Source organism: Lepidochelys olivacea (assembly GCF_965140295.1).
Source record: "Lepidochelys olivacea isolate rLepOli2 genome assembly, chromosome: 4".
Classification (NCBI taxonomy): domain Eukaryota; kingdom Metazoa; phylum Chordata; order Testudines; family Cheloniidae; genus Lepidochelys; species Lepidochelys olivacea.
Genome location: NC_140414.1, coordinates 119,240,977 through 119,529,334, shown reverse-complemented (window position 1 = coordinate 119,529,334; position 288,358 = coordinate 119,240,977). Strand labels below are relative to the sequence as shown.

The following is a 288,358-nucleotide window of genomic DNA, read 5'->3' as shown; positions in this document are numbered from 1 at the left end:
ACTTCCGGAGCGTTGCACTGTGGGTAGCTATCCCACAGTTCCTGCAGTCTCCACTGCCCATTTGAATTCTGGGTAGAAATCCCAAAGCCTGATGGGGCAAAAACATTGTTGCGTGTGGTTCTGGGTACATATCGTCAGGCCCCCCTTCCCTCCCTCTGTGAAAGCAATGGGAGACAATCATTTCATGCCTTTTCTCCTGGGTTACCCGAGCCGACACCATATCACGGCAAGCATGGAGCCCGCTCAGCTCACCGTCACCCTATGTCTCCTGGGTGTTGGCAGACATGGTACTGCATTGCTACACAGCAGCCTCTCATTGCCTTTTGGCAGCAGATAGTGCAGTATGACTGGTAGCCATCGTTGACGTACTCCAGGGTGCTCTTTTAACTGACCCTGGTGAGGTCAGGAGTGCCTGGGCAAACATGGGAGTGACTCAGCCAGGTCATCACCCTTTTAAGTTTCATCTCATGGCAATTCAATCCTGCTGGCAGTCCTACTGCACCATCTTTTAATGAGTAGCCAGGAGACGATGATGGCCAGCAGTCATACTGCACCGTCTTCTGCTGAGCACCCAGGAGATGACGATGGCCAGCAGTCGTACTGCACAGTCTGCTGCCAGCAAGATGTATAAAGATAGATGAAGTGGATCAAAACAAGAAATAGACCAGATTTGTTCTGTATTCATTTTCTCCTCCCTCCCTCCGTGAAATCAACAGTCTGCTAAACCCAGGGTTTTGAGTTCTAGCCTTGAGGGGGCCATTCTGTTTCTCCTTGATGCAAAGCCACCCCATTTGTTGATTTTAATTCCCTGTAAGCCAACCCTGTAAGCCATGTTGTCAGTCGCCCCTCCCTCCGTCAGAGCAACGGCAGACAGTCGTTTCACACCCTTTTCCCTGGATTGCCCGAGCAGACACCATAGCACAGCAAGCATGGAGCCCGTTCAGCTCACCACAGCAGTTATGACCATTGTAAACACCTCGTGCATTATCATGCAGTTTATGCAGAACCAGCACCTGAAAAACCAGGCGAGGAGGCGATGGCAGCGCGGTGGTGAGGACATGAACACAGACTTCTCTAAAACCACGGTCCCCAGCAATTTGGAGATCATGGTGTTACTGGGGCAGGCTCATGTCATGGAACGCCCATTTTAGGCCCGGGAAACAAGCACAGAGTGGTGGGACCGCATAGTGTTGCCGGTTTGGGATGATTCCCAGTTGCTCCGAAACTTTCGCATGCGTAAGGGCACTTTTATGGAACTTTGTGACTTGCTTTCCCCTGCCCTGAAGCACAAGAATACCAAGATGAGAGCAGCCCTCATAGTTCACAAGTCAGTGGCAATAGCCCTGTGGAAACTTGCAACGCCAGACAGCTTCTGGTCAGTAGATAATCAATTTGGAGTGGGCAAATCTACTGTGGGGGTTGCTGTGATGCAAGTAGCCAACACAATCATTCAGCTGCTGCTATCAAAGGTAGTGACTCTGGGAAATGTGCAGGTCATACTAGATGCCTTTGCTGCAATGGGATTCCCTAACTGGGGTGGGGCTATAGACGGAACGCATATCCCTATCTTGGGACTGGACCACCAGGGCGGCCAGTACATAAACCGCAAGGGGTACTTTTCAATGGTGCTGCAAGCACTGGTGGATCACAGGGGACGTTTCACCGATGTCAATGTGGGATGGCCGGGAAAGGTTCATGATGCTCACTTCTTCAGGAACTCTGGTCTGTTTAAATGGCTGCAGGAAGGGATTTACTTTCCAGACTAGAAAATAACTGTTGTGGATGTTTGAAATATCTATAGTTATCCTTGGGGACCCAGCCTACCCCTTAATGCCCTAGTTCATGAAGCCATACACAGGCACGCTGGACAGTAGTAAGGAGCAGTTCAACTATAGGCTGAGCAAGTGCAGAATGGTGGTAGAGCGTGCGTTTGGACGTTCAAAGGGTCGCTGGCGCAGTTTACTGACTTGGTCAGACCTCAGCGAAACCAATATTCCCATTGTTATTGCTGCTTGCTGTGTGCTCCACAGTCTCTGTGAGAGTAAGGGGGAGATGTTTATGGCGGGGTGGGAGGTTGATGCAAATCTCCTGGCTGCTGAATATGCGCAACCAGACATCAGGGCGATTAGAAGAGCACAGCAGGAAGCGCTGCGCATCAGAGAAGCTTTGAAAAACAGTTTCATGACTGGTCATGATGCTTCTGTTTGTTTCTCCTTGATGAAAACCCGCCCCCTTGGTTGCCTCTAAATTCCCTGTAAGCCACCCACCCTCCCGCCTTCTATCACAGCTTGCTTGCAAAGGAAATGAAGTCACTATCGTTTAAAAAACAAGTAGTCTTTATTAATTGATTATAAAAATAGGGAGATAACTCACAAGGTTGCCTGGGTGGGGTGTGGGAGGAGGGTAGGAGGGAAGGAAAAGGCCACTTTAAAACTTCTTGAATGACAGCCTTCTGTTGCTTGGGCTGTCCACTGGGGTGGAGTGGTTGGGTGCCCCCCCCCGCGTTCTTGGGCGTCTGGATGAGAAGGCTAAGGAACTTGGGGAGGTGGGAGGGCAGTTAAACAGGGGCTGCAGCAGCAGTCTGTGATCCTGCTGCTGTTCATGAACCTCCACCAGACGCCGGAGCATGTCTGTTTGATCCCGCAGTAGCTCCACCGTTGCCTCATGCCTCCTCTGATCTTCCTGCCGCCACTTCTCCTCACGTTCATCAGCCACTTTCCTGTACTCTGCTATTGTGTCCCTCCACGCATTCTGCTGAGCTCTGTCAGTGCTGGACGATTGCATGAGCTCAGAGAACATTTCATTGCACGTGCGTTTTTTTCGCCGCCTTATCTGAGATAGCCTTTGGGACGGAGGAGGGAGGCTTGAAACATTTGCAGCTGCTGGAGGAAAAAAAGGGAGTGAAGTATTTTAAAAGATACATTTTACAGAACAATGGCTATACTCTTTCACGGTGAACAACACTATTCACATTACATAGCACATGTGATTTTGGTACAAAGTCGCATTTTGCATCTTATATTGAGTTCTGCGGTTTTGGTGTTAGAGATCACGCACGCAGTGCCGGGCAACAGAATTCGGCTCGCAGGCGGCCATGGTAAACCATAGTCTTTCAGCTTCTGCAACTTTCATAACAGTAGTGCCCTCCTCTCCCTTACCAAGCAAAGCACGTTGCGTTGGCCATTTAGTGCTGCAGTTTTCCTGTTAACGTGCAGCAGCAGAAACCAAACCAACCCCCCAACATCCAATTCTCTGGGATGATCACTTTACCCCTCCCCCCACCGCATGGCTGGTATCAGGGATGATCCCTGCTAGCCAAATACAAACAGCTAAGCGCCAATCCCCCCCTTACTACCTCCATCGCGTGGCTAACTGCGGGGAGGATTTCTTTTCAGCCACAGGCAAACAGCCCAGTAGGAACAGCCACCTCTGAATGTCCCCTTAATTAAATTCCCCTATTTCAACCTGGTTACCATGAACAATATCACTCTCCTGAGGATAACACAGAAAGATAAAGGACGGATGTTGCTTGAATGCCAGCAAACATTGGGACCATACACTGCCAGGCTTTGTCATGCAATGATACCAGATTACTTGCTACTAGCATGGCATGGTAAAGTGTCCTACCATGGAGGATGGAAAAAGGCTGCTCTCCCCAGAAACCTTCTGCAAAGGCTTTTAGAGTACCTCCAGGAGAGCTTCATGCAGATGTCCGTGAAGGATTTCCGCTCCATCCCAGACACGTTAACGGACTTTTCCAGTAGCTGTACTGGCCACGAATACAGCCCAAGTCCTCAGGCTACTTAATCATTTAAAAACATTTGCTTTTATAAAGTGAATTATATTTAAAAAGGTACACTCACCAGAGGTCCCTTCTCTGGCTTCGTTGGGTTGGGAGGGTATTTCAGTCAGGGTGAGACAAAGATCCTGGCTGTCGGGGAGAACTGTGTGCTGTGTGCTCTCCTCAAGCTCGTCGTCCTCCTCCTCATCTTCCCCATCCGCAAAATCCTCAGGCATGGCGGAAAGTGCCCCCTCATCGGAGTCCACAGGCAGGTGAGATGGTAGTGGTGGCCCCCCCTAGAATTGCATGCAGCTCAGCGTAGAAGCAGCATGTCTGGGGCTCTGTCCCAGAGCGTCTGTTTGATTCTTTGGTTTTCTGATACGCTTGTCTGAGCTCCTTAAGTTTCATGCGTCCCTGCTGTAGCCTCTGTCCCTCATGGCCTCGGAGATTTTTTAAATGTTTTGGCATTTCGTCTTTTGGAACGTAGTTCTGGTAGCACGGATTCCTCTCCCCATACAGCGATCAGATCCAGTACCTCCCGTTCAGTCCATGCTGGAGCTCTTTTTCAATTCTGGGACTCCATGGTCACCTGTGCTGATGAGCTCGCCTGGCCAAACAGGAAATGAGATTCAAAAGTTCCCGGCGCTTTTCCTATACACCTGGCCAGTGCATCTGAGTTCAGAGCACTGTCCAGAGTGGTCACAATGGTGCACTGTGGGATAGCTCCCGGAGGCCAATACCTTTGAATTGTGTCCACACTAACCCTAATTCGAAATGGCGATGTCGATTTCAGTGCTAATCACTCGTTGGGGAGGAGTACAGAAATTGGTTTTAAGAGCCTTTATGTTGAAAAAAATTGCTTCGTTGTGTGGACGGGTGCAGGGTTAATTCGATGTAACGCTTCTAAATCCAACATAAACTCATAGTGTAGACCAGGCCTATAATTCTGAGCCTCTTTCCGACTGAACAGTAATCATCTTGGGTATCCTTGACAAACACTTGCCTTGAAAGGACTGCCACCTCCCAGCACTCTGGTGTGACAGCTCTGATAGCTGAGCTTGCCCTTTTTTGGCCGAGGGAGTAGTCATGAGGAGTTCTGTTCCCCCAGATTTTGACATCAGGTTGGGATCTGGAGACTGATTTCCTTTTCACTTACGCCAGTGTAACTCCACTGACCTCAGTGAAATTATCCCTGATTTACATCACTATAAATGAGCGGAGAATCAGGCCCTCGGGTTCTAGTACAGCAATTATGGTAGTCTGCAGGAGTCTACTGTCTTCTATTGAGACCCAGCCTCCAAGCCTCCTTCAGCATAGGGTGACCAGATGTCCTGATTTCATAGGGACAGTCCCGATATTTGGGTTTTTTTCTTATATAGGTCCCTATTACCCTCAACCCCCTTCCCGGTTTTTCACACTTGCTGTCTGCTACAAGTGTCACACCTACTTCAGCATGAAATTAATGCCTGACCAGAGTAGTTGCATTAACCTCTTGAGAGCTGAGTTGATATCTTCTGGGCACAAATGCATTCAGCCCTAGTACTGGAAAATCCCAGATCCTGACATTAAAGGGTTACTGTATTTTATGAGACAGTCTCATTCTTTCCTGCCAACAAAATAACTGCTTAGAGATTCTCTGCACATGAAAGATGATAGCTTGATTTCCAGTATGGCCATGTGTGTTGGAAGTAACATCCATAGTAATTATCAGAACCTGCTGAATCTCAAACTCTTTTGACAGAGAGAGGGGTTAAGTACATCTCCAAAAACTCCCCAGCTGCTCACCATATGAGTGGATTAAAGACTGCTCTTTCTCAAGAGTGTGGTGATGGCTTGGAATCCATAATGCATACACTCCAGAGTGCTCTTGTGTATGTGTTATATGGATTTATTTTGTTAGCATACTAGATATATTTAAACAATTAATATCCACACCTAAAAAACTATAAAAGGAGAAACACTGGAAGCCTCAGAGGTGGGAGAATAAGACACATTCATTTTATGTCTGTGATTTTTCAGAGGAGTGAATTATCCCATTGTTCTTAACTAGCGTATTGTGACTGCATGGAGAAGGGATACCTACCAACTACCAATTATTATTTAGTAAGACTTCAGATAGCAGGTGTTTTGAGTCACGCCACATCTGAGTCTTAACAAAGTCAAAAGAGGGGAAACCCATAGTCTTTTAATGAAGTGCTAAAGAAGGAAACAGATGCCTATAACTTTACAAGGATAAAAACAAACATATTGGAATTACAACTGGGCAAACCTGTTTGGTTAAAAATAGAATTGGCCCAAATCTTCAATCCCTCAAACCAAATCAAACCTGTAAGATTTGCAAAGTTTTTTGTTAAATCCCTCCTCCAGTTTATCCCGTCAATGCCCATGGAAAGCTCAGTGGGTACAGGAAATGTCTCCAATTTGCACTATCACTGACATCCTCTATTAAGCCCTGGCTAGCTTCACCCCCTCCCTGATGAACTCTTTCTGTGACCATCTTTAAGTGCCTTTCTCCATAGCATTGCTGCCTTACTTTTCTTTTATTGGGATGCAGGACCCAGAACCTTTGGCGACCTCTCTGCTGAGCTGCAGCTGCTGCTGCTTAACCTAAATCTTGTGCTGTAGATCACGAAAGGCCGTCAGGATAGCCATGGAGAGTGTTAAATTTAGAATCGGCAATAGTGGAGCAGATGAAGTGCTGGACTCACATCACTGCTGTTATAACAAGGCATAGTAAAGAATACTTAGAACTTCACAAATAACTAATTAATCCTTAGTCACACTGCGTGGTAGGTAAATAACTATCAATACACATTTTACTGATGGAGAAACTGAGGCTGAGATATTAAGTGGTCTGCCCAAAGCCATTGAAAAAGTTAGTTGCAGAGCCAAGACTAGAATTAGGAATTTGCTGGAGTCCTAGTGTCTAGTGTGTAGACCATTCGAGTGTACACATTTTTTTGCATGTCCGTAAAAAGACCTTATGTTTCCTCCTCTCCTCTAAGGAGGATCAGTTGGGAAGGCCATCTCAAGTTTCCCTAAACCCACTTAAAAATAATCATAATGGGGGAAACTGGAGATGAGAATTGGGGAGGAAAACAGGGTTGCCTGGGTTGTGGGGGGGGATCAGTAGAAGGGATGCCACCTTAAGGAGGGTTTTTCAGCTATTTCAGGTAAGCATCTCAGTTTTGGTTTAAATCAAACCAAGTATCCACAGCTGTGGATGCCTGACAAAACAGTAGATTCTGGCATCTCATTCCAAAGTGAGGATTAAGCTACACAAATGCCATAAATTGTTTTTTGCCACACTTGATCCACTGAAGCAGATGGTTTGCATTAGCATTTGTATCTTCCACTGGTTTCAAAGAGTTGTTGAATTGTGGTGACACTATTCAACCAAGTAAAGTGAGCTGGCAGGTTCACAAAACAAAAAAATACTCTAACCATACTTTGGGGAAAATGACAGGTTTCAGAGTAACAGCCGTGTTAATCTGTATTCACAAAAAGAAAAGGAGTACTTGTGGCACCTTAGAGACTAACCAATTTATTTGAGCATAAACTTTCGTGAGCTACAGCTCATTTCATCGGATGCATACTCTGGAAAGTACAGAAGACGTTTTTGTGTGTATAAAAATGTCTTCTGTACTTTCCACAGTATGCATCCGATGAAGTGAGCTGTAGCTCACGAAAGCTTATGCTCAAATAGATTGGTTAGTCTCTAAGGTGCCACAAGTACTCCTTTTCCTTTTGCAAGAAAAAATTAACATTGACATCTACTAATTCAGTTTATAATAAACGGCATGCCTCTTCAACAACAGTCAAGGGGGCCTAATTTTTTCAAAAGTGACTTTGGGTGCCCAACCTGAGACATGCCTTAAATAGACTTGATTTTCAGAAAGTTTTGAGCACTTCCCCGCCCCCCCCCCTTGAAAATCAGGGTCCTTTACGGTGTTAGAAGTGAGGTGCCCAAAAATTGAAGCACCCAAGAATGTTCAATCGCATTTAAAAACATAGGCCTGAGCATCCATTTTAAAAAAAAAAATCATTTCACAAAGTTAACTCATATTTGTAAGCATATTCTATGCTATGGAGACAAATACACACTAATTCCCCTAAAACTGTTCAAAAGAAGTTCCCAGGAATGAGGCAGAGCTCTGGAAATTGCTTACCTTTCCATCCGAGTCTATTTGGCCCTTTCTGCCTGAACACTGTGGCCTAACTTGCACAACTCTTGGTGCCTCTATTTTTAGGGTGTCTTAATTTGAACAACTCAGAATGGAGACACCACAAGTTAGTGGACACTTTTTTGAAAATCTTGGCTTTTGTGGCTAGGGCTCTGCAGGATCTCCAAGGGCAAAGCCACCTGTATTGAGTGTAGCAGGCTCCCTACTGAAACCCATCAATATTCCTGCAGAGAAACATTCAGACAAGTGAGCAGCAGTAAAATCCAACTCGGAACTTGTATCTCCCCTTCCTGGGGAGGGAGTACATAACATTGGATTGGCCAGACAATCAATAAGCCAGTCATGCTGCTGGGAGAAATGTGGGAAACCCAGGAAAAAAGCATAGAGGACTAGGAAATCCACAGAAAGTAGATATTCTGAGATCGGTACGGGAAGGGCAAGGATTCGGGGCCCGCTCCAAAGCCAACTGAAATCAATGGAAGTCTTTCGATTAACTTCAGTGGGCTTTGGATTAGGCCACTACTGTGGATCCTTGCATTCAGTGTGTATTCAAGGCCATGCCCTCTCCCTTCACTTTGAGGCCAATACTCCTTCTCCCAAATGCTATATTAAGGGGAGTATGTGCTAGGAACAGCTTGAGTCTTGTCCCTTCCCTGTGTCTTTGTGTAGAAGGGGACAACTTGGCCGTAAATGTTTTTTCCAAATATTATATCACATTACCTTGGGGAGTCTATATCTGCTGGTAGAACTATATGTCATTCTGCTTCAGCCTGGAGTTAGCACTTGCTCATTCCTCCATACTGAGCTCTTTCCAGTGGCAGTTTTATAGCAAGCCTTAAATTAGAGGAGTTGGCAAGTGTCTGAGAAAAGGGGTGGGAATTTGTTTAGCTGAGAAAGACAGTTGCAAGACTTAATATAAGAGAATCAAGCTTTAAATAAGTTTTCATGTTCAGAGAAGTGCATTATTTGTTATCAAGGCATTTTACTTTTTTCTCTGAAAGACTTTGAATCACCAACCTGTATCTATTTGTCTGAAGTTGCAAAATTTATGGGACACCCTTAAGGAAGCTGCTTGTTGTTGTGGAAGATTTGATGTAATCTGCTCCAAAGTGTAAGGTAAGCTGTAACTGGTTTTGTTTTGTTGTTCTGACTTATTTGAAAGCATTTAATCAAAGGAACAAAAATGAAGTGCCTTTGGAAAATGTAGACTTTTTTATTATTATTATTAGACCACATATGATTACATTAAAAATCCACAGCTGTAGGGCTGCTGCTAAATCTATTTATATGTTCTGTCTTATAACACAAGAATAAGGCACCATGGCATTTATGAACTTAACATTGCTCTTAGAAAGTTTACTGACAGGTTTTTTAAAATCCAAGATACACACATCTGACCAAAATTATTTCTAAAAATCTATTTGTCAGGTTTGGGCACTAATTTAATTGTCTTTCATCTGTAGACATAGTTCTACATATTTAGCTTCAAGCTTTCATTCCATCAGCCCAATGCAGAAATTGAGAGGTTTTTTTCTTATGAAAGATTCCAACATCATTTCATAAATTCACTTAAGCTTTGCTGCTGTGGTTTCCTGCAAATGTGTTTTGCAAAAGATTCTGTAAATATTAAATCATTTTGCTTCAGGGTCACACCCTTGCAAAATTAAAGAAATTCCTAATTTTTTCCAGCAAAAAGAAGTCATTCGATATTAGCTGACAAGATGGTCTTAAAAAAAAAATCAAAGTTACTAATCTACTGTGTTGTCTTGGCATGTGGGCAGTGTGCTGTATGCAATCTGGGAAGAGACTGCACATTATTCTCATTCTACAAGTGTTTGATGTCAGCTGTTGCACACGAACCTGTTCTGCGTAGGTGAGAGAGCAAATGTATGAGCAGTGAGCTGATGCTTTCTTTCCTTTAAGTCTCCAGTTACCATTATTTGGATGTCTATGAGACAACATCTGTCTGCCTGCCAAGTGCACAAAATAAGATATTTGTGGCAGTGTATAGATTCTACAGTCCTCCCACTTGTGATGATGTGATTGATTCTTACTTTTCAAACTGAAGTTCTATGAAAATATGGGTGTGAATTCAGAACAATCAGTAGCCCTCTGAGCTGTGCAAGTTGTGGATATTGACTCTGCAACAGGTTGGAGAAAGAGCAACCTCCTCCACAAGCCACAAAACCACACCTCTTCTTCCCTTATCCTGCAAGCCTCGCTCATCCTCTGGAAGTCGATGTGGCTCCTGCTGTTAGTGTGAGGGCAATGTGTGATTGTGACTTAAAGTATCAGGCTCTTAAACTGAGATCTCTCTCTAGTGGGGATAGATTCTGCCCTCCCACACACACGCTTCAACCCTGCTGCTCTGGTGGCTTATAAATAGGCTTGGTAGAATTCAACTTTTATTTGTTTTTAACTTTGGGTAATTTTGTTTTTGTTTATTTTTAAACATTTTTGTATTTTTAATCAATTTAAATGTTCACAGTTGTGGTAAATAATCGGAGGGAGGTTAGATAACTATCTGACAGTAGAAGTTGATATTCAAAGAGTTCAAGCTTTAAAGCTGTTTAAAACACAAACTGAGAGAGACAAGGTGGGTGAGGTAATACCTTTTTTGCCCAATCTTAGTTGGTGAAAGAGACAAGCTTTTGAGCTCCACAGAGCTCATGGGCTCACAGACCTGGAGAAGAGCTCTGTGCAGCTTGAAAGCGTGTCTCTTTCACCAACAGAAGTTGGTCCAATGAAAGGTATTACCCAGGGGTGAAAGTAAAATGGAACTCTTAGCCCGGAAGGGGCGGGGCCTCGGGCGGAAGGGGCGGGGCTGGGGGTCAGCATCCCCCGGTTAGCCCATCCGGACTGCCTGGCCTGTGCCACCTGGGACTCCAGCGGTGATTTAAAGGGCCCGGGGCTCCGGTCACTGCTGCAGTAGCAGCAACAGCGGCTGCAGCCCCGGGCCCTTTTAAATCACTGGCCCCGGGGCAGCTGCTCCTTTTGTGGCCCCCCCCACATCAGCAGCCCAGTGGGGGGCAAATGGGGCAACAACGTTAAGCTTTAACGTTAGGGACCCGGCAGGGCCGCCGCCGATGGGGGCGCCGCAGCAGCGCTTTAACGTCCGCTGTACAGGCTGGTACCGGCGGCCACTCTTTACCGGTACGCCGTACTGCCTTACTTTCACCCCTGGTATTACCTCACCCACCTTGTGGCTCTCATATCCTGGGACCAGCATGGCTACAACAAACCTGCAAAAATCACAGAGTGTGAATATCCCATGTCAAGATATACAAAATAAATATCCTAAAACCCAGAAATGATTTGTTGATTTTAACTCTTCGTTCGCTAGTCCATTTGTAACAACCCTAATTCAGAAGTCTAAATCACTGGATTTTGACTCTAGCAAGTTCTAAAGCAGCATTTTTCTTTCTTTCCTGATCTGTAAATTTCAATTATTATTGATGGAAATATTTTTGTGGGTTTGTGTGTATAAGGTGAAATCAATAGCTAATTTCTAAGTTATTATCTGCAAAAAAAACCCTAGAGTTTTCAGGTGCCTAAGTAGCCCGTGGAATCATGGTTAAAAATGCCTCCTCCCCAAACTGAAATGTGCCCCAGTGAGCCAGAAGTGGCCAGAGGGCTGCTGGATTGCCACGGGCTCTGGCAAGATGCAGCCCTCTGGCGATAGTGTGGAGCATGCCTTGAGCTATAGGCCAAATACCAGGCAACCTGGGCAATTCTGTGGAGGAAGAACCCTGCCGCCGGAGCATGGGTGAATGACCTGCTGGCTTTTCTTACCCACTGAGTTTCATTTCACAATCTGGTGCCATTCAAAAATAGCAGTCTCCCTTCTGCGCATCATGTTGCACTAATGTCTTAGGGTAAATGCTTAATTTAAAATCATCCATTCCACATGTAATTCTTAAAAGGGGATGCTCTGCCAAGGACTGATACATAACAGTTCCCTTTGCAAAGGACAAAGACAGTAGCAGGCCCTGTCTGCTTCCTTCATGTGCCTCGGGTTGTGCAAAGGGTTTGGGAGATGTGGGACCTTGGGAGCCGGCTGGACAATCCTAAATGATGCTGAAGAGGTTAGGAAGGGACTGCACTTCTCCTTGGGCACACACCCTATTCAGATAGACATCTTTCTGGGACAAATCTATCCCTTAATTAATGTTTTTTAAAGCATATGGCAGACTCCTGTTGGCTATATATAGCATGTGTTTGTGAGAGATAAAGCATGTTTTCTTGCTGATTTTGAGACAGACATTGCAGATGTGTAATGTTGTTAAAGCTAGAATGTATGGGTTTGCACAGGAGGAACTTCCCTACAAATTAATTCCTAATAAAGATAATTTCTTCAGATAAGCACTGCAATCAACTGTTGCAATAATGAGTAGCCTAATCAAATTATTATTTTTGTAAAGACTGTTTAATAGCAGACAATGTGTCCAAGTCCAAAATGTATACCCCTTATGCCATGGTTTTTGCACTTTATATATTTTTATTATTGCTTTTACTGTTTTAGCAAATGTAGAAGTTGCTAAATTATACAGTTATAACAATAGAGTCTTGGTGATGCAAGCGCTGTGTATTCTGTTTGACTGGCTATCAGGAATATGTTTTTTAAGCCTTAATGTCTTGAGACTCCAATTCCACAGCCATAGGCAGTGGAAATTCCTGTAGTAGATGATGCAGTGTCCATCCTATTTCAGTGCAATGCATGAAAGAGTGTGCTTCTGTTTTAGATTACTTACCTCCTACTTTTTTTATAAATTAAAAATACAAAAACAAAATGGGTAAAAAAAAGTCTTTATCCTGTTTGTTTTAAAATATTAATTCTGCAATAACAGACCAAAGAAGGAAAGCCGATCTATAAATGAGCCTTTCTTAGGGCATTGTATTAAACCAGTCGGATAGAGCAGATATAAGAGACAAACTATAGCAAGTGACGTCTTTTACGATGTACAGAAAGATCTGTTGTTCTGTATAGTGTTTTGAAGTTGATTTTTCCCCCCAATCACATGATGTGACATAGTATGACAAATTTCTTGTAACTTAGCAGTATCTCCGGTTTGTTTGCCTTCAGAGCTGGGTGGCCAGAGAGCAGTGGCTGCCGGCCGGGCACCCAGCTCTAAAAGCAGCAGCAGCCCAGAAGTCAAACTGGCAACACACCATATACCATGCTGTCCTTACTTCCGCACTGCTGGCGGAGGCATTGCCTTCAGAGTTGGGTAGCCGGCTAGAAGCCTCTGCTCTCTCACCATCCAGTCAGTGCTTAATTTGTGCTGGGGCTGAGCCCCGGCACTCTTTCAATTCAAATTAAGCCTGCAGAGAGGGGGCAGCAGGGTCTGGGAGTGATGGGGAGGAAGGAAGTCTAGGGAGCTCATAGGGGCCAGGAGCAATGGGGGCATCCCTGCAGGGGCCAGGGGAACCAAAATAAAGTTTGCCCAGAGGCGCCATTTCCCCTAAGGCTGGGCCTGCTAACAGACTCTTATTGTATAATATACAATACTCAATAGTCCACCATGGTGATAAGTGTCTCCTGCCCCCTGTCTAGAGAAGTTTATCTCATGAGTGACATGCTTTTAACTACAGACCTTGAGAACATAACTTTCAGTATATAGACATAACTCATTTGTTTTCTGTACGTGCATGTCTTAATGATTATGATGAGCAATGTAACACAAGTTTTCATAGAAACCTTATATAACTTCTTTTGGTGAACTCATGGGATCCCTGTACCCTTATGTACCCCCTGTGCCCTCTGGCAGTTGGCATCAGGAGGTCCTTCGGTCATACCTCCTCTCTTACTTTGATGCAGTAAGGTCCGCCACTGGCTGATCTGTAGACATCACTTCATAGAATCATAGAATCATAGAATATCAGGGTTGGAAGGGACCCCAGAAGGTCATCTAGTCCAACCCCCTGCTCAAAGCAGGACCAATTCCCAGTTAAATAATCCCAGCCAGGGCTTTGTCAAGCCTGACCTTAAAACCCCTTTTTCAGAACCCTTTTGCCTGGACAGTGCATATGCCACTATCTTTTCTCTACCTTTAAAATGTAAGAACATAAGAATGGCTCATACTGGGTCAGACCAATGGTCCATCTAGCCCAGCATCCTGCCTAATGGTAAACAGAGGCTAGGGACACTCAGAGCATGGAGTTTCATCCCTGCCCATCCTGGCTCATAGGCATTGATGGACCTATCCTCCAGAAAATTATCTAGTTCTTTTTTTAACCTTGTTATAGTTTTGGCCTTCACAACATTCCCTGGCGAGGAGTTTCACAGGTTGAGTCTGTGTTGTGCGAAGAAATACTTCCTTTTGTTTGTTTGAAATAGATTGCCTATTAATTTCATTGGGTGACCCTTCGTTCTTGTGTTATGCGAAGGAGTAAAAAACACTTCCTTATTCACTTGCTACACATTGTTCCTGATTTTATAGACTTCTATTATCTCTCCTTAGTTGTCTCTTTTTCAAGCTGAAAAGTCCCAGGCTTTTTAATCTCTCTCCATATCGAAGCTGTTCCATACCCCTAATCATTTTCTTGCCTTTCTTTGTGCCTTTTCCAATTCCAATATATATATATATAATATTTTTTACATAGGGTGACCACATCTGCACGCAGTATTCAAGATGTGGTCGTACCATGGATTTACATAGAGGGCAGTCTTATTACCTATCCCTTTACTAATGGTTCCTAACATTATTAGCTTTTTTGACTGCCACTGCACATTAGGTTGATGCTTTCAGAGAACTATCCACAGTGACACCAATATCACTTTCTTGAATGTTAACAGCTAATTTAAACCCCATCGTTTTGTATGTATAGTTGAGATTATGTTTTCCAATGTGCATTACTTTACATTTATCCACATTAAATTTCATTTGCCATTTTGTCCAGTTTTGTGAGATCATTTTGTAGCTCTTCACAGTCTGCTTTGGACTTAACTATTTTGAGTAATTTTGTATCATAAATTTTCCAACCTAACTGTTTGTCCCTTTTTCCAGCTCATTTATGAATATGTTGAACAGCACCAGTCCCAGTACAGACCACTGGGGCACACCACTATTTATACCTGTCCACTATGAAAACTAAGCATTTATTCCTACTCTGTTTTCTATCGTTTAACCAGTTACCCATCCATGAGAGGCCCTTCCCTCTTATCCCATGACATCTTACTTTGCTTAAGAGCCTTTGGTGAGGGACCTTGTCAAAAGTTTTCTAAAAGACTAAGTACACTATATCCATTGGATCACCCTGTTCACATGTTTTTGACCCCCTAAAAGAATTCTAATTGATTGGTGGGCATGATTTCCTTTTATAAGAGTCAACATGGCTCTTTACAAGAGTCCCCAATGTGCTAGATAAGGGACTCTTACTGCCTGTTTTACACTTGGACACTTTTACTGTGAGCCCTGCATCTTTGAGTCTGATCAGCACAATTCCCAAGTGATTTTTGTGGTCTGACTAGGAATTGCTGAAAATTGCAATATAATTAATGTAGGCCAGAGACAAGTCCTGCAGTCCAGTTAACACCCGATTAACAAGCCTCTGAAATGTGGCTCCTGCATAATTAATCTAAAAGGGAACACTGTGAACTCAGAACGTCCCGAATCAGTAATAAAGGCAGATTTTTTTGTCTGCTCTTCACAGTCTAAGGAGATCTGCCAATACCCTTTTGTTAGGTCTAGGGTGTTGGGGTATTTTGTCCGACCTAGAGTGTCCAACGTCATCAATTCTGGGCATAGGGTATGCATCATGAAACATGACAGTGTTAAGCTTCTGTAATCAACACCAAAACCTTATGGTCCCATTCTTTTTGGAGAGCTATAACAACTGGAGAAACCCAGAGCTCTTTAGTCCTTTAATTATCCCCATGTCCAGCACGCTTTTTATCTCCTTTCAAATTTTCTCCTGCGTCTTTCCAGTGGTCCAATATGCTCTGCTGGGGGCAGATTGTGGCCCCATAGTGTTAATCTTGTGGACCATTTTATAGGTCAGAGCTGGTCTGTTGGAAAATACCCGCCGGGGGACTGCAACATACTCATAACCCCAGCTGAAAAGGCAGAGGTTAACTCTTCACGTACCACAATGCTTTCTAGTGACGTGTCACTATGGCATTCAGCCATCCAATCAATGGAAGCCGCAGTCTGAGAATCCCCCTCTGCACAGCATATCACGTTTATGATGGCTTCTCGATTGTGACATGCTTTTAAACTGTTTACATGCGCAGTCTGCGGACCAGCCTTGTTGTGGGGCCTTTGTATATTGTAGATAACATTGTTAACCCTTTCCACAACCTCAAAAGGCCCCTCCCATGAGGCGTGTGTTTTGTCCCTTTTTTACAGGGAGTAACACTGGCACCAAATCACCTACATCAAATGATTGCTTATGGGTACTGTGGTCAGAGCATACTTTCTGGGCAGCATGGCTTTTTGTGAGGTTTTGCTGAGCCATTACCATCATAGTTTTTAAATCTTCTCTAAACCTTTGCATATATTCAGCCACTGGCTCCCCCTCTACCTCACAGCCATCCTCCCAGGATTCTCGGGTGAGATCCAGGGCCCTCCTAACTTTTTGCCCATACAAGAGATTAAATGGGCTGAATCCTGTGGACTCTTGGGGTACCTCCCTGTAAACAAATAACAGCTAGGTAGGACAATATTACGTCTCAGTCACTTGCCCTCTTGGTTGCATGCGTTCCCAGAATAGGTTGTAGGGTCCCATTGACCCTTTCAACTAAATCATTTGTCTCTGGATGCTGTGGGGGCAGATCTCTGTTGTTTTACCCTACACATCCTCCATAACCCACTAAATAGCTGGGAAGTGAAATTTGACCCACAATGTGATAAAATCTCCTTTGGAAAACCTACTTGGCTGCATACAGTGAACAGGACCTTAGCAATTGTTTCAGCCTCTGTATTATTAGAAGAGCAACTGCCTCCAGATACCTAGTGGTGAAATCCGCTGCCACCAATATAATTTTTTCCTCTCTGTGGAGGCTTCGCTAGTGGGCCTATAATGTCCATGGCAGCCCTATAAAACCCTTCCTTGATTATTGGCAAGGGTGCCTTGCAGTGCCCTATAGCCTTTTCCCACTTCTGACATAAGTCACAAGTCCTGCAGTAATCCTTTACCTAATTTCGGATATGGGGCCAATAACAATTTTTCTTTAATTTTTCATATATCTGAGTGTTCCCCAGTGGCCTGCAAAAGCACAGTTTGGTGCTAGTAACATTAACTCTGCACAATGTTTTGAGAGATCAATCAATGGCTTATAGGTTCCCCAGGACTACCCCCCCCCCCCACTGGGGCCTCCCTATATACCCTTCCCTTTCTGTAAAGAACTTTCCCCTGTTCTCTTTATATGGGGCATTACTGAGGATGGCTGTCTTTATGCTTTCTAGATCTGTACTCTGTTCTGCAGCAAACTCCATTTGGCTTCTGCTTGCCTGGAGATCTGGTGCAGGCAGCAGGTAAGAATCCCCCAACCTTTTCCCTTGAGACACATTGCCCTTCTCTGCTGACAAGGGTGCAGAGGCGTCTCCTTCCCTCCTCAGCTGCTTTTCCTTCCTTGCTGGTTACCTCTGTGAATCAGGGATATATTTCACTCTACTAAAGGTCACTGTATTAAAGGCCTTGGGCAGTGGTATTGTCATTCCCAACCAGAACAGCAGCTGGTAAATTCTTAAGAACTCCCACTTTCAAAGTACCCCTTAAACCTTCCCATTCCAATTGATGCAGGACACCATGGTTTTAAATTGTCTTAAAGCTAGTAGTTTCAACTCCTCCCCAGAGAGGGTAGAGCTTTCCTGAATCATATCCCTCTGGACAAGGGAAATCTGAATACCAGTTTCTCACCACCCCTGCTACCATTTATTTTGGTCATTTCTGTAAACTCTTTGTCTATTCCCAGGAGGTCAGGCCTGACAAAGTTAACCAGGGCTCCCTCTATCACCACTGAAGTCTGGCTCCAATGTACCTGCATTAACCTGAATAGACTGGGGAGTGAATTTGGATCCCCCACACTTAGGGCATTGCCTTTTCATGTGATCAAGAGACTCATATGAGTAATCCTTTAGGAGCCCTCTTTTTGGGCTGCAGTCCAATAGTTCGGGCTATGAGGAGGAGACCAGTACTAGGGTGGTGTGGACTTCACTCCCTTATTCCCAGGGACAAACTGGGAACCCACTTTTATGCCTTTTCCTTTGGAGTTGCAGATCCTGAATTGTCTTGCCTGTATGTACAAGTCACCCACTTCAGCAACTGCTTCCACTGATGTTGGAGTTTTCTCCCATCCAGTGGCTCACACTTCCTCAGAGCAGACCTCAAAGAATTGCTCCTGAGCAGTCAGGTCTCCCAACTTGTTATGAGCTTCTGTCCCTTTACTCTTTATCCATTTTCTCTAATAATCCACCGTTTTATGCACATATTTGCCATGTCTTAACTTATCAGCTTTTTTGAGGTTTCTGAATTTGAGGCAATATGCTTCTGAAGTAATCTGAAACCTTTTTAACGCAGCCTCTTTGAATTGAACATGTTTCATAGCCTCACCAGCATCCATATTATTAAATACTTGTAAAGATTTACTAGTCAATTTAGGGAGTAGGAAAGTCATTCTCTGTTCATCAGGAATTTTATGTATTGTGCATATGTAACCCACACAACTTCTGGGTGTGGTGTTCTGTCCCATCTAGTGGCACCGAGACCACTTAGAGAGAGAGAAAATGAGTCTGCTCTACAGCCTTAGCTACCAGCCAGTTGGCTTTTAGCTCATGCTGTAGAGGCTCATACACTAAGCTCCAGAGATCCCAGGTTCAATCCCGCCTGCCAACGACCAGTGTCTGTTGATGTTACCAGGGCCGGCTCTAGGCACCAGCAAAACAAGCAGGTGCTTGGGGCGGCATTCTGGCGCCGGCCATGCCACCCCTAGAAATGGGCCCCCGCCGCCCCAGCTCGCCTCTGCTCTGCCGCCACCTGCTCCCCTGAGCGCACCGCTGCCGCTCTGCTTCTCCCCCCCCCCTCCCTCCCTCCCAGGCTTGCAGCACGTGAAACAGCTGTTTGGCGCAGCAAGCCTGGGAGGGAGGGAAGGAGGAGAAGCCGAGCAGCGGCGCACTCAGGGGAGGTGGCGGTGGTGGAGCGGAGGCGAGCTGGGGCAGGAAGCGGTTCCTCTACCCCCCACCCCATTACTTCCTGCGCTCACCTCCACTCCGCCTGCTCCCCTGAATGTGCTGCCTCTCCCTCGCCTGAGAGGGAGGGGGGAGAAGTGGAGCGGCAGCGTGCGGGTGGGGGGGGGGGCAGGCGGAGCGGAGGTGAGCTAGGGTGGGAGGTTGTGGGGGGGAGCCACAGGAAGCAATTGTGGGGGGGGAATGCAGCACGCCCGGGGGGAGGAGGCGGGGCTGGGGATTTGGGGAAACGGTTGGAAAGGGGCGGAGTTGGGGCAGAGCCGGGGGCGGGGGGCACAAAAAAAAAAGCGGGGGTGGCCAAAATTTTTTTTGCTTGGAGCGGCAAAAATCCTAGAGCCAGCCCTGGGTGTTACATATATTCTTTCAAAGGTGGTTAGATATTTTTCAATGCAGTTGGTCTCTCTGTAACTTGGGCACCAGCTTGTGCCAGCTGTGTGATCCCTGGTGAGTGTTACATGTGTGCTAAATCAGTTTTTGTAGGTCTGATATGTTCAGGGTGTGCTGCCTCTCTCTTTTCCTAGGACTTTTACTTCTCAGGCTTCGTGCTTTGTGTTTTCTAGCACCAATGCTCTTTGGTGGGCGGCTTCTAGGGCAGCTCTCTCTACTTCTTGCTCTTTGTCTCTCTCTCTGCAGCTCCCCAACTCTGGTGCCGTCATTCCTTTTCCACTCTGTCCATCTCCAGTCTGGCCAACTCTGTCTGCTGGGCTGTTTCGCTGTTGGCTGTGCCCTGCTGGCTTTCTGAGGCCTTGTCTACACTGCCACTTTACAGCACTGAAACTTTCCCGCTCAGGGGTGTGAAAAAACACCCCCCTGAGCGATGCGAGTTTCAGCGCTGTAAAGCACCAGTGTAGACACTGCACCAGTGCTGGGTGCTCCTCCTCTCGGGAGGTGTTTTTTGTTTTTTTACAGTGCTGGGAGAGCTCTCTCCCCCAGCGCTGGTGCTGTGACTACACAGCCATGTTAAAGCACTGCCGTGACAGCACTTGAACGTTGGTAGTGAAGACACATACTAAATCTTTAGGCATTGTCAGGGAATCCAGTTGTCCCTTATGTCACTTGTCCACTAGTAGACCTTTTAAGTCTTCAATTTTTTTTTTTTTCCTGCTAGCAGATAAGTAGCACTCTGTACACAACTCTTCAAGCTGCTTTTTGGCATACTTAACAGATGCTTCTTTGCTCATCCTGCCTTTTCTGTTGCTCAATTCCCTATTAGAAATAAACACAAGACAATAAACTGTAACCTTTCCTTTACCTGTTCCTAAACTTCTCACTTGTGATTTGCTGAGTAACTGTATTATCTGGTATTTCAGTGCATGGAGCATGATCCTTAGCTAACCAGAAAACTGGGCGTAAATCCTGTTGACTAGTCCACTGTGACAATTCCCAGGGCACCAAAGGCTGTGAGGCACCTCACCACCACCTGCCTGTAGTGTGAGAAAGTCTTGTCTGTACCTGCTGTGGATCAGTGCCCTGAAACCACCAGCCTCTGGCAACCCAAGCACGGCCTCAGTGTCTTTGTACAGGTTAGCAATAGGCATATACCAACTCCTGCTCCTCTGTCCCTCTGGAGTGCTCAGCCCCTGTTTCACTGAACACTCTTAGATCCACTATTCACAAAGGAATAGCACACGATAGTGGGTGAGTGGAGACACACAAATGGAATGGATACTTTACCTACTAGGTCTGTATTAGTACTGGTGAACAGAGTAGAGAGATGGACTGGAGGTCTCTGTTGTATTGGTTTAAATACTGTATATTGGGTTTGCCTTTAGTTTAGTCACTAGGTCTTCCACATCTGTAAGTACTGTGCTTCTCAGACTTTAAAGCTGGGCTGTGTAATAAAACTGATTTCAACTCTCTAACAAGATTTAACAAAGATATTTGCTTGAGTTCAAACTCCATCAGACCACAATGCTATTTTCAACTCATGCCCCCATTTAGAAAGACCCCAAACTCAAAATCAGAGCATTCCATAAACTAAAACATCTGTTGAGAGTCTGGAATTAAAACCAGGGGGTATTGTTCTACATTGGGACACTTAACAAACCTTGCCTCTCTGCAGGAAACGCTCCCTCTGCTAGGCTAATTGTAATTTCTGTCTTCTGTTCTATTTCTCACCTTCTTCATGCCATTCCTTCAATAAATATACTTCTCTTTTAGGAAAAAGAACTAGTGCAGAGGAGGGGCCTGGAATTTAGTTACTCCTTCACTTTCCTTTGGACATGGCACCCCTCTGCCCCCCCCCCCGGCCCCATGTTTTGTGTTGATTGTTATTTTGATTAATTATTTTAAAATATTAAATATATTTATCATATATATTCAATACATATAATAAAATATTTTAGTATACGTCTAAATGGATCAAAACAATACTTTTGAAACAAAACTTTCTGACTTTTCCTGTGGGAATATTTTTGTCAAAATCAGCGTGTTCCTACAAAACATTTTGATTTAGAAGGAACTGCATTTATTGACGGGAAAACTGCCTCCTCAAAAATGTTTTGATCCGCTGTAGTGTAGGACTGAATCCTGCAAGGAGCTCTGCATGGGCAGACCTCTGCATCAAGACAGAGCCCACTGACTTCACTTTGGGCTTTGGGCCGGTTGGAGGGAGTCTGACCTCACCGAGCTTGTTGCAGGATCACAGGTTTAGGCCATAAACTGTTCAGATCGGGGACCTTCCATTCCTGTCACGCTCTTGGGGAAATGTGGAATTGGTGTGACTTGCTCATGGATAGAGTTTACTGGAGAGAAATGTAAAAATTCTCTGCTTGAATGGGTCTCTTGTTCTCAGTAATAATTAGAAACAAGAACCAAAATTCCTTTCTTTTTCATTAGACTATGAACACTTGATTTTTACACTAGCTGTGGTAGCATTGCATTAATACTCTTACACTGCTCTGGTTTGTTGTCCTCTAGCAAAGCTGGGGACTGATCCTGCAAGCTGGAAATCAATAGGCACTCTGCATATGGAGTGTTTGCAGTATGAGGTCAACAGGGTCCTGATCCAGCTCCACTGAAGACTCCCATTTACTTCAGTGGGAGTTGGTTAAAGCCCTTAATCACGTGTGGACCGAATATCTGTCTGTCACGTCGGAAACAATGTTATGGCTAACCTAATTTTTTTCACATTTTTACCCTATTGAGATAGTGGACATGTCCCTCTTGTGACTAAAAAAAGAAAAGTCTATATTTGTCAAGTCCATTATTTACTGTCTGAGAGATAAACAGTGTCAGTGTTTTATTACAGAGCATCTGGTTCTTCAGGGGTTGTCTCCAGTCCTGCCTCTACACAGTGATGTGCTGCCAAAAGTTAACTATGGGTTCCTTCAAACTCTTGGCCCCAGTCAGCGATACATGCAACAATCTCTGAGTAAAATACTCTTCCCTGTTACAAAATCCCGCCAGTTCCACACTCTCCCACCCAAGTCCATTCATTCTCTATACATGTTCCCTCTCTTCAGCTAAGCCCTTCCTTCCCTGTCCTAAGTCCATCAGTCTTCCCTGTTCCTTCAGCAGAAGCAGCAGTGGTAGCAGGCAAATCAGCGGCGGTCTAGCTGGGGGGGAGGGTCCCCCTGCTCATGGGCTGGAAGTTGATTAGAAAATTAATCCCCTTTGGTTCTTGTGGTGAATTGGTCTCTTCTTGTTGCTGGGAGATCTCCTCTTGCTGGTGTGCAGGGCTTGGGCGAGCAGTTCTCCCCAAGTTAGTGTGGCAGATCAAGGGGAACAAATTGCCTCTGGCCAATGAGTGGGGATACAGGGCTTCAGGCTCTCTTCTAATATGACTTCTTCAGATTCTCTGTTGGGGTGGGACAGACAAGCACCACCAGAAACAAATGGGTTGTAGTGACTATAGGAATCCTACTCCTGGAATTGTGGGGACAAAGTGGTGCACCCGTATAAACAGCAGTTAAAATAAGGGGCAGTGTTGGGGAGTAGAACTCCCCTTCCTCTGCTAAAAGCTGGGGGGCAGGGGGTTCCCCTCCTCTCCCTGGCTTGGGTAAGCAGCGCTTTCCTACTGTTTCCCTATTACCTATGAGCACCCTAGAGGCCCTAGTTGGAAACATGAGTTCCTGCTGCAGTCACAGGGATGTCGGGTACACTTAAGGGGGCGGACTATTTTAAGCAGCAGAGTTACAAAAACAATTTTTGCCACCTACACTCCGCCTCCCCACTCCCTTCCCACCCCACATATAGTACAACAGTGGATAGCTCATTTCTGTCCTTGATAATCACAGTGCTATGCCCAGGTTGGTCTAAGGATATGGGGGCAGTGTTAGGGAGATGATTCTTGGAGATATACCGCAAACTTAACTGATTTATTCCACTTTATGAATGTGTGTCTGTGTGTACGCGTGTGGGAGGGAGAGGGTTTTCTTTAGGTCCCCCCAGCCTTCTGCTGCAGGAATGGAGCCCAGCTGTACATTCCTTTTAACCTTCACAATTGGTTGACATCAGTGTATGGTTTTCAAGGCTACATTCTCAAGGAGAAGGGCTAGAGACTGACTTTAATCTGTAAATGAAAGCAGATTCTCCTTTACAAAGGAGCTCAAAAGCTGAAGCAAGGGATACATTTGGATCGCTATGTCTATTAACAGGAGGCAGGGGATATGATAGAGGTATATAGAATCATGACAGGTGTGTAGAAAGTAAATAAGGAAGTTAGTTACTCCTCAAAACTCAAGAACTAGGGGGTCACCAAATGAAATTAATAAGCAACAGGTTTAAAACAAACAAAAGGAAGCATTTCTTCACACAACACCCAATCAACCTGTGGAACTCCTTGCCAGAGGATGTTGTGAAGGCCAAGACTGTAACAGGGTTCAAAAAAGAACTAGATAAATTCATGGAGGATAGGTCCATCAATGAGTATTAGCCAGGATGGGTAGGGATGGTGTCCCTAGCCTCTGTTTGCCAGAAGCTGGGAATGGGAATGGACCACTTGGTGATTACCTGTTCTGTTTATTCCCTCTGAAGCACCTGATATTGTCTACTGTTGGAAGACAGGATACTGGCCTAGATGGACCCTTGGTATGGCCATTATGTTCTAACCCCAATGCAACTCACCAGTGATGGTCCTGTCCAGTCCTCACCTTCTCCAAACATGTTCTCTCCTTGTGCCTGTGGGCCACATTTAAGAACCACTGGATAATATGAACCAAGGGCTTATCTACACAAAGAAAAAAGCCCACAGTAGCTGGCATGCACTAACTCCCCACGTGGACAATCTTACTGTGCAGAAAGAGTGTCCTCATGCGCATCAGTTTAACATACTTTGGAAATGTATTAACCTAACTGCCAGAGGGCACTGGCCCTGTAGTTTGGACTATGGGTGTGGGAACTGCAGCATGTACTCAAGTGCTGCGCTGTAACTCCCTGATGTGGATGCTGCAGGCCCCAGCTAAAAGATTACCTAGTTCATGTTAATGCACTCATCTTTCAAATAGGACTGAATAAACACAAACTAAGTATCTGTTAGTGGGCACTCGCAGCATCCACATGGGGGAGTTACTGCACAGTCCCTTAGTGTGCACTGCAGTTCCCAGCCTTGAAGTCCAGACTGCGGGGCCATGCAGACAAGCCTTCAGTGCTCAGTAAGAGTACACATGAGGAGTTAGTTCAGAGTAGCTAGTGCATGCCAGCTACTGTAGGCTGCTTCACCATGTAGACAAGCCCTTAGTGTATCCCAATACACTGAAGCAAAACACATCAAAGCTTTAGAGATGAAACCTAGGCCCCAGTGAAGTCCATAGGAGTTTTGCTATTGACGTCATTGGGGTATGGATTTCACCCAAGGTGAAAATAATGGGCCAATTTCATCTTTGGAGTAACTCCATTGAAATCAGGGACACATTTAGATCACTAAAAGAAAAGGAGTACTTATGGCACCTTAGAGACTAACCAATTTATTTGAGCATAAGCTTTCGTGAGCTACAGCTCACTTCATCGGATGCATACTGTGGAAAGTGTAGAAGATCTTTTTATACACACAAAGCATGAAAAAATTCCTCCCCCCACCCCACTCTCCTGCTGGTAATAGCTTATCTAAAGTGATCACGCTCCTTACAATGTGCATGATAATCAAGGTGGGCCATTTCCAGCACAAATCCAGGGTTTAACAAGACCGTCTGCGGGGGGGGGAGGGGTGCGGTAGGAAAAAACAAGGGGAAATAGGTTACCTTGCATAATGACTTAGCCACTCCCAGTCTCTATTCAAGCCTAAGTTAATTGTATCCAATTTGCAAATGAATTCCAATTCAACAGTTTCTCGCTGGAGTCTAGATTTGAAGTTTTTTGTTGTAATATTACAACTTTCATGTCTTTAATCACGTGACCAGAGAGATTGAAGTGTTCTCCGACTGGTTTATGAATGTTATAATTCTTGACATCTGATTTGTGTCCATTTATTCTTTTACGTAGAGACTGTCCAGTTTGACCAATGTACATGGCAGAGGGGCATTGCTGGCACATGATGGCATATATCACATTGGTGGATGTGCAGGTGAACGAGCCTCTGATAGTGTGGCTGATGTTATTAGGCCCTGTGATGGTGTCCCCTGAATAGATATGTGGGCACAGTTGGCAACGGGCTTCGTTGCAAGGATAGGTTCCTGGGTTAGTGTTTTTGTTGTGTGTTGGTTGGTTGCTGGTGAGTATTTGCTTCAGGTTGGGGGGCTGTCTGTAGACAAGGACTGGCCTGTCTCCCAAGATTTGTGAGAGTGTTGGGTCATCCTTCAGGATAGGTTGTAGATCCTTAATAATGCGTTGGAGGGGTTTTAGTTGGGGGCTGTAGGTGACGGCTAGTGGCTTTCTGTTATTTTCTTTGTTAGGCCTGTCCTGTAGTAGGTGACTTCTGGGAACTCTTCTGGCTCTATCAATCTGTTTCTTCACTTCCGCAGGTGGGTATTATAGTTGTAAGAATGCTTGTTAGAGATCTTGTAGGTGTTTGTCTCTGTCTGAGGGGTTGGAGCAAATACGGTTGTATCGCAGAACTTGGCTGTAGACGATGGATCGTGTGGTGTGGTCAGGGTGAAAGCTGGAGGCATGTAGGTAGGAATAGCAGTCAGTAGGTTTCCGGTATAGGGTTGTGTTTATGTGACCATCGTTTATTAGCACTGTAGTGTCCAGGAAGTGGATCTCTTGTGTGGACTGGACCAGGCTGAGGTTGATGGTGGGATGGAAATTGTTGAAATCATGGTGGAATTCCTCAAGGACTTCTTTTCCATGGGTCCAGATGATGAAGATGTCATCAATATAGCGCAAGTAGAGTAGGGGCATTAGGGGACGAGAGCTGAGGAAGCGTTGTTCTAAGTCAGCCATAAAAATGTTGGCATACTGTGGGGCCATGCAGGTACCCATAGCAGTGCCGCTGATCTGAAGGTATACATTGTTCCCAAATGTAAAATAGTTATGGGTAAGGACAAAGTCACAAAGTTCAGCCACCAGGTTAGCCGTGACATTATCGGGATAGTGTTCTTGAGGGCTTGTAGTCCATCTTTGTGTGGAATGTTGGTGTAGAGGGCTTCTACATCCATAGTGGCCAGGATGGTGTTATCAGGAAGATCACCGTTGGATTGTAGTTTCCTCAGGAAGTCATGATTTGTGTGTATAAAAAGATCTTCTACACTTTCCACAGTATGCATCCGATGAAGTGAGATGTAGCTCACGAAAGCTTATGCTCAAATAAATTGGTTAGTCTCTAAGGTGCCACAAGTACTCCTTTTCTTTTTGCGAATACAGACTAATATGGCTGTTACTCTGAAACCTGTCATTATGCAAGGCACTGCATTTAGCCGCATGGAGTGGAAATCTATCAACTGCATGAAAAAACTTGTACAGATACAGACAGACATCATCTTCCTTTCCAAATGCAAACAGATGGACATCGGACCAAAAGGACTGAAGGTAAAAAATCCATTACAATCTACATACCACACAGACTATGCTGACAGCTTGTGCCACACGCTCTCAAAGAAACTGCGGAATCACCTGATCAACATCCTCTACAGCAAACAGGGAAAGATTAAGAATGAGCTCTCAAAAATGGATAGTCTCATAAAAAACCAATCTTCCACACAAAATTCCTCGTGGCTGGACTTTACTAAAACTAGACAAGCCATTTACAACACACACTTTGCTTCTCTACAAAAGAAAAAGGACACTAAACTTTCTAAACTACTACATGCCACAAGGGGCCACAGCAATGGTTCCCTCAACCCACCCAGCAATATTGTTAACCTATCCAACTATACTCTCAGCCCATCAAAAGCAGCTGTCCTATCTCGGGGCCTCTCCTTCTGCCCCTCCACCCCCACGAACATGATACAGTTCTGTGGTGACCTAGAATCCTATTTTCGATGTCTCCGACTCAAGGAATATTTCCAACATACCTCTGAACAACATACTAATCCACAGAGACCTCCCTACCAACACTACAAAAAGAAGGATTCTGGGTAGACTCCTCCTGAAGGTCAAAACAGCACACTGGATTTCTACATAGAGTGGTTCCGCCGACGTGCACGGGCTGAAATTGTGGAAAAGCAGCTTCACTTGCCCCACAACCTCAGCCGTGCAGAACACAATGCCATCCACAGCCTCAGAAACAACTCTGACATCATAATCAAAAAGGCTGACAAAGGAGGTGCTATTGTCGTCGTGAATAGGTCAGAATATGAAAAGAGGCTGCTCGGCAGCTCTCCAGCACCACTTTCTACAAGTCATTACCCTCTGATCCCACTGAGAGTTACCAAAAGAAACTACAGCATTTGCTCAAGAAATTCCCTGAAAAAGCACAAGATCAAATCCGCACAGACACACCCCTGGAGCCCCGAACTGGGATATTCTATCTACTACCCAAGATCCATAAACCTGGAAATCCTGGATGCCCCATCATCTCAGGCATTGGCACCCTGACAGCAGGATTGTCTGGCTATGTAGACTCCCTCCTCAGGCCCTACGCTCCCAGCACTCCCAGCTACCTTCAAGACACCACTGACTTCCTGAGGAAACTACAGTCCATTGGTGATCTTCCTGATAACACCATCCTGGCCACTATGGATGTAGAAGCCCTCTACACCAACATTCCACACAAAGATGGACTACAAGCCCTCAAGAACACTATCCCCGATAATGTCACAGCTAACCTGGTGGCTGAACTTTGTGACTTTGTCCTTACCCATAACTATTTCACATTTGGGGACAATGTATACCTTCAGATCAGCGGCACTGCTATGGGTACCCGTATGGCCCCACAGTATGCCAACATTTTTATGGCTGATTTAGAACAACGCTTCCTCAGCTCTCGTCCCCTAATGCCCCTACTCTACTTGCGCTATATTGATGACATCTTCATCATCTGGACCCATGGAAAAGAAGTCCTTGAGGAATTCCACCATGATTTCAACAATTTCCATCCCACCATCAACCTCAGCCTGGTCCAGTCCACACAAGAGATCCACTTCCTGGACACTACAGTGCTAATAAACGATGGTCACATAAACACAACCCTATACCGGAAACCTACTGACCGCTATTCCTACCTACATGCCTCCAGCTTTCACCCTGACCACACCACACGATCCATCATCTACAGCCAAGCTCTGCGATACAACCGCATTTGCTCCAACCCCTCAGACAGAGACAAACACCTACAAGATCTCTAACAAGCATTCTTACAACTATAATACCCACCTGCGGAAGTGAAGAAACAGATTGATAGAGCCAGAAGAGTTCCCAGAAGTCACCTACTACAGGACAGGCCTAACAAAGAAAATAACAGAAAGCCACTAGCCGTCACCTTCAGCCCCCAACTAAAACCCCTCCAACACATTATTAAGGATCTACAACCTATCCTGAAGGATGACCCAACACTCTCTCAAATCTTGGGAGACAGGCCAGTCCTTGCCTACAGACAGCCCCCCAACCTGAAGCAAATACTCACCAGCAACCACATACCACACAACAGAACAACTAACCCAGGAACCTTTCCTTGCAACAAAGCCCATTGCCAACTGTGCCCACATATCTATTCAGGGGACACCATCACATGGCCTAATAACATCAGCCACACTATCAGAGGCTCGTTCACCTGCACATCCACCAATGTGATATATGCCATCATGTGCCAGCAATGCCCCTCTGCCATGTACATTGGTCAAACTGGACAGTCTCTACGTAAAAGAGTAAATGGACACAAATCAGATGTCAAGAATTATAACATTCATAAACCAGTCGGAGAACACTTCAATCTCTCTGGTCACGCGATTACAGACATGAAAGTCGCTATTTTACAACAAAAAAACTTCAAATCCAGACTCCAGCAAGAAACTGTTGAATTGGAATTAATTTGCAAATTTGATACAATTAACTTAGGCTTGAATAGAGACTGGGAGTGGCTTAGTCATTATGCAAGGTAGCCTATTTCCCCTTGTTTTTTCCTAACCCCCCCCCTCCCCAGGCGTTCTTGTTAAACCCTGGATTTGTGCTGGAAATGGCCCACCTTGATTATCATACACATTGTAAGGAGCGTGATCACTTTAGATAATCTATTACCAGCAGGAGAGTGGGGTGGGGGGAGGAATTTTTTCATGCTTTGTGTGTATAAAAAGATCTTCTACACTTTCCACAGTATGCATCCGATGAAGTGAGCTGTAGCTCATGAAAGCTTATGCTCAAATAAATTGGTTAGTCTCTAAGGTGCCACAAGTACTCCTTTTCTTTTTGCGAATACAGACTAACACGGCTGTTACTCTGAAACCTGTCATTTAGATCACTGTGTCTGGCAGGGTTCAGTGTGTGTGTTCCACTTTTGCAAATATTGCCTTGAAGCACAGAGGTTTGTTTTCATACCTCCTGCATGACGTGACGGTGAATGTGACAATGAACGTGAAGTGAATTTGACACACACCATCTCTGGGACACTTTCACTCTGGAGCTTTGTGTCACCCTTCCAGTAGAACTGCCTAAAGTTGTATGGCATGGAACATTAATTTCCCAAGATAAGCAGTGTTTACTTCACTGGAAGAATTAGCTGGACTGCTCTTTTTGCATTCAAGAATAAATGCCATTGTTTCTCATGTTTAACTGACCTCTGTGGTTACTCTGGAACAAGCTTTGGATTCTTTGAAATTAAGGCTAGAGGATCCCATAACTGAAACAGTTTTGTTTAGACAGAAAAACTGCCAGGATGCCCTTAAAAGGAAGGATCTGCCTAACGCATGCTATTCAAAACATTCATTGCTATTCTGACCTTCTTCAAAAATCAATCTAACTACAGCTTAAATGAATCCATGCAGTTCCTCCACTGATTGTTACAAACACAAGTGTGAGCCCAGTCCTCTCAGTCATCACATTCAGAACTCAGCAAGACTGTGTAACGAATGCAGTACCAGCCCCATTATGAACAACTGAAAAACTCAGTTTGTACTCTTCCCTTTTTCCATTGAGTCAGCAGACACATATGTTCCTAATTTATCGTTAAAAACAAACAACTTAATCCCCCAAATATGCAGTGTTCAGGGGCCTCCTGTTAAAACTGAATTACAAATTGGGTAATTAATGTAAATTTGTCAATGAAGGAAATAAAGGCATGTTTGATACTGTCACCAGCTGCATCCTTCCTATCATTTCTGTAAATCCTTTGGCATAGCTCAAAGTCTAGAGGTTGTAAGTCTGTGGTTGTTACATTTTCCTGTTCTGGTGGCCATACGTGGCTGACCGGGCTTTCTTTAAACTAGAGTGTGGGCAGGTTGTAAGGGAGGAGCAAGTTCTGCCCTCATTTACAACCATCGTGCCCCACTGAAATCTTGGACAGAATTTGACCTAAAAAGTTAATAGCTATTTTAAAATATTTATTCATTTACCATTGTCACACCAAAGGGCCAGCCTGGGGACTTGGGGGAGGCTAGGAAAATGAGTCTTTGTTACAAACCCCTCAAATGTATTTGACTCCTTTACATGAAACTTGGGACAGGAAAGGAGGGGTCATCTATCTGGCTGCAGAAGTGAAGTCTGCTTGTTCCTTTTAACCCTATTGCCCTGTGTACAGGATTTCAAAGCTATCAGCACAAAAAGAGTGGAAACTTCCTTTTTTTAAATGAAAGCTGAAAGTCTCTTTTGCATTTCTACTTCCCATGGCTCTCTCTCCTGTGTCTGTGAGGCTTCCCCTCTTTCGGGGGCATATTTATAGATAGGCTCCTTAAATTTCATTCACAAAATCTATATGTGGACATGCAAAAATCATATTTGTAAGTGCAAAATGGGTAGTAGCACATGGAAACAGGCACTCTCAGTCATGTAATTACCCATTCTGCCTGTACAATGGGTGCGTGAAAAAATATTGCAGCTACAATTTTGGTGGCCTGTTTTGAAAGTTTGGCCCTTTAGGCCTTTTAGCTGTGTTAGTTATAAGTTGTAATAAAATACTTGGAATTCAGCTAGTTATTGAGGGCATGGAAAATCAAGTCCCACAATGGAGTAGGAGCAAGGCTGTGAGACCCTGTACTGATAAAACAGCACTTCCCTCTTAATAATTGTTTTTCTTTTGAAAAACCGCAGCTGCTCAGTGCAGCATACCCAGGTCTTTGGAACAGTGGGAGGCCTGATTCTCCTCTGCTTTCCTGCTAAACAGAGGAATCTGATTTAAACTTTTTTCTACTATATGAAAAGCCAAAGAGCCTCCCATAAAAAATGAGTATACAAGTGGAATAAAGGTAGGAGAGCAAGAAAGGCAAAAAGGAAGCAGAAGGGGGTAAGAGAGGAGAAAGGAGATCTGAGTGAATTGCAGGGCTGAGAGAAGAATCCAGGAGTCCTGACCCTCAGTGCTGAGCTGAAACCACTAGACATGCTCCCTTCCCAAAAACAACATGCATGACAGTTCTCCCTGTTTAGAAGGATTGGTTATATGCTTAGTAGAAATGGTGTCATTTTCTCAGTCTGTACTTTGAAAACAGTTAATCAAAACCCACATATTTCAAAAGGAGCTAAAGCTTTGTTCCCTGAATACCCTCTCTTTGGAAGCAGCTAAACAGATACTCTTGAATAGCAGACGCAACACAGCTAGATGCACTGACCTCTGTGTTGCATCTAGATTCCAGTGCTGGTGCGCCTCCCATCAGGTTGACGCAATGAGCACTCCACTACCACTTATACTCGACTATATTTTACACTTTAAACAATTGGGATTATCCACCAGTTCCATTTGTGTCCATTTGGCAGCCATCATGACCTACTGCCACATAGACAGCCACTCTGTCCTCACATACCTAGTCACGAAACGTTTCCTGAAGGGCCTCCAAAATCTTTACACTCACATACAGGATCCAACCCCGGCCTGGGACCACGGCCTCGTCCTATACTCCCTTACTAGACCTCCGTTCGAATCAATGGCAACATGATCCTACGTTCATTTATCACCTCTGCCCAATGGGTAGATAAAATTGGGGCCTTTATGGCCTCTCCCCTGTACACGTTCTTTCATAAAGACAAAGTTACGTTACATCCACATCCCAAATATTTTTACCCAAGATACCATCCTCTTTCCATCTCAATCAACCTATCCACCTTTCTTGCTTCTTTCTGAAGCCTCACAGCAATCAACAGGAAGCAGTTCTACACACCCTGGACATCAGCCGACAATTAGCTTTCTACCTGGACAGAATTAAACCTTTCAAAAAAATCACCACGATTATTCCTTTCAGTGGCTGAAAGATCCAAGGGCTCAGCCATCTCTAAGCAATGCCTTTCCAAGTGGATCTCGCAGTATATACATTTGTCCTACCAACGACACAATTGACAACCTCCTACTGGAATTAGAGCACATTCCACTCACTTGCTTTCCACCTCCATTGCTTTTCTCAGTCATGTCCCCATTTGCTGACATTTGCAAAACAGCCACGTGGACATCAGCAGACACTTTTCCCCATGACTATGCCATCACTCATGACACAGCAGCTGATACTCTCCTCGGACACACTGTCCTATCATCGGCAGTAAATGCCGCTCTGAAGCCCTAGGCTTCCGATAAGGGGCACTGCTTCCTTGTCACCTGCAATGGAGCACCCATAGGGGCATCACTCAAAGAAGAAGAGAAGGTTACTCACCCTGTGCAGTAACTGAGGTTCTTCGAGATGTGTGTCTCTATGGGTGCACCATTACCCGCCCTCCTCCCCTGGGCTTCGGAGCTGAAAGCTCTGCGGCAAAGAAGGAACCAGGGGGCAGTGGGACCGCACAGTGCTATATATATATATATGTCCTGCAAGAGCGAGGAGGTGCTCATGTGTGGTCTGACGGACACAGCTGGCGAAGATCTCCGATCCCTTGCACAGGGGGCACTGCTGCACCTAGAGTGGCACACCCATAAGGACACAGATCTCAAAGAACCTCAGTTACTGCACAGGGTGAGTAACCATCTCTTCTTGTGTTATGTGAAGGGGTAAATAACACTTCCCTACTCATTGTCTTCAGACCATTCATAGTTTTATAGCCCTCTATTATATCCCCCTTACTCGACTCTTGTCTGAGCTGAACAGTTCCAGTCTTTCTAATCTCTTCTCATATGAAGCTGTTCCATGCCCCTAATCATTTATATTGTCCTTTTCTGTACCATTTCCATTTCTAATATATCTTTTTTGAGATGGAGTGACCAGAACTGCATGGATAGATTTTATATAAAATGGGTCATTAAGGAACTGGCTGGAACCTGCTGAAAGTGATCCATATCAATGCAGCATCCCACAGAGACAAGAGAAACCCCAATGACCAGATAATTGACACCTAGCAATCAATGACTAAGAGGAAGGAGTTTCCCCCCCCATTTCTCAGCTGGGAAGCTGAGCAGAGGCCAGCTCAAGACTATCCCCTGCTTGTCATCTCTCTGTCCTTTAAAGAGTTGGCTTCTGGAAGAGGCTGGCTGCTCTCACGTGGCACTGACAAAGGATCAGAGAGAGACAGAGCCTGAAATGGGGTCGACAGCAGCTTGGCTGGTGGATTGCTGTGGCTTAGCCAGATGAACTGTGTCTTAACTTTCTCTGGGCAAACCTAAGGACTTCCAAGGCTGTGTTCCAGTTAACTAATAAACCTGTTGTTTTGAAAATGCTGCCTGGTGTCACTGCAAATCCTTGCTAAGGTGCATTAGTCCCTGAAGAATGTAAAAGTCTCTGACTAGGAGTCTGTCTTAGTCGGATGTGCTGGGCAGAGCTCACAGTGTGAAGCAGGAGATCTGCAGCCACTCACCAGGGTTGGTGAGGCTGGATGGTCTATCCTGAAGGAAGACTGAGATCCTTTGGGATCCTGGCACAGTGAAAAAGCTTCCTTGAAGAGACTGTTTAAAAGCTGGGGCATAGCACCGATCCTGTGGATCTGTGACACTGGTATTTGTGGGTGAGCTGGGTATTGTTTGGGTTGATATTTTTATTTCTGGCTGGTTACCTTTTAGTGTTTCTGATTTTATCTTCTCTGTGGTTGTATTTGTAATCTTTGCAAAGTTGCCTAGAACCTGTGTAACCCACACACCTCCTGGGTGTGGTGCTCTGTCCCATGCAGTGGCACCAAGACCACTTAGAGATTAATGAGTCTGCTACAGCCTTAGCTAAGAGCGATATGGTTTTTAGCTCATGCAGTAAAGGCTCATGCATTTAGCTCCAGAGGTCCCAGGTTCAATCCCGCCTGCTGACGACTGGGGTCTGTTGGTGTTACACCTGGAATAGGTGCTTATCTAGCTAGCTAGATACACCTGGAATAGGTGCTTATCTAGCTAGCTAGAGATAAAATGAAGATGCCATGTTTTGAGGTAGACTCTTCAGTTGCACTAGTTATTCAATGGAAAGCCACATGGATTACCAAGATAAAACAGGCTCATTCTCCAATTTCCAAGGAGCCTGCTCAGCTTTGCTGAGTAGTAACTAAAACCTGAGTCTGTTGACTGGGAGAAGAAAAACCCCATACTGGGGGGATGAGCAGGTCTTCTGGCTTAAAGCCTGCTCACAGCTCATCCATGGGAGTATTTTTACACCCAAGACACTAAGCATTCCTACCTTAGATGGGTTTTCCTAGCTCATGGTAGGAAGCCCTGACTACTTTTCAAAGAGCATTCATACATATTTTATTTGTACATAGTTTTAGTTTTTAAGATTAGTTTTATTGCTACATGTGGGTGTTCACAAATTATTCTGCTCAGTGAACCATTTAAAATCAAATATTAAAAGCATATGTGGCCATGATATGGAGCCTGAACATTGTCTTTGATGTTGATACGTAACTACAGTAGTTGTCAGGTTGCAGTGCAGGCAATATTCTGATGATGTCTACATGATAAAAAGGAGAATGTAAATGCCATGGTACGTGGTGGGCCACATACTCAGCTGGTGTAAATCCACATACCTTGACAGTCAATGGAGCTGTGCCTCCTCAAGGAATCGTCAAGGAATCCATTTTGAAGCACTTGGAGGAGAGGAAGGTGATCAGGAACAGACAACATGGATTCACCAAGGGCAAGTCATGCCTGACCAACCTGATTGCCTTCTATGATGAGATAACTGGCTCTGTGATTATGGGGAAAGTGGTGGACAGGATAGATCTTGAATTTAGCAAAGCTTTTGATACACTCTCCCACAGTATTCTTGCTAGCAAGTTAAGGTAGTATGGATTGCATGAATGGACTATAAAGGAAGATAGAGAGCTGGCTAGATTGTCACGCTTAACAGGTAGTGATCAACGGCTCAATGTCTAGTTGGCAGCCGGTATCAAGCGGAGTGCCCCGGGGGTTGGTCCTGGGGCCAGTTTTGTTCAACATCTTTATCAGTGATCTGGATGATGGGATTAATTGCACCCTCAGCAGGTTCACAGAAAACACTTAGCGGGGGGGAAAGTAGATATACTGGATGGTAGGGATAGGGTCCAGAGTGACCTAGACAAATTGGCGGATTGGACCAAAAGAAATCCGATGAGGTTCAACAAGGACAAGTGCAGAGTCTTGCATTTAGGAAGGAAGAACCCCATGCACCGCTACAGGCTGGGGACTGACTGGCTAAGCAGCAGTTCTACAGAAAAGGACCTTGGGATTACTGTGGACAAGAAGCTGGATATAAGCCAGCAGTGTGCCCTTGTTCCCAAGAAGACCAATGGCATATTAGTAGAATATTGGGCTGTATTAGTAGAAGCATTGCCAGCATATTAAGGGAAGTGATTATTTCCCTCTATTCAGCACTGGTGAGGCCACACCTGGAGTATTATGTCCAGTTTTGTCCCACTACAGAAGGGATGTGGACAAATTGGAGAGAGTCCAGTGGAGGGCAACAAAAATTATTAGGGGGCTTGGGCACATGACTTACAAGGAGAGGCTGAGGGAACTGGGGTCATTTAGTCTGCAGAAGAGAAGAGTGAGGGAGGATTTGATAGCAGCCTTCAACTCCCTGAAGGGGGGTTCCAAAGAGGATGGGGCTCGGCTGTTCTCAGTGGTGGCAGATGACAGAACAAGGAGCAATGGTCTCAAGTTGCAGTGGGGGCGGTCTAGGTGGGATATTAGGAAACACTATTTCACTAGGAGGGTGGTGAAGCACTGGAATGGGTTACCTAGGGAGGTGGTGGAATCTCCATCCTTAGAGGTTTTTAAGGCCCGGCTGGACAAAGCCTTGGCTGAGATGATTTAGTTGGTGTTGGCCCTGCTTTGAGCAGGGGATTGGACTAGATGACCTCCTGAGATCTCTTCCAACCCTAATGTTCTATGATTCATGCCTGATGAAGATCTGGCCTTCGATTTTTGAGAGTGGGAAATGGAAGAGACAGTTCATTGTGTACTATACATTTTAAAAGAGCCATATTGGCTAGCTTTATTCTGAAGAAAATTCTTTTGCACTGAAGTGTAATTTCAAGCACCACTATGAATGTGAGGCCACACAGACCCTGCCCATTATTCACTCATCCATCCATTAAAACAGAGCATTTGAACAAATGTCAATAAAATACAGTGAGGCACAGCATCTGCCTGGAAATACTTAGTCAGGCCCACCTAAGAGGACACATTCTGGCACATTTTCAAGATGGTGCTTTATCTTACTGACCTTCTACAGGGGTATGAAAAAAGAAGACCAAACTGGAGTGTCATGTGAGGCAAAGTGAGCCAGGGCTGGGCCTCTAAGCAGGGTTGTATTTTTTTTCTTTGCCCCTGTATTTTTGCTCCAGTGAGCTGATTGTCTTGTTCCACATCATTTGTAGGTCTTGGCTAGAGCATGCACAAAATACTGTCGCTCAGCAGAAGCTAAACAGTGAGGCCAGAGTACCTGGGTCATGCATCTAAGGCACTAGCTGTATTAGGAGCAGGGCTTTGGAGCTGTGCTCCAGCTCCGCTCCAGCTCCAGACAAAAACCTGCAGCTTCGCTGCTCCGGAGCTGCTCCACGCTCCAGCTCCGGGTTCCGCTCCAAAGCCCTGATTAGGAGGCTCAGATTTTAGTTCTGTAGCTGTCTTGTTGTCTTTGCTTAGTCCTTCATTGCTTCACAGGATCTGCTTTTCAGTTACAGTTTGAATTTGAAAACAAAAATAGATTCCAGATGTCTTGCGTTTACTATTCCAGAACCACAAGCTAAACTAGCTAGTGACATTTTACCTTAATGCAATTTTTGGGTAACTTTAACATTGATTCTCAATGACTATTAAATGCGATTGATTGTGATCTTTCATGTTTTCCTCCACTGTTTTTTATTAATAGATTTTTCAATTGGTTGGAAAAGTGGTATTTTAAAAGGAATTGTTCAAGGAGTGATCCATAATCCAGCTGCCTGGCATGTGTACAGCGGCAGCATAATGAGCAGCACAAAGTGCAGTCTGAATGAGTGCTGCAAATATCTTCATTTTTTCCCTTTTAGGTTTCAGCTCTGGAAACCGTTCCAATGCTAGTATCTTACAAGTGGCTACTTTTCTCCTCAGAAATGAATTGTAGAAGTAGGCACCTTAGAGACTAACCAATTTATTTGAGCATAAGCTTTCGTGAGCTACAGCTCACTTCATCGGATGCATCCAATGAAGTGAGCTGTAGCTCACGAAAGCTTATGCTCAAATGAATTGGTTAGTCTCTAAGGTGCCACACGTACTCCTTTTCTTTTTTTTGAATACAGACTAGCACGGCTGCTACTTGGAAACCCGTAGAAGTAGGATAACTTGCAATCTATCTATCAGTATCTCAAGTACACAACTGCATTGAGGAGTTGAAGATCGCCTCAGTGGCTAGGGTGCTAGCTTGAGACTTTCGAGAGCTGGGTTCAATTGCTTGCTCTGCCACAGACTGCCGGTGTCATCTTGGACAAATAATTTAGACTCTCTGTTCCTTCATTCCTCATCTGTAAAATGGGATAATGGCAGCACTTCCCTACCTCAAGGGGTGTTGTGAGGATAGATATATTACAAAGGATGGTGTTGAGATACTGTGGTAAGCATAGTATGGTGAGCATACATGTACCTAAAATAGATGGCAGGCCAAATTTTTGTGAAACATAACAATTGTATAATATTAAGAAACATATTTTCCAAATGATACTTCCCTGCCATGTATTCTTTCATCCACAGGAATAAATGTGTCAGTATTACTGGCTCAGTCATCACATGTGACATGAAACCATACTTCACAGTTTCTATTGTTTCTACCTTATATTGTACCATACTGTTGTAGTTGCACCGTTAAAGATATATTGTAGCATGGGATTTTCAAAAGTGCCTTAGACTTCAAGATGCTAAGGCCAGAAGGGACCATTGTGATCATCTAGTCCGACCTCCTGCACATTGAAGGCCACAGAACCTACCTCACCCACACACTCCTGTAACCTCTGGCTGAGTTTCTGAAGTCCTCCAATCATGACTAAAAGACTTCCAATCACAGAAAATCCACCATTAACTCTAGTTTAAACCTGCAAGTGACCCCTGCCCTATGTTGCAGAGGAAGGCAAAAAAAACCCCAGGGTTTCTGCCAATCTGGCACGGGGGAAAATTACTTCCAAATATGGCGATCACTTGGATCCTGATCATGTCGGCAAGACCCACCAGTCATACACCTGGGACAGAGTTTTCTATAGCAACTTATAGTCCTCCCCATTTTCTTTCCCATCACCAGCCATTGGGGATATTTGCTACTAGCAGTCGCAAATTGGCTACATGCCATTGTAGGCAGCCATGGTGGCTTGCTTTTGAAAATTCCACTTCTAGTTGTTGTTTCCCCTCTGAACCCAAACTTTTTCTAGCTTTCATAATATTTTCTCATTTGAAATTGACCTCTACACAATATATCGTATGTTTAGCCTCACACATCATTTCACAGACATAACTTTTATTTTCCAGATTGTAATATTTTGCAGCTATTATCAGAAATAGCCATCACACTTTATTTTATGATACAAATTATACATAGCTGTCACACTGACAGCCCAGCCAACCAGTGTATGATCCATAACAACTTAACAAGAGGCATTGATTATCACTACAAAAGTTTTTTTCTCCTTCTGATAAGAGCTCATCTTAATTAATTAGCCTCTTACAGTTTGTATGGCAACTTCCATGTTCTCTGTATGTGTGTATATATATATATATATATCTTCCTACTATATGTTCCATTCTATGCATCCGATGAAGTGGGCTGTAGCACACAAAAGCTTATGCTTTAATACATTTGTTAGTCTCTAAGGTGCCACAAGTACTCTTGTTCTTTTTGTGGATACAGACTAACACGGCTGCTACTTTAAACCCGCGTATGAAATAGGTACCAAAGAAATGTTAATTAGGCTAGCAATCTCCAAATCATTCGCTTTATACTGATAAGAATCAAAGAATAGTTGTTGCTAAGTGTATTTGTCTGTTTACCTGTATCTTGTTAGAAGTGTACCAATGTAACGCAATTAGCTGTTGGAGGCTAATTTCCTTTCATGTCTTAATTGCATTATATTAGTTAACTTTAAAATCAAAGATGTGAGATATTGCAGGACACTAATAATATTATCTACATTGTCTTCAGTTTAACTATCTCTGTTATAATGGAGGGCCAGTTAATAGTCTTATGTAAATAAGTGTAACCAGTTTACCTGTGTGTGCATAGGAAATGGTCTGTAACCTATCTGCATGGTCTATTCCTACTGGGAGAAAAGCCCTGCTGTTACAATTTCTGTGAAGAGGCTTGTCAGCCTGCTAGAAGAGCTAAAAAAGAGAAGCCTGAGGCCTGATCCTTTCATCTCAGGTTTGCTTAAACTTTAACAGGAAAGGTTTAAGCCATAGGACCAAGGTCTCCAGGTAGATACCTGGATTATCCTGGAATTCTCAGGGGAAAACTCTAACAGACTCTACACCTGAACTGCCTAGAGGACTATAACCCTTTGAATTGATTCTAGACAGACTTTTTACAAATCAGCAGCCTGACCATCTCTGCTATGAAACGGATCTATGGACTTTACCCACAGCTGTATGGATATTGATCTCTTAATTTATAACTCTCTTCTTTCTTTTTCCTTTTTTTAATAAATCTTTAGATTTAGTTATTAAGAATTGGCTGACAATATGATATTTGGGTAAGATCTGAGATTCATATTGAGCTGGGGATAAGTATCTGATCCTTTGGGATTGGCGAACCTTAAGTATGGTGAATCAGGTTTTCAGTAACCTCACACTACATTAGACTTGGTTGTCTAGATGGGAGCCAACGACTGGAATGGCTAAAGAGGACTGTCTTTGGCTTCTTGTTAACCAGTGTGGTATTACAAAAGCTCTTTTGTTACTCGCTTTGTGAATTTAATTATAGAATAAACCACTGGTTCGGGGGATTGTCTGCCCTGTTTCTTGCAGTCTGCCCAGAGTATGGCATTCTCAGTGTGGCCCATCTAGGCATCTGGTCACATACTAGTCTCATAGACCCTGATCTTACATTTCTGGCATGCCTAAATTCCTACTGAAGTCACTTAGAGTTCTATGTGTGTAACAGAAGCTTGATAAAAAGAAAAGGAGGACTCGTGGCACCTTAGAGACTAACAAAGTCTCTAAGGTGCCACGAGTCCTCCTTTTCTTTTTGCGGATACAGACTAACATGGCTGCTACTCAGAAGCTTGATAGAGTGCCAGAATTCTTCCTCAAAGGCAATTGTATCTTTCCATAATGGTCAAGTCATCTTTGAAGTATTCCATTTGCGCCACAAAACATGATACTCCAGTTTCTAATATGATAATGAATGGTTGGTACTGGAAGATAATAAATGTGGTTTGTTTGTTTTTTTTTACAACAAATGAGTCAGTCACTAAAACTGTTATCTCAAGTGTTTACTTTAACATTTCATCAGCATTTAATATTGCAATTGGGGACTGTGACAAGACAATAGCAGCCAGCACAAACCTTAAACTACCCTTTCAACTGAGCCAAACTTGATATGTGTATCTGAACAAAAATATAGCTGGTATATTCTAAAATGAAAAAAAGAATTAAAGAAGGCTAAGAATTCTGGTTATTAGAGAAACCTATGTGCAAGGCTCTTTATTTCTCAGGGCTTGTCTATACTCCAAGTGCAGCTTGAAGCAGTGCAGCTTTAGCACTTAGTGGAGATGCTACCTATGCCAACGGGAGAGCTTCTCCCATCAGCATAAGTAATCCACGTCCCTGAGAGGTTGATGAGAAAAGCCTTCCCGTCAACATAGCACTGTCTACACCAGCGGTTAGGTTGGTATAAATAACTATGTGTTCAGGGCTGTGGAAAATCCAGACCACTAAGCAATGAAGTTATATCAACATAAGTTTATAGTGTAGACCAGGGCTCAGAAATAGAGACTTATAGAAAAGGCACTGCTGATTGTCATTTGAGTACGTTTGATTGTTTACTCATGAGAGAGAGTAACGAAAGGTTTTGTTTTGTTTTCCTCTATAAATATCAGATTTAAAAAAATTATTAAAGCTAATGTTAAAAAAGTATACAGTATACAGGTTAAGAAAAGAGTGTCTGTACATCTGGATATAGTGCTTAGATTATCCACAAATACAAAGTTTGTTTATGCATGCATAATCAGCAATAACCCAAATTTAGGTGAATAAATTTAAGAATACAGTTTAGATATTAGCATCCAAAGTATTCTGGTACATCACTCATGAAAAGTTATACAGAGATTTGGATGTGGAAAGCAAATATAGCAATGAGTGAAGATTGTCCCTCAGTCATTGAGAATTTAGGGTAGGTTGTCCATTTAGAAAATTTAGAAGTATTTCAAACTTTCCTCCTCTTCTGCTTCCATAAACTATTCCTCGTCTGGGGAAAACATTTACAGAGACTATTCCCTAAGCTAAAACAGTAACATTTTCTCAAGGGGAAAGGGATGGAAAAATTCTCTTCTGTGGAGACACAGATGAAAGATTTCAGAGTAGCAGCTGTGTTAGTCTGTATTCGCAAAAAGAAAAGGAGTACGAGTAGTTAGTCTCTAAGGTGCCACTAGTACTCCTTTTCTTTTTACAGAGGAAAGACTGATCCAAACCACACACTTTTGGAAGATACACTAATGAGAGCAGTGGGAGCACCTACATAGAATAGACTAAGAAAAGAGTCACTTAAATGGCCTGTAAACAACAGTAAAGTAAAATTAAGAAAAGCAGCTCCCACCCTCCAGCAACTCCACTAAGAACAAAATACAAATAACTAACCCACAATAAATGAGAAATATATTAACGTTACAAACAAGACAGTAACACAACAATTATTTTTCGCTTTCTTTTAACCAGAATATTCTGCCAGATGGGAAGTGCACTATCTGCACTGTAATACCAGGTTGATGCATGGAGTGGATGGAGCAAGCTCCTATTCCATCTCCCTGTTTCAAAACTCCATTTAATAAAAGGTGGTGTTTTGTTTTCCTCCATAAATATCAGATACTAAGATACAACCAAATCCTGAGCAAGGTTCTGAGCGTATATAAGGCGAGATTCCAGTAGAAGTGGCACAATTTCACTCAGCTGGAAAGCTAAGTCATAACCTGTATGGGGGACTCTGAGCTATGCAAAATGCCTGTGTGACAACTCTGCACATTCTGGGCCCTGCAGTAACTGTGAGGTTGAGGAAGCCTTCCCCCAGCCCTGCTGCATTTCAATGCATTTTTCTTCCTTTCATTCAGCCTTTGCTTCACTTCTGAGTATTTGGCCAATGGTCTCTGGAGTCATCACGATGTTACCAGAGAACAATCAAAAATATTGAAACTGTAAGAACCCACCTACAATCCTGACACATCTGTGAATGCACATATAATCCTTGGTAAAACAGTTGTCACTTTAAACCTAGCAATAAAATGCAGTCTGCTGTCTACTGTTCCTACCCAGACCTGAAGAAGAGCTCTGTGTAAGCCCAAAAGTTTGTCTCCCTTACCAACAGTAGTTGGTCCAATACAAGATATTACCTCACCCACCACGTCTCTCTAATATCCTGGGACTGACACAGCTACAACAACACAGCATACTGCTCCTACAGTGAGACAATCACGTACAATCATAGTGCAAAACAAAGCCCGCAGAATGCTTTTTCCAGCTTACACAGCTGTGTTATGGCTGATGCAGACTTGAGTACTGGGAACAAACTAACAGCATGTGCGCACATGCTCAAGGTGCATTGCACACTGAATCATTTCTCTTTACTAAAAGCAGAATCCTTGGATTAACAATAGAAGCACACTTGTGGCTAGCTGGCTCTGAAACTGGTTGTGTGCTCCAGATATTTGTACTGAAAATGTAATTATAGAACAGAATCGGATTTAGTTTTCAATAGTGCTTTATTCTCAGAATCTCAAAGTGCTTTACAAGATATTGGTAGTGCAGCGACTGTCGAAACAAACAATTGCCACTTAGTACTAGCGCACAAACTTCACTGGATGTTAAAGCCAGCACACTACAACATTAGGATCAGTTCCTGAAACCTGAATTCATAAGCAGTCCTGTTTTGCTTAACATTGTTCATACAAACTACATCTCAAACACTCTACAAACTAAAAATAAACAGAAGTACAGCTATGAAGCTGAATGAAAAATAATAGCACAGTTAAATTACAATGCATGAACAAGGTAGAAAAGATATGTTTGCTGATGACGGAGGGCTTGTGTACACTTGAAACACTTCAGCAGCACAGCACTGAGGCTGCACCGCTGTAGCACTTAAGTTTCAACACTACCTAGGCTGACGGGAGAGGTTCTCTGCCCCAAGAGGAGGCAGATAGGTCAACGGAAGAATTCTTCCATCAGTCTCGTACTATCTACCCCAGGGTTTAGGTCATCTTTACTGTACTGTTCAGGAGTGTGGATTTTTCACACTCCTGAATGATGTATCTGGATCAACCTCACTTTCTAGTGTAGACCAGATCTTAATAAAGAGGAAGAGTCTGAGGCAGAGTGACTCAGGAAGACTGTTCCAGATGTCAGGAGCTGCAGAAGAGAAGGCTCTTGCAGTAGCAGTGGAAAAACTAGGTGAAGGGGCTGAGAGGAGTGAGAGCGGAGTGAAGGGGAGATCTGAAACAAGATCCATTAGGTAGTATAGGGCTAGCCCTCGAAAAGTGAAAAACAAAGTCGCAACATTTGAACTGGACCCTGAAATGAATGGCAACCGGTGGGGTAATTTGAGGACAGGGATGATGTAGAAGAGGACAGGACAAGGAGTAATGGTCTCAAGTTGTAGTGGGGGAGGTTTAGGTTGGATATTAGGAAAAACTTTTTCACTAGGAGGGTGGTGAAATACTGGAATGCGTTGCCTAGGGAGGTGGTGGAATCTCCTTCCTTAGAAGTTTTTAAGGTCAGGCTTGACAAAGCCCTGGGTGGGATGATTTAATTGGGGATTGGTCCTGCTTTTGAGCAGGGGGTTGGACTAGATGACCTCCTGAGGTCCCTTCCAACCCTGATATTCTATGATTCTATGATGGTGGTGTACTTCTTTGTATGTCTAAGAAGGAAGACAGCAGGTTAGGCAATATAACTGGAGTGTAGTGAATGGAGAGGTGAGGTGGGAGCACACAGGGAGAGGATTTGCAATAGACCCTGTGAGAGTTAATGAAGGCATGGATGATGAATTGATTACGGAACTGTTGCAGGTTTGGTAATAAAAAGACTTTCCCTATGAGGCAATAAGGTTATCAGGAGTATTACGTTTATCACCTACTCTTCTTGAAAAGTGCCAGAGGATCTTCAGGTCAGATTCTTAGCTGGTGTAACTCTATTTATCTGACAGAAATTAGGCTGATTTACACCATCTGAAAACCTGGCCCTTCAACTTGTACCTCAGTAGTCAATGGAAAAGGGTGAAAAGGGCAGTGGTTTGTTTGTCTCATCCCTCTAGTGCAGCACTGTGGTACCACTGCTGGGTATAAGCCCACTTCTTAGTGTGCAACTTGAACCAGGACCCTCTGAGATGATTTTCCTGTATTGAGATAGTTATTTGTATCCATACCAGTTTTAAAGTAGCCCCCTAGCTGAAGAAGTATTGATTAGACTAAAAAGCCAACAGTTTTAAGTATATTTGCATTTCAACACACACATTCAGTAAAGTATTGCATTTTGCTTTTTAAAGCCAGTAGGCAGATAAGAAGGGAAAGAATGAAGCAGTGGAAAGAGATGAAAGGGGAAGGGTTGAAATGAGGAGACGCTTAAAACCTAAAATTTACAAAATTTAAGAGAGGAAGTGGATATAAATGGAAACTATATTGGGGAGTGAGAACTCTTCTCTCGTTCAACTCAATATATCATTGTTCAATAGCCAGCTATAACTGGAAACGGCATCTCAATTACAAATAAACCAGGCTTTGAAGTTGTGCCTGTGTTTTAATGCCTTCAATAAAGTTTACAAATAAAAAAGAGACCACGACTGAAGTTCAAAGAAGATCTTGACAATCCAAATTTAAAATGTTTAGAAAGTTGTGGAGACCATTTGACAACATTAAAGTGATGTCAGGTACTGGACGATTGAGCTCCTCGTAATTTTTCATTTTAATCTTTTTCTGAAACTGAAAATGTCCATAAAAAGCTTGCAGTTTTAAAAAAAAAATCTTTTTTTTTTCATTAAAACCAGAAAATTTGAAATGTTGATGTTTTGAAATGTTGGGGTTTGTTTTTGTTTTTCCCCTTTCTCTTTTTTTGCCACTGAATACAGTAGAATAAATGAGGACCAGCTGTTCTTTCTTTTTTCATTTCTTTTCTTTTGCTATTCTGTAGTTTATCAAAACTTCCTCAACTTTGGAAAAGTTACAGAGTGTCAAAAGGGAAAAGAAGTGGGAGGAAAGACCCTGGGGTATCATTCATTCTGTTGTATTCACTGGTAACATGAAAAGGCGGAAAACACCAAAAAACAAAACTTAAACATTTCAACATTTGAAAAGGTTTTGTTAACATTTTTGAAAAAACTTTGTCAGACAGTTTTTCCTTTTTTGATCAGCTCTACAGTACAGTGAATGCAGGAGCTCTTCCTTCTACTTTCAGATGAGACTTGTCATTTTGATTGATTTTTCCAAAACCTTGAAAAGATGAAATAAATATCATGTATAATAATTTTGTAGTTTAATGTTCTTCTTGTGATTTTGTGTGTGTATACCAAAAATGTACCAGGTACTTTGCAACCAAATACATCTATTTTATAGACTTCGTTGCTATATCATCTCTTCTACTTATGTGCCCTACCAGAGTGGTAGCTATGTGAAACAAGATATCAGAATGCTAACATAAAGAGACTTCTCTTCTTACATCAAAGGGGAAGATGCCTCTAATGTCAAGGATGAAGAAAGATACTGATATGACCCCCTCTTGCTCTTGGATAAACTATCACCGGTGGGGTCACTTTGAGAATCAAATATATCAAATGTAGTGAATAAAAATAAAGAAAATCAATGGGCTATGAGAACAACTTCAGTTTGTGTTATGTTGGGTAAAACCCTGGCTCTAAGTCAATGGGAGCTTTGCCATTAACTTAAATGGGGCCAGGATTTCACCCATTGTCTTCTCGATCTTCCAGTCATTTTCAATGTTAATAGGATATGATGAAGTGGGACTTTTCTGAAATATTTTTATGACACCTATGTGTACCACAGTTTCCCCCTATATTTTGCATGGCTACCCAGCGGAGGAAAAAGGATTGTTTGCTCTCATGGCAGATTAAGAGATATAGGTGTGTGTGTCACCTTCCTGACTGGGTGGTATGAATAGAGTCATTAAGGGACTTGCTGAAACTGACCCAAATCAACAAGGATTCCTGGGGGAAGATGCAAACTCCAATGACTCATGGATTGATACTCTCAGCAGGGAAGCTGAGCAGAAACCCCAGCTAGAGAACAAAGGACTGGAAGGTGTGAGGTGGGGCATAAATTGACTCTGGAAGGAACTTGGAGCTCTCACCTGGGAACTGACAAAGGAATGAGGTCAGAGGGAGACTGAGACCCTGAAAATGGAGTTCACTACAACTTGGCTGGGGCTCTGGGATGACCAGAATAGACTATGCTTTAGCTTTCATTTCTCTATTCTAACCTAAGGATTTCCTGTGCTGTGTTCCAGTTGACTAATATACCCTACCATTTTGAAAATGCTCCTTGAGTGTCATCATGAATACTTGGTGAGGTTCATTAATCCTGAAGCGTATACAAGTCTCTCTACCAGTAGGCTGTGCTGTCTCATCTGGACTTGCTAAACAGAGCTCATGAGGTTCCTCTGAGAGACTGTTCCAAAGCTGGGGGAATAGCACCGGTCCTGTGGATCATGGTATAGAAACTGTACATGTGCTTTGAAAAGAGAATAGATTCTCTGGTCTGTAAATTGTTCTACATCTGCCCAAATATGGCTTGAAATGCATGGTGGGCTGAATCCTGGCCCTGCTGAATTTAATGGCAGAATTCCCATTGAGTTTAATGGAAACAGGATTTCATTCACTCTGTATACTATAAAAGCCGATGAGGGTGACATTCACCCCTGTGCACAGAGCAGCAGAAGAGGGACCACATACATCCCTCTTAAGACCTCAAAATAGGGCATAAGTGGAGTTGAAGTGTTGCCTGTGCCTTGTATTCGCCTTTTGCACAATGGCATGTTTCACCTTAAGAATTATTAACATGAGTTAGGGTTTGTAGGAGGGAGGCTAAAACAGGTGTGTTGTTCAGCACCACAGTAAAGATATAAAAGGAGAGTCAGAATGGGTTCTTGCTTATAAAAACAATTACTATTACAGAAATGGTGTTTTCTTTACTCCATTATATTATATTAATATTTATATTTATTATATACTGGAAGGAAAATCTCACTGAACAGGCAACTGAAAGACTAACATTTAAAATGAGGAACTGACCTGGAATGTTTTAATACTATTTGCCCATTGTTTTTTGCAGATCTTCCCTCGAAGAGCATGGATCTTCTTTCTGCTCAAAGCTTATAGTTAAATATTTTGGTCTGGATTATTGTCTTTTGCTTGATACACAGTCTAACCATTTGCTCCACTGGCACTTGCTCCAAATGCTTGTCTTGTTGTTTTACAAAAGCTATAGATATTTTTGAAATGGCAAACAAACAAAAAAGAGAAAAAAAGGAAAAAAAACCCTCATTTTTGGAGAAGGGCGAAATCTGTAAAAGACTGCTCCCAGGCTATGTATGATATCATGAATGCCACGTTTAAGTCTGGGTTGCACTTACCGGCTAAGATATTGAAACTCCTAGAAAATCCAGGTTTATAACAGAAAAGCAACAGTAACCTGTTTAGGACTATTAATGAGAATAAACGGAAGGCGCAGAATCTGAAAACCCTCAGGCTTGGGTATTTGTGAAATCAAAGAAAGGAGGTTGTTGCATTTGTGAACAAAATAAAAGCTGAAAACATGCACAATGCAGTTACCCCAGTGTGTCTCTGCAGGAAGTAGTGTTCATATAACTTACCAATGTTTAAAATGTCATACCACAGTTCCTATGCTAAAATTGTTCATTCTTATGTTACTGCTCAAATATGCACTGAGGAGTGGGCCAACAGATATAGTAGATTTATTCTAGTTGCCAAGGTCAAGTATTCTTTTTTTTTATTCAACCAGCAGGGAACTCTTTCCTCAGTAACAACTGATAGACTGTCTGCTTTGCATTCTGCTGTCAGTGTGCACCACTGATAAAAATAAAAAAAAAGTACGTGAGAATATTTTTAAAGGGGAATCAGGAAATTACTTATCAATCTGAAGCACCAGACAGCTATGTATAGTCTTTGGTGCCAAAGTTAGGGGGTTTTCAGTACAACATCTGCATTCACTATAATTCAGAGACTCCAGCTGCTGGAAGCTCTTGCAAGGCATGTAAGTAAAGGGCTTCATTTCTCTGAAGCAAACTTTCTTTATTCTCTTGCCTCATAAAGATGCTTAAGCAACCCAAATTTCAAATGGGTTTGGTTATGCTATGTCTGTTTTTATCTAGCAGTGTTGCACTGAATAATGCATGCCCGTGTGCATGATAAATAACTTTGCATATTCTAAGAATGAATTGTGTGTGAACTGTGATAGGAGCAGAGTCTGTACGCTGATCAATCTCTCTTTGCTTTTAAGTTCACTGAGAGTTCTGTTCTCCATTTGTGATCTGCATGGAGAATGATTCAGTTTCTTTGATTCCATACCATGTTTTCAGGGACAACGTGAAGCTGACAGCAAAATGTAAAACCTGTGTAAATAAGAGTGATTAGTAGAAAGCAAGTGTTCACAGAAATGTCAGAGTCCAGTAGCATGGTATGAACTGCATTGAAAAGGGTTATTGGTGTGACTTACATGTTGTAGCCATTAGGTTTGCGTGGGCACTGACTGTTCAGCAAAAAGAACATGAAAAGGCATTATCAGACACTTTTGGATGCTTGATAAAAGCTCGTCTCATTTTTCTTGTTCGTATTTAAGTTCTGAAGTAGTCGTTGTGGAGTCATTTGAGGGGTTGGTTTTTTTTGTTGCTCTTCCAGATTCAGCGTAGTGCAGTCACATATTTTATTAACATTGAGCCAGATCCCACAGTTCCTCCATATTCTTAACTCAGGGCAAAATCCCGCTGACATCAATATGCCAAAGTAAGATCTAGAGGGTCTGGCCTGTTCTTGTATTGATTTCATACCTGCAGATAGTAAGAAGTGTGAATGATGAACCATTGTTGTGTCCAAAGGTTCCCAAAACTAAATGTCTTTATTAAGCAGGGCAGATTTAGTTTCATGTGAAATCAAAAGTTCAGTGGTTCATCAGAAGCCTGTCCAAAACTTCACAATGTCTGCTGTCATTCAGACTCCCAGCTCCCCGCAGGTTTGCTAAAGCACCCTGTCCTTCCGACTTTCATCTCTCCTTCCCTCCCAGTGCCTGTCCATCAGTACCTTGAGAGAGGCCTCTCCCTCCATTCATGCAACACTCTGAAAGGCACAAGGCCCTGGAAATCTGGCATCTTCCCACCTGGCGATACTGGTTATCATTATTTATCATTTGTTACCATAGTAACCCATTGTGCCAAGTACTCTGCAGATGCAAAGAGATTGCCCCTGCTTCAAAGAGCTTGTTGCCATTCCCAATCCTTCCACAAACCTTAGTTTCTTCTTTCTCTCCCCCTATGACTGTTCTTTGCTTTTAGAGACAGGGAAGTTAAGGGGGTGAAGGAAGTACAAGGGCCTGATCCAAAGAATACTGAAGTCAATGGAAAGACACTCTGACTTCACTGAGGTTTTAATCAGGGCTTCAAATGTATGGATGGGTTGACTGGAGAGCTAAGGTTGAAGGTAAAGCTGTGGAGAGTTAAGCTGAAGGTAAAACTCTCTTTGACTGGAGTGGGAACAGGATGCGGCTCAGTGTGAGAAAGCTTGCAGGGTGGGAACAGTAGCATATTAGAAGGTTATAGGGATAATAAGGAGTTATTAGATAGAGGTGGGGATGCCAGAAGATTCACCGGAAAGGCAGAAGTCTCAGTCATTCAGGGAGTAGTGGGAAATGTTCTGAGTGTGAAAAAACATTCAGGTTCAAATTGAAGATGAGATTCTTTTATTTCCCTTTCTTGCTCAGTTTCATGGCCAACTCATCCCTAGTCAGAAAAGTATTACTCCAGTAAGAACATAGGTTGTATTTTCAGAATCTGTGTGTGTTCATGTGTTTTATTAGTCTCTTGGCAGCAAATACATCTTCTAAGCAGAAAAACTTTCTGAAACTTTCATAGTCTGTTGCTTTGATGCAGCAGATGTCTATGATAAGCAGATGGTTATAGCTTTGGATTTTTTTTAACATCTTCAAATATTCTGCTGTGTATTTTTTCTATGAGCAGGAATGTATGGGGTCTCACCATACAGAATTGATCCAGTGAATGAAGAGCATCTATGTCTGGGTGCATGATGTCATTTCCTAGCCCACAAACTCATAAACCGCATGTCATCTAAGATGTTTTGTTGTGGGCTATTTTTGCCCCATTACTCAATCTGTGTAACATTTTCAAGTTAGAAACTGAGTGCCAAATGCTGTTTTCAGATGCACGAGTCTGGTGCAAGCTTAGTCAATGCAAGCAATCAAAGTGAGGAGTGAGTGGAGTTGCAGCAGTATAACTGCAGACTGAATTTTGACTCTGATGTATATATAGTAAAAAGGCTGAAATTTTATTATGGTAAAATTTCTTAGACAAAATAATGCAGTGCCTGTGGCAATACCTAAGACGTTTGCATTTTTATTCTAAAACCTTATTTTCAAGAGCTGCGATATCTATGAAATCTGCTCTGTGAGTAATCTGAGAATGTAAGATCTTAGCCTAGAAATAGATTTTGGAACATAAGTTGGAAATATAAGGGTGAGATCCTGGCCCCACTGAAGTCCTTTCTCCTTCCCACCCTTCCCCCACTTTCAGACTTAAATCAGGGTTGTTATTTTTTTTATGGAACTCTGCAGACAGCCTGTGACATGAGAATATTGTTTAAAACTGAATTAGTTGATTTTAGAAACAGATTATTGCATATGTACAGTACATTTTTAAATTAAAAATAACATAAGAATTGTTACCAACATGGATTTAATACTCATGGAAAGCACCAGCATTGACCTGCTACAGTATAAGAACCTCATTCTGATTAATGGTTTGGAATTTTTCAATTACAATGCCATCAGGACTTCATACAATGGAAAGCTGATACAGTCTATTGCTGATAATTGCTTGCTGCAGGGGTTTTTGCTTCTTTCTCTTGAACAGCTGGGACTGGCCATTGTCTCAGACAGGGTACTGGCCTAGACCGACCGTTGGCTTTTCCCAGGGTGGCAATTCCTGTGTCTTTATTTTGGAAGCATTAAGATCTATTTTGTGTCTGATACTGTCGGGAAAAAAATATAAATTACCAGCAGGAGAGTGGGGTGGGGGGAGAGAAAACCTTTTGTAGTGGTAAACACCCATTTTTTCATGGTTTGTGTGTATAAAAAGATCTTCTGTACTTTTCCACAGTATGCATCCGATGAAGTGAGCTGTAGCTCACGAAAACTTATGCTCAAATAAATTGGTTAGTCTCTAAGGTGCCACAAGTACTCCTTTTCTTTTTGTGAATACAGACTAACACGGCTGTTACTCTGAAAAGTGGGAGAGAGTTGGCTGAAATATGAGACTCTTGGGATGTTTTTCTCTTTTAAATTGTGACTGTTTAAAGGCTGTGAATATGTTAATGCACTAAACATTCCAGGTGGCACTCTGCTACCTGACAGCGACATTGTTTGCAGAAAGGACCTTTTAAATAAATCCTGTTAATCTACTTTTGGAGGCATGCCAAACTTCTTTCACTTCAGTCTGCATTCTAACAGATTAAGTCAAAATTCTGTTTCCCGTGTAGAGCCCTACTGCACAGGTATCTATTTTAGGTACTCATATGACCCCCACTCCCATTTCTGTAGTATTTGAGCACCTCATAATCTTTAATGTATCTATTCATATAACATCCCAGAGTTTACAGATGGGAGAACTGAGGCAAGACTAATTGTTATGCCAAAAAACTCTCTGGGGGAATAGGGATTTGAATCTGGGTCTTCTGAATCCCCAGATAGCACCCTAATCATTGGATCATTCTTCCTCTAGGTATAGCATGCTCTGAGCATCACTGGAACTACCAATAACCACAGTGGGAGTCAAGTGCACTATCACTTGATTTTTGGGGCCCAGCTTGCAGTGAGACAGAGGGGGCCCTAGGCAGAGCTGGGTAACTTGCATGGCGCTGCAGGTGGGCATCTTGGATCTGCTTTTGTTCTCTTAGGGAGTGGATTCCAAGGGTTTGCCTCTGGGGAAGATTATACCCCCCAAATTCATCCCTTCAGTTGGTGTAAACGAGTCCACCTCCACAAAGAAAAACTGCAGAGTTCTCTGCTATGGTGAATGTTGTCATCACACAAATCATTCTTCCCCAGAATCTAATGGTCTTTGGAGGATCTTGGCTCATGAAGAAGCTGTCAGATGGCGTGTGGAGGCCCAACGTGGCACCACAGTAATTGGGGAGAGATGTGGTTAGTGGGATCCCTGTGGTAGGCAGAGTGACAGACGGTCCTGTTGACTTCTCCATACTGCTATGACAAGATTTGTCCTGCACTCGCTCTAGTCTGATGCCTCCCAGGGGTGCTCTCAAGTCGACTGAGGGCTCTCATACAAATGCTGTAGTTTAATTTTGGATTACTTTGAACTTCTAATAAATCTAATAATAAATCTAAATGCCCTTTTTTGCAAACTTGGTGTGAAAGACAATTAAGTCCCACCAGGTCTACAAAGAGTCCCATGAATCTGCTCCCTGTGTGGTACTTCACTTCCTGTGGGTTTTCCCATGGAAGGGGCAAGATGGCCCTCTGGTATCTCAGCATTAAGAAGGAGCTTTTCAATGTAAGATTTAGCCACATGAACTCTTCCAACTTTTAATTAACTTCGCTTGTGTAGTCAAAGCCACTATGTACATCACATTAAAAACTTGTCCTTGTGGAGTTTCACCTTCAGATAAGCCTGCTGTCCTCTGTTACGGCTAGGTTTTAGGTATTTCCTTCTTGCGGTGCTGGAGTATTTTCTAGATTATTAGTGTCTTTTCCCTAAAGTGTCTGTGTACTACATATTATAGCCATGCATCATTTCCCTGTAGCTTTGAGAATCAGTATCTTTTGTGATGGTGTTTAGCACTGCTCTGGAAGTTCACGTGGTAATGCAGACTTCATGCTTGGCTAGTTTTTGCTTCATATGGCTTCTACCATCTTGTCTACATTGCTGCCAGTGTTTTCTATCACCTCCACAGGGACACCAGATGCATCTAATGGCTCCATCTTCAGTTTCCAAACTGAAACAAACTATGGAAAGCAGCCATTTGTTGTTCAGATGCTGCGGGGAGAGGAAGGGAGATTGTTTCTTGCTCAATCAGTTCACTCCCTGAGAATTTGCTTTGTCTCAAATTACTATCACTCTTTTGTCCCTATTTTTTCTAGACCTAATTATAACATTTAACTATAACTGAAGAAGACAAGGAAAGAACACTTTGAAAACAAGTGCTAGTATGTAGTGAGGGACAGTAGACCTTGTTCCCAACTGAAGAAATAAGACAAGAGGGAAGAAGAATTTAAATGCTGCGGCCATTCAAAAATTAGCAAAAAGCCAGGAACATGCTCCTACCCCAATCATGCATACGCAGATACAAGGTATAATGTACTAGTGTAACCTCACAGCACAGCAGCCTTCCCAAACTGAAAACTAGCAGGGATAAAAGTACTTCTGTACTTTGGCTCTTAATTCCATTAGTTGCGTTTCCAACGTTGAGTAGTTATTTTGATTTGTGCTTCATAGCATAGCTGATTTTTTCCATTTATAAGGATTCATCTTGTAAATTGTTACATGGATTCATAGTACATGCACTGAGCAGCGCAATTAGGCTGGAGTGTTGGAATATATTACCTTGTTTGTTTCTCACTATGATTATTCCAGCTGTTTTTTGTCATGGACTTTTTCCAAGTGTAACCCCCCCCCCCTTCTTTTCACCATTCCAGTTTGAGGTTGTTCAAGATAGCAGTGTTGCCAATTCTCATGATTTTGTCACGAGTCTCATGATAATTATTCTTTTCCTTAAAGTCCAAGCTCTTGGAGTCAAGTAGATATGTGACGATTTCAGCCTTCTTTCTTAAAGAAAAAGTAAGTTTCTAGTTCTCCTGGCTGTGGAGAAAGCTTCAGAATGTGAACCCAGTGCATTCTAAAGACTCAAGCAGCAGAAGGCAAAAAGAACACCAGATCTATTATTTTTTACATGATCTCATGATTTTAAAGCCAATCTTACAATTTTTGGTGAGCTTGACTCATGATTTTTCAACATTTCAACATTTTCAACCGAACACCGAGTCAATAAGGAACCCTCCCGAGCCCGGTGAAAATGATCGAGGGTGGGGGAGAGCGAGCAACGGAGGGAGGTGGGATGGAGTGAGCAGGGCAGGGCCTCAGAGAGCGTGGCAAGGGTGTTTGTTTTCTTCGGTCAGAAAGTTGGCAACCCAACCTTGTGGCTTTTTGCATAACTTTGGGAAACCAAGCCTGAGGCTCCCCAGTGTGCTCTGCGTTATGTGTCAATGCGTATTCACCACAGACCGGACCCACTGAGACAAACCACCAGGAACAAAGTTGTATTCCATAAGGACAGGGCCGGCTCTAGGTTTTCTGCTGCCCCAAGCAAAAAAAATTTTGGCCGTCCCCCACCTCCCACCCTTTTTTTTTTTTTGGCTTTTACACGTTTGCACTTTGCAATTTTTTTTGTTTTGTTTTGGGTTTTTTTGACTGTTTAACATTAAAAAAATGAAAACAGAAAATTTGTACTGAGTGAAATAAAACAATTTCCTACTAGTATATTCATTTAATTTTAACAAAATCACAATTACAAACACTTTGGGTTCAACTATACACTGTAATGAAAAATGTTAGTGTCTTCCGGTGCGCCCAGTTTCTCATAAATTAAAAGAATTTATATGAACTGAATTTTTCTGGTTTTTATACTTGGGAAGTCTTTTAATAATTCAGTGAAATCTAAATTTTGCGCAATGGTACTTTCAACTGAAATTAATGTGAGTCTTGACAAACGATTTTGAGACATGGTGGACCTCAAATAATTTTTTAGTAATTTCAGTTTTCAGGAACTGCGCTCACCAGAAGCCACTGATACTGGTCATGTTAAAAGAATGCGTAACGCTATAGCAGTGTTTGGAGTGAGGTGCTCAGGGCTGTACATCCTGCCGGTGGGCCCCCAACCCGATCTCAGACCCGGTCCCACCTCTGCAGAGGGGACTAACCGCCAGAGCGGCTGGGGGGCAGGTCAGCCGTGCGGATGGGGCCGGACCGGGGCTGCTGGGGGGCGGGTCAGCCGCGGGGAGGGGGGCGGACCAGGGGCTGTTGGGGGACAGGTCAGCCGCAGGTATGGGGGAGGACCAGGGGCGCCTGCCCAGCGCCAAGCTGCCCAGGGCAGCGGGTCCCTTACTGGCCGCAGGTCCTGCCCCGATCCTGGGCTCCGCTCAGCTCCGGCTCCTCTACTGCTTGTGACACGTGTGGTAGGGGCGGACAAGGAGGGAGGAGATGCATCGTCCACTCCCTCAGTGGTGGGGAGCCCGGGCAGGGACTGCCCCTGGGCCGGGACCCCCACGCTGAGCCCGCCGCCCCACCCCACGCAGAGGTTCATTGGTTGACTGAGTGGGGCTGGGGGGGAAAAAAGGCTGGCCGGAATGCTGCGCCCGGAAATGTGCCACCCCAAGCACGTGCTTGCTTTGCTGGTGGCTAGAGCCGGTCCTGCGTAAGGAAACACAGAATAGGATTACAGTCCAGCAGCTTCCTCTCTGCTTGCTTGCTTGATGCTCCCAGCTTCCGTCAGTGCTGAGACTTTCTGCTGAAAGGGCAGAGGGGACTTCCTGGCAGGAACCAGGGAGCTCTCATACCATGCAGTAGTTTGTAGTCCATAACTTGTAGTTCCCCGTGCTGCTGAAGAGCCCTGGACATTGGGCTACACCATTAATAGCAATGCCACAACACTAATGAGTAAATCTGGTGTGTTCAACAGGCAGCTGTGTTGGTGGCTAAGATTTATGCTGTACTACTAAGCAATGTGCTCAGATGAGCACCACAGAAATATTTATAAATAAGTAAGTGCACCAATGAAGAATGGAGCTCCAGCTAATAAGAGGGTGTGAATGATCTTTTCAATTGTTCTGGCCTTGTCAGCCATTAAAATAATGTGAGGAGTTCACAAACTAAAATGCTATACTAGATGCTAGAAAGGAAGGATGGCCTTGTCGTTATGGCAATGAGCTAGGACTCAAGAAGCCAGGGGTCAATTCCAATGTCTGCCACAGATTTTCTCTGTGACCTTGGGCAAAGTCACTTAATCTTTCTGTTCCTCAGTTCCCTGTGAATAACAGTAGAGGAACAATGTCTCCTTTCTCCCACTCTTTGACTGTCTTGTCTATTTAGATAAAAGGTACAGAAGAGCCTGTGGGAGTTTGAGGTGCAGGAGCTATCTACAGAAGAAAATTGGAGTTTTTAGGCGGGCAGGGCTGGATGAAGGATGGAGCAGTATAAAGAACGGAGCAAGTCCATGTGACACCTGGAGTTTCTCCAGAGAGGCTGGGTTGCCAAACCATGTCAGAAAGTACCAAATAAATGAATAATGAAAAACCTTACACAGATAAAACATAAAGCCAGCTGTGTGACCTCTGGGGGTGGGGGGGGTGACACTTTAAAACCTTGCTTAAAAGAGGCCAGCCCTGGGACTCTTCAAATGTCAGGAAGGAGCATCAAAGACACAGGAGCAAAAGTACAAACACTTCATCTTGCTAGACCTCTGCAAAAATGGATCTGCAAACCTAAGAGGAAACATAGTGTAGGGTGCCTAAAGTTTGGTGAGATACTTAAAGGTTGAGCCCTTGAATGCTTCCAAATTTAAACCACAAGCTGAACTCAGTTCACTCAACAATAGGCAGCTAAAGCAGTGGGCAAAGAGCAGACTTTCGGACAACCACCATAAAGCACATTACAGCAAACAAACAAAAAACTCTGATTCTACTAATTTTCAGGTTTTATCTGGGTTCTTCCAACAACTGCATGAGTAGGTAGTTACCTGCAGTATTACTGTTCTTAGGTATTACCTGGTTCTAGTGTGTTTTATTAACTGTTCAGCCCTGCTGCAAATGGTTGAAACACGGTTTCTGTCTTGTTAGGCCACACAGGGAAAATGCTTCCCCAAATGCACATTTCAAATGACAGAAGTATGCACAAAAAAGTTTTGAATTGCAGGGGTTGGAGAGAAGGAATTCTTCATCTCAGGCTGCGTAGCCACTGTACACCTGCTGCTGGAGACTGGAGGTTGCGACAGCTCCTGTGACATGGGAGGCAATGGCCAGTGGTTCTCTGCAGCAGTGGATTCACCTGTCTGGCTCCCAATCAGCTGTGCTCCCCAATGCTCAGTGTGGACTCCCCACATCCTGCCCCCTTGCTTTTGCAGTGGAATTACACTGCCTTCTGCATCTGGAGAGAGGAGTGAAACAAGACTTTCCTTTATGAGATTAGATAAGTTTCTTTGATTTGCTGACGTGTTCAAGCATTTGCTGCAGCAGTCAGTGAGGTATCTTTTGCTTCAGACTGGATTTACTTTAAAACCAATTAGCCTAATTCATCTAGATGCTGATGATTACTCAAGATGTAGTGTTAGCACTACCAGGATCTTGGATTGGTTTCAAATCAGTGCTGGACTCAGAGCTCCTCTCATCTGAGCCCTGTTTCAGAGACATGCCAGGTAAACTGGGCTCAAGAGATTAGATTAAATTTGTTGGCTGTGTTTGTGAAGCGTTCTTGGAGTAAGAACAGACAATCCATCTAGAAGACATGCATAAATGATCAAGTAGTTGAATCTAAGTCACCCAACAGAGATGACTGTTACTTTCAGGCCAACTGCTGATACAATTCCCAAGTCATAGATTGACAAAGAAAGGGGTTGACTGGTGGAAAGCAGTGAACAGAAAGAAGGAGTGAGAAAACAACATTGCTGATAAATGAGCAGGATGGCCGGACACAGGTGGAGCAATAATTCAAGAAGCACCCGAAGGAACTGCACTGACAAGGCCAGGGGGAGGAAATGGCTGTTTTGTTTACTGGGGCATAAGACAAATGACAGCAAGCTCAGTGCATTTGGCAATGGATATCATGTATTGCCAGTACACTAGAAATGAAAGTATTAACCCTTTTGGAATAGCTTTAATACATCAAGTAAAATAAACCTTCGGCAAGGCTGTGAGCAGGAGAAGATTGCCAATGGTTTTTATGTTTTGCCCTTTGATTTAACAATAAGAGAAAATCATGCCAGGTCAGATTCTTAATTGTACATATGTCCTGCCTTCTCTGGCCTATCTTACAGGGTGGGTGTGTAAGGAAAAAGGTGAGGGAGCCTCTTCATCCCCTACAAACAGTCAGGCAAGACACCTCCATAGAGCCTGATTCATCACTGCCTTGTATTCTGTGTTGTCACTTGTACCCATGCAAAGGGAGTGCAAAATGCTACTAGCCTCGCATGCCACCCCCAGGTATAAATGACTACACAAGGGGCAGGCAACAGAGAATGGCACCCACAGTGCACAGGTGTGTGCTGGGGAGTGCAGCCAGGAAATGCACCAGCCTGCACAGCAAATCCACAAAAGGGTAAAGTATATAGCTAAGGAGGTGTGTCTAGGTCCCCAGCCCAGCTAGCATATACAATCCCTGCAGGAGTAAAGCACAAGCAAGGAGATGTATGTTGTTTATTCCTGTGTCCCAGGCCTCTTGGAGAAATCTCACCTTCACGAACAGGATTCCTCAAGGAGACAAACAGCTCTGTCCCCCTTTCCTGCCCTGGCCAGGGCAGGGGTTGGCCTTTTGTATTTTTGAACAATAATAGTTTCAAGCAACACAAATCTTCTGTAACTGAAATCTTTTTTTCAGACTCTTGTGCAGAGTCTTAGAGTTGAAGACAACATCATCCTTGTCCTTGTTTCTTATCACTTCCTACCTCTCCCCATTTCTTCTCACTGTTCCTTTCATTTTCTTCTCTCACTCTCAGATTTGAGTCTTCTTCCATGCTACCCACTATGCCTAGGGTGGCCTCCCAGTGAGCTAGGCAACCTATCAGTCTTTATTCAAGTCTCTTTATTCACAGTGTGTGTGCCCCACGGACACTAACCCATATCATGATATTACCATAACTACGCCAATATATTTATTTTTTTACCAGTGCCTTTGCTATCTGTCTTTCTTTAGACTGTAAGTTCCTCTGGGAAGAGACCGTGTCTGTATTTATGTCTTGTACAGCAAAGATTTCATTGTCAGTGCTTAACTGACAATAATCACTGTATTCCCATAGCATCATAGACTCATAGAATCATAGAATATCAGGGTTGGAAGGGACCTCAGGAGGTCATCTAGTCCAACCCCCTGCTCAAAGCAGGACCGATCCCCAACTAAATGCTCAGAGGAGATCTCTTAAGAACAGATCTGAAGCACATTGGTGGGGAAATTTTGCACTGCTGCTCCCCATGCACCATTTGTTCTATTGACAAATGGAGGACTTCAAATGCAGATGCAGTCAGCCTGGTATTTTCATGGATTTATTTATGAGAGGTTCCTATAAAATATATCTGGGTGGAGAAGGGAGTTTAAAAACACTGGGCCAACTTCTACTCTATTACACTAGTCTACATCTGGAATAATTCCATAGCAGTCAGATGAGTTACTCTGGATTTATACCAGAACATAATTTGGTCCACTGACTTTATTACATCCAAGCAGAATGTCGTATTAATTAATTCTTATTATTACTTATTTTATTATATCCCAGTGGACATGGATATGGTATAGTATGTACTATAACCTACTTGAATGTTTAATGTCAATTGTGTAATATTGTCATTCAGCAAGAGTTATTTGAAAAAGTCTGTCTATAATTACCTTAAGGTTTGATACTGCTGCCCAGCAGCATAGTATCTGCGCACCTCCACATAAATTCTATAACTGCAGAGAAGTCCCTAGTGGACTTCATGGAGTCTCTGGCACTTCTCCTTTTTCAGGGTCAAAATTGTGCTTGAGGTTGCATTTAGTTTAGATTTGTTATTGTTGTTTTCAGCTTTTGTTAATTTTGTCTTATTTTCTTCAAAAAAGCTATTATGTACAGCAATATTTTAAACAGAAACGTTGAAAAAATACTCCACAATGTGCATTAGTTTCATGATTATTTTTAATTCTTGGTGAGAACCAGTTTAGAGCCAACAGTGAACTATTCTATCGTCCTTACAAAACTGATGTACACAAAACTCTGGTCTGCTGGTAATAATGTATCAACCATTTTGGCAACTTGCTAATAATATTTAAAAAAAAATAGGAGTTACAGTAAATGTGCAGATGGGGGCGAGTTAAATATTAAAAGTAGTTTTACTGAAAAATCAGCTGTATGACAACTGTTTAGGTAACAAATTATCATGTGGAAAAATGCCCTGGGTTGATGTTGATTAGGCTCATTTGGATACTATCCATGCTGTTTAAGATGACTCAAAAAGAACAACCATTATCCAAAGTCTACCAAAGTCAGTAGAAGGACACTCATAGCCTTCAGTGCACTTTGGATTAGACCTTATATGACCAAAGCTTGCACATCTGTGCAAAGTATCGTACTCATTTGGCAAACTGAGGCAAGGAGCCTCTAGTTACTGTCAAAGGGTCACAAAACAATTTAATGACAGAGTCCAAGATGAGAACCTAAGAGCCTTGTCTCACAGGCAGAGTCATCCCTTGGGTATGGTGAATCGGGGCGACTGCCCCGGGCCCTGTGCTGTGTGGGGTCCCATGTTAATTTTGAGGAGGCAGGCAGGGAGGTGAGGCAGGAGGTGGGCGGGCAAGTGGGGTGAGGAGGCAAGCAGCAGGAGGGCTGGGGGGGCGAGAGGAGCCCCTTTACCAAACCCTCCCCCTCCCCCCAGCGCCTCCTGCCCACTGGCAGGCCCCTCCCTCTCAGCGCTTCCCCCTCCCTCTCAGTGTCTACCTTGGATCAGGTGTTTTGTGGCATCAGGAGGCGCTGAGGGGGAAGGGAGGGGAGCAAGGGCTCAGTGTGCTCTGGGGAGGTGGCAGAACTGAGCAGGGCAGGGGCAGGGCGAGAAGGGGTCAGGACGGGAAGGGGCGGCGTGGGGCGAAGCAGGGGTGGGAAGAAGCAGGGCAGTGGTGGGACTTTGGAGGATGGGGTGGAGTGGGGGTGGGGCCAGGGCAGGGCCCATGCAAGCACCCCCAGGCAGATTAGAAACTCGGTGCCTATGTCCCAGGCCCTGTAACCCTCTAGGAACGGCTCTGCTCACAGGACTGTGGTCTTGTCACAAGACAACACTATCTTATTATAGTAGTATACAACATTACACAGTGGTCTGTCATACTACAGGGACTAAGTGTCCCTTAAGAAATTAACTAATCTCAGACCATCCCCTCAAACGCTAATAGCACAATACTTGGTTGAAATATCCTACCTTTATCTCTATCGTACTCTGTCCTCTTGTACTTTTTAGCAGCTTCTCCCCTACCCTCGCTTCCAGAAGGGCTCCACTGCACAGGCTTCCAGAAGTCTATATGGTTACACAGTCTCAGACATGCACATGGAAGCATGTCTGCTTTGCAAGAACAAGGAAAGCCCTAGCAGCTATTTTCTTGTGATAGTATGGTCCAGCGGTTAGGCTGCTATTTTAGGAGTTGGGAGACCAGGTTCAATTCCCTGGTCTGTCTCAGACTTTCTTTGTGACCTAGATCCCCTCCACTGAGTCTCTGTGCTTCAGTTCCCCTTCCATAAAATGGGAATAATAATACTTCCCTACTTCCTAGGGGTGTTGTGAGGGTTAAATACAGATGTTATAGTAATGGGGCCATATAACTATCTAAACCCTGGTCTACACGGGGGGGGGGGTGTCTATCTAAGTTACGCAACTTCAGCTATGTGAATAACGTAGCTGAAATCGACATACTTAGATCGACTTACCGTGGTGTCTTCACTGCGGTGAGTCGACTGCTGTCACTCCCCCGTCAACTCCGCCTGCGCCTCTCGCGGAGCTGGAGTACAGGAGTCAATGGGAGAGCACTTGGGGGTTGATTTATCACATCTAGACTAGACGCAATAAATCAATCCCCGCTGGATCGATCACTGCCCACCAATCTGGTGGGTATTATAGACATACCCTAAATTAAGTAAGTAGTGTAGAGACATTAATGCTGGAGTCTTGACTTGGGCAGTACTTTAGGATTGGTAGTGCTTGTTCCAAATAATAATAGGTGGGGGGAAAAGGGAGGGCAAGGGTGGTGATGTGTATATAGGAATGAAAATCTTGAAGCAGAACCAACGCTTACGTAACTAGGCAATTTGCCAGAGAGAGGTAGCATCAGCGACTCATGCACCTGGGGAGGAGGAAACAACTGAACAATTTTAAACTTTTAAAAGTTGTTTTATAATTAACTTTTTTTAAAATGTGATGCTTAGATGTTTGAGGCAGTGCAGTGATGTGGAGGGCTTTGTTGTCGATGTGTATGTTGTCGTTGGGAGAAAAACTCATTAATTCATCTGCGTCTCTTAATCCAACATTCAACCAAGCCATTTTCTCCAGCAGAATATCTTCTTAGTTGTTTGCTTTCCAGAGGCTGCCAAGAATTCCTTATTTGCTTTTTAAAATCTTAAATGGAAATTGAAAAGTCTCCAATATCGTCACTGAAATGTGCAATGGGGACAAGGGAAAAACTAAATTTATTACTGGAAAAACAAGGCTGATATTTTTGTGGGTAGCTGGAAATCTTTTTGGCATTCAGATTATGGCACTTGAGTTTCTTTCATTATTAAAAAAATATTTTTCTCAATTTTTGTAAAAAAATGATCAGTGGTGATTGTTTTTATCTGCAGTTTTTGGATTTTGATTTGGTGTGATTTCAGTGGATGGTAAAAGCGCAGCTGGTAAAACTCAGTTTCATTTAAACCAAATATGCCGTCTGTGCTGTAAAAACTCCTCATAATTAAGGAAAAATCCACACATTCAATGTCCTTTCACTGGCAGCAAAGTCAGGAGTATAAAACATGTCTCAATACCATTGTTCATTGTTATAATACTTCTGTTTCTGGAGTGTCATGCCAAATTCATTTTTTTCCAAACTTTTATTAACTGAGCCTATAAATCTTCTCTTTAACAAAGGAATCTGAAATGATGATGGCAACTTCCGGGTATCCACTATGAAATCTTTTGGCTTTCCTTACAGTATTCATATTACAATATACCCAGTTATGATAATAATGGCAGGAGAAGTATGTCAGCCCATGAACACAACACTCATGTAAATTGCTGTTGGGAAACTTTCCATGTCACTGGTTAATTGCAAAGGATCCTTTGCCTTTTCATTTTTTCCCAAGAATGTAAAGGGAAATCCTGGTTTGTTATCTGACAGTACCAAGAAGGACTCAATAATCAGACCCCAAGTTTCAACTGCAAATTCATACATCCTAATCCTAAAAACATTCAACTCCCCTCAAAATCAAAGGGAGTTGTGTGAGTGCTCCACACCTCTCTGGATCAGGCCCATAATTTCAAACAAGATATGGGAGTGTATGAACCAAAACCTCAAGTGTGAACAGCCCAAATTTGGGGAAGTTTAACTCCAGATGTGAGTTTGTCACCTCAAATCTCTACTTCCTACAGCCGGGATGTACCTTTAACACCAGTTCTACAATAATGTGATTGTTTTGTGTGGGGAACAGTTTGGAGAGTACTGCATAAATATAGTTTTTGAAAAGTGAAGCTAGGATAAAATCTAACATCAGTTGCGCCATCTGAGACCGAAGTTATTCCATTCCCCCCTCGGCCCGCGAGCAACTTGAATTTCAGTTGTCCCTCTGAAATGCCTTGAGACCAGCAGGCCTTTTCATTCATCTTCACTCTAAAAAGAACCTCACAATTTCAAAATTTATCCACGTGGATTCCACTGTATATGCAAAATCAAAGTGTAAATCCAGAACTATATTTATTTAAAATGTCACCCAACATATTTTAACTTTAGCGATAATCTGCAATCTTAGTACAAATAAAACATTGTCGCAGCAATAATTATCTGTATTGTGGTAGCATCTGGGGCCCTAGGCATGGATTATGGCCCCCTTGTGCTATCTGCTGTACAAATACAGAACAAAGAGACTGTCCTTGCCTGAAGAGTTTACCGCCTGTAATCTGTCAGTACTGTCTAGTATTTTTATAGTGCTTTTCTTCTCCACAGGGTGCTTTACAACTATTAACTCTTTTAGCACCCCTGTGAAGGAGGGAAATATTATCTCAAATGTACAAATGAAGAAGCTGAGACCAATTAAATGATTTGCTCAAAACCACAGAGTGAATCATTGTCAAAGTCAGAATTTGAACTCATGATTTCTTAGCTCCTAGTCCTGTATTCTGACTAATATTGCCCACCTCTCTGTCTCCTCTGAAGTGGAGATGGGTGCAAATTGTAAGCAGGATCAGAATGCCATCAGTCTTTGGGAACATTTGATTCTGAATCCCAATTTGGCATTTCAGGCTCATCTCTGACCGGTAGGAATGCATACTATTGATTCATTCTGACAGTAAAGAGAACCATCTCAAACGTTTCGAGAGATGCCTACCCTCCTCATGCATCTGAACAAAAGCAATGTTAGAAGTACATTTTAAACTGTATAACCCCAATAGTGCATACATTTTCAGGAGCAAAGCATGCACACAACAGCATATGTGATGCCATCTAGTGGTCAAAAGAGAGTATAAATAGCAAATGTTTATAAAGCTCAAAAGTTAAGTTTATGATAAAGCACTGTTGCATGCCGAGATTTTGCTCTGCTGATTCCTGATTTGATCAGGACTGGCCTGTTCATGACTTACTTTCTTTTGACTTGGCTTTGCTGAACTTTTCCCTTTACTCTGGTAATTGCTTGTTGTGCTGTTATATGTTGGAAAGAGGCAATAAAAAAGTGTTCTGAAAGCAGACTAAAGTATGAGGCTATTGAGAGGTGTGTTCTCCACTTATATAAATACTGTTCTTTTTACTGTTTAGCAAGAGCCTATGACATTGTGGGTGCTACCAAAAACTAATACTAAATAATATTATAAAATCATTAATACTTTACACAACTATAATGATTTGTATTATGGTTTATTTGTTGAATGCCAGCTATGTGTTTGACACAGTACAAAACACAAAATGAAGACCATTCCTGCCCTGATGAGTTTACCATCTAGGAGACGGGCACAACAAAGCCAGGACCCAGGAATAGTTTGGGGTTTGGAGGTTATTTTTAATAACTGTTGGCTCCCTTCTTGCACATCCAGAAAGAGTGAGATTTTAGGAAGAACTGGAACAGGGTGAGTGGGATGGCTTGATGGACAGTGAAGGGGAGGGGATTCCATGCGTAGGAGGCAGGGAAATGCCTTGTGAGCCATAATTGGAGATACAGGCTGGAGCACAATGGTGCAGGACACTTTAAGAGCACTTTACAAATGTAATATTGAATTAAGGCTCATAATATTCCTCAGCGGTAAGTGTCTCCATTTTATAGGTGGGGAAACAGAGGCACAGAGCAATTGAGAGGTTAAGCAAGGTCATAAAGCAAGTTAGTTTTGGAGTCAGGAATAGAACTTGGATCTCCTGGTTTTCTCATTTTTTGAGGGAGTATCTAGTTGGCTACTAGCCAACACTCTCTCTCATGTGTGGAAATACTTGTTAAATCAGGAAAAAAATGTTTACTTACATATGCCTCATTCATAGACTATGAATAAGCTATCTCTTTAGTTTCTTTGGACTTGTCTACACATAAAAGTTGTATTGCTTTAACTATACTGGTACAGTTAAAGTGATACAAACTCTCCAGTATGGATGTAGTTATACCAGTTGTCAAGGTTCCTTCCCCACTCTGAACTCTAGGGTACAGATGTGGGGACCTGCATGAAAGACCCCCTAAGCTTATTCTTACCAGCTTAGGTTAAAACTTCTTCAAGGTACAAACTTTGCCTTGTCCTTGAACCCTATGCTGCCACCACCAAGCGTGTTAAACAAAGAACAGGGAAAGAGCCCACTTGGAGATGTCTTCCCCCCAAAATATCCCCCCAAGCCCTACACCCCCTTTCCTGGGGAAGGCTTGATAAAAATCCTCACCAATTTGCATAGGTGAACACAGACCCAAACCCTTGGATCTTAAGAACAATGAAAAAGCAATCAGGTTCTTAAAAGAAGAATTTTAATTAAAGAAAAAGTAAAATCTCTGTAAAATCAGGATGGTAAATACCTTACAAGGTAATCAGATTCAGAACACAGAGAATCTCTCTAGGCAAAACCTTAAGTTACAAAAAGACATAAAAACAAGAATATACATTCCATTCAGCACAGCTATTTTACCAGCCAATAAACAAAAGAAAATCTAATGCATTTCTAGCTAGATTGCTTACTAACTTTTTACAGGAGTTCTGAAGAGCATTCCTGATCTGTTCCCGGCAAAAGCATCACACAGACAGACAGACCCTTTGTTTCCCCCCACCCCCTCCAGCTTTGAAAGTATCTTGTCTCCTCATTGGTCATTTTGGTTAGGTGCCAGAGAGGTTATCTTAACTTCTTAACCCTTTACAGATGAAAGGGTTTTGCCTCTGACCAGGAGGGATTGTATAGTTCTGTATACAGAAAGGTGGTTACTCTTCCCTTTATATTTATGACACCAGTATAGAATCATAGAATATCAGGGTTGAAAGGGACCTCAGGAGGTCATCTAGTCCAACCCCCTGCTCAAAGCAGGACCAATCCCCAACTAAATTATCCCAGCCAGGACTTTGTCAAGCCGGGCATTAAAAACCTCTAAGGATGAAGATTCCACCACCTCCCTAGGTAATCCATTCCAGTGCTTCACCATCCTCCTAGTGAAAAAGTGTTTTTCCTATTATACAACCTAAACCTCCCCCACTGCAACTTGAGACCATTACTCCTTGTTCGGTCATCTGCTACCAGTGAGAACAGTCTAGATCCATCCTCTTTGGAACCCCCCTTCAGGTAGTTGAAAGCAGCTATCAAATCCCCCCTCATTCTTCTCTTCTGCAGACTACATAATCCCAGTTTCCTCAGCTTCTTCTCATAAATCATGTGCTCCAGCCCCCTAATCATTTTTTTGACCTCCGTTGGACTCTTTCCAATTTTTCCACATCCTTCTTGTAGTGTGGGGCCCCAACACTGGACACAGTACTCCAGATGAGGCCTCACCAATGCCGAATAGAGGGGAATGATCACATCCCTCGATCTGCTGGCAATGCTCCTACTTATATAGTATAAAGGTGCTTGTTTTGGTATAGCTCAGGCTATGTCTACACTTGAAATGCTACAGTGGCACAGTTGTAACACTTCAGTGTAGACACTTACTGCAGCAACGGGAGGCGTACTGTTGCTGTAGATAATCTCTCTCCCTTAGAGGTGGTAGCTAGGACAGACTTTTGTCAACCTAGTGCTGTCTACACTAGGGATTAGGTTGGCTTAACTATGTCTCTTGGGGTGGGTGGATTTTTCACGCCCTGGAAAGTCTGGGAGGTGGGTGAACCCCCCCCTTCAGGGAGGCTAGCCCACCAGCCCTGCCTCTTCTGCCCAAGGCCTTTGCCCCCTGTATGCCAAAGGCTTGAGGCACACCCACTCCCTGTGGCCAGAGGAACCTCAGCCTGCCCACCCCAGCCACGCTGGCTAGCCTCCACAGTGCCGGGCCGGCCCCAGCGACAGGCTGAGCCGCTGGCCCAACCCCACACACACACACACTCCCTCCAGGCCACTCTGAGCACTGCCCCTGGCTGCTGGTATGCCCAAGCTCCAAGCTGCCGGCTGGAGCTGAGCCCCCCCCACCAGCTTCAGGTTAGAGGCAGGGCCTCCTGGCAGAACATGTGCAGGGCCACAGCCGGGGTCAGGTGAGGCTTAGCCTGCTCTGGCCTTTGGTACCTACTTTTCTGTGTAGACCAGCCCTTATTCTTGTCCATGAAGGGGACTAAGCCATTGTGGTAAAAGGGACCTTTATAATGATATATCTGTGTCTACACTAGGAGTTGTACCAATATAATTCTATTGGTTAAAAAAAAAAATCACATCTCTACCCAATATAATTATACCAGTACAAAAACTGTGTGTAGACCAGGTCTTACTTATGTTTTGTCTAAAGACCAATGACTCTCTACAACATTAACAGCCTCTTATGTCTATTATACAGCTCCTGACACTGGCCCAGTTAGGCCTTTTTCAGACTGGGGAAAAACAATGGTTTTTCACACCATGTTAATTATGATGTTTTAATTAAGGGTTGTCTCACCTGATAGCTCCTAGTGTAGAGAGTTTAACACCTTTAAAGATGTGTTAGCTGGTCACCAATCCTGGTGCTGTTTAAAAGCATGTTAGCATTCAATGTTGACAGAGCGGAGCAACCTCTTGTTAGCTGGTTGTGTTGTGTAGCGAAGGATTTGGGTAGCCTTTTGTTGACCAGAACTAGCTTGAGTGATTTTAAAGGTTTTAAACTCTCTCTCTGGGTGACTGGGCAACAAAATGGCAGATGAAATTCAATGGTGATAAATGCAAAGTCATGCACATTGGAAAACATAATCCCAGCTATACATATGAAATGATGGGGTCTAAATTAGCTGTTACCACTCAATAAAAAGATCTTTTGTGGAGTCATTGTGGATAGTTCTCTGAAAACATGCACTCAATATAGCAGTGGCAGTCAAAAAAGCTAATAGAATGTTGGGAATCATTAGGAAAGGAATTAATAATAAGACAGAAAATATCATATTGCCTCTATATAAATCCATGGTATGCCCACATCTTGAATACTGAATGCAGATCTGGTTGCCACATCTCAAAAAAGATATATTGGAATTGGAAAAGGTACAGAAAAGGTCAACAAAAATGATTAGGGGTACGGAACAGCTTCCATATTGGGATTGATTAGTAAGACTGGGACTTTTCAGCTTGAAAAAGAGATGACTAAGGGGGCTTATAATAGAGGTCTATAAATTTGTGAGTGGTGTGGAGAAAGTAAATAAGGAAGTGTTATGTATTCCTGTGATAGATTTATGTAACGAATCTGCCTGGGGCATCAGGTGATCAGGCTGAGGCCACAGGATCGTTTCAGCGGGAGATGACGAAACACACCAAGTGTCTAAATTGTAAAGCTTTATTCCCCACGTCACTTAGAGGAAGGAAGAAAGCGTTAGTGCACGTAAGCCCTAGCCCACTTTCATACACACACACATACATACATTCTACCCGAGGCTGGCGAAGCCTGGGTGTAACATAAGCAGGAGAGGGGGAAGGGTGGACGGGAGTTCTGTCCTGGGCACAGGTCATCCAGGGTCTGCTGTGATCTCCGAATTACTCCAGCTCTCAGGAGGGTTTTTAGGCCTGGGTTCCTTTGGGGGTGTTCCATTCCGCAACCTCTGTTCCTGGTGCTCTTTGTGCCAGTCCAAACCGGCTTTCTGTGGTTCTTTCCCAAAACACAACGGCTCCAGGGATGCAAAGCTCTGCTCCCCTGCTTGTCGTCTCACCTGTGGTTTCCATCTCTTCAGCCCTAGTTTTCTCATGGCTGGCTGTTGCTGAGTGAGAGATAAACTTCTCGTCTAGTGCCGTGACCTTGGACTGGGGCCAGCGTCTTATCGTTGGACCGAGCTTTCTAGCTTCAGTGTTGAGTTAACCCGTTCCTTGCTCTCTTTCTCCTTCCCCCTTTGCCATCTTACAGCCTGCAAAAGAATCTTCCACTCCCCACTCACACCTTTGACCCTCCCCAAAATGCTTTGCAATGCTTGCAACAGTGTTAGCAACATGCAGTGCTGATCTGCCTTCCCTCCCTTGACCCTGAATCAACATTTTGTTGTGAGGGGTCACCACTTAGGTTTCCACCCTCCCTCTGACATGGTGGCTAGGGTCACGGTTGGCTGCCTACCTAAACAGCAATGTAGCACAAACAAGATTGTCAGGGCGGCAACAATTGCATATACTAGCCCGTAGTGGCTTCTGGCTGCAGTAGTAACATAGCATGACACATCCCCCGGTTGACATAAATGCCCCATCTGAATGGCTATGACAAAGGCAGCTTTCTCCAGATTAAACGTATTACAACACTGTAAAGGAGAAGGCATCTGTCTGGAATATAGTCAGTTGTTCCCAGGTGTGTTTTAAGGGCAGGAAAACATTGGGTGCAATCCATGAAAAATTAAACACACCATAGTTAGAGATATTAACCATACTTTGCGTAACTGCGGGCCAATGCATCGAAAAATTTTGCGCCTGAGACTGTAACAGCAAATCAAGGGGCACATTAGGGGTAGGTGGTTCTCCAAACACATGCAGAGGTATTGGTAAACACATGGGCCTTAGTGGCTGCATATCCCGATAGCTCCCCTTCCCAGCAGATGTGTTGACCCACCTCGTAAAAGCGGCCTGGCATTACCTTTTCTTTACAGATCATTTTGGGGGGTTCCATAGGCCATAATTGCCAGGTGTTGCCCTCTGCAATCCGTACGTGCTGATGGTCAGTGGCCGTGGTCAGCACATACCACTTAATTGTGTTATTGGGGGAGCTACCTCCCACACGTTGCGATGGACCACCCAATCCCAGATAATATGTGATGCCACATTACCAGGATGCTAAACCACAATTGCCTGCCGACCCCCCTGCCAATGAATAATTGACCTTTTTTTTCCCACCATGGTCAATTCTGAACAGTGGTGAAATTAACAAAGGAGGCCTAAAACATCGGAAACCCGAGGATTCCCAGAGAGAAATGCCACCATACATAGATTGTTTTTCCCTGATGAATTTTGCAGGCTTAAAGCAGCAAAAGCAGTCCCACCACTCCTGTTTGGGGTGTCCCTGGGCTCTCGCTATTACTGCCTTGTCCTGTTAACAAAGCAAGAGAGAAAGAAAGAGAACAACACAAATCCACCTATTGGGGAAACTGAGGCACGGATTAAAAACTCCCTAAATTATTAGTTGTCCCATTACAGCCCTCCCTGGCTTTCGTTATGGATGTTGTTTGCCTGGTTTAGGAGGTTACAACAACAATATTACATCCTGAGATCAGTAATTGCTATTGCTTGCCCAAGGGCTTCCCATTCCACTTCCACTCCAGGCCACCACTGAAGGAACAGAGTTTGTCCCCATGGGACCAAGGGAGGTTTGGGGCCACCCACCAGGTATCTTGCTGTGGCCCTGCTGTGTCTGTCCGGACTATGCACTGTGTCCAAGGTGCCTCCCCTCCTGCCTTCCGCCACACTGTGGCTCGGGCCCCTTCGGCCGCTTGAGCTAGGAGGAGGAAAAATACCTCCAAAGGCTCTCCCTAATTACGATTATCCAGATAATCCTACGGACAGATGAAAACTCAGATGGTCCAGGCAGGTGGTTGGTCCACAACCAAGGCCCATGACGCCATGACCAGAAACCCAGGGAGAAGCATATGTTTTGAGCCAATTGGCATGTCCCCATTTTAGTTTGCCTGGTAGCTGAAGCTGGTACACTACCAGAGAGATGCAGTTTACAATGGCTTATGGACCCACCCACTTGGCATCCAGAGAGTGGGCCTCCTTCCCCAGCTTTTGCAACATTACCTTGTTTCCAATTTGCCATCCCTGATGTCTTTAATGATGATCCCCTTACGCTTGGCCTTTTCCTTATCTAAAGTGGTCTCTATGGCTTTGCGGGTTTCACATAGCTCCTCCCTCAACTGGGCAAAGCTGAGACTTTCTTGGTTGTGGCAAATAGTAAATGTGATTATTGGTAAACACAGTATGTACGTTATATTTACATTTGTCTACTAGTGGGTTGCTAACACTTCCATCCTCCCAAAATACTTTTTCCCAGGAATTAACACATACACATTGCCCATTATACAGTACTTTGGTCTTATTATCCAATTTATCCCACATACAGGATTCTAGTGAAATGTCTTTACTACATGGCTCTGGAGCAACAGGCAAGGACAAGCACACCCACTTTTGAGGAGTCCACTCGGTACAACCTCTGGTGTCCAATAGCTTCCCTCCCTCCCCAGCCCACTGGCTCGAGGTCTGGGCTAGCCAGAAAGATTCCATGTGCCATATGAGGAGTGGGTTAACTTTCCATATCCTTGCTTCCAGAGCTTTGTGGTGTGTGTTTTTAACAATTTTCCCAATTAAAAGGTCTGGCCTTACTATGCCAGAAACATACTGCATCCATTCGTATTAATAAGTATCAAACAGTGATCTTTTTCTTTGCTTTAGCAAGTGTATCAAAACCTAGTGTTTCCTGATATTTCCCAAAACATTTTATGTTTCAATGTGAACAAAGCAAGTATCTGCATTTCAGAACATCCCATAACTGTAGCAGTATGATTTTTTATTTTCGTTTGTTTCTGTGTTAGGCTGTCCTGTAGCTGGGACAGAGAGCTTAATTTATTCTTAATCATCTCCAGGTCTACAGTATTTATAATCCCTGCTTCAAAACCAATTTCTCCTAATATGGTGTCTGCTACCTGAGGAAGTTTCCCTGCAGCATTTGGTACACAACAGTGCTAGCAACAAGACAAACAACACACGACAAAACATAGAACAGAAAACACAATTTCTATTGTGACAATAGATTCATGGTATTCTAGGTTGCTCTTCAGCTGGCATCAGCTTTTCCTGTTGTTCTGAAATAAAAGAAAAATATATTTCTACCCCTTTGGGGGTGGCAGATTATTGCTTAAAATATTCCTTTCTTTTACAAATACCCTTACTGGTTGCAGACAAAACAGAGGAATTACCCCCATATTTTCCTGTGTTTGTTCTATAGGTAGGCGAGGTTTCAATGGCTTCTACAGTACTTTTATCAATTAGGTAATTTGCATTAACGCAGACGCTTTCTGGCTGGCTTTTGGATTCAAAGCCATTCGCAGCTCAGAGACTCTGTTTTACAAGGGACACAATCAACATTCACCAGAGTTCTGATTACTGTTCACTTTCAACTCCTGCTTTTAAAACATACAAAAATTTGAAAAAGAAAACACAACCTATTGTGGCTCCCTTTGGAGCCCTAATAGGATTTTAATTAAGTAGCATGGTATGTTTGCATTTCTTTTACCCCTTTTACAATATACACTGCTCTGTTTTTACATAGCTGTATATAAGTTACATTCCCTTTATACATTTGGGGCAGTTAAGTTCCAGTAGAACCCCCTTATATTCTTTTAGCAAATTTGACTAAATTGTCCATAGTCAAATGATTTCAATTAGATAGTCTCTTTGCCTGGATTATTTACAGACATTTCTTTGGAAAAGGGCCCATTTGTCCTTCAGAATGTCTGCAAAGAAACCAAGAATTATCTTTCTATAACACGTTTCCTTTTTAACACTGTTACAACATTTAACTGCTTAATTTCCTCCAGCCTCTGCAGAGTTAACTTCTCATTCTCTTTCCTTAAATCACTTGCTTATCTCCCAAACTGACACCTTCATCAACTCAGATTTTACCATTCCAAATACTATTTCAGGGATCTGAATTTTCCATGCCTGTACTTACTGCTTCCTTTACTCCTGCTTTACTCCTCAAGGCTTCCAACCTGTTTTCCAATTTCTTTATCTGCTGCTGCCTGCTTGTCTGGGCCTGATCCTTTTTTTCTCGCTGCACTGTCCCTTTCCCTGGGTACAGGCTTTGTTCCACTACCAATTTAGCAAGGAAGGTGGGCTCCTTAATTAGCTCCCACCCCTCCTGATTCCTTTCCTCTTCATAATCACCCCTCGGAGTGCTCTCCACGTAGTTGGGGGTGCCGTACATACAACCTTCTTCCCCTTCACCCGCTGGACTTCTCCTCTGTCTTAATGAGGGCCGCTATAGAGGTGCAACAAGGTTCCGCCCAAAATTGAGGATCCTCACAAAGGGAGAAATCAAAGCCCTCACAAGGGTCACCCGAATCATCTCCCATGAGGGTCGCCACCTGAACCGAACACACACAGTTAACTGACGTTTTAACTGCTCAATTTCCTTTTCATGGTGGACATACTGCCACTGCGGTGTTGCTGAGCACGAATAGTCAAATCTTTGACAAGCCCCTGAAGGCCCGGTATTTGCTTAGCCGGTGATTCCTGGCAGGTGTGTTCCGCTTTTTCCACCTGGAAGTCCTGTCTCAAGGCTTGCAACTTGTCCTGAGTATAGGTTTGTGTTGCAGCCTCGTTAGTAATCTGTACTTTCAGTTGCTCCATTTCCACCAGGTGTCGGGTACACACCTCTTCCCTTTTCCCCCCAACTCCTCTTTCTGTCCCGACAACATCTGATACCACATGGCTGCTGCAGTCCAAATTAATCCCACAGCTGCCCCTAGGTTCTTATCCTTCTGCTTTTCATACTCGGCACATAGGTCTGCCAAGTCTGCACTCTTCTCTGAAGCTGCACCATGGAACCCCAGGGATTATATCCCACCTTGGTGAGAGCCTTCTCCAGCCAGGAAAGGTCTTCACCCCCCTTTGAAAGAGGCAGCAGGGTCCCATCCCTCTTTGCTGCCTCTCCCGTGGCTCAGGCATCAGGTCCACCAGCCTCCCATGACACCAACGGGCTGGGCAGCTGGACTTCTGCGTCCACACTCCCTAACGCCCGTGTGTCCAGCCTTGAACCCATTGTTGATGCCGTTGCCTATGACTGCGGGACTCCTGAGTACTCCTGAGTCCACAGTTGTAGTCTTCTGTTTCCTGAACATGCTGACACAATCCCCTTTTAATCACTTGAGATGTCATGCTGCCCACACTGGCACCGGGGCTCACCATGTTACCCCACTGGGCCAGAGGGAAGAACGCTAAGCCGCCCTCTGTATTACTCAGCCTACTACCACCAAAGGTTCATACACCAAATACAAAACTCCTCACAGGGGCAGAACGAGAAACCCAAAGTTCTTCTCCTTTGCTCAGTCATGCTACACTGAGAGAGTATGCACCGAGCACACCTGTCACGTGGAGCGACGGTCTCTAAGCCCATCTCCTATTGCTTGGCACTCCTACGACTGGGGGTTGACCCACCTGCACCCTTCCCCCACCAACCAGGGTGGAGAGAGGAATGCTAAACCCCTCTCTGATTCTCAGCCATGCTACGACTGAGAGTGGGGCATACCTGTAATCAAAAAATCCTCAACATGAAATACCAACAGTGCCAGACAGAGCAAACATGAAATACCAAGGGCAGAATAGTTGGTGCGCTCCGCAGGGCTCTCCCCTCCCCCACTGCATTCTCCACCAAAACTGTGACAGATTTATGTTACCAATCTGCCTGGGGTGTCAGGTGATCAGGCTGAGGCCACAGGATTGTTTGGGGGGAGATGATGAAACACATCAAGTATCTAAGTTTTAAAGCTTTATTGATAAAATAATAAAATAACAGCGGAGAGTGCTGAGGGTGGGTGGGGGGGTCCCCACGTCACTCAGAGGAAGGAAGAAGGCATTCGTTCCCCAAGCCCTAACCCACTTTCATACTCACACACATTCTACCCGAGGCTGGCCAAGCTTGGGTGTAACGTAAGCAGGAGAGGGGGAATGGTGGACGGGAGTTCTGTCCTGGGCCCAGGTCATCCGGGGTCTGCTGTGATCTCCGAATTACTCCAGCTCTCAGGAGGGCTTTAAGTCCTGGGTTCCTTTGGGGGTGTTCCATTCCGCAACCTCTGTTCCTGGTGCTCTTTGTGCCAGTCCAAACCAGCTTTCTGTGGTCTTCTTCTCTTTCCCAAAACACAACGGCTCCAGGGACGCAAAGCTCTGTTCCCGCCCCTCCCCATCGTCTCACCTGTGTTTTCCATCTCTGCAGCCTGGTTTTCTCATGGCTGGCTGTGGCTGGGTGAGAGATCAAGGTCACAGCACTAGACGAGAAGTTTGATTGGGGCCAGTGTCTTATCATTGGACTGAGCTGGCTAGCTGCAGTGTAGAGTTAACCTGTTCTCTGCTCACTTTCTCCTTCCCCCTTTGGCCTCTTGGAGCTTGCAAAAGAGTCTTCCACTCCCCACTCACACCTATGACCCTCCCCAAAATGCTTTGCTATGCTTGCAACAGTGTTAGCAACATGCAGTGCTGATCTGCTTTCCCCAGGGGAACCCCTGAGGTTGTGACACTCTTCAGAACACAAGAACTAGGGGTCCCCCAAAGAAAGTAATAGGCAGCAGGTTTAAAACAAACAAAAGGGAGTATTTCTTCACACAGTGCACAGTTAACCTGGGGAACTCTCTGCCAGATGATTTTGTGGTGGCCAAGACTGTAATAGTTTCAAAAAGAACTAGATGAGTTCATGAAGGATAGGTCCATCAGTCACTATTAGCGAGGATGGGCAGGGATGCAAAACCATGCTCTGAAGTATCCCTTGCCTCTGTTTCTCAGAAGCTGGGAATGGGCGATATGGGATGGATCACTTGTTGATTACCTGTTCTGTTCATTCCCTCTGAATCAGCTGGTATTGGCTACTGTCAGAAGACAGGATACCGGGCTAGATGGACAATTGATCTGACCTAGTATGACCATTCTTATGTTCTACACAAGGCACTTTGGAACAGTCTTTAATTAAAATGTGCTCACTAACACATTGGTAAAAATCACCTTTCCTGCAACCAGTCACATTAGTTGAATGTGTTTCAATAGCTGATTGTTTACTATGCAACCCAAACCAGTCCAGTATGCTCCATCTTGTCTACACACAGTCTAGCACAAGGTGTGTTTTTTAAACTTATTCAGTTAAACCAGTACATACCTCTGTGTGGACCCTCTTAAATCAGTTTGGAAATAGCTCACTCTGATTTAGCTTATATCAATCCCTTACTGAATTAAACTAAACCAAAATAAGCCATTTCTAAAAAAAACAGTTTGAGTATCCACACAGGGGTTTGCCCTGATTTAACTAAATTAGGGTATGTCTACACTGAAATCAGAGGGTGATTGCAGCTTGCTTAGGAATACCTGTGCTAGCTTTGATCTAGCTAGCACAGCTAAAAATAGCTGTGAAGACAGGGCAGCACAAACCCTGGTGTGGACTAGCAATGTGAGTATGTACCTAGGGTTCTGCACTGAAGTCTGTGCTGCTGTGCGAAATTAAAGCTCCTGTCTGTATGCCTGCATAACTGCAATCATGCCTCCGACTGCAGTGTAGACATAGCATGAGTTTAAAATTACATGAGCTCAAGTTTGTGTGCAGGCAAGGCCTTACAAACACACAACATCCAGATAGATTCAGAAATAATAACTGTGGTAGAGACTTCCACTTACTTTCTCACCACAGCTTTGAACTTCGCTAAGTAGCCAGTTGGTTAATGGGCTCACCCATAGGCCTTGTCTTCACTAGGGGAAAAGGTACATTTATAATCTGTTTTAACCTAGCCTATGTTAACTATACTGTGTTAAAATCCTAGTGAAGTCAAGGAAACTGTAGTTTTAACTGTTGGTAAGTCAAGGTAAACTTGCTATGTCTTCACAGGTTAGTTAACAGGGGTTGAAAATACACCTTTTTTCCTAGTGAAGAGACAGCTGTAAATTTTTCAGAGACAGGGTTGTTCATGTTCCCTGGTGGTAGTTAAATATTTATTTATGAATGAAGGTTTGTCTACATATAAACAGCTAGTATGGCACAGCTGCAGCTATGCTGAAATAGTACTTCAGCGAAGACACTACCTATGTCAATGGGAGGGGTTCTCCTGTCAGCATAGATACTCCCCTTCCCCGAGAGGCAGTAGTGAGTTCGATGAGAGAATTCTCCCGTCAGTCTAGCACTATCTACGTCGGGAGTTAGGTCGGTTTAACTGCGTCGCTCAGAGGTGTCGATTTTTTTTCTTACCCCTGAGTGACGTTGTTATACCAACCTAATTTCCTAATGTAGGCTAGGCCTAAATCTCACAGGTTTATAAGCTTCTCCAGGGGTGAAAATAAATCAAAGAAGAGGGGGACACACCGTTTAGTGATGTCATGTTGAACCATTCTGTACTGATAGGTCACAGAAAAGAGAATGGGGAAGAATGGAATAAGTTTGTGTCTCCCAGCAACCAAAAGTGTGTGTGTGCTGGAAGTGGAAGTTCTCCTCACTGGTGCTCCTTAACCCCTTTTTCTACAAATGCTCTCATTTAGATTTGACCAGGGAGTGAATCCGTTTTCATGTAAATACGCAGATGTGCGTACACACACAAATAGTGGGGTCTGTGTGTTCTTCTCTGAACAGTCGGAAATATCCAATACAGTTTTCTGCCTTTTTGAAGATTTAATGGTATTTTGAAAGACACATTTCATGCAGAATCTCTGTAGTGTGTTTTCATTACTTGTCTTTCCTCTGGAAGAGTGAGGGAGGGAGTTAGAAGCTATGGGTCTCCTCCTTCCCTTTCCCATTGGAGGGGCAGAGAGAGCAGATCTACCTTTAAATGAAAGAAGGTAAATAAGGAACTCCCAGCTGAGTCACCTCCTCTTTCCCTGTCAAGTGTTGCAGCTGCTACCAATGGTGAGGGGCTGTGGAAGGTCCTCAGACAGGAACCAGCACCTTGTGGTACTCCCAGTTTAGATTTCCCTACCTGGTAAATCCTCACCTAATCAGCCAAGAGAGAGGAGAAGCAGAGTTCCCCCAAGCCAGAGGGATGAGGGGGAGCTCTCTTTTCAGAGATACCAAAGTGACCTTCCTCCCTGAATACACATACATAAGTGCTGACTTATTTGTGAAACAGACTCTTTGCGGCTTTTAGAAATGTCTGGCAGCTGCATTCCTCATGTGTGCTCTCCATAGGCACCGGATCTTAACCAGCTTAGCAGTCTCTGAGCATTTGTGGTGGTCATCGAAGAAGAAAAGCTTTAGGATATTAGCCCTGCTGTCCCCTGATTTGAGGATGGGGCACAGAGCCAGGTGGAGAGAGAAAAGTAAAAAATCCTGCAGCTTACAGATGAAAATATGCGATATAACAATCTCTTTGCATAATGGGCTTTGTGTTTTTGCCAAAACCACTACACTTGCTTTTACACTATGAGTCATTATTGGCTACTCTACCCTTCTTCCGCTGCTGGGGGCTCCGAAAAGGAGATTGTTTTGGCTGCAATTACAACTGTACAAGTGCAAAATCTTTACTTCATGTCTGGTCTACAACAGAGAGTTAGTCTCTTACAGGTTAGTTGTCAGAGTGGACAGGACAGAGTATGTGAGTGGTGGTTTTGTTCCATAGCTGCTTTTCATTGTTGTGGGTTTTTTGTTGTTTGTTTGGGGAGGGAGGTGCGCAACTGCTGGCATATTGCATGCCTACTGTGGAGTCTGGATAGGCCCCAAATGCAGAGGATCCACTATGAGATCCAAGCTTGTCACAGCTTGATTTTTTACAGTAAGTAAACCACATTTTAACATATTTCCTGTAGAAATAGTTCCATGGCCCAGGTGGCCCACCCATAAAGTTGGCTCTGGTTCCACGTATGAGACTTTTTCATTTAGTGGCTTTTGTAAGTGGTCTTTCAACTCAACCAGCCATCCCAGAACTTTTACCAGAACTGCCTCTGCACAGTCGGTGCCTATGATGTATAATCATACAATCATAGAAGATTAGGGTTGGAAGAGACCTCAGGAGGTCATCTAATCCAACCCCCTGCTCAAAGCAGAACCAACCCCAACTAAATCATCCCAGCCAGGGCCTTAGAGGTTTTTAAGGATGAAGATTCCACCACCTCCCTAGATAACCCATTCCAGTGCTTCACCACCCTCCTAGTGAAATAGTTTTTCCTAATATCCAACCTAGACCTTCCCCACTGCAACTTGAGACCATTACTCCTCGTTCTGTCATCTGCCACCACTGAGAACAGCCGAGCTCCATACTCTTTGGAACCTCCCTTCAGGGAGTTGAAGGCTGCTATCAAATCCCTCCTCACTCTTCTCTTCTGCAGACTAAATAAGCCCAGTTCCCTCAGCCTCTCCTCATAGATCATGTGTCCCAGCCCCCTAATTGTTGGATCATATTAAAGAAGTTCTGTATTAAAATCACAAATGAGTTTGATTCCCCAGAGTTTAAATTCCAGGGTATTACTAATTAAGAGGTCTCTTGGTTTTTGGTTCTGCTTCTCTCCCTCTATGTGTGAAACTTGCAAGCTGCTAATTGTGTTAGTACGTTCTAAGACAGAGTCTATTCTCAAAGCAATTCACAGAGAGAGAGACTCAAAGCAATACTCTAACAACAGAAACAGCACCCAGAGACTCCCCGCCCTTTTGTTGTATTAACAATTGTGATTAAAATAGAGATAGAGGATGTATGTGGATGGATGCTTGGTGTGGATAATAACTTTGAACGATCAGGGAGGTGCCAGCCTAAGAATCCAGTGTCCATCGGCTGAAGAAGGCGTCAAGTGGAAATAACCAGAGCACCCCCCGGAGGGCAGACTGGAATCCACCCAACAGCCTCAAGAATGGGAGAACCAAAGAACAAGATAACATCTTGGAGCCGTCAGGAATGTGCTATCTGCTGATTGATTCAGCAACAGCATGATGAAGCAATTCCCATAGACTGGCATAGGAAGAAATTCCTATAAAAATAGACTCTAAAAAGTGAGAACTTTGGGGTCTGATTCTGCAAACCAACTTCCAGGAGCATCAGATGAGCATCTGACAAGGCCCTGCTCCCTCCTCATGTCCAGGCCACCTGGCCAGTGGCTTGGCATGAGCAACTCTAAGGCTGGTAACTATGATAACAACCTTGCAGAACCTGTGTGTGGGGGTGTGTGTATGTTTGTATGAATGAATGTGTGAATAAATATGAGATTGAATGGAATGTTATAACTATAACTAACTGCTTACTATGATTCTTTCTGTATTCACAGTAAATGTGGTATTTTGCCTTTTTCCCTTTAATAAGATCCTGCTGGTTTTTATTTTATTGGTATAACATAATCATTTCCATTGCCCTCTGCTGGACTCTTTCCAATTTGTCCACATCCTTTCTGCAGTGGGGGGACCAAAACTGGACACAATAGTCCAGATGTGGCCTCACCAGTGCTGAATAGAGGGGAATAATGACTTCCCTCAATCTTCTGGCAATGCTTCTACTAATACAGCCCAATATTCTACTAATATGCCATTGGCCTTCTTGGGAACAAGGGCACACTGCTGGCTTATATCCAGCTTCTTGTCCACTGTAATCCCAAGGTCCTTTTCTGCAGAACTGCTGCTTTGCCAGATGGTCCCCAGCCTGAAGCGGTGCATGGGGTTCTTCCTTCCTAAGTGTAAGACTCTGCACTTGTCCTTGTTGAACCTCATCAGATTTCTTTTGGTCCAATCCTCCAATTTGTCTAGGTCACTCTGGACCCTATCCCTACCATCCAGTATATCTACCTTTCCCCCAGCTAAGTGTTTTCTGTGAACTTGCTGAGGGTGCAATTAATCCCATCATCCAGATCACTGATAAAGATGTTGAACAAAACCAGCCCCAGGACCGACCCCTGGGGCACTCCGCTTGATACTGGCTGCCAACTAGACATTGAGCCGTTGATCACTACCTGTTGAGCCTGACAATCTAGCCAGCTTTCTATCCACCTTATAGTCCATTCAGCCAATCTATACTTTTTTAATGATCTGTCAGAAAAACATCTGTTCCTGTCACTCATAAGGCTAGTTTGTGCCTAGACCTAAACATGTGCACATAGATCACGGGAGAGCGGGTGGTAAGATCCTTCCCAACCTTTTGCCCTATGCATGGTCAGGGCAAGACTTGGTCGTTGCCCTCCTGGCACTCAAAGACCTGGGAAGATGCTCTTGAAGGACAACAGTACTAAGAGGATAGAGAGTTGGAGGGCTGTGCATCAGGAGGCAGAACTGGACAGATACCAGAGAATGAGGGAAACGCATACTGCACCCTATAAAAGGGTGTAGCAGATGCCACTGCTGTCCAGTATGCTCCCAGCCTCAATGCTCCCAGAGGTTCTTTACAGTATTGTACTGTACAGTACCTTACCTGGTACAGAAGAAGTGGGAGAACAGGAAGGCACTGATATTCAGTAACGCACCTGGGTTCAGTTGACAACTTATCCTGACTGAAGGATGAACCTAGACCATTTGGCCTTCTGCTGTGAAAAATGTGAAATTAATTTTGAACGGATTAACCACTGCTTTAATGGGGAATTGAAGCCTGAATTATGCTGTCAGAAATGTACTCGTTAAAGCAAAGTGCTACAGAATGTCTGAACTTCCATTTCAGTGATCCAGAGCAATCATGGGTATTCACACAGCTCTTATCAGCTAAAGGAAGTCTGCCTTTAAAAGTCACTCATGTCTCCTGGAAAACATTTTATTTAGAAACAAATCTGAGTGTGCTGTGTTTTCCTGGGAAGTTTAGAAAGATTTTTTAAGTTAATTCGTTGTTCAATGAATGCAAACCTATTTAAATCCTGGGATGGTGAGCAGAGCCCTCTTACAACAAATGGCCTACTGCCTCAGATGAGAAAGGGGCCATAGGACTCAGGACTTAACCAAATGTGGGGAGAAAAAATGAAAAAAATGGGAATGGGAGTGAAGATTACAGAGTCAAAAGGAGGGAATCAGACCAGAGGGGACTCCCTAGTAGAAAACCCTGGAAAGTTGCAGGCCTATTTGAATCCTAGGAGGGTGGGCCAAAGCCCATGCAGGACAAAAGGCCCACCTCTCAACTGGGCTGTAGGGTTATAGAATCTGGAAGACAACAGAATTACAGGGGCAACAAACAATAAAACAGGAATGAGAGTGAGGGTCATAGGTTTATAACAGAGGATATAGATAGGGACACTGAGCAGAAAAACCTGGACGGCGTCCACTTGCGAAAGGTGTAGGATTGACAGCCCCGACACATAGTGGCGTAACGGGGGGCACGGATCCATGTTCACGTCATGCTCCCCATTAGTGCCTGGCCTGGGCAAACTAATGATCCAACCAGTGGACCAAATTCAGTGATGAATCCTGGTCACAGGCCACCCGAGGCACATTGTGCATACACTAAGAAGTAGCATAACAAGCTCCATGCCTATTCCATTCTCTTAGGACAGTCGTCAGCTGGGAATGCCTTTTGTTGTATTACTTGCAATTAGTGATTTTTGTGATGTGGACTGGTACCCACCACGAATGGGGTGAGATGAGAGCACCAACTCATTTCACAAGCACCACTGAAGCCAGACAGTGACAATCTTCTGTCACAAATGACGCAGACCAAATTGACACCACTCATCTGAAGCTGAAAGGGTCTTTGTTCCAATTTTCCCTGTAGCCATTTAGTCCTGTATCTATATCTCCTAACTTAAAGTGCAGTTTTACTCTAGAAAGTAACTATATAAATGGTAGCTTTTTGCCCAACAGATCTATTCTTTTTCTTATTCAGAGTAATACCTGCTCATTTTAGTGATAAAAATAAGTTTCCCCTGCTTATCACTCATGTTAACGCTGCAGAATAAAGATGAGGACTGAGGCAACTGGATTCTATTCCATCTCGCACATCATCAACAGAATCCTAATCTGCTATACTTTGGTTTCAATGCGAATGCACATGGGTTTGCAGAGGTGTAAATGGGAACATAATCTGAAGACAATGGGGTTACAGAGATCTGCAGAACCTTCATTATTGGTGATGATGCTACATGGTAGAAAGAGCACAGTTTACACTCGGAATTAGGGTTGACCTTGAAGTATTTAGAAAAAAAAATTTTATTAGTATATTGAGTGTGTCTGATGTATTATGTTGGAAATATTTGTGCCAATATTTGTGCCAACAGCATGGAGCCCTTCAATGCCAGTTTTCAGAAGAGAAACATTTTCAAACATGGACGATTAATATAAAAATGAGGCAAAGTAGAACTATTATTTTATTTGATGGCATTATTCTGTTTGTGGCATCACAACCATCCCAATTATGATGTCACAGGAATCGATAGGTTTAGGTGAGGAATAGGCAACAGGAACAGATGAACTTTTGCCTAGACCTATTTTCATGAAAATATTCCAGTAATAAAACAAACAGAATAAGGAAAATACATGGGAGAGATTCTGTATAAACAGAATTGTCTCCTAATAGAATGTGGTTTTACGGTGCCCCCACCCCCCATTAGGTATTAGTGGGTCTATAAGACTTTAGTTTATTTTTTAACTTTTTAGTTTATATATATTTAAATTTTCTCAAAGGAAAGAAGAGAAAATAGAACTCACACAATAAATCACTGTATGTTACAGAAAGAAAATGAGACTTCTAAGCAAAATAGATATGCAGGATAATAGTAAGTCCTCTATTAGGTTTGAGTAGGGGAGAGTTCTCCATCAATAAATGTAATTATCCCATTCAGTACATAATCTGTATTTAAAGCAATAAATAAAATCACAAAAGATACCATATTCTGCAATATGGAATGCAAATATCTGACAAAGATAAAACAAAGAAAAAAGCTAATCAGCTAGAGAACAAATCTAAGTCGATAGTTTATTTAGGCCATCAGAGAATAGATTTATATTGGAGCAAATTAACTCTATTATTCATAGTCAGATCTTTAGAATCTTTAATAATACCTTTGATGGAAAACACATCCAAATGAGCTTCAGGGTTTTAAAGAGGCACTAAGTGAGAATCAGAAAACCTTTGACTTGGTGAAAATTTAAATATATATAAACTATTTCCAGACAAAAATATGCACTTGGGGTGGGGGGGAATAGCTGCTTGGGCAGGTTTGAAAGAATTCAAATGTAAAGAAATTCACTTTTTGTCAGGTTTATATTTTTGATTCATCTTCTTATAACTTCAGGTTTATGACTGGAAAGGATGTTTCTAACAAACGCAGTAGAAAGTTATTTAGTGCTTTTAGTATTTTTTGCCACATTTGCAAGTCCATACATTTTTCCACTCACTGTAGATTTTCATCAAAGTGGAAATTGCAAAAATCTTTTCTCAGCTTGGAATCTTGAGGTGTATGTGCCTTGAACCTGTATGTGCCTTGATTCCTCTCTTTTCATACTTTAATTGTGTGTATAACTGTGCAAAGAAACTTGTAAGGGCTAACCTCTCTTTTCATGGTTTTACTGAAATACCTAAAAAGACCCATGGTTGTATGCAGTGTTGTTGTAGTCATGTCGGTATGAGGATATTAGAGAGATAAGGTGGATGAGATAATATCTTTAATTGGACCAACTTGTGTTGGTGAGAAAGACAAGCTTTCGAACTTATTCAGAGCTCTTCATCAAGTCTGGGAAAATGGTTTCCTAGAGCTGAAGAAGAGTTTTGTGTAAGCTCGAAAAATTGTCTCTCTCAACAGAAGTTGGTCTAATGAAAGATATTACCTCACCTACCTTGTCTTTCTAAGAAAAAAACCATGGCAGTCAGCTGGCACTGATTTGTTTTTTTAACACAGACTTTATCACTGCTGTGGATTACTGCAGTAGATACCCAAGATACTACAATAATCCACCATCTGACAGTCATATTGACCACTGGTGGAATCTGTGGGAGTTTTACCTATGAATCCCTGTTTTCCTCAAAGGAATTTGTAGACTTTGACACTGCTAATCTTCCAGACACTACACAGTCATTCCAACATGATGGCCTTACTGGGAATCAATCCAAACCATCAAATAAATGTCAGCAAAGACCCCTTCCTCAGTGTGCTTGAGCACCAGAACACTATTATTGAAAACTGTTAAGTCAACTGGACCAAATATTGATGCCCTGTATAAAGAAATATTGGGAACCTGACACAACAAATTCTAGCCAGATATTCATACAAGTTAGACTGCATGACAAATGACAACGACAGTATTACTACAGCAAGTCAGCTAAACCTTTTTCAAGGTGAAATTCAGCCGTGGTGTAAGGAGTTGCACATCACTTAATTGCAGTGACGCTGTGCCCACTTGCATTAGGACTGCGTTTGGCTTTCAGCAATGTACTCTGACACAAGTGATGCCATTAGAAAGTCAAAATCTGTCAGCTATTACACATGACCTCTCATGCTTTATGTACTGGTAAGGCTATGATTTAATCATGGGTATTTTTTAGTAAAAATAATGGACAGGCCATGGGCAAGAAAAAAAAAATTACAGCCCGTGACCTGTCTATGACTTGTACCATAAATACCCCTGATTGAACCTTAGGGGAGGGCACTGCCAGGGGAAGCTCGCAGCACTAGCAGCTGGGGAGGGAGCCCCGGAGGGCCAGCAGATACTCCAGCCACCACTGGGGGTGGAGTCCCAGGGCCAGCTGCTGCTTCGGCCGCCCCGGGACTGCTGCCAGGAGCTGTGGCTGCTCCCACCACCCCCAGGATTGCTGCTTAGGCAGTCCCTGGGGCCAGCTGCATCGGCTGCTGATTGGGCAGTCCCCAGGGCCAGCTGCCTGGGGCCACGAGAACAGTGACCGATGAGGCTAACCCTGGGGACACTCCAGCAGCAGCTGGTGTGGCTGGCTGCAGAGCTGCCTGAGCAGCTGGCCCCACTGCTCGGGCGGCCCTGGGGTGAGCCATACTGACTGCCTCAGAAGTCACAGAGGTTGCAGGAAGTCACAGAATCCTTGACCTCCGTGACAAACACAGAGCCCTACATATAGGGAATAACTGTGCAGTAACTGTTGCTGAATGCTGCTTTCAATGAGTGAAGAACAAAGAGCATCTGAAAGCTGCTTGGGAAATAAGACACCTTTTCTCCATTAGCCCAGTAATATCAGCTCTAATTATTATTATTTCTATCATCCTCTTACAGATGAGGAAGCTGAGGCACGGCAAGGTTAAGTGATTGTCACGAAAAAAATAGCATCTGACAGAACTGGGAATAGAACTCAAAGCCCCGACACCAACTGTTGTGCTTTAACTACAGGACTGTCTTTTTGCCTCTGGATAAGCCTTCTCCTGCAACACTGAAGTCAATGGGAGCTTTGCATAGGACTTAAATGTGTGCAGGATCAGGCCTAATATGCAATAATAATTACATGTCCAAAGTTAGAGTTATGATATAGCAGGGGTAACTAGTGCTCTTCTCAGTATGGCTTCCTTAGCTTTCCATTTTGCACTCTGTTTTTCTAAGCTAATACACTCAGACTTCAATTTGTGAAAGTTTTTGGGATATATTGCAACTATGGTAGATGGCCAAATAGATTTACAGACTTGTAGGAGCTGTATGTAGCAATGTGGTTTTGTTTCTTCCAATGTTTGTGCGAAAAGAAAAGAAATAATTATGTAAGTGAGATACAGCTTTTTCATTTTTCCTGGACTTCTCTTTCTCTGAGATTTAAATCTGTCTGTAACGGAGTGCACACAATGCCTCTCTGGTTCGGCCCTTTTCTCCCTCTTCTCAGAGACTTAGGGACACCTCAGGATGGTGCAACACCTGTGCTCTTTATTTGTGATCAAGTCTCCACCACAAGTTTCCAACTATATACAGGCTTTTTACAGCAGCTTGGCCTACCTCAGGCCTGACCAGCAACAGACTAGGAGACCCCAGTCCAGTCCAGTCCAGTCCAGTCCAGTCCTGACCTGACCTGACCTGACCTGACCTGACCTGACCTCCCCTCCCCTCCTGGTCTCCAGCTCTACCCCACTCTCACTTCCTCCCAGCCTTATAGCTCCTGCTAACGAGGCTGGCAGGCGTGGTCAGTTAGCCTGCTGCTTTCCTGGTATCTATCCAGCCCCAATCAGGGGGATTAGATTGGGGCTGGAGTGGCAGGAGCTGATTAAGGTCTCTCTAGCAGCACCCTGCTACACACCTCCCACCTTAAGCCACCACCGGGGGGCCTGATCCAGCCCGTTCTCCCCCTGCCTGGGAGGCTGCTTGGGGTAGGCCCGCTGCCGCCCATTCGGTGGTCACCAGGGTCAGTCTATCCCCCAGCCATAAAAGGTGCACTGAGTTGAGGCGGACCTCCCCACAAGTATACTGCTATCCACAGGTCCTCACACCAGTTGCAGCCTCATGGTCGCCTTCCCTGCTGCTCCCCCTTTTTGGCTGGCAGGGGAGCCGGGTGGGTCTGTACTTTGCCCTGGCCACCCAGGGCCACAGGTGCAGTTACCCTGCCCAGGGGGGTCTGGCTCTCCCTGCCTGAAGGCTCCACCTTCAGGCATTCCTTGCGGCCCTCCCCGCTTTTGTCCTCAGGCTCCTTCCCCTTGGGTTCTATAATAGGACACTCCTTCGGTCCCTCACCCTCTCCTGCTCTCGATGGGTTGTCTAAGGTCTTTCTCTCCTATCCTCTGTGGATCTGGGTCCTCCGTCTCCCTGGGGCCACTGGGCATAGGGGTCTCCCCTTCCTTCTTGCTGGGGGTCCCCTTCCACAGCCTCCTTTCCCCTTTGGGATGGGGCCCCAATCTGTCCCCACTACCCCGCTATCACCCCCACCCATTGACAGGCAAACCAGCCACCGACCTCCAGGAGCACCTGGGCCACAGGACAGGGTCTCCAGTCTCTGTGGATGCACTCAAGCGTCATTCTCGCCCTGGGGATAAACCACTGGGGCTTCACCAGCCCTCTCTGAGTGAGGGAACGGTCTCAGGCCGTGTCCACTAAGCCCCTCTGCGGCTTCCTCCTGACCTGCACGGGGATGGTGGCCAGTCCTTGCCCCTGCTCATTCCCTCCACCATTTGTCCAACCACAAAACTCAGTTAGCCCACACTCCATTTCTGGACAATCTCTGCATTTCATAGAATCATAGAATCATACAATATCAGGGTTGGAAGGGACCCCTGAAGGTCATCTAGTCCAACCCCCTGCTCGAAGCAGGACCAATTCCCTGTTAAATCATCCCAGCCAGGGCTTTGTCAAGCCTGACCTTAAAAACCTCTAAGGAAGGAGATTCTACCACCTTTTGTGTCCCGGCCGCCCACATCACCAGCAGACCAACTGTCCCGGGGGACTAGAGGCTGCCTTGTTCTTCTCCTTTCTTTTCTCCAGGCTTCTCCTGGGGATGGTGGTTCTCGGGGTTTCTTCACCCAGTCCAGGTCCCGGCCTGTCTGACCCTCCTTTCGAGGAACATCTGCCTCTGTGTATTCCTCAGTCAGTTTGACAGCTACCTCTACCGTATTCGGCTGGTGCCTCCAGAGCCAGACTCCCGGAGGCCCTACACAAATTGTTCCAGGATCACCCTGTCCATAATCTCTCCCACTGTCTGGGTGTCCAGCCTCAGCCACCAAATGGCCAGGTCCATGAGTTTCTGGGCAAAAACTTGGGGCCGCAAACACCCTGTCCACCAGGCACCCGAAATTTCTGTTGGTACTTTTCCGCGGACAGTCCCATCCAGTCTAGGATGGCCGCCTTCACTGCATCATAATCTTTGGCCTGTTCATCACTTAAGGCCATACAGGTAGCCTGTGCCTCGCCGGACAGATAGGGGGCCAGTCTTAGGGTCCAGGTTGCTTGCACCCGTGGCCGCCCCCTCAAATGTACACAGGAAGGCGCTGGGGTCATTTGCGGGGCCCATCTTACAGAGTCCCAACCCTGGCACACAGTTGCCATCACCTCCCGGGGGACTCACCCAACAGAGCAGGAGCTGCTGCTGTACACTGGCCTGCTCCATGATGAACTCCTGGAGAATCTTCTGTTGTTCAGCCTGCCAGGCATAAGGCCTGCTGCTCTGCCTGGTGGGACTGCTAGAAGGGCTGCAGGGTTTTCTGCAGCTCCTCTTCCCGTTTAGCTAGCCATTGCTCAGTTCCCTCCATCCTCAGGTAGCTGGCGGTGGCTTTATGATCCCAGACAAGCTCCCACACGTAACGGGGCACACACCGTGCCCCTTCGGTTCAGCCCTTCTCCCTCTCTTCTCAGAGACACCACAGGCTGGTGCAACACCCATGCTCTTTATTTGTGATCGAGTCCCCACTACCAGTTTCCAACTATATATGGGCTTTTTACAACAGCTTGGCCTACCACAGAGCAGGCCAGCAACAGACTAGGAGACTCTGACCTGCCCCCACCCTTGCTCTCACTTCTTCCCAGCCTTATAGCTCCTACTAACGAGGCTGGCAGGTATGGTCAGTTACCAAGCAAGCATCAGGCTATCTACCCATCCCCAATACAATCCCCCTGATTGGGGCTGGAGTGGCAGGAGCTAATTAAGGCCTCTCTAGCAGCACCCTGCCACACTGTCTATTTGAAATGCTATCTTCTGTCCAAGTCTGTACATTATAAACACACACAGAAAAGATGAACTCCAGACTGAGGAGCTTGAATAAATGAGGAGCTCTTTTAAACTGGCTTTTAAGTTTTAAAATGTGTACTTATAGTGAGGTCGTGTGACCTCCCTCTGAGCCTGACAGGAAGGAACCACTCTCCAGCCCCTAGTGGGTGGAGCCAGGCAAGCCACGCCCCCCATGCCTGAAGCAGAGGGGTAGGACAGAAAGTTTAAAAGGCTGGCCCTACAGCTCAATTGTGTGACAGCCAGGGAAGGAAGCAGATGTCCCTTGCCAAGCTTTGTGCTAGAGACTGAACTCTACAGTGTCAAGGACACAGTAGAGGTGCTGGGACTGCCAGTCGATCAGTACCCAGAGGAGCTACTGGGTCTGTCACTGGCTGTGTACCCTGGGGAGACAGAGGTACACTCAGAAGGGGTAATAGGAAGTAGCCCTAGGATACCAGACATTAGTCTGGTTGTATTGCCAAAGTCTAGGTCTGGGCTGGGACCCTGTGAGTAGGGTAGACGTGGGTCCCTCTACCCCCTGCTGCCAGCCCCACCCCTGTGGTGGCAGCCTACCTAACATAGGCCGGATGGCCTGCATTTGTCTGCTGTCTTCCACAGCCAGAGAGCTGGGCCTTAGATGGCTTATTCCTCCTCCCTGCCAAGAAGGCCAGAGCCCTTAGATGGTTTATTGATCTGCTATGCCCAGAGGACCAGAGCTCTTAGATTGCTAATTCCTCTCTTGAGTATTGTAAAATGTAGTGAGGTGGGGTGGCCTCCTTCTGAGCCTGCCTCCTTCTGAGCCTGATGGGGAGGGACAGCCACAGAACCACTACAGTATTCAAGAACACTTCTTATGCTTGGTCAAAGAAGCAAGTTAGCTATTTAGGGTTTTATTATCCATAGTATATACATTTAAAACAAAATCCCCCAAACCAAAACTCTACTAAAACAAAACACACCAGTGCACATGCATTTCTCCCCTTGAGAGTGGATGAAAAAAAGAACAAACCACATATGACAAATGTCAGTCATGTCACTTAGTGCACTACTGGAAGGTGTGCTAATACTATGATGCTGAGTTCAGAATAAGAACCTAACTAGACTAGACTGCCTTGTACTTTATGTAGTTATTCCCACCATTGTAAAATGGATGTAAAACACTCCCAGATCAGGATGGTATAGTTTTACTCCCACTTTGGACAAGAATAAACATCTGCACAAAGTATAAGGTAATGGAAAATCGGCCCCATAAACTAGAAACACACAAACTAGTGTTTATTATAAATTAATATATTTACTTAATATTAAGAAATCTGTGTCAGGGAATGCGTAATAAGTCAGAGACTGCTGGAGAATGGCTTGCTGTAGCTAGGTGGACAGGTTTCCTGAAAAAGAAGGAATATTCCATTGTGCCTGCTAACACACTTAGCTCATTGCTCTTCTTCTGGGCTGCTGGAACGTGGACCAGACCCTACTACAAATGGAGATAATTGAGGGTAGGCCTAGGTGCAGCTGGATTTTCTAAGAAGTGTGATAAAAGCAGAGACATCATCCTTTTGACTTTCATGTGGAAACTCAAGTCTTTCATTTGAATAAAAATATTTCCTCCCTCCACCTCCAAGCTTTTAATTGTAGTTTGAGTCCAAATGGTTTCTAGATCTTTCTCAAACACAAGTGTTCTTTAACTTCAGTTTCATAGACACAGAGGTCAGCCTCATTGAAAGTCATGATGTTATTCAAAGGTATGATTTCATTCAGGAAGATGCATTATTTAAGCAGCTTGTTAAAGCTGACATAGTTAAAAATCCTGCTATTATCAAAAAGCAGACATTACGTAGATTTAATTCTATTTTTATATCTTTCTGGCTGTTACCTTAAGAATTTGACATGAGCCATAACAATTACATACAGCATGTACCAGGCCAGATTCTGTTCTCTATTATACCAGGGTAAATCTGGGGTGATTCTACTGAAATAAATGGAGTTACTCCAGACTTGTACTGATGTACTACTTTGTCTCTGGTGTTTAAGAGTATGTAGAATTTGACCCAGAATGTCCACTATACCAGACAATCTGGGAACTATACATAAAGCTTTGGGGCTAGATTTTTAATCTCCTTAGTGACACAGCTGCAAATCCAGAAAAACACTATTGAAGTTAATAGAGCTATTACAGTTACACTTGTCTAAATAAGATCAGGCTCTAACCCTTGATCTGTAACAGACTTGTAACTGGTTTCAGAGTAACAGCCGTGTTAGTCTGTATTCGCAAAAAGAAAAGGAGTACTTGTGGCACCTTAGAGACTAACCAATTTATTTGAGCATAAGCTTCCGTGAGCTACAGCTCACTTCATCGGATGCATACTATGGAAAGTGTAGAAGATCTTTTTATATACACACAAAGCATGAAAAAATACCTCCTCCCACCCCACTCTCCTGCTGCTAATAGCTTATCTAAAGTGATCACTCTCCTTACAATGTGTATGATAATCAAGGTGGGCCATTTCCAGCACAAATCCAGGGTTTAACAAGAACGTCTGGGGGGGGAGGAAAAAAAAGGGGAAATAGGTTACCTTGCATAATGACTTAGCCACTCCCAGTCTCTATTCAAGCCTAAGTTAATTGTATCCAATTTGCAAATTAATTCCAATTCAACAGTTTCTCGCTGGAGTCTGGATTTAGAGTTTTTTTGTTGTAATATCACAACTTTCGTGTCTGTAATCACGTGACCAGAGAGATTGAAGTGTTCTCTGACTGGTTTATGAATGTTATAATTCTTGACATCTGATTTGTGTCCATTTATTCTTTTACGTAGAGACTGTCCAGTTTGACCAATGTACATGGCAGAGGGGCATTGCTGGCACATGATGGCATATATCACATTGGTGGATGTGCAGGTGAACGAGCTTCTGATAGTGTGGCTGATGTTATTAGGCCCTGTGATGGTGTTCCCTGAATAGATGTGTGGGCACAGTTGGCAACGGGCTTTGTTGCAAGGATAGGTTCCTGGGTTAGTGGTTCTGTTGTGCGGTACGTGGTTGCTGGTGAGTATTTGCTTCAGGTTGGGGGGGCTGTCTGTAGGCAAGGACTGGCCTGTCTCCCAAGATTTGTGAGAGTGTTGGGTCATCCTTCAGGATAGGTTGTAGATCCTTAATAATGTGTTGGAGGGGTTTTAGTTGGGGGCTGAAGGTGACGGCTAGTGGCGTTCTGTTATATTCTTTGTTAGGCCTGTCCTGTAGTAGGAGACTTCTGGGAACTCTTCTGGCTCTATCAATCTGTTTCTTCACTTCCGCAGGTGGGTATTGTGACTGGGACATCTGAGATCAACATCTCAGAACACTTCAGTTAGTGTTACAGGGTAAAATTTTCAAAAGCACCTAAATGACTTGGGAGCCTAAGTCCCAATTTATAAAGTGACTTTGGCACTTAAGACTAGCAATAAAACTTAGGCTTCTAAGTGTCTAAATCATGTTTGAAAATGGGGACTTCGGCTCCCTTTAGGCTCTTCATAAAATTTTATCCACAACTCTTAACAGTGTAAAGATTCCTTCTTACCCAGAAATTTTTTCTTCCACAACACCCATTTTCTTTGGCAATATCTGTTTTGAAATGCATTGTCATGCGTTTTGTAATACACATTTTGAGAGTTCTCATACAGAGTTCTGGGAGTTTCAGCAAGACAATTGGATAGTCTTTGCTTAGAATGGGATTTAAAAAGTCCTCAGTACTGGTCTAACTCTCTCTTCTCATTGATGTCAAAGGAAGCTTTGCCATTCTTGGAAGCATAGGTAAGTCCAGTGTCAAGCACTTTTGAAAATTCCCACCATTCAATTCTGACATAAAATGTCAACCTGAGGGAAAGATTTAAAAAAATCAAGCTTGATTTAAGATGATACCATCAGATTAATCAGTAAGAATATTACTTATCAGTTGTAGAGTGTTTTATATCTTCAAAGTGTTGCACAAATATTAATGAGTTAACCTACAACAGCCTTGGGTTACACAAGTATTTGTCCTAGTTCTGTAGCTAGGTAAACTAAGGCATAGCGGACTAGATCCTCAGCTGTGTTTAAAGGTCCATGTGGTGCAGCTGCCTGGGGCTCCCAATCTGCCTGGGGCTGAAATGCATCTATTTGCAACCTCCCCCTGAACTAGGGAACTAAGGGTGTGTCTACATTGCTGTTAGACCCCTGAGGATAGCCCATGCCAGCTGACTCAGGCTCATGGGGCTCAAGCTAAGAAAATTTTTAATTTTGGTGTAGACATTCAGGCTGGAGCCTGGGCTCTGGGACTCTTCTTCCCTCATAGGGTCTCAGAGCCCAGCTTCCAGCCCAAGCCCAAACATCTACACCAGAATTAAACAGCCCCTTAGCCCAAGCCTTCCAAACCTGAATCAGCAGGCAAAGGCCAGCTGTGGGTTTTTAATTGCAGTGTGCACATACCCTCAAGGGCCAGCTATGCCAACTCTACATTAGTTGTGAATTTGCCAATGCAGAAAAATCTCCAGCTATCCCTTTGGGTCAGATTTACAGCTTTTTTATGATACCAGAGAAGCATAAAGAGTCCCTCGGCCAGGTCTACACTTAAACAGTTTTGGCAGCAGATAGCTATGTCAGGGACCTGTTTGGAAAAAATCACACTCCTAGCTGACATAATGATACCAACAAAAGCCCCAGTATTGTACCAGTTATACCAGCAAAAAAGTTCTTTTGTATAAATGCTTTTGCTTGGGGAACTGTTTTGCCTGTATAAGCTATGTCTCCACTAGGAGGGTTTGCACCATAGTTATACCAGGAAATCCTTTCTAGTGTAGACAAAGCCCTAGTGTGGGTCAGAGAAGGTAAGTGGCCAAAGAGCCAGTCAGTAGCTGTTTCTGGCTCCTAGTTCCATACTGAGTTCACCAGACCAATGATTCTCAAAGGTCTTAAACCTGGGGGTGACCTCTTCCTTAGTCAAACACTTCTCAGTTTAATCATAGATTCATAAATTCTAAGACCAGAAGGGACAATTGTGATAATATAATCTGATCTCCTGTATCACACAGACCATAGAACTTTCTCAAAATAATTTCTAGAGCTGATCTTTTAGAAAAGCCATCCAATTTTCCTTTAAAAATTGTCAGTGATGGAGAATCCATCATGACCCTTCGTAAATTGTTCCAGTGGTTAACTACTCTCACCGTTAAAAAGCCATGCCTTATTTCCAGTCTGAATTTGTCTACTTCAACTTCCAGCCACTGGATTGTATTATACCTTCCTTTGCTAGATTGAAGAGCCCATTATTAAATATTTGTTCCCCATGTAGATACTTGTAGACTGTGATCAAGTCAACCTTTAGCCTTCTCTTTGTTAAGCTAAATAGATTGAGCTCCTTGAGTCTGTCACTATAAAACATGTTTTCGAATTCTTTAATCATTCTTGTGACTCTTCTCTGAACACTCTCCAATTTATCAACATACTTCATCAGAATGGTTTCCTATCCCCTTCCATCTTTGCTGTGGCTGAAATGAGGGCATAGGTCTCTGGCTAGATGTTCATTTTTGAGAGATTTTTTAGCACACACATAGTGGCCTGGGTGATACCATTTGATCAGCCTCCAGAACTGAATAATTTGTAAGGGGGAGAATAAATCCCTTCTATGGGGTCTGGGAGTATCCTTTCCTGGTATTTTTTTATTTTAAAATGTTGGTATTTGGTGCCTTCCAAAGGCAAATGGGGAAAAAATAACTCTTCAGAAGTCTCTACATTCTAATAACCTCCATCATGACAGGAATAGGAGGTGAGCAATATTGGAGATAGGGATACATTCAGCAAGGAAATCCCCCACTTCCTCCCTGCCTTATATGCACAGCCTGCTTCCCTTTCTGCCCTGCCGCATTTGTACCTATGCAAAGTGAGTATAAAATGCAACCCAGTTGTTAGAGAAGCATTTTACATGTAAGCAGAGTCAGAATGAGCTCTACCCTGACATCTGGTGGTGAGTTGTGGAAAAGGACTTCAGGGGGTGATCTTATTTGCATGGGCACACCCACCCCGCCTAGCATGATGGGACTGCTTGCCTAAATAGTCAGTTTGGCTGCTGTAGGATCCCCAGTCTCTTTGTTATTGGGGTAGGAGTAATAAAGTGTTGTTATCCTGGTTATGGAATCAAGGACAGTAGAAATGTACTTGGCATTTTATGGTGGAGGGACTCACCCTCAACTAAGTAGCACTCGCTAGGCAAGGGGCTTGGGTTCCAAAGCCCAGTGAACTCAGAGAGACTGGGAACAAGTATATGTACTTGGTAGTGTGGGGTTCCTCCTGAGGGCCCCAAACACTATTTTGACTCCTTTCTGTTTTTCCACTGTGTAATAACAGAGCTGTGTTTGACTCAATTAGAAGTCTTGTCCTATGCTGTAGAGCTGGAATCACTGATTCCTAGGTCTAAGCATTAGATCTACTTTGGGCTATGGTTCTGCTTGTGCTAGCACTGGGCCCTCCCCTACTAGCAGCTGAAATCACTAAAGAGCTGAAGTTACTCAGAGCTGAAATTGCTGTGTTAAGTGGAGGGGTTGATGGATTATTGGCGAGTGGCTAGCAGGATGACTGGCTTAGAGGAGTAGCCAGCAGGGTGGCTGGTGGAGAGGCGTAGCTGGTGATGAAGACTGCAGCAGAACCCCACGGAGAGGCATGGCAATTAGTCATTGACCCAAGCACTGGAGCATGTAAGATGCCACCATACCTCCCCCTACTTCCACCCAGGCTCGGAGGTAAACTCTGCAGATGAACTTCTAAACTTTTGGGGCTGCACTGACCTAGAATAGGAACTGTGGGAGGGGTGACTTTTGGGTTGCTGGACTTAAGACCCTGAGGGGAAAAGGACAGTGCCAAACTTAATTGGGGATGGGTCTTTTGCTCATGGTTTGTGTTATGAATCCTGTTTGTGGTGTTTCCCCAACATAATGCCGTATTGTTTACCTCCTTTATTAAAAGGCTTTTGCTACACTCAGACTCTGCGCTTGCAAGAGGGGAAGTATCGCCTCTTAAGAGGCGCACAGGGGGATGGTATGTAATTGTCCCAAGTCACTGGGTGGGGACTCGAGCTGGTTTTGCATTATGTTATTGAAACGGAACCCCTAGATACTGAACCCGGCCCTTGTTGCTCCCAACTCTGACGGGCAGAAGGGTTACATACACATGTATTTGCTCTTGTTATGCACGGGTGTGGTACTGTGGCACAAGAAGTAAAGCAGTGGAAAGTCAGCCCTTGTGTGTGAGTGACTCACACTCACACACATGCATTTTCTATTACTTTTGGTCTTTTGTCTCTTCCTATGCCTTTCAGGCTCTGCCATGTTCTCTTTCCTGCCCTCTACCTCTATCTCCCTTGCTCCCCTTCCCTTTCCTTGACTGTATTATCCCCTTCTGCCCCATTTGTGACATTATGGCTAGGATTATAAATGTATCTTGTTTGGTAAGGAAGAATGTTCTAGTGCAGGGGCCCTCAATCTGATGGACTCTGGCAAGAGTATAGAAAAGTGATTATGGGAAACCTGAAAGGATCAAGCCAGTCTGAAGTAAAAGAAGGCAATGGGAGTTATCTGCCTAACTCACTTTTGTAAATTCCATTAGGTGCCTGTCTGTATCTTTTGGTACCTAAACACCTTTGTAAACCTGGGCCCCAGATATGTCATTAAACCTGCAAACTGAGGGGCATCCTAGAGCTCTGCTCTGGCGATCTGCACTATCTCTGTTTTCGGAAAGGTGAAGGAAACCCTTCAGAAGCAGCTCTTTTCAGACACATACTTGTGTCATGAGTTTTCTAGTGTTAGATAATGAACATTCTTTTTTGTAAGACACTTTCATTTTCCCCACAAGGCTGCTGCAAATTGCATGAGTGACTTTCCTAGATTCTGAGCTTTTTGGTGTCAGGAACAAAAAAGCACAAAAAGACAGCATGATTTAATTTTTTGTATGTGTTGGCAGTAAAATAACTGTCCATGTGTGCCGGCCCAAATATTACAAATACACGAGGCTATCCAGGCCAACATAGAGAGTCAGCCTAGCTCACAGCAGGGATCCAGAACAGCTTGTAGGGCAGCTTTTAGCAAAATAGCTGGGACCAGAAAGAGCCAGATTGTTTGGAGTCAGACTGAAAACTAAAATGAACCCCACCTTGATGCTCCTCAAACCACGCACAGTGAAACCATGGGCAAATTGATTTTATGTCCCATGTTTTCCATGTGTCCATGGCCATGGAATTGGATACACAGTCACAGAATCTGGCTGCAGAATACACTTTCATTCTTTTAAAAAAAAAGTGTACTGAAGCATGGGATGAGAGTTTAAATGTCAGCATTGTTAACTGCCATTACGGATCACTTTCTCAGAAAGATTTACCTACTGTGCCTATCTGTTATCTTTAGTGGCAGATATCTTTGGGGATATTGGGGCATTATTGGGGTGGGAAACAAAAGTTCATTCTATCCAAAAAGTTTCAGGTCACCTCTCCCCTTATTACACAAGGCGGAAGTAAAGAGAAAATGCAGAGCTTCTGTAATCTACTGGTCTGTGTGTATTGCACATTTCCCATTGTGTCTGATTCATAGAGCATGCAAGTCTGTTACAGTGCCCAGCTCTGGAGTCTGGATCCTATAGCTGTAGAGTCTCATGCTTTCAGCAGCGGAGGTCCCTGGTTCAATTGTCAGTGCATGGATAGAGATCATCACACTTCTGCTGCCTCTTGCAAGCTAGAATGCTAAACTGCCAGAAGCCTCAACTGCATCCTGTGCAAACCTCCAACTTTCTATTCCAACATATTCTATAATGTAGAACAGCGATGCCTATGCAAAATTTTTGTGACACAATTTGTGAGTAGTGTAAAATACTGTTAATCCCTTTTGACCTGAGCGAATAGTCAGTGTTCGGAACCCTGAGGGTGTTCCAGTTGAGAGTAGAAATTGACAATCGAGTCTGGTATTTTCTTTGATACAGTCTTGTTTATTTACTAGGAATGTACAAAGTTCTGCTTCTCCAAATGCAGGAGAAACCAAAGCCAAAAGGAGAGAATTTCTTTCCTTACAACCCCTTTTCAGCCAGCACGAGACCCAGAAGCCCCCCTCTCTAGATTTTTCCAGGGTCATACACCATGCTTGTCCAGAGTGTCCATCTCTAAGTCTTGCTTCAGTTTGTCTGTTCCTGTGTCTGTATGATGGGGTATACGAACCCCACATTGGGATGAAAGGGGTTATCATTAACACTGTGTGCTTGTGTAACCCATGTGCCTAATATGGAGATATCTCTTTAAGAGACCCTTTCGGTGGGGAGGTAGGAGTGAGCTGTGTCTAGGTCATTGTTGCTAGGCAGATTAAGCACTCCACATCCAGAAGCTTCTGGAATTGGGTGCGGTAGTTTTGGGTATGCTCCAATAGGTTCCCTGTTGCTGGGGTCAGACTCCATGAGGGCAAGCAGTGGGGGCAGCTGCTTTGCAAAAGGTTATGTACCCTGGGTGAGTTGGGAGAAGCTGAGCCCAGGAGCAGGAAGCTGGCTGTTGTCCCTAACTCTGAAGCATTTTGCAGCAGGTTAGTGATATTGTTAACCCTCTAACAGGGAAGCATGGGCAATGCTAATTATAGGGAGGGAAAAATAACTGCTATTTTAATTGTATGCTTTGAATGTCTTGATTTTAGCCAAACTGTTCTAGTTAAATTGTCTCAACTAGTCTGAATCACCAACTTTTCTTTAAATGTAGAAATGGGGAAAAAGTCATTTCAGTTTTGCTATTCTCAGTTTTCTATTTTTTTGTAACAGGGTTTTCTTTAACCAATCACTCACTTAAGTGTATAGATTTAATCAGTTAGCTGACTGGCTATCAGTGATTTCAGCAGCGGAAGAGATTCCTACAAGCAAGTGGAGGAAAGATGTTGTTTTAGACTCAGCAGACTGTGTAGATTTGTTGATCAAAGACTCTAACTGAGGGCATGCCAACACTTGCAGATGTAGAGCACTTTGAGTTAAACTAGCCTTCGGAGAGCGCAGTAGGGAAAGCGCTGCAGTCTGTCCACACTGACAGCTACAGGCGCATTGGTGTGGCCACATCAGCAGTCCTTGCAACAACCACAGAGAGCAGTGCATTGTGATAGCTATCCCAGCATGCAAGTGGCTGCCACGTGTTTTTCAAATGGGGGGGGTGGAGTGGAGTGTGACAGGGAGTATGTTGTGTGTATGTGGGGGGAGAGAGAGTGGGTTTTTGGGGGGCTAAGAGCATGTCAGCTTACTGCCTTGTAAGTTCAGACAGCAGCAGACTCCCCTCCTCCCCCGCCTCTCTCTCACACACAGCATTTCACAGTAATGGTTGCTTGTCTCGGAGCAGATAAGCAGCCGGCTGTCAGAAACAGAGCTTTCAAAGGGCATATCCACATTCCTACAGCAAGTTCAAAACAATGACAAGAGTGGCCACTTGACTTAAGGGGATTATGGGATGTTTCCGGAGGCTGATCAGAGCTCAGTAATGCAACACCTCGTTCACACTGATGCTCAGGCATTTCAGCCAAGGCGCAACAAACGTTAATCTTCTCGTCAAGGTGGAGTACCAGGAGCGCTCTAGCCGTGGAGTCAGCACGCTCTATGTGCCTTGCCAGTGTGGACAGGTAGTGAGCTAGGGCGCCTGGGGCTGCTTTAATGTGCTCTAACTCACAAGTGTAACCAAGCCCTGAGACTTAGATGAACAAAACCTAAGCTTTCAGGAACTTTCAATTTCTTCTCGCTGTATTTCTGTGGGGACTGAACTGTTCAGATTTAAATTTGTTTTTTTTAATTTATGTTTATGTATAACTGTGAAGGTAATGTCTGTAGATTATAAAATACCCATGTCATGCTATAAAAATTAGGTTATTATTCTTTATCATAAGATTTTATAAAGGTATTTAATTAAATTCATTTCTTTAGTTCCTTTTGGGACCTGGATGTTGGAAGGTGGACCCTGTACGATCCTTGCGGAAAATCCTTAGAGACTGAACTCTGGGTCTCTAGCTACTTTCTGTGGGAGTTGGTTTTGTTTTGTTTTTGTTTTGTTTTGTTTAAGGTACTGGAGACGGGAAATGAAGTGAACTCTAGCCCACCCAAACGTTACACTTGTTCTGGCTTCGAAGATATGCAGAAAGAGTGGACTCCTGAAGTTTGTTTCCTTGATGGAAGAGAAATTATTTGGCACAGATGACTGACATCATTTCCTAATCTAAATTATTAACAAATATGTGTTCTTTGGAAGAGGGATACCAGATATGAAAAGCAAAGTGCATCTTATAATTCACGGATTTAGTTCCAATTTTAGTACTCTAGTAAAACAGCTGTGATCAAACACTCTAGTCATCCTGTGTTCCTTCCAAAATTACAAGAACCAATCACTTAAACTAAAGGTGAGTCTCTCTATTAGCTGTCAACAGTAAAGGGACTAAAGCACAGTTAACCAATTCTGATTCCATCCAGTACAGAGCAGTAGCATACATACATACATACTAGCCAATTCGTTACACACACGTTTATTTGTACTGTCCCCAAATACTCATTTGCCATTCCGTAGCTGCTTTTTTTTACCCTCGCCCTCTAGAGATGCTGTGCATACATTCCCAAAGCCGCCACTCTGTCATCTCATGGGCTTCTTTAGTTCTACATGCTGAGGATGCATTGGTCATGTAGCTCTGGGAATTGGACAAGCAAAGTTGTTCCTTTTTATCCAGCTGCTCTCAAACATAAAAGAAAGCCCGCTCATATTTATACCTTGCTCTTAAATGCAAAGGGTCATATTCTTCCCTGATTTAGACCCTGTATGGTTCTGGTAACTTCAGTAGGGCTGCAAGTGGTAGAAATCAGAACAAAATTTCATCCAAAGTCTCAAGTGTTGGTTGCTAACTACCATCAGCAGTTGTCACTTATTGCTCTTGCAATAAGCACCTATCTCTTAACCCAATTGTTAGAGATCAATTGTGTCTGCAATGGCTGACCCATACTGTAGGTGCCTATCAAATTTCAATAAAGTTATTAGTACAGTCTCCTTGCCATTTTTGGTACGGGATTGTGTATGACAATCAAGTGACACAATAGCCCTAAAGGATCTGGAGCATTTCTCTTTTGCTCAAAAAACATTGTATTTGGTTCTTTTGTCAGTCTCCACTACCACCTGACCATATTCTCTCTCTCTCTCTCTCTCTCCATTGCCATTCCATTTCATTTATATTTGGTAAAATAACTAAGATGCATAGTAAAATTTGTATTTATCTGGTGACTCAGTGAAAAAGTTTTTTTCCCAAAGGAGCTGATACGGGCCTGCTATACACCAAATGGAAACTCATGAATTATAAAGGACTGTAAATGGCTCTGGTTTTACAAATAAATTATCACATGACGAACTAGTATGACCAATAGGGTGCCTAGATATTGTGGAGAGAAGTGAGTGAGATGTGGATTCTCTGGGGAAGTAGTCTGATTCTTTGTGCAATTTGCCTGAGTGTTTCATTATAATAAAGCCATAGATAGCATATAAATGGATTTCTTTGATTCCGTCATTCCATTTCCTTTTTTTGCCAGAAACTGTGATTTTCTTATAAGCTATAAATTAGCACTGCAGAGATGGATAATTCCACATAAATACTCTGATCTGGACACTGAAATAGAAAAAATACAACTCTATTTCCAGAATCACAACTCACACTAGTTTCAGGCCAGTCAATCGTGGGTAACACTGATTTAGGACATTGTTGTATGTAAGGAACTGCAAGTTCTTGGCAGCAGGTTACTATTGTAAGCTGTTTCTTCTTTCATCATATGGTATATTATAAAACCAAAAGGCACAAATTTAAAAATCTCTGATTATTTAATCATGAAGACCGACAACTAATAAAAACCAGAATACTCTTGTGAAAGCATGTTGGGAGACTATGCAATGTAGATCAGTTTGTATCCCATTCAGAAGCAGACTGGAGAAAAGTGTGAACAGTCTATTCTATTCAGACTTGACTCACAATCCCAGAGTAGCTGGCTGATTCTTCCTCAGTTACCACAGTGAAATAGTTAACTGTACTGTAAACATGAGGATTCAGAGTTAAATTCCCATTTTCTTAACTGACTTCACACCTCTTTTAAGGATATTGTTTTTATCTGTCTGTAGTCTCAGTGTGACACACTGCATCATTCAGATGTGGAAGATTTTTCTTTACATAAAGAAGGCTTGAAAATTAAATGAAATCTTTAAATTCTTCAGAAACTGGTGGGGCCACTACAGCATTGCTAGTTCAGTGTGCTGCCCTGTATTGGCTCAATCCATATTATGTTTAGGATTTTAAAAGTGTGAAGTATATATGCCTATAGTCTAAATCAAAACCATCTGAAGGCTTTAATGACAAGATATGCATTCATGGTCTGTACATATGTATTTTTTCCAGAGCCAAGGATGTTTGCATTGCTTTACATTACAAGTTTTGCCATCTATACAAGCGGACAATCTCTTCACAACCAGCTCAAAGGAGAAAATTACTACACGAGATATATTTGTAGCATTCCTGGTTTGCCGGGCCCTGCAGGTCTCCCTGGAGCTATTGGATCACCAGGGCCCCATGGGCGTATTGGTCTTCCAGGAAGAGATGGTAGAGATGGCAGGAAAGGAGAAAGGGGTGAAAAAGGGAATGCAGGTATTGAATATTTGTGCTAACTAATGGAAAAAAACAAAACAAAGAAACCAACAACCAGGATCTTCTCCTGGAACTTACTGTATTTTTTTAAATTTTATTTATCAGTGACTTCCTGAGTATAAAATACTAGCACATATAAATGTAAGATACAGTTATGTATGTATGTAACAAAAAATGACAACTTATATCAGATTTAAACTCATAAAACGAGAACACTGAATCTCCAGGGTGAAACTTCATTATTATTATTTATTATAATTTACAATTTATTATTCATTTAGCTGAAAAAAAATTAAAAATGTTAAGGTGGAGTTAAGGTTGAGATTATCTATCAGTAACTTAAAGTTAAAACATTACAGATGTTGTAATTATCCCAAAAACAATTATAAGCACAGGAAATTCAGACTTAAGGTGAAACTTAAAAGAAATCCAAACAAGTTAAGAAAATAAATAGTGCACCCAAGCGACATTAACTTCATCCTGAAATGATACCATTTAATAACCATTCAATTAAGATTAGCGTATCATAGTTTTGTAGTTCCAGATTAGATTAAACTGAATGTTAAAGACACATTAGATATTCTGGGTTTTTTGTGTGTATGTGCCCTAATTAAGTACTTCCAGACCTTAACATGTTTAATTTTGGGGGGTCTACTCACCTGTATAAAGTTACTCATGTGGATGGACTGTTTGCAAGATCCGGGCCTAAATGAACACACAACACAATAAGTAATAGGGGCAAACAATGTGTGGAAGATAAGAGGAAAGGAGAGAGAGTGTGTGTGTGTGAGAAAAAAAAAGTTTTCATAGTTACAAATAGTAAATTATTATGTGTAATTCATGTTCCTCAAAATGCATGCACCCTTTTAAAAACTTCCTACCCTATTTGTTTCTAAAACATCCCTGGTCAGCCAAAGGACATGGTCAATATTAATGTACAATTTTCTTTATTACTGAATCACTCCAAACCTTGTCCCACCATTACCCCTTTTCTTGTTGCTTTAAATCATTTTTCAATATTTGTTTTTTAAATTTTGATATAAAATCTCACCACATTTGTGGTGGTATTGCTTCTTATTTGTTACATAAGGTCATCCTTTGTTTTGGAGACATCCCTCATGAGATTTTGATTTTAAAAAATGGAACAATATAAAATTAACGAGACACACATTAAATGGATTAAAAATTCATCAATGAGCAGATGTGTTTCTAATGGGGTCCTGAAGGGATTGGTTCTTGGCCTTACACTATTTAATATTTTTGTCAATGTTCTAGACGAAAACAAAATCATCACTGATAAAGTTTGCAGTGACACAAGTTGAGGGAATGGTAAACAAGAAAGAGGACAGGTCACTGATATAGAGTGATCTAGATCATTTAGTAAGCTGGGTGCAAGCAAACAATATGTATTTTTAATATGGCTAAATGTAAATCTAGTAACACAGAATGTAGACCATTCTTGCAGGATGGAGAACTCTGTCCTGGGAAGCAGTGACTCTAAAAAAGATTTGGGGGGTCATGGTGGAAAATCAGTTGAACATGAGCTCTCACTGAGGTGCTGTTTCCAAAAGGGCTAATGCGATAGTGGAATGCATAAATAGGAGACTCTCGAGTAGAAGTAGAGAGGTTATTTTTATCTCGATATTTGACCCTGGTGTAAGTGCTGTTGGAATACTGTGTCCAGTTCTGATGCCCACAATTCAAGAAGGATGCTGATAAATTCTGGTGCAAAGAGTCACCAGGATTAAAGGGTTAAAAAACATCCCTTATAGCGATAGACTCTGTAGCCCAATCTATTTGCTTAACAGAAGGTTAAGGGATGACTTGATTACAGACTCTAAGTATCTACATGGGAAACAAATATTTGATAATGAGCTCTTCAATCTAGCAGAAAAAGGTATAACATGATCCAATGGCTGGAAGTTGAAGCTAGATAAATTCAGACTGGAAATAAGGCATAACACTTTAACAATGAAAGTAATTAACCATTGGAACAATATACCAAGGGTTGTGGTGGATTCTTCCTCACTGACAATTTTTAAATCAAAATTGGATGTTTTTCTAAAAGATCTGTTCTAGGAATTTGGTTTTTTTTATGGCCTGTGCTATACAGGGGGTCAGAATAGATGATCGCAGTGGTCCCTTCTGGCATCTTTGAAAACATAGGTAACTATTATAGTATAATACGTATAATATTATATAGACATAAGAAAAGTACAGTTTAATAGATTGAGTTCAGTTGAGAGGTACTGTTTAATACTTTGGTTGTCAAATGTCTATGCCATATAGCAGCGGTCCCCAGACTTTTGAGGGTCACACCCCCCATACCCACCCCAGAGCCAGGAGGGGAGCCGTGGCTTGGGGACAGGGTGGGAGAGGCTGGAGTAGAGCTGCAGCCAGGCTATGGTGAGGGCCGGCAGCCGGGCCCATGGCCAGATGCAGCTCTGCTCCTGGCCTGGCCCCCAGCCTCAGCCCCGGGCCAGGAATGGAGCCGTGGCCAACAGCCTAGGCTGTGGGCTGGAATGGGGCTGGGAGCAGAGCCATGCTGAGGACTGGACTGGGCACCAGGCCAGGAGCCATCAATGTGTCTGGAGATGGGACCAGAACAGAGTTGGAGGCGGGGAGGAGGCTGGGTGGTGCTCCCTCCTTCCTCCCATCTCGTGGGGGCTGGCCTGGGTCCCGCCATGCCATCTCAGATGTTCCTCCACTCCCTGCTGGGGGCACGCCGGGACCTCTGCCATACAGTAACTGGAAGTTTTAAAGAATTTCCAGTCTAAAAAATATAAGCTATTTCTTGTCAATAGTGACATAACTTACTAATAGAATTTTCAAGCTCTTATGGCTATATCCTGTCATTGTTCTGCACACAGAACTTCCATTAAGAATAAATGGAGTTTTACCTTTAAATAAATAAATGCCAGATTAAGGTCCTTAGTATTAATATAACATCTCACCCTTGTTTGACATGTGATGAATTTTATGCATTGTCAGTGCACACAAAAACAAAAATAGACATGTTTTTTAAATCTCAAATTCCGTTCTAAGTGTGGGGTGTTTTTGAAAATCTGACAAGGATTACACCAAACCAGTTTAATTATATATTTAATTTTGTTCAAACATATCCAGGAGCTCATGGAATCATTTGCTTTGCCACCTACAAAAGAGATTGTGTATGTAATAATTAACCAATATAAAATGTTTTTCAAGGTTTAAGAGGCAAGACTGGACCTTTAGGAACAACTGGAGATAAAGGAGACCCAGGACAGTCTGGTAAAAAAGGACCTACAGGATTGGTTGGTGCCAAAGGCGAAGTGGGTCCCGCTGGACCACCTGGGCCTAAGGGAGATAAAGGAGAACGAGGAGAACGAGGTGTACCAGGAATCTGTAAGTGTGGAAGGATAGTGCTGAAATCTGCCTTTTCTGTTGGCATCACCACGAGCTACCCAGAAGAAAGATTACCAATCATATTCAATAAAGTCCTTTTCAATGAGGGTGAGCATTACAGTCCTTCCACGGGGAAATTTATATGTGCTTTTCCAGGGATTTATTACTTCTCTTATGAGATCACCTTAGCAAATAAGCATCTTGCAATTGGGCTGGTTCATAATGGGAAATACCGAATAAAGACATTTGACGCTAACACAGGAAACCATGACGTAGCTTCTGGATCCACGGTGATCTATCTTCAGGCAGAAGATGAAGTGTGGCTTGAGATCTTCTACACTGACCAAAATGGTCTCTTTGCAGATCCCACTTGGTCAGACAGTTTGTTTTCTGGATTTCTCTTATATGTTGATACAGATTATCTCGATGCCTTATCTGATGACGATGAACTGTGATATGGGAGATGTCAAAACTTCTCCAAACAAACTAGACAATCTGACACAGGATTTGATTTGGAGTGTATAGGAGACAAAACAATAATGATATGAACTGTAATTTTATTTTTGTTTTGATGGGACCACAAATTGAATGTGGAAGAAGGTTTCCAGCCTCTATGCAGGACATTTTACCAAAGAGCAGGGATAATAAAATTAATAATATACTAATGAATGACTGTCACTCCAGACCTGCATCCTCTTAAAGATTATGTTTATAATAATATTTAAACAAATTTAAGATAATGTACATCAAATTTTATATAAAAATATATTGAGTTGTGAAGTGACTGATAGAGTGATATTGACTTATTAAACCTCTGGATACTTTGTATTTGTTATTAAAGGAAAATTGAATGCCTGACATCACTAATAGCCTTGGTCATTCTAGGGAGGTAACTATTTAAGAGATACATGTGATAAGAAATTTAGAAAGTAGAATGAAATAATACAGTAATAGCCATTTGAGAGTGGTGGACCCTGGAAAGACCATTACTTCACTTCAGTCACATACCAACACTAACAAAAGACATATAGAGCCAGGTGACTTCTGAATGGAGCCAGGCAGATTTACACCAGCTGAGAATCTGGCTCAATTACATTAATTAAAAGGAGACCAGAACCAAGGGCCTGTATTCAATAAATTGATTAAAAATTGACTAACTTAGTGTACTCAAAAAGTAATTGTAAATGGGGACTCGTCATCCAATGTGGGTGTTTCTAGTTCAGTCCCACAGGGATCTGTTCTTTCCAAATGTAAGATATAAAATCACCCCTGGCAAAGTGTGCAGATGACACAAAAATCAGTACAGTAAAAATAATTATTAGGATAGTTCTACAGAGCAATTTGGATCCAATGATAAGTTGGGCTTACCCGAACAATATACATTTTAATACAGACAAATGCAGTGTCATAAATTGGGGCGGCTGTGTGTGTGTGAAGGTCGGTCACATTTGTAGGATGGGGAACTGTCTCCTGGAAAGTAGTGACTCTGAAAAGGACTTTTGGGCTATGATGGATAATCAACTGAACATGAGCTCCCAGGGCAATGCTGTAACTAAGAGGGCTAATGTGATCTTGGGATGTATAAACAGGGGAATATCAAATAGGAGTAGGAAGGTTGTAGTACTTCTGTATGCCGATGAAACCATTTCTTGAATACTGTGTCCAGTTCTCGTGTCAACACTTCAAAATAAGATATTGGTAATTGTCAAGGTTCCTTCCCCACTCTGAACGCTAGGGTACAGATGTGGGGACCTGCATGAAAACCTCCTAAGCTTACTTTTACCAGCTTAGTTTAAAACTTCCCCAAGGTACAAACTATTTTACCTTTTGCCCTTGGACTTTCGCTGCCACCACTAAACATCTAACCGGTATTATTTTATTAAGAAAGAGTCCGTTTGGAAACGTCTTTCCCCCCAAAATCCTCCCAAACGTTACCCCCCCTTTCCTGGGGAAGGTTTGATAAAAATCCTCACCAATTTGCATAGGTGAACACAGACCCAAACCCTTGGATCTTAAGAACAATGAAAAAGCATTCAGTTTCTTAAAAGAAGAATTTTAATAGAAGAAAGTAAAAAGAATCACCTCTGTAAAATCAGGATGGTAAATACCTTACCGGGTAATCAGATTCAAAACATAGAGAATCCCTCTAGGCAAAACTTTAAGTTACAAAAAGACACAAAAACTGGAATATCCATTCCGTTCAGCACAGCTTATTTTCTCAGCCATTTAAACAAACAGAATCTACCACATATCTAGCTAACTTACTAAGTTCTAAGACTCCATTCCTGTTCTGTCCCCGGCAAAAGCATCACACAGACAGAGAGAGAGGCTTTGTTTCTCCTTCTCCCCAGCTTTTGAAAGTATCTTGTCTCCTCATTGGTCATTTTTGTCAGGTGCCAGTGAGGTTATCCTAGCTTCTTAACCCTTTACAGGTGAAAGGGTTTTTCCTCTGGCCAGGAGGGATTTTAAAGGTGTTTACCCTTCCCTTTATATTTATGACAGTAATACTGTAGGAGCAGCAGTGATCTGTATGCTCTGTATGACTATGCTATGTATAACCTGTATGCCCAAAAAGTCTGCTACACTTCCCCCCCATTTTCTCTCCTCTCCCTCTTTGAATACCTGTGAAGTGGCTTTCCCCCTCCCTCCTGGAATGCTTGTGGGATGAATGGGCTGGTTGAACAGCTAGAAGATCAGAAGAGCTCCTAGGTAGACAAGGTTTCTGGGACTCTAATTAGTCAGCGATCACACACCCAGTGCATGGACAGTGCATGGACGCTGTCCGAGGTGGAGTGTAACCAACCAGACGCGGCCAAGTCATCTCTAGTCGCAGGACATGAGGAGCAGGTCCTTAAAAGGGGAAGGGGCCATGTGCTCAGGAGTGCACTCACAAGCTTGTACCTCCTGTGAAGGCCCTTCGCCCGGACTGCCAGGCCAGTGGTTCATTGCGTTGCGTTCCATCGTGCCTCAGGAAGACTTACCTTCATCGCACCGTCCGTCGCTGTGCTGTGGGACACTTACCTTGAAGGATCCTGACATCTCCAGTGCTGTGCCTGTCCTGGGAGCGTGAGTATGCGAGTGTAAGTGTGACACCCCCCCACACCCTTCTTTTGAGCTTAGCTATCAGTACAATAAACGTGCTGCTTTTTGCCAAATTCTGGTGGGTCATTAGTCCTCCCTAAGCTAAGTAGCTGGCCTAATTTCAGGTAACATTAATGGTGGAGAATGTGGGCAGCTTAGTGGAGGATTTGACCCAAGAGTAGGGGTCTCTTAGTGCCCCCCCCCCCGGTAGTCTCTTGAGTGGGTCCGGCTCGAGTCTGTAAAAAGTGGTAGGCTAGCAACCCACTGCAGGGAGAAAAGGATGCCACTGTTAAGTATGCCAGTGTAGGGAAAGGGAGAGAATTAGGTGTAAATCCCCTGGTGCCCCCAGGTGGTCTCTTGGGTGGGTCCAGCTCGAGCCTGCGTGAAAAAGTGGTAGGCTAGCAACCCACTGCAGGGAGAAAAGGATGCCGCTGCTAAGTATGCCACTGTGAGGCAAGGAGAAGGAAAAGGCAAAGCAGCCCGAGCGAGAAGACACACCCCTTGTGGAGCGGCGCCACTGCCCGGGGTGTTAGAATGGCTCCAAAAGAAAGGGGCAGACCCCTGGATGCCAGGGGCAGTTCCACCTGGGAGTTTTCATGAGTTGGAGAAGGAACGGGATAATGTGGAAGGCGCAGGTTCTACTGCGGAAGTAGAGAATGCTGCTCTGAGCCAGACAGTTACCTACCTGAAGGATCTGGTTCTGGAGGGGTCTGCCCAGGAGAACAGGGTCTGGGGGGCTTAGTCATCCTGGGCCGCCACCATTGGAGTGAAAGCCTGGAAGGGGCACGGGACCATATGATGATTGGGACAGGGATATCTGGTATGATCTGGATCCCCCGGATCCGGACTCCAGATGGCCGGACCCCAGACACCATACTGCGGTGGTCCAGAGGATGGTCCGAAACTATGGGCCTGCACCTGCAGGAGGCGGGGCATCCCCAAGTACCAGACACCCTGTGGCAGAGACCAAGTTGGCTCCCACGCAAGCAATAGAGTTAGCAAAAACCCTGGGTGGCATAGACAAAACCCCAGAGGGAAAATGGGTACACCGCAGACAACTCAAACAAGCAGGGTCTGCCACAGTGGGAGCACTGTGCTAATTTGTTTCTAAGCTTCTATCTTTCAGCCTCCAAACTGGAACATCAGAAGAGCTGGTATCAGCTGAAAAGTTACAGAAATACTATGGTTATAGTGTCGCGACAAAGTCTGTGTTCAGTGTTCTGTGTCTGTCTCTGGTGGGTGTCCTGTGCTAGCACTGGGTCCAGAGAGAGAGAGGATACTACACTAGGGTAAATGCCTTTTCCTCTCTCTTCTTCCCCGATCTCCAACCAAATTATCAATCACATCCACCTCTGTCCAAAAGACTTTGGTCCCCAAGGCATCCGGTTTATTTTTGTTAGGTTCTCTAATAATCATTTTGTTGATTTTTGTTATTGACACATTTGTATTGTTAGTTACATTTTCTTGTATTGTTAATTCCACACTTTCCTCTATGCACCCTGGTTCTACTTCCCCAAGTTCATGGGCTCCCCGCAGGGCCGGCTCTAGCTTTTTTGCCGCCGCGCCCCCCCCCCCTGCACTTTTTTTTTTTTTTGGCCTTTACACATGGGATGTGCCAGCTAGTGCTGATGGGACAGGGGCCGGGATGGCTGGCTGGGTGGGATGTGTGATGCTGGGGGGGGCCTGCCCCACATCGGGTCTCTCCCCTGTGGTGTGCCTTGGCCCCGGGGATGTTGGCTGTGGGAGGGAAGGACACACATAAGACAGACAGACAGACACCAAGCCCACGGAGCGCACTAACCGGCACATACACCACTTGACCCACCTTTGCCACCTCCCGGGTGCCGCTTCCCAGCCGGAAGCCCTTGGACCAGACCCAGAACTGGAACTTGCCTTTCTCCCCCCCACCGGAGCCGGTGCCCGAGCCGGCGCCCCCCTGCAGCACCTCAGCGATGCACTGGTACTTGCTCCGGGTCACAGTCTTGGTTTTGGCTGAGTCCCCGTAGGTGCGGAGGCACCAGTCCCGGAACTGCCACCCCAGCTCACTGTCCCCGGGGCGGCTACTCCGCAGCAGAAGTGGGGGCTTCGACATCCCGGATGGAGGCAGTGCCCCACCCCCTGTCCCGAGCTGGAGATGGCAGCAAGCCCGGCCAGGCCCTGCGCTGTGCCCTGCCCAGCCCAGCTGGTGGGAATGGAGTCAGGATGGGTGGCGGGGGCAAGTCCCTGGGAGGGGCCGCTGCGGGGCAGGCGTGGAGGAAGTGCGGCAGCCGGACAGTGACCCAGCAAGCCGGGCAGAGGGAGGCAGCAGCGATGCCAGCAGCAGCTGCGCCTGTCACAGATTCACAGTCGGCTCCGGCTCATCCCCTTCCCTCCCCCGGCTCGGCCCGGCCTCCTCCGCCCCCCTCCAGCCGCCTCCTCCTCGCTGCGGGATCCCACCTGTTAGAGCTGCGATGCGGCCACCTTTACCTCCTCGCCTGGCCCGGGGGCACAGGGTTCCGCGCTACCTGCCTGGGGCCAGACCACAGGCAGAGTCGCATGGGGGCTGGGCAAGGCAGCACATGGCTGGGCAAGGCCACCCCTGCAAATGTGCTGCCCCAAGCATGTGCTTGCTTTCCTGGTGTCTAGAGCCTGGCCCGCATTATCACCCCCTAGCTGGATTTTTGACCTTGGCCCGTGATTGTAGGGCCCCGTCTTTCAGGTCTTGGATTTGTTCCCCCCCGCCCCCCCTTCCAAGACCTCTTGAGAACAACTATTAGTAATAGGGGATTCTGCAACATTTTAGCAACTAAATGTTTGTTTAAGTATCTGCAATTTCAGCAAGTTCCCTGTTACTATGTATCTTCTAAATCAGTTTAACCTTGCATAACAACTGTGGTACTCCCACAAATCTTATTTGTTGTGTTTTTAAGGTTTAGCGTTAACTTTTATTGTTTGATGGCTATTGCAGCATCAAACTAGGGCCTCATTTTGTTTGTCAGTGTACCCAATTATTGAAATGGTGATGGTTTTATTGTATTCCCAATTATTATAATTGTGATTGTTTGCATTTGTGTTTATATTATATCTGGTGTTTAGTCAATTGTAATGGTTTTAGTTATATTCACCTGGTTATGATTGTTTGGGTTGTTTGCAACAGATTACCTATGCCATACAATGACTGTAATGATCATAGATCAAGGGGCGGAGTGCTGTAGGAGTAGCAGTGATCTGTATGCTCTGTTTGACTATGCTATGTATAAATGTATGCTCAAAAGGTCTGTTACACTTTCCCCCCAACCCCATTGTCTCCTCTCCCTCTTTGAATACCTGTGAAGTGGCTTTCCCCTTCCCCCTCCCTCCTGGAATGCTTGTGGGATGCTTGTGGGATCTGGTTGAACAGCTGGAAGATCAGAAGAGCTCCTAGGTAGACAAGGTGTCTGGGTTCTAATTAGGCAGCGCTTACACCCCCAGTGCATGGACGCTGCATGGACACTATCCGAGGTGGAGTGTGAGCAACCAGACATGGGCAAGTCATCTCTAGTTGCAGGCCATGACACTCTGATTAGGCAGCGCTCACACACCCAATGCATGGACACTGTCCGAGGTGGAGTGTGACCAGCCAGACATGGCTAAATCATCTCTAGTCGCAGGACATGAGGAGCAGGTCCTTAAAAGGGGAAGAGGCCATGTGCTCAGGAGTGCACTCACAAGCTTGTACCTCCCGTGAAGGCCCTTCGCCTAGACCGCCTGGCCAGTGGTTCATTGTGTTGCATTCCATCGTGCCTCAGGAAGACTTACCTTCATCACATCATCCATTGCTGCACTGTGGGACACTTACTTTGAAGGATCCTGACATTTCCAGGCTGTGCCTGTCCTGGGAGCGTGAGTATGTGTGTGAGTGTGACCCCCACACACACACTTCTTTTGAGCTTAGCTATCAGTATAATAAATGTGCTGCTTTCTGCCAAACTCTGGTGGGTCATTAGTCCTCCCTAAGCTTACTAGCTGGCCCAATTTCAGGTAACAGTAAGGGCTCAGAATGAGATACAAGAATGATTTGAGGTTTGGAAAATCTGCATTAAAGTGAAAGATTTAAGAAAGTCAACCTGTTTAGGTTATTAAAGAAAAAGCTATGAGGTGACTTGATCAAAGTCTTTAACTACCTGCGTGGGGAGAACATTTTTGGTAGTAGAGGTCATTTTAATCTAGCATACAAAGGCATGACAAGATCCAATGGCTGACAGCTGAAGCTAGATAAATTCAGACTGAAAAAAAAAAACAATTTTTTTAAACAGTGAGGGTAATTAATCACTGGGACAACTTGATGTGGTGGGTTCTCCATCACTAGAAACCTTTAAAATAAGATCAGATGTTTTTCTAAAAGATAAACTCTAGCTCAGCTAGAAGTCATGGGCTCGATGCAGGAATTATTGGGCAAAGTTTTATGCCCTGTGTTATGCATGAGCTCAGATTAGATCAGTGGTTTTTAACGTGGGGTGCGAGATGCCCTTTCTGGAGGTGCGAGACATGCCAGATTTTTTGGGAAGGTAAATCATTGAAAACACAAATTAAGCACAGGCACGTAAGTACAACTACTTTGTTTCATCAAGCCTATGTATTTATTAACATTATACATTTTTAACTATTACTGTAATATACAAACAAAAAAATATATCTAGGTTTAAAGAACTGACCTACTTCAATGATTTTTGATAAGGGATGCAAGAACATATTTTGAGAACCAAAGGTTAGGATAAGAACCACTAGATGATCAAAATGGTCCTTCTAGCCTTAATATATCCTAACTCCATTGAGGTCAATGGCAAAACTCTCATTAACTTAATTGATAAAAGGACCTGACCTAAAGTCCTTCCAATTTGTATTGCAGCTTCTCCAACTGCTGAAACCAAAATCTTTCTCACGGTAATTACATGGAGACATACAGTAAACAACTACGGTAATGGGTTTATTTGCAAGCAGTAACACATGCTCATGTGACGGGCTGGTCAAAAAATTATCTTTCTGGGGTTTTCTTTAAGGAGATTTGGGTTTTCAACTAAAAATTTGTCAAGGAAAGTGCCTGCTTTCTGTGAAATTATTTTGGTTTTTGGAAATTTTTTTCAATGAGAAGTTGAAATTCCATGGAAAATACCCATTTTCTGACCAGCTCTACTTACATGTTTAGGAACCAATAATTAAACTGAGTTTATTACAAATAAATAGTCAGTTGAAGAGATGTTGACAGTATCATGGTAGCAACTCTGTAGTTAAGGTTCAGTGATGTCTCTTTTATTTTAAGTCCCTGTGCTCAGCTACTTATAATTTTCTCAAAAAATTCTTTTGGTGCTGAAACTTTTCACTCTTTGCCTTAGCCCAGAGATGACTTTTAATGGAAACTCTGAAGAAAATTTTGAGTTTTCTGAAGGTGAACAAAAAACTGGGGCTTAAATTATTTTGTAAAAAATTCAGTTGGACTTTTACAACTAGATATCTCAAAATTAGCTTTGTTTTAATTCAATAATACATGCTTTCCCTTGTTTGAAAAAAGATGGATCTGAATGTAACTGTCTTTACTGATTTCAGCACATACCAAAGTATGATGTTCTGAGGACTCATAGACTCAGATATGAGTATTCATAGATTCAGATACTTTTTTCTGTGAACGTTCTCTTAGCCTCAAACAACTCTATATGACTATAAGGATGGTGAGACCTTTCTAGCCATCATAGAGTCAAGGTATATGTACATGCTAAAGTTTAGACTTGTTATCCAGGATGAGTTTTCCTAAAGCATCCTTTTTCTGTAAGAGTAATCTTTTCAACTTATGCACAACAGCATATGACATTTTTAAGGATGATTTATATATGACTTGCCTTTATTTGAGTTTTAGAGGATTCTGGATTAATTATGATAAATCATGGAAGTCTTGGTATGTTGCAACTGGAAAGCCATTGACTGGATACTTGAAAAAGATTAGCTGTCTTGGTCTGAGCATACCTGATATTATCTAAAAGTTTTCAAAAAGTAAGCGGAGCTGGGCTTGTAACAGAAACCTTTATAAAAAAAATCAAAACAGGATAAATGAATGGGATGGGTGGTAATGAAGAGCAAGAATATTGAGGATTCAGAAGAAGAGCTTTAATTTGAACAGTTTGGTGCTACCATTAAAATATTGTGGTTAAAGGAAAGATAAACAAAACCATATGATACCTGAAAGAAGGATGGTTATTAGACACTTCCCATGTTTCCACATAGCTCAGCATGGATTATGGGTCACATAAGGCCATCTTCCACAAAGAAAGAGAAGAAAAGATGGAATGGTTTCAGGATCCTCATCTTGAATACTTGAGATTAATCAAGCAGCAGTCTTGGTAAGAAATCATAGTGAAAAACAAGAGTTTTAAAGTTTCCCATCTAGAATGCTCTGCTCATTGGTCAGACTTGTTTCAATGTGTAGCACCTTCTTCGAATATTCTGATCCCCAAGAATGGTACAGTCCATTGGCTGCTCCATTTGAAGTGATTCTGCAACTCATTTTAGGGTCAATGGGCCAGGCTTCATTAAGCTCTTTCATTTGATGGCAGGACTTCTGAATATGCAGTGCCTCCTTCTAGTAGTCAGGTGAATAAATGCATGCACAAACCCTATTACCTCTAGGATATTAACATATTTAAAATGAATCTAGGACCAGTTGATCATAAGAAGAAACAAATAACTTAATAGGGGAAAGTTCTTAGCTAAATTAAACTGAGACAGGAGCTGGTGGACAGAGGGGACCAGGATCCATTGCTGTCTCTGGCATCATTATGCCATCCCCAAGGCAACTCAGCAGGCTGAGAGCCCAGAAGTAGGATCATGGTCAAGGATACCACTCCTTCTGGCAGCTGGGCCAGAACTTGGAGAAAGGCAGAACCAGTGTGGTTCCTTGGCCACAGGAGAAGCGTAGGCCTCTCCCCCCCATGCCGCCATGGGAAGGGCAGAGACTCCAAAGGCCTGGGCTCTCTCTGTCCCCCAGCCCCTGGCCTATTCTTATATTCTTTCATCTCCATATTAGTTTTTTTGGAAGTATGGGGGCCTCAGTTTCAGATTTTGTTCCAGACCCTCCAAATTCTCTGTCTGGCTCTGCCATCACTTGGAGAGAGAGAGAGAGAGAGAGAGAGAGAGAGAGAGTTCCTACGGTGACAGAAAAACCCCTTCCGTCACTGTTGTCTGCATCTGTACTAGGGGGTTACAGCAGCATAGCTATGTCACCATACCTGTGTTGCTGTAGCACCCTGTAGTGTAGACATGGCTAGAAATGAAAACAGAATTGGGCCTGTAACCCCACAGAAATCATAATTCAATGGGAGCAGGATTGGGTCCAAACCTATATACAACAAAAAACATTGATAACTTTGCTTACTTTCATTTTTTCCAAAAATGTCCAGTGCATGAGTTTACAAGGAGACTTAACTGTTCGGAGCTATTGAGAAAAGTTAGGCAAATATAAAAACTTCAAATTTGGGAAACTTTTTACTAACCAATAACTCAAAAACTGCATGACTAGTTTTCTTCAAACTCTGCAGAACTATTCACCTTTGCCATCAAATTTGCTAATTTTCAGGCAAAACCAGTTTTCCAAGCCAAAGTTATGGTGGGGGACTAAAATAGGGCTTTATAGTGAATGTTGGTTGTGACCCTAGCTGTTAGAGAGACTACTGCCTTTTATAATCACGATATAGTAAATGAAGTGTGGAATAGATGAATGTTCTAACCAGGCTTAGGATGAAAGTTATGCCATGGAAACAAGTAAACTGAAATGTTAATACTTATCTCTACTTAATTCTAGACTTGTATTTTAATAGTCATGGAAAAGTAGCTTCAGCTTCCTTAAGTTTTCCCACTTGGATTACGTATTTGAGATAAGGCTGTCAATTAATTGCAGTTAACTCATGCGATTAACTCAAAAAAATTAATCGTGATTAATCCCAGTTTTAATCGCACTGTTAAACAATAGAATACCAATTGAAATTTATTAAATATTTTGGATGTTTTTCTACATTTTCAAATATATTTTTTTCATTTACAACATAGAATACGAAGTGTACAATACTCACTTAATATTATTTGTATTACAAATATTTTCACTGTAAAAATGATAAAATAAATAGTATTTTTCAGTTCACCTCATACAAGTACTGAAGTGCAATCTCTTTATCGTGAAAGTGCAACTTACAAATGTCAGTTTTTATTTCTGGTTACATAACCGCTCTCAAAAACAAAACAATATAAAACTTTAGAGCCTACAAGTCCACTCAGTCCTACTTCTTGTTCAGCCAATTGCTAAGACAAACAAGTTTGTTTACATTTACGGGAGATAATGCTGCCTGCTTCTTATTTACAATATCACCCGAAAGTGAGAACAGACATTCACATGGCATTTTTGTCGCTGGCATTGCTAGGTATTTACGTGCCAGCTATGCTAAACATTTGTATGCCCCTTCATGCTTTGGCCACCATGCTTCCATGCTGATGACACTCGTTTAAAAAAATAATGCGTTAATTAAATTTGTGACTGAATTCCTTGGGGGAGAATTGTATGTCTCCTGCTCTGTGTTTTACATGCATACTGACGTATGTTTCATGTTATAGCAGTCTCGGATGACGACCCAGCATGTTGTTCGTTTTAAGAACCACTTTTACTGCAAAACGCAAAGAAGGTAGCAATGTGAGATTTCTAAAGATAGCTACAGCACTTGACCCAAGGCTTAAGAATCTGAAGTGCCTTCCAAAATCTGATCGGGATAGGGTGTGGAGCATGCTTTCAGAAGTCCTAAAAGAGCAACACTCCAATGTGGAAACAACAGAACCCAAACCACCAAAAAAAGAAATCAACCTTTCTGCTGGTGGCATCTGACTTATGATGAAAATGAACATGCACTGGTCTGCACTGCTTTGGATCATTATCAAGCAGAACCAATCATCAGTATGGATGCATGTCCTCTGGAGTGATGGGTGCAGCCTGAAGGGACATATGAATCTTTAGCGCATCTGGCACATAAATATCTTGTAACATTGGCTAAAATAGTGCCATGTGAACGCCTGTTCTCACTTTCAGGTGACATTGTAAACAAGAAGCAGGCAGCGTTATCTCCTTCAAATGTAAACAAACTTGTAAACAAACAGGGACATGCTGGCCACCGCTTCCTGTAGCCCCCATTGGCCAGGAACGGCAAACCATGGCTACTGGGAGCTGTAGGCAGCCATGCCTGCGGATGGTCAATGTAAACACTGTCTTGCGGCCTGCCAGCAGATTACCTTGACAGGCAGCAGGTTGCCCACCACTGGCATAAACTTTGCATCCCTGATCTTGTTTGGGGCCTCTAAGTATTAGCCTAAAGCTAATTAATATTGCAAATATTGGTAAGGTTAAAAAAAACCTAACTGAGAAAAAAGTGATTGTTAAAACAAACAACCTTTCAGACATTCTTTATTTAATGTCAAGTAACAAAAAAGGGCACAATCCCAACTATATTATATATTTATACACAATCCCAGCTCTTTTCCTTTGCTGGACACTTTTAACATATATACAAAATTAAAAGACTTCATTAAAGTAATCTTCTAATGGATAAGAATAAGTTAATTTGCATAGGTAAGTTCATTTTCTTCACTGTTTCAGTACCTATTAGTAGTCAAAACCATATGGCTTGTATAGCTACTACATAAGTCTTTTCAGCAGCAATATATGACTATTCCTAAACAATTTCACATGATACTCTAACATTCCCCAGTACAGTTGGAAAAAGTTGATAGTGAACATATAGTGCAAAAGATTACATACATTCTTCAAACGGTTTTAAAACTATCTAAAGTGCTTAGATGGGTGTCAGTATAAAACCCTAAATTACATAGTGTAAAATCTTAAAGAGAACCAATGTGCCATATCCCTTATTGTGTATGTTTTAATAGTTGGTGTGACTATTTGTACAGTATTTTATTTGTATGTATATTCCATAAATCACATAATGAGTTTGGTTAGTTTATATATATAATACTCATACATTTAATTTAGCAGTTGGTATATATTGTATATACAATGTGACTACACTGATGTTTGACTAGGCAATTTCTTTGAATTGATAAGAATTGATTTAATGTGGAAGCATCCAGTTCACTTTTACAAATCTGTTTGAAATGTATCTAGTTCAATAAGTAATATATGTGAATTAGGTGATAAATATGGTTGAGAAAGCAATATATCAGAATCAGTAGGTGATATCACCCACTGAACTTCACTATACCATTTAATAGGTATATCTTTTCCTATGAGTACTACATTCTTTTCAAATGTGCAGTATAACTATTTCAGTATAAACTATTTAAAATTCACCAAGCAGTGCATTTATTTTAGTATGATCTATGCATCTAGGAGCAATACACATTAAATTCAGTTACTTAAACCAACATTCCAGGCTGTAGATGTGTCACAGTAGTTTTGAATATTAAGAGAAATGATTCTTCCTCACATTGTATTGACAGGAAGTTCTCAGTAATGTATTTGTCTTGGAGATATGGGCAATATTGACTCATCATGGAAACTGTTCCGTAGAGCATTATGTGACACAGTCAGACCTGACAGTTCTGAAGGAGTAACCATATTGGTCGTTGAATGGTTAAAGCCCTTTTTCCTATAAACTGAAAAGAGGTTACCTCAGGTTAATTATAGACACCTGAGTCCAGTTAAGGGCAGCCTAAAAATTGTCTCTGGTGTTTAAAAAACATCTGGGTTGCAGGATGCAGAGACAATGGTGCCCCTGAGCAACCAGTCCTACAGGATGAACTTTTGCCAGAGGAGCAGGTGTTACCTCAGGAGGAAACTTTAGCTGCTGTTACTTTCTCATCCTCCTCATTTGACAATTCTGGGACCCCACCCATCTCCTCCAGTTCCAGAGGATTTTTAATACTATCAAGACCTACTCAGGAGAATGCTTTGGGCATACAAGCTGAACTGGTCCAATAGAATACCCACAAGCTGTTGGATGTTCTTCAGGTGCTGGACCCTGGCAGAGTAGCCCTCCCTATTAATGAGGCCTTTGGAGCCACTGAAGACCCTATGGCAGTGGTTCTCAAAGCTGGTCCGCCACTTGTTCAAGGAAAGCCCCTGTCAGGCCTGACCGGTTTGTTTACCTGCCACGTCCGCAGGTTCAGCCGATCGTGGATCCCACCGGTCGCGGTTCACAGCTCCAGGACAATGGGGGCTGCGGGAAGCGGTGCGGGCCAAGGGACATGCTGGCCATCCTTCCCACAGCCCCCATTGGCCTGGAGTGGCGAACCGCGGCCAGTGGGAGCTGCGATCGGCCGAACCTGCGGACACGGCAGGTAAACAAACTGGTCTGGTCCGTCAGGAGCTTTCCCTCAACAAGCGGCGAACCAGCTTTGAGAATCACTGCCCTATGGCACACAACAGCTTCCTTAGCTCCTACTGCTAAGTATACAGACAAATTTTACCGTGTCCTGATGCAAAGCTTTGAGTGCTTTTATTCGCATCCTTCCCCAAACTTCTTCGTAGTTATAGCTGCCCATGAGAGGTGTGTCGATGAAGATTTAAATCAGCTCCCCACCCCCCGAAAAGCCCAAGATTCTTGATTTGCTGTGGGGAGAAATTTATTCTGCCTACTCTCTCCAGATGTGTATAGTGAAACGGCAGGCACTATTAGCTAAATATGATTTTTTGAACTGGGATACTATGTCCAAGTTTATGGACAAACTACATGAATGTGATATTGTGGATGCTTCTTTTAGGGTGATGGCCTGTGCAATAACAATGAAAAGAGCCTCGTGGTGACATAACTCGGGTATAGCAAACTATAGAGGATTTCCCCTTTGATTGTCATTTTTTGTTTTCTCACAAAAAAGGCAAGACTTTGCATTCATTTAAGGATTCTTGTGCTACCCTTCTCTCATGCTACACTCCACCCAGCTCCCAAAAGACATCAGTATAGCCTCCATATAGCAACAGTACTATAGGCAGTCCTTTTATGCTTCAAGGCATCAAGATTTTTCGAGGAGAAAACAGATACAAAGAAGGAGGTCCTCCAGCTCCAATTCGAATCATCTGGCTTGTCCTCAAAGATCTGTTGGGCAGCAGCCATCCCATTTGACTTCTCTCTTGAGGACAGCAATACAGGTGTTTGTGATCTTCCAGATATCTTCCCCCACACCATCTGGGGACAGATTGTCCCACTTCATCAATGCTTGGGAAGCCATAATGATGAACAAGCAGGTCCTAAGCACTGTGAGACTAGGATACTATGTCCCTTTTCATGGACCCATTTCATGAATCAGAGCTCTTTCAAGAAGTTCAGACTCTGCTCACTCTAGGGACCATAGAAGAAGTTCCTTTTCAACATCATGGAAAGAGGTTTTATCATACTTTCTGATCCCCGAGTCCAAGAGAGGTCTAAGACCCATAGAGAACCTTTGGAAATGCAACAATTAATCAAATACATGAAAGTTTGCATGGTTTCCCTAGCATGGATTCTTCCTTCCCTGGATCTCAATGACTGATTTGCTGCCGTCGAGCTTTGAGGCACATACTTCCATGGGCAGGGCTGTCAAGTCACAGGAAGTTCATAGGACACCATTATTGGTATACAGTACTTCCTTTTGGCCTGTCATAGCCTCATGTGTACTTACAAAATGCATGGCAGTCGTGGCAGCCTTTTTGAGGAGTTAGGGAAGGAAGTTCACATCCTCTCTTATCTGGACGATTGGCTGCTTTAAGGCAGATCTGAGCATCAGTTTCTTCAGGTGTCCAGTTCAAGGTCAGTCTCTTTAACCATCTGGGACTTATTCTAAACAAATAAAATAAATTTTGGTTCCTGTACAGAGAATTGAGTTCATTGGGGCCCTACTCAGCTATACAAATTCAATGGCCTTTCTTCCTCAAGGTAAGTTTCAGTCCATTCACCAGTTATGTCTGTCTTTTAGGCCACACCCTTCCCCCACTGATTGGATAAGTCTGACGCTAATACGCCACTTGGCCTTATGTACCAATGTGATGATGCATATATAGGAGAGTGTGGTGGGTTGCATTAACTACTTTGAGTGCCCCCCAATGCCTGGGCACAGTGTTGCTGTTTTCTTCAGCTCCTTACATACCCTGCAGACTATCAATTGGTCTCTGCAGGTCTTCTCTGATTCGACTCTCTGGCTGGATCACACAGTTCAAATCCTTTCTAAGGTACAACAAACAAACTCAAATAGAAACCGTTCCTTGCCCTTCAGGATCAATTATAATAAAATAGTTTCTTGCCCATCTGGGCTGAATTAGACTCATAGACTTTAAGGTCAGAAGAGACCATCGTGGCCACAAAAGCTCACCCACCCCTAACTTCTGGCTGAGTTACTGAAGTCCTCAAATCCTGGTTTAAAGACTTTGTTACAGAGAATTCATCATTTACACTAGTTTAAACCTGCAAGTGACCTGTACCCCATGCTGGAGAGAAAGGTGAAAAACCTCCAGGGTATCTGCAAATCTGAGGAAAATCCCTTCTTGACCCCAAATATGGTGATCAGTTAGACCCTGATCATGTGGCCAAGACCAACCAGGCAGACACCTGGGAAAGAATTATCTGTAATAACTCAGAGCCCTCCCTGTCTAGTGTCACATCTCCAGCCATTGGGGTTTTTTGCTATTGTCCATTGCCAGTGGGCCACATGCCATTGTAGGCAATCCCATCATACCATCCCCTCCATAAACTTACCAAGCTCTTGAAACTAGTTAGGTGTTTAGCCCACACTGCTCCCCTTGGAAGGCTAGTCCAGAACTTCACTCCTCTGATGTTTGAAAACCCCTTCGCCTAATTTCGAGCCTAAACTTGAGGATGGTCAATTTATATCCATTTGTTCTTCTGTCCACGTTGACGTTTAACTTAAATAACTCCTCTCCCTTGCTAGTATTTATCCCTCTGATGTTTTTATAGAGAACAATCATATCTCCCCTCAGCTTTCTTTTGGTTAGGCTAAACAAGCCAAGCTCCTTGAGTCTCCTCTCATAAGGTAGGTTTTCCATTCCTTGGATGATCCTAGTAGCCCTTCTCTGCACCTGTTCCAGTTTGAATTCATCTTTCTTAAACATGGGAAACCAGAATTGCACACCATCTTCCGGATGAGGTTTCACCCAGTGACTTAGAATCATAGAATATTAGGGTTGGAAGGGACCTCAGGAGTCATCTAGTCCAACCCCCTGCTCAAAGCAGGACCAATCCCCAACTAAATCATCCCAGCCAGGGCTTTGTCAAGCCTGACCTTAAAAACACTTCCCTGTCTCTATTAGAAATACCTCACCTGGTGCATCCTAGGACTGGATTAACCTTTCTCATGGCCACATCACATTGATGGTTCATAGTCATCTTGTGTTCAACCTATACACACAGGTCTTTTTCCTCTTCGTCACTTCCAACTGATAAGTCCCCAGTTTATAGCAAAAATTCTTGTTGTTAGTCTCAAAGTGCATGACCTTGCACTTTGCACGATTAAATTTCATCCCATTTCTATTACTCCAGTTTTTACAAGGTCATCCAGATCTTCTTGTATGAGATTCCGATCCTCCTCCGTATTGGCAATACCTCCCAACTTTGTATGATTTGCAAATTTTATCAGTGCACTCTCACTTTTTGTGCCCAAGTCAGTAATAAAAATGTTAAATAAGATTGGTCCCAAGACTGACCTCTGCGAAACTCCATTAGTACTCTCCTCCAGCCTGACAGTTCATCTTTCAGTATAACATGGTGAAGTCTCACCTTTATCCACCTTTCAATTCTCAGATTAATCTCCATCTTCTCCAAGTTAACTAATAATTTCATATGTGGAACTGTATTATATGCCTGACTGAAATCCAGATAGATTAGATCAACTGATTTTTTTAGACAAAGGAAATGCAGTAAGCTTCTCAAAGAAGGATCAGGTTGGTCTGGCACGATCTACATTTTTTAAAACAATGTTGTATTTTATCCCAATTACCATGCACCTCTATGTCCTTAACTACTTTCTCTTTCAAAAATTTTCATAGTAAATCAGCAGGGTTCCTCGCACATTCCTATTCTTGACTGTGGCCAGAAACAGGTCCTCCCGGGCCTGGTTCCTTTGGCTGTGCCATAGGGAGCATCCTTCCTTACTCCACTGGCTTCAACCAGGAACTCTCTTGCAAGCAGCAGACAGCTCCTTTTGTTTCAACCTGCTGGGCCTTGATTGGCTGTTGCTGGTCACCACCCTTCTAGCTGCTGGAAGACCACATTGCAATGGTTCCCAAAATGGCTGCTCCTGGGATCCTTTTCTAGGCAAGCCTGGAGGGCTAATACTCACTGGTTTTTTTTCCTCTCGGATAACTTTCCTAGGTTGGGGTACAGCAAAGCATTGGGGCTGCCAGCAAGGTGCCACAAAGGCCTGGCACACCCAATCACATACCTCCCTCAGCAGAAAGAAACCTGGTCTGGTCCAAGGGTAATATCCCTTACTCTTTTTCCATGAATCTTGCCCTTTTGAGGGCATGATCACTATCTGCCCATTCTTCTATGGATTCAAGCAGGGTGACCCCACTGACCATCTTCTCTAGGGCTACTGGCCTAATGCCTTCCTTGATCATTTTTTCCAGCCAGGGAGGTAGTTATTATTTGGCTACCTCAAGGAAGTCTTCAATCCCTTTAACCACTTTTTTATTCTCATCAGTGAAGTCTGAGGATACTACAACTCCTATCCCCCATAGTCCTGCGGTTATGTGGTGAATGAACCCCTTTCATGGCCTTCGGGACTTTGTAATTCAACATAAGTTGCACATCTTGTAAGTCTAATTCTCCAACAGCATCAGTGGTAATCAACAGCATTGTGCCCTTGCCACTGGTAAATCTGTGCAAGACTGCTTTTCTGTTTCTTTGGGAACAGTTTTCTAGGATACACTTGCATGCATGGCCTTCAGACACAAGGACATTTTTCATCCAATCCAGCTCTCTCTTGTGATCAGAAATAATTTGAAATACTATTTTTTTTCCTACGGCCTTCAGTAAAGACTGTATGAAAGTCCATTTCTGAACCTCTTTAACCCACATCACATTGTGTGTGATGATAGCTGTTGAAGAGTCATTTTTGTTTTTCTCCCCTGAGAGGTTCTTCCTGTTGCATTTTGGCTCCTTCTTGGGCCTGCTTTTTTCCTCTTCAGCATGGCAGCTTCCCTTTCCAGGGCCTTGTTTGCCTTGTGCCTGACATTCCCTAGAGCTCAATTCCATCTTGAGGGCTGCCTGTGTACTTTCTAGTCATTCGATTCTCTTATCTCTGGTTTGGCTAACCTGTGACTATTGAAGTACTTTTCCATGAAGCTCCCTCAGCTCATTCTGTAACAGAAAGTGGTGGTGTTTGTTCTTTGCCATCCTCATTTATCCTCAGGCGGGCTAACTCTTGCTCTTGTTTTTTGGTTTGAGCCTGGATCCAGTTCCTTGAAGAGTGTATTTCCTCTAGCTCCTGCAAGGCTACAGAATGTTAGGGTGCTGGATGTGTCCAAAATTCAGTATGTTCTTGAATGCTAATGCTTACAGATGCTCCCCGGGTTATGCAAGACCAGACTTACACAAATACGCACTTTTGGAAAAAGTTCTGTAAGCCAGAAATAGGATTTTTCTCAATTATATTATTACAACTACTAGGATTTTGGGGTGACGGACTTTGGGATATTTCCTGTGGATTGCTTGCATAGGAATAAATATAATATTTATATGTCCTTCCCATAGCAGTGATATAATTAAATCTGGTCACACTGCAGATATTATTGCCAATGTGTACATCAAAAACTTGGTTTATCAAATTCAACATAGCATGAACAGCTTGATCTGTACACCAGAGGAATAGTATATGATGGACCTCACTTAACTATTTCTATCTCAAGCACATTTAAATAGCTATTATCATGTTCATTTATTTTTGTGTTTGTAAAAGTTAGGAATGGAATGAAAGATATTCCCCCTGTTTTTAAAAATGATCAGATATCTTTGAAATATCACCTCTGTTCTTGTTACTGAAATAACATTGTGGTTGGCACTCTAGAAATAGCTGGATAACCATTCCTCCCATTGCCTCTCTAGCAAATGGAGTCAGAGTATATCCCCCTTTAAGAACAATGCCCTGAGATTTAGTAAACTTTTGATACCCTGCTTTTGCTTTGTTAACTGTGAAAGCATTCAGAATAATACTTGTAATAACTTTAATATAAATTAATAGTATATTTTCTGATGTTACCTCTGTTTCATAGTATTCCCCTTCCATGCTCAGAATATTTAGTGACTAGCTCTCTAGTCATAGGGATGTAAGAAAAATGTTTTCTGTAAGTCATAGCTGCTGAGAGATCATAATTTTCTTTTTCAGTATGCTGTTTCTTCATTTTCCCAGTGCTTTTCCTAAGAATTTTGTTGACACATATCAGTTTTGCATGTCTACACATCTTCAAGGAATGGGGGCATAGCTGTCTCCTCAGTATAGCATTGGTGAAAAATGTGCTTTCTGAAAACTTTAATACATGAGAAAAAGAAGATGGTGTTTAGGAGCTCTTACAGACTTTGGTTTAAAGCTTTATCCTTGAATAACTTTTGTTTTATTATGATACTGTGGCATGGGAGAAATAAATTGAAGTCTGCAAGATGCCTCATAATGTCAGGATATTTTTCCTTAGGGAGTACTATTTTTAATTGTTTGGGTCTTTTTTTAGAGAGGAGGTGGGGAAGAACATGGAATCCTTTGGATGATGTGACTGAATCATGAACTAATAACAAAATGGCTGTTTGGAGTATGAAGGTAAGGAAATTTACCCGTCTAAATTCTAGTCCCTCCTTTTTGCCTGATGTTGCCTGAATAGAATGTTCCCACTCACTTCTAATTCATGAGTTTTAGATCTTTGCCCTCGCCGCAACATACAACAGGAAACTGCATATCGAGCAGATTATGGAGCAAAGACATGAGGTATCTGAAGGGAAAAGCTCAGACTTGCAGACGGAAGCAGGACTGAGGAATTCTGAGGGGAGACTGGGTGAGGAAAGTGGTCAGTGGAAGAATGTGACTAAAAGAACCAGGCAAAGGAAAAGACGGGCTAGTGAAGGAGAAATAGAGCTCAATAACAGGTTTGCAGAGTTGGAAAATGAAGAAGGGTCTCAGCAGGTAGTCACTGAAGGTGGAAGGGCAAGGAAGAAGAGAAGAGCGGCTAGTCCTATAGGAAAAGGGGAAGAGTCAATGGAGACTACACCAAATGTGAGCCCCAGGAGGATAAAGGATGGGTTGAAGAGGATTACAAGGGAGAATAGGAATGGAAAGAACTTGCAGCGAGAGGGAACAGGGGATAGACTGGAGAATAGCACCGCCACCAGGGAAAGGCAGGTCTATGTGATCGGGGACTCCTTACTGAGAAGAACGGATAAGTCTGTAATCAGAGCTGATCCAGAGAATAGAAGGATGAGCTGTCTTCCAGGTGCTAAGATATGGGATGTAGACCTGAGGTTGAAAAGGATCCTAAAGGGAGCAGGAAAGAATCCCCTAATTATCCTTCATGGGGAACAAATTATACGGCTAGATTCTTGCTGGAAAGTATTAAGGGAGACTATGCTAGGCTGGGGAAGACGTGTAAGGAAATCGAGGCTCAGGTAATCTTTAGTGGGATTCTGCCTGTTCCTAGAGAAGGGCAACAAAGGTGTAACAAGATTATGACTATCAACAGATGGCTGAGGCAGTGGTGCTATAAGGAGGGCTTTGGGATGTATGGCCACTGGGAGGCATTCATGGACAGAGGACAGTTCTCTCGGGATGGACTTCATCTGAGTAGGGAAGGAAATAGACTTCTAGGATGGAGGCAAGCATAACTGATTAAGAGAGCTTTAAATTAGGAATTTGGGGGAGATGGTTGGGAGATGTCCAGGTAATCTCCACGCCGGATTTTAGCATTGAGAGGGAAGAAAACGAAGTAAGAAAGGATACAGCCATGGGTAGGAGAATGTATATAAGGAGGAAGGGCAGTGTGAATACATCTAATAGGTTATACTGGCTGTAGAATGACCATGCCTAATATGGTACAGAATGTGAGCGAGGCCAAACAGCAAAAATGAAGATGTTTGTACACCAATGCGAGGAGCCTAGATAACAAACTGGAGGAACTAGAGCTACTGGTGCAGGAAGTGAAACCAGATATTATAGGGATAACAGAAACATGGTGGAATAGAAGTCATGACTGGACTACGGGTATTGAAGGGTATGTGCTGTTTAGAAAAGACAGAAATTAAGGTAAAGATGGTGGAGTAGCATTGTATATCAATGATGAGGTAGAATGTAAAGAAATAGGAAGCGATGGAATGGATAAGACAGAGTCCATCTGGGCAAAAATTACATTGGGGAAGAAAACTATTAGAGCCTCCCCTGGGATAGTGCTTGGAGTGTGCTATAGACCGCTGGGATCTAATCTGGATATGGATAGAGCCCTCTTTAATGTTTTTAATGAAGTAAATAGTAATGGAAACTGTGTGATCATGGGAGACTTTAACTTCCCAGATATAGACTGGAGGATGAGTGCTAGTAATAATAATAGGGCTCAGATTTTCCTAGATGCGATAGCTGATAGATTCCTTCATCAAGTAGTTGCTGAATCGACAAGAGGGGATGCCATTTAGATTTGGTTTTGGTGAGTAGTGAGGACCTCATAGAAGAAATGTTTGTAGGGAACAATCTTGGTTCAAGTGATCATGAGCTAATTCAGTTCAAACTGAACGGAAGGATTAACAAAAATAAATCTGCAACTAGGGTTTTTGATTTCAAAAGGGCTGACTTTCAAAAATTAAGGAAATTAGTCAGCGAAGTGGATTGGACTGAAGAATTTATGGATTTAAAGACAGAGGAGGCCTGGTATTACTTTAAATCAAAGCTGCAGAAGCTATCGGAAGCCTGCATCCCAAGAAAGGGGAAAAAATTCATAGGCAGGAGTTGTAGACCAAGCTGGATGAGCAAGCATCTCAGAGAGGTGATTAAGAAAAAGCAGAAAGCATACAGGGAGTGGAAGACGGGAGGGATCAGCAAGGAAAGCTACTTTACTGAGGTCAGACCATGTAGGGATAAAGTGAGACAGGCTAAAAGTCAAGTAGAGTTGGACCTTGCAAAGGGAATTAAAACCAATAGTAAAAGGTTCTATAGCCATATAAATAAGAAGAAAACAAAGAAAGAAGAAGTGGGACCGCTAAACACTGAGGATGGAGTGGAGGTCAAGGATAATCTAGGCATGGCCCAATATCTAAACAAATACTTTGCCTCAGTTTTTAGTAAGGCTAAAGAGGATCTTGGGGATAATGGTAGCATGACAAATGGGAATGAGGATATGGAGGTAGATATTACCATATCTGAGGTAGAAGTGAAACTCAAATAGCTTAATGGGACTAAATCGGGGGGCCCAGATAATCTTCATCCAAGAATATTAAAGGAACTGGCACATGAAATTACAAGCCCATTAGCAAGAATTTTTAATGAATCTGTAAACTCAGGGGTTGTACCGTATGATTGGAGAATAACTAGCATAGTTCCTATTTTTAAGAAAGGGAAAAAAAGTGATCTGGGTAACTACAGGCCTGTTAGTTTGACATCTGTAGTATGCAAGGTCTTGGAAAAAATTTTGAAGGAGAAAGTAGTTAAGGACATTGAGGTCAATGGTAAATGGGACAAAATACAACACGGTTTTACAAAAGGTAGATCACGCCAAACTAACCTGATCTCCTTCTTTGAGAAAGTACCAGATTTTTTTAGACAAAGGAAACGCAATGGATCTAATTTACTTAGATTTCAGTAAGGTGTTTGATACCATGCCACATGGGGAATTATTAGTTAAATTGGAAAAGATGGGGATCAATATGAATATTGAAAGGTGGACAAGGAATTGGTTAACAGGGAGACTACACCCGGTCCTACTGAAAGGTGAACTGTCAAGCTGGAGGGAGGTTACCAGTGGAGTTCCTCAGGGATCAGTTTTGGGACCAATCTTATTTAATCTTTTTATTACTGACCTCAGCACAAAAAGTGGGAGTGTGTTAATAAAGTTTGTGGATGATACAAAGCTGGGAGGTACTGCCAATTTAGAGAAGGACCGGGAAATCATACAGGAAGATTTGGATGATCTTGTAAACTGGTGTAATAGTAATAGGATGAAATTTAATAGTGAGAAATGTAAGGTCATGCATTTAGGGATTAATAACAAGAATTTTACTTATTAGCTGGGGACACATCAATTAGAAGTAACAGAGGAGGAGAAGGACCTTGGAGCATTGGTTGATCATAGGATGACTATGAGCCGCCAATGTGATATGGCTGTGAAAAAAGCTAATGCGGTCTTGGGATGCATCAGGCGAGGTATTTCCAGTAGAGATAAGGAGGTTTTAGTACCGTTATACAAGGCACTGGTGAGACCTCACCTGGAATACTGTGTGCAGTTCTGGTCTCCCATGTTTAAGAATTCAAACTGGAACAGGTACAGAGAGGGGCTACAGAGATGATCCAAGGAATGGAAAACCTGTCTTATGAAAGAAGACTCAAGGAGCTTGGCTTGTTTAGCCTAACTAAAAGAAGGTTGAGGGGAGATATGATTGCTCTCTATAAATATATCAGAGGGATAAATACCGGTGAGGGAGAGGAATTATTTAAGCTCAGTACCAATGTGGACACAAGAACAAATGGATATAAACTGGTCATTGGGAAGTTTAGACTTGAAATTAGATGAAGGTTTCTAACCATCAGAGGAGTGAAGTTTTGGAATAGCCTTTCAAGGGAAGCAGTGGGGGCAAAAGACCTATCTGGCTTTAAGATTAAAATCGGTAAGTTTATGGAGGAGATGTTATGATGGGATAACATGATTTTGGTAATTAATTGATCTTTAAATATTCATGGTAAATAGGCCCAATGGCCTGTGATGGGATGTTATATGGGGTGGGATCTGAGTTACTACATAAAATTCTTTCCTGGGTATCTGGCTGGTGAATCTTGCCCATATGCTCAGGGTTTAGCTGATCGCCATATTTGGGGTCAGGAAGGAATTTTCCTCCAGGGCAGACTGGAAGAGGCCCTGGAGGTATTTTGCCTTCCTCTGTAGCATGGGGCACGGGTCACTTGCTGGAGGATTCTCTGCTCCTTGAAGTCTTTAAACCACGATTTGAGGACTTCAGTAGCTCAGACATAGGTGAGAGGTTTTTTGCAGGAGTGGGTGGGTGAGATTCTGTGGCCTGCATTGTGCAGAAGGTTGGACTAGATGATCATAATGGTCCCTTCTGACTTTAGTATCCATGAATCTATGAATATCTGAAAACAGTAGGGCTTGACCTGGAGGAGGATATAGGTGAATATGCATGCTCAAGCTTTTCTCATCTCTGCCATTTGAAAAAAATAATTGTAACCCCAGTTAAAATCAATTCTGAGATAATGTAGGAACATACAATCTTTTTTTTTTTTTTCAGTTTAAGGACTAGGGAGAAAATAGGAGTCCCAAATCTTGATTTATATTGGGGTGTCACTTTTTTGTCCACAATTTGGCTCTAATCCTGCAAGGAAGTACACGTGAATAGTCTTACTGAAGTGAATATGATTATTCACATGTGTAAGTGCATACAGAATTGGGCGAATAATCATTTCCTATATATTACCACTTTCCCTTCCCTTTGACTGAATTTACTAAAATTTTTTAAAAAGCGTAGGTTTTTCTGCATTTACTTACCAGGAAAAGATTTCCTGACTCTGTCCCTTTAAAAACAAATTGCAGTGACCTTCCTTAGCAACCTTGTTGCTAAGATGGGCATTTTTGTTATGCCAGACTGTTGACTGCAACTTCAGAAGTACCGCCTAGGAAAACCCAGGTATGACTCAATTGTTTCCCTTTTGGATCTTTTTAAAAATCCCCACATTCTCCATTTTTCATTAAAGAGAGAAATGTAAGAAGCAGAAATCCTCAAAGTGACTTTTATAAAGGATTCTCAAGGTAATTTAATTTTAAAACTGCAGTTAGTGATACTCCAGTGTATTTCTGTTTTCAGCTTTAAATTGTCTAGACAGACAACCCTTATGCTACTGAATAACTTTGAATCTCTTGTATTCTAGTATAGATAAAGGCATTCAATTATGCATTATACTTTTTTAAAGACATCTGCTATGGCAACTAATTTCAAGAAATATTAGAACAGTTATGGTAAGGACCTTTTTATATAAGATATTCCCTAGTCACTTTTGCCTACACACAGGACTATTTAATTTGGTTTTCTAAAGTGATATTTATGTGCTATATATTCAAATGCTATAACTTTTCAATGTAATATTAGTAGGCCTTGAAATATATTTCATGTGAATGGTGCAAAGAAGTTGCAGTTTTCAGTTATGTCATTATGCTTAGCAGTAATGTGTTCTGAGCTACTATGGAGGGAATTCATCTCTGATCTGGTGTTGAGGATTATGCAGAAATGGAGCAAGATACAGCTTGCAACCATATAATCTGAGTTCTCATTTGGGTTTAAGAGTGCCTTAAACAGATTTAGCTGAAATTGATTCCCTGCTGACATAAACTGAATGGATATTAGGAGCTCTTAAACCAAAATAGTAGTTACAACACAAGGAGGTGGCAGCTCTTTAGCTAAATCATTTTCTAAACAATTTGAGTTAAATCACTACAACTTCATCATGTAGACAAAGCTTTAGACACATCTGTAAATTTCAGATTTGGCAAGAGAGAAATGCAAAGTGAACCCAGCTAAGAGGGAGAAGAAAGGGATGCCAATCTTGCAATACACTCTATGTGGACTAACAATGGGCAGTTTGTATATGATTTACAACAATAGGCAATCTGTATACAATTTATATTTGTTAATTTGATTCACTTTGATAGGGAATTATTAAATAAACTTGAAGATATATTTTGAATGTCTTGTGAGTTGGCTACAAATAGAGGAAATTACTCAGTTTTCAAAATCGTAAAACCGTTTTTTGAAGTGTTAAATATTTTAACGTGTCACTTTAAGTTAATAGGGTCCACATGGGTGCAGAAGTGTGCCTTAGTGGAGTCTGTTGCATGACCAGTGCATAAGCATTAAATGTGTACATCCGATTATAATACAACTAATAATTCCTGTATTTCTTGCGACACCCAGGTATTGATTGCTGCAAACATGAATTTCAATGAAGAATCCCAGATGATAGCTATGGAGGTTAGTCTGATTAGTTTAATTATTAAGGCAAAGATGGATTATGGGGCATTTCTTTCTTTAAACATTATTATCGGGTTTTGTTCATATCACACTTTTGCCAGTTACCCAAATAGCAATGTAAGGGTCTCTTAATATAGGAGTTAATTGTCTCTTGGTTACATGCAAGTGACTCTCATTCTACTTGACGGGGGTTATATGTAGCTATTAAGAAGAGAAAATTTCTTTCTGTGCAAATAAATCATAAACATAACACAATGTGCTATAAACTTTTTAACTGATACCAGTTTTTAGTTTTGTTGCTAAACCACTGATCATAAGATGCTTTTGCTTTCTATTAAAGCTAATGTTAAAAAAATTATATAATACGTAGGTTGAGAAGAGTGTCTATATATCTGGGTATAGTGCTTAGATTATCCACAAATACAAAGTGTGTTTTTAAAAGTCATATGCTACATAGAGTATATAATCAACAATAACCCAAATATAGGTGAATAGATTTAACAATACAGTTTAGATATTAGAATCCAAATACTTGAGCACATCACTCATGAAAAGTTGTACAGAGATTTGGTTGTGGAAAGCAAAATATATCAATGAGTAGAGATAGTCCCCCTCAGTAATTGAGAATTAGGTAGGTTGTCCATTTAGAAAATACAATCCACAAGGAAAATATTTCAGTTACTTTCCTGACTGCGCTTCTCATCGGTACTCCAGCTCATCCCTCCTGGTATTGCTGATGTCCAGTGATGTGTTCTATATCGATGTCATTACATTAATTAATTATCGTAGTGCCTATGTGCCAGGCATTTTCCAAATACTCAAAAAAGACAGTCCTGGCTCTAAGGAGTACACAATCTACGGACAAGTACCATAGACAAGTACCACAGGAAAGAGAACTGAAATAACAATATGCACATTATATACAAGTCAACTTGATTACTACACAAAAAATTAAATGTGCACATACATTTTGATGATCATGTGAGTTAATTACAAAATCAGAAAATTACTCAGATTTCAAAACTGTAAAACTGTTTTTGAACCATTAAATGACTATTTATGTAATTTTGGAGGTAATACTTCGCAGTAACCTGTGAGAGTTGTGATATTTGTTGCAGAAGGTAAGATGGTTTGTATGTGTGAATAAATCGCATGTAGGTACCTTTACAAGAGTGGAGTAGCGGACCTCCTAAATAAAATGTAAGAGCAAACATATTGCAAAATAAAAACTTCTTGAGGTCACACCGATAAGCCGATATATTAAATCTCCACTGCTCAGGCCCAGATCCTGCAAACACTTGGGGCCAGGCACACTTAGCGCCCGTGAAGCCAATAGGACTATGCCCGTGCTGCAGGGCTGGCAGGACTGGGGCCTACGTATGCCCTAAACCGAACCAAATACAGCAGCTCAGTGGTTTGAGCATTGGCCTGCTAAACCCAGGGTTGTGAGTTCAAACCTTGAGGGGGCCATTTGGGATCTGGGGCAAAAACTGGGGATTGGTCCTGCTTTGAGCAGGGGGTTGGACTAGATGACCTCCTGAGGTCCCTTCCAACCCTGATGTTCTGTGATTCTATGAACAAAAGCCAAAGTAGAGTGGCGCTGTACGGGTACGTGGGCGGGACGCCTGGTTTTGTTCAACCGCTGTAACGCTTCTTCCCTGGGACAGGAGATGCGAGGCGAGGACCAGGACCAGGACCAGGCCCAAGTGGAGAAGCTGAAGCGGACGCTGAAAGCGCAGCGCCGGCAAAGAAAGCAGCCCGTGAGTTCAGGGCGGGCAGGTGGAGAGCGGCTGCCCACAGAGCCTGGACGGTGACCCTGCCTGGCGCCGCACCGGGCGCCCCGTCCTGGCTCAGCAGCGCCTCCTCAGCCGGGGCCCTTCGCAGTCCGCGCAATTGGTTCCAAGGGTCGGGGCAGAGCCCCGGGAGAGCAGCACTACCGCGCGTGCGCGGTGATTCAAGAGGAGGCGGTGGGCGGGGCGGGTGGAGCTTCCCTGGCGGCGAGGGGACAGTTCGGAATACTGCGCCTGCGCATCTGGAGTGTAGGCTGTTGCGGGCGCGAGGGGCGGGTGCGGAGTACATCCGGGTTACGGGGGAGGGGGCGCGGGGGGGTTCCGCGGCGTGTGCTGCCCTGCCTGACATTCGGCTCCCTCCCCTCCTCCTCCTCCCCCTCCCTAGCTGCCGGAGGCCGTGGGTCCCGCTGTGCTGCTGGCGGAGGAGGCGGAGGCGGAGGCGGACCGAGCCGGGATGGCGGCTCCTGCAGCCACTGCCCGGGCGCCGCGCAGTAAGTGTGTCTGAGTGTCCCTGCCGGCCGGGGGGGCCCGCCCCGCCCCTGCCCCTTCCCCTTCGCGTCTCGGGTCTCGGGTCTCAGGCGCCGCAGAGCGGCGTGACCTGTCCTGGAGGGAGCCCTTGGGGTAGCCCCACGCAGGCCCGAGGCCCAAACTCCTGGGGCGGGAGGAGCGTGTCGGGGACAGCGGAGGGCGAGCGGTTAGCGGAGTCGCTCAGCGAGGGGTGGCCGGGGAGGACGGCGGTGGCAGGGCAGGGCGCTGCGGGACAGATGCTGCTTCTGCCGGATTGGGTGACTGGCAGGTGCTGATATCTTGTTTTCAGGCACGGCTGGCGAACCAGCGCGTGATAATTGGGTGCAAATAACCAGCACAGAGCTAAGTTACCCATTATGGAAAGTGCGGTGTACTCTTCGTTTAGCAAGTGAATTTTTGTCAGTACAGCGAAAAACTTCCTCTGATTAAAACTCTGGAAATGTATTAAAAAAATTCTCAGTTAAAATAAACATTTTAAAGCGTTCAGGAACATTAGATAATATGCACAATATTTTTGGAATATTCCAAGGATCAATTTATTTATCCTCAATTTATTATACTATATTTGAATGTTATATCTGACACTTACTCATCACCCTGTGTATGAGTAATATTTTGATGACAGGATTATTTTGTCACTATTGTCATTCATCTCCTGCCTATAGAGGGCAAGAATGGAAGAATATATTCAAACATATATGCACAAAAGGGACTCTACTTGAATCTGTTGCAGCAGAACACTTCATCATGGAGTTGGGGAGGGTGAAGGCAGAAAGTGCTATCCAAAACCTATCTGAAACCTATCCAAAACCAAGTAATTTAAATTTTGCTAGACAAAACTGTTCTTACCCAATTCCTGTCAGATATTTTAGGGAATAGTAGTACTATCAATTTTATTTTGAGATTTTTCACAGAGTGCACAAATGAGAAAAATCACCCATTTTACAAATGAGAGGAATCAAAAGGGAAAATTTTTAAAATGAAATCAAATATATTACAAGTGATTAGAACAAACTAATTTTATTGACAAGACAATGTTTGTTACAAACTCTTAAAATACCATTTTTATTTTGATATTTTGTAAAGAAAAATTTCCAGTTTGAAACAACTTCTCAAACTAATTAGCTTAACTTTCAAAACAAAAAGGTTAAAAATACAGACTTATCAGAACACTATAGTTGACGCCCTCCTTCACTGCCATTGGTTATTTTGGGTTGCAAAACTTTTAAGATTTTGACTTTTTGTCCCCCTGTGGGATAGCAAAAAACTTTTGAACTCAAAAATATTTGCAAACTCAGAAATCCATTTCCCACCCAGCTGCAGTTTTTGACTGCAGGTCATTTCCCCCTGCAGCAGACAGATCAGCAAGGGGACAGTGTGAAAAGATCACTAATCTAGCATTTTCAATTGATTATGCCCATGTCCCGTTTCTGTGTTGATACAACTAACTTAGAACCCTGTAAAGTTTATAAATAGTTTAAATTTGTCTCTCATATGCTTTGCATTTATCAACATTGAATTTAATTTGCTATAGAATTGTCCATTCACCCAGTGTACTTAGGTTCCTCTGAAGTTCCTCACAGTCCACTCTGCACTTGACTAACTTAAATAACTTTGTCATCTGCAAATTCTGCAACTTCATTGCGTGCACACACCCTTCCAGATCATTAATAAATATCTTAAACAATGTGAGACCTGGAACCTGGAACTTTTAAGCTCCTACTATTCATTATTCACCATGATGAAAACATTTATTGCTACTCTGTTTCCTCTCATAGCAAGTTTTGATCCGTAACAATACTTTGCTCTCACACTGTGGCTACTTAGTTTCTTTAGCAGTCTCTTCAGTAAAACATCAATCTGTTCTCAATAAATTGAGGGATAAAAAAATTTAAGACTCCTAAGTGACTCAGGAACAAAGGGTGGGAATCCATGAAAGTACTTAGGCACTGAAGTCCCTGTTTTGGCTCCACTGCAACCCCCAAAACCGCTTCCAAGTGCTGTAGGTTAGGGATGCTGCCTAAATTCTTTGCCCAAGTTTTTCAGGGTGAAAGTTCCCTAGGTGTCTAAAAGTTTCTGGCTCTGGGCATGTGCACTGCTTTCTCCCTCTAGGCATCGGGATGCCTGTCTCCCACCTAAGCTCCAGAGTGATGCACAAACAACAAAAAGACAGGCATTCAGCCATCTAAGTTAATGTTCAGGGCCTGATTGGGTAGGTGCGCTGAGAGGCTGCTATCAGATCGAGTCCAATACAAAATCAGGATGAGGAATAGGTGGTGGTGATTTTTCTTGGTGACTCGAAGTTCGATGCTGTGACACTCAGCATTTCAATGCCTAACTCCTTTTGTGGATCCCGCCCTGATCTATTGACTTTCAATGAGACTTTGGCTCCTAAATGCTAAAGGCATGTTTGAAAGTATGCCTTTGGCTCCTACTTCATAACGGAGCTTTTGCCAAATTTGGCTCCTAAATGCTAAAGGCATGTTTGAAAGTATGCCTTTGGCTCCTACTTCATAACGGAGCTTTTGCCAGCTTTAAGTGTGACCTAAAACAAAAAATAATCTTCAGTGGTACCTTTCCAAACATAGGCTTGTCTGTTTGATTCCAAGCTCTATGTTGAAATGCATTTAGGCACAGATCTATAAAGGAATGTAGGTGCTTGAGACCCAGATTTAGGCACTGCTCTTCCTCTAGGCCCCTAAACTCATTAGGTGCCATTTTGTAAGGAGTTAAGCATCCATTGCTGCTGTTCTTGCAAAAAACTGCTTAGGTTCCTGACTTGAGGAAAGGGTTCCTGTCTGTGGATCCCACGCGGAGAGAGGTGCCTCCCTCTATCCTCTGGGAATTAGGTGTCTAAATCCAGGAGTGTGGCGCTTAGGACACCCTTCTTGGTATCTGGTATTGGCTAGTTTAGGTAGCTCCCCACCTACTATGCTGGCTTTGTGGTGCTAGTGTCAGATTCCTGTCTCCCCATGTGTTGTATAGTGAGCGAGGTACTTAACCCAGGGTTTCTGGATTCCACTGGGTGGTTAGGCTTTTAAAAGTTAGGAGTTGCAACACCTAAGTCCCTTTGTGGGTCTGGGCTGTTCCCTCAGTACATCATGTGGAGGGAAGGAAAGGAAGCTGTTCCACTCTGAGGTCCTAAGGTGGCCTTCCTACACACAGCTTGATCCCTAGATTCTGGTGAAATGCTCTCTCCTCAATAAGTCTAAGTGAATTCCACAGTCCTACCTGTGAACAAGATTTATGATTGCCTTTACTTTGCTTCAGTGTTTCTACTAAATCCTTGTAATTTAAACATGGTTGTCTTTTCTACTTGAGAATCTGCTCTCCTTTTTCAGAACAGCAGTGACATTTGAGGGTTGCCCTTAATCCCATCATTTTCAATATTTTCTTCATGTCACTAAAATTCACTTAGTTTCTTTCGTGCTAATCTTACATAATATTTAATTGTTCACTTTCCAGTTTCTACATTTTATTTTTAACTATAGCCAAAGAATTAAATATTCTAACAGCTGGAACAGAAATTTCCCTCCTTCCCTATTTACCTGTGTTAATTTATTCAACATCTCATCATGCTTTTTTTTAAAGTCCCTTGGCAGAAATCTGGCATTTTCCCTTAATTTAATATTACATTCTCTTCGATCCTGAACTAAACAACTGTAAGGAATTGGCTATATATTAATTCACTAATAAGATAGACTAATAAGTGAATAGAGAACAGCTGCAAATAACGAAGTCTTTTTAAGAAATAGCCCAGCATCTGGTAGTTGCTTCCTTGAATATGCTGGAAGATCAAAAAGTTGGGAAGTCTTTACTTTCCAGGATGGTTCTATTGGGAATGATCATTCGTTCGTTTGTAGATGCGTACTGGGGTCATTTAGTATGAGTATTTGTATCTGATTTACTAAAAGGGGTCACACAGTTTTTCCACCTCCAGCACAAAGGCTGGTGTATTTCTTTGATTCAGTTTTGAAACTACTGGGAATTGCAAAACGTGAAAGAAATCCTGAATGCTATGATAAAGAGAGAGAAGTTGTTATAAAATACATTTGGGGGGAGGGGATGCGGGACAAAAGGAAATGAAGAAAAGTTAAGAAATCAGTAAGTTTAGTAAGAAATCATTACTAAGCAATTTAGTAAAATACCGAACAATTGTAGGATAAATTGTCTTGAAAAGTCACTCCTTAATTCTAAGAACCTGTGTAAACCAGTATCTGTATGTACTAAAGGCAGTTGGCTCAACCAATTAACTAAAGGACCTGATCCTTAATTCCCTATACATACATACATACATACACACACACAATTTATGTTGATTTTAGTGAATTGTTGGTGTTTAGAGAATGTATGATCAGGTTGAAGTGACCTAGTATTGCCAAGTCTACCTTAAAACCCACAAAACAGTCTACAGTTGACTCTTGACACTGTTAGTAGTTTTGCTTAATGCGGCGATTATTCCTCATGTTCAAAATCTAGTTTTCCAATAGTAACTTGTTTGTTAAATGTTCTTTGTAAATGTGAACAATTATTTTTATTTATAATGCAATAAACTTCTTAAATCAGTAGTTTCTTTGCAGTGTTTAATGTCACACAGATTATTTTAAAATTTGTAAGGAAAAGAATAACACTTAAGACTGATATTTTACAAGCCAGTTTTCAGCTCAAAGAATATGTAACTGGTTTTACAGTACAACTGCTGTCCACCTCCTTCGTTCTCATTCCCAGTTCAAAATAATAATTTCTGCTTCCTGTGATTGCACATGTCCATTCCACTTCAGGTTTAAGTCAGCAAATTTTTTCCTTTAGCAATACCCGTCAAGGTGTTGGTGGTGGTCTCTGCCCTTTAGGCCCTTGGGCAGCAGAGGTGCCCCATGCCTCCCTCCGTTCCATCTTACACTCTGACTACCAAGCATGGGAAGTATCATCTTGCTACTGGAAGTTGTTTTTCTCTCTCTCTCCTTCCTTCTGTCCCCCCTCCCAAAAAATTATCTTCCCTATGGTAAATAGTTTGTGGTATTCATTAGATTAGTATACATGTTCATCGTTATTTTCTTGCTTGTTTTGGAGGATTGGTCCCCTCTTATGTTCAGGGTGTACCTGGTACCGCATGTGCCTAAGTCTCTGGGCTTGTGCTGGCTGCAAATAATAATAAAAAATCTATGCTGGTGAGCGACCCTCATTCCACCTGCCTAAACTGTCTCGGCAAGGATTATGTTAGAGCAGTGGTGCCTAAACTTTCTGTTTACCCCTCCCCTCCCGACCAACAGTAGTGAATCTATCCATGCTCTTTCTCCCCCACCCCCCATTACTGCACAGTTGGCTCAGCAGAGGAACTCGAAGGTGGAGCTGGGGGCTGAACTGGAGATGGGGGACGAGCTGGGGCTAAAGGTGGACCTGGGCTGGGGGTGGAGAGGGAATGAGGACAGAGCTGGGCTGGAGGTGGAAGAGGAGGTGGAGTGGAACTGTGGCCGCGGGCAGAGTGGAGCAACAGCAGGGGCCGGAGATGGGCTGGCCATTGAGTGGAGCTGGGGGCGGAGCAGGGAGCAGAGTGGAGGTGGGCTGGGGGCGGAGCAGGGAGCAGAGTGGAGGTGGGCTGGGGGCGGAGCAGGGAGCAGAGTGGAGGTGGGCTGGGGGCGGAGCAGGGAGCAGAGTGGAGGTGGGCTGGGGGCGGAGCAGGGAGCAGAGTGGAGGTGGGCTGGGGGCGGAGCAGGGAGCAGAGTGGAGGTGGGCTGGGGGCGGAGCAGGGAGCAGAGTGGAGGTGGGCTGGGGGCGGAGCAGGGAGCAGAGTGGAGGTGGGCTGGGGGCGGAGCAGGGAGCAGAGTGGAGGTGGGCTGGGGGCGGAGCAGGGAGCAGAGTGGAGGTGGGCTGGGGGCGGAGCAGGGAGCAGAGTGGTGCTCTCTCCCTGCCCCTGTTGGTGGCTGGCCTGGGCCCCCCTGAACTTTCCTCCATGCCCCCCTCGGGGGGATGCCCCACAGTTTAGGGACCACCAGTCTGTGTTACAGATTGATGCAGATTTGTAGAGACTTTAAGACCTGGACAGACAAAACAACAAAAGGGAGACTGCGCCACATCCTCACGGAGGCCACCCAGCATCTCCCTTGTGAACTTTCCCTCTCAGGTAAGGAATACCGCTCTGGAATTTCCTTCTGAACGCCAGCACTGATCCCCTTAACCAGTGCCAAGAAAGAAGCACATAAGGGCAGAATCCTCAAAGGAGCCAAGACGTAGCTCCCCTAGACGATCGAGGTCCTCACTATTGTCCACCAGCTTGAGAGGGCGGGAGGACATAATCTGCGAAAAGACACTGCACGGTACAGACCTCTTCTCATCAAGCATTTGTTGACTCTGGGGCCCAGGTCAATGTGACTGACCCCTGCTATGGTACTGACTTCCATTCAAGAACAGCAGCACCAGGAAAAACTTTTGGTATTGACAATGCCAGAGACCTATGCAGCATCCTGGGACATACTCTGCATCTTGGTATTGGACTCCCTGATGGTACAGGAGACAGGTTGGCTGGTACCAGTGGATGTCCAGGGTATACTCAACATGAAGTCCCTGGTACTGATATCTCCAGAGCGACATCCCTGGACCTTGGCACCACTGGCACTATACCACCAGGGTTGTGTGACTCAGGGTCCTCCTCAGAGCCTGATGTAGGCTCTTATGCCCCTCGCTCCTGTGACAGAAGGTGTCACTTCCCTTCTCCTTCATCAAGAGAGTTCCAATACCCTGGTACCCACCAGATGTCCAGAGACAGGGACCCTTGGAGCAGTCGTGGCCCTACTAGAACCTGTGGTGCATGCCTCCCGTTTCCAGATTCTCCACCTTTCAGAACTTCTAGCAGACAACATGTTAGCATACGTGAGGCAGTCCAGGAGTTTTTCCATTAGTAGTGATGTTAGCAAGCAAAACCTCAAGGCCTGAAGATGTCAGGATCTTAAGAAGGGCAGTTGGGACCAAGGTTCCAGTCCAGGGCCCATTCCAAGGGTAAGAGTCCTGAGTCAGATTTCAGGATCTGGGTCAGGAAGCAAAGTACAAATCAAGCCAATGTTGAAGCCAGGAGTTCAGGAGCAGTATAGTCATGACAACTGTAGGAGATTTGTGGTATTGCCTGTAATTTTCCTGGAATGCCTCTGGGGTTTATATGGGTGGGGAGCCAATGAGGAGCCATGAGGATGCTGCATGTTAGTCCCCTTCAGGTGGGACTTCCCATGGTTTGTGTCCATAGCAGGTTATGGGCAGTGGAGCGCAAGCTGGTTGCAGTGGCTTCTGGGTAGCGGCATGAAGATGTTAGCTGCATGGCAGCTCTGCAGGCCTGTGTTCTAGACTCCAAGGGCCTTACGTTACCTCTTCCTGGGGTGCCCTCCGATAGCCAACCTAGGTTTGTCTGGATGAACAGCATGGAAGGCTGCCACAAGGTCAGGGAGGTGATTTGGGATGCAGACTCGTAGGATCACATATTGTGACAATAGCCCTCCCAGTCTGTGAGGTTCCCAGAGGGAATCACATATAATTTTTAAGTCCTGTATCTCGTGGCCCTTAGATTCATTGTGTCCTTCGATCTATACTGGAGTGGGCAATGGTTGAGCCAGGTGAGCAAAAGTGTTGTTGATATAGGGTTTTAGTAAGGATATATAAAACACTGGGGGTATTTTGGGGGATGTGGGTAACTGAAGCTTTATGGTCACTGGTCAGTGTTGTAAGCAAACTCTGCTTGGGGTAGGAGGCTTGACCAGTTGTGCTGCTTCACAAATCTCCACCAGAACAAATACTGTTCTAACATTTGATTTGCTTGTTCATACTGACCATCTGTTGGTGATAGGTGGTGGATGTGTAAGTGCAGACCCAGAGCAATCATAGGGTTTTGCGCCAAAACAATGACACAAACTGCAGACCCTGATCAGTTGTGACTTGCTCTAGGAGTCCATGGAGATGGATGTCATGAGTCACCAGGAGCTGAGCCTTTTCTTCTGCAGAGGGCAGGTGTGCAGTGGAGATGAAGTGGGCCATTTTTATCAACTGGTCAACCATAGCCAGGACTGCAGTTTCTCAGCTAGATATGGGGAGCTTGACCATGAAGTTCAGGGTAATGGCCGCTCAGGGACTAGACAGGGTCTTGGAAGGCATTAGGGCGCCGAGCTGTTTCGAGCCTGGCTTCTTGATGCAGGCGCATGTCTCACAGGAATCAACATATGTGTGGATTTTGTGCACATTGAGGGCCAACAGAAGGAGTAGGTGGTCAAATGGAGGGTCTTGAAGTGCCCCAGATGGCTTGCTAATAGTGAGTAATGACGGAGCCTTAGTACCTCGTAACTGGGCGGCTGGTGGGACATACAAGCGGCACTTGACATAGAGCAAGCCATCCTGGACCTGGCTTGCCGTCTCGACCCCCTTGGGAGGAGGCTCCTTCTCTGTAGCTGAGCAGATTGGTAACATGAGGTCTTGGGGAATCATGGTATTTAGGACGTTCCAGGACATAAGAATATATTTGCGGGAGGAGGGTGCGTGTTTCTGGCTGGCAAGATATTCCCCTATTTGGTTGGGACAAGGTAACAACAGTCTTGTTCTGGGCCCCAGGTGGGATGTGATGGTGAATTGAAGCATGTGAAGAACAGGGTTCAGCAAATCTTCCTCTCGTTCAGTGCTTTGGCTCAGTGGAGATATTCAAAGTTTTTGTGATCCGTGTATACCTGTACTGGTACTGAGCACTCTCCAGTTAGTGGTGCCACTCTTCAAAGGCTGCTTTTACGGTTAAAAGCTCCTCATCTAGAATTTCTTAAATCTGTTTGGCTGGAGTGAGCTTCTGTGAATAGTAGGCACAAAGGTGGAGGTGCTTTTGTGGACCACGTCTTTGAGAGAATATGGCCCCAATTGCCACATTAGAGGCATCAGTCTCAATGATCAAGGGTTGTGCTGAGTTGGGATGGACCATAATTGGGGCGCTGGTAAAGGTAATCTTGAGCAAGTCCAGTGCTCATTGGGCCTATGGGAACCAGTGAAGGTGGTGTTTTTGTGGGGAAGTGCTGTCAGGGGTTGATTTGGCCTGAAAACTCAGAGATGAACATTCGATAAAAACAAACCCCAGGAAGTGTTGTAGCTCTTCGATGTTTTGGGGGTGTACCCAGGTCTGAACCACCTGTGCCTTCTTGGGGTCCATTTGGAGGCCATTAGGGGACAGGATGTAGCTAAGGAATTCCATGGAGCACTGGTCAAAGCTGCACTTTTCCAGCTTTGCCTAAAGGCCATGTTGATGGAGCCGTTCCAGGACTGACCGAACATGCTGGGTGTGGTGTTCAGGATCCTCGGAAAAGATGAGGATATCATCGAGGTAGACTATGCTATACTGGGTTAGGATGTCATAGAAGACCTCATTTATGATTTGCTGGAATGTTTCTGGGGCATTTGTGAAGCCAGATGGCATTACCAGGGGCCGTTCTGGGTTTGAAAAAGCTGTCTTCCACTCATCCCTGGCTCAGATCCGAACCAGGTTATAGGCCCCTGCAGGTTGAGTTTTATAAATACATGGTCCAGTAGTTCCAGGATGAGTGGAAGGGGGCACTGATTCCTGAGGGTAACCTAGTGTAGGTTTTGGTAATACATGCATAGGTGCTGGGTTCCATCTTTCTTTTTAACAAACAGAACTGGGGCCCCAGCAAGAGAGGTAGATGGCCATATGAAACCCTTGGGCAGATTCTCTTGGAGAGAGGAACGCAGGGCAGCTATCTGAGGTTTCAACATCGCGTCAATACGGCTGAATGGCACCTTGGCTCCCGGGTGCAGCTCGATCGGGCAGTCATAATCCTGGTGTGGTGTGGTGGTAGGGTGTCAGCATTCTTCTCGAAGACATCACCGTAGTTGCTGTACTTGTGGCAGTGCTGGAGTCAACTCTGATGGTATTTCACCTGACCCACAGGCAGGATCAGGTGGAGGGTATGTCTTGGTTCTGAGGTTTGTCAGACAGTGTGTGTTGGCAGACTTGCTTGAAAAACTTGGAGCAGAAGCTAACTTGGTGCTCATCCCAAAGGACCATGAGCCAGCAGCAGTGAAATGACCAGGGTTATGGGGAAGAACCTCCCGATGGTCCCAAATGGAAACTTCACGCTACTGTCTCCTGTGTCACTGGCCCCAATGACAGGAGTGAGCCATATATAGTTTCTACTGGGTTGGGGACAGTCTTTGGTTGAACTGAAATACCCAGGGCTTAGGCCGTATCAGTATCTATGAAGTTGTCCATTGCCTGGAATCCACGAGTGGCCGCTGTGGCAGAATTTGGTAAGGCTCCCCTGGTACATGGAGGCAGACTTGGACTCACCATGCCTGGGGCATGCCTTAGCAAGGAGTGGGGGAGGGGGTCATTATGTCAGGCTTACCCAGGCCAACTCCCTCTACCAGGCCTGGGTGTGGTTGCTTCCTGAACTGTGTTGTGCTAGAGCTCGGGGTGGACAGCTGGCAAAAGTTTGGCTGATCCTCCACAGTAGAAACACAAGCTGTGACAGTGCCGTTTTTCCTCAGGGGTCACATGGTGGCGGGAACTATCCTGCTGCATGGGTTCAGAGTCTGGGTTGAGATTGGTACTGAGGGTCACTGGTCAGGTAGTAGCACAGACCCCTTCTTTTCCTCATATTGCTTGCTGAGCCTATTGTCAGTGTGGATGACAAGGTTGATGAAGGCCTCCACAGGCTAGCTCATCCTTAATCTCCTCACATAGTCCCCACTGGAACTGGTAGAGCTGGGCCAATTGGTTCCACTCAGGGTCGGAGACTAGTCACCAAGAGTGGGCGATGCCATGCTGTCTGGAGTGGCTCACGTTTGTGAGCACCTACCTTCTGGGAGACTATCAGAAAAAAGGGCAGATAACCTAAACTGGTGGTGTCTTCTATAATTAGATTTTACCAAGTCACTAACAAATGTGAACTCCTGAATCACTATACCAGTCTTACCATGGAGTCACAAACAATTCCCTTAGACTCTCCAGTCTGTCTTCCCACCCAGAGAAACAGGACTTTGTGATAAAAGGTCATTTATATCAAAAATTACACCACATTCAGGTTGCTCCCAGTCCCAAGAGACCAGTCACTTACCCCAGATCAGTTGGTACCCTAGATTTTACACCAAAGACAATGATGGTAGCTAATTCTATAGTAAATTAACTATAGATCTATTAGCTAACAAAAGGAAATGAGAGATATTGAGAGTTTGAAGCCGGTAAAATATATGTATAGGTGAGTCACAGTCTATAATTCCAAATGGTAGCAGAGATGTAGTAATCTGCCAGTTTCCCAGAAGTCTCTCAGGACTACCCAGAATGACTCTGGGAATCTCCGTCTTCTCGTTCTGTTATTCCACCCTGTTAGAATCCAAACAGTTCAGAGTTGAAGGATCTTTCCTTGAATCCAATACTTATAGCTTCTTGTTACAGAAAACAAGCTGAGAGGGTCACTACTCACATGGGCTCTTCCTTTAATGATGAAGAGTCAGGAATACATTGCAAATAGTTTCGCTACTGATTTTACAACACTGTTCACTACAACCTTGTTTGTCTGGGACCAAGCTTAGAAGGAGTTGCCCAGTATTGCAGAAGTCCCAAACCACATTTGTGTGCATCAGTTTTCTCATTGGCATTAATCAATGAAGAGGAATTGAGGTGAGGTTACAAGTGTCTTTGATCCAACAAATCAGAACACACTTTTGCAAAGTAATAGCATTATTATTTGCTTTGAAACCTATGTTAGATGTTTCTAAAAGTAAATATCCATACCAAGTAGGTAGACACCTTAGTTTAAAGGGCACAAAGCTTCAAACAAAGCCTTGGACTGTCCTTTAAGGAGAGCAGAACCAGTAGCAGCATGGCTTAATCACAACACCCTTTTTCTGTTTAAATGACAAGGGAGGGACTAGCTTAATCCTGGAGGGTAATTTACACCTTGAGTATAATATTAATATGTAACCTGTATATGGCTTTAATTGCATATTCTAGTTATCTTCTGTCACCAATATTCTTGTATAAGTGTCTTGATTAATCATCAGTCTCAATGTTGCATTATGTAAGTTGTGTGATAAAACTCCTCCCAATCCTCTTGGCCTTTTCATTTTTATAACCTTTCTATTAATTTAATTCCTTATATAAATATGAAATCACCCTGTACTCAGGCCTTGGCAAAGAAATATTTTTTTTCCAAAGGAGAAAGCAGAGCAATGTTTAGCTAAAAAAAAAAACCTGACTATATTACTAATGGTATGATTGGAGATAGCTAGAAAAAAATATTTACTTGAAATGTCAGTGTTCACAGCTGTTCAAAGAAAAAAGCCACACGCTCCAAAAAACATCAGCCAAAGAGGCTGCACCTTTAGTCAGCCAATCATTTTACAAAATGTTTACTTTTCTAGTAGAAAAGATGAATTGTGAGGTATGGGACTTAAGGGATAATTCAGCTACTTCTCAAAGAGCAGGAAAAGAAAATAGTTAATTCACATGGAGGAAGGACAAAAAAACCCTTGCTTCTTCAAACAGCAAAAAAACAGCAGACATTAGTCAATGCCATGTTTTCAAACAGTCTCTGAAGAGCATCAGAGAAACTCAAGAATTGCAATGAAAATGAGGGAGATTTGTGAAGGTGTGAAGAACATTATGGAGTTAAAGTCCTGACCCATAAGTAGGTGGGAAACAAGATACCACAAAAAGGAAAACATGTTAAAAAATCTGTACTATTGGGTGTATAAACATAATATCATCTATTATAAAATTCCACAGGCTTTTATGCTATGTTCTTCTTTGACACAGTATGAACGCTACATTAAACTGAGCACCTGTGAAAGGAGATAAGTGGACCCTCAAATGTATAGGATAGGGTGAAAACCTAGTCTTGACCATCCAGTCCAGCTGGAAACACTGCAGTACATATGAAGAAACATTTCTGTTGTGCATAATAGGCCCATTGTCATGAAAACCGTAAACATTTTTCCCATCTGTATAAATATACAATAGTAGGCCTTGGACAGAATCTGCTTTGTCTTTTAATTCACACAGCCTGCCTTCAGTAACAAAGAACTACTTTGCATATATTATTTAATATTTTTAATGCAGTAGCAGCCACAGGCCATGACCAAGATGGGGACCACATAGTAGGCACTGTACAATCTCATACCAAAACCTAGTCTTTGCATGAAGAAGTTACAGTCTGAGAGAGACAATGTATGAAGGGTGCAGAAAAGATACCACAAAATATGAAAAAGGAGCCTCTAATAAATTTGGTCCACAAAGAGGTGTGTCGATTTGTTATGAATGTAGCTATGTCGGAAGGGAGGCCCAGGCCCTTTGGAAGCAAGGATTGAAAAGCAGAAAACAAACAGTAAGTCTCCTTTTCCCCAGCAGTCTAATAATCTGAACCAGTGTTTCTTCATCATTTTAGGTTGGCAGCCCCTTATTTGGAGTCAGAAGTTTTTGCAACCCCCTCTTACTTTTTTTTTTTTAGTAAATGCAAGATGAGTATCAGTAGTAACAATAATTTGTGTGTTTGTTTTGAGAGCTTGACAGAGAATACGTCACCTTAAAGAGTAAGGATGTGAGAGGAGTGAAATTTTCTTTGCTTTAGAGCATAATTTCAATGCCTTGCAACAACCCTGAGCATCTTTCATGTTCCCTCCCAGGGGATCACTACCAACCTAGAAACAGGGTTCTAGAAGTCATCCTTTGATCTTCATTTTTGAATCTGATCTGTCCTTACATCAAAGTTCTTTCCATTATTGATACAGTGCTGTATCTTGGGTAGAGATCCTAAGTCTTCTAGCTACCAGCTGTGGGCACACTTTTTCCTCGATTTGACCCAGTAAACTTACTGTACCTAGCCCATAGCACATTTGCAGCCTGGCATAGAATCATAGAAATGTAGGGCTGGAAGGGACCTCGAGAAGTCATCAAGTCTAGTCCCTTGCACTGTGGCAGGACCAAGTAAACCTAGACCATCCCTGCCAGGTGTTTGTCTAACTTGTTTTTAAAAGCTTTGAATGAGTGGGACACCATGACCTCCTTTGGAAGCCTATTCCGGAGCTTAACTATCCTTATAGTTAGAATGCTTTTCCTAATATCTAACCTAAATCTCCCATGCTGCAGATTAAGCCCATTATTTCTTGTCCTACCTTCAGTGGACATGGAGGACAATTGAGCACCACCCTCTTTATAGCAGCCCGTAGCATATTGGAAGACTGTGACTGGGTACCCCCTCAGTCTTGTTTCTCAAGACTAAGCATGCTCAGTTTTTTAAAGCTTTCCTCATAAGTCAGGTTTTCAAAACCTTTTATCATTTTTGTTACTCTCCTCTGGACTCTTTCCAGTTTGTCTCTATCTTTCCTAATTTGTGGTTCCCAGAATTGGACACTACTCTAGCTGGGGCCTCACCACTGCTGAATAGAGCGGGACAATTGCCCCTCATGTCTTACATACAACCCTTCTGTTAATAAACCCAAGAATCATATTGGCCTATTTTGCAGCTGCAGCACACTGATGGCTCATATTCAGTTTGTGGTCCACTATAACCCCCAGATCCTTTTCAGTGCATTAGCACCTAGACAGTTATTTCCCATTTTGTAGTAGTGCATTTGTTTTTCCTTCCTAAGTGAAGTGCTTTGCACTTGTCTTTATTGAATTTCATCTTGTTGAATTCAGACCAAGTCTCCAGTTTGTCAAGGTCATTTTGAATTTAAAACTGTCTTCCAAAGTGCTTGCAACCCCTCCCAGCTTGGTGTCATCTCCAGATTCTATAAGCATATTCTTTACTCCATTATCCAAGTCATTAATGAACATATTGAATAATACTGGACCTAGGACTGAGCCCTGCAGAACTCCACTAGGTACGTCCTCCCAAATTGACAGCAAACCATTGATAACTACTCTTTGAGTACGGTCTTTCAACTAGTTGTGCACCCACTGTGACATACCAGGTACAATCCAGACTAATGAGCAGCTGTGTCAACCCTGCCGTGCAACCTTGGGTGCCTTATAGCGCCTTGCTGAAGTAGCTCCCACGTGGACCACTAACAGACAGCCTTCCAGCATACAAGTCTCACCCTATGTAACTGCAGCCTGCCAGCCATACTTGGGTTATACTCTAGCTCTCACCAGCCTTGGCTATGTGGCTGGGTGACCCCAATACACCCCTAATCTCAGATTTTTTCCTAGAAACATAAATCCTGTACTGTCCAGGAGAGGGCTCACGAGATTTTGTTATTCCATTAAGGAGTGGAACTTGTCACCCCAAATAGAGTTACCTGGACACTTCAACTTGAGCACACTGGATTAGATAAAACAGTAAAAACGAGAGATTTTAAGTGAGTATAAGTAACAGGCATAAAAGTCAGAAATGGTTACAAGAAAAATAAAGATAAGATGTTTACTAATCCCTAATTTAAACTGTATCAGATTCAAGCACATTGTATCACCACATGCTTTCAGAAGTCTTACTAACCAAACCCTGTAGGTCAGGACACCTCCCCCAGTGTCCAACAGATGCTTCCTTTGTCATTTCAGGTGCAGTGAATACTATAGGCAGAGAGAGAGAGGGGAGCCTTGAGGTGTTTGTCCCTCCTTTTTATTGTTTCAGACTCTCTCTTGCAAAACATTTCCAGCTGGGCACTAGGAGACAAAGAGTCTATGATATTCTTTATAACCCTATTATCCTCCAGGTGCTTTCAAATTGATTGCTTAATAATTTGCTTCAGTATCTTTCTAGGTATGGAAGTTAGGCTGACTGGTCAATAATTCCCAGGGTTCTCCTTGTTCCCCTTTTTAAATATAGGTACTTTGCTCGCTCTTCTTCAGTCTTCTGGGACCTCTCCTGTCCTCCAGGAATTCTCAAAGATAATTGCTAATGCCCTGAGATTGCTTCAGTTAGTTTCTTAAGTACCCTAGGATGAATTTCATCAGTTCTTGCTGACTTGAAAACATCTAGCTTACCTAAATGTTCCTTAACTGTTCTTTCGCTATTTTGGCTTGCATTCCTTCCCCCTGGTTGCTAATGTTAATTGTGTTGAGTATCTGGTTATCATTAACCTTTTTAGTGAAGACTGACACAAAACAGTCATTAAGTACTTCCGCTTTCTTGATGTCATCAGTTTTTAGTTCTCCTTCCCCTCTAAGTAGAGGAACTACACTTTCCATATGATGGTTTGTGTAAAACCAAAAAGATTAGATACCCTTATTTTTAATGTAGAGTAGCACCCTGTGGTGCTCCCCAGAACTTTAAAATGGAGATGCTTCCTGGAGGACTAAGGGTGAAATCCTGGCCCCATTGAATGTGTCCCAGAAATTCTCTCTTACTTAACAGCCTTTCACTCCAGTCAGAATTCAGCATTTCTTTCTTGGACATGTAGTATTCAGAGACTTTAAGTCTACATGAAAGATGATCGTTTTTAGAATTTCACTTTATCATAGAATCATAGAATATCAGGGTTGGAAGGGACCCCAGAAGGTCATCTAGTCCAACCCCCTGCTCAAAGCAGGACCAATTCCCAGTTAAATCATCAAATCATCATTTAGGCGCCCTTTTGGTTAATAATCAAACTCTTGCAAATCACAGAATTTCTCTAATGGAAAAGTAAAAATTGTAATAATTTTAAAGATGATTTTACCATTGGATAATTTGTAATTCATGTTCCCATTTGCCCTGTTGACTTTGCTTTCCTAGTCTGGTATCTCTCTTTGAGACTTTTGCTAAGGAAGTACTGCTTCATGCCATTTATGCTAATTATACATACATGTGGTTACTTATTTATTATCTCTCAATTAATTTCAGAGAAAATTTGCTCACTTTAAAAGTAAACTGTGTTTTTCTAACTTCTAGCCATGTAAACTCATCTTGCAATCTAAAAGTCAAACTGTGTTCTTTCTGGTTCAACGACTCATGCATCATCACCAGTATGAAAGATGCTCCAGATCAAGCTGTGCCCTTTTTTTCACCTCTGAAACTCCATTGATTTCAATGGGACTGCACAAGTCTAATTGAGGGCAGAATATGTCCATGAAATTAGAAGTTAGTTAACTATTCTTTTGGTGATGCATGAGCCAGAGTAGAATCTATCTTCCTCTCATAATTGTACAGGCTCTATAGTGCTAAGAGTTAAAAATACTGTGACAGAAACTGATTTGCCACTAAAGCAAACATATGACTCAGTACACACTCCTAACCCCTTGACCTCAATCCAGAGCCTCCTCCTGCATCCTAAAGCCCTCATCCCCAGCCCCAACCCAGAGCCTGCACCCCCAGCTGGAGTGCTCACCCCCTCCCACACCCAACCCCCCTGCCCCAGCCTGGAGCCCCCTCCTGCACCCTGAACCCCTCATTTCTGGCCCCACCCCAAAGCCTAGGGGAATCCTCAAGCTTCCATGCCCCCCTGCAGGGCTGTTTGTGGCCTGAGACTGATTTTTTCTGTGAGTCAGTGGGCCCTGATAGTCCGGGGTGGAGAACCTTCTTTCTATGTCATACAGGTCAGATTAGATCAGTGGTTCTGAAGCTATTTACCATTGTGGGCCACATACGTAGCTCTCCATGTGTTACGTGGGCTGCGTCCACTTGATATATATGCCATCTGTGTGGCCCTGGAGATGTCACGTGGGCTGCAGCTGTGTGCTGACTGGGCTGAAAGCAGCCTGTTGTCTACAGGTTGAGAACCATTGAACTAGATGATCGTTGTGGTTCCTTGTGTCCTTATAATCTACAAACTGACATCAATGTTACTAGCATGCATGCAGGTGTCTGCAGGATCTGGACCTTGAACATATTCTGCTCCAGTGAAAATAAGGAAAATGACACAACATGAAGGGCTTGAAACTGTGAAGAAGCCAACAAGGTGTTGTCTGAAAATACTGAGAACTGTGATTAGCACATACGATGGTTGCCAGCTATTGAATTTATTTTAAAAGGCTAAAGATGAGTATAGTGATGGTCCTCACCCCTGGAGTGCCCCCAGTGGCGTGGTGAAGCATTGCAATTATGACTCTGCCTCAGTTTTCCCCAGTGGGCTTCGATAAATCCAGTGAGGCTTATGTATATTGAACAGTACACCATCAAAGGTCTAGTTTATTTTACTTAAAAGTGGAACATTATACAAATAGGCGTTCACTCCAGCATCTTTAGCTGTAGGGGGAGAGGGCTGAGTTAACTTTAGTCCATCAACCCCACTTACATCTAGGTCTGCTACCCTCAAGGCCCACTTGACATGGAACCCTCTTCTAGAGCCAGGGCCTCTTTTCATGAGCTAGGGAAGTGGTTCTCCACTTGGGTCAGGGTCTCCCATGGAGGTCAAACTGCAATGATCCTTCCTTAGGACAGCATATAATTCCTCTTATCTGGGGCTTCTCTTCCTATCTGGTGAAATTCTTCCACAAGGGACAGGTTCTGCTTTGACTTGGCACTCATAGCTCTTCCCTTTTGGAGCCTCTCCCACTTAGGAACATTCTTCCTTAGTTTCCTTTCCTGGTGAGCCCCATCACTTTGGGATCTTTCTCATTCTGGGGACTATTCCTCTCACCGGAAGTTTCTGTTCTCTAGTCTGTACTGTGAGTAGCTGCCTTTTATCATGCCCAGGTGCTTCACTGCCTAATTAACTGCCCCAGTGAGATAACTAATCCCATGAACCTGAATTGCCAAATTCCCCTTTATGAAGTCTGTCAGAGGTGGGCTGAGCCCCTGACCCCTTCAGAAGGCCAAGTACCCTGTGAGAGTGAGGAACTAGATTTTTTTTGATAGCGTTACTTAAAAAAATAAGGTTTTACTTCATTTTGGGGCCATATATAATAGCTTTGAACAAAGACTAGAACATAGACAATGGGTATCTTGTTTTAATGTTTATTCTGGAATTGTCATGGGGGGGGGTATTCCTTTAATCACGATTGATTCTATGTAATACCGTATAATATTAGAAATGGCAAGCTCAGATCACCAGAATATGGAGCACATCAGATAATTAAGAGATATTTAATGGAAAGAAATGTTGATATATTGTACTCTGGATGGTCAGATCTAATCAGTTGTATTTTAATTTAATTTTGGAAGGCAAATCTAGCTGGGCTAAAGGAGTTCAACTGCTAGCCTATAAGGTTTGAAACATGAAAACCAAGACTTATTTTTCATTGTCAAAATCAAGTATGTGTATATTTTAATGTTTTCTCAGTTGAAGAAGGTCTTTCTGTTGGAAACTGAAATTTTCCATATCCTGTAAATATTTTGAATAGCAAGTCTCTTATATGATTTTTAGATTCTGCCACCAAAAATCTGTAATTCTAGATTTATCATGATTTTCCTGTTTCAGGCTTCCCTCCTGTCCCTTCTACCTCAAGAACAAGCTTTGCAGAATTTTCCATTAGGGAACGGATGAGAGAAAAATTAAAAGCTGCAAGGGTGAGAATGCATTTATTAAGGATTTTATTGTATTTGATAGAATTTATGAGAATTTAATCAATCTTCTTTGTTTTGTGCTGCATATAATTGAATGAATTAAATTTGCCTTTGTAACTCTGTTTAATATAGTATTTGATATCTGTACAGATTAATTCCCAGTAGTTGGTTTTGATGTTATTTTCTAAACAAGTTAATTTGATTCTAGTTTGTAATATGAAAAATGTAATGTTTGGAAAAACCTTGCCATTTTAACTGAGAGTCAGATCCTGCCACTTTTATGTTGAGTAAGTACTACTTTCCATGCTGGAGTCTTGCTGAAATCATTGTGGCTACTTGTGGCATAAAACTACTGTACAGTGTAATAAAGGGAAGCAGAATCTGGCTATTATTATTTATATTATTATTATATTATATTATAGAATATTATTATTTATAATAATTTAAGAGGATTATGCAGTAAAAAGAATCTTTCATTAATATTACTTGTACTAAGTAGGGCTGTTGATTAATCACAGTTAACTCATGTGATTAACTCAAAATTAATTGCGATTAAAAAATTAATCGCAGTTTTAATTGCACTGTTAAACAATAGAATACCAACTGAAATTTATGAAATATTTTGGATGTTTTTCTACATTTTCATATATATTGTATTCTGTGTTGTAATTGAAATCAAAGTGTATATTATTTTTGATTACAAATATTTACACTGTAAATTCACCTCATACAAGTACTGTAATGTAATCTCTTTGTCATGAAACTGCAATTTACAAATGTAGATTGTTTTGTTTTTGAGTGAAGTTATGTTTAAAAAAAAATGTAAAACTTCAGACCCTACAAGTCCACTCAGCCCTACTTCTTGTTTAGTCAATTGCTAAGACAAACAAGTTTGTTTACATTTACAGGGGATAATGCTGCCCACTTCTTATTTACAATGTCACCAGAAAGTGAGAACAGGCATTTACATGGCACTTTTGTATCTGGCATTGCAAGATATTTACGTGCCAGATATGCTAAACATTCGTATGCCCCTTCATGCTTCGGCCACCATTCCAGAGGACATGCTTCCATGCTGCTGATGCTCGTTTTAAAAAAAAATGTGTTAATTAAATGACTGAACTCCTTTGGGCAGAATTGTATGTCTTCTGCTGTTTTACCTGAAATCTGCCATATATTTCATGTTATAGCAGTCTTGGATGATGACCCAGCACATGTTGTTCATTTTAGGATCACTTTCACTGCAGATCTGACAAAACCAATGTGAGATTTCTAAGGATAGCTACAGCACTCGACCCAAAGTTTAACAATCTGAAGTGCCTTCCAAAATCTAAGAGGTGTGGAGCATGCTTTCAGAAGTCTTAAAAGAGCAACACTTCGATGCGGAAAGTACAGAATCCGAACCACCAAAAAAGAAAAATTTCTGCTAGTGGCATCTGACTCAGATAATGAAAATGAACATGCATCAGTCTGCACTGCTTGGATCGTTATTGAGCAGAACCTGTTATTAGCATGGACACATGTCCCCTGGAATGGTGGTTGAAGCATGAAGGGACATATGAATCTTTAGCGCATTTGGCATCTTGTGGCGCCGGCTACAACAGTGACATGAGAATACCTGTTCTCAGTTTCAGGTGACATTGTAAACAAGAAGCGGGCAGCATTATCTCCTGATAATGTAAACGAACTTGTTTGTTTGAGCGATTGGCTGAACCAGAGGTAGGACTGAGTGGACTTGCAGGCTCTAAAATTTTACATTGTTTTATTTTTGAATGCAGTTTTTTTATACATAATTCTACATTTGTAAGTTCAACTTTCATGGTAAAGAGATTGTACTACAGTACTTGTATGAGGTGAATTAAAAAATACTATTTCTTTTGTTTTTTTTACAGTGCATGTACTTGTAATCAAAAATAAATGTAAAGTGAGCACTGTACACTTTGTATTCTGCATAGTAATTGAAATCAATATATTTGAAAATGTAGAAAACATCAAAAAATATTTAAATTGTATTCTATTATTGTTTAACACTGCAATTAATTGCAGTTTTTAAAATCGTGCAGTTAATCACGATTAATAATTTTTAATCACTTGACAGCCCTAGTAGTAAGACCTTGAATTTCCAGGAATTGTTATAACATTACTCATATGTTATATGACCAAAATTTCTTTTTTGTTTTTTCTTAGTCTAAAGCAGAAAGTGCTTTACTGCAAGAAGGTCCAAGACCAAGGCACTTAAAAAGCCTCAGGCTGAGGGAATCAGAAACTAAATGGGATAAAAAGGTGAGAAATACAATGTGTATATGTGCATGCGCCATATGCTGTCATTTGAACAAGAAAGTGAAGGTAATAAAACTGTCAGTTGTTTGAAAGCCATTGTGTAAGATCATTTGTATTGCTCTTTTTTATATTGTCTGCTAGACAGAAAGACATCCCGAATTTTTCAAGAATTCTCTAGTTAACAGGAGCCTTTCCAATTAATGCATTTCATGTACATGCTATACATACAGTATTAAATTTTCTTTCGTTATAGCATAGACTTCAAGTGAGGCTTCTATCACCTTGAGATTAGCCCTTCCAAGCTCTGTGCTCCTGTTATTTACCATGTTTTAAGATACATAATTGCTATACTTGAACCAAAAAGAGTATTTTATCTATAAATAGTGTGCTTTTATATTTTATTTCTGTTAGAGGTTACACAGGTAAAGCTGTAGCTTTATATAAAGGTACAAAGCTATAACAGCTAAAGAACTCTCACTTTTTAGATGTATTTCTTTGTGAGCATTTTGCATCCTTTGATTCCTAAGCCCTTTATGTTGATAAGGAGATGGGGTAAGTAAGGGAGAACGGGGTTTAAAAAGTCCGTTCCTAAGCCACCAGGGGAGCTAGCAAGCAGGAGCAACAATTGGGAGTTTTGCGAGGCAGTCCTCCAGGTGAGGGAGGAGAGACTACATGATCCTCAAGGTGAGGTTGTCTGGTTGCTTGCTTGCTTGCTTTAAATATTACAGTGTGTTGTATTGTGGGGGCTGTGTCCTGAGCCTACTGACATGCTAGGCTAGGCTAGATAATGAGACCCTAGCCTGCTATCCTTTGATCCCTAACTCCTTTAGAATCACTTGGCAAGCGGGCAGGGTTAACTCAAGGAGAACTGAAGTTTTTCAAAAATCAGGTCCAAAACTCCTGGAGGAGCTAGCAAATGGAAGTTTTGAGGAGTGTGAGAGGCAGATACACCTAACAAAAATACTCTGAATTTAGACCACTAACACCCTCCCCGCCCCCAAAAAACCCTAACCTAACCAACCAAACAAAAAAACCCCTGAAGACTAAAAGTAATGCAGGCAGTAGTCCAGCATCAGAGTGAGGGCAGTCTAGTTTATTGCACTGAATGCAGCATATACGATTACCTGTCTTGGGCAGATGGTGTATGTGTGCATATGGTGCAAGCAACTCATGGCCCTTAGAGACACAGTATTGGCTCTTGAGACCAGACTGGGTGAACTGGAGGAGCTAAGGGAGACAGAGGTACACAGAGAAGATTTTCACAGACACAATAGATGGGTCCCACCCTTGAGTTTGACATGCCTCCATGCTGTAAAGGAGGATGACATTTTTGGGGAAGAGGAGCATCGAGCTGGAGTGGAGGGAAACAAACCCATAGTTTGCAGATGGTGTCACACTATCCTCTCACATTGAGGATACCCCTCCTGGGGAGGGAATCCCAGTTACTAGGAAGAAGAAGGTAATAATAATAATAATGGGGGATTTGATTATTAGAAGCATAGATAGTTGGGATTGTGATGACCCGGAGAACCACATAATAAATTGCCTGCTGCAATGGCTGTGGATCTCACAAGACAGACGGATGTGCAGTGCTGGGGAGGAGCCAGTGGTTGTGGCATATGTAAGTACCAACGATGTAGGCAAAGGTAGGAGAGTGATCCTGCAGGCCAAATTTAGGCTGCTAGGTAAGAGATTGAAGTCCAGGACCTCCATGATAGCATTAACTGAAATGCTTCCAATTCCACCTGTTGGGCCAGGAAAGCAGGCGGAATTGCAGGGTCTCAATGTGTGGATGAGACAATGGTGCAGGGAGGAGGGTTTTGAGCTATTAGAAACTAAGGAACCTTTTGGGAAAGGAAGAGCTTTTACAGGAAGGATAGGCTCTACCTAAACCTAAAAAGGAAACAGAGAGCTGGCTTGTAAAATGAAAAAGGTTGTAGAGGATTTTTTAAACTAAAGGCTGGGGAAAAGTTTATGGATGCAAAGGAGCACAAGGTTCAGGTGGAGACATCTCTTATGGATGAATTTATTAAAGGAGGAACTTTATATGCTTGTAAAGAGGATAGGAAGTTGGTAAAGTACAAGTAGGAGCTAATGAGGACAGTCGAACATAGGAGTTCCATTTAAATGTAACACACAAAGGCAAGCAAGTGAATATTGACAAAATGTACAAGTGCTTATATACAAATTTTAGAAATTTAAATACTAAGGTGGATGAACTAGAGAGGCTGGCATTAAATGAGGATATTGATATAATAGGCATCATGGAAACTTAGTAAAATGAAGATAATCAATGGGACGCAGTAATTCCAGTATACAAAATATATAGGAAGAACAGTAGGTCATGTTGGTGTGTGAATGTAGTATTCAGTTCCGCTTTCATAAATTGTTGTTTCTATCCCTTCTTTCATAATCAGGATCACACAATGGTTTGAGTAGTTTTGTTTTGCTTTAGAAGAGAAAAGAGTTAACTGTAACTAGCAAATGCACCCACTTTCTAATAACCTTTTGATCAGAATAAAATTGTACTGTAAACTTGCAACAGTTAATCTGTACACCGAACTACTCACCACCTTCATTTTGCTGTGTCTGTAAATAACTTGTGTGATAACTTTAATGCAGTCTGATGATGAGTCAAGATGCATGCAAGAGGATGAATGCCAGACGTCTTCTAAAGTCAAGTTTCGTGATTCTGTCAAAAAACTCAAGCAAAAGTCACACGTAAGAATCGTTTTCCTTAATAACAGCAACCTTTACTGACCTCAGTGGGGCTCGATGTCACTGCGTGGAGCAGCTGGCAGGGACCTAACTTTGCAAAATGCCCTCCCCATTGTCAGGGTGCTTAGGAATGTAATAAACAATTAAAATATGATCATCTTCATAAACCCATAGCAACTCTACCAACAAATATTAAAAATAGCCACAAAAATCTCTGATAAAACGTGAATTGTGAAATCAGAGCAATATGGGCCCAGGGATTAGGGCCCATCGGAGCTCTCACTTCTTGTTAGACAGTCCTCTGTCATTGATTGACAGCCACAACAGTACTCCTCCATGTTATATGTGTGGTAACAAAATACTGCTGTTAATTGAGTCACTAAATATAAATTTTAAAGATTAGTTCTGCCTGTTAAGGGGCAGATTTTGACTTTGTGTGCAGGGGCAGAAGAGTCCCAAACTTGTGCTTCTTGAGTGTAGGCACATATGGCATCATATCACTGCAAGCTGTGCTACAGGAGGCAGGACTGGACAATGTCTCTGCCCCCCCCCCCCCCCCCCCAGTACTGTCTGGTAGACTCTGGGGCCTTCAGCATGGAAGGTGTAGAAGTCACATCTCATTGTGCCCCTCTAAACTCCCTCAGAGGGCATTGTTCCTGCTTGTGATTTCTGTGTGCAAAATATCTCTAGAAACTGCTGTATGTAAGATGCCCTTCTGCCTCCCCCACATGCGAGGCTTTAGCTTTCACAGCATAATCCTGGTCTCTGATCATTTCCCAAGTATGTTTGTATTTAAAAAGATGAGCAAATTAAAACTGAAGCAGTTGATATTTTAAAAACCTTACTATAAATGTTTTATTAAGTGGTAAAGATATGAATGGTAAAAGTGTTTTGATATATAAACTATTTAACAGATGCTTGATTTCAATGTTTTGGTGTTTGTGTGATATTTTTTTAATGATTCAAAATGTTATTGCTGTTACTCGTGAAAGGATAGTTTTAGTTGTTTTACTTGTATTAAAAAAATGGTAAACATGATCTTAAATAAATGATGCCTTCTCTCTTTAGATCCAGACTGATTTTCCTTCTGCTGAAGAAGCATATAATTTTTTTACTTTCAATTTTGATCCTGAACCAGAGAATATAAAGGAAGAAACTAAGAACAAAAAAAAGAGTGAATCAAATCAAGAGGAAGGGGAAGAACAGGAATCTATAGTAAGCTATCAGCAAGAACAAATAGAGGATGAAATGGTACAAATCATACACTTTTTTCATATTTTTATTCAGACTTTTTATGCTAACTTTTGCTTATCCATTTAATAAAAACTGACTTATTTTGTAATTTATTTTAAAAACAAAACGTTGGGATTATGTTTTCAAAACAGATATGAGCTAGAAGTTTATTTTCTTTGCAATTAGTGCTTTTTTTTAGCAGTGAAGTACTTCTTGCTTAACAATTATATAACAAATAATTTACACTCTTGATGCAGAAGCCTTGTAAAGCTGCATAGCCATATATGAGAAAATAGAGTTTCATAGTAAATTGAACAAATCAGTAGACATTGTATCAGTAGATGTCAATTTTACCTAAGGATAATATTGCATGTTTATTAAAGAGACTGAAAAAAAAATTATGATAGGCTACTTTTTCAAGACAATATGAAAGTAGGATGACAAGACATAAAGGAAAAGTGATCATAGTTGATAATCCAAGGTGGTAACTCCAGGCCTAAATCTTCCACCTTTCTCACATTGAGCAGTATCTTCCCCCACAAATTGTCTCATTCATTCCAAGGGGATGACTGGCAGACTAGTGTACTACTCAGTATCAGTAAAGGTGGTAGAATCTGTCCCAATTAACATATTTTTAGTAAACTGTACATTTTGTTAAGATGAAATGGAGTTTTTATTTCCAATACTCTAACATACAGTAACTTGCTAACATCTTGAGTAAATTATGATGATATTGATTTTGATCATTCCAGTGTATGAATGTGAATAACTAGCTTTACCAAATACAGCACAGCCTCGCTATAATGCCTTTCATAATAATGAACCTAGAATATAATGAACCTGGTACCTGGATCCTGCCGTGGCAGGGGCTGACGGCTCCTTCAGCCCCTGCTGCAGCCCAGTGCTGGAGGAACTGTCGCCCCTGCATCCCTCGCGATGGGTCTCTCTTGCTGTAATGAACCCCTGGCTACAAAGAATAAATGGCTTGGATTCCCGAGGGGTTCGTTATAGCAAGGACGTACTGTACAGCATAATTTAAATAAAACCCATTTTTCTGATTGCATGGAAAATTGTGAGGTTGATGTCTTCCAGACCAGAATTCTGTACTAAACAAAAGAACTAGTAATTTTTTACATCTAAAATCTAGGATGAAGAGGACTGCCTTGTTAATGATAGAGAAGATTTATTCATTATTGATCAAATGGCTCATGATTTTCTAGTAGTAAAACCTGCAGATTACAAAAGCTACTCTGAGCGACTACAGAAGGAAAGAGAAATTTTGTTCACTCCAAGCATCCTAACAGGTATGATGTGCATTTTTTTCTTTTGTTGGTTAATTTAACTGAATATAACATACTCTAACCTCCAATAGCACCTGTTGACTGAGGATCTCTGTGGTACTGCAGGTACAGCCAGAGGAATCTGTGCCTGAGGGGGAGTCTTGAAGCACAGAGACCTAACTAAGTTGTCTCATATGTTAGACTTTCATAGAATCATAGAACTGGAAGGGACTTCAAGAGATCATCTAGTCCAGTGGTTCTCAATGTCCAGTGGGGAAGCGGCACGGGCCAAGGGACATGCTGGCTGCCCTTCCTGCAGCCCCCATTGGCCTGGAGCGGCGAACCGCGGCCAGTAGGAGCCGCGATCGGCTGAACCTGTGGATGCAGCTGGTAAACAAACTGGTCTGGCCCGCCAGGGGCTTTCCCTGAACAAGCGGTGGACCAGCTTTGAGAACCACTGATCTAGTCCAGTCCCCTGCACTCATGGCAGGACTAAGTATTATCTACACAATTCCTGACAGGTGTTTATCAAACCTGCTCTTAAAAATTTCCAATGATGGAGATTCCACAACCTCGATAGGCAGTTTATTCCAGTGTTTAACTACCCTGAGAGGAAGTTTTTCCTAATGTCCAACCTAAACCTCCCTTGCTGCAATTTAAGCCCATTGCTTCTTGTCCTATCCTCAGAGGTTAAGGAGGACATTTTTCCCCCCTCCTCCTTGTAACAACCTTTTATGTACTTGTCATAAATATAAAGGGAAGGGTAAACCCCTTTGAAATCCCTCCTGGCCAGGGGAAAGCTCCTCTCACCTGTAAAGGGTTAAGAAGCTAAAGGTAACCTCGCTGACACCTGACCAAAATGACCAATGAGGAGACAAGATACTTTCAAAAGCTGGGAGGAGGGAGAGAAACAAAGGGTCTGTGTCTGTCTATATGCTGGTCTTTACCGGGGATAGACCAGGAATGGAGTCTTAGAACTTTTAGTAAGTAATCTAGCTAGGTATGTGTTAGATTATGATTTCTTTAAATGGCTGAGAAAAGAATTGTGCTGAATAGAATAACTATTTCTGTCTGTGTATCTTTTTTGTAACTTAAGGTTTTGCCTGGAGGGGTTCTCTATGTTTTTGAATCTAATTACCCTGTAAGATATCTACCATCCTGATTTTACAGGGGGGATTTCTTTGTTTCTATTTACTTCTATTTTTTTATTAAAAGTCGTCTTGTAAGAAAACTGAATGCTTTTTCATTGTTCTCAGATCCAAGGGTTTGGGTCTGTGGTCACCTATGCAAATTGGTGAGGCTTTTTATCCAACATTTCCCAGGAAAGGGGGGGTGCAAGTGTTGGGAGGATTGTTCATTGTTCTTAAGATCCAAGGGTCTGGGTCTGTAGTCACCTAGGCAAATTGGTGAGGCTTTTTACCAAACCTTGTCCAGGAAGTGGGGTGCAAGGTTTTGGGAAGTATTTTGGGGGGAAGGATGCGTCCAAACAGCTCTTCCCCAGTAACCAGTATTAGTTTGGTGGTGGTAGCGGCCAGTCCAAGGACAACGGGTGGAATATTTTGTACCTTGGGGAAGTTTTGACCTAAGCTGGTAAAGATAAGCTTAGGAGGTTTTTCATGCAGGTCCCCACATCTGTACCCTAGAGTTCAGAGTGGGGGAGGAACCGTGACAGTACTTGAAAACAGTTATGTCCCCTCTCAGTCTTCCCCTCCAGACTAAACAAAAACCCAGTTTTTTCCATCTTCCCTCATAGATCATGTTTTCTAGACCTTTAAGTATTTTTGTTGCTCTTCTCTGGACATTTTCCCAATTTCTCCACATCTTTCCTGAAATATGTCACCCAGAACTGGACACAGTATTCCAGCTGGGGCCTAATCAGTGCGGAGTAGAGCGGAAGAATTACTTCTCGTGTCTTACTTACAACACTCCTGCTTATACATCCCAGAATTATGTTTGCTTTTTTTGCAACAGTGTTAGTTACACTGTTAACTCATATTAAGCTTGTGATCCACTGTGACACTCGGATCCCTTTCCGCAGTACTCTTTCGTAGGCAGCCATCTCCCATTTTGTATGTGTGCAACTGATTGTTCCTACCAAGTGGAGTACTTTGTATTTGTCCTTATTGAATTTAGTCCTATTTACTTCAGAACCCACTCAGTATGCCCTTCCATCTTGACTGTGAACCACGAATAACTACTCTCTGGGAATGGTTTTCCAGCCAGTTATGCACCCACTTTATAGTAGCTCCATCTAGGTTGTATTTCCCTAGTTTGTTTATGAGAAGGTCATGCGAGACCGTATCAAAAGCCTTCCTAAAGTCAAGATATACCACATTTACCACTTCCCCCTCTCCACAAGGCTTGTTACCCTGTCAAAGAAAGCTATCAGGTTGGTTTGACATTAGTTGCTCTTGACAAATCCATGCTGACTCTTACTTCTCAACTTAGTATCTTTTAGGTGTCTACAAATTGATTGTTTTATTATTTGCTCCATTATCTTTCCAGGTGCTGAAGTTAAGCTGACTTGTCTGTAATTCCCCAGGTTGTCCTTATTTCCCTTTTTATAGTTGGGCACTATATTTGCCCTTTTCCAGTCCTCTGAAATCTCTCCCATCTTCCACGACCTTTCAAAGATAGTCGCTAATGGCTCAGATATCTCTTCAGTCAGTAGCGCTGAAACATGTTTAATAGTGGGGGTGCTGAAAGCCAGCCTCCTTACCCCTGTCCATCCCCCTCTCCCCCGGACACAAGGCTGGCAGCCTGGACCCCGGGGGTGCTACAGCACCCCCCGCACCCATATTTCCCGTGCCTATGTCTTCAGTCAGTTCCTTGATTATTCTAGGATGTATTTCATCGGGCTCTGGTGACTTGAACCATCTAACTTGTCTAAGTAATTCTTAACTTTTTCTTTCCCTATTTTAGCCTCTGATTCGACCTCATTTTCACTGGCATTTACTGAAACTGAAACGAAAAAATAATCATTTAACACTTCTGCCATTTCCACATTTTCTGTTATTATTCCCCTTCCCCCCCCCCCATTGAGTAAGGGGCCTACCCTGTCCTTGGTCTTCCTCTTGCTTCTAATGTATTTATACGTTTTCTTGCTACCCTTTATGTCTCTAGTTAGTTTAATCGCATTTTGTGCCTTGGCCTTTCTAATTTTGTCCCTTCAAATTTGTATTATTTGTTTATAGTCATTCTTTGTAATTTGACCTAGTTTCCACTTTTTGTAGATCTCTTTTTTGAGTTTCAGATAATTGCAGATCTCCTGGTTAAGCCAGGGTTGTCTCTTGCCAGACTTCCTATCTTTCCTTCGCAGTGGGATAGTTTGCTCTTGTACCTTTAATAATGTCTCTTGGAAAAACTGCCAACTGTCCTCAATTGTTTTCCCCCTTAGACTTGCTGAGAATCACACTAAGCAACCGTAGGAGCTTGCTAACTTAGTGGTCATGTTTCCCAAAATCCAGCATTGAGGCAGGAGCCATTGCCAAGTCCACTCACTGGGCCTGCCAAGTCCTCAAAAGCTTTTGCTTCCCAGCCTCATTCTGTGAAGGAGGAGGAAGAAAAAATAGAGCCATCAGTCTCTCAACTCTTCTCTAACCCATAACCAGTATGTACTAGCATTGATATCTGGATCTTTCTCAATGTCAACATCTTTGATGATGGTATTCTCGAGTTCTCAGTTCTGGGTGCTTTGCGTCAGACAGCTTCAGCTTCCAGTGGCCTCAGTGTTGGTGACTGTATTCTTGATTTAATGGAGAAAACAGAGTGATAATTAGATCTGTGCTCCTTATATACACCCCGATATATATACCCCATTGTATAGAAAGTTGAGGTGTGAGGACATAGTGTGTGTGTACAGCCCGAGTGGGTGCTGCTATCTAGAAAGTTTTGAGTTCATGCCTCAGAGTGTATGAATCAGCTATATTGGGAAATAATACAGGCAATGCCCAAAAATGAACAAACAGCCCCAAAACACCATCACCACAAAACCAAAAAACACTTATTAATTAGCATAGTAATTATTTTTATGTTATTCATTAAACTAAGTTACTTTAAGTATAAATAAATATGTAGAATGTTGTTGTAAATTATACATCTGTCCTTATTATGGAAATAAGAGCTGCTTTGGTTCTGTACATAAACAATATTAGTTATTGCCATCAGGCAAATTTCACAGACAGCATTTTTAGGGTATTCCCTTTGTAGCGGCAAAATATCAAGGTAGTTTTAAAAAAACACTATAGGTCCTTAGAAAGCTGATATATTATATCTCCAGTTATAAAATATCTTTCATATTTGAATATTTGATTGCTCTTTAGTGCCTGTGTCTCAGAAGGTGCCTGAAAACATGCAGCCGAGGTACCTAGAAGATGAGGGTCTTTACACAGGAGAAAGGCCCATTGTGTCACTATCTAATCAAAATATTCTAGAGAACAGAATACTGAGACAGGAGCAGGTAAGTCACCACTACATTATTACCAGTGTCTGTTTCAGGTTCTTTTTATGTCACAAACAGGAGTGTTCAAAATTCAGACCCTTTCCTTATGATATTTATTACTTTTTTATTTTGTTACCCTTCAGGTGAAGCATTAATAATCACACTAGCAGATGGGCCACATATATTTAAAAAAACAGTCTGAGAGCAGCATCAGAATTTTGGAAGGTTTTTATTAGAAAGTAAGCATTTTGGGGGGAATTGGCAACAACTGAGTGCTTCAGGCCAGGTACCTCCCACCCAAACTGAGTGCTCTGTGCCTCAGTTTCCTATCTGTGAAATGGGGATAATGATAATGAACTCTTTTATAAAGTGCTTTGCTATCTGCTGATGAAAAGTGTTATGTAAGAGCTGGTTATTGTTATTATTTATTAGAAAATTAAAGTAAATCAAAAGTGAGCACTATAAAATTTAATTTAAGATTTGCATAACATCTTGGTTAGACAGATTAAGAACAACAGAACAGCCATACTGGGTCAGACCAATGGTCCACCTAGCCCAGTATCCTGTCTTCTGACAGTGGCCAATGCCAGGTGCTTCAGCGGGAATGCACAGAACAGGTAGTCTTTGAGTGATGCTTCCCCTGTCATCCACTGCCAGCTTCTGGCACTCAAAGGCTAGGGACTCCCAGAGCACAAGATTGGATCCCTGACTATCTTGGCTAATAGCTATTGATGGACCTAGCCATGAAATTTATTGTAGTTTTAGTTATATCAACAAGCATGCAGTTTGCATCATATGCCTTGTCTACATTAGTATGTTTCTTAAAATGTGCAGCGTTGGGAGATTAAGAAAAATTGTAGCATCGGCAGGGTTCAGGCAGGATCCTTAGATGTATCTCGTTTGGGCCTGGGGCTTGTCAGTAGACTGCAGTATACTCAAAATTTTCTGTTTGAATCAACTAAAACATATGGCGGATGCTAGTCACGAGTTACTCATGCTTAAATTGTTTTGCTTGTTTGCTTGCTTAAAGAAAAAGATTTAAAAGCTAAGTGTCTCCTGAAATGTGGGATCTTATTTTCTGGAATAATAGTATAATTGCAAGTCATTCCCATATGAAAGTTACAAAAAATGTTATCTCACTTTATTATTCATAGGGGAAAAGGTGGTTTGGAGATGATGGCAAACTCTTAGCATTGCCTAGTCCAATTAAACAATCTTCTACGAGACCTCCAATATTTTCATTGGAGGAAGACATAGAACCAGAACTTGAAACGTTGTATAGAAAGGTAGGTTGTATTTCATATATGTCGTAACTGTGACACCATTTTGTATTAAGAACATAAGAATGGCCATGCTAGGTCAGACCAAAGGTCCATCAAGCCCAGTATCCTGTCCTCTGACAGTGGCCAATGTCAAGTGCCCCAAAGGGAATGAACAGACAGGTTATCATCAAGTGATCCATGCCCTGTCACCCAGTCCCAGCTTCTGGCAAACAGAGGCTAGGGACACCATTCCTCCCCATCCTGGCTAATAGCCATTGATGGACCTATCTTCCATGAATCTATCTAGCTACCTTTTGAACCCCGTTATAGTATTGGCTTCGCAACACCCTCTGGCAAGGATCTTTCCAGAGGTTGACAACATGTTACGTGAAAAAATACTTTCTTGTGTTTATTTTAAACCTGCTACCTATTCATTTCATTTGGTGGCCCCTTGTTCTTGTATTATGAGAAGGAGTAAATAGCACTTCCTTATTTACTTTCTCTATACCACTTATGATTTTATAGACCTCTATCATATCCCCCCTCAGTTGCCTCTTTTCCAAGCTGATAATTCCCAGTCTTATTAATCTCTCCTCATATGGAAGCTGTTCTATACCCCTAATCATTTTTGATGCCCTTTTCTGAACCTTTTCCAATTCCAATATATCTTTTTTGAGATGGGGCGACCACGTCTGCCCGCAGTATTCTAGGTGTGGGCGTACCATTTATTTAGAGGCAATATGATATTTTCTGTCCTATTATCTATTCCTTTCTTGATGATTCCCAACATTGTGTTCGCTTTTTTGACTGCCACTGCACATTGAATGGATGATTTCAGAGAACTATCTACAATGACTCCAAGATCTCTTTCTTGAGTGATAATAGCTAATTTAGACCCCATCATTGTATATGTATAGTTAGGATGATGTTTTCCAATGTGCATTACTTTGCATTTCTCAACATTAAATTTCATCTGCCATTTTGGGTACTATACACTCAGGAATCCTTAATTATGAAATTTAATGACTAATTCAAGGATTTGTCTACAATGGGTGTCTTATACTGTTATGGGTAGACCAGTCCAAGCCCCTAAATGTGGTGCCCTCCTGTAAAAAGTGACTTGCACTGGGTTAAGCTGTACCAGTTCAAGTGTCTTTTTACATTGGTGCAGCACATCTAGCCTAGGAATTTGCACAGTGAAGCTGCATTGGTGTAGCTACACTTGTGCAAAGAAAAAAATAATCTAGTGTGGACAGATTCAAACAAGCTGAGTTTCACTTTAATGACTCTATTTCTTAAAACTTTCTTTCCTTCTTTGGAGAGACCACGACACATTAGAACGGGGTCGGCAACTTATGGCACGCGTGCCACAGATGGCATGCAAGCCGATTTTTTAATGGCACGCTGCTGCCTGCCGAGTCCTAGCCCACTCAGCCCGCTGCCGAACCCAGGCTGAGACCCCGGCAGGCAGCAGCGTGCCATTAAAAATCCTGCCCGCCCCGGCCCGCTTGTCTCCTCCCCTCTTTCCCTCCCCCGAAGCAGGGTGAAGAAGCTTGGTCCTGCCGGCTGCTGCTGCAGAGCAGGCAAGCTCCCCCCAGCCTCTTCCCCCAGTGTGCTGCGTTCCTCCTCCTCCTCCTCCCTGCTGCTGATCAGCTGATGGCCCTTGCGAGCGAGAGGGAGAAGCAGATCCGCAATGCACTCGCTGCTCTGGGGAGGAGGCGGAGACAAGGTGGGGACGGGGGGTGGCATCAGGGCATATCCCCTCCAGCCCTCTGCCATGAACCACTCAGGGAAGGGGGCTGGGAGCACCCCCACGACCTAGCCCACACCCCCAGCCCTCTGCCCTGACCCCGGCACCCACTACGACCCCAGCCCTGACTCCAGCACCCCCCATACCCAGCCCCCCCACAGCTCTTGCCCTGACTACTGCACCCCCCCACATACCCAGCCCCCCCCACACCCCATGTCCTGACTCTTGCACCCCCTACATTCCCATTCCCACCCCCACCCCTCGCACCAAATGGGAACTGCCCAGGTAAGCACTCCACCCCCAAACCTCCTGCCTCAACCCTGAATCCCCTCCCTCATTCTAGCTCCTGGCCAGACCCTACACCCCAACCCCCAGCCCTGTGCTCAGTGCACTCCCGCCCTCAGCTCAGTGCAGAGAGAGAGGAAGAGAATGGACTAGAACTAGGGAGAAGGTAGGTACCCACTCATTGTGGGCAGGGCCAGGATCCCAGGCCGGCAGCCAGGACCCAGGCTGGCAGAAGCCGGCGGACGGAACCCCAGACTGGCAGCAGGCTGAGCCACTCAGCCCACTGCCGGTCTGGGGTCCCGGCTGCTGGCCCCACTCAGGCTGCTGGCCCCTTGCCAGCCGGGGTCCCGGCCGCAGGCCTCGCTCAGCCTGCGGAACCCGAGGCTGGCAGCGGGCTGAGCGGGCTGGCGGTGTAAGATCAGCATTTTAATTTAGTTTTAAATGAAGCTTCTTAAACATTTTGAAAACCTTGTTTACTTTACATACAACAATAGTTTAGTTATATAATATATAGACTTATAGAGAGAGACCTTCTAAAAAACGTCAAAATGTATTACTGGCACACGAAACTTCAAATTAAAGTGAATAAATGAAGACTCGGCACACCACTTCTGAAAGGTTGCCGACCCCTGCATTAGAATATAACAAGGCTACCACTTTTGTGAACTAAGAATTCTTCCAGCTGCTGCCAGGGCCGACTCCAGCTTTTTTGCTGCCCCAAGCGGCGAAAAAAAAAAGCAAACAAAAAAAACCGATCGAGCTGCTGCCAAAGTGCCGCTGAAGTGGAAGGGAGGGAGTGAAGGACTCACCACCGAATTGCTGCCGAAGACCCGGACGTGCCACCCCAATAACTGACGGAGTGTCGCCCCTTTCTGTTGGCTGCTCCAGGCACCTGCTTCCTTTGCTGGTGCCTGGAGCTGGCCCTGGCTGCTGCTGTAATACCAGTCTGAAAGTTGCTTATCAGCTGGCCCTAGTGACAATTACAAATACATAATTCTCCATCAAATCCAGTTCCACAGGTCTACTAATGGACCTGCACTGCAGAAAGAGGCAAAACTAAATCTGCACTCTATTGGCAGGGAAGGACTAACCATGCTTATCTGGAGATCCTTTCCAGTTTCTGTTCTGCCTCCACAGTGCAGGCATGTTGACTAGGGGTAAAATTGCAAAAATACCTAATTCTCATTTGCAAGAAAAACCTTAGGCCCTTGAGTCCTGCTGAATTTCGGTGAGACATAAGCTCATGTGTGTCCAAGTCACTTTTGACAATGGGACTTCAGCTCTAAAGTCACTTATGGCCTTTTGAAAATTTTACCCAATATCTCGCCTGCTGCAGAGCTGAAACAAAGACAAACCTAAGAAAATCAAATAAAAAAAAAAGAAAAATGTAAGAAAACCAGGGCTCTTGTCCTCTACAATCCCTGAATTGATTTCAGGTTTGATTCTCTGCCCAAAAAGGGAGGATGCATTATTCCTTCCTGAGGGACTCTGCCTGGTAAGAACAGCTATATAAGATGGTGAATAAGCTTGTTGAGAGGATAAAGCATATGCTCATCTGGTTCTGCGCTGGAGACCCTTGTTGCGTGCTTCAAGTGCACGTACTTCAAGCTGTGTCGACTTTTGTCAGGAGGTAGCAAGGGCATAATGATCGGCCAGGCCAGAGGTTTTTCTTCCCTGTCACCATACCTGGAGAGGAGCAGTGCAGCAGCTGAAGTCCTTGTGGCACTGACAGAGAGGCTGCAAGCGGCATTCCATCACCATCCACCCTAGTTGTGATGGTACTTGTACATGGAATATTTGATCAGCTGTCCCAGCATCAGGCTCTTAAGAAGAGATCAGCTGAGGCCAGTAAGGAGCGCATTGTGCTCTTCTGCCAGTCTTGGTTGCAACTGCTTTACTATGAAGACTATCTGATCATCCATCCCTGCTTCCCTTTGGGCTGTGGAGGGCTGTTGTGAAGCAGCGGAATCCCCTAGAAGACGTTGTAGACAGTGGTAGGGGGATGCGAGGTCCAAAACACTGTCCCTAATGTCCTTTCCCCTTGAACTCAAATCACAGATCTCACTGGGCCTGACTAATACGAGTATTTCTCTGCAGCATTATGGGGAAGCAAAGTGGCCTTTTCACCTCTCCTGGTCATACCAAAATAACTAGAGGGAAAGCCACTCCTTCAGAAGAAAAGCAGAGCACACCCCAAACCAACTGGCCAGGAGGAGATTTTGTGTGCTTTCCTGCTCTCAGTTCCAGCTTCTCTATATGGTTCCTTCAGTGCCCAGTCTGAGCAAAATCTCCAGTTCAGAGTCAGACTACTTCACTTTGCAGGCTGCTGGCTATTTGGCATCTCAAGCGTTCATCCTTGAACTCAAGGAAAATTCCTTGGTGCTTCCTCTTCCTACCTGAAGCTATTCCTCCTCCCAAAGAGAAGCTGCCAAGCACTTGATGTTGGCCACATCAAGTTGTTTAGGAAATCTAAGCCACTCTTTGTTGTATGTCACTCAGCATTAAAGGGGTAGAAGCCTGTATCAGGGTGGATCCTCTGGGCCATTTTGGAGGCCCACAGAATAAGGTCTGCCTCTTCCATCTGGGCTTATTTCCTAAGAGTCATGGCAGCTTCCTGGGCTGAAAATTTCTTATCAGGAAACGTGTAACACAGCCAATTGGTTTTCCCTGCATATGTTCACTGAGATCCATATACTGGTTCTGTGGACCTGAATTTGATGGCAAATAGGTAAGGCCCAATGAGAATTGTGGGATGATTATCAAAAAAATGCAGCTAAGTTGCAGAAAAGCCATGGAAAATTGCAGAAAAGTAATAATGAACCTTATTTGTGGCAATAAAGTCCATTGTTATTTTTCCATGATTTTCCGCTGTTGGCTGCCTGGGGCTGAGAGCTGGGGCTCTTGCTGTCGGGCACCTGGGGCTAACAGTGAGAACATGGTGCTGATAGCAGGGGCACCCACTGTCAGCCGCCCAGGGCTGAGAATGGGGGTTGCCACTGTTGTCCGCCCAGGGCTGAAGGCTGGGGCTGACAGCAGGAACACAGGGCTGATAGCAGGGGCTCCCACTGTTAGCCGCCGAGGGCTGAGAATGGGGGTTCTTGCTGTTGTCCGCCCGGGGCTGACAGCTGGGGGCTGGGGCTGACAGCAAGAACACGGGGCTCCCACTGTCAGCCCTGCGCCGAGCGGGGCTCGCATGTCAAAATAGTGGTGGAAGCCTAATATTGCAGAATCCGCAATATCACAAGTTAAGTAGGATCTTACGAATAGGAGAATTTTTCTTGCTAGCTGAAAATTTCCTTTTTTCAAGACTCCAGATCCACAGATTCAATCTATCCTATGTTCATTGGGATGCAATTGAATTTTATTCATATGTGTCTATTTAACTAGTTTGGCTATGCCTATTTACTCTGCATGAGTTTATTCCTGTTCTTGAATACTGTTTTGCTAGGGTAATATTTATCATGTAACTTTTAGTCTAGGGTAATTGAAGTTACTGAGCAGGACCTTCAGGTGAGTTTGCCATTGATGGACAGATCTGGTTCTGTGTGTGTTTCTGTTTTGTTTTTTACAGTGTAGTGTAAAAGATCTTGTTGGTAGGTCTGTGGATCTGGATTCTTAAATAAAGGAATTTTTTGATTAAACAAGATACATTTTTTTTCTGTTTAAAAACTCAGGTACAGGCACATTATGATTAGGTACAGACAAGTGGATTATTGCCTGTCACATGACCATCTTTACAAGCGCTAATGCACACGTCAGAATAGTCTTATATTTCACTCTTTTCTTTATTTCAGGCAATAAAACCTATGCATGCCAACCAATATATGGTTGGATCTGGGGACCCTCAGGGACAGTTTCAACTGGACATTGATATTTCTGGGTTAATATTCACCCATCATCCCTGTTTTAGCCGTGAACATGTTCTGGCAGCCAAACTGGCTCAGTTGTATGATCAGTATCTAGCAAGAAGACAGCAAAACCTTACCAAACTCCTTACAGATAAGGTATTTTAATTGTATGCTCTAGCGTGTTGAGATACTCAGTAGCTAGTTTAAGGTTAAAACTGAATTTGAGTCTTTATAATGTAGCAATGTAATTTCTAGCTTTGTGCCATGAATAATATATTTTGTTGAAAATAATCCTGTTTTTCTATAAAGTTTAAACCTCCCCCCAAATATTTGTTCTTTAACATCAGATCAAATGAATTTCAATTGAAAGCTGATTAAAATGTGTCCAACAGCATAGTGAAATATTACTCCATGTTAAATGCAGACCTATCTGTTTAAGGTTATTTATTTAAAATGGGCTTTCTAAAGGGATCCGAGATACAAGTCAGTATACTTGTTATAATACAATAGAATTTACATAGCATCCTTTATACAGAGTATCAAAAATGTTTTGCAGTGCATGGTAGATTAAAGATATGGCTTTACCGAGTTGTGTACAATGACTCAGACAGGCAGAAAGGGAAAAACAGCATATAAAGATGGAGAAAGGTGAGTGAAGCTTAGTCTCAGTTCTAGGTGAAAAGGAATACAATTATTATTTGTTTCCATTGTATTGTCAAGAATTCCTTACCGTGACATTTTCAAGGAAAACAGTCATGTTTATAAATACTTGGTTCCATTAAAATAAAATTCCAGTTTCCAGCTTTATATCTGTGCTAAATATTCTGATTTTATTTATATATTGTCACACTTAATATATTTATCACCAAAACCTGGTGGTGTAATAAATTAAGACATTGGGGTATAAGAAGTTATTCCAGGCATGAGAATGAGAAAATTTAAGATCAAGCATGAGAAATTTAAGCTACAGAATAATGATTTGAGAAAGTTACAGTCAACTGAAAATAGGAATTGCTTGTCCCATTCTTGTTTAGTACTGTATCTGAAATTATCAAACTGATGCTTACTGTAGTTTTACTCATTGTCAAGATTAGGGTGAAAGAAAACACCACAAAGAATAAATTTATTTGAGAGGAAGAACCGTCTTGTAGTTAAGTCACTAGATGGGGACTCAGATTTAGTTCAGCCTGCCAAAACCAACCTGAGTGACATCGAGCAAGTCGTTTAATCTCACTATGCCTCAGATTCCTATCTGTAAAATATGGGTAACAATCATTCCCTGTCCTCTCTGAATGTTGTGAAGAAAAATTAATGAATTTTTGTGTGGTGCTTAGATACCAGCACGATGGAGGGAAGGTAAATAGATACTTTTGCATTTCTGCTGAATATATTTGGTTAGATTTAAATCCTGAACAGATTTTTCATAGTGTATTTATTTGCCACATTGATATATTTAGCCTTTTTTGCTATTTAAAGTTTGCTTTTTTTCAGTTGAGTAGTGATCATAGAACCTTTTGTCCATCAAGGCGATGCACTGTACACAAAATGTTTACAAGCAGTTAAGTGCTTGTTTCATCACTCTATAGATAAGTAAAAGTGATCCTCTTCTATATTTGATTGCAATTCTGTTGCCCTTGTTTCAAGTTCACTCCTGTCATGACTGTTGAACCATGAATACTGATCTGTGAGGTTTCTGTAGTTTTTGGTTTCACTCATGAATCTCTGAAATCAGCATTTTGAGGAGATATAAAGTGGGTGTAGAAACTAAATCCTTAATCTGTTTCCAGTTACCTTTTTGGAGTAGCAGTTTCCTATCATACAGTGGCTACCTGGTTCATTTCAGGTTACATGGTGTGCAGTACAGTTTCCTCCATAAATTTTGAAACCATCTATGAATTGTAGGTTTGTTTTTGCTTTTTGTTTAAGCTGCATGCTCTGAGGAATGCTGTAAAGAGTAGTTTGGACAACAGTGGAACCAATGTCCCTAACCCTGTAGCACAACAGAGTGTAACTGAATATAAATTTGAAATCAGGTAAGTAGAGATTCATTAGATCACTTTTTTTCAGAATTTTATTCCTTTTTTTCTTTATTTCTGCACATGTACAGAACTATAAAACCATGCCAAACTTGACACTTTATGGTAAAGTATTAGTATTATTAGTAATATTAGTATTAGTATTAGCATGTGAAGTAAACAGCCCAGGTTACTAATAAAGAAATATGTAGACAAAATCAGATTGTGTAGTGTTTCACATTACATTCCAAAAATCATTTTAATTTTATGTTATTTTTTTCTGGTTGGTGAATAACCAGAAGTTTATATAGAGCACCAGACAGCCATATCCATTTAACTTGATTAATAAATGCATATGAAGTTTCAAAGTGGTAAAATTTAATATGCGTGATGTGTGCCCTTCTTCCCAGCATTCCGTTGTCTTACTGAAAATAGTAGTTCTGGAAACCCAAGCAATGAAATTATTATGCTGTTTTTTCACTGTTAACTTTACTGTGTTCTTGTAAAAAAATTAGTAGCCACAAACAACAGACACTACAGTTGTTAGCTACACTACAACTATGCGGTATGGAGAATTCAGATTTCTTCCACTTGTGGAAAATCTCAGTTTATAGCAGTAAGGGTGAAATCTTGGCCCCATCGATGTCAGTGGGAGTTTTACTCTAAGGATTTTTCTTCTTGGTAGGCCAACTACTAGAGAGCAATTTAATTACAAACATAATCAAGTCTGATTCCAACTGGTGTTACATGTAGTAATAGAGGCTGGTGTTACATGTAGTCAATACATTACATCCCAATGGAGTAAAGCTCATTGTCAAGCATGTGAGGTTTCTAAGAGCCTAAACCCGAGACGGAGACCAAGGGGTATTAGATCATACAGACCTCATAGACCTAAGCTAAACTGCACTAAATTCTTGTAAGGTTCACTCTTAATTCCCTTTATGTGGTGAATTTGGTAAGGTGTGAGGGAAACATGCACTGATGTCACTAGTGCTTTGTTGATAAAAAAGACAACTTCAGTCTACAGGCCTGTCAATTTGGCATTTTTCATGTGGAGTCAAATAAGCTATCACTTTTCATGTGTACTAAATGTCCTGTCCCCCGCATTGGTACACTTTTGTGGGGACTTGGGTTAATTTTAGATGTAATTGGTTTCAGTCTCCAATTTATTACAAGCAAAATTTACATAATTTTTATTTAGCCTGTGATAATACAAAGTTAAATGGTAAATTTTCCTTCTGCTTGTTGTAAAGAATGATTTTTAAAATGTGTTAGTGAAATCTGTGAACAACGTATTTCTGGAAAAAGTTCTGGACATTTTTGGTTTTCTGACAGAATTGTCAACATCTGAGCAGTATCTGTCATCAGTTGGGAACAGCTGTTATTCCCTCCTGTTTGGCCTAATTGTGGCAAATTCAATTTTAATTCAGTTCAAAGGGGGACTTTATTTTATATAGTTGGAGTCTTTTTACTAACTAAAGGCCCCATTCAGCACTCACTTCTCAGGTAGAACTCCTTGGCCTTAAGAATTTATACACATTTTTGTTTTTGAATCGGTGGAGCGTTCTGCAGATGTAAGAGCCTGCCTGCATGCAGCTCATAGCAGGATTGAATCTTAAGCCCTGATCTAGCATAAGAGTGCATCCCTCTACCCACACAGAATCCTACTGAAGTCAATGGAGCTGCATTTGGGCACAGGGGTTCACTTGCAGGCAGTGAATGGCAAGATTAATCCTTAGTGACTATTCTGCAGGTAGAAAAAATGCCTGCTGATTGTGAAAGGAAAACCTTAGAGTATCTGTGTGGTTTTGTAAGCCCACGGACTAGTCTAAATGCTAAAGTCTCTTAAATTATACTCCTTTAATTAAAATATTTAATGCTGTAGTTTTAATTCCTAATGCTTAGCTCGCAATAAAAGATTCCTAGGATTTCTGAATCTATTGAATACATTAACAGAAGTAGAGAGAGTACCATGGTCACCATTAAATAGTTAACATTTGCCAGCAGTTACGATACTATTGTACCTGAGAGATTACAGTATTTCCCTCTACTTATAATTATGACTTTATGATGATATCCTAAATATCAGTGTTGGTTAGTGTTGACTTTTTAATGGTGATCGCTATGCTAGTGGTTGGAGATCAGATTACAGCTAGGAATCAGAAGGGTTCTTTATAAAAAAATTTATTTCATACTGGGATGCTTACTCATTGTGAGACCGTGTGGAAAATCACTTGACCTCTGTCTCAGTCATCCTGTCTTTAAAACTGGATAAATTCAAGATCTCATCTGGTTTTCAGTGCCACATTAGACTTTATTTACTATTGTCAGAGTTCCCTCCTCACTCTGAATTCTGGAGTATAGATGTGGGGACTAGCATGAAAGACCCCCTAAGCTTATTTCTATCATCTTAGGTTAAAAACTTCCCCAAGGCACAAATCCTTTCTTGTCCTTGGACGGTTCTGCTGCCACCACTAAGTGAGTTAGACAAAGATTCAGGAAAGGGACCACTTGGAGTTCCTGTTTCCCCAAAATATCCCCCCAAGCCTCTTCACCCCCTTTTCTGGGGAGGCTTGAGAATAGTATACCAACCAAATAGGTAAACAGACCAGACCCTTAGGTTTTTAGGACACTAAAAACCAATCAGGTTCTTAAAAGCAGAGCTTTATAATAAAGAAAAAAGTAAAAGAAGCACCTCTGTAAAATCAGGATGGAAGGTAATTTTACAGGGTAATAAGATTTAAAACACAGAGGATTACCCTCTAGGCAAAACTTCAGTTACAGAAAACACAGGAATAAACCTCCCTCATAGCATAGGGAAAATTCACAAGTTAAAACAAAAGGGAAGCGAACGCATTTCCTTGCTATTACTTATAATTTTTGTAATCTTGGATGCTTATTTCAGGTAGGGTTTTAGGAGATTGTTCCTCTCTCTTGGACAGAGAGGGACCAGGGTAGGAAAAACTAAGAGAGCACAAAACAAAGCCTCCCCCCACAGATTTGAAAGGATCTTCTTCCCTTATTGGTCCTTTTGGTTAGGTGCCAACCAGGTTATTTGAGCTTCTTAATCCCTTACAGGTAAAGGAGGGATTTTATGCTACCCTTAGCTGTATGTTTGACAACTATGAACAAATATATTACAGAAAAAGAAAATGCCATTGGCCGTGGAATCCAATTTTTATTTGTGTCTTCTGTGCAAAAACAAATGTGCATGAAGGCATTTTTTTTAAATGAGTCTTTTCAGTCTCTATGCATTACTTTACATGACAGAGTCATTGCAAATACTGGTCCTTGATAACCACAGAAATTGGATAAATTAACTGTTTCATGAACTCCAGTTTGCCCCTTGGATGCTTGTTTTTACTTGGAAGCATGTTGTTTCATTCTATCAGTAAGTGATCAGTGGTATCCTTCACTGCTGGATAGAAAAGAGGACTTTCTTTTAGATTTGAAAAGTGTATTGTGCCTTTCTGGCCCTAGGAAGCTAATTGATTGCTGAAGTGCTCTCAGTTAAACTCTGAGAACTTTTCCATTTTGGTTGATGTCAGTGGTCTCGTTGAGTATGCTTTGGTTAGTTTCTCATATGTTGCTGTTACTGCAGACCATATGAGATCATAGGGCTATAAAGTGAAGTGTTTTGCTGCAATAGGAGGTGTTTACATTATGCCGCAGGGCCACTCTACTTTTAAGTGTTGAATCATATTTAGCTTTTTTACATATGCCCGTGTCAAGAAAATAATGCAAAGGCTCTGATTATATTAAAATTAAACATATTTTAAAGAATCATCTTTATAACTTAAATATTTTATTAAAGATATTATTGAAATGAAACTTAGGGTACATCTACACAGCAAAAAAACCTGTGGCAGTGAGTCTTGGATTCTGGGTCAGGCTCTCAGGGCTCAAGCTGTGTGGCCAAAAATAGCAATGTAGACGTTTCCACTTGAGCATAGTAACACATGAATTAAAAGCAATATATGTAACATAGGAAACTAGCACAAAGAGATCCAAGAGATGGAGCAAAACAAATACAAAACAAACAACACTGTAATAAAAATAAACTGGAAAGGAAGATACATTTTTGGTTCTTGACTGGAAACATGCCATGGACTTCTGGCAAACCGAGAGGAGTATCACTGGAGTGTGGCAAGCCTCGATAGTCAGCACTTCCAGTCCCAGTGATCTCATTTGCCATATTAGTAAATTGATGGGCCTCTTGTGTAAGACATTGAATCATACTTGCCAATACAGGTTGTGGAGTGCACTGTCTCAAAGGTCTGTATTTAATTTCTATAAAAAATATTTAAAAGCAGAAGCAAAGTTAGTACAAGTAGTGAATATAAGCTACTGAATATCCAGGTCTTAACTTAGAGGGTTTTTAAGTACCATATTACAGAACAGGGATCGGCAACCTTTGGCATGTGGCCTATCAGGGAAATCTGCTGGCAGGCCGGGCCGGTTTGTTTACCTGCAGCGTCTACAGGTTCGGCCAGTTGCAGCTCCCACTGGCCGTGGTTCGCCGTTCCAGGCCAACGGGGGCTGCGGAAAGTGGCGACCAGTACATCCCTCAGCCCACGCCGATTCCCGTAGCCCCCATTGGCCTGGAACGGCGAACCACGGCCAGTAGGAGCTGCAGTCGGCCAAACCTGCGGATGCTGCAGGTAGACAAACCATCCTGGCCCGCCAGCAGATTTTCCTGACGGGCCCTGTGCCAAAGGTTGCAGATCCCTGTTGTAGAATAATATCTTTTAGGTTATATCATTTTTTAAAAAAGACAATTGTTACAGCCAGGACAGTGTTGATAAAAGATTATGTTCATCCTAAATAGTCATTTACGTAGGAAATGTTTAGTCTGGTCATCAAGAAGTACATACTGTATAAGTAAGTGTTTAAGGAAAGGCAATACCAATTCACATATCCTTTAAATAATGCAATGGAAGACAGAAATGGTTCCAAAAGTCACATATCCCTTCCAAGTCAAAAGAAGTTAATTTTGTTAGTGTTTCGAATCCTCCAGGGCCATCACTTGATTTACATTACTTCATAGCAGAAGTATAATTCTCCTGGGTTGCTGTTTACACACATTGACTTTAAAATGTTTTTAATAATGTATGGCTTTAATAAGCCTTTGTATAAGAGATGGAGAGTGCAAGATAATTAACTGTAATTAAAGTCACATTGTCTAGAATTCAGCAGAATAGAATACAGAGCTTTAAAGAAAGCCACATCCTGTCATCTTCAAGTTTTGAGTTTGTTATACTATCTTGGATTGTAGGGAAGTCATCAGTTAGATTGAAAACCACACCATGTGTTTTTTCAGTATTATAAGTTCTCGCTGTATTGTTCCATCTAGTTATGCAAGTTGAAGTTTGTACGTGTATACATTTATAGGCAAACCAGAAGACTTCGTGATGCTGAACAAGAAAAAGACCGAACGTTGCTGAAGACTATTATAAAAGTTTGGAAAGAAATGAAATCCCTGCGTGACTTTCAGAAGTTTACTAACACACCCATGAAACTCTATTTGAGAAAGTATGTTTTGATAACGTTTTTGTTACTTCATGTGCCACCAATGGGATTTTATTGCATATTGCTATATTTGGGAGTTCACAAGTAACGTGAAAAAGGCACAATGATAAGCTTTTAGGTGATACCAGAACTTGCTACTATTTTTTTAAACAAGAAGTAATTACAATACCTGAGAGAAATTACTAGAGGATAATGTCCAAAGTCAGAATTGTTTAGTTCATTATAGATAGTTACATTCTGCTATTAATTAGCATCTATCACAAATCTTAAAACTAACCTCATCCCTCACACCATTTTGAAGTCTTATAACTAAATACTAGATATAAATTGTTCTTCTTAGAATATCTCACACATTTTATGCACTCATGTAACTAGCATTACAAATTCATTATTATGTGTAAGACAAAGGAAAAATAATTGCTAATTACTGCTGACCATTAAAAGTTGTCTTAAATAATTTTATGTCCTTCATTTATTATTATTACTATTATTCATTATTTATTAGTATCATTGTAGCACCTAGGAGCCCTTGGCATGGCCCAGGACCCTATAGGGTTTGTTATTTCGTAATAAGAAGGTTATTAGGATGCCAAAGCCTGCTTTGTGTTTACAGCTTCAGAAACTATGAAAAAGATAACCTAGTAATACTGCTTTATCCTGTATGCTGAAAATTGCTTGAAAATTGCTTGCCTGTACATGAAAGCATAGGTTAAATGTGAATGCATTTATCAACAGAATACATTTTTGTTATAATGAAAGGAGCCAACAGTAGTGTACAATATATTTGTAAATTATAATTAATTGTTTTGAAGGGTAGAGGTTGACCAGAGATCAGATAAAAAAATCTATGAAGCAGAAATTCAAGCTGAAATAAATGAACTATTAGAAGAATGCATGGAAGAGTATGAAAAGAAAATGAAAGAATATAAAACTGAGCTACAAGAGTGGAAATCTTGGAAAAAGGCAAAGGTTTGTGTAAACAACACAGCGTATAAAATTGAATTATTGCCGAGTATATTTTTAAGCTATCTCTTATGGTAGAAATAGCTTAAAGGTCAGTATAGCCGTCACAAATTGTTAAGTGTAATGGAGTTCATTTGGGTAAATTATTTATGTTTAGGATTGTTACTAAATTAACTTCTGTTAAATAAGTGGTATTTAAGTGCAATAGCTGTAGTGGAGTAGAACAAGTTAAACTTTCTCTAAGAAGTTTATTCTGTAGTGGTGATGGTTTTGTCCGATGTTGGTTTTCAAACTTCTTTGCTTACATTTCAGCACTTAAATGGTTTCATTAGATTAGATTAAACAGTTTTGCTGTATGCATGTTAAACTCATGTCCTTGTGATTGGGAATGATTTTTCTTGTCACTTCAGGAGTTAAAATGAATATATTTCTCAGAGTTAGCAGTGAAGCAACAAGATGTTTCTGGTGAACTGGCAGTCAATACTAAATGTCCAGTTACATCAAATAACTATTTAAAACTAGAAAATGCAATGAACTAATGTACTAGTTTTTCACTTCTTCAGCGCTTTATTAATATTTGTCTTAGAATACAAATTAAGGGCTCAGTTGTTCTTTGAAGATACAGTTGTGTGCAAGAGGAGGTGATTCCAAGGTACACAGAACCAACTGCGATTGCCAGAGATGATTGTCTCGAGCAGCCACAGTACTTTCCAGAGCTTCCTGGCAGTTCAGCCACAATATCATCCTTTTAAAGAGTGCAATGTGTGCTCTTTGCAAGCCCCGGCAGCTCTGGTCCCAGAATGGAAAAGGTCATGGCCCTGCTCCCTCCACACTTCCTTTGGGAAGCACTAGGAACTCTGAGGAGGAGGAGGTGTCAGAGTAGTGTAAGGATTTCAGTTGTACTTTTGCCCATGCAGCTTCTTTTAGTGGTCTTATGCACTAGCTATCATTTTTGTTCAGGCACTAGTTATCATTTCTGTTCAGGAGAAACCCATGTGTCAACTAATAGGGGTCTTGTCAATTAAGATTGGCGTGCAGTGATTAAGCTGTCTAATGTATTTTCATTAATAGCAAATGATTTTTGTTACCGCTATCACTTTGTTTCTTCCAGGGCCACTCATTCTCCCCAGGATTAATAAAATAATCTAACTGAGAAGTGCCAATTTTAGTATGTCATGGTTATTACCATAGAAAGGTGGAGGGAGAAAGATGGATGAATGCTTTTAGCTTTTGTCTTAATAGCACTTCTACAAGGTGGCCTCTAAATATTCCCGCTTATGGGCTACACCGCCCTCAGCAATGCTCTTGGCGCCGACTGTCCTGGGTTTGGGGACCTTCTGTTGTTGTTTGTTTATTTGTGATATGATAGTACCTAGATATCATTATTAGTAATAAGGTCCCCCTTGTTCTAATCACTGTACAGACACATAATGTAAAGACAAATCTTGCCCCAAAGAGCTTACAAATCTAAATATATTATGAGAGACAACATGTGGAAATAATGAATAGATGGGGGGGAATGCAGGATACCAGTAAGACAATTATGATCAATGTAATCCAACACAGGAGCTGCCTAGTCATTGTTGAGTGTGTCTTGTAGATCTCATAGCAGAGTTGAGTTGTAAAGGAAAGATTTAAAGGAAGATACAGTAGTGGCTATGCTGATTTTTGTGAGAGCTCCTCCTGTGCATAAAGATTGTAATTGGAGGAAGCATGAAGGTGTTGAGGGGAAATTTGTGTATGGGCAATGAAAGATGATAGAGCAGAGGTAGGGGTTGGCAGCTCAATAACATATAAGAGATAATAGGTAGGGTGAGGCTAACCCAGAAAGAACCTTAAAAGTGAAGGCAAATAGTTAGTGTTTGATGCAGTGGAGAAGGGGCACCAGTTGAAGGATTCAGAAAGGGGGATGATTGGCTGGAGCCAGAAGCCGGGATGTTCTTTGCAGTGACTTTTTGAATGGATGAAGAAGGGGAGAAAAACTGTTCCTATTGGGACCTGTAACCTTTGATTTGTGAGTTCCCAATTAGTAACTTAAAAATAAGGTATAAAACCAAACTGAATTATTTAAGCCTCCAGAGTATTTACAGCAAATTTAATGTAGCAGAGGACTGTGAATGGCACAAAGTAATAGAATTAAAAACTTTATTTAATATAAAATATTTCAGCAAACAGGCATTACAGTATAACCATACACTCTGTCTATACTCTCATTCTTAGATGAAGTACTGCATTTAGGGGTGATCAATCCCTAATTGAGGAGAACGGTTATAGTCATTTCTCTAATGGTACCTTGATGGTGGATGGGCGTGCCTAATCTAAAATTAGTGTGCTACCGTTTTTATAATCAATTATAATAATACCCCTTAATTAATGAACATTAAGTCCACCTTTTTAACATAATTAAGTATTTTTACTTTCGCATTAGCTATTTAACATTAATTGTCATTTTAGTTAACATCTGTGTAAATACCATACCAGTAACTATCAGTCTAGAAAACATTTTCCAGAACGTTAACATTTTATCTAAAACACGTGTAAAAACCAGTTAGGACCAAAACATGTTTACAGCATAACCAGGGATTGTGTCCTAATTTATCTTCAACTTGCCTTGAAATCGTCCCACTTTACATTACTCATATTTTACCAAGCCTCACTTAACTATCGTCAAACTTGTTTTTACAAAATAGATTTTTGGGTGTTTCTATATAAATATAAGCACCACAACCCGCTCTATTGGCTACAGACCAGACAAGGCCTTACATGTTTGAAGAGGAGATTATAAAAGGATCTGTGATCCTCAGCTACTTCAGGTCTTTTTCTTTTTTTAAATTAGGTGTGAGGATACAGACCTTCACTCCATGCCAGGAGAGCACTTTTTTGGTTTGTGTGGGTTGTGGTGCTTTGTTTTTTGTTTTGTTTTAGCCTCAAATATCCTGATAGTTTACTGTCATTATTGGAGTTTTGATATCTTAGATTATAGTCTAAAGCGTTTCTAGATAACTTAGTGGGCATAATAAAATGAGAAAAGGGAAGCAGTAGATTAAAAGGAAGAAAGATGATAAAAAATATAGAACAGAGTAAGGCAAAAGAAAAGCAAACAAGAGTGTTAGAAATAACAGTTGCACAACTAGTTTGACTAGATGTGGGAGTCAAAGGGAGAATTTCTGTGGGTCTGTGCTATGAAAAAACAGCTGATCTGTGGGAGATCTGGGTTTTGTTTCTTGTACTTTGGATCACTGGGGACTGGAAGAATTGCAGTAGTAATTATGTCAAAGAGTCAAGTTTGATCCTGGGAATGGCTGTCAACCCTAACAGAGGACAAACTTGGTGGCGCAGGATAAAGAGAAAATCTAAAGCCTCACAATGATCACTCAGGCAAATTCAGAATTTGTAAGTCTATTCTTTGAGATAGTCAAGTTAAGCCTGTTTAGCTATATGAATGCAGAGAACTACTAGCCACAGAATAAATGAAGTCGGACCAAAGAGTGGGAGAACTTTATGTAATCCTTTAAGAATAATAAAAAGTAATTTCTAACTAACCATTTGCAATGTGTAAGGAAAGTAGAACAAGCAGAAATAACTAAACATAGTGTCCGTTTTGGTCAAAACAATTGCAAGTAGAACACTTTGGAGGAAAACTCGGTATTTTCTATATGCAGAAGACCAAGAAGAAAAAGAAAATAAAACAAAGTCAAGATCAAGAGGAAGAAGAAGCAGAGGAGTCAGAGTATGGTGAGGAACCAGTAAAACCCATCCCTCCTAAGCTGGCTGATAGGCTGGAGGTAGAGCAACAAGTTAGAGAAAAAGCCATCAACATCAGGAGAAAACCTGGAGAACCTGTTTTAATTCCTGAGTTGAGCCTGACTGGAAGTATAACTCCTAATGATCTGTGCCCCAGGTAAGATTGCTCTGAGACATTTATGGTTCTCTACAAATTAGTTTGTCATTTATAATTTTAGGTAGGTGAGGTAATATATTTTATTGGACCAACTTCTTTTGGTGGAAGGGACAAATTTTCATGGTTCACAGAGCTCTTTCTCAGGTCTTTGAAGCTTGAAAGCTTCTCTCTTCCACCAACAGAAATACATTACCTCATCTACCGTGTCTCTCTCATATCGTAGGACTAACACAGCTGCAACACTGCAAGTACTTATTATTTTGTCATTATCAATCTTCTGTTATATTTTTAGTTTGAATATTATTTATATTTAATTTAAATTAATTAAACTTTAGAAATACATTCTGAACACCCTGCTTAGCCTAGCTATTGGAATGTTCAGCACCTTCTTTCTAAAGTTGTTATAACTTTATTAAGTTCCTTTGTAGGTCACATTTAAGATCCTGCATATATTTATAACGTTGGGCAAAGTCCTGCAGGTTCCTCCGTGGCCAAGGAGGACCCTACATGGAGGGGAAGAATTGCAGTACCACTGTCACTAGAAAGAAAACAGGTGCAAAGTCGAGAGGCCATTCACTGACTTTGGTAGCTCTTTATGTATCATGGAGTCCAGCTCTGTGACAGCTCCCTGTGGGAATGGGGACGAGTATCTGTAGATACGCTGAGGGAGTGTCAGGGAAATGTGGTGGGTCCAGTGCAGGGGTGGGCAAACTTTTTGGCCCGAGGGCCATGTCTGGGCATGGAAATTGTATGGCGGGCCACAAATGCTCACAGAATTGGGGATTGGGGTGCAGACCCTGGGTTGGGGCCAGAAATGAGGAGTTCAGGGTGCGGGAGGGGGCTCTGGGCTGGAGCAGGGGGTTGGGGTGCAGGTGGGGGAGTGAGGGCTCCGGCTGGCAGTGTGGGCTCTGGGGTCCAGGATGGTGGGACTGAGAGTTTGGAGGCTGGGAGGGGGATCAGGGCTGGGGCAGGGGGTTGGGGTGCTGGAGGGGGTCTGGGGTACAGGCTCCAGGCTGCGCTTACCTCAAGCAGCTCCCGGAAGCAGCAGCAGGTCTCCTGTCCGCCTCCTACATGGAGGCGCAGCCAGGTGGCTCTGCACTCTGCCCTGTCCACAGGCGCCACCCCTGCAGCTCCCAATGGCCACTGTTGCTAGTCAATGGGAGCTGCGGGGGTGGTGCTTTGGGGTGGGAGCAGCATGCATAGCCCCCTGGCTGCCCCTATAAATAGGAGATGGAAGAGGGACATGCTGCTGCTTCCGGGAGGCAGGCAGAGCCATGGCACACATGGAGTGGGGCAAGCCCCAGACTCCGCTCCCCGGCAGGAGCTCAAGGGCCCCATTAAAACGTCTGAAGGGCCAGATGCGGCCCCTGGGCCATAGTTTGCCTACCCCTGGTCCAGTGGATCAGCAAATTCTTGTAGTGGAGCTACAGTGGTTAGTCTGCAATTTTGGAACTTCCGCAACCATGGAGGAGGTTGAAAAATTTCACCAAATGTGAATGTTTTTTGTTTTCCCCCACATCAGTTATGTATATAAACAGCCATTTTTACAGTTGATAGATGTTAAACTAAGGCTGCTTGCTTCTCCGTGGTTTAGGCCACCATGAGTACATCACACCTGAGCCCAAGTCCCTCCATAGGCTCCCAGGCAGCTTTGAAAAGGCCTTTCCACCATAAGAATGACACTCACAACATTGACACTCCCTTCTCCCCAAAAACCTCCAGTCAACAAATAACAAAAAATTACACTGAAGGAAACCAACCTTTAAAAATTATTTAAATCTTAAGAAAAAAAAAAAAAAGCAGACTTTTTATACTTGAAAAGGGAGAAATGTCAAAGACTCCGTGAAATCCACTGGAAACTTCACTGTCACTATCAATGTTATGTGGAAGGTGCTCAGACACCATGGGACAAGCAGTAGATAGAGAAGAAATTTACCCATTGTCAGTATTTCAAAGTTTAACACAGATTATTTAAGGAGTTTCAATTTCCTAAACTGTTCCATATCAAGATTATGCAGAAAATAGCTTTAGCATAAACCATTCCTGTTGCTGTTCATCTTTCACACTGCCAGCATATTTTAGATCCTGACTGCTTTTGATGTCGTTTATAATTTGTGGGGGAAAGAATTTTCACTAGATGAACAGGTCAGATTTTATCTCCACTTGAGGCTTCTTCATATAACAGTAAGAGGAAACATTTTATTTTAAAATCTTTTTGTATGCATGAGAAATCAAAGTAACTGGAATTCCCAAGTCATTTTCCTGTGTAGTGATGTTTCTATAGAGTGATTAATTGGCATATTTTTGGTTTTTTCTCTTCCTTTCTTTTCAGTAATCCGACTCATATAAAATACCCCAAAGAGCAAAGATATTTTGCACAAAATCTCTCTTCCTACAATTTATGTTCACAGGGCAGAAGTTTTAAGACGAGAAGATGTAAAGAAACGTTCAGTATTTTTAAAAGTCCTTTTCAACACTAAAGAAGTGTCGAGGACCGTCACCCGACAAATAAGCTCAGACTTTAGAGTTCACTTTGGACAAATTTTCAATTTGAAAATATTCAATTGGCCAGAGAGTTTGAAACTTCAGGTACATAATTCTTTTGCAAGGACTGCACTATGTAACAGATGTTAAAAAGACCATTTTAATTACTTGCTTTTACGCTCTATTTTTTAATAACAGCTAGAAGGTTGTAAAGTGTAGGTCCTCCAGGGCCTGAATTGTTTCCCTACCTCAGCTCTAAGTGACAAAGATCTAACTTGGCAAATCGCATTTTTAGCCTGGGCATGTGTTGGGAGGGGAGAGGGCCAAGATTTGTCCCTTATCTCTTGGTCTGGACAGTGTGGACTGAGATTCAGAGAAGAAATTAAAACATCTTTAAAAAAATACACTTAAATTAATAGGTTCTGGCTCTATTCCGGGTTTCAAAAGGGAAATCAATATATGATTAAATTATATGGTTCTGTCGGTAAGTGAAGCACCTTTCTTACTGTTAGAGAAGCTGTGGTTTACGGCACAGGTAAAACGAATATGATGGTCATCTGTTCTACTCGGAAAACTTGTGTCCACAGAATAAAACTACTGGACCATTTGAAAACATTTAGTCTCTTGATCAAGTTGTTAACTTGAGTTAAAGGGAAGGGTGCACTCTCTGAATTCTGAAAACTGCTTCATTCGCTCGGAAAAGGATAATTCAATAATGTAATGAAGCAGACAATAGCACACTTTTAAAATAACACATTGTTACAGTGCTATGTCTAAGGGGTGCCTAATGCAACATTTATCATCCAGGCTGTCTTTTCATGGTACAGTTAAAGGTACACACTAGCCTCCTTTCTTCCATGCCCACTTGTGCCACCCACCCTCTTGCACAGGGGCAAGGTGTAGCTGCAATCCCTCCTCTCAGTGTAATGCTGAAACTGACCCTCCTAGTACCTCTTTTACTGCAAACCACCCCGAAGGGGACCAGGAGGGGAGACAGGGCCATGGCACATGGTCCTGTGGAGCTGGCCAGGCACACAGAGGAAAATAGGCTGCACTGATCTAAGGGCTGATATAGTGTACATGCTCTTGTTTGCTGGTAGCTCAGTAAAGGTTGTATCTTATGAGACATAGTCCCTCCAGTAGCTTCCCTGGTGTGGGGTGTCTCTGCCACCACCAAATTGGTCAGTAGTTGCATATTGTGTAGGAAGGTAGTAAGGGATTTTCATTAAAGGCTAGATGTTGCCCTAAATGCCATGAGGCACATGAGATGTAGAGGGGACACTCAGCAGCCAAAGTTGACAAAAGGGATTTTTATGAGTCAGCAAGGATTCCTCCTGGGTATTCCCTTAGAAAATTATCTTGTCCACTACTTAGTCATTGCTTTAAACACTGTACATATGTAAATCTTTAAATTGTTACTTATCAGTCTAATATTCCTCCACATCTTAATCATGTTAACTGCTTTTTTCTGAACACCCTCCAACTTACTCTTATCTTGTAGTAATGAGGCACCCAGAATTGAGTGTAGCATTTCACTACTTATGTCATTGCTTATTTCAGATATATGAAACAATGGGACTCAGCAGCACTAACTTGTTAGCAGAAATGTTTATACCTGTCCCTGAGACTACAGTTCACACTGATAATGCTCGTACAGAAGAAATAGAGTTTAGCAGCGACCAGCGTGTGATGTTGGACCACGAAGGAGTTGGGAGTGGTATGGATTCTTGCTTACTCTCAGTGGTGCTTGGATTAGAATGTTTTACTCTCAGATTGAGCCCAACATATTACTTTGACATAGTTTTACCCAAGTAAATAAAATATATTTCTGTATGTTAAGAAAGTTCTGCTAGTCTCAGGCATAAAGTATAATTCAATCAAGAGCATTTAGAACCTCTGAGACTGAGTTATATAAAACGGTCCCAGTTCATATTATTAGCTAAATTTGTGATGGGATTTTTCTTTGTCCTACTTTGTGAAATACTTTTAGTTTTTATGTAATAAAAACTTATGTGATTTTAAAAGGAGTTCTAATTGTTACTTTTCACTATTTAAAAATAGAATCATCTCTAAAGTTTTGACTGTAAGAAATATATGTAGTGGGACAGTATGAGCTAGTATAAAATCAGCATCGCTCCACTGACAACATTGATTTACAGCAGCTGAGAACCTGGCCCTGTAAAATATATTCTTGTGTACTAGTTTTTACTCTTCCTAACTGGTTTGCTTGCACACTTTAAAAATGCTTTATCCCTTTTCTTGACTTCCAACAACATTAAATCCCAATAACTTCTTTCTCAGTTGGGTCCCAAAGTTCCTGCACTCCAGACTCCACCATTTTATTATTTTTTATTTTAGTAATAAACATTTATATAGTACTATAACATTGCACGGTGTTTTACAGATTCTTTAGAGATTAACAAATTGCTTTAACCATATCCCAAGGAGTTTCCAATCTTAAATTAGATAAATGTAGCACATGAAGATAAACTAAAGAGAGGAGTAGAAAAAAGGGGCAATTAAGGTAAAAATAAAAATAATATTGAGTGTCGTATTATGAAGTGAGTGACTCATACATTTCAGTATTTTGCAGTAGAGACTAGGGTAGGGCAACAGAGCAGGAGCAGCCTACACAGGAGTGAAGTCAGTGGTGGAAGGCAAGGTGAAAGATGTGGGTGCTGAGCAGAAGAGAGTGAGTGGGTTGAAGGCCACTGAGCATGCAAAAGAAATCTGATGAGGTTCAATAAGGATAAGTGCAGGGTCCTGCACTTAGGACGGAAGAACCCAATGCACAGCTACAGACTAGGGACCGAATGGCTAGGCAGCAGTTCTGCGGAAAAGGACCTAGGGGTGACAGTGGACGAGAAGCTGGATATGAGCCAGCAGTGTGCCCTTGTTGCCAAGAAGGCCAATGGCATTTTGGGATGTATAAGTAGGGGCATAGCGAGCAGATCGAGGGACGTGATCGTCCCCCTCTATTCAACACTGGTGAGGCCTCATCTGGAGTACTGTGTCCAGTTTTGGGCCCCACACTACAAGAAGGATGTGGATAAATTGGAGAGAGTCCAGCGAAGGGCAACAAAAATGATTAGGGTTCTGGAACACATGAGTTATGAGGAGAGGCTGAGGGAACTGGGATTGTTTAGTCTGCAGAAGAGAAGAATGAGGGGGGATTTGATAGCTGCTTTCAACTACCTGAGAGGTAGTTCCAGAGAGGATGGTTCTAGACTATTCTCAGTGGTGGAAGAGGACAGGACAAGGAGTAATGGTCTCAAGTTGCAGTGGGGGAGGTTTAGGTTGGATATTAGGAAAAACTTTTTCACTAGGAGGGTGGTGAAACACTGGAATGCGTTGCCTAGGGAGGTGGTGGAATCTCCTTCCTTAGAAGTTTTTAAGGTCAGGCTTGACAAAGCCCTGGCTGGGATGATTTAATTGGGTATGGGTCCTGCTTTTGAGCAGGGGGTTGGACTAGATGACCTCCTGAGGTCCCTTCCAACCCTGATATTCTATGATTCATGCTGGATATGCATACGGCTGTACATCATGGTTCCCTGAGGGCTGACTTTTCAACCATATGTCTTTTGATTACCATTCAGGAATAAAATCACCTTTTGGAAAAGTGAGAGCCTTCTAGTAGTGGTTCAGTGTGCAGTTCGGAAAACAAATTCTTCCAAGACTAGGTGTTGGTGCTATTTGGTGTTAATCACATTCTTTTCACAGATTCTGAATTAGTGTTTCATAAATACTCCTGCTTTGAGCAGGGGGTTGGACTAGATGACCTTCTGGGGTCCCTTCCAACCCTGATATTCTATGATTCTATGAAATCACAATAGGATACTGCAATTTTGAAACGTACAGGAAAGATCATTGTATATGCTTTTTGTTTTTCTCCTGGATGTAGGTGTGCCATTTTCATTTGAAGCTGATGGTAGTAATAAGATTACTATAATGACCTCTGGCAAAGTGTCCAATAGTGTTTCCTGGGCAGTTGGAGAAAATGGAGTACCCTTAATTCCTCTAGTATCCCAGCAGAAAACAGGGATTCCAAGGTAATATGCTGCAGTGATGTGTTGAAAAATTTAATATACTATGGTATTTAAAAGTATTTAGAAAAGAGGTGACTTTTAATAATCAAGCTATTACTGTCATATGGCTTTTTAAAATACAGAAACTTTTTTCTCTTATGTAGTTTATCCCAATGCAAAGGATATAGAGATAATATTTTAGGTAAATATTTTAATTAACATTTTAATCTTTTAACATTTTTTTGCTAGACAGCATAAAATGCTGAAAGAAGTGGCAGCTGATGCCTTCATTATTATAATGGCCAGATAGCAAACTAGGGTCAGTGCAGTTTTTTCTTCTTGTTTCTTGTGTTAGAGTGTGAAGAGAACATTATTGGTAATCATCTCCAAGAAATACAACCCGCAAGCAAGACTTATACAAAATATATTATGCATACAGTGTGTCTACTTTAAATGTCATTCTTACCATGGGTTGAGAGAAACTAAACTACAGGAGTGATAAAGAGGGTAGCACAGGTGTATTGTCTCTGTTGCTCTTATTTAATTGGTTAAAAATAAACCTGGCCTCAATTCATACTAAATTTACTTCCCAACTACTGGTCCATGTGAGCCCTGGAAGCCTGGTAAGCTACAGAAATTAATACCTGGTCTGTATAGGAAAATCTCCCCTATCCTGAGGCTGCAAACTAGGCATAGTGGATTGCCCCTTCCCAGTGGTGGCAACTTTGGTCACTTCTGTGTAATTCCAATGAACTGAAAGGCATTACACCATGGATAAACATGGCCCTCTGACTCTACCATCAGCTCTTGGAAGTTATATTAGGTGACTGGTATGAGGTGAGCATGCTGTAAGTTTTCCCTGTCGTCTTAACGTGGGAAATAGTTCTTCCCAATGGTAATCCATCCAGTACTCTCTTTGACCCAAACTGCAAGAAAGAAAGTTATTCTAGATTGATTAGCTCATACTTACTGTATGGTGGGAGGTTGAAAGATCATTAGCAGCATGGAGCAGCAGCTCATTTATATGATCTCTGTTACTTCTGTACAATTGTGCAGCAGAGTTTTTTAAAATATGAATGAATGCAATGCTCATGAACAGTGCTGCATTGGCTGAAGTCCTTTGTTTGCCCATAGAACAGGTAAGGTCCATGCCTACCAGTACCATGGAACTAGCAGTGCATGGAACTAGCAGTGCAAGCTTCCCATACTCCTCCCTTCCCTCATGTGCTTGAAACCTGATCTGGAGAGTTCACATCTAGGAGTGAGAGGATATTTTTGGCTTGACCTCTGCGGAGACTTTCAAAAAGAGGGCCAATTGTGGTGTGGGGGAGGAGTTCCCTTAAATTTGTGCTGTCATAATTTTGCTCCTGAAAATATTAGCTTAAATTGGAGCCAGAATATCTTATGGTTTTCTAGAATTGTATAGCCTGAAATGTTGTGGATATTTTTGTCTGAAGTGGATGCTTAAAGGATATCGGAGTCTGTTTTTCCCAGTGATGCTGAGTGTAGTAGGGCCAGTAGCCTCCTATGCACCCTCTTGTGGCCAGGGGTTTGTCTGCTGTACCCTGCTAACAATTTCTCCCCTCCTCAGGGCTGTCCCGTTGTGTTGCCACCAGACAAGCAGTCTCACAGGCCTTCTGGTCAGGGTTTGGTCTCTAGGTCCTTCTGGCCAGGCTTTTATTCCTTTTCCGTTTTCCCAGTACATAAACCAAAACCGAAAACAAAAACATAATGCTTGCCTTGCTAGTCTTGCGCTCTGTCCTCAAGGGTTTCTCTTCCTCAGCTTACTGCCAAGCCTCCTGCCTCTGGGAGTCCCAACAACTCTCACAACCTCCCTTTATTGCAGCTTCTCTCTCATTGCAGCTTCTTGCTGCTGTTTTATAGGAACCACCTGAACATACATACATACATACATACATACAACTTCTTTAGTGCTGATGGAAGTTACCTCTGTTTGTCTTTTGTTGCACAGAGGATCTATCGTTCCAAAAGATAAAATATATTTAATTCCAGACACTTTCATAAACCACCATTCTGAAAATTCAAAAGCTTGATTAATTCCATAACAAAAAGCCTTCACGGTATTGTCATGGTAATTAATTGTACTGTCCTTTTCACAAAAGAAAACATTGTCTGTCCTTTTATAGATCATAAATATTTGTAGCAAAAAACACTGCAAGTCATGAAGAGAAAAATGCCAAAAGCTTGCTTGCTTTCTTATTGTGAGTCTATGATCAAATTTCATATTTCCAAGTGGTGGAATTTGCAGTCCAAATATTTTTTTCAAAACATTATTCTTTATGTTTATTATATTGCACTGACCAAAAAAATACATCTGTTTTTAAAATCTGAATCCTTTGGTATCAACTATCATTTCAGTGCTTTAAAAAATATTGATGCGATTGCGTCTATTGGGACATCAGGCTTAACTGACATGAAGAAACTAGCCAAGTGGGCAGCAGAAACAAAGCTGGATCCAAATGACCCAAAAAATGCAGATCTGATGCAGCTGATAATGGTAAGAAGGCTTTAATGAAACCATTTTGTTGAAATCTGGGATTTGCAAAAAATGTTATGAGTCTTAAAGGATGTGAAGAAAATAATCCTGCTTTAAACACAAAAAGTAACAGTTGAATTCTACATGTAGTTGGTTTCAGAGTGGTAGAGTCTGTATCAGCAAAAACAAGAAGTCCTTGTGGCACCTTAGAGATTAACAAATTTATTTGGGCATAAGCTTTCGTGGGCTAGAACCCACTTCATCGGATGCATGGAGTGAAAATACAGGAGCAGGTATAAATACATGAAAGGATGGGGGGGTTGCTTTACCAAGTGTGAGGTCAGTCTAATGAGGTAAATCAATTAACAGCAGGATACCAAGGGAGGAAAAATAACTTCTGAAGTGGTGAGAGAGTGGCCCATTACAGACAGTTGACAAGAAGGTGTGAGTAACAGTGGGGAGAAATTAATACTGGGGAAGTTAAATTTAGGATTTGTAATGACCCAACCACTCCTAGTCTCTATTCAGGCCTAATCTGACGGTATCCAGTTTGCAAGAGACTGGGAGTGGTTGGGTCATTACAAAACCTAAATTTAACTTCCCCAATACTAATTTCTCCCTACTGTTACTCACTGAGAGCCCTGTCTTACTCCCATTGAAGTCGATAGGAATTTTGCCATTCACTTAAAAAAATAGAATTGGGTTCTAAGTGATCATAACAACATACTATTGTGTTTGTTTAGAGGTATGAGCTCATCAGGTTCATAATTGAAACCAGGGTGAAAGTACACTTTTTTGGCTCTTTTTAGATCTGTTTTAGTTTCCCCTCTTGGTCTTTGTTTTTGGATTGTTTAGCTATGAGTAGTAACAGTCGATGGTACACTTCACCTTTCTCTTTCATTTAGAAAATAATCTCCCAATTGATTTTTTGTTTGTTTGTAAACAAGTCAAATGTTACAGATTTGAGATGCCATCACATTAGGAAGCATAAATGTATATCTAGAGCCCCTGGTCGCTGCCAGAAAGGAGGGTAAGCATAAAATGTGTAGAGTTCAAGCCAGTCTGGCTGGTTTTATATAATCTGAATGAAGAGATGAGAGGACAATCAAACTTTTAAAGTGAATGCGTGGTTAGTTTTTACACCCCATCTTCGTAAGAGGGCTCATCAACACCATCAAGTTATGGTACAGGGTTTACACACTGTCTGCTTTATGGAGATTCTGAGTTAGTTGAGTTTCCCTGTGCATGAAAATTAATTGTCTTTTATTCAGTAAAATTTTCCAGGCAGGTTGTTTTTCCAGAACAGATCATTAGTTTGGTTCAAGAGATTTATCTTTAAATCATCAAACAGTAAATCAAAATCTTGAAAATCTGAGGATGTAATTTGAGATGATTTTAAGACACTGATTTTCAAAAGTCAGGCACAATAATGTACATACAGTTGTGTGACTTTGAAAATTAGGTGTTTAAAGTTGACACAAGTTACCTTTTTAAAAATTTTGATGGAGTTAATAGTAACATTAATTATTTAGAGGAAAAAAAAAAAGAATCTACCTCATCACAATTTTGAAATGCATTCAGATGCTGAGCTGCATTTTCTGTGTCTCACTATATGACCAGTCTGGCCTTCTTCCTGGAAGTATCATTGGACTGGCAGCTCTGATTGAAAGATAAAACAGAACCATTCACAGGAATGGAGAAAATGAAACATGGTATTTTTAATAAATAATACAAACATTAATTTAATATTGGGCACTTGATTTTGAAATGTTAAGCTAGTTTTGCATTGATATAACCCATTGATTTTCAGTGGAGTTCAGTGGTGTAAATGGAAAAGGGAATCCGACCATATTTTTAAATTAAATAAGTATGTATGTCGGACCAAATTGTGAACCCCTTCTCCCCTGGGGAGCAGTTGTTTACACAAGTAGTCCCACTGGAGGAGATCACACCGCTCAAGTGAGTAACAGCTCATTAATGGGAATGAAGCATTCACAAACTGCTCTTAGCTATCTCAAGCTTCAGTCCTGCAAAGACATACATATGTGCATGACTTTATCCATGTGAGTAATTTTAGTGAGTTGTAGGACTTGGGATCTTTTTGAATATTGACTTCAGTGTTGTAATTGTAGGGGTCCTGGCCCAAAAAGGAGTTGTGGGGAGGTTGCCAGGTTATTGTAGGGGAGGTTGCGGTACTGCTACCCTTACTTCTGCACTGCTGTTACTCTGAAACTCTAACAGTTATTACAATATTTTATATTACATTTAAATTGTGAATGAATTAAATGAATTAAATTCCACTATATTCTTACTAAAAACTAAGAATTATTAAAAACCTTATTTTAAAATATGTTATATTTTGGCATATTCAGGCTGGTTTTGATTACAGTGAGGCTCTTGGCAATGTATCTAATAGAATTAGTCAACCCATTGAAAAAATATTTTATGGACATTTTTCACTCTGAATTGAACTTTTAATATTTACCTTTGTTATTTAGATTGCCACTAGTGGAGATGCCTGTGTTCCTGGTTTCTTCAGACTGGAGCAATTGCAGCAAGAGTTTAATTTTGTTTCAGATGAGGAACTTAACAGATCAAAAAGATTCCGACTCCTACAACTCAGACACAGAGAGGTGGCAGAGTTCCGTAATTATAAGCAAGTCCCTTTACATGAAAGAGAAATACCTGAAAAGCTTTTTGAGGTAGGAAGTTGTCTGAAATTAATTAAATTATGGTCTTTAATAAAATGTTTATCAGTTTTATCTTCAGTAATATTTGGCTTGATAAAGTCAGTTCTTCATTACTTTGAGGGCCAAATTCTACCCTGACTTCAACTGCATTGACTCCAAAAGGATTACATGGAGTATAAGTCAAAAAAGTATTTCACTTTTTAAATATACATCATGTTACCTAAATCTAGAATTTGATTGTCTCCTTCCAAAAACATAGCTGCTGGAATGGAGTCTGGAGGAAGAAGATTTAAGTGGAACTGCACTTCAACAATCTCCCCTATCCACCAGTCTATTTGGAATCCTCTTTTAAAGGAGAATTCCAAACATGAAAAGTCAAGAGAGGTGCAAAAGTTAATTGAGGCAACGACTTTATTAACTTTTGTCCAACTTTTCAGAGTGTCTAAAGAAAACAATGCTACTGAACTGAAGCAAATATTGGGGGGAACAATCAAGCCAATAGTATTTTCTTTTTCATTTTTTTTTAAACCATCCTTCTTCCATGATCCTGGGTCTCTGATGTCGTTTAAGGTTCTTCAGGTGGCCTCTGTACCTTCCCACTCATGGGATGCACTGGTGGTGTAGCTGACAGTGGAATGTTTCGTAGCAGTGCCTGTTAGAGCGCTCCCCTGCCCCTCCTTTTACTTTTACTGGACATTCTGATGATGAGGCTATAAAAGGGTTTGTTGCACTCCAGCCACCTCAGTTCCTTCCAAATGTGTCAGCAGGTGGACCAGGAACCTCTCCAGGCTGATCCAGCCTGGACCCAACCTCTTCAAAGACACTGTGCCTTAGTTAGATTTCTTAATTAGTTAACATTAGCATTAGAAAATTTAGCTTTATTTTATTTATAAATGTTATTTCTTTTATTTGTTCCCATACCTCGGTACTGACTTACAGATCCTATGGTGGATCTAAAGAGGTAGAAGCCAGGATTTAAGAGGTGTGCTTCTTGTCCTTCTGTATTCCCCACTTCAGACTGGCATACAAGGTGTCTGGCTTGGTTGGGGGAAGGACAGTCTCATGATCTGCAACCAGTCCTAGTAGGAGCACATCTTCAAATCTGTCATCTCTCCTTCTGGATACAGGTGTGAGATACAGCTCCTGTTAGCAGAGTCAAGCACTGCTTTTGGTCCCTTTCAGTTCCCTCATGCTTGGTTCTGAAAACCCCCTCAGAATCTACGTCAAAAATTAAGGCCACAGCACTGGGTAAATCTCTAGAGAAGGGCTCATGTCCTTGATGTACTGAAAGTAGCTGTTCCAGATATCGGTTCCGATTCCGCAGTGCTATCAGCATGTGCTATAATGGTAGATGCCCAGGTACATCACTTGGCTCCAGTCCCTTGTCGCTGACGCCACAATTTTCCCACCTGGTTTTGACCTGCCCCATGGACGATGGTCCCTGTTGAACAGGTTCTGGACCGGGAAGGTCTATGTGGAGCCAACCAGTATCGTAGGTGCCTTTGTGACAGCCCTTTGTGCAACTGCGGTGCAACATAGACGATAACGCACATGGTTGATGAATGCCTGCTGACTAGGTGGCCTAGAAGAACTGCATCACACCACTGAAGATGCCATTGCTTGGCTAGAGGACTATGCACATGCTAAATAAATCACTTGGCTGTGCAGATAGATTCAGATCCAAAGGTTGTGCAAATACCAGCATCCCCATTGGTAAGGGTAGTAAAAGAAAAGCCTCAGCCTTTAGAGTGTCTGTGCTTCAGTTCCCTCATCTATATGATGGGGATAACAGCACTGCCCTATCTAGCATGGGTCCTGGGAGGATAAATACATTAAAGATTGTGAGGTGATCTCAGTTTGCATGGCGCATATTTCTACTTTGCTTCACATCACAAATCCCTTCACTTCCTTGTGGGGAAGATACTGTCAGTACGTGATCCTTTCCTTTTGCCTTTCTTCTGGTTTTCACATATTTACAGATTGTCTATCTGTGGTGAGAGCACATCCAAGATGACAAAGTATACGCATATACCACTATTCTAAGCTTCCCAGTACCCACAGGGAGAGGTCAAGACATTCCCCGTTGCCCTAAATACTCAGATCCTCTGAACTCCCAAAAGAGCCATCCAAAAGACTGGAAGGGACTTCTGATGAGGAGGTCACCCCAGCTACCAATTTTTCCTCCTTTCCTTGGGATGAAACCATCGTGCTCCCACCATCCACGATGGGTGATGATTTTAAACCATCCCAAAAGGTGTTTAAGAGGATTGCAGACTCACTAGAAATACCACCAGAAGAAGTTGCAGAATCTTGACACAAGTTGTTGGACATTGTACAAACCTCAACTTCATCCAAGATTGCTCTCCCAATACATGAGGCACTTATGGACCCACCCAAAACCATCTGCTAGAACCCAGCTACAATTCCATCCACTTGTAAAAGAGCAGACAAAAAAATATTACATGCCTCCCAAGGCAATGAAATGTTTGTTTTAGCCCCCCCACACCAAATGTTCTGGTGGTTAGGTGCCTTGAATGAATGGGACAGAGAACATCACTCCAGATCCACTCCATATGATAGGGACTGGAAACGATTAGACCTCTTCGGGCATAAGGCCTACTCATCAGTGACCCTACAGTTAAGGATCACCAATTATGAGGTACTAATGGCCAAATACAACCACTCCAATTATTCATAGATGTCTGAATTTATTGATTATCTCCCTGTGGACAAAAAAAAGCAATTTAAAGCAGTCGTCTTGGAGGGCCATCTTCTAGCTCGAACAGCAGGGTGGATAAAAATCAATGATTTTTTAAAAAATCGGATTTTTTTAATTTAAATCTGATTTGTTGATGCTTTTTGAGGAAAAAACCTATCTAAAGATAGTTTTAATTAATATACATTATAGCTCAAAGATATCTCATCATGGAATAGGGATTATAAATTCTAATTCTATAGTATGAGACAATATTTTGTAAATGAGTTCCAATAGTTCATGAATTAGGGATCCCCAATCTTATGGGGTTCCAGGGGCTTCTGTATAGTAGATTATTTAAATTAATCTTTCTGTCTACCCAATGGGACTCAGTGCTCAGTCTAGAATATGCTTAGTTTTGCAGTTCTCAAACTGTGGATTTGTGTCTCCAGAGATAACATGCTTGTTAGCAGCAAAAATGTTTTAAAATAAACAAATAAATAAATAATATATAGAGGTGAAAAATAACGACTTGAGTTAGTTGCAGAAGCCAATATTTTAAGTTTCTCGTGTTGACCTGGCTGACCTAGTCAATTTAATTTTTTTTTAATTTCTTTTAACTATTTTAGTTAACAATTTTAACAAAAACAAACCTGATTTTAAAAAAACTATAATGTTTAACTAAATTCAAAAATTCATATGCTTGTTTTGTTAAAATATTATACGTTTGTTGTTGAAGGAAAAAATCCAGAACATGTAACGTTGTTGTTTTAGTTAAATAACATAATTTAACTGTCTGTCTGGTGATGTTCTCCTCCTAATACCACATGGCAAGAAAATCCTCCAAATATTAATGATTAACCTGTTGAATTGGAGATCTTTATGAAGTCATTTGGAGGGGAACTATCTGCTTCAGTTGCCTTTGGTAAATGAAATAACGAAACAATCATTCATTTTCTGATATAGCTGTAAAACTAATCTGAAAAATTTTCAAAATAAATCACTTTTAAAATGTATACTGTTTACCTTCTAAAAATGAAACCTACATCTATCTCTGAGTTGTGAAGAATATGTATTAAGGTTATAACAACCAACAAGAATGGACTTTTATGTTGAAATCCATGAGTAAATCGAGTCTTTCTGACTAGTGATTTAAATCAAATTCACCCTGTCGATCAGCCTTACAAGCCTCACTGGATTCAGCAGACACAGCGGCACAGTCCATCGCCATGGCCATAGTCAAGTGGTGAGCTTCCTGGCTCCACCTCTCTGGGTTCCCCAAAGAGGTACAGTCCACTACAGAGGATCTCCCATTCAAGGGACCAAAGTTGTTCCCAGCTAAGACAGATGAGTTGCTCCACACACTAAAAGACTCCAGGGTGACTCTTCAATCCTTAGGCATCTATATGCCTACACAAAGAAAGAACAGGGGAAATACTGCTTGGCACAAAGAACAAGTTCTGCGCCGTACACACAACCACAGAGGCAATATGACCCACAAAAACATAGAGGCCTACAAAATGGAAACCACTACCTCTCAGTCATCAACATCTCAGCAACCCCGCTCTCAACAGCAGCTTTAAGGGCTTGGTCGAGGACCGAAGATGCATCCCGCATTTTCAAATGCTGGAACCATCTGCAACTTCCCATCCTTTTGGAGACCACCTGACTCTATTCCACCCAACACGACAGGCCATCACGTCAGAGAAATGGGTACTAGAAATCATTGAGACTGACTATTCAATCCAATTTATCTCTACCCTCCCCACCCACTCTCCCTCTCTGTCCCTCTTCAAGGACCCTTCTCTTGTGCACCTACTACAACAGGAAGTAAACCATCTCCTGCAGCTGGGTGTCGTAGAAGCCAGTACCAACACAACACAGAGGGAAGGGCTTCTGCTTCCATTATTTCTTAATCCAGAAAAAAATGGAGGATGGAGGTCCATTCTTGACCTAAGGAAACTCAACAAATTCACCAAGACTCAATGATCCAGGATGGTCACGCTCGCAACGATAATCCCAGCACTAGAAAAAAGGGACTGGTTCTTGGTGCTCGACCTCCAGGATGCATAATTTCACATTACGATGCACCATTCACCCAGGAAGTTTCTCCAGTTTGTTCTGGGATAAAATCATTAGAATATAAAGTACTCCCTTTCTGCCTGTCTAGGGCTCCACAGATGTTCTCAAAAATTCTTATGGTAGTGGTGGCTCACCTCTGCAGAAAAGGAGTCATAGTATTCCCCTATCTGGGTGATTGCTTTCTCAAAATCTCCACCCAAGAAGAGGCCATAGGAGCTACCCAAAAGGCAATAGCTCTCTCTACACAGGTGGGCCCATAGATAAACGAGCAAAAATCAACGCTCACACCTGTATAGAGACTAGAATTCATCGGGGCTTACCTCAATTCACTGGAGGCCACAGCCTCTTTCCCACCACACAGGTTTGTCAGACTAGTCAATCTCATCTCTACAACACAAACCAGCCCGCCGACATCCTCCACGGCCTTCCTCCAACTGTTAGACCATATGTCAGCAACAACATTTGTCATGAAGCATTCCAGGCTACACATGCGCAGCATTCAAGGTTCACTCAGGATTGTACATATTCCACACAGACACAGTATAAACAAGTGCCTTAGGATGCCAGTCAAAGTAAAAAAAAAACTCTACTGTGGTGGACTCAACCACACAACCTTTGTGCAAAAGTTCCCTTCTCCCAGACTTCTCCAGCGATGATACTTCTCTGCTAGGTTGGGGGGGCAGTGCACTTGCAAACCACACAGTCTAGAGCAGGTGGTCCCCTTCAGAATCAACAATGCACATAAACCTACTAGAACGACGAGCAGTGTGCAACGCATGCTCAAACTTTTTGCCCATGATCAGGAAACAAGACCATAAGTGTTGATAGACAACTTTGCTTGATCTCTGTGCACAGACATGATGTGATTATGGAACTGATGCATCCACCACAACATCAATATCTCAGCATCCTGCCTACCAGGATTCCAAAACACCACTGCGGATGCATTGAACAGAAAATTCTCTCAGGACCACGAGTAGGAGATAAACACTAAGGTACTACAGAGGATGTTCAAACACTGGGGTTTCCTGACTGACATGACAACCCAGAGCACCAAGTGCCCACAGTTCTGCTCAAGAGCAGACCCCAATCTCTAGGCAATGCTTTTGTCCTCAAATGTGATGCACCTTTACTGTATACCTTTTCCCCAACCCCTCTCTTACCCAGGGTTATACACAAGATATGGACTGAGAAATCCAGACTCATGTGGCCCAGATAAACATGGTTCCCTTACCTGTTGAAGATGGCGGTATGCCCACCATGCCCTCTTCCTCTTCTTCCACATCTCCTGTCTCAGGATGCAGGCTAGTTATACCATCTGCACCTGGAAATACTCCATCTAAAGGCATGGCTACCCCATGGTTTCAGGGCAATGAAATGAGCTGTTCAGAGGAGGTAAGGACCATACTGTTAAACTGCAGAAGGTCTACTAAATGATATACTTACCTGCACAAATCGAAGAGATTCCACATATGGTGCCACAATAGACAAACAATGGCAACTACCTCTCCTTTACCAATGGTATTAGATTATATACTAGAATTTAAGAAATCGGATCTGCCAATGAGCATGATCAAAGTACACCTCACGTCAATCACAGCTTTCTATCACAAAGTTGATATGTTCTCAGTCTTGCCCACCCTCCCACTAAATGATTTCTCATAGGTATTTGTATCCTTTATCCTGAAATATAAGCCCCTACTCCACCATGGGACCTTAATTTAGTGCTACGATGCCTTACTAGGCCCCCGTTTGAATGCTTGATGATGTGTTCACTTCTCCATCTGTCGATGAAGGTGGCCTTTCTCATTGCTATCACATCCACGTGACGAGTAGGAGAACTTGAGGCTCTCATGGCACTCCCACATACACAAAATTTATTCTATTATACCTAAAATAGCTTCCTTGTTCCACTTGAACCAGCCCATATGCTTCCATGCTGATAACCAGCCCATACATCTCCCATCGTTCTTCCCAAAACCTCATGGGAACAGACGAGAAACGATGTTCGCACGCTGGACGTCAGAAGGGCACTAGCATTTTACATTGAAAGGACTAAACCCTTCAGAAGGTCACTAAAGTTATTTCTATCACAGAAGGTTCTAAAGGAGCCGCCATATCCAAGCAAAGGCACTCGAAATGGATCTCTGGGTGCATTGACCTTTGCTACCATCAGCAATAACTACAACCATCACTGTGGACCCTCACACACTCTACCAGATCGATTTCTACATTAACAGCCTTTCTCAACAATGTACCCATCATGGACATCTGCAAAGCTGCAACCTGGGCGTCAGCCCACCTGTTCTCAGAGCACCATGCAATATAGCAGGACTCGACATCAGATGCTCTGCTTGGACTGACGGTTTTACCATGTGCCACAAATACAATTCTGAAACACCTTCCTCCCGCTGAGGGGGACTGCTCTACAGTCACCTAAAGTGGAACACTCACAGTGACCGTCCTCGAAGAAGAAGAGAAGGTTACTCTGTGCAGTAACTGAGGTTATTCGAGATGGTTGTCCTTGTGGGTGTGCCACTACCCTCCTTCGTCCCCTCTACTTCAGAGTTTTCTGCTAGGGACTCTGCGATAGAGAAGGAACTGAGGAGGGTTTGGTCACACAGCGCTGTGTAACCGCCAGAGGAGGCCTGAGACCAGGACAGTGCATGTGCCAACCAACCAGGCACTGCTACTGAAATTCTTCAATTGCAGGAGCAGGAACGCAGATTCATCTAATGTGGCGCACTCACAGGGACACCCATCTCAAAGAATCTCTGTTATTGCACAGGATGAGTAATCTTCTCTTACAAGGCAGTTACCCATCTTCCACATGGGGACACTGGTAGGATTAAAGTTTTTCCAGCCCTTTCCACAGTGTCTGTATCTCTTGGTCACAGTTTCATGTCAGTTCTTTGACTAGGTGAAAATGACCATTCTCCCTACATCTGACTGACTGCTTTAGACCGTTTATAGTTCTGTTTGTCAGGCCTCTTAAACCAGGTCAAACAGCATATGCAATTACCCCCAGGGGGCAAAACTTTCCCAGGCTTTTTACCTGCCTTAGGGATTTGCATTAATTACCCCCTAGTTATTTTAGCTCCTGCAAAAAGCCCTGTAACTCCCCATGGAACCAGGAATACAACTGTGAGTTAGCCCCTAGTGATATGTATACCATAAAGTCAATATAATGGTCTTTGAATATTCCATGTGTTCATAACATCTTTCACAGTGGCCTCCTTGGCATGCCTTAGGTGTATTCCCATTGTAGAAATTTGCAGAGCTGTTAAATGGAGCTCTGTTTATGCATTTACAAAACATTATGCGCTATATCTAGCATCCCAGTTGAGTTAATTAGGATGCCATATCCCACCCTCTTCAGATGACAGCACTGCTTATCAAGCTATCCCATTAATGGGAATTGCAAAGGCCATCTGAAGAAGAAATGAAGGTTACTTACATGTAGCCAATATTCTCTGAGATGGACTTTCATTCCCCTCCCAGTTTCCTCAGAGTCCTGATTACAATTTCGGACCTGAAGATGCTGTGGAAGGAACTGAGACAGCCGAAGTATCAAGCCCTCTTCTATGCCCTCGCCCTTGGAAAGTGCAGGAAGAAGAGGGGCAGGAGAGTGCTCTGATAGGCATTGCTATGAAATAATCCACTGTCAGCTACACCATCGCCACATCCCCATGAGTGTTATGCAGAGTGCATCTTGCAGGTGAGTAACCTTCATTTCTAAATTTCCCTGATTCTATACATCACAAATGTTTTATTAGGCCTTCATGCCATTTTGTCTATTTCTCTTTCTTTCCCTTTTGCTATGTTTATTCATTTTTCAAAAACAGAATAGAAAGTCTGAATAATTAATCTAAAAAAAAATTTGCGACCAGTATGGTTCCTTGTAGTCTGTGGGTTCTACAGAAACTCCATTGACTGTAATACATAATAAAACTTTGAATACATTTGGCTCATGCCCTTCTTCCCAGGAAGGCCCAGTGCATCACCGGTGTGATGATAGAGGGTCTTCCATACTGTAGCTGCCAAAAAATCAAAGTTCGGCCTTATAAAGAAAAGGATAAAAGGAAATTTTGAAAGCTATTTGTTGTAGTTAAAGCCACATGACTGCCGTCTATATTACTGGGATGTGCAACTGAATTGCTACATACTGCATTAAAAAAGTACCTCCTAACATCTAACATTTAAATTGGTTTACTTTGATCCTATATGTTTATGTTAATAAAATGATTACCATTTCCTTATGTGACCTAATACACTAGAAGGAACATCAAATCACAAACTTAATTTTTGTATTTACCCTTAGAACTATGAGAAAAGGCTCCGTGAGAGGGATGTAATTGACAGCAAGGATCACCTAGATGCGCACAGAGCTTTAGTTGCCAAGTATCTCCAGAAGGTGAGAGATGCAAAAAGAGTCAGTACTGATCTTTCTTACTATTTGTTTGTTACTACTCTATTTAAGTATCAAGAGATAGCTGTGTTAATCTGTATCCACAAAAACAAGTAGTCCGGTGGCACCTTAAAGACTAACAGCTTTATTTGGGCATAAGCTTTCGTGGGTAAAGAGCACACTTCTTCAGATGCATGGAGTGAAAATTACAGATGCAGGCATAAATATACTGACACATGAAGAGAGGGGAGTTACCTCACAAGTGGAGAACCAGTGTTGAATTTTTCAAGTAAAATCCAAGCACCACATTTTTACTGCATTTTTATGTCAAAAGTTGCAGATGTAATCACAAATGACATTTGAGAAATTGATCTAAAGCAGAGTCCTTTGGATAGCTATAGTTTCTGCCCAGAGAGAGTTTTTATGGCTTAATTCAAAACTTTTGAAAGTAATAGAAATGGGGAGACCTGTTAGATGAAACTATTTAGTATTGTATTAATACTATAAAGCAGTCACTGTAATACAAAGATATAAGGCTGTTCGCAGGAAGGGATTAGGTGTAAAATTATAGTAAGAAAATATTGCAGACTCCCTCAAATTGTTAATTATTAATACAATTTTTAAGCTGCACTTTATACTAATTAGTCTCTCTCTCTCTCTCTCCCTCTCTCTCTCTCTCTCCACCCTCCAAGAAAACACCTTCCATTCTTCTGCTTCCCTCTGTTAGCACAGGAATGTTTGTTCCACTGGAAATTGAAAGAATTAGGAGTTTTAAACTACATTAGGGCTGTCAAGCGATTAAAAAAATTAATCGCGATTAATCACACTGTTAATAATAGAATACCGTTTGTTTAAATATTTTTGGATGTTTTCTACATTTTCAAATATATTGATTTCAATTACAACACAATACAAAGTGTACAGTGCTCACTTTATGTTTATTTTTATTACAAATTTTGCACTGTAAAAAACCAAAGAAATAGTATTTTTCAGTTCACCTAATACAAGTACTATGGTGCAATCTCTTTATCACGAAAGTTAAACTTACAGGTGTAGAATTATGTAAAAAAAAAATAGCTGCATTCAATTCAAAAATAAAACAATGTAAAACTTTAGAGCCTACAAGTCCATTCAGTCCTATTTCTTGTTCAGCCAATCGCTCAGACAAACAAGTTTGTTTACATTTGCAGATAATAATGCTGCCTGCTTCTTGTTTACAATGCATCTGAAATTGAGACCAGATGTTCGCATGGCACTGTTGTAGCTGGCGTTGCAAGATATTTATGTGCTAGATGCCCTAAAGTTTCATACGTTCCTTCATGCTTCAACCACCATTCCAGATGACATGCTTCCATACTGATAACGGGTTCTGCTCAATAACGATCCAAAACAATTTTGATCAACACATGTTCATTTTCATAATCCGAATCAGATGCCACCAGCTGAAGGTTGATTTTCTTTTTTGGTGGTTCGGGTTCTGTAGTTTCCACATCGGAGTGTTGCTCATTTAAGACTTCTGAAAGCAAGCTCCACACCTTGTCCCTCTCAGATTTTGGAAGGCACTTCAGATTCTTAAACATTAGGTTGAGCTCTGTAGCTATCTTCAGAAATCTCACATTGGTACCTTCTTTGCGCTTTTTCAGATTTGCTGAAAAAAGATGTGCTGGGTCATTATCTGAGACTGCTGTAATATGAAATATATGGCAGAATGTGGGTAAAAAAGAGCTAGAGACCTACAATTCTCCCCAAAGTAGTTCAGTCACAAATTCAATGAACACGTTATTTTTTTAACAAGCGTCGTCAGCATGGAAGCAGGTCCTTTGGAATGGTGGCCAAAGCATAAAGGGGCATACGAATGTTTAGCATATCTGGCAAGTAAATACCTTGCTGTGCCGGCTACAAAAGTGCCATGTGAACACCTGTTCTTACTTTCAGGTGACATTGTAAATAAGAAGCGGACAGCATTATCTCCCGTAAATGTAAACAGACTTGCTTGTCTTAGCGATGGGCTGAACGAAAAGTAGGACTGAGTGGACTTGTAGGCGCTAAAGTTTTATATAGTTTTATTTTTGAATGCAGTTTTGTAACCAAAAAAATCTACATTTGTAAATTGCATTTTAAGATAGAGATTATGTCACAGTACTTGTATGAGGTAAATTGAAAAACACTGTTTCTTTTATTTATCATTTTTACAGTGCAAGTATTTGTAATAAAAAATAATAATATAAATTAAGCACTGTACACTTTATATTCTGTGTTGTAATTGAAATCAATATATTTAAAAATATATTTATATTTAAAAAAATATATTTAATAAATATAAATTGGTATTCTATTGTTTAATAGTGCAGTTAAAACTGTGATTAATCGTGATTAATTTTTTTAATTGCGATTAATATTTTTAGTTAATCACGTGAGTTTACTCTGATTAATCAATAGCCCTAAACTATATATTTTCTTGCAAATATAGTGCTTGAAAAGGGACCCCATTAACAGTCCTGGAATCTGAAGTGCTCTATTTCACCACAGAATTGATATAGTATAGATAGGAGGAGTGCAAGCTTCTTCACACTGTTTCATCAATGTGTTTTAACCCTCACTTTGACTCTTTAAGGTATCCAAAAAAATTGTCAATTAGTGCCAGTTATGTTGAGTTTGTAGTGTGGACTCTTCTCCACTTGAATCTGGAAAGACAAAGAGTGCGTGTTCAGAGAATTTCTCTCTTATTTTTTCCATTTCCCTTTACCAGATGTACTGATTCTTGATCCAGGCTCTTTAGTGTGGGACAACTACCAAGACTGCTTCTAGAGGAGTCAGTTACTCTAGAATGGGGTAGTATTTTGTGCTGAGGAAGTATCTATGGAAAGGGAGTCAAGAATCCCTGAACATGCCCCTTTTTGTTTATGATGGGGCGTTAAGAAAAATAATTAATCTTTTTAATAAATTGAACCACACGTATTTTCAGTGAATTTGAGTAAGACATACAATTGGTTGTGTTTCCAGGTTAGAGAATCAGTGATAAACCGGTTTCTAACAGCAAAGCATCATTTCCTTCTTTCTGACCTGGTAAATGAAGAGGAGGTTCCTAGTCTTGGGTAAGGGAAAAACGTTTTTATCATATCTAAAATAATTAAAATAACTAATTTTAAACTATCCTTATTTCTAGGCTCATAATTATTTCTTTACCACAAAAATTTAGTGTTGTACTCCCTGTTTGTTAATGTTTTAAATTTAGCATAATGCTATATTATTCTGTAAGCATCATGCTCATCTGTGCCAAAATACACAAGTGTTTAAATAACTGCAATAAAACTGCATCATAAATGTTTTAAGGTCATATGCTATTTTCAGCAGAAGTATTCATTCACAGTAACCTTTATTTATATGCTGCCATATTACTCCAGTTTCTGATCTGACCTCATAAGCTTAAGGAGAGTCCAGCTTAGTATGTACCTGAATGACTGACTCCAAGTAAGACCCAAATGTGGTGGCTTTGGTGGTTCAATAGTCAGCACTCTTCCCACTGAATCAGTGCTGAGCAAATGTCTCAGCATGGTGTCGGGGGGGACTGTGAGGCTGGAATTGCATTGTTTCAGATGAAACTTAAATCTGTTTATATATAACGGGAATTGGTTGAGTATCATCAATTGCTAAATCCAGTAAATTAGATTCACTTAATATTTTCCATAGAAGATATCAAAATGAATTCTGCTCTTCACCTCTCCCGGGTTCTAGTAGGCTTGGCTTGCTTGCTTCATTTTGCGTGTGTGTGTGTGTGTGTGTAGGAGGTGTTAGTAGTTCTTTGTCTTTGCTTCTAAAAGGAAAGCTATAAATATAAAAACACAATCCTGATGATTTGCAGAGTAGACATTTTCAATCCCAATGTAGTTTCTGCTGGATATTATGTTCTTTGCTTCCTGTTGTATACTGGTCTGTAATTTTGCTGTGAAGTATTGAACAGCTGCTATGTTTCATCCAGACGTAGCTTTACTGTGCTGATGGATGAAATAGTTCCTGTAATATGTGCATATGTGTATGTATCTGTGGGAACATATATAAAATGTATATCTGAGTATGTATGGATAAGTACATATGTATACTATATCTATATAATTTTTGTATTCTTTTAATGGCTTCCTAGAGTACGCTGTGCACATGTCACTACGCTGTCCACTCCACCACTGATGTTCGCCTTGGTGCTTCTTTCATCTCCTTCCCTAAGATCATCTCACTTTCTTTGTTTGTGCTGCTCCCAATGCTTGGAATGCCCTCTGCAGCCCTGTTCATTGCAACTTTCCTCATCTTCTTTAGTTCCCTCCAAAAAAGTCACTTCAGCCCTCATATCTACAAGAAATGTCTAGGGGAAAGAAAGGCAACAAAAAAACTGAACAAATAAAAAGGAATACTGTGCCATGTTAGCAGTGTCCCGCACGTGCTTTCTGTGTACTTCAGCCCCCTTTTAATTAAGTTACGATCCTCACATATTCTGTCATGTTTAATTTACATGGTATGCTCTTTGGGGCTGGGGCCCGGTTTTTATTTACTTTGTGAGGCACCTACCAATGTTGTAATGTGCTTGAAAAACAATAATAAATAGGCATCTATATGTGCATATATAAATATAGCTACTGAGTCCTTTCTGGATGAAAGGAGGTAAAAATATAAGTTAACATAATGTTGTTATGATCTTGATCTTGGACTTAAAGTTTGAAACACAGACAAGTAAAAAAACTGATCCTGAAGAAGTTGCAGTTTAGACTTCTAACCTTTCTTGCTGCACAATTCTAAGGCATTTTGAGAAATGAGCGAACAGATCAGAGGGAAAAGAGAATTGTGAACAGGATGTGGAGGGATAGCTTCGAGGAAAGACACAAGGAAATGCCCTGCAAATAGCATGAAATAATTTTAAAAAGTGCATTTTTGTTTACCCTGTGCTTTACATTTGGCTTGACACCTTGCTGCTGGGCACTTCCCATATGTCTCTCTACTTCTGCTGAAACATATTTTTCATCTTTGAAACCTCTTCTCCTTTCTTGCCAGAATATTATATATGTATTTGTTTGCTGTATTTGTTTGCTTGTGACTTTGACTTTTTGTACTATGTTTCCATGCCTCTGGTATTTCAAGTCTTTGGGCTTGTCTATGCTACCTGCCGGATCAATCCAGCAGGGGTCGATTTATCGCGTCTAGTACAAACATGGTAAATCGACCACTGAGCGCTCTCCCATCGACTCTGGTACTCCACCAGAATGCAAAGCACAAGCGGAGTTGATGGGAGAGCGTCAGCTGTCGACTTACCGCAATGAAGACACCGCGGTAAGTAGATCTAAGTACGTCGACTTCAGCTACGTTATTCACGTAGCTGAAATTGCGTATCTTAGATCGACCCCGCGCAGTAGTGTAGGCAAGTCCTTACTCTGCATCACCAACACATAAATGACATTAACTAGCGTTTGTTTGTTTTAAATCTGTTTAAGCAGATAGATAATGAATGAGATTTTCATTTCTTTGCTACTAGAAAGCTTTGTTTACTGCACCATTGTGCCCTTAAGATATTATTTAAGATATAAGATATATATCTTATATTATATAAGATACTAAACTGGGAGGAGTGGTAGATACGCTGGAGGGGAGGGATAGGATACAGAAGGACCTAGACCAATTGGAAGATTGGGCCAAAAGGAATCTGATGAGGTTCAATAAGGATAAGTGCAGGGTCCTGCACTTAGGACGGAAGAACCCAATGCACAGCTACAGACTAGGGACCGAATGGCTAGGCAGCAGTTCTGCAGAAAAGGACCTAGGGGTGACAGTGGACGAGAAGCTGGATATGAGTCAGCAGTGTGCCCTTGTTGCCAAGAAGGCCAATGGCATTTTGGGATGTATAAGTAGGGGCATAGCGAGCAGATCGAGGGACGTGATCGTTCCCCTCTATTCGACATTGGTGAGGCCTCATCTGGAGTACTGTGTCCAGTTTTGGGCCCCACACTTCAAGAAGGATGTGGATAAATTGGAGAGAGTCCAGCGAAGGGCAACAAAAATGATTAGGGGACTGGAACACATGAGTTATGAGGAGAGGCTGAGGGAGCTGGGATTGTTTAGCCTGCAGAAGAGAAGAATGAGGGGGGATTTGATAGCTGCTTTCAACTACCTGAAAGGGGGTTCTAAAGAGGATGGCTCTAGACTGTTCTCAATGGTAGCAGATGACGGAACGAGGAGTAATGGTCTCAAGTTGCAGTGGGGGAGGTTTAGATTGGATATTAGGAAAAACTTTTTCACTAAGAGGGTGGTGAAACACTGGAATGCGTTACCTAGGGAGGTGGTAGAATCTCCTTCCTTAGAGGTTTTTAAGGTCAGGCTTGACAAAGCCCTGGCTGGGATGATTTAACTGGGAATTGGTCCTGCTTTGAGCAGGGGGTTGGACTAGATGACCTTCTGGGGTCCCTTCCAACCCTGATATTCTATGATTCTATGATTCTATTTTGATTCAACAATATAAACCTAAGTAGTCCCATCTGCTGGCAAAACAGAGACTTGCTGCTTTTCAACAAAGAAACCATTCTTTTTGGTTCAATACTTTCATGTTGCAGAATGAGAAATAACATTTATAGTTAATTTCCCAATTTGTTTAAAATGAAATTAGCTTGACTGATACTGATTTCCACATGATTAATACTGATTTGTACTGAGCATTGTTTGCTAATCAGATTATATTATTAATAGATTTAAAATACGCACAATACTCTGGAACATGGGAAATATGTTAAAATATGTTAGTGAATTTTCCTGTTTAAAAAAAGTAATTCGCCTTTTTATACTGTTTTTACAAGAATAATGCACTTTCTTAGTTGCATATAATGAGAAGTTGACCTTGGCTAGCAGTTTAGACTTTTTAAAATTGGTTCTGGAATGCTTTCTATAATTAAAATATGTTTGTACAGTTAGAATCATTAATGTATGTTTTTTCACACATCTGTTTTTATTCTTTTCCTGTTTTTCTTTTTATTCTGCTTTGCCTTGTGTTATAAGTTCTGATGACCCAGGGTATGTCATGGCACATTAATTTCTGTTTCCCCTTTGTAGCCTGCAGTTTGTCATAGATAGTTCTGGGCTTTGATTTTTTTGGTGTATTACATACATTGGATAATGTCATCTAATAGGCATCTTGTTTATATAATTATAGTAGGTTAGATCCGTTTTAAAGTTTTTAAATTAATTTTATTTCATATTCTCACTTAGTTATGATATAATTCTTCGGTACGTTTTGTTAAAAATTTATAAAATACAAAATGCCGTTTCTGTGCTAATAAACAATTAAACATATTTCACAATAAATGGCACCAAGAGTATATATTTCTCTTTCTTGTAAGTGCATAGTTTTGTGTATGTGTCAAGAGAGAATTAGAACTCTGGATCCTGAGTAGAAAAGACTAAAACTCTCTCTTATGATTTCTAGTAATTTAGGACTCAGTCTTTTTAAACTGGCGGAGCCAAAGCGACCACTAAAGCCAAGAAGAAAGGAAAGGAAGAAAGTTACAGCACAGAATCTATCAGATGGAGACATAAATCTTTTAGTGAACATCATTAGAGCTTATGATATTCCAGTGAGAAAACTTGTTTTAAGGTATGAACCTTTTAAAAGGCTTCTAGCTGGAAATGTTCTTTCTCTTTCTAGTGGCTCTTTAATTGCCTTTTTAAAAATCTTTTTCATACTGGAGGCTACATTTTCAAAATCGGCTGTATAAATTGCTTCTGTGAAATTTGCATGCAAAAGGTGTGTGTTTAAATCCCTGTTTTTGGAGTACAGATGTATGTGTCAGTAAATATTTTTAACAGGATTAAGTGGCCAGTTCTGAAAATTTGGCTCTCTGTGTATTAAATGCAATGATTGTTTTTATCCTCATGATACTAACACAAAGAGACACATTTACAAATTCATTGATTATGTTGTTTAATAGTATAAGTATTGCTGTTTTGCAAGTTCCTTAGAATTATGTTGTTGTCTAGCAGTGCCTGCTAAGATCACTGGTTTATTGTGCATATTAGGCTGTCTGAAAAAAAATAATTGGAGGATAATTTGTGATTTTGAGAATATAAATAGCCAGGTAATATCAGACATGCTATCCCTAAAACACTTATAAATATCATGTCTTTTAATTGCATCCAGTACTTATAATATATCCCTTGTACTTATATTAAATAAGATTAGATGTAATAAAAGAGATTCCAAATAGTCTTTTCTACAAACCAATAGTTATTATATGCATAGTAGAACCCCTGTGTTACAAACTAATTGGGGATTAAGTAGTTCATAAAACCAAAAAGTTCATAAAATTTATCATCTCAAAATCACAGTAGGTAAGGTGCATAAATTGTAGTATGGTGCACTTCATCTCTTTCTTCTTGTCCTTCAAACTACTGCAAAGCAATTTCCAGTACATTAAAGACATCAGAATATGAAGGGATGTCGACTTCTTCATTAATATCACTTTTGTTATGTGGTTTCCCCTGACCCCCGCTTTTTAGGAAGAATGGTTTGTATAGCTGGTTGTTCGTGAGATTGGTCTTGTAGAATCGAGGTTCTTTCTTTCGTATTTGCTCTTGCTTTTCTGCCTTTATGTATTCATTTTAAGCATTTAGCCAGTGGAAAGAACCTAATTTCCATTGTACTAATTCTGAAGCTCAATCCTGCCTTCAGATACAGTTGCTTAAATATCACCTCAAATTTTGTAAGAATGCATTGTATTATTTTTCTTATTTTATGGGGCTTTTATAACAAACATACCTTTCCACTCTACACTTAATTAGTGAAAACATACACAACTCAAAACTAACTTATAAACAGTCTTTTCCTTTGTAGTAATTGTAGGTTTAAGACATCCAATCCAACTAATCTGAACATAAAACAAAAGTAAAATAATGCTTGCTCAAAAGCCTCACTGAAGACCAAGCCTTAGATTAGGCTTCAAAACTTGAAAAAAACGCTCTCATAAACAGGAGCAATTTCCAAGTAAGACTAAATTTTTGAACCATACCAGAGCTAATTAGTGTTAGTCAGTTGTTGAACATGTGGAATTGAGCCCTTCTGCTACTCTACCTACTTACCATAATTTATATGTTTTATTGGCCTTTCATAAATATTCTCACTTTGAGGAATAAGTGTAAAGTATAACTTTTTGATTATGATATCGTAAAAGTTTAAGATTTTTTATGAGAAGGAAGAGAGGATTATCTTTTAGCTAATTATCCACTTAATCAGTGTTGAATGTGCATTAAAGTGACAGTGTACATTTTGCCCTCAATATTCCAAAAAAAACCTAGCTTTTTAAAAAAGAACTGTGATCTTACATTCTGCCGATCTAGAGTAGTTATTTACATTTATTGTTCAATTTTTGTATTATTATTACATTTACTTGTACAGTGTTTCTATACAACTTTTTGTGGTAAATATAGTTATATTTGCATTTGTTCATTCCACACATTAAATTGCTGTCTATATATTAATTTTTGCTTATTTTCCCACGGAGGACTTGTTTAGAAGTTAAGGAATCTGTACTATTTAGAAGTTCCATTGGGATAGATCTGTTTAAACTGAGCAGCCTGCAGACCATATAAACTCCTCAGGGAAGTGGGAAAGCTGTGCCTTGTCGTTCTGAGGGACACATGAATGCCTCAGGAAAGAATGCCTCCAGGCAGGAAGTTCTCTTCCACTGTGGAGCTTATCTCACTACTCTTACAGCTTTGTTTTCACTGAATAAATATAGTCATGGTGTAGAGGCATAACATGAAAATGTCAAAAATATTTTTAGAGCCAAACCAAGTTCTGTACAGCTAACTACATATTTAGTGAAGTGAGGATTAATATTCAGTAGTTCTCTGAGTCCTGGTCCCTATCTGTAGTCTACTGTGAACGCATGTGACCAGAGTCAGAGAATTCTTGAAAGCAGGGTTCATGAATGTGCCTTCACTGTCCTCTTGCACCCGACCAAAGAGATAAAGGGCGGAGCGGACTGACTGACTCTCTCCATTTCCTTCTTATGACCAGATGGCCTGGGTCAGAACCTCCAGTGTCTGGAGCTTTGTCTTTCTTTCTTCTTCAATCTGTAAATACATATATAGATGGTTTTTGTAAATAGTTTTAGGATTTTATCCTATAGTTTCTGGCTAAATTTTATAGTTCAATAGTTAAATTACTCATCCCAGGGAATTCACTAGCTCCCCTCTTTTCCCCATTATGGGACTGGACTTCAACATCTGTGCTTCTTGCAAACACTCCATCTCAGTCAGTGATGATCATGAATGCTGACTGTACTGCCTTGGGGAAGTTCACTTTGTGGCAAAGTGCAGTATCTGCCATTCTTTCCATACCCATGAGGGGTGGGAACTTTGCCTTACCAAGCATTCAGTGGAGAAAGCCATGAGGCCAGTCAGACCCAGGCCACGAGACCATGCTATGCTCAGCAAGGAGTGTGCCTTCTGCCACGAGGTCTGACTTAGGAGAGGGGAAATCTACTCTCACAGATCCCGCATCGGGGTCTTGTTGGGAGGGTAGAGACCATTACCATAAACATCCAAGCTTCAAAATCCTCTTCAAAGAAGTTAGATACAACTCTGCCTACATCAAGTTTTCCTGCACAGCCCTTGAGGACCTAGAATGCCCTAAGTCTCAGGGTCATCACATGAAGGCGTACAAGTCCAGGGCTCTATTGGTACTGGACTGCTGTCTGGTGGGAACCGTGCCTCCAGTACCAACTAAGCCTTAATGGGGACTGATGGCACCGATAAAAGGCAACCATTGAGCGCCTCAGCCACCAACAGTAGAGCTCTGCCTCACTCAACTGTGGCACAAACTGTAACAACTCTGGCTCCGTCAGTTCAAGTGGACAGGATCCCTTGCCACTCTAATGAGAGCAAAGGCTTATACCCCTCCTGATGATATTTTTGCTCTCCTGGATCCCCAGTCTCCATCACATTTGATGTATTTTATGGGAGGAGTCTGTCTCCCATTCCATCGGCCAGCCATGGCTTCCCTCCAGGGGAGCCACCAGTACTGCTGATGAATACGGAATCAACATTTTCTTTGTGAGGAGACTCTGAACCACCTGATGAACTGATGTTTCCTCCTCTGAGGCATAATTTCCCAGACAGGGGACCAGGACCTGGCTGGAATCAAGCTCCACCTCAGCACCTGCATTGGAGCTGTTGGTATGCTATGCCATGGGGACCTCCACAACCACCTTTTGACCTGTCTTACTGGCCATACTGGGGACCATGAGACCTGTACTAACCTGCAGAGTCAACAAGATCTGGTAGGGAGTCAAGCAATCCCTCGATAGAGGTATGTTGACTTCAGCTACGTTATTCAGCTATGTTATATCCCCCCCGCACCCCTCCAGTGTAGATCAGGCCTGAGAGGACAGTCAGAGTTTTTTTCTGACCCCATGGAAAAGGAAGGAAGTGTAGGAATAAATGGTCAGTTTTCACAGTGAAGAGAGGTAAATTGCGGGGTCCTCCAAGGACAAGTGCTGGGACCAGTGCTGTTCAACACATTCATAAATGATCTGGAAAAAAGAACAGTGATGTGGCAAAGTTTGCAGATGATACAAAATTACTCAAGATAGTTAAGTCCAAAGATGACTGCAAAGAATTACAAAGGGATCTCACAGAACTGGGTGACTGGACAACAAAATGGCAGATGGAGTTCAACGTTGATGAGTGCAAAGCAATGCACATTGGAAAATACATAATCCCAACTACACATAAAAAAGATGGGGTCTAAATTAGCTGTTACCACTCAAGAAAGAGATCTTGGAGTCATCGTGGATAGTTCTCTGAAAATATCTACTCTGTGTGCACCAGCAGTCAAAAAGGCTAAAAGAATGTTAGGAACCATTAGAAAAGGAACAGATGATAAGACAAAAAATATCATCATGCCACTATAGAAATACATTGCCAACATTTTGAAGTTCTGGTGGGGGGGAGGGAGGAGAAAGAGAGAGAGAATTAGGAAAAAGTACAGAAAAGGGCAACAAAAATGATTAGAGGTATGGAACAGCTTCCATATGAGGTCAGATTAAAAAGACTGGGACTGTTCAGCTTGGAAAAGAGACGGCTACGTGGGGATATGATGATCTATAAAATCATGAATGGTGTGGAGGAAGCGAATGGGGAGTATTATTTATCCCTTCAATTTACACGTGAACCAGGGGTTGCCCAATGAAATTAATAGGCAGCAGGTTTAAAAACAAACATAAGGAAGCAGTTCTTCACATAACGTCCAGTCAACCTGTGGAACTTGTTTCCAGGGGGTGTTGTGAGGGTCAAAACTATAACTGGGTTCAAAAAAAGGATTAGATAAATTCATGGAGGATTCATCTTGCTATTGGCAAGATGTTCAGGGATGCAAACCCATATTCTGGGTGTCCCTAAAGCTCTGACTGCCAGAAGCTGGGATTGGACAAAAGAGGATGGATCACTTGATAGATTGCCCTGTTCTGTTCATTCCTTCTGGAGCATCTGGCATTGGCCATTGTCGGAAGACAGGATACCAGGCTAGATGGACCACTAGTCTAACCCAGTATGGCCATTCTTATGTTCTTAAGAAGATTATGAGCTGGATCCACCAGCTCCACTGGTACCGAGAGACTGTCCTCATAATCTCCAGATGAAGCAGTTGGTCCAGTAACTTCACGTATACACCCTTTCCTGATTACCACAAGCAATTCCAGAACTGTTATGTAGGGTTGCATGTGAGCTACAGATGTCCCTTGAGGAAGTTCAGGATCCTCAGCATAAATTACTGGACATCATCCAATCCTCTGGATCCAGCTGAATAGTGCTTCCTGTTAATGAAGGCATTCTGGAACAAGTTAGAATAGTCCAGCATACCCCAGCCACTTGCCCTAAGAGGGCAGAAAATGCTATTTTGTCCCAGCCAGAGAGGTTGTATTTCTCTTTTCTCATCATGCTCTTAACTATGGTTGCTCAATCTGCCATGAAGAGATCTAGATAGCAACATCCTATATCTACTCCGGTTGACAAAGAGGGTAAAAGACTCAATTTATTGGGAAGGAAGTTCTTCACTTCTACTAGGCCTCAGTTCTGAATAGCCAGTTACCAAGTACTGATGACTAAGTATGAGTACCTGAACTATTCCAAATTCATGGATTTCATCGACAAGTTTGAACAGTAGGATAGAGCTCAACTTCAGTCTCTCCTTGAAAAAAGCCAGTTGGTTGACCGGATCGCTTTTCAATCAGCAGGGTAATGGCTACTGCCATTGTGATGTGCTGTGTATCAACTGTGCACTTTGGGGTTTCCAGGAAGGTCCAGGACACCATGGAGGACTTGCCCTTTGACAAAACTCATCTTTTTAAATCAAAAGACAGATGAGTCCTTATATACTCTAAGAGCACCCTCCACTCCCTGGGAATATTTATACCTGCCCTGAAGAGAAAATTCCACAGGCAGTCATACAAGCCTAGACCAACAGCTCAATAATTTTACCATCAGTAGCCTTATGAGCTGCCCTATAAGAGGCAGAGGGTTGAGAAGTCCTGTTTCCTTGCAGCTCCGGTGGCAATATAGTCAATCCAATCCCAGCACCCAGCTAATTGATATGTTTGGGAGGTTGAGTGCTGCAAAGCAATGATGCCACCACCTGCCGATTCCCACATACCCTCTGGGGGGGTTGCATAGCCCTATTTTTCCACATCTGAAGTGCAATAACAGACAAGGGGGTACTAAATATCCATTCTGGCTATGCAATTTTAATTTACCTCCCTGCCCCCTCCAAAGCCTGGGGGACCTTCAGATGCCATTCTCGTGAGGAGATTCTAAAACGAGAAGTAGAATCCCTCTTATAGTGAGAAGCAACAGAGTCAGTACTTGTTCAGTACCAAAGAAAGAGTTTTTACTAAATGTGCTTCCTAGTACCCAAAAAGGAGGACAGCTGGAGACCTAATCTTGATCTCTGCCATCTTAACTGCTTTATTCACAAACTGAAATTTTGCATGGTCATGTTGGTATCTATAATCCCATCCCTGGAAAAGGGCTTGTGGTTTACAGCTCTCAGTGTGAAGGATATGTACTTTCCCGTGAACATTCACCCCACTCACAGACGTTTTCTCATACTCCTCGTGGGCTCCAACTATTTTCAATATAGAGCTCCCATTCAGACTTGCTTCTGCCCCCAGGATCCTTTACCAAAGTCTTTTCAGTAGCATCAGGCATTATGGTTTCATTGTCTTCCCCATCTCAAAGACTGCCTTCTCGTTGCAAAGCACATAGAGAATCCTAAGAGTCTACTTTGTCAGTGCTTCAGTTGGTCTTCCCTAGGGATCAGCATAAACTTGTAAAAGTCTGTTCTCACTCCAGTGCAGTCTTTAGACTTCATCGGAGAGTCCTTAAATTTCATCACGGCAAAGGCTTATCTGCCGATGGACAACTTCCAGGTGATAAATGACCTCACAGATCAGGTCATGAACAACCCTCAAACAACCATGAGAACTTGTCTTTGCCTCCTGGGATATATGGCTTCATGTACTTACGTGACACCGTTCACCAGACTCCATCTTTGTCTGCAAGCATGGCATCAAACAGTATTTTCACCATGAACGCCATAGTAACTGTTCCCATCAAGGTAACATCATCTCTACTATGGTAGAAGAATCCATTGCTAGGTATACATGGGCATTCCCTTCCTTTCCCCCTAACCAGACAATCAATACAGGATTGATCCATACAGGATGATCAATACAGATGCCTCCCTTTTAGGCTGGTTTCAGAGTAACAGCCGTGTTAGTCTGTCTTTGCAAAAAGAAAAGGAGTACTTGTGGCACCTTAGAGACTTACCAATTTATTTGAGCATGAGCTTTCGTGAGCTACAGCATCCGATGAAGTGAGCTGTAGCTCACGAAAGCTCATGCTCAAATAAATTGGTTAGTCTCTAAGGTGCCACAAGTACTCCTTTTCCTTTTAGGCTGGGGAGTTTACATGGACAGTTGCACAGATATATAGTCATCACCTGAGCCAGGAGGGTGGATGAGCTTGGAGTACTTTACACCATGTTCCATAGAGGCAAAATTTCATTGTGCTTACATCCTAAGTTCACCCCCAAAGTAGCTGCGGAGTTTCACCTGAACCAGTCAATCCACTTACCTGTGTTTTTTTCTGAAACTAAATGCATCTGAAGAAGAGAGGAGACTTCATTCCTTTGATGTGCAATGGACCATAGCCTTTTTCCTGCAAAGGTCAAAGCCAATCAGAAAACCTCCTAGATTGTTTATCGCTGTAGCAGAAAGAGTTCAAGGTCAATCTGTATGCTCTCAGAGAATCTCTAAATAGATCTTGTACTCTATCTTACTCTTTTAGCTGTGTAATCTTCCTCCCCTTTATGGGGTTGAGAGCTCGTTCTACAAAAGAACAAGTGACATCAATGGCATCACTTCAAGAAGTACCTCTACTTGACTTTTGTAAAGCAGCTACATAGAGTTCCTTGCACATGTTTGTGAGACATTATGGTTTAGTACAGAACTCTGCTGATGCGGCCTTTGGGATGGTAATCCTTCAATTGGCTCTGTCGCCTGCATCCTCACACCCTCCTCCTACTTGAGTACTGCTCATCATCAGTCACCCACAGTGGAATACACACAGGGACCAGCACTCGAAGGAGAAGAGAAAGTTACTTAATTCGAGATGTGTTGTCCCTATGTGTATTCCACTGCCTGCCCTCCTTCCTTTCTGCTTCAGATCATGGTGGGATTCCTGATATAGAAGGAACTGGAGAGGTGGTTGGTCTACTCTGCCCTTTAGCTCCTCAGTTGGAGGCATGAGGAGAGTGAGGGTCCATGCGCAGACCAGTGGACACTGCTTTCAAGAATTCTCTGATTGGGCACATGGATTCCCCCAGGGGGATCACACATCTTGAAGAACCTCCGGTTACTATAAGGTAAATAACTTTCTCTTGCGTGTTCTCTGTCCGTTATATATTTTCCTTCCTAGCAAACTTCAACAGCCATCCAGATCTTCAAGGTCCTTTAATGAGATGTTTGCAGCATCTCCATCACCTCAGAGCCCAACCCACAGCATTGATTGGGCTTTCAATCAGGTACAGTATAATATTGACATATATTGAATGGTAATTTGGTCATACGGGGTTGTTTCCCTTTCTTTTAAGCAGTAACATTAACTAGTTAGATCATGTAATCAGTGAGGTTGAAATTGAGATTAAATTTTTGATGGCAATTGGAAGCCCAAATTTAGCATCCTCAAGAGAGAGGATGGAGACCCACTGTTCTTGCTTCTGTTTTTGTTTTGATTTTACATTTGTTGCCCTTTTTAGAAGTATATAATGTCCTGATTTTTCAAAGTTTTGTGTGGTTCCTATCACACTTTCGGACACTAGATAAATTCTTTTTTCTGGCATTTTTAAAAGATAATATTAGGGTTTTGTTATTTCTAGTTCAAGATTAATTTAACTGAAACAGATAGGGCCAGAAGTAAGGGTAAGAAGGGCCAGAATCAGAGAGAATCATGATAGTATGAACAAGTTTTGTTCTTTGATTACAGACAGTAAGACACAAATGTACATCTTTCAACAGGCTGATAGGGTCACATAATCTGTTTTAAATAGCTTGTTCAGGTAACTAGCAGCCTTTGCCTGTTGCTAAATTCAAACCTGTCTGATAGATCCTTTTTAATTCAGGCTTAATTCTACACAAAAATCTTAAAGTGAAATTTAAGACTGGACACATCAGTAGTTTGACTATATATTTCTTTTCAAGAATGTAAGAGTTAAAAAAAAAAATCAACACCCTAAAATGTTAGAAGCCCATGTAATGCAGAATTCTGTGTTTGTCACAGAAGTCAACAAACCAACATATCTTTCATATGTTATTTTCATTTTATTACATATGTTGAAAATTGACAATTTGCAAATGTTCTGTCAAATTGTCTATTTTTATTTTCATTTTAATTGTATTTTGAAGGTTTTAGTCCATCCTTTTGTAGAAGTTTCTTTTCAGCGAACAGTCTGCAGGACAACAACAGCAGAGGGGCCAAACCCCAACTGGAATGAGGAACTTGAACTTCCATTTAGGTATGAGTAAATGAAAACAAGTTAATGTTCACAGTATGTCCTTGAGTAACATTCTTGTTTGAGTGTGTAAATGAATGTAACATTTAATATAGTACAGTTTTGCTGTAATAAGGAATATTTTATTTTGATAGAGCTCCTAATGGTGACTACAGCACCACAAGTTTGCAGACAATGAAGGATGAAGTGTTCATTAACATTTTTGATGAAGTACTCTATGATGTCTTAGAGGTGAGCTTGGCATCTGAAAGACCATTTTAACATTTATGTCAATGTCTTTGATATTAAAAATATCACTTAATATTATGGCTGGTTCTCTTGAGTATATGAAAAATAATCACAAGGGTAATCAACAAGATATATATGTAAATTATAGTAGAATAGAACACTAGTCTTATGAATGACCAGTTATTCGAACCAGTTTTCCTGGCGAGAGGGGAAAAAATCTCATGACAAAAGTGATGTTGATGAAGAACAAGTCGACATCCATTCACATTCCGATGCCTTCAGTGCATTTAAATTGCTTTGAAGTGGTTTGAAGGGTAAGAAGAAAGCAACGTGCTGCACCATGATGCAACCTATACATCAAACCTATTGTAATTTTAAGGTGATGGATTGTATGAACTTTTTGATTTTTATGATCTCCATCCCCAGTTAGTTCATAAAACAGGGGTTCTACTGTAAGTCTATATCATGAACTTTCACTGTTACATCCTTCATCCTCCCATGTTCCTTTCCTTTTCCCATCGTTGTCATTCCTAGCTATATTATGTCCAATCTAGATTGTAAGATCCCTGTTCCATTGTTTGGCACCCAACCCAAACATAGCAGTGCTGTGTAAAGTCCAGGTACTCAGCCTGTTTTGTGCTTCCTAAGGTTTGAGTTTGTGTGTGTAGTCGTAATATGTGCTGACTTCAGTGACAAAAAATGAGGATTTTACTGCTTTTTAATCCTGGTAGGAGTATAGAGCCAACATAGCTAATGGAGAGTAAACTGGATTTTATTTCTTCTTGTTCATTATCAGAATTGTTTGCTAAATTCCAATTCCAAGTTATACTTGTCCAAACCCATGGAAGGGGATAGATTCCCCACATACCATCAGTGCCAACCAGCCTCAGCATATAGTCTCACATCCCTGAGGGAGACTTCTCTCGTACCCTTGTCAGGAGCTTTTGGGGTAGGTCTGTTTTCCTCTCCAGCCATTCCCCTTCTGAGCTGGGTTCCTCCCTTTTCAGTCCTATCTTAAGTTGGACCATGCTCTTCAGGGTTGGAGGGACAGGGCTACTTGGGCCCAATACTGTCCTTTAAACCCTTCCAGCACAATGTGGGGTTTGCATACACCATTACAGCTAGATTTTCACCTTTGAAGTAGGCTTGGGCATTTAAATGTCCACGTCACTGGATGAGCACACACAAATTGGGTGCATGGAGATAGCTAATTATACATCTCTGTTTAATATACAGTACTTATGCCTGGTTTTGTATAAGCAAAAATGTGTACTTCTATAGAAGTTGGAAATCAAGGCCAAAATTAACATGCTTGATCTTCAATTAAAAAAGTATGCATGCACTCGAGGTGGATGTAGCCTCCTGATTCAATAGGGGCACTATACTAAACTCTTCTTGGACATGATTTTGAATTGTAGTTGAGGGGGGACTGGCCACCGGCAGCAGTGCCTCTGCCTTGGCACTGCAACCCTAATTCTATCCTAGTGCAGAGGGGCAGCCCTGGGAAGAGGGGTGTGCTTTAGAGTGAGTTCACCCTGCACTTTCACACCAGTGGCAGCTCTTGTCCTGCGGAGTTGGACCAGGCTTTCCAGCTCCATGTATTGTGACCTGGTGCACAAGGTCATAGTGCCACTCAGGTTTGGCCCAACTGTCAAGCGGGAAAGCTGGGTCAAATTTGAGTCCGTGGCATTGCTACTTGGCACATGGGGTCACAACACCACTCAGGTTCAGCCCGACCATCAGTGGGGAGGCTGGGTCATACTAGAATGGGTGGTGTTGCAACTTAGCACACGAGGTCACAACACCATTCAAGTTTGGCACTCCTAGTTTCATTATTTCTGTAGGTGTTGATGAACCCGGGGACCCATGCTAAACCTGCCTTGGCATGCACACTTTGCAAACACAGTTGCGTGTGTGTGTACACAGATCTGTACCTCCTTTGTACCTATTCATCCTGATATCCACGTACAAGTCTTTTATAGGCAAACACAGAGCTAGTTATTTGTCTGTCTAGACTAGTGTAAATCTGTGATTTTTGCATATAAGGGAACATGAATGCGCATTTCCATAAATTTCAGAGTAACAGCCATGTTAGTCTGTATTCACAAAAAGAAAAGGAGTACTTGTGGCACCTTAAAGACTAACCAATTTATTTGAGCATAAGCTTTCGTGAGCAAGAGCTCACTTCATCGGATGCATACTGTGGAAAGTGTAGAAGATCTTTTTATATACACACAAAGCATGAAAAAATACCTCCTCCCACCCTACTCTCCTGCTGGTAATAGCTTGTCTAAAGTGATCACTCTCCTTACAATGTGTATGATGATCAAGATGGGCCATTTCCCGGGGGGTGAGAAAACCTGGATTTGTGCTGGAAATGGCCCAACTTGATTATCATACACATTGTAAGGAGAGTGATCACTTTAGATAAAAAGAAAAGGAGTACTTGTGGCACCTTAGAGACTAACCAATTTATTTGAACATGAGCTTTCGTGAGCTACAGCTCACTTCATCGGATGCAGCTGTAGCTCACGAAAGCTCATGCTCAAATAAATTGGTTAGTCTCTAAGGTGCCACAAGTACTCCTTTTCTTTTTGCGAATACAGACTAACACGGCTGTTACTCTGAAACCTGTCACTTTAGATAAGCTATTACCAGCAGGAGAGTGGGGTGGGAGGAGGTATTTTTTCATGCTTTGTGTGTATATAAAAAGATCTTCTACACTTTCCACAGTATGCATCCGATGAAGTGAGCTGTAGCTCACGAAAGCTTATGCTCAAATAAATTGGTTAGTCTCTAAGGTGCCTCAAGTACTCCTTTTCTTTTTGCAATTCCACAAAGCAACATCTCTTGTCATCTCTTCTACCCATTTTTCTGTTTTATTATTCACATATCTTATCAACTGGTCAGTCCAGAAAGCTTTTTTAATACTAATTGAATCTTTTTCATTACAGGACTGGGGCTTAATGTGCTTTGCTTAGGCAACCCCTTAAAGTTAATAGAGCTCTGTGCAGGCACAGGGATCCTCTTGCACAGAGTTCATTGCAAGTCTAGGGCCCTAGAACATTAGCTCATTGTAGCAATGGCCATTCCTTCTTTTGTGTTTGCACAGTGTCTATCACATTTGGATGCTTCAAGAAACAAATTATTATTATTATAGTTTAACCAGTATTTGTAACAAATTTCATTAAAAATTTATTAATAACTTGACTAAGCCATTGAGAAAGTTGAAGACGGTTAAAGGGAATGAAATCTGCTTGTAAATTTGTGTACACTGTATTGTTGATATAATGTGTATTTTGCAATTTTTTTTCTAGGATGATCGTGAAAGAGGAAGTGGTATCTATACTCGTGTTGAGAGACATTGGCTGGGATGTGTTCGGATTCCGTTTTCTACCATATACTTTCAAACAAGGGTGAGTGTCAGTAAAGTGGAGTATGAATGATAAGTTTGGAAGATGCCTGTAGTGGAACATCTGATCTATCTCCTGTAGTTTTGACAACACTGATGTCATTACCTCTTAACTATATCTGTTATATAGGAGTCTTGTCTTGCATTTAATATCTCCAGGGAGCTACCATGTAAGTCCTGACAAGACAATATTACAACTGTGTCAATCCTATGTCAACAAACAAGGCAGAGCAAGAGCATCCCCTCTCTGTTCATCTGTGAGATTGGTATATACAGAATCAGGTTACTCAGTAGCTCTACACTTACCAAGCATTCAGAAAAACCCAGCAGACTATCTCAGCAGGAAGTGCATGTCAATCACAAATGGACTCTCAAAGATTCCATCTTCCTACAAATCTTACTCAAGTGGGACTTCCCACTGCAGACCTCTGTGCTACCAGCATGAACAAGAAGTACCAACTGTTTTGCTTCATTGGAGGGATGAGTCTGGGTGAATTCTTGGAAGAGGGACCTGATATATGATTTTCTGCTACACCCCAGAGTCCTCAAAAAAGTGAGAGAAAACAAAACCTTATTAATACTGATAGCAACAGCATGGGTTTGACAGTTTTGGTACTTGGAGCTGATGTGCCTGTCAACACAGCCTCCAGTCACGCTTCCAAACCTTTTAGGCAGGTCCTTCACATGGATCCTTCATCCCTGCATCAGACAGCATGGATGTTAGCTGGCTTAGCATTATGGATAGAAGTTGTTCCTCTGAAGTGCATTCTAGTTTAAATCAGGAAGGCCTTCTACAAGGCTGACATATAGATCTAAGTAAAGATTTTTATTATCTGGACTGCTCAACATGACTTACCACCAGAGACCTCTATTTCTAGTATTCTGGACTATCCTACTAACGTTGAAGAAGTCAGAGTTCTCAATCAGCTCTGTAGGGTTCACTTAATTATGATGTAAGCCTATCACTCTCTGATTCAGTTTCACATTATATTCTCACACTCAACAATAACTACATTCCTGAAAGGTCTGGTCTATGTTTTTTGCCCCAGTTACGGATATTAACATCATCCTGCTGATCATAATGGAACCCCCATTAGAGCATTTAGCAGCTTGCACCCGATACTACCTTTCTATTGAGATATAATTTTGGGTAGTTACTATCTCTGCTTGGAGGGTGAGCAAGATCCAAGTGTTGAGTGCAGGACTTCCTTAGACTACATTCCATAAGGATAAAGTGACTCTCAGACCTTACCCCAAGTTCTTACCTAGAGTGATTTCAGACTTTCACCTCATGAGTCCATTCATCTTTTCCCCTAAACCTCGTTCAGGTACTGGGAGGCCAGACTTCACACACTTGGTGTATTGAGGGTACTGTTTTACTACTTCCACAGAACAAACCCCTTTTTCAAGTCACTCAGACTTTTTGTAGGCTTTGGGGACAGGTCTAGAGGACTGGCCTTTCAAGCCAGAGTCTCTCAAAATGGGTGTCTAATTGCATAAAGATTTTCTGTGAGGTAACTACCCTCATATTAGAGCACTGTCAGCCAGTGACGAAGTTATCACTTCTGCATGCTTGAAGAATGTTCCTGTGATCAGAGATTTACTGGGTAGCTACATGGAGATTAGTGTACATGTTTACACATGACTACTCTCTGGTTTGGGCTGCTAGATCTGATGGTACAGCAGTGCTGAAGCCTTGGGTCTGATAGGACTTCTGGCAGCCACTTTCTTGGACAGATGACTGCTAACCAATCATCTAGAGTGTGATTGACATACACAAATACACAAAGTAGAAAGAAAGTTATTTACAGTTTCTGTGATTCTGGGTGGAGGGCGAGAAAACCTGGATTTGTGCTGGAAATGGCCCAACTTGATGATCACTTTAGATACGCTATTACCAGCAAGACAGTGGGGTGGGAGGAGGTATTGTTTCATATTCTCTGTGTGTATATAAAGTCTGCTGCAGTTTCCACGGTATGCATCCGATGAAGTGAGCTGTAGCTCACGAAAGCTCATGATCAAATAAATTGGTTAGTCTCTAAGGTGCCACAAGTACTCCTTTTCTTTTTGTTTTATTCCTGTGAATCCCATGACCTGCCTTCCTTCCCTGCTACTCCAAAGTCCTTTAGCTTTGGAATTCTGTAATGGCAAAGGAACTAAGGGACATTTGGGTTTGCTTTGTCCTTTATGCCCTCAGGTGTGTGCAGTGAAAGAACATTCAGGGTTCAGGTGGGACCCAGTGGACACTACTATCCAAAAAAATCTTATCTCATGCACATGGGGTGCATGTGCACTTTGTGGGGTTCACGTGAACTAAACATCTAGAAGAACCACAGTTACTGTAAAGGAAGTAACTGGTCTTTTGAGATGTCAGATTTTTGTCATAAACATTTTAGATACTGGTATTTCACATGAAACATACATATTTTTATAGAAATGTAGGACTGAAGGGACCTCGGTAAGTCATCTAGTCCAATCCCCTGCATTGAGGAAGGACTAAATATTATCTAGACCCTCCCTGACGTGTTTTTGTGTTCTTTAAAACCTCTAATGATGTAGATTCCACAACCTTCCTAGGTAGTTTTTTCCAGTGCTTAACCACACCTTACAGTGAGAAGTTTTTCCTAATGTCTAACCTAAATCTCCCTTACTGCAATTTAAGCCCACTACTTCTTTTCCTGTCATCAGTGGGTAAGAAGAACAATTTATCACCCTCCTCTATAACAACCTTTTACGTACTTGAAGACTGTTATCCTGTCCCCCTCAGTCTTCTCTTCTTCACACTGAACAAACCCAGTTTTTTCAGTCTTCCCTCGTAGGTAATGTTTTCTAGACCTTTAATCATTTTTGTTGTTCTTCTTCTCTGGACTTTCTCCACTTTGTTCACATCTTTTCCAAAGTAGTGCTCAGAACTGTTACAGTACTCCAGCTGAGGCCTTATCATTTCTGAGTAGAGTGTAAGAATTACTTCTCCTGTCTTGCCTACAATATTCCTGCTAATACATCCCAGAATGATGTTTGCTTTTTTTCGCAACAGTGTTACATTGTACACTTCTATTTAGTTTGTGGTTCACTATAACCCCAGATCTTTTTCTGCAGTACTCTGGCTAAGTAGTCATTTCCCATTTTGTATTTTGATTATTCCTTCCTAAGTATAGTACTTTTCATTTGTCTCTTATTGAATTTCATCCTATTTGATTCAGACCATTTCTCCAGTTTGTCAATATAATTTTGAATTCTAATCCTATCCTCCAAAGCTTATGCACCTCCCTCCCAGCTTGGTGTCCTTTGCAAACTTAAAGTATACTTTCTATACTATTATCCAAATAACTTATGAAGATATTGAATAGAACCAGATTTAGGACAGATCCCTGCAAGACCCCACTCGATATGCTTGATATGCAAAATCCCAACTTGATTGTGAACCATCGATAACTACTCTCTGAGTATGGTTTTCCAGTCAGTTGTGCACCCTCCTTATAGTAGGTTCATTTAGGCTATATTTTTCTAGTTTGTTTATGAGAAACAGTATGTGAAACAGTATCAAAAGCTTTACTAAAGTTCAGATATATCACATCTACTGCTTCCCCCAATCCACAAGGGTTGTTACCCAATTAAAGAAGGATATTAAATTGGTTTGACATAATTTGTTCTTGATAAATCAGTGTTGACTGTTAATTATTTTCATCTAGATGCTTACCAATCGATTATTTGATTGTTTGCTCCTTTGTCTTTGTAGGCACTTGATGTTAAGCTGACTGGTCTGTAATTCTTAGGGTTGTTCTTATTCCTATTTTTATAGATAGGTACTATATTTGCCTTTCTCCAGTCCTCAAGTATCTCTCCCATCCTCCACATGTTCTCAAAGATAATCTCTAATGACTCAGAGATCTCTTTAGCCAGTTCCTTAAGTATTCTAGGATGTATTTCGTCAGGCCCTGCTGACTTGAAGATATCTAATATTTCTAAGTAATTCTTAACTTATTTTCTTTTTTTAACCTTAGATTCTACTCCATTTAAAGTGATGTTCACTATGTTAGGGATAGTCTACACTAGCGCTTTAACATGCCTTGTGTGGTCACGGCACAGCGCTGAGAGAGAGCTCTCGTAGCACTCTAAAAAAAACACTTCCATGAGGGCGATAGCTCCCAGGTGTTTTTTCACACCCCTGAGTGAGAAAGTTGCAGCACTGTAAATTGCCAGTGTAGACAAGCCCTAAGTCATCTACTCACTGCTAACTTTTTTTGGTGAAAACTGAAACGTTTAACACTTCAGCCGTTATTACTTTTTCTGTTGTTGTCTTTCCCGCCTTGTTGAATAATGGGCCTACTCTTGCCTTGGTTATAGAATCAAAGACTTTTTAAGGTCAGAAGGGACCATTATGATCATCTGGTCTGACCTCCTGCACAACACAGGCCACAAATCTCACCCACTCACTCCTGTAACAAACCCCTAACGTATGTCTGAGCTACTGAAGTCCTCAAATCGTGGTTTAAAGACTTCAAGGTGCAGAGAATCCTCCAGCAAGTGACCCGTGCCCCATGATGCAGAGGAAGGTGAAAAACCCCCAGGGTCTCTGCCAATCTGCCCTGGAGGAAAATTCCTTCCCAACCCCAATATGGCGATCAGCTAAACCCTGAGCATGTGGGCAAGACTCACCAGCCAGACCCCCCAGGAAAGAATTCTCTGTAGTAACTCGGATCCCACCCCATCTAACATTGCATCACAGGCCATTGGGCATATTTACCGCTAATAGTCAAAGATCACTTAATTGCCGGAATAAGGCTATCCCATCATACCATCTCCTCCATAAACTTACCAAGCTTAGTCTTGATGCCAGATATGTCTTTTTTCCCCACTCCTCCCCTTGGAAGTTCCAGAACTTCACTCCTCTGATGGTTAGAAACCTTTGTCTAATTTCAAGTCTAAACTTCCTGGTGGCCAGTTTATATCCATTTGTTCTTGTGTCCACATTGGTACTGAGCTTAAATAATTCCTCTCCCTTCCTAGTATTTATCCCTCTGATATATCTGTAGAGAGCAATCCTATCTCCCTTCAGCCTTCTTTTGGTTAGACTAAACAAGTCATCGTCTAGCTTCTCATGTATTTGTGAAATGCTTTCTTGTTACCTTTTACATCCCTAGCTAGTTTAATCTTGTTTTGTACCTTGACCTTTCTAATTGTCCCTACATGTTTATATTGTTTTTTATATTCATTCTGTGTAATTTGGCAGTTTCTACTTTTTGTATGATTTTTGTTTGAGTTGCAGGTCATTGAAGATCTCTTGGTTAATCTAGGGCACCCTCTTACCATACTTCCTAGCTTTCCTGTGCATTGGTATAGTTTGCTCTTGTGTGCCATTAATAGTGTATCTTTAAAAAACTGCCAATTCTCCTGAACTCTTTTTCCCCATATACTTGATTCCTATGGGATCTTACCCATCAGTTCTCTGATTTGCTAAAGTCTGCCATCTTGAAGTCCATTGTCTTTATTCTGCTGTTTTCCCTCCTACCATTCCTTAGAATCATGAACCTTACCATTTCATTATCACTTTTACCCAAGATGCCTTCCGCCTTCAGATTCTCAACTAATTCCTCCCTTTTTGTCAGAATCAAATCCAGAATAGTCTCTCTTCAAGTCGCTTCTCCACCTTCTGTTTAAAAAAAAAAAAAGTTGTCTCTAGTGCATTCCAAGTACTTGTTTGAAAATCTGTACCCCATCACCACCATGTCCTGTATTTTGGATGATTTTATTAGTTTTTTTAAAAAAGCCTCATCCATCTCATCTTTCTGTGTAGGTGGTCTTCGGAAGACACCAACCATGGCATCACCCTTGTTTTCTGACCCCTTTTATCCTTACCGAGACTTCCAACAGGTTAGCCAGTCTGTCCAAAGATACTCTTCCCCTTCTATGATAGATGGTTCCCATCTCTACTCAAAAAGAAAAGGAGTACTTGTGGCACCTTAGAGACTAACCAATTTATTAGAGCATAAGCTTTCGTGAGCTACAGCTCACTTCCTCAGATGCATCTGAGAAAGTGAGCTGTAGCTCACGAAAGCTTATGCTCTAATAAATTGGTTAGTCTCTAAGGTGCCACAAGTACTCCTTTTCTTTTTGCGAATACAGACTAACACGGCTGTTACTCTGAAACCCATCTCTACTCAGCAGCTCTTCTTCTCGGACCAGGCTCCCTTGGTTGAGGAAGCTGAAGCCCTCTTGGTGACACCATCCACTCAGCCATGTATCTACCTCCACGATGTGTCTGTCTCAGCCCAGGAAGGATCGATGAGAATACCAACTGTGCTCCCAACTCCTTCAGCCTCCTAGAGTCCTGTAGTCACTTCTGATCTGCTCATGATCATGCCTTGTAGTATCACTATTGCCCACATGGAAGAGCAGGATGGGGTAGTAGTCAGAGGGTGGATGATCCTCGTCAGTCCTTCTGTAATGTCTTGGATAACAGGCCCCTAGCAGACAGCACACCTCCAAGGAGGCCGGGTCAAGCCTCCAGATGGGTGCCTTCGTCCCCCTTAGAAGGAAGTCACCTACCATCACTACCCTATGTTTCTTCTTGGGAGTGGTGGCCATGATCCTCCCTGCCTTGGGGAGGTACATGGCTTCTCCTCCACATTTGGGGGAGATTCCTCATCCTTTGCTGCCAGGGCAGCACAACGGTATCTCTGTGGATAGTGGGTTGGAAGCAGGGTTCCAGGTTTGTCCCTGTGAAGGAGCAGTTTCCTCCTCCCCTGGTGGTGCTATCTCAGTCCTTTCCAACTGGATTTCTTCCTCAAATTTAGAGGTCTCCAGGGGCACATTTTCAACTAATTCTTCCTGTACATGGATGCTCCTCACCGTCCTCCTGTAGCTCTCGCACCTGTTTCCTGAGCGATTCTACCAGTAAGCACCTCTCATGCTGTGTTTTCCCATCCTGATTTTCTGTGACAGGAAAATGCAGACAACAGTCTCTGCAAATCCACACCAGGACTTGGCTAGAGGCGTCCATGGTTGGGTTCTTTGTCTGGATGGAGGAGCCAGGTGGAGGAGCCAGGAGCAGTGTTGGCATTGGCAATGCGGCCTTTCTGAATGCTAAAACTTGAGGAAGCATTGTTTCAGTTTTTTATTTTGAAATTATCATCATTATTGGTCATGAACGATTGATATGTATGGATTAATATTTCTCTATTTCCTAGATTGATGGTACCTTTAAGATAGATATTCCTCCAGTACTCCTTGGCTACGGTAAAGAAAAGAACCTAGGAATTGAGAGAGGTTATGATTCTGTCCGAAGTCTGAGTGAGGGGTCCTACATAACACTGTTTATTACTATTGAACCTCAGCTTATTCCTGGAGATCCAGTTCGAGAAAAGGTAGCTAACTCATTTCAAATTTTGCATTTGGTGCCATGATTCTTGATATGTGTGTAAATAAGTAATTTTAATATGGTGTATAACATGGGTACAGATCTTGACTGTTTCACTTTTACTGTGTAATTCAGGAGTTCTCAAACATAATTGCACCACAACCCCCTTCGGACAGCAAAGATACCACATGACCCCAGGAGTGTGGTGGAGAGCAAGCTCCGCTGCCTTGGGTAGGAGTAGAGGGGACTGCAGCCTGAGCCCTGTCACGCTGGGTGGGGGTGGAGTTCAGGCTTTCACTTCAGCCCTGGGTCCCAACAAGTTTAATATTGGCACTGGTGACCTCATTTTAATGGGGGTCATGACCCACTTTGGGGTCCTGACCCACAGTTTGAGAACCTGCTCTTGAATTAAACTTGATTCAGTAATTTTTTAACTGACCAGTACTAGCTAGTGTTTCTGAGCACTTGCATGTATTTTTTATATTTTAAAAGGAATGCTACAACAATTTTGTTTTTAAATTGTAATGAAATCTTTGCTTTCTGATTTGTCTTTAACAGAGTTTGGTTATTTTTTTTTTAATGGATATTCAAACACTCAGGCAAACTTGGGAGATGCATTATTTAGTAGATCTGAGTGAATAATTTGTGACGTATAATTTATTTAATAAATATAATCTCTTTTTCTCTTCACAGACTATATGTAAACAGATCTGTTTTCTCTCATGTTGTTCATAATTAAATGCCATTTTTTGCAAGTGTAATAATATCTCTGGCTTCATAGTCATAATTTGATATGTCTTGCTTAGTTGAGATTGAACACAGAATTCAGATGATTTTGTATGTTTTCCTCATCTAGATGAGCGTGACTCTTCCTGGTTTTCTGGTTAGAATGCTCATTAAAAAATAAGTTTAGTTTTCACATTCTATAAGTATTTGAACATGCAAGCTTAACATTTGCTTCCCACAAGCATTCTTGCTAGTAAAATTTGATCACACAAATATTTGGGGAAAGCGAACACAAAAGGGTTGTAAATGAATTAATTCAAAGCTTGGAATGAATATTCTTGGAGGGGTTTTTTTGCATTATTTTCTGTTCACTAGTTATTATAGTATGCCGTTCGTATGTAGTATTTAATATCATCTCCTGTCCTGTAAATCTCTTGAAGATATTTCTAGGAGGTTTTTTTCATTCTTGATCTAGTTCTTTTGCTTCCTTCACCAAACTAAAAGGACATGCTTGTGCAACAACAGAAAGAGTCTGTGTTCAAAAAACAACCCCTCTCCCAAAATCTCTTGTCCCTTCTTGTACCCTTATGCAATTAATTCTGAGGGTATGTCTACACAGCAAAAGCTAGCCTATCCAGGCATAGCCAAGATAGCTTAAATCCAGCTTGTGTGGGTAACAATGGCAGTAAAGACAGCACAGCACAGGCTTCAGAGTGGGCTAGTGAGCTGACTACATACCTAAGGTGTATATGAGCATGTAATAGCCATGATGTGTTGTCTTCACTGCTATTGTTGTTCACATTAACTGGATTCAACCTACCGTGCATATGCTATTTTGTGCAGTTTTTGCTATGTAGACATACTCTGAGGTACAGTCAGTCAGGATTTACCCATGTTGCTTCTGCACAAACAGCAGCTGCACATATTTTGCTTTGGATTTAACTGCCCCAGTAGCAGTTTATTTGAAGATGAAGAGGAGTTGGGGAGAGGGAATCATATCTATGTATTATACAAAATTAAAACTAAGCAAATTTTGAACTCTGGAAGTATAATTCCTTTTTTAGAGCACTGATAATTGCATAAACAACTAAAGCAAGCTTTGCTCTCCCTCTTGTGGAATTAGTCTTGTAACTCATAAATTTCATATTGTTTGTTCAGTACTGGTCATAGGCCATTCTGATATGAGAATTGTTGCACTGTAGTGCCATGGAAAACAAAGAAAAGGAAATACGATTTGTAATTTTATTGTTTTATGGGTAAATTCAGGGTTAATTAGCCAAGTGACATGGCAAATTAGCACTAATATATGAAGCTGTAAAGATTTACACAACAGCCTTGAAGCATCGTTAATAGACCAGGTCACTTCCACAGTTCTATTCTATATACAATAATTAACTGCAGAGAGAAATATGGTTAGCTTTAAGAAAAAAATGGACCTTTATATTTATTTATATATGTCACCGATATTTTTTTAGAATAAAAAATAGTTACAATGCAAATAAATTCCTATCTAAAGGTATTTCTTGATCAGTGAAATTCAGAGTTCATTGTGAAATATTATAGACTATATAATTATGAATTTTGATATTTGTTATTGAAAGAAATTGTGGCCAAATTTTATAATTTTCTGCACACATTAATTTGCATGGCCAAATGAAAATAGTACATATTATTCTGATGGTAATGTATGAAATTCTGAAATGTTGGCCCTGTGTTTATAAAATTGTTACTGACCAAATTGCACACTTTAGATATAGAAAAGTTTACATTTTTGATAAGTGCTTTAGATCTCACTGATTTCATTTGTTTTCTTTGATTACAGAGATAGTATTAGCTAGTTGTCCATTGTCAAAATTCCAGATGTAAGAGCTAGAAAGGAAATGAAATATCATCCACTGTGAAGATGCAGCAAAGACTTTATCAGGCATAAAGAACAGATAGACAAAGATAGAATGTGAGAATCCTTTTCTCAGTGTCAGAGAACACTAGTTATCAAAACACAATTGTAGCATAATTACTCTGTGCTACTAAAGTGTATTGTAACTAACACTAGACGAGAGAAATGCTACTGAGGTAAGGAAACTTATCAGTGTAGATTTTCTATTTGCTAACATTTGAAGAATTAAGTATAGCAGAAAAAGAGAGGATGAGTGTGACAAATGGGGTTCAGTAATTTCTTGCACCAGTACCTTTACCGGGCATATGAGGTGAAGTTCCTGCCCCATTGAAGTCAGTGGGAGTTTTGTTGTTGACTTCAGCGGAGCCAGAATTTAATCAACTGCATCTGCCTTTAAGTCTATTTAATATCTAAGACCATTTAAAACATTGTAACAAGTAGCTAGTGAACAAAAGCTTTTATATTTATAATATTTAACTTAGACTGAGTCAAACTAGATTATTACTTTAACAAACATTTTGTATGGTTTCATATAATCCAATTTTAAAAGAGTGGGATAGTAAATGGAAAACAATAAAATAATCTACAGTGTTGGAAGAGGCTCATGAGGAAAGGAACAAATTAAACAGCAGATTATTCTATAGCATGCAGTGCACATTTTGTTATTAAATTTTATGTATGACAGAGTATGCCAAGTTCATACATTTTCATGTGCTTGTCTTCTAACTTTCTTGACCAAATAAAAGAGCTACAATTGCATTTTGTATTGAAAGTGACTCCCCAGAATGTAGTGTAATTTCTACATGTTTCAAATATTTAATATACAGAATTTTGTACGTAGCTCAAAGTATTGCAAATGGGATGTAGGGCCTGATCCAGTCCTTGTTGATTTGCCGCTCAGTTCAGCACAGGTCGGGGGGAAAAATTACCAATGGCTGTTTGGTAATCTATATGAATTGCGTGGAGTCCAGTTCCTTGTGAACAGGTATCCACATCACATATCACCAGTGTAATTGTCAAACTTAGCAGAGAGAGCAAGGATTGAAGGGTCAAGTCTAAAGTAGTCCCTGGAAGTCCCTCCAGGTCACAGTTGAGATTCATTTATGGGGTAGTGTGGGGAAACTTGCACTAGAATTCCCTGTGCTGTTCCCATTTTTTGTGGCTCAGTTGGGGACATCAGTCTCCAGGACTCAAGTTGCCAGTACTTTTCTCACGAACACTGAATTCATGAATGGGAATTAAACGTAATACAGTGTGTAAGAGAGAAATCTGCTTCACTACAAAAGTGGTATGGATTTTTCCTTTCCTTACTATTTCAGCTGTGGCTATTTAAAAGCTGCACCTTGGGTACATAAATCGGGATGTAAATAATCCCCATCTCTTTTATTTCTTTTAAACCTCTTTAATATAGAAATTTTTCAATATAAAATGAAAAAAGTCCTTGAATATTTCCCCTCCTTTGTTAATGTTTCTAAGCTTTTCTGCTGTAGCTAAGTAGCTTGAAATGACTATAGATTGCGTTAAGCTTTTCAATTTGATTTTTAATACATTTTTCCCTCTTTTATTTATTATCTTTTTCTTTTTCTTTTTGGCTTCCTAAATCTCTCTGTAGATGAATGAAATGCTTAAGAAGGTACAACATATGTGCTTTTTAAATTAATCAACAGATATTGCTGTTTAGGATTCATTTTGTTCTTGCTCTGCAACTTTTTCCACTACCTTTAATGGCAGTAGTTCTTCTGCTGTGTTTGACCATATATGTACTGTATTTAGCATGCAGACTCTTTTAGGCTGACATAGTATCTTAGATCGGTAGTATCATTTAATTAATAATATTTTGCAAGAAATGACTATTATTTAAAAACTGAAACTATAAACATCAATACACAAATTATATGTTGTGGTCACCATTTTTGGTTGAGAAGAATCATCATAAAAGGTGACTTTTTTTATTGGCTTGGATGGCTTGTTACTGAGCAGTGCATGGCAATCCCAACTCAAGGAGGCTTTAGGAACAGGATAACACAATGAAGGGGTTGTTTTTATGCCGTATTTTAAGTTAAAGGCCTGAATTGTCAGGAACATTCAGGTGCCTTAAAAAAAATGTAAAATATTTATACACACTTTAAGGCCCCTTTATACTGCCAGAGTGGTGTAAATGGCCTTAATTAAAAACAAAAACAAAAACAGAAAATAACCATAAAATTTTATGTACCTAGGACAAACCTACAAAATCAACAATATTCAGTTATAGATGAAGGGTAGGATTTTTTAAAAAAACTTAAGTGACTTAAGAGTACATGTTCCATTGACTTTCAATTTGGGCTTTTGAAAACCCCACCTAAGATCTTTAACTGCTAGGCAAGCCTGAACTATAAGGATAACTTGCTTTTATAAATATGTCTGTGTATCAGTTTTCAGCACTGCACAGTGGTTTAGCCATGAGACTCCCATTAATGTCAGCAGGAGTTGTGCATCATAAATCTGACAGACATTTTGAGAATTTACCCCGATGGTTGTTCTAATGCAGTTATTGTTTTGTGAGTATAAATAAGACTCCGTTCCTTGAAGTGTCTGATCATAATTACTCACTGTTGAATGACTAGGTGATGTGTCCATTCTAACAGTCCTTAGTAAGGCAAAGCTTTCACTGAACTTTCAATACCTGAGTAAAGACTGTACAATCATGCTTAGTATGTGCAACGTGTGTACACGTGGGAGTGCATATATAAATGTATATACAAAAAGCCTGATTCTCCACTACCTTACCACTAAATTTACACCTGTGTAAAAAGAATGCAAGGTAAGTTTTTGAAATGATATCAGATCAGAATTTTACATCCACTTTGCATTCACTTTGTGTAGGTGTAAATAAACTACACAGGTTACAAGGTAGTGGAGAATTAAGTCTAAACTATATGGTTAAGACTGTATTTTTATACAAGTTCTCCTGTCTTTTGAAGTTTGATACCCAAGAAGATGAGAAGTTGCTCCAAGCAGCAGAGAAGTATCAGGCTGAATGTGCATTGAAGTTTCCAAGCCGCCAATGCCTGACAACTGTAGTTGACATAAATGGGAAAACAGTTTTTATTACCAGATATATCAAACCTCTGAACCCACCACAGGAGCTTCTTAATGATCACCCTAATAATTCTCAGGCAGCTGCAGTAAGTATTTTATTTAGGAAAGACAATTCAATTCACAAGACATAAACTTAAGACTGTGTCTGTGTGTGTGTACGTTATTTTTTATGTTTGTACAAGGGATTGCAAGTGAGAAAATCTATGGGTAGAAAATAAAGAAATATTGAATATTCATGGGACAAAGTAAGCGAATGATAAGATACTGAATAACATCTGTTAGAAAAGGACAAAATAAAAACCTATTTCAAAATCTGGCATAGGTAAATTTGCCTGTAAATAAGTACTATAAGAATTAAATATGTTTAAAAGACAAAGAACAAAAGAAAATGGCAGAGAAGCAAATAGAGAGAGAAATAAAGCACCACCTTTAACAAACACACTGTGTAAGAAAGTTGCAGTACAAAAATTAGGTATGTAGCTCAGGTGAATTAGGATGTACAATTAAACAATGGGAATTCTGCAATGAATAGGAATCTGAGTCATAGCAGGCAGCAGGGGCCTGGATGAAAGAATTAAATATTAGTCAAAAAGGGGAAATAGGTAACAGAAATATAGACCTACCGTTGGTGTAAGGTGCTGATTCGGCATAGTTCTTAAACATGTGCATAATATTAAGAATGTCCTATGGAAGTCATTGCTTGATTGTGGCCTAAGGGAAGATCTGAGAGCTCTCAGATCCTTTTCAGCATAAACAAAAAATGGTTGCCAATTTGCAAACTAAAGGTGAAGGTTTCGTCTGTTGAGGAGTTAACCTTTCCATAATCTGTATGTTACAAATTTTCTTAATCCCAGGTGTCCAGTTATATTTAATACATACTTTAAAACTCTGTGACGGTCCTATACTATAGATATAAACAAGACATCATAATGAAATGGTTATATCAAACCCTATGTTTCAAGGCATGTTATAAGCCATACTGTTCAAAACAAGATAATTCAGAGTAAAAACTATCACTTTACTTTTAAATTGATCTGAAATCAGTGTAGGATTTGGGATGGAACTAAGGATACTTCAGTTACAAAATTTGAGTTAAAACAGCCTTAAAACAATGTCAGATATACCCTGAATTAAATTAGAGCTTTAGCTTTCATTTTATTTTTGCATTTTAATAAGAATTATATTTAATAAGAATTGGCATTTAGTGCTTTTCCATGAACTTTGCATTTTTTATTAATCATGAAAGTGAGCTTAATGCCTTGCTGCTTCATTTTTTTTTTTTTAAAGCTCTGTGGCAACATATATCATGCATCTTAAGGCTTTTTCTTCCTTAGGAAAAAGATGTTCTTTTCACACCTGTTAGCTAATGTATTAAACCCCCCAATTTCCTATTGTGGACATGGCCTAAGACTTGAATCCAATCCAAAGCTTAGAGATGATCTAATAGTGGAACTTGGGAGAACAGTTTTCAGAATTGTTGTTCTCAGTATTAGGGTATGTCTACACTACGAAATTAGGTCGAATCTATAGAAGTCGGTTTTTTAGAAATTGTTTTTATATAGTCGATTGTGTGTGTCCCCACACAAAATGCTCTAAGTGCATTAACTTGGCGGAGTGCATCCACAGTACCAAGGCTAACGTCGACTTCCAGAGTGTTGCACTGTGGGTAGCTATTCCACAGTTCCCGCAGTCTCCGCTGCCCATTGGAATTCTGGGTTGAGATCCCAGTGCCTGATGGGGCAAAAAACATTGTTGCATGTGGTTCTGGGTACATCAGGCCCTCTCTCTCTCCCTCTGTGAAAGCAATGGCAGACAATCGTTTCGCGCCTTTTTTCCTGAGTTACCTGTGCAGACGCCATAGCACTGCAAGCATGGAGCCCACTCAGCTTACTGTCACTGTATGTCTCTGGTGCTGGCAGACGCGGTACTGCATTGCTACACAGCAGCAGCAATCCATTGCCTTGTGGCAGCAGATGATGCAATTGGCCTGAAAACCATCCTCCTCATGTCTGAGGTGCTCCTGGCCACCTCGGTAAGGTCGGTCAGGAGCGCCTGGGCAGACATGGGCGCAGGGACTAAATTAGGAGTGACTCGACCAGGTCATTCTCTTTAGTCCTGCAGGCAGTCCTATTGTACCATCTTATGGTGAGCAGGCAGGAGATGAGGATGGCTAGCAGTCCTATTGCACCATCTTCTGCCGAGCAGCCAGGAGGTGTGGATGGTTTGCAGTCCTACTGCACCGTTTGCTGCCAACAAGATGTAAAAGATAGATGAGTGGATCAAAACAAGAAATAGACCAGATTTGTTTTGTATTCATTTGCTCCCCCTCCCTCCCTCCCTCCGTGAAATCAACGGCCGACAATCGTTTTGGTGAGGTCTGTCAGGGGCACCTTGAAAACTTTAATGGAGATTCAGTCCTTCCTGAAATACCAGAGGGACGGATAGCTGAGTGGGTTGAGCATTGGCCTGCTAAACCCAGGGTTTTGAGTTCAATCCTTGAGGGGGCCATTCTGTGTGACAGTTGTTTTTGTTTCTCCTGGATGTAAAGCCACCCCTTTTGTTGATTTTAATTCCCTGTAAGCCAACCCTGTAAGCCATGTCATCAGTCTCCCCTCCCGCCGTCAGAGCAACGGCAGACAATCGTTCCGCGCCTTTTTTCTGTGCAGATGCCATACCATGGCAAGCATGGAGCCCGCTCAGATCAGTTTGGCAATTAGGAGCACATTAAACACCACATGTATTATCCAGCAGTATATGCAGCACCAGAACCTGGCAAAGCAAAACTGGGCGAGTAGGCGATGTCAGCACGGTGACGAGAGTGATGAGGACATGGACGCAGACTTCTCTCAAAGCACGGGCCCTGGCAATATGGGCATCATGGTGCTAATGGGGCAGGTTCATGTGGTGGAACACTGATTCTGGGCTCGGGAAACAAGCACAGACTGGTGGGACCTCATAGTGTTGCAGGTCTGGGATGATTCCGAGTGGCTGCGAAACTTTTGCATGCGTCAGGGCACTTACATGGAACTTCGTGACTTGCTTTCCCCTGCCCTGAGGCGCAAGAATACCAAGATGAGAGCAGCCCTCACAGTTGAGAAGTGAGTGGCAATAGCCCTGTGGAAGCTTGCAACGCCAGACAGCTACCGGTCAGTCGGGAATCAATTTGGAGTGGGCAAATCTACTGTGGGAGCTGCTGTGATGCAAGTAGCCAACGCAATAAAAGATCTGCTGATATCAAGGGTAGTGACCCTGGGAAATGTGCAGGTCATAGTGGATGGCTTTGCTGCAATGGGATTCCCTTACTGTGGTGGGGCCATAGACGGAACCCATATCCCTATCTTGGCACCGGAGCACCAAGCTGGCGAGTACATAAACCGCAAGGGGTACTTTTCGATAGTGCTGCAAGCTCTGGTGGATCACAAGGGACGTTTCACCAACATCAACGTGGGATGGCCGGGAAAGGTGCATGACGCTCGCATCTTCAGGAACTCTGGTCTGTTTCAAAAGCTGCAGGAAGGGACTTTATTCCCAGACCAGAAAACAACCTTTGGGGATGTTGAAATGCCTATATGTATCCTTGGGGACCCAGCCTACCCCTTACTGCCATGGCTCATGAAGCCGTACACAGGCAGCCTGGACAGTAGTCAGGAGCTGTTCAACTACAGGCTGAGCAAGTGCAGAATGGTGGTAGAATGTGCATTTGGACATTTAAAAGCATGCTGGCGCAGTTTACTGACTCGCTTAGACCTCAGCGAAACCAATATTCCCACTGTTATTACTGCTTGCTGTGTGCTCCACAATATCTGTGAGAGTAAGGGGGAGACGTTTATGGCAGGGTGGGAGGTTGAGGCAAATCGCCTAGCTGCTGGTTACACGCAGCCAGACACCAGGGCGGTTAGAAGAGCACAGGAGGGCGCGGTGCGCATCAGAGAAGCTTTGAAAACCAGTTTCATGACTGGCCAGGCTACAGTGTGAAAATTCTGTTGGTTTCTCCTTGATGAAACCCCCCGCCCCTTGGTTCACTCTACTTCCCTGTAAGCTAACCACCCTCCCCTCCTCTCTTCGATCACCGCATGCAGAGGCAATAAAGTCATTGTTGCTTCACATTCATGCATTCTTTATTAATTCATCACACAAATAGGGGGATAACTGCCCAGGTAGCGGAGGAGGGAAGGACAAGGCCACGCAGCACTTTAAAAGTTTAAAACTTTTTGAATGCCAGCCTTCTGTTGCTTGGGCAATCCTCTGGGGTGGAGTGGCTGGGTGGCCGGAAGCCCCCCAACCGCATTCTTGGGCAAGGAGGCTATGGAACTTGGGGAGGAGGGTGGTTGGTTACACAGGGCCTGTAGCGGTGGTCTGTGCTCCAGCTGCCTTTCCTGCAGCTCAATCATATGCTGGAGCATATTAGTTTGATCCTCCAGCAGCCTCAGCATTGAATCCTGCCTCGTCTCATCATGCTGCCGCCACCTTTCAGCTTCAGCTCTCTCTTCAGCCCTCCGCTTACTCTCTTCAGCCTGCCACCTCTCCTCCCGGTCATTTTGTGCTTTCCTGCACTCTGACGTTGTCTGCCTCCACGCATTCGTCTGTGCTCTGTCAGTGTGGGAGGACAGCATGAGCTCAGAACGTTTCATCGCGATTTTTTCGTCTTCTAATCTTCACTAGCCTCTGGGAAGGAGAAGATCCTGTGATCCTTGAAACACATGCAGCTGGTGGAGGGGAAAAAAAAGGGACAGTGGTATTTAAAAAGACACATTTTATAGAACAGTGGGTACACTCTTTCACGGTAAACTTTGCTGTTTACATTACATACATAGCACATGTGCTTTCGTTCCAAGGTTGCCTTTTGCCTCCCCCCACCACGTGGCTAGCCCCTCCCCATGGCTAACAGCGGGGAACATTTCTGTTCAGCCACAGGCAAACAGCCCAGCAAGAATTGGCACCTCTGAATGTCCCCTTAAGAAAAGCACCCTGTTTCAACTAGGTGACCATGAATGGTTTCACTCTCCTGAGGATAACACCGAGAGATGAAGAATGGATGTTGTTTGAATGCCAGCAAACGTACACTGCAATGCTTTGTTCTACAATGATTCCCGAGTACGTGCTACTGGCCTGGAGTGGCAAAGTGTCCTACCATGGTGGATGGAATTAGGCTGCCCTCCCCAGAAACCTTTTGCAAAGACTTTGGGAGTACATCCAGGAGAGCCGCCAATGCCAGGGCAAATTAATCATTAAACATGCTTGCTTTTAAACCATGTATACTATTTTAAAAGGTACACTCACCAGAGGTCCCTTCTCCGTCTGGTGGGCCCAGGAGGCAGCCTTGGGTGGGTTCAGGGGGTACTGGCTCCAGGTCCAGGGTGAGAAACAGTTCCTGGCTGTCGGGAAAACCGGTTTCTCCCCTTGCTTGCTGTGAGCTATCTTCTTCTTTGTCGTCGTCCCCAAAACCTGCTTCTGTGTTGCCTCCATCTCCATTGAAGGAGTCAAACAACACGGCTGGGGTAGTGGTGGCTGAACCCTCGAAAATGGCATGCAGCTCATCATAGAAGTGGCATGTTTGGGGCTCTGACTCGGAGCGGCCGTTTGCTTCTCTTGTTTTCTGGTAGGCTTGCCTCAGCTCCTTCAGTTTCACGCGGTACTGCTTCGGGTCCCTGTTATGGCCTTTGTACTTCATGATTTTGACAAATGTTCTGGCATTTCGAAAACTGGAACGGAGTTCTGATAGTACAGATTCCTCTCCCCCATGCAGTGATCAGATCCTGTACCTCCTGTTTGGTCCATGCTGGAGCTCTTTTGCGATTCTGGGACTCCATCATGGTCACCTCTGCTGATGAGCTCTGCACTCACCTACAGCTTGCCATGCTGGCCAAACAGGAAATTGAAATTCAAAAGTTCACAGGCCTTTTCCTGTCTACCTGGCCAGTGCATCTGAGTTGAGAGTGCTGTCCAGAGCGGTCACAATGGAGCACTCTGGCATAGCTCCCGGAGGCCAATACCATCTAATTGCGTCCACAGTACCCCAAATTTGACCCAGCAAGGCCGATTTCAGCGCTAATTCCCTTGTCGGGGGTGGAGTAAGGAAATCGATTTTAAGAGTCCTTTAAGTCGAAAAAAGGTCTTCATCGTGTGGACAAGTGCAGGGTTAAATCGATTTAATGCTGCTAAATTCGACCTCAACTCCTAGTGTAGACCAGGGCTTAGATACCTTGAATTTGTGAATGAGTAAGTAACAGCAGCCATTCATATGAATGGCAAAAGAGGAATGTAACAGCAGAATAAAAAACAGCTATTAGATCTCTATGTAATTGTAAATATAGCTCATGCCTCAGAAGAATTAATTTGTCAGTATGCCTAATTATCTATAAATATTAGAAATAAATGTTCAATAGCTTATCAAAAAATTATTTGATAAACTTAAATGTACATTTTACTTTAAAGAAACAAAAATCTGTGCATATGGTTTATGGTTCTGATCTGACTCCAAGTCAAAAAAAATCAGCTCAGGCCTTTACAAAAGTCCCAAAAAGGGACTTGTTCCTGCTTTATTGAAGTCAATGGGTATATTACCCTTGACTTGAGTGGGAGCAGCAGTAAGTTTCAAATCTAGTTAGGACTAATGAAAATGATACCTTTCTCATCCCACATCGTAAATGAGAACGTGACTGTGCTCTTTTCTTTATTTTTGTTTGTAGGAGTTGGTGGCTCGATATGTTGCTTTGATTCCTTTCTTGCCAGATAGTGTGTCATTTGCTGGAATCTGTGACTTATGGAGTACATCAGATGTAAGTAAAGGCCTAGAATTTCTTGTTCTTCTTCTGTTGAGAATGATTTTTCTTTCTAGTCATTTAGATTTTCAATATTGTCAATGGTTTCAGAGAATGAAATGTTTCTTTATCAATGATCTGAGAAAAAGTGTTTATAAAAAAAAAAAATCACTTGTCCTGAAATAATTTGTACAGATCAGCCAAAATGTTTCTAACCTTAATAGGCTGCAATCTATTGGACCTAAGAACACCATAAGCAGTTCCAATTTCTGCATTCAGGAGGAATTAAAGTGCCCACTGAAATTAAGGAAAGAAAATATCACAGTTGGGGGTGGGGAAACATGATAAAGTCCAGTATTTTCTACACTTACCTCAGCTGGACCATCATAATTCTTCTTAATGTGGAAAAAGGCACTGCCTGTAATGTCAGCTGCACTATCAGATTCAACCAGCCTCTCATACTTTGTTAGGAGAGAAAACAATGGCAGAATTACAAATATTAACTTTTCTTAAGGTTTTGTGAGACCATTTCAATTTTACCTAATCAATATTTTACAGGAATATATCAAAATCAATAATTTAGGGGACATCCATTCATTAATATCATAGAAATAGAAGGCTGAAAGAGATCTTGAGAGGTCATCTAGTCCTTCCCCCTGCGCTGAGGGGGACGGACCAAGTATACCTTGACCTCCATGATAGCTGTTTGGAGGTTTTAAAGAATGTTAGACAATGACAGGGATTCCACAACCTCTCTTGGAAGTGTATTCCAGTACTTACCTATACTTATAGAAAGATTTTTCCTAATATCTAATTTAGATTTTGTGCACTGCACATTAAGTCTCTCTTCAGTGGACATGAAGAATAATTGATCACCATTCTGTTTATAACAGCCCCTTAACATATTTGAAGGCTATCATCAATTCTAGTCCCCCCAGTCTTCTTTTCTCAAGACTAAACATACCTGACCTTTGAGGAAAGATTTAAAAAACAGGGTATTCTAATCCTTTTATCATTTTTGTAGCTCTCTTCTGGACTCTCTCCAATTTGTCCTCATCTTTCTTAAAGTGTGGTGCCCAAAACTGGACACAGTACTCCAGCTGATACCTCATCAATGCCAAGTAAAGCAGGAAATTACCTCCCGTGTCTTACATACAACACTTTTGTGTTAATATATCCCAGAATAATATTAGTCTCTTTTGCAACTGCATCACATTGTTGGCTCATATTCAATTTGTGATCCACCATAACCCCCAGATCCTTTTCAGCAGTACTACGACCTTGTTAGTTAGTCCCCATTTTGTAGTTTACCATTTGATTTAGTGTAGTTCTAGCTTTATATGACTACTGTCTGGTTTTTCATACTGCCCTCCTTCCAATTCAGTCCTAAACTTAATAACCAACGTTCTTATGAAGCCCACGAGTTAGAGATTAATTCTTTTGTCATTTGAATCTGGGATACTTAACACTGGTTTTGGAAGAACTGAGTAAAATATATATATTTTGCTGAACCCCAGAATGTAAATTTTCAAAAGGTACATTGCAACTTTGAAATGTAAAATGTTCCAATGCCAGCTTGTCATTAAAATTATTTTTTAATTATAGTTCACACTTGAGTAGTGCTCAACTATAGTTTATATTATACACACACACACTCACACAGGACTATGTTTTTATACAAATACCTGTTTTTAAAAAAAATGAAACCTTACTTTCATTGGGCATTCACCATCACAAACAGACATACACAGATCTGGAGGGTGATAGAATTCCTGTGGATCATAGGTTAGCCATGCAGTGTATTGATAGCATCTCAAAACATTTTCTGGAAATCTGCAGTGTGACTCAGACAAAATTTGACTCTTATGATGAAATTCTCTAATCTACTCTGCAGATCTCCACTACATATTCTTCACTCATTCTGCATATGAAACAATGGCGATCTGAGTGGAAAATTTTGGCTGCAGCGTATTAGGAAAGATTCTTAAATGTTTCAGGTTAGGAAAAGAATTAACAACTATATCCCAATTTATTTGTAAATAGTAACATTTGTTTCTCAATCAGCAATTTCTTGATCTTCTGGCTGGTGATGAGGAGGAGCATGCTGTGCTTTTGTGTAATTACTTTCTTGCTATGGGGAAAAAAGCCTGGCTGATAATTGGAAATGCTATTCCTGAGGTAAGACAGTAGTTTTTGTTTGATTTGAATGTGAACATAATATCCAAATGCTTACATAAATAGAGCATAAACAAACAAAAAACGATTATGTTCCAAGAAATGGACTGAATTTTCTCTAGCAGATATGATTTTAAAGTAATGATGATATGGGTTTAAAAATTAGTGCCATTGGAACCCTGTTCTGGTATCAAGCATTCTACCATCTTATTTCTCCATTAGTTAAGTATAAATCTAGTAGATCCCCACTCCTGGATCCATGCTTCCATGTCTGAGTAGTGGGAACTATTCTCCCTTGTCCTTTTTCTCCATTGTCCACCACCTGTAAATCCTTGTGGCAGAGCTCTGACCTTGTCCCCGTGGGTCTTGCCTTCCAGGCAGTTTATGCTAGCCTCAGAGGCTCACAGCAACCCTCCATATAGCCCTTCTCTGTCTAGGGCCAGGGTTACAGTCTACTGAGCCCTGTTCATCATAAGCCACCAAGGAGGTTGGTGAGAGAACTCCCACAGTCTCTGTTGTCCCTACGGGCTTACTCCCAAACAGTTTAGCCTCCTGTCCTGAAAGGGGCCTGTCTTCCCCTCCCAGGAGGTGTTTCTGTAGTGGCGGGTTGGGGGGAACCCGGTCCCGTCCTCTACTCCGGGTTTCGGCCGAGGGACCCTAATGACAGCAGCTGTTGGCAGCTGACCTTTCACTGCCAGAGTTGCTGCATTTCCCTTGGCCGCTTCCCCACAGCTCTCCCCCTTCTCTCTTTTTCACCCTTACTTTAGGGCTCCCTTTCCAGTGGCTTGATGGTGTCTTCATTTCCCAGCCCGTCAGCCGCACTTCCGCTCCCTGGCTCTCCTCGGCCTGACTGGAGTGAGCCATTTTATAGTATCAGAGGGGCCTTAATTAGAGTCAGGTGTTCACATTAGCTTAATGGCCTCATCTGACTCTTTGCAGGCTAACTGGAGTCATGTGTCGACCCTAACTTGGAGCAGCCCCTGCTCTGGTCAGTCAGGGAACAGAAAACTGTTAATCCAGTGGCCAGTATATCTGCCTTCTGCTATTCTGCTGTACCCAACTGGCCAGTGTCTATCACGTCCTCTTAGAAGTCACTTTGCACAGGTGTAAATGACTCCACCAGGTTAAAGGCACTGGAGAATCAGGCCCTCTAATTCTAAAGCAGTTAAATTCCTTCAGCAGCATGGGTCATGTTTGTCCCACTGAAGTGCTTGGATTTCTAAGCAACCAGCACTAACAGGTTTCAAGGCCAATGGCCAAACTGTCTATAAATGTCCTAGAGGGTCTCCCTGAAGGAAGGTTACAGGCACTCTACCCTCAGACACATGGGTCCTCAACATAAGAAAAGGTACAAAACTGAGTTTGGGGAAATCCATTCCCAGAATTTCACTCCTTTAGTTTGTTCCCAAGCATAGCAGTATTAGGAAGAGATCCTAGAACTCAAAATCCAATTAATCTTTTCAGAACTTGATGATGACAGCCCCAACAGGACATTCAGCCCATGTTACCAGGGAAAGGGCTGAAACCCAGAAAGGCCAGATAGGGTTCATGGGTCATCGGGAAGGTGGAAGAATGCCTGGGGCAACTAGCTGTGTATGAGGGATTGTTGTTGGGATAAGCAAAAGAGATATCTAAGGCAGCTCTGTGTATGAGAGGGAGATGGGTGCTGGAAACGTGAGAGGGGTGCCTGGGGCAGCTGTCTATGGATGTGAATGAATGCCACGGGATGGGGTTTGTGGTAAAGCAGAGGGATGCCTGTTATTGACAAGGCCCTTGCTCTTGCCCAGCCTTGCCTTGCTGTTTGTATTGCTGATGCTGTCAGCAGCTCTCCATTCTTGCTGACTGTTAATCTGGCTGGGATCCAGCAGAAGCAGGGAGTAGTAAAAGAGAAGGTAAAGAGGACACCCAGTAGTGCTGGGTGGGGCTGTAGAGTTATTGTGGAGAAGTCCCTTTAGCTCTGCTGGAATGCATGCAATTCCAGCAGGGCTCTGGGAAGCTATGGGGTTGCCAAATGTGCACATCATGAAATATGCAGCACAGCTGCTCTGCTAATTATTCTTTCATATAGACCTACTTTTTACATACTGGAGAAACATTTTTTCAAATAACTTACAAAAAGATGCTTACTGATCCTTACCTGAAACTGTCTGTGTAAAAGGGACTATGAGCAGAGTGTCTCAGTTAAAATGAATACCAAAACTTCCCTAATAATTTACCGTGTTGTGCTAAGGGTGTTGTAGGGGTGCCCTAAAAGTTGGTGACTTTATATGCTGGAGTACATATGCTATAAAGCTTAGTTTGACCCTCAACTCTGCACTTCTTTGTGTTTGTGTAAGACTCACTAAAATGGAGCCTAAATTGGAAGTTACCAAAAAACATTACTCCTCTGAAGGCTGATTAGTACCCTCTATGGAATCAGTTAAGGGTCTCAGACCTGTTCCTAGGGAACTAATAAAACTCTTGATGACAGTCTCAGCAAGGAGGCTAGGGATTTGAGTGAATATGGAGACTTAATGAGTTTCTCAGTCTCAGACATCCAGCACAAGGATCAGGCCTACTGACTGGGCAGTGTGGAAAAGTATGCCCTTGCCACGATTGTTCTGTGAGTAAACAGAGAACTTCAGTTTGTTATGCTCTCAATATGGAAACTTTAATCAGCACTACATTTACTTGAAAATTTAGAGGAAAGTATCTTCTTTAGTTTAGTTTTTGAAGTGCTGGGGTGGAAGGGTTATTTGTGCAGTCCTGATATAAGCCAAAGCCACACACCAATTTAAGGGCTTAGAGTTACTTGAACATTGGTTATGGTGGTTAAAGTGGATGAGTTGCTGTTTTAAAGAAAACTACTCCAACCAGCTAGAGGAAAATAGTTCAATTGTGCAGTTTGTCTGTGGCCTCAATAATACAGTGGTTACTGGCCTTTAAAATACAATACAATACATATTATCTTAGCAGAACTTCTAAAAAAATGTTTTTCAATCTTTTTCTTCCTAGGGGCCAACTGCATATGTATTAACTTGGGAGCAAAATCAGTATGTGATTTGGAATCCCAGTAGTGGACGTTGTTATGGACAGTTTGATACTTTCTGTCCATTGCAAAGTGTGGGCTGTTTGATTAGCTTTGATAATGTAAGTGTTTCCGTCTTCTCTCTCTCTCTCCCTCTCTCACACACAGAAAATAGTGCTTACCTTTGTCATCCTCTCCCTTAACCTCTTGTTTCCTAGTGGATCAGGAGTTCCTGTATCCATGCCAATATACTTTATTATTAGTGGGTCATTTTATCAAATAGTGATTTATGCCATTCTTGGATTAGGTTTCCAGCAACTTAAGAAGTTCTGTTTCAACTGTTGTATAAAATGGCTTTTTACTATAGTTTAAAAAGATTATAAATAATAAAATACTGATATAAATATAGCATACACAAGCAAAGCAACCCAACCAACTAAAACCTGTGCATTGTAGGATTTAATTTACCTACTCTTGCTTAATATAGTTGCTTAACTTTGTGACGAACAGCAGGAAGAGCAGCATATGATAGAGGCAAATCAGCAAAGTGAAATGGTGACTCGTAAACTACTAAATGTTTTAACGTGTTAACAAAAAAATGATAACAGAGAACAGAATAACAATTTATTTGGAGGACTTTCAGAAAGCTTTTGACAAAGTCTGTCACAAGAAGCTTCTGAGAAGACTAAATAGTCATGAGGTGAAAGATAAGTACTGTGGTAAATTGGAAGTTGGCTGAGACATTGACAAAGAGTATAATTAGTCAATATTCACCATTGCAAAAAGTTAACAGTGGGGCCCCATGGTTCCCTGTAGGAATAATGTTTAATATAGTTATTGATTTTTTTACAGTGTGAACAGTGAGGTGGCAAAATTTACACAAAATTAGGGCTGTTGCTTAATCGCAGTTAACTCACATGATTAACTCAAAAAAATTAATTGGGATTTAATTAAAAAATGTAATCACACTGTTAAACAATAGAATACCAATAGAAATTTATTAAATATTTTGGATATTTTTCTACATTTTCATATGTGTCGTCTTCTGTGCTCTAATTGAAATCATAGTGATATTATATTTTATTATAAATACACCAGACCCTCACTAGAATGCGGGATTTGAGATCCATGCGCGGTACTGCGTTATGGCAGGGGCCGTGTTAAAATGAATTGCAATTAAAGTAATTGAATTTGGGATCCATGGCTGCGACCGCGTTATATGCGAATTTGCCCTATATAGATGTACATTCTACTAAGGGTCTGGTGTATTTGCACTGTAAAAACGATAAAAGAAATAGTATTTTTTTAATTCACCTCATACAAGTACTGTAGTGCAATCTCTTTGTCGTGAAAGTGCAACTTAGAAATGTAGATTTTTTTTGTTTGTTTGTTACATGTTAGGGGGCTTATTCCTTCACCCGCTTGCTTCCCTTGCACTCCTTCTTGCATGAACAGAGAGCAACAATACCCGAAGTCCAAAGGTGCAAACAATTTGATGTTTGTTGGGGTGAACTTTCAGCAAGAATGATTTCAGTTTCCTTTCTTAGTGTTCCCCTTCCCAGCTCTGACACCACAGAGCCTTACCTGTGTCCCTGTTCCCATTCCCCCCCTTAGCAAAACATCATTCCAGTTTCCCCACCCCCATTCCCTGTTCCCATTCCCCCCCGCTTTACTTTCTGATTGGCTGCAGACTATGTAGTGAAACCTGAGTTTTATTTAGCTATACCTTAACCAATTATTTTTCTGAAATTTAACTAACCAATCCAAACATATTGTAGCATGATTATTTAACCAATTATATCCCACCACCTTAATTAGTTTACACCCAACAAAATTAATTATACAACAGACAGAAACAATTACAGAACCAGACAGAGACCATGCAAATAAACAATAGCAAAGTGGAAACTATAATGACAAAACAATACAGAAGTAAGAATTTTACAACTACATTTATAAGACATAAGGGTTTCCCAGCTGTTTCTATTGATAAGTGAGTTCTTACCGAACAGAAAACTATTAAACTAAACTTCCTTTTACATCCTCTAGGCTCTTTTGTTTCTCTGAAGGCGATAGATTGAATTACCTTTCTAACAGCCCCAGATTGCCTTATTTCAATGTGACTAGTTTGGAATGTGAGGATGTGACCGTTTGCTTCCCAGCTTATGGCTGCCTCTGCTGCTTAGCCAGAGATCTTAGCCTAAGAACAGGGCCTCAGACTGTCACAGTAAGAGAAGACCCTTACACCAGATGACAGTGATTTTGATTCTTTCTTTTATACCTTTATAACTAGCTAGGTGATAAGAATACACCTAAATTTTTAAAGTATAGGCCTTTACAGACAGGCCTGAATATCTATATCCTAACATTACATAACTGCACTCAAAAACAAAACATTGTAAAACTTCAGACCGTACAAGTTCACTCAGTTCTAGTTCTTGTTCAGCCAATCGCTAAGACAAACACATTTGTTTACATTTACAGGAGATAATGCTGCCCTCTTCTTATTTACAATGTCACCAGAAAGTGAGAACAGACATTTGCATGGCACTTTTGTAGCAGGCATTGCAAGGTATTTACGTGCCAGATATGCTAAACATTTGTATGCCCCTTCATGCTTCGGCCACCATTCCAGAGGATGTGCTTCCATGCTGATGATGCTCCTTAAAAAAATGTGTGAATAAAATTTGTGACTGAACTCCTTTGGGCAGAATTCTATGTCCCCTGCTCTGTTTTACCCACATTCTGCCATATATTTCATGTTATAGTAGTCTCGAATGATCACCCAGCACATGTTGTTCATTTTAAGAACACTTTCACTGAAGATTTGATGAAACACAAAGAAGGTACCAATGTGATATTTCTAAAGATAGCTACAGCACTCAACCTAAGGTTTAACAATCTGAAGAGCCTTCCAAAATCTGAGAGGTGTGGAGCATGCTTTCAGAAGTCTTAAAAGAGCAACACTCCGATGTGGAAACTACAGAACCCGAACCACCAAAAAACAAAAACAAATTTCTGCTAGTGGCATCTGACTTAGATAATGAAAATGAACATGAGTCAGTCTGCACTGCTTTGAATTGTTATCGAGCAGAACCTGTTATCAGCATGATGTATGTCCCCTGGAATGGTGGTTGAAGCATGTAGGGACATACGAATCTAGCGCATTGGGCGCGTAAATATCTTGCAACGCCAGCTACAACGGTGCCATGAGAACACCTGTTCTCACTTTCAGGTGACATCATAAACAAGAAGCAGGCAGCATTATCTCCTGCAAATGTAAACAAATTGGTTTGTCTGGGCGACTGACTGAACAAGAAGTAGGACTGAGTGGACTTGCAGGCTCTAACATTTTACATTGTTTCATTTTTGAATGCAGCTATTTTTTGTACATAATTCTACTTTTGTAAGTTCAACTTTAATGATAAAGAGATTGCACTACAGTACTTGTATGAGCTGAATTGAAAAATATTATTGTGCAAAAAATAAGTGCAAATACTTTTAACCAAAAATAAATATAAAGTGAACACTGTACACTTTGTATTCTGTGTTGTAATTGAAATCAATATATTGGAAAATGTAGAAAAACATCCAAAAATATTTAAATAAATGGTATTCTGTCACTGTTTAACAGTGCAATTAATGATGCAATTAAACTAGATTAATTTTTTTAATCACTTGACAGCCCTACACAGAATGATTGAGGTTAGTCAAGACTAGTGAAAACTGAGGATCTTCAGAAAGACCTAACATAGGGAGGTGATTGTGAAGCACTTTGGCAGATTAAATTCAATGTTGACAAATTTAAGGTAATGCACATTGGAAGGAATAACTGGAACTGTTCCTACATGGTGTTGGGCATTGTCATGAACAGCTGAATGAGAACCTCTGCTCAATGTGCAAAAGTGGTCAAACAACAAATAAAATACTAGGATAGATAAGGACTGTGATAGAAAATTATATTGAAAAATACAATGCCATTATATAAATGGATAGTCTAACTAGTAGCTGATGCTCTGATTCACCTTTCCTGATAATATAAAAACAAGGGGATGGTCAATGAAATTGAAAAGCAACAAATTTAAAACTGTTAAAAGGAAATAGTTCTTTTATACAGCATATAATTAACTTGTGGAATATATTGCTACAGTACCTCACTGAGGCCAAGACTGGATAATCTTTTCTGAATCAACACCCATAGCTATAGTAGGTACGATAAAAAAATGATATAAATCTTACTGTTTAAAAACCCAGGGATATAAGCCAGCCACTAAGTGATGGGCTTCATTTATAGACAGACTATTCTGCAATTTTCTGTTATAGGGCTTCTTGCACCTACGTTGACATGTCTAATGCTGGACACGATGGAGAGCAGATACTGGATTAGATGAAATACTGATCTGATGCAGTCTGGCAATTCATACGGTCCTAGGTTTAAAAAGTCCCTATAATATTGCTTCTGCACATACTTAAAGCATCATTAAAGTGCAAAATCTAAAACACACACATGCCGACAGTCCAAAACATAACAAACTTGTATAAGAATATTTGGAAAATGTATCAGAAAAGTCAGCTGTTTGAAATGTTGTGTATTATATCATATGGTCTCTTCATTTTTAACCTTTTTAAATTTAAAAACAAAGGGTGAATGAGAGAATTTAAGGTTCTAAATAAAGAATATAATAATGAAAAGGCCTCCCAATGATACCTTTCTGAAAGTTGCATCTTTCATTGAAAGCCATGTATTCCATGTTAAACATTTGTGATTTTTGTTAACTGTGCAGCCTTCGTCAACTGTAATATATTGCAATTACATGAAGTACATTAACATATCGGATTCTTTATCAAGAGACTTGAGGTGAGAATGAATATACAGGAAGGCTCTTGTTTCATGTGAATTTATAAGGGTAACTCCTACTGTCTTAGCTTTGCATTGAAAAGATGTGATGCATGTAGTATGGCTCTTGCTGTTAACAAAGTTCTTCTCTTTTAGATCTGGTTTAATATCCAACAATATGACTCCCCAGTAAGGATAAATTTTGACATCAGCAAACCCAAATTATGGAAATCTTTCTTTTCACAAAGCTTACCATACCCTGGCCTCTCCAGTGTTCAGGTATTATTGTACCTACTTAAGACTCATTTTGTAGTTTTAAAACAATTATTAGATTATTTTAAGGGATGGAAGGTGTGACATGAAATCTTAATTCACTATATGCCGTTTTTCTCTCATTTGTAAGTCTTTATCTTGCAATTTAAGGGTAAATGTATTGTTGTTATGTTAGTACAGCAGGCCAACCACACCTCTGTAATAATTAGATCTTTACAGACTTACTCCTGAGTGAATTCTGGGCCATTTTGCACACACAGAATTCACGTCCCCTGCAGATTTCTTTGCTTCCTTGCACAAAAATGACTTCTGACAGGGAAGTAAAGGGAAACTGCAAGAGCGGTCACATTCTCCCCCTTCTCCCCCTCTCCCTTCCCCTCCCCCCCCAAACAATGTGGGTGCATGGTTTCAGGCATCTGGAGCAACTGCCATAGAGGTAAATCACCATGGGATGGGGATGCCCTCACCCGTGGCTCTTACCCTGTGCCAGGTTTAGCTGCTAGTCCCAGCTGGATTGGGGCAGAGGAGGATGGGACTTCATCTTATCATAGAATATCAGGGTTGGAAGGGACCTCAGGAGGTCATCTAGTCCAAACCCCTGCTCAAAGCAGGACCGATCCCCAATTCAATCATCCTAGCCAAGGCTTTGTCAAGCCTGACCTTAAAAACTTCTAAGGAAGGAGATTCCACCACCTCCCTAGGTAATGCATCCAGTGTTTCACCACCCTCCTAGTGAACAAGTTTTTCCTAATATCCAACCTAAATCTCCCCCCACTGCAACTTGAGACCATTACTCCTTGTTCTGTCATGTGGTACCACTGAGAACAGTCTAGATCCATCCTCCTTGGAACCCCCTTTCAGGTAGTTGAAAGCAGCTATCAAATCCCCCCTCATTCTTCTCTTCCGCAGACTAAACATCCCCAGTTCTCTCAGCCTCTCCTCATAACTCATGTGTTCCAGTCCCCTAATCATTTTCGTTGCCCTCCGCTGGACTCTTTCCAATTTTTCCACATCCTTCTTCTAGTGTGGGGCCCAAAACTGGAAACAGTACTCCAGATGAGGCCTCACCAGTGTCGAATAGAGGGGAACGGTCACGTCCCTCGATCTGCTGGCAGTGCCCCTACGTATACATCCCAAAATGCCATTGGCCTTCTTGGCAACAAGGGCACACTGTTGACTCATATCCAGCTTCTCGTCCACTGTAACCCCTAGGTCCTTTTCTGCAGAACTGCTGCCGAGCCTTTCGGTCCCTTGTCTGTAGCGGTGCATTGGATTCTTCCGTCCTAAATGCAGGACTCTGCACTTGTCCTTGTTGAACTTCATCAGATTTCTTTTGGCCCAATCCTCCAATTTGTGTAGGTCCCTCTGTATCCTATCCCTACCCTCCAGCGTATCTACCTCTCCTCCCAGTTTAGTGTAATCAGCAAACTTGCTGAGGGTGCAATCCACACCATCCTCCAAATCATTTATGAAGATATTGAACAAAACCAGCCTGAGGACCGACCCTTGGGGAACTCCACTTGATACCAGCTGCCAACTAGACATGGAGCCATTGATCACTACCCGTTGAGCCCAACAATCTAGCCAGCTTTCTATCCACCTTATAGTCCATTCATCCAGCCCATACTTCTTTAACTTACTGGCAAGAATACTGTGGGAGACCGTGTCAAAAGCTTTGCTAAAGTCAAGGAACAACACGTCCACTGCTTTCCCTTCATCCACAGAGCCAGTTATCTCATCATAGAAGGCAATTAGATTAGTCAGGCATGACTTGCTCTTGGTGAATCCATGGTGACTGTTCCTGATCACTTTCCTCTCCTCTAAGTGCTTCAAAATTGATTCCTTGAGGACCTGCTCCATGATTTTTCCAGGAACTGAGGTGAGGCTGACTGGCCTGTAGTTCCCAGGATCCTCCTCCTTCCCTTTTTTAAAGATGGGCACTACATTAGCCTTTTTCCAGTCGTCCAGGACTTCCCCCGATCGCCATAAGTTTTCAAAGATAATGGCCAATGGCTCTGCAATCACATCCGCCAACTCCTTTAGCATTCAACGCATCCGGCCCCATGGACTTGTGCTCGTCGAGCTTTTCTAAATAGTCCCGAACCACTTCTTTCTCCACAGAGGGCTGGTCACCTCCTCACCATGGTGCGCTGCCCAGTGCAGTAGTCTGGGAGCTGACCTTGTTTGTGAAGACAAAGGCAAAAAAAGCATTGAGTACATTAGCTTTTTTCACATCCTCTGTCACTAGGTTGCCTCCCTCATTCAGTAAGGGTCCCACACTTTCCTTGACTTCTTGTTGCTAACATACCTGAAGAAACCCTTTTGTTACTCTTAACATCTCTTGCTAGCTGCAACTCCAGGTGTGATGTGGCCTTCCTGATTTCACTCCTGCATCCCCAAGCAATATTTTTATACTCATCCCTGGTCATTTGTCCAATCTTCCACTTCTTGTAAGCTTCTTTTTTGTATTTAAGATCAGCAAGGATTTCACTGTGAAGCCAAGCTGGTCACCTGCCATATTTACTATTCTTTCTACACATCGGGATGGTTTGTTCCTGTAACCTCAATAAGGACTCTTTAAAATACAGCCAGCTCTCCTGGACTCCTTTCCCCCTCAGGGGATCTTGCCCATCATCTCCCTGAGGGAGACAAAGTCTGCTTTTCTGAAGTCCAGGGTCCGTATTCTGCTGCTTTCCTTTCTTCGTTGTGTCAGGATCCTGAACTTGACCATCTCATGGTCACTGCCTCCCAGGTTCCCATCCACTTTTGCTTCCCCTACTAATTCTTCCTGAATCTTCCTGTACAAGAAACAGCCAGGGCTGGAGCAGAATCAGACCCACTCCCAGAAACCTCCACACACACACCCAGCTTGCTGCCCTCATTGTGCCTCAGCCACCAGGGGAGGGGTCACTGTATGGGGACTCCAACTCCCATGCAGCTGAACCCCCCCCCACCCCCCGGTGAACCTCACCCTCTCTCACCCAGAACCCCATCACCAAGCCCCTTGCACCCACTCTGCCAAGCCTTAGCCCCTGCATCTGGACGCCCACCCTGGTACCCAGACCATCCCCCAATGTGCCCCCCACACTTGAACCCCCACCATAATGAGCTCCCCTGCACCTGAGCACTCCACTGAGCCCCCCACCCCACTGAGCCCCAACCAGCTGCACTCAGACCTCCACCCCACCACTCCCCCAGCATCCAGATCCACGTCCCACTGACTCCCTCTGCACTCAGACCCTCCCCCCTGCCGAGCCCCCCTAAAGAATCCCATTCCCCTTGCACCTGGAACCCCCCTACCCAAGAAGCCTGTGCATCCAGATCCTCCCTGCCCCCAAATTGCCCCACACTGAACCCCCTCACCCCACACCTAAGTGGGGGCCAGGGCTGGGCATGCCTGTGAGACTTTGTCCCTCTCACTTGCTATGTGGGTGCAACTGGCCCGGAGGAGCAGGACCCCAGGGTGTTTCTGGGGCAGGCCCAGCCCTTGCACCGTGTCAGAGTTGGGTGCAGCCTCACTGCTGAGTCCATGCCCGTGGGAGGGTGGCTGGTGCTCTCCCACCTCTGTGCAGCCTGTGGCCTGTGCTCCCTATTGCCATGCTGGAGCCTCCACATTTCTATATTGACAAAATATGTAGAATTTTTAAAAATTCTGTGCACAATATTTTATATTCTGGTGCAGAATTCCCTCAGGAGTGTACAGGACAGTCTATCGAGTGACAGTATTTTATAATTGATCTGGTTTCATTCAGAATGGATGAATCTCTCTTGTCCTAAAAACACCCACATACGGTCTGAATATGATTTGTGACATTCCTCTGTTAGCTTAGTCACAAGTGAAATCCAAATAATATAGCCTCTGAAATCTAAGGAAAATGTCAAATTTGTCTTTAAAATGTGGAGAGGTCACGTTCATTTCATGTCCCACACCAAGCGCGCGCTCCTTATCTAATCAAACGTCAGTGGTTGAAACTTACGGTCAGAAGGGACAGAATAACTTTGTGTACAAAATTCTAACTTCTAAATGTTTTTCAGTAATTCATTTTTCTGACTTCATGTAGTACATGGTGAAACATTATGGGCCTAATTTTGATCTCATTCACACCCTTGTTAATCAGGAACAACTCCAGTAGATGTACGCTGGTGTGAACCCACATGAGAGGAAAATGTGGTCCTGTTTTTTCATCTTTGATAACAAAAAGTCTTACATTCCAAGTGATGTTTTAATCAATTATTTTTTTTATTAGCCTGAAGAATTAATTTACCAACGTACAGACAAGGTTGCTGCATTAGAACTGCAGGGCAGGTAACTTTGCCTCTATAAATATCTTCGTAATTCCATTAAACACTGTGAGCAGCAGCAGCAGCTCCACTGTCTAATTCACCACCGAAGAATGGAACATTCAGTGATCTTTCTCCTCCAATCTAGATTGTAAGGAGCTGCAATTGAAAAAATGTAACTACTTCTCGAGCACTCTGTTAAGCATGCTCATAGTGGCTTTTTTATCTCTTGAGCCAGAGTGGTCTCTCCCTTCACTGTATCTATGTATTGTAAGAATAAGAATTAAAAGTTCAAATGCCACCGAGAAATCTTAAAAATCAGTCCTCCAGCATGTGTTTTTTGGAGGGTTTCTTGTAAACCAGAACACTGTGCCATTACTGCTGTTGCGTTTATCTTTGAACTGCTTTGGGAACAGTGGCGAACTTACTACCTTAAGAGCCCCAGTGCTTTCTGCAACCTGGGTAGTGTGTCTAGAAAAAAAAGATTGAGTTCTGTTTTCTGAGTGAGTTATCCAAAATTGTGAAGCCAGAATCACACCTTGAACAGTCAACCGGTAAGGCAATTATAACAAGTAGCTGTATTATACTGCAGGATCGAAAAGATACTGAAAGAGAAGATTATGGAGTGGAGGCCAAGGCATCTAACTCGTTGGAACAGATATTGTACCTCCACGCTTCGTCATTTCCTCCCTCTTCTGGAACAGTTCCAAGGAAAAGCTGTAGAAGATGACCACCAGGCAGAATTGCAAAAACAGCTCGGAGATTACAGGGTACTATAATGAACTCCCATGTAGAGCTTGTGTAATGAAACACTAGTAGATGTTCCTCCTAGTCCAATATTACATTAGTAAATCAAATCACTGAGGTTTAATTAACAGAAAGTCATCTAATATCCACTATTAACTACAGAAAGTCATCTAATATCTTGTATCTAATATCTTTGATACAAGGCCAACTAATAGTAAATGCTTTAGACGGCAGCACCAGAAAAACCAACCTAACCAACCCTAATAAACTTAGGCAATTCTGTTCTCCTAGAGTTGCAGTTGTTCTAATGTTTCTGGGAAGTTTATATTTATTAAAGTTTGAAATGGTTTTGAGTGATTATTAGCCAGGCTTTTGGGGGCCCTTTGTTTTGTTTACCTGATGGGGAATTGTAAGTTTCAGATCCTTGCCCAAAGAAGAGCGTCCTGAAGCAGTTTCTCACTAAACTTTTTAAACAAAGCACATAACTCTCAATAGCCCTTAATAGGCTAACAGTTTTCCTAGCAACAGCCAATAACAATTCATTATTCTTATTAGCAAAGCATTTCTCTTCATAATAAAAAAATGTCAGAAACATCTAAACCCAAAGTCAGCTGTCCAAACTGTCCTTCCATTTTGATAGCAGAACGGCAAGCATGCAGCTGCATTCTCTTGCCTCTCAGGGTCCTAAAAATTATTTTTAGGAATGCGATGTTTGGTTTTCCAAAGGGCAGTGGCTGACCATACACGATGGCTGACTGCAGTACTGTCAGCTTCTCGGTTATAGAGTGTGACTCTACCCCAGCATCCACCCCTCTGAGAGCTCTGGCAAAGGAACTTCTGTACAGTACCAGCAAGTGGGTACAAATGCTGCAGAGACAGCGTTCCCACCCTCTCAGCTCAGAATCACCATACCCAAGTGCCCTCTGCTCTAGCAACTGTGGGGGGGAAATCATCTGGCTCCCACGTTGTTGTAAATTCAGATGAATGATAACCAGTTGACAGATTACTTTCATTTGAAAGGTTTGTGACACCAACCAAAACTGGTTCAGGGTTACTGTTAGGGCGGGGCCCTGTTCGTTGCAAATATGCACTATTGCTTTAATTGCTATCCATCATATTGTACCATACTCAGTTGGCAGCCATTGATGTGGCATACTTAGTTAGAAATTGACCCTGTAGTTGTTGTACAGCTTGGGAATGCTGTAGCTGGAGTGCAGGGCAGCACAACAGAATGTACCAATCAACGGTAGCAGCATACACGTACTAGGGCCCAGGGGCAAACTGATTGGTGCTCTAGAAGACAGCAGGTGCAGATGGGTGGCCACAGGAGAGAGGCAGTGGACCTGTCTTGAAATAGGGCCAAAGGGCTGACAGGAATTAAACATCCATTCAGGAAGCTGTGCCTTGCTGAAACATAGTTTGAAGTTGGAAAGGGGCAGTCATTTTAATGTGAAGTAGGCAGGGTATTCAGCCTCAGTCCAGTAATAAGTGCTCTTAAAAGAAAAGCTGAACTTGCAGCCACTGCGAAATTATATGTAATAGCCATAATTGCTGTAGCTTTTTTTTTAATTTTACCTACCTGGTGTAAAGCTCATTATACTCTGATTCAATACCTCAACTAATGAGAGAGAAACAGTCATTTCTCACTCTCACTAATGATTTTTTTTTCCCTTAAATTCCCCAGGTTTCTGGATTTCCTATTCATATGCCATTTTCTGAAGTGAAACCTTTAATAGAGGCCGTATACAGTACTGGAGTCCATACCATTGATGTTTCAAGTGCAGAATTTGCTCTCGCAGTATACATCCATGCTTATCCCAAAAATGTTCTCTCTGTGTGGATTTACATTGCTTCACTTGTTCGTAATAGATAAAAGCACTCAACAAGACAGCACCTTCCTGTCAGATAAATGCTTTGTTGTAAAAAAAACATTGCATCCACTTGTACTTAGGGGGTGTGAACAAAACAATGCCCTTAACAGTGAAAATGAAAAAACATAGTAGCATTCTGGCTATTGCCTTTGAGGAGCATTTCGGTCTTTGGTTTGTGCCTACATAAGAGACTGTGTAGATGTTGGCTTTTGCCTCTGTAGACTGAAACATTACCTATGGAGCAGAGCTATTCTCCAGCTTGTACACAGCTGTGAGGGTAAAATACCAGTAGACACTGGCAGCCAGTAGACACTGGCAGCCAGTACCCACTAAGCCTCCCAGCACTGGTACGTTCAGAGCTGCTGTTGGGAGATTCCCCACAAATGTTAATTGTAGACATTGCTTCACGCCCTCCCTCCCATCCCAGGATGGCCTCAGCAGCTTGGGTAAAATACCTAACTAACTCTGCCTACCCACTTTCAGCTGACACCAACGTGTATGCATCTTATGTTGATGGTTCCAAAACTCTGTCCAGTGAAATTGTCAGAGTCTCTTAACAAGATGAATAAAACCCCACTTTACTTCGGTTATGTTACTACTGTGTGTACCTCCCTTTCCCTCTGTACTGCACCAATAGTTCAGTGGTGGGAATTGGGTGTATGATTTTTGCTCAGGCCCTCAGGGCAGGTGAGGCCCAGCATCTGCACCTATGACAGGGCCCATCATAACCTGAGCCCGAGGAGGTGGGTGCAACCAGGTGACACTTTTTGCCCAGGAAGCAGGACAAAAAAGAGGAGCAAGTGTGTGGGAGGTCAACTCCCTGGAAGCTGGGCAGTCTGCTTAGGGAAACTGGAATAGGGGGACTCAAGGCTTTCTGGCTCAGGATTCCCTAAGATGGACTTGGCTGAAAGTCACTAAAATAGAAAGTTGATTAGTTGACAGGAACACAGAGCTTGCTGTTCTACAGGCTGGCTGAGAGTCACTGCTGACTGCAGGAGGTGCAGCGAAGGGCCTCGGGCTTCCCCAGGAATGGACTTGGCCTGGGAAGCACATGGGAGGAAGGGAATGCTGAATGCTCTGAGGTCAGACCCAGGAAGGTTGAAACTATGTAAGCATCGTGCCCTGGTGACAATATGCTCGGCGAGAAGAGGCATGCTACACCAGAGTCCTGACTGGCTTCATTTGGAGGAATTCCAGAGCACAGGCCCGGTGACTGCATGACAAAGACTAATGAACATTTTGGACTTGTGTTTCTCCTTATGCTTCCATGACTACAGTGACTTAATCAGGCCCTTTTGGCACCTGAAGGATTGTCTAAAGAGCCAACATATTTGTCCTTTTAACAGTTTTGTATACAAAAGCAAGTGCTAAGCATGGAATTATGGCATCTTTTGCACCCAAAGACTAATTCTACTATAACTTCATAGGTGGTGAGGTCTTCGTTTGCATTGTAACAAATGCTACTTTTCTGATGACAAACACCTGTTACAAATTAATGCAGATCACTTCTGCATCTGTGATAGTAAAGAATGGGGGAGTATGCTTTTTTTTTTATTTAATATGTGTCTTTTCTACCATTGTGTTTCATAACAAAAGCTAATTGAGAAATTTCTTTGTACAAACATTCCCAGCTCTTTAGTAGTAACTCAAAAGATGAAATCTTCAGCTATCACTGCATCCAAGAAATAAAAATTATTACAAATGTAAGGTACTGTTACAAAAACCAACTTGAGTCTCATTTCCCCACCTCCACTCCTACAGGGGGTTGTTGATGCCAGCATCACCACCACAAAATGAGGGTTACTTACCTCTTCTTAGAAATGGCTCTGCCAGCTAGGGGGTGGTAACTTGCACTAGAAGAGTCTTCTGGCAGAGGCAACTAGAGCACTTCTATGGCCCCACCTTCTCATGTTCTGAGGGCAAGGCTACAAGGGGGCAGAGTACCCTTACCTCCTCCGTGTCTTCCACAGCAAATCCAGACACAGAACAAGCAATCCTCTCACAGGAGAAGGCAAGTGGAAAGTACGAATATGCAGAACCCTCTTCAAGAGCTGCAGTTATGGGCAAGTAACCTTCATTTCTTCTTTGAGTGGTTCTGCATATTCCCACTTATGGAACACTAGTAAGCAGCGCTAAAAACTCACCTGAAAGTAGGAACAGTCCTAGATACTGGAGCACCACCTTGCCAGAGCCTAGTGTTTAAGGTATGCACTAAAACCCAGACTGCAACTCTGAGGGTCACCCATCGAAGACAGGAAAGGAAGTAGCCACGCCTGGAATGTGTATGAATCACAGCAAGTACGGTAACTTTTGCTAGTGTGCAACATTCAGCAATACATAGTTGGGGGGATGGGGCCATATAACCCAAGTCATTCTTAGCATAAGATACAAAACAGTTGAAATGGATTTACCAAAACTTAATTCTGTCCACTTAAGAGCCCATCTAGGATCCAAAAGACAGATTCCCCTTTATTAGAGTGCAGTTGGGGGGGAGAGAATCAGCCACTGTCTTAAGAAAGAATCTGGGACTGGCTCTTAGAACTACATTGTGCTTGTGAAAGGGGGATCAGCCATAAGTGCATTTAAGGCATTCTCCTGCCTGCTGACAGCAACAATGAAGGACATTTTGAGAGATCACTCAGACAGAGGTTTGAAGGGTGATTTCATCAACATAGCCAAAACCAAATTAAGGTCTCAAGACAGGCATGAGCTCTAACTGAAGCATGAATGAACAAGTCTACCCTCTACTTGGCAGCCAGTTGGGTATTAAACACTTAATGATTAGTTAGATAAGCCCTGATTCAGAACACAAAGAATGGAAGCCAATACAGGCAATAAGAACTTTTCTTCATCCATGCCTGAAATCAGGACCACATCAACTGGACTACTTCTAGAGTGAAGAGGTAGGTCTTGCATGGATGAGGTACATCACCTCTTCAAGAGCGGACAAAAGCCAAGTCTGGTCACCCACATTTTCAGGCAGAGATGTGGGGCCAGACAAACGCTCCTGCTCTGACAACATATCTGGAGCCCATCAGACAGTTGCAGGAGATGGGTAAACACTGCTGGTGTGGCCAAACCTGGACAATGAGATTCATCCTTGCTCTGGCCTGGTGTCTCTTCCTCAAAGTGTGCACATCAGCTCCTCCCCCCAGCCCAGAAGGAAGGCATCTGACTCAAACTGACTGTCCCTGCCTTCTCTAGAACAGAAGAGGCAACACTTCATGGTGGCCTGTGTTGTGAACAAATCCACAGCTAGCTGACCCCAATTGGAGAACATAGCCTGAACCAACTGATCCTTCAGGGATCATGCATGACGTGTCTGAAGTCACTGTCCAGGATGAATAGTACCTCACTGAGTACATTCATTCTGACTAACCACCAGTCTAGAGCAGCTATGATATTCTAAGGCATGGTGATCAAGTGAAGACTGTCCCCACTTGGCCTGTAGAATTGGGAAATCTCTTTCTCAGACAGGCAAAATCATGTAGGTAGGGGCTGCCATAAGATCCATGAGACTCAAAGAATTTTACTCTCCGAGTGGGACATCACCTAATCTTAAATCGGTAGTGGCTCATTTTGAAAAATCCTCTGGCAGGCAAGCTCTCCCCTCTACCACGTCCAGCACCGTGCCAATGAAGGGAATCCTTTGGGCGGGTGAGGAGGAGCCAAACATCTGTAGCGATTGGCTGTAAACACACTATGGCTTTAACAGGTCCTCGCATACACCAGCCTTCAGTAGCTAGTCTACATCGAGGTACACAAAAATACCCTGATTCATCAGGTGAGTTGCTACCACAGAGACAAATGTCCATAAAAACACTGGGAGCTGTGGAGAGGCAGAGGGGGAGCACCTTGGACTGAAACAGCATCCAGCCACCACCCATGGGAGGTACTTGTAATGATTTTAGTAAACAGATATATGACAATACACGTTCTTTAGATTAGCAGTTCTCAGACTAGGTCCTTAGAGACTACACAGTGCACTCCTTCCCCCCCAAAACTGAGATAGGCTGTGTGACCTGCTGAGGTGATGCTTCCTGCCTGCACCAACTCCACCCTGACTCACCTCAGGGGGCCACCCAGCCTGTCTGGGTTGGGGCTGGGGTGCAACCAAAAAGTGCAGCATCACTGCAGAAGAGTGATTTACCCTGGCCATCAGATGGCATTGCCTCACAGCCAATGTCTCAATAAATGACAGCAGCTAGTTAAAGAGACACTCCATTGCTCTGTCCTGCTACATCAGCACTTCAGGGAGTAAGACCTAGCATGAGAGAAGGCAACCTTCTGATCACCGAGCGATTGCAAAACCTGACCTTAACTGTGCACCCAGGTCAGTTTCTTGCTCACAGTGCTAGGTCCGAGTCCGTGGGGACTGGGTAACAGGAAGACATGAGAACAGCTGTTGATGCCTTACAACACAGCTCCAGTTTGGGATTGTTTCAATGTGGAGAGCCTGGCACATGGGGCCTAACCCACAGGCCTTTCTCCTTCCGCGCTCTGCCTCCTCCCTGAGCAGTGTGACAGCAGGCAGACAAGGGTTACGCACAGCACAGCACGCCCCATTCTTGCTCTGGCCACCATAATCCTTTCCCTGTTCAGACTGAGTCAACATAGGGAACCCAATCTGCTTGAACAACTCCTGTAAGTCTAATACAGGCATGGCCAACCATCGGTTCTTCAAAAGAAAATATATGGCTCCTGCCAGGAGCCAACTCTGGGGGGAAAATGGTGCATGCTCAGCACCCACCAGCAGCCCTATCAGTCCCCCGCTCCTCCCAGCTGCCAGTGGGAGGCGGGGCTTGGGGCAGAGCCAGGTGTCCAGCAACCCCTAGCTGGAGCCTGGTCCCCTTCAATAAAGTACACAGTGACTAGCTAGTGTGGAAATTTTTAACCAAAATTTTTCTTACACCATCAACGATGGAAGGCAAGTACAAACGGAAAAGAAAATACACGGATGAAAATCAAGGCTTCCAACAGGAGTGGGAGCGTAAGTACTTTTTTGTTGAACGTAATGGTAAGGCCATGTGTCTTTGTTGCTAGACATGTATCTCTCAGTTCAAAACTTCAAACTTGCAGCATCATTTCGCTTCTAGCCATGCACACATGGATCAAGAATTCCCACAAGGTTCTGAACGCTGCACTTTAAAACTGAAAATCTCGAAAAAATGAACAGATATAGAAGTCCAGTTCTTCACCAGATTTGCCAAGCGATCGCAGACTGTAACATTAGCCCCCTATTATGTGGCTTGGCACATAGCCTGTGCAAAAAAGCCCTACGCTGAAGGTGAGTTTATAAAAATGTGCCTCACCGATGTGATTTCAATCCTGTCACCAGAGAACGAGAATCTACAGAAGAAAATTTCTGGCCTGCAGCTTTCATGCCACACAACAGAACACAGAATCTAATCGCAACTGCACTTGCAACTTCACCAGTGAGAGTATTTGAGCATCGTTTTGGATGAGTTGTGCGATGTACAGGATAAACCTCAATTATCGGTATTTGTCTGGACTGTGTTGTAAGGGAAGAACTCCTGGATATCGTCCCACTAAAGAACAGAACTTGTGGAAGAGATCTAAAGGAAGCACTGACGTGGTTAGTTGCGAAACACCACTCCCCTTTACAGAAGCTCACTGCCATTGCAACAGACGGGGCTCAAATGCACTCACAGACAATTTCAAAATCTAAATCAAAGAACTCAATGAAGACGACGTCCCCGGCGATTTGCCATTTCACTGCGCAATTCGATGGCTCTCAAGAGGTAAAGTTCTTTCCTGTTTTTTTTTTGAGCTCCTGGAATCATTAAAATTGTTTATGGAGGAGAAGCAAAGAATATACCCTGACCTTATGGATCCTAGGTGGGATCTAGACATGGCATTTCTTGCAGACATGCTGCTGCATTTGGATAAACTAAACGTGGACTTACAAGGAAAATTCCGGTTGCTGTCTGATCTAGTGCAAAGTGTATTTGCGTTCATGAACAAACTGAAGTTGTTTCACAGACAAATGCTTGAGGGAGAGCTGGCACACTTTCCCTCAATGTCACAACTTCCAGACAGATCAAAAGAAGATGCAGCAGAACCCCTAAAATGGAGCACAACTAGATACGTGAGCATGATTAAAGATTGTAAGGACAGTTTTGAGGAAAGATTCCAAGATTTGCAGCAGAAAAGATCTCAAATCAGATCTCTGATTTATCCTTTTAGTGCTGAAGCCGATTGTCTGAAGCCCCCTTTAGTTACTGACGAAGCAACATCCCGGATGGAAGATGACAGATTGAACTCTGTTCAGAAGACAGAGGAGACCCTTACTTTCTGGAAATCTGTACCAAAGGATAAATATCCCAAATTCAGAGGTGCAGCCCTAAAATTAAGCTCGATGGTTGCCTTATTTTTGTGAGTGTTTTCTCAACACTCAAACGTGAAATCCAAGCACCGATCTGTTTTGACAGACAGCCACTTAAGAACTGCTGCGTGTGAGCACAACTGAACACAAATCAAACTTCAAGGGAATTGTTGAAAGCAAAGATTGCCAGAAGTCCCACTAAGTAAAACGTTAAGACAAGTTATCGTTAATTATAAATGCATAATAAATATACATTATCAAATTATAAAATGAGTGTGTATATGGACGGGGACACACACACACACACACACATTACATAATATTGTGGCTCTTTGGTGATGTACACTGGTAAATTCTGGCTCCTTCTCAGACTGGCCACCCCTGGTTTAATATATGCTGAGCCACACACCCCACTGCACAAGAAAATAGAAGTAAAAACCATGACCCTACATGTTGAGCAGCGGGGGACAGCAGAGCAGCTCACAGCAGGAGTTTGCCTGGGAGTTCGCCTGGAGTGAGCCCAGTGAGGCTTACGTCTTGCAAACTGCTCTGAGGAAGCTCATAGTAGGAAGGTGATATGGAAGGGGGGGGGGGGAATTCAGCTGTTGTGACCTGCACTGGATGTGCCATGTTTGTCTTTCTTCCACAGGACAGAAGCGACTTTGTCTGTACAAAGTGCAAGCTGGTCTCCATATTGGAAGAGAAGATTGAAGGTCTGGAGCAACAGATAACGACCCTGCGTTGCATACAAGAAACTGAGGATTTTCTGGACAAAACTCAGGATAGGCTTCTAGGGGCACAAAGCTCTACAGATATAGAGCAGGTTGCACAGAGGAGCCAAGAGGCCAGTGAAGAAGCTTGGCAACGTGACCTCCAGAAGAGGTAAGCAGAATGTCCGGGTTCCAGTAACACAGACACAGGTAACTAACCGCTTTCATGTTCTCTCCACAGGTATCGTTGCGGAGAGTGGACCAGATGATATGTCTGGGGCGAGAAAGCAGAAGGAGACTCCGCTGGTTGGAAGGCATGAGATGCTATGTCCTGAGGTTGGGAGTTCCACGACCACCACTCCCAAGAGGAGAAGGCGGGTGGTGGTGGTTGGGGACTCTCTCCTCCGGGGGACTAAGTCATCTATCTGCCGCCCTGACCGGGAAAACCGAGAAGTCTGCTGCTTGCCAGGGGCTAAGATTCGCGATGTGACGGAGAGACTGCCGAGACTCATCAAGCCCTCGGATCGCTACCCCTTCCTGCTTCTCCACGTGGGCACCAATGATACTGCCAAGAATGACCTTGAGCGGATCACTGCGGACTATGTGGCTCTAGGAAGAAGGATAAAGGAGTTGGAGGCGCAAGTGGTGTTCTCGTCCATCCTCCCCGTGGAAGGAAAAGGCCTAGGTAGGGACCATCGAATCGTGGAAGTCAACGAATGGCTACGCAGGTGGTGTCGGAGAGAAGGCTTTGGATTCTTTGACCATGGGATGGTGTTCCATGAAGGAGGAGTGCTGGGCAGAGACGGGCTCCATCTTACGAAGAGAGGGAAGAGCATCTTTGCCAGCAGGCTGGCTAACCTAGTGAGGAGACCTTTACACTAGGTTCACCAGGGGAAGGAGACCAAAGCCCTGAGGTAAGTGGGAAAGCGGGATACCGGGAGGAAGCACAGGCAGGAATGTCTGTGAGGGGAGGGCTCCTGCCTCATACTGGGAATGAGGGGCGATCAACAGGTTATCTCAAGTGCTTATATACAAATGCACAAAGCCTTGGAAACAAGCAGGGAGAACTGGAGGTCCTGGTGATGTCAAGGAACTATGACGTGATCGGAATAACAGAGACTTGGTGGGATAACTCACATGACTGGAGTACTGTCATGAATGGTTATAAACTGTTCAGGAAGGACAGGCAGGGCAGAAAAGGTGGGGGAGTAGCACTGTATGTAAGGGAGCAGTATGACTGCTCAGAGCTCCGGTACGAAACTGCAGAAAAACCTGAGTGTCTCTGGATTAAGTTTAGAAACGTGTGCAACAAGAGTGATGTAGTGGTGGGAGTCTGCTATAGACCACCAGACCAGGGGGATGAGGTAGATGAGGCTTTCTTCCGGCAGCTCACGGAAGCTACTAGATCGCATGCCCTGATTCTCATGGGTGACTTTAATTTTCCTGATATCTGCTGGGAGAGCAATACAGCGGTGCATAGACAATCCAGGAAGTTTTTGGAAAGCGTAGGGGACAATTTCCTGGCGCAAGTGCTAGAGGAGCCAACTGGGGGGGGGGGGGGGCGCTTTTCTTGACCTGCTGCTCACAAACCGGGTAGAATTAGTGGGGGAAGCAAAAGTGGATGGGAATCTGGGAGGCAGTGACCATGAGTTGGTTGAGTTCAGGATCCTGACGCAGGGAAGAAAGGTAAGCAGCAGGATACGGACCCTGGACTTCAGGAAAGCAGACTTCGACTCCGTCAGGGAACGGATGGCCAGGATCCCCTGGGGGACTAACTTGAAGGGGAAAGGAGTCCAGGAGAGCTGGCTGTATTTCAAGGAATCCCTGTTGAGGTTACAGGGACAAACCATCCCGATGAGTCGAAAGAATAGTAAATATGGCAGGCGACCAGCTTGGCTTAATGGTGAAATCCTAGCAGATCTTAAACATAAAAAAGAAGCTTACAAGAAGTGGAAGGTTGGACATATGACCAGGGAAGAGTATAAAAATATTGCTCGGGCATGTAGGAATGATATCAGGAGGGCCAAATCGCACCTGGAGCTGCAGCTAGCCAGAGATGTCAAGAGTAACAAGAAGGGTTTCTTCAAGTATGTTGGCAACAAGAAGAAAGCCAAGGAAAGTGTGGGCCCCTTACTGAATGAGGGAGGCAACCTAGTGACGGAGGATGTGGAAAAAGCTAATGTACTCAATGCTTTTTTTGCCTCTGTTTTCACCCAAGGTCAGCTCCCAGACTGCTGCGCTGGGCATCACAAAATGGAGAAGAGATGGCCAGCCCTCTGTGGAGATAGAGGTGGTTAGGGACTATTTAGAAAAGATGGACGTGCACAAGTCCATGGGGCCGGACGAGTTGCATCCGAGAGTGCTGAAGGAATTGGCAGCTGTGATTGCAGAGCCATTGGCCATTTTCTTTGAAAACTCGTGGCGAACCGGGGAAGTCCCGGATGACTGGAAAAAAGCTAATGTAGTGCCAATCTTTAAAAAAGGGAAGAAGGAGGATCCTGGGAACTACAGGCCAGTCAGCCTCACCTCAGTCCCTGGAAAAATCATGGAGCAGGTCCTCAAAGAATCAATACTGAAGCACTTGCATGAGAGGAAAGTGATCAGGAACAGCCAGCATGGATTCACCAAGGGAAGGTCATGCCTGACTAATCTAATCGCCTTTTATGATGAGATTACTGGTTCTGTGGATGAAGGGAAAGCAGTGGATGTATTGTTTCTTGACTTTAGCAAAGCTTTTGACACGGTCTCCCACAGTATTCTTGTCAGCAAGTTAAGGAAGCATGGGCTGGATGAATGCACTATAAGGTGGGTAGAAAGCTGGCTAGATTGTCAGGCTCAACGGGTAGTGATCAATGGCTCCATGTCTAGTTGGCAGCCAGTATCAAGTGGAGTGCCCCAAGGATCGGTCCTCAGGCCGGTTTTGTTCAATATCTTCATAAATGATCTGGAGGATGGTATGGATTGCACTCTCAGTAAATTTGCGGATGATACTAAACTGGGAGAAGTGGTAGATACGCTGGAGGGGAGGGATAGGATACAGAAGGGCCTAGACAAATTGGAGGATTGGGCCAAAAGAAATCTGATGAGGTTCAATAAGGGTAAGTGCAGGGTCCTGCACTTAGGACGGAAGAATCCAATGCACAGCTACAGACTAGGGACTGAATGGCTAGGCAGCAGTTCTGCGGAAAAGGACCTAGGGGTGACAGTGGACAAGAAGCTGGATATGAGTCAGCAGTGTGCCCTTGTTGCCAAGAAGGCCAATGGCATTTTGGGATGTATAAGTAGGGGCATAGCGAGCAGATCGAGGGATGTGATCGTTCCCCTCTATTCGACATTGGTGAGGCCTCATCTGGAGTACTGTGTCCAGTTTTGGGCCCCACACTACAAGAAGGATGTGGATAAATTGGAGAGAGTCCAGCGAAGGGCAACAAAAATTATTAGGGGTCTGGAACACATGAGTTATGAGGAGAGGCTGAGGGAGCTGGGATTGTTTAGCCTGCAGAAGAGAAGAATGAGGGGGGATTTGATAGCTGTTTTCAACTACCTGAAAGGGGGTTCCAAAGAGGATGGCTCTAGACTGTTCTCAATGGTAGCAGATGACAGAACAAGGAGTAATGGTCTCAAGTTGCAGTGGGGGAGGTTTAGATTGGATATTAGGAAAAACTTTTTGACTAAGAGGGTGGTGAAACACTGGAATGCGTTACCTAGGGAGGTGGTAGAATCTCCTTCCTTAGAGGTTTTTAAGGTCAGGCTTGACAAAGCCCTGGCTGGGATGATTTAACTGGGAATTGGTCCTGCTTCGAGCAGGGGATTGGACTAGATGACCTTCTGGGGTCCCTTCCAACCCTGATATTCTATGATTCTATGTATTCAGGCACTGCCCCGACTGGTCGTATGAGAAGCAATTTTTCCGCTTCTGAATCGCTTCATAAGAGTTGTCCCTGAAGAGGGAAGAGTAGGGGGAATCTTTCAAGTTATATAGGATAGCTCCTTTCAACAATCTCTAGGACGCATTGGTCACAGGTAATCTGCCTCTATGTGCTGATGAAGTAGGGTAGCCTGTTTCCAAATAAAAGAGTGGATCAGTCCTGACTGACCAATTCTTGATTCCAGAGCATTTTGCTGCCTCACAAAGAGGATGCTGATGATGAAGCAGGTTGTTTAGGTTTAGACCTTGGTTTAAAAGGCCATAGTGACTCAGATTGCAGGTAGGACTGTCTCCAAGGAGGAGGGCCTCCTTACAGATGGAATTAAACCTGGAGAACGGGCAGTCAATTTTCAGTTTTTCCCAACACCTCATTTGTCTTTTCGCTAAATAGTCCCTCCACTTCAAAGGGGAGATCCTCTAACATAAAGCTAGTGTCCACAATTAAGGATGAGGAACTGAGCCAGACGTGCCTCCTAACTATCACAGTATATGCTAATACAAAGTGTCAAAGGAGGCCCTGAGGGAATGCTTAACTACCTTTTGACCATCTATTAAGATGGCACTAGCCAACTTTCTTCTGTCTAGCAAGTCTTGTAAAAATGTCATTTTTTCCTCATTGACGGAGCTGGTAATGGGCCATGACCACTTGGTAATTCACCTCCCTACTAGCGAGGGACAAGGAAAAACACTTTTTTCCCCAAGTTGATCTTATTTTGCCCTCTTTATCAGCTGGTGCTGACTCTGTCTGCCCAGATCTTGCCCTATTGCTGGCAACAGCTACCACCAAGGAATTGCACACAAGATGAGTGTGAAAATAAGAAAAAACTTCAAAGGTTGTCTGAAACAGTTTATTCACCTTTCTGGAGAAAGGTGGACAGGATGCAGTAAGGAACCACACAGATTTACCCAACTGTAGCAGTCCATCCAAGATGGGTAGGAATATCCTACTCACAGTTATTGCACTGAGAATATTGAATACTGGTTGAGAAGGCTCTTCCACAGGCACTACAGGTAGATTCAAGGTGGAAACTATGAGGTCCATCAGATCATGGAACTTGAGGCATCCTGGGATAGAGAGGAGGCTCAAGTCACCTCCCATATTTGTTGGGAGACAGGGCTGGTTCATAATCAGTGTCTGTCCACTCCTGTTCAAAGAGTGGAGCAACCTCTTCGTCCTCTCCCCCGGGCAAAACTTCAGGCATCACTGCCTGTAACATCAGCTGAATCTGAAGAGCTGAAACTGAGGATCTCTGGCATGTTGGGACCTTAGCAGATGAAGGCTCATCCATAAGGAGAATAGTTGAAGTATTCAACTGTGACAGCTCCCAGGACAGCATCTGTGGTTCAGGAACATGCTGCGTGTGGGAGGTCCAAAACGTGGCTTGAATGACAACACTAGTTTCTGCATTCTCTCACTCTTGGTGAAAGTCTGGATTGGAAACAGTGAACCCGGGACAACAACAGATCTGCTGCCGGAAATGGGGAATTGGCTCGTCATGGAGACCCTAGAGGAAGATCTGTAAAAGGGTCCCTCACACCTTCTATCCTTTTCTTTCTGACAGGTGATGAGGAAAAGGATCTCTGGAGTTGGGGAAGCATGTCTCCTCTTAGAACTTTTGCATTTCACACTTGGCTCTGACACCTGCAGTGGCATAGAGAGGTGAACCTGGGCTGCCATGGTGACAGAACTCTAGAACCAAAGAAGCAGCTGGAATTGGCACAAGAGCCAAAACAGGAACGGACAGCAAATCCAATAATTGAGACAACACCAGATCCAATGCTGTATTCAAGTCCATCTCCATTATTACTGATGATGAGAATGGAACTGGTCTGCATTTTGGGGCTGTGAACATCCTTGTGCAAATCAGACAGATACCGTAGCTCTGATGCACAGGAACCGGAAGGGCTAATGGTGGCTGCCTCGTCCTTATGTTTCTCTCTCTTTGGTGCTGTGATGATCAGCACTGGCGATTCCAAATCCAACACAGTGCTGCAATACATCCTCCTAGATCTGGAAGAGGGTGTTGAAGTTAACTCTGATCCTGCTGCAACAGGCATTCTTCTAGGATCACAAAGTTATGAGGCATGAGGTACAGTACCGGCTAGGGTCTTTCAAACAGTCTTTCAACCTCTTCTCCCAAACCAAGGCAATTGTATCTTACCCCTTGACCATCTGTTTGGCCATGTGTGGCCTCAGAGACTTAGCAGATGGAATCATAAGGGACTGATCCAGTCCTGACAGGCCATGTGGCCTATTGGAACTCTTTGGTCATTTGCTGCTGGAGGCCAAAGGGGCCGAAACTGGATTTTTCGACCTTGGATCACATTACTGTTTGGATCCAGTGGGTCTGGCCTTGAGGAATTCCTTCAGGAGGATGAACTGCAGGTGAGTCTCCCTCTCCTTACAGGCTCTGGGAGTAAAGGTTTGGCAGACTGAACACCCAGATGGCAAACAACCTTCTCCCAGGCACTTAAGGCACTGCATGTGGTTGGTGGATGCCAGAACGATGGCTGGGCAAGAAGCACATCATCTTAAATCATTGCTTTTAATATTTCTTCAATTCCAACATAACACAAAAATGAAAAGAATTGCTAACAGCTAGTACTATCTAAGAAAAAAGAGGCAGCTCCAGCAAGACCAGACAGATTCACATCTGTTTGGGGCACACAGTTGGAAGGGACTGAGATGGTGAGAGTGCTCCACCCCATTTAGAGTCTCACCCTCAGAACACTGGTGATGCTGAGGGGAGGGAAAAGGATGTAAGAATGCTCTAGCTGACACAACTTGAAGGTTTAACTGCAAGGCACAACAAAATAGCAGAAATCTGTAAGTGGGAATACACAGAGCCACTCAAATGATAAAAATCCCTTCTGAACCAGAGAATTTGTATTTTTTAATATTTCTGCTAAACTAGCTGTAATGAAGAACAGAGAAACTAGTAATTAAACCTACAGATGAAAGGAAGTGAGGTTGGAACCCAGACATCAACTAAAACAAGAACATATATTCATCAGAAACAAACCAGGGCAGTCAAGAAGCCAAGTATAGCAATTTTATCTGACGATATCGCAGAATCTAAAAGGACAGGGATGCGATAATCCATCTCCCTGCCAACACAGGATTTTTTCCCTACTATTTTAGGAACATAGGAATCACTATGTTGTCCAGTATCCGCCAACTGGTCCAGTATCCAGCAACTGATAACGGATGCTTAAGAAAAGGCACAAGAATCTCCAAAATGGGCAATTATAGAATAAACTAGCTGCTGAGTTTCTTCCTCACTCCAGGGAAATATTGGTTTTTGTCCCATGTAGATTTTAATATACCACACAATGGGCCTTCTAGAGCTTTCCTACAGGAAAGCATTCCATAAGCCTGTAGTTCTTGTTAGAAATATTTTTGTGATATTTATAGCCTAAATACTGCAGTAACACTAAGTTTACTCCTGGGGAATTCTGCAACAAAAAATTAAAAATTCTGCACACAATATTTTTGAATTCTGCAAAATTCTGCATATTTTATTTGTCAAAATAACAATATAACAACAACTGTTTCAATTATTTTTGGTCATTTATTTCAAAATACTTGGCAGCAAGTATGTCTAACAATGCAGACAACAAAAAAGATTCAGAAAATGTTTTTAGATTAATAGATTCCTTACTAGGCATATTAATACAGAACTTTGAGTAATAATTAATTTAAACTATAATACAGAACCATATTTACCACATCCTACAGAAGCAGTGCAAAGGCTGGGGAGAGTCAGGAGGAGAAGAGGAGCCTGGGTGTGAACTTGGAGGGCTGTTAGGTATGGGTGGGGAAAAAGTATGGAACAGGTTTTTTGGGGGGAGGTGGGAGGAAGGGACAGGACTGTTAGGAAGCTTCTCTCATGCAGACCCAGGCTGACTCCCATCCTCTCCCATTCAGTCAAGCATGTGTGTCCCTCCACCCCCAGTCAGACACTCACTACCCCCATCCCCTTGTGTGTCTGTGCCCCCACTCAGTCACTCCCCCATCACAATGTGGTCCTGCGCCTCCACTCCCATTCAGTCCCTGCCCCACTCTATCCTCCCCCACTAGCCCTTATGAGCCAGTCTGACCCCCCAGCACCCCACACTGTCTGTCTCCCAATAGCTCGTCTCCTGACCTGGCCCTAAAGGTACTGTGAAGAAGGCTCTGCAGGCTCTCTCTCTTCCTTAGCTGGCTGAGAGAGACTGCTGTGTTCTATTGCCACAGCACCCTCTGGTGGGCAAAAAGCAGAACTGCAGCAACATTTCAGCAGAAGTTTTTTTGTGCAAAAAATTAAAAGTATGCGCAGTTCACTAATTATGCATGTGCACAGTGGTGCAGAATTCCCCCAGGGGTAACTGAGGAGTCTTCTATACAGCAGTTTAAGTGCATGGCAAGCTGGGGTGTAAAGCTATGGCACTCTAGCCTGCTGTGTACTAGCTAGCTGTTTGGACCCTACTGCCTCACACTGGAAGTTCTGTAGTATGCACTGACTTACTGCTGACAGGAGTACGTCAAAGCACAGCAGGTGACTTCTACTGCATGTCAGTAAGCCAGAGCAGTGGTTCTCAACCTTTCTAGACTACTGTACCCCTTTCAGGAGTCTGATTTATCTTGCGTACCCCAAAACTACTTGCTTACAAAATCAGAGATAAAAATACAAAAAAAGTGTCACAGCGCACTTACTGAAAAATTGCTTACTTTCTCATTTTTACCATCTAATTATGAAATAAACTGCAAGAGGTGCAAGAGGGCCTGCAAGAGGGTGCTTGTGCTCATAGCCCCTCCCTTAGCTACATGAGGTAGTGCTGCCTTGACCCCCCTCAGTTCCTTTGCACTGAACGCCCAAAGACTAGACTCCTTTGCACAGGGGATGGAGGATGGGTTGTGGAATACACGTCTTCACAGGGGATAGAGAGTGGGTTGTGGAATAGATATCTGCATCACATCTCAAAGAACCATAGTTACAGCAAGTAACCATTTCTTCTTCTTCAAGTAGATGCAGCAGTGTATTCCACTTAGGTAACTCACAAGCAGTACTCACAGGTGGCGAGGCTCAAAGTCTATCTAAACAAGGATTGCAGGGCTGCCATCCCAAAGCTTGCATCAGCTCTGGATGATGCAGTAATGGCATAATGGTTTGTAAATATATGTACTCACGACCACATGGCAACCTTGCAAATGTCCAATGTTGGGATGTCATTGAAGAATGCTATTAATCTAACTTACTCCCTCGTAGGATGAGCTCACACCCGCTGACAGGGCGTAGTCTAAGCTATTTCATTTGCAGCTTTGATACAGGATATTATCCACTTAAGAGATTATTTGTGAAGAGACCTCTTGCCACTTCATATGATCAGCATATGACCTAAACAGATGAGGCAAAGCGTGGAACGTTTTAGTGCTGACATCTATGGAGAAGCAGCTCCTCTGGAGATAAATGAGGCTTAGGTAAATATATCACTTGGTTCAAAAGAAACAGACCACTTTAGACAAAAATTTGGGGTGCAGTCATAAAGTCATTTGGTCTTTGGAGAACTGTGTGTAAGGAGGCTCTGCCATCAGAGGCTGCAACTCACAGACTCCCCCTGCAGATGTTATCACCACAAATGCAGTTTTCTGACACAAAAGCAGAAAGGAACAATACCAGAGGCTCAAACGGAGGTTCCTTCAAGGCCCCTAGGACTGTGTTAAGGTCCTACAGAAGAACAAGCTCTCGGACCAGAGGATCGAGACAAGCCCTTTGAAAAATCTTGCTACCATGGCATTATGAAAAAAAGACATCTTCTAAGAGCGCGGGGAATGAAAAGCTGAAATCACTGCCAGATGCACCCTCAATGATTCAAGTGCAGGGCCCAACGACTGAAGATGCAGCAAGTATTCCAACATGTCCTGGATAGAAGCCAGGTTCAGTTAAACTCTGTGGGCCAACCACCACACTGAAAACCACTTCCATTTCACCAAATAGGGCTTTCTCATAGAGGGCTTTCTACTATGGAGTTGCACCTGTTGAACAGACGCCAAACAATGCTCTTCCTCATTCAATCACAAAGCAGCCACGCAGTGACATGCAGGGAGCCAAATGCGGGATGCAAGGTGTGATTCCGTGAGAGTAGGCTGGGATGGAGAGGAAGGGATATAGGAGACTGAATCAACAGTGTCAGAAGATCGGAGAACCAACACTGCCTCGGCATGCTGGGGCAATGAGCCCAATCCACTTTCAGCTTGAGGATGACCTGTGAATAATTGGGATTGAAGGAAAAGTGTACAGGAGAGTCAAATGCCAGCTGATACAGAAGGCATCTGTCAGGGAGCCTGGACTGAAGCTCCCTCAAGAGCAGAACAGACATTTCCTGTTGTCTCTTGTAGCCAACAAGTTGATTATTGGAATGTCTCGACTTGCAAAGATGACCCACAGGACACTTGCCTTTAGGAACCACTCCTGACTCAGGAGAAAATTCCTGCTTAGATGGTCCACGAGATGATTCTGGAGCCTGCGCAAGTGACTGGCTATCCGAGTGATACTCTCCTCAAAGCAGAACTGCCAGAACCTGATTGCCTCCTGGCAAAGCACTCTGGAGTATGTTCCCACTTGCCTGTTCACATAATACATTACAGAAGTATTGTTGGTAAGTATGTGAACCACTGAGCCCGACACAGTCCAGAAAGGTGCAACAGGCATCGTAGATGGCCTGAAGCTCCAGCACACTGATATGCAGTCAGGCCTCCTGCTCCAACCACAGAACCTGAACTTTCAGTGACCCCAGATGCACTCCCCAACCCATAAGGGAGGTGTCAGTGACAACAGACCTGGTTGGTAAGGGCCAGATGAATATACATCCTCTGGAAGCGTCCATCACTGCAAGGAGTCCAGGATCAGCAGAGAGAGACCACCAATCTGTCTAAGGGGTTAAGAGTCAGATGGTAAACTGTGTTGAGTCACATCTGAAGGGGGGCGAAGACTCAAACTGGACCACCTGCATGCAAGTGGACATGTGGCCCAAGAAACTCAGGCATATCTGAACTGTTGTGGAAGGCTGAGACTGCAGACCCAAGGAAAGGTGATGAACTGCCAGAAAACGCACCCTCAAACTTAGAGTATTAGGTCCAAATTAGCTCAATTTTCTGAGTGAGAACCAAAGTTGACTTCCTAGTGTTTAGTAGAATACCTAGACAGTCAAGTGCAGTGTAGTGTAGTGTGTATGTGAGAAAACTTCCTCCCCGGACCTGCCCCTTGTTGTCTAGATATGGATTCCCTTCTTTCTGAGGAACGCTGTCACTACAAACATGCATAGTGTAAAAACCTGGGGGGCAGAAGAGAGGACGAAAGGAAGCACCATATACTGAAAACGGTGCTCGGCCACAATGAACTAGAGGAATTTTCTGTGGCTCAGCAAAACTGCCACATGAAAATAGGCTTCCTGAAAGCCCTTAGCAGCAAACCAGTTATTCTGAGACAATGCGGGGAGGATAATCGATAGGGCGACTACTTGGAACCTCAGGTACCTGATACGTTTGTTGAGGCTGTGAAGGTCGAGAATAGGTCTTACCACTCCTTTAGATATGGGAACCAGAAAGTACCAGAATAGAAGACTTGACCCCAGTGTTCTGGAGGAACTTCCTCCTCAGCTCCCAAAGCCAGTAGAGAGCAGACCTGCCTGAGGAGCAGTATCTTCTGAGAGGGGTGCCTGAAGAGGAACGGGGAGGGTGGGGTGGAGAGGAACTGGATCGCACAGCCCGATCTAATGGTGCTTAGGACCTAGGTGTCGGTGGCAATCAAGCCCCAAGCATTGTGAAAACTAGCCAGTCTGTCCCTGAACTGAAGGGCTGGAGTAAAGGGTGTGGCGACTGAACCACTGCTCTGGACAAAGGAGTCAAAATGGGCACTTGGGGATACAGTAGAAGGGTGTGTTGAATGGTTGAACCCCAGACCTGAATGTCTCCTCCTCTGGGACCTAAGCCCCTTTCTGGGGTAGTCTTGCTGTCTCAGCGGAGGGAAAGGCTGCCCAAAGGTGCACTACGAACAGTATTGCTGCTGCTGCTGACTAGCATAGTGGCGCCTTTGCACTGCTGGTGTATAAACCCCCAAGGAACGTAAAGTAGCCCTAGAATCCTAGGAATGCAGAGTCTCACCTGTCTTGTCCAAAGAGAACGCTCGGCTGCCGAAGGGCAAATCCTCTACAGCCTGCTGCATATCAGTTGCAATGCATCCAGGATGTCCTTCTCATGGTCAGTCAGCACCAAGGCCATTGCTCTGGTCGAAGTGTCCATGACATCTAGCATGGACTTCAATCGTGTCTTTGCCACCAAGCAGCATTTGGTGATGAATGCCCAAAATTCCACCCTGGAGGCTTCAGGTCTTAGACAAACTTAGACAAACGTCCTATTCACAAAATCATCTTTGGACAATGCCTGCTGGTTCACAATATGCATTTGCAAGAAAGAGGAGGTATAGATCTTTCTACCCATTAAGTGCATCCTCTTAGAGTGCCTGTCCTTAGCAGTGGACTTAAATCTGCCTTGCCTCGTTCACCACAGTTACAACCAGGGAATTTGGCACTGGATGGGAGTACAAGTCCTTCGATCTTTGCACGGAGACAAAACGTTTCTTCAAACACCATGCAGTAGAGGACACCAAAGCCAGCATGCTCTAAAAGAACCTTTGTTGGTTCTAGGAACACATCATTAATAGGGAGGTTGACTCTCCCAAGGGGAGATGGCTGAAGAATATCCAACAACTTAGGGGAATACTTCTGCAGAGACTCTGACTGAAGGTCCAAGGAAGTAACCACATACCATAAAAGGTCCTGGTAGGCCTTTAAGTCCTCAGGCACTGAAGGAGAGGAAGAACCAGGCTCTGCTGAATCATCTGGAGGTGAAGAGGCGGCAGTTAACTGTGCCAGGGCCAGATACCACTCCTAGACTGGCAGACCTGGACAGAACAACTCCAGAGGCTCTGAAAAGGCAAGGCTCAATGATGCCTGAACCTGCACTGGATCAACTGTCCCTACCACTGACCTGCCCGGTGATCTCACCTTAGAGCACTCTGAAGAGAGCAACCTCTGTGACCGAGGAGCATGCCATGGATTCCATGGGGACTATTGGGCATATGGATAGAGCATTGGTGGCGAATAGGCGCTAGGCCAGGGGCCCCCATTCTGACTGTGAGACGAGTACCAATCTTGGACCCATGGTGCTCCATTAACGGCCCGTGATGTGGACCAGGCTATGGAGAGCAGGAGAAGGAGGATCCCAACCTCAACCCCAAGGAGTCTCGAGTTTCCAGGAATAAAAGTGAAGCGAGCTCTAAGTGGTGCAAGTAAACAGTGTGGCTCACAACACCCAAAACAAGGGAGGAAGTGGTGCCAAATGGTGGAAATGGTGCCAACAGCACAGAGTATAATTCTGTTGTTCCCAGTGGCAGGAGCAGCATTGACCCCAAGGTCCGCAGAAGTACCAAAGTAGCTGACGGTGCTGAAGTGGAGAGTGATGAGCTCTGGGAGCGCAGAATGCAACAGCACCTGCCCCACTTCCACTGACTGTGGAAGGGAAACACCAGGGTGCAGTGCTGAGGACCCAAACATTCAGCAGCTCGGCCAGCCAAAAGGGCTATAAATGACACTGTTAGAGAAGCTGTCAGCCTAGAGTAGGTTTCTTGAACAAAGGCTTCCCAATAGCTTCCTTAAAAATGCTGATAACCTGCTCTTCCCTCCCTCTCCAATAGGAAAGTATTTACAATCTCAACCAACAACGGAACCATTGCCTCACTGCTAGCCTTCACCAGCCAAGGGCATGCTATGGTGGAGTCAAAGAAACCTCTCTGGTTGTTAGAGGTGCACAGAAGAAGACTTCAAAAATTGTTCATTCATAATCAGTACAACTGTACAAGACTTCTGCCATCTATGGTTCTAACCATCTTCTCCCTCCCTCATCATCTGTCAATGGTCATTTATAAATTATGGTGGGCCTTTTGAAC

General features: G+C 42.5%; 2 protein-coding genes across 5 annotated transcripts; both read left to right on the top strand.

Annotated features, from left to right (window-relative positions):
• The first annotated feature begins 102,462 nt into the window (after positions 1 to 102,462).
• Positions 102,463 to 109,033, top strand: C1QTNF7 (C1q and TNF related 7). Its single transcript, XM_084625584.1, has 3 exons — positions 102,463 to 102,600; positions 104,623 to 104,868; positions 108,076 to 109,033. Exons 2-3 carry the CDS (start codon positions 104,631 to 104,633, stop codon positions 108,705 to 108,707), a joined length of 870 nt encoding a protein of 289 aa, XP_084481710.1. The 5' UTR covers positions 102,463 to 102,600; positions 104,623 to 104,630; the 3' UTR covers positions 108,708 to 109,033.
• CC2D2A (coiled-coil and C2 domain containing 2A) lies at positions 102,493 to 268,947 on the top strand. 4 transcript variants are annotated; one of them, XM_084625582.1, is made up of 38 exons: positions 102,493 to 102,600; positions 129,047 to 129,132; positions 135,483 to 135,539; positions 137,207 to 137,299; positions 137,715 to 137,820; positions 157,166 to 157,254; positions 159,439 to 159,534; positions 162,154 to 162,252; positions 163,318 to 163,464; positions 164,630 to 164,786; positions 169,085 to 169,221; positions 170,358 to 170,489; positions 176,295 to 176,504; positions 178,275 to 178,381; positions 183,755 to 183,895; positions 184,705 to 184,861; positions 188,518 to 188,756; positions 191,168 to 191,345; positions 192,801 to 192,957; positions 195,142 to 195,289; positions 197,645 to 197,783; positions 200,261 to 200,464; positions 209,551 to 209,643; positions 212,641 to 212,732; positions 217,094 to 217,261; positions 225,640 to 225,745; positions 226,626 to 226,735; positions 226,867 to 226,963; positions 230,278 to 230,376; positions 237,563 to 237,739; positions 243,319 to 243,522; positions 250,126 to 250,215; positions 252,262 to 252,375; positions 255,367 to 255,501; positions 260,373 to 260,495; positions 264,737 to 264,795; positions 265,363 to 265,540; positions 267,202 to 268,947. In XM_084625582.1, exons 2-38 carry the CDS (start codon positions 129,112 to 129,114, stop codon positions 267,388 to 267,390), a joined length of 4,848 nt encoding a protein of 1,615 aa, XP_084481708.1. In that variant the 5' UTR covers positions 102,493 to 102,600; positions 129,047 to 129,111; the 3' UTR covers positions 267,391 to 268,947. The 4 variants fall into 4 exon arrangements, with proteins under 4 accessions (XP_084481708.1, XP_084481706.1, XP_084481707.1 ...); XM_084625580.1 differs by having other exon boundaries at positions 163,318 to 163,500; XM_084625581.1 differs by lacking the exon at positions 102,493 to 102,600 and adding an exon at positions 117,578 to 117,683 and having other exon boundaries at positions 163,318 to 163,500.
• The last annotated feature ends 19,411 nt before the right edge of the window (positions 268,948 to 288,358 follow it).

Excerpts from the sequence above, each read along its gene's own strand:
- C1QTNF7 (XM_084625584.1), top strand. The coding sequence starts at position 104,631 with ATGTTTGCATTGCTTTACATTACAAGTTTTGCCATCTATACAAGCGGA. Across the intron at positions 104,869-108,075 it reads GGGTGAAAAAGGGAATGCAG|GTTTAAGAGGCAAGACTGGA; the intron begins GTATTGAATATT and ends ATGTTTTTCAAG.
- CC2D2A (XM_084625580.1), top strand. The coding sequence starts at position 129,112 with ATGGCTGTTTGGAGTATGAAG. Across the intron at positions 137,821-157,165 it reads CACTGCCCGGGCGCCGCGCA|GCTTCCCTCCTGTCCCTTCT; the intron begins GTAAGTGTGTCT and ends TTCCTGTTTCAG. Across the intron at positions 184,862-188,517 it reads AATCTTGGAAAAAGGCAAAG|AAGACCAAGAAGAAAAAGAA; the intron begins GTTTGTGTAAAC and ends TTCTATATGCAG.